At 40.2% G+C, this 252,065-nt stretch overlaps 8 protein-coding genes and 1 pseudogene across 8 annotated transcripts; 6 read left to right on the top strand and 3 right to left on the bottom strand.

Annotated features, from left to right (window-relative positions):
• The first annotated feature begins 55,761 nt into the window (after nucleotides 1-55,761).
• On the top strand, nucleotides 55,762-59,722 carry LOC135701063 (uncharacterized). The gene has a single exon (XM_065221770.1). It carries the CDS (start codon nucleotides 56,195-56,197, stop codon nucleotides 57,230-57,232), a length of 1,038 nt encoding a protein of 345 aa, XP_065077842.1. The 5' UTR covers nucleotides 55,762-56,194; the 3' UTR covers nucleotides 57,233-59,722.
• A 19,044-nt stretch (nucleotides 59,723-78,766) lies between these two features.
• On the top strand, nucleotides 78,767-83,621 carry CPSF1 (cleavage and polyadenylation specificity factor subunit 1). Its single transcript, XM_065221777.1, has 6 exons — nucleotides 78,767-79,090; nucleotides 79,154-79,694; nucleotides 79,755-80,005; nucleotides 80,068-80,249; nucleotides 80,309-82,584; nucleotides 82,665-83,621. Exons 1-6 carry the CDS (start codon nucleotides 78,922-78,924, stop codon nucleotides 83,524-83,526), a joined length of 4,281 nt encoding a protein of 1,426 aa, XP_065077849.1. The 5' UTR covers nucleotides 78,767-78,921; the 3' UTR covers nucleotides 83,527-83,621.
• Nucleotides 83,542-98,187, bottom strand: LOC135701078 (dipeptidase 1-like). Its single transcript, XM_065221790.1, has 4 exons — nucleotides 97,980-98,187; nucleotides 85,004-85,178; nucleotides 84,158-84,918; nucleotides 83,542-84,064 (listed from the first exon to the last, which is right to left on the bottom strand). The coding sequence occupies exons 1-4, from the start codon at nucleotides 97,996-97,998 to the stop codon at nucleotides 83,706-83,708; spliced, it is 1,314 nt and encodes a 437-aa protein (XP_065077862.1). The 5' UTR covers nucleotides 97,999-98,187; the 3' UTR covers nucleotides 83,542-83,705.
• Nucleotides 98,188-98,464: 277 nt separating this feature from the next.
• LOC135701055 (dipeptidase 1-like) lies at nucleotides 98,465-100,039 on the bottom strand. Its single transcript, XM_065221761.1, has 4 exons — nucleotides 99,957-100,039; nucleotides 99,726-99,891; nucleotides 98,906-99,669; nucleotides 98,465-98,841 (listed from the first exon to the last, which is right to left on the bottom strand). Exons 1-4 carry the CDS (start codon nucleotides 99,973-99,975, stop codon nucleotides 98,483-98,485), a joined length of 1,308 nt encoding a protein of 435 aa, XP_065077833.1. The 5' UTR covers nucleotides 99,976-100,039; the 3' UTR covers nucleotides 98,465-98,482.
• Nucleotides 100,040-108,513: 8,474 nt separating this feature from the next.
• Nucleotides 108,514-110,820, top strand: LOC135701054 (ATPase family gene 2 protein homolog B-like). Its single transcript, XM_065221760.1, has 2 exons — nucleotides 108,514-110,599; nucleotides 110,657-110,820. Exons 1-2 carry the CDS (start codon nucleotides 108,545-108,547, stop codon nucleotides 110,804-110,806), a joined length of 2,205 nt encoding a protein of 734 aa, XP_065077832.1. The 5' UTR covers nucleotides 108,514-108,544; the 3' UTR covers nucleotides 110,807-110,820.
• A 9,244-nt stretch (nucleotides 110,821-120,064) lies between these two features.
• LOC135701065 (phosphatidylinositol phosphatase PTPRQ-like) lies at nucleotides 120,065-188,426 on the top strand. Its single transcript, XM_065221772.1, has 11 exons — nucleotides 120,065-120,085; nucleotides 153,534-153,877; nucleotides 182,674-185,172; nucleotides 185,234-185,400; nucleotides 185,459-185,618; nucleotides 185,676-186,032; nucleotides 186,089-186,430; nucleotides 186,499-187,646; nucleotides 187,712-187,860; nucleotides 187,922-188,118; nucleotides 188,180-188,426. The coding sequence occupies exons 2-11, from the start codon at nucleotides 153,649-153,651 to the stop codon at nucleotides 188,359-188,361; spliced, it is 5,430 nt and encodes a 1,809-aa protein (XP_065077844.1). The 5' UTR covers nucleotides 120,065-120,085; nucleotides 153,534-153,648; the 3' UTR covers nucleotides 188,362-188,426.
• An 18,625-nt stretch (nucleotides 188,427-207,051) lies between these two features.
• Nucleotides 207,052-209,426, top strand: LOC135701053 (ATPase family gene 2 protein homolog B-like). Its single transcript, XM_065221759.1, has 2 exons — nucleotides 207,052-209,205; nucleotides 209,263-209,426. Exons 1-2 carry the CDS (start codon nucleotides 207,151-207,153, stop codon nucleotides 209,410-209,412), a joined length of 2,205 nt encoding a protein of 734 aa, XP_065077831.1. The 5' UTR covers nucleotides 207,052-207,150; the 3' UTR covers nucleotides 209,413-209,426.
• A 34,507-nt stretch (nucleotides 209,427-243,933) lies between these two features.
• Nucleotides 243,934-245,825, top strand: LOC135701089 (uncharacterized). Its single transcript, XM_065221801.1, has 3 exons — nucleotides 243,934-243,975; nucleotides 244,042-244,256; nucleotides 245,183-245,825. The coding sequence occupies exons 1-3, from the start codon at nucleotides 243,934-243,936 to the stop codon at nucleotides 245,823-245,825; spliced, it is 900 nt and encodes a 299-aa protein (XP_065077873.1).
• Nucleotides 245,826-247,268: 1,443 nt separating this feature from the next.
• LOC135701088 (uncharacterized) lies at nucleotides 247,269-247,986 on the bottom strand (annotated as a pseudogene).
• Between the last annotated feature and the right edge of the window lie 4,079 nt (nucleotides 247,987-252,065).

The raw sequence follows: 252,065 nt of genomic DNA, 5'->3' as shown, positions 1-252,065 counted from the left end.
GGAAGTTTTATGAACTTCAGAAAAATCTTGAGAACTTCAGTGAAAATCATAGAACTATATTAATTATTTCGTTCTAATTCCATGAAAATTGCGGAAGCACAAAAGTTCCATAAATTTAGAAAAACTTCGGAAACTTCACAGAAAGACAGTGGTCTTCAAATACCAAAAATTATTTTTTTTTTTAATTTATTTCCTACTGAAGATTAATCTACTGTGAATCTTTAAAGTGTGAATGAAAATAACCAGAAAAATTAAATGGTTGTATTTTAAAATTCATTATTTTCTTTAAATGATCCTTAGTAAGAACATTTTCAAATTGTTTGAGAATTCCAGGTATTTTAAGGAAACAACAAATTTACTGATGATTCTCGTATTTCAGATTTTTGAAGTTAGTAGACACTGTGACTAAAACCTTGGGTTTGATTATAAACTTTCCATTGAATCTTTCGTTTTAAAGGTTCATATCATACATAATTGTTTATGAGATAACAATTGAATAAGTCATTTACACCAAATATTTATTTGATGCGCCATCTCTTAGGTCATTTTTAGTTACTATTTTTACAACTATAAGTCACTATTTGGTCACTTATTTATTCTACATGGTCACTAAAATCACTATTTCTGACAGCAATGATCGTTACCAGCCCTGCATTATTTTTCTCTACAATTTTGTCTCATACGTCATTTCGATCAAAAATGCTGTTTCCGCGCAACAATTTTTTTTTAATTTCAAAGACGCCATTTTAAAAATTTTACAAGATCTAAAATGGCTGAATTTTAGCAAAATTTTGAATAATTGTCCATAACAAACAAACATGCAAAGTTCAAATCGGAGAAGGTCGAGTTTATTCGATTTTTCATTTGGCGTTTTCGTCCACGACTAGCTTGCAGCCTTCCTCAGTGCCAATTAGTTATGCATCACTTGGCACTGAGAAAGTCTACAAGTAGTGGACGAAATATGCGCATCTGTCAAAAGATAAGTAATTATAACGGAATTAAAAGGAAATAACTCAACCCACTCAAAAGCTCTTCATAAGGGATTCCGTTAAAGAGGTTCGAACAAATTAAAAGATATTCAAATTAAGCCTAATAAGATACCTAGCATACATTTATTTTCACCTTAAACAACTTCAATCTCGTTAAGGTTTCATCCGCACCACCTCTACATAGCTTTTCTGCCTAATTTATTTTTCTGTTTTCGCTTCAAAACTCGATATTTTTGAAAAATAAACAACGATTGAAATACCCGTACGGTAAATGATGGTTTCGGCATCCTTTGACTGATGTCGGCAACCAAATCTATAAACATTAATTTCGCTGTATTTTTTTTTACCAAAACACTTCGGTGAATGTATTTAAACGATTCTTTAGTCTTTCAGCTTCAATCTGATTACATGTTTACGACTGAGCCAGGTTTTTCGTCAAATGAAACATACGCACTACAAAATACGGCTATTTTCGAGTTGCCGATAATAGAACAGCTGGTTGACACGCAGTTCAAATGGAATGGTTGCTGAATAAAAAGAGGCTGCCGGCAATAGCCACAATTTAGAATTTGAATCCCTTAGCTCAGTCGGTAAAGGCGCAGCTACAAAGCAAGACCATGCTGGAGGTGGCTGGGTTCAATTCACGGTCCGGTCTAGGAATTTTTTGGGTTGGAAAATTTCTCGACTTCCCTTGCCACACAATTATACCAATGCAAAAATGGTACAGGCATCGAAAGCTCTCAATTAATAACTGTGGAAGTGCATCTGAAATGCGAAGAAGAAGAAGAAGAAGAAGCGTCGTAAAAACGTTTTCAAACCGTTTTGGACAATTCTGTCGATTGAAATGGATACAATAGCAAGCAGCAGATAGATGCAGGGCTGTTACAAGATTTTCTAAATTTGATCCGTGAAATCCGCGATTTCTCAAAAGAAATCCACGACTTCAAATACTAATCCGCGACCAAAAAAAACTGTTTTCATTGCCTAAAATTACCATTTGTAAACTACTCCATGGCATTTCAAGCTTATTGCTTATAGCATATTATATTTTTGCCTACTCTCAACTTAGTATTCTATGAAGTACTTTCACATTTTAATTGAGAGCTTTCTATGCCTGTAACCATCCTATGCCCAAGGAAGTAGAGAAATTTATCAACCCGAAAAATTAATAGACCGGACGGGAATCGAACTCAGTCTCCTCCAGCATGGACTTGCTTTGTAGCTGCGCCTTTACCGACTGAGCTAAAGGAGTATCGTTTGTAACCTTTAAAAAAAAAAATAACATTGTATCATCTTCAGTTATTTATGTATAGTATAAATTCTGAGTAATTAGTGAACATAATAAAACACCCTTACATTATGAGATTCTATTGAATAAAATCGGCCTGGATTTGAACATTATTTTAAAAAAATAATCCATAATTCCATATGCACATAATTTCCATAATTCATTTGAAATGCAAATTTTCTTCAAAATCAACCTTTGCGTCTCTGACGTATTTTGCTGTCCTAAATGTTGCAGTTAATTTGGCTCTAGTTTTCTCAATTTTTTACCGATTCAAACCAAACACCCAGTTAGATTTAAACTGCTGCTCGTTTTCCATGGATTTATTAGTTTTTTGAGATTCCGTTTGACCAAGGCCCAATACCGTGCGATAGGGCGGAGTTCTGGGCTGTTGGGAGGGTTGTGGTCTTTAGGTACCACAACCACGTTGTTCGCATCGTACCAGTCGATTGCCTTTTTCCCATAGTGGCAGCTCGCCAAGTCCGGCCAGAACAGCACAGGTGTATTATGTTGCTTTAGGGATTTTTTTTTCTTTGTTCGGGACATAACACTACTGCGACCAGTAATTTGATCTATTGTAGTATAGCCCGTGTCCTTAGTTTAGTGCATGTCGTATTACTCCATCACTATTGAGAAATGATGAAGTATTCGGTGCTGATACAGTTGTCATTCTTGCCTTCATCGCAAGGAATCGATTCTAAATGAAAGGTCCCGCTATTTATACCCTTCGGAGTGTTGGAATACCCTCCAAAGGCGCGCCCCTTTGTCAGTCGAAATGGGATTCCTTAGCAATAAAAATAAGCAATGACACCGATAATGACCATGCATCAGAACCCTAGTCTTAACCACTTCAAACTAGAGAACAATGAATAGAAGATTAGGAATCACATAGATGAAGACTAACTAACTCATTTTTTCCTTGTTTCAAGATCATCCTCGGTACAGGCAACCCGAGGACTTATCACTATGAACAAGGCATAAAAAGTAACAAGGACTAAGATGTGTTCCTTTGATTACTGAAAAATCCTGTACCCCTAGTTTGAAGTAGTCAAGACTACGATTCGGTGGTAGATCTTACATCCCGTAACGTACCACGAAAAGGTGATCTACCCACGTTACGGGGCTGCTTTAGGGATGGTAGCAGCCGCTTTTCCAGGCACTGCTGGATGTAGATAACTTGATTGATGGTTCCCGTAGTAATGAAAATGCCGCTTTTTAGACCACACGTGCATGTGGCCTGCCAGACGAGATATTTTTTTTCGGGAACTTCGATAGTTTGATGGTTTTTAAAAATTTCAGCCACCTTCCCTTTTCATGATGCGGTATAAAACTCCTGTCCTGGAAGCTGCTTGAAATCCGCCTTCACATAAGTTTCGTCGTCCATGACGACACAGTCGAGCTTTGTGAGCAGATTCGTGTACAGCTTTCGAAACCGCTGCTTTGCCGACGTGTTTTGTTTGTAATCTCGGTTCGCCACCTTCACCTTCTTAAACGTCGACAACCCGGCTCGTTTCTTGGCCCGCTGCACGGTAGTATCGGAGACATTGAGCTTGCCAGCGACGTCCCGGATGGAGAGGATAGGATTCCGATTATACAGTACTGGACAAAATAAATCATACGTTTAACCCCGAAAAAGTACATTACAGCATATTTTTGCTATTTTGCACTCGATTTCAGCAGTATATTCAGAAAAGTTCAAGTATTTCTCATGGCGCATTCAATTAGCTGAATGACAATTGTTATAATATTCTGCTATTTGTGTTACAAATTTAAATAAATATATGCTCACTTTTGTGCTTGGACAAAATAAATCATACACTCTTAAGATTTTATTTTTTAGCCATCGAATAAAAACAAAATCTGAAGATTTGGCATCACGGCGTAATATTTGACAGTTCTTGTTCCGGGAAGCGTGCGCATCGCACCATTTTGTTTTGTTTGCGTCATTTGAAAAGTGAAAAATGTCGGGAAAGCAGATTTCGGTCGATGTTAGAAATTTGGTGATTCGCGATCGTGAAAAAGGAATTTCTTTTCGGAAAATTGCCGAAAAGTACTCGATCTCAGTTGGAGCTGTTCAGCACATGTGGAAAAAGCACGAAATACGAGGAATTGTGAGGAATTTATCCGGACAAGGACGTCATCCTGCGACAAGTAATCGTGATGACATCAGAATTGTTCGAATGGCTAAACAGAATCCAAAGTATTCATCGAGGCATATTGTGGAATCGATGGATCTCAATGTAAGTCGACGTACTGTTCGCCGGCGACTTAATGAGAGCGGTTTGAAAAGCTGTTTGGCATCGAAGCGTCCTTTTATCAACAAGCGGAACCAACGGAAGCGACTGGAATTTGCTTAAAAGTACGCCGGAATGACTGTGGACTTTTGGAAACGAGTTCTGTGGACGAATGAGAGCAAATTTGAGTTATTTGGACAGAAAAGGCGATCAAGGGCTTGGCGAGGTTCCGGTGACGCTCTTAAGGAACCATACATTCAAAGGACGGTTAAACACGGAGGCGAAAATATCATGGTATGGGGAGCATTTGCGTGGTCTGGTGTTGGAAGCTTGGCTCATATAAAGGAAATAATGACTGCAGATGTGTACATTGACTTGTTAAGTGAAAATCTGCAAGTTTCGCTACTGAAAACTGGCCTGGAATCCAATAACATTTTCCAACAAGATAATGACCCAAAGCACACAGCGAAGAAAACAACGGCATTTTTCAAATCCAATCGGATCAAAATGCTGGAATGGCCTCCCCAATCTCCCGATCTCAACCCAATTGAGAATTTGTGGTCTTACTTGGACAAAAAAGTAGATAAAGCATCGGTTTCCAACAAAAACGTTTATTTTGAAGCTCTTGAAGCAGCGTGGGAGAATATCGATTCAGGATATCTACAAAACCTCGTCGAAAGTATGCCAAGACGGTTGGAAGCAGTGTTGAAAGCAAAGGGTGTTCATACCAAATACTGAGAGTGTTAAAATGTAAGTTGATAGTTGAATTAAACAAGAATTTTCAATAAGAAATCAGGGTATGATTTATTTTGTCCAACTCGAAATTCTCCTTTTACAACTTATAAATCAGAGTTGGTTGGAAATGCTAACATGAAGCTTTAGTGTGATGATTTATTAGCTAGAGAATGATCTTTTAGAAGAGGGTAGGTGGATAGTTCGTTAGAGTACGGCAGTATGAAAATTGAATAGAAGTTGAAAATGAGCGAAGGGCCATTAAAGCGACAGTTTTCAAGATAGACGCACATTTTTGCCTAGCCCGTACGATGTACGCGGGGACTTGAAGTATGTCTCCAAGTCCACAGGCAAAAATGTGCGTCCCTCTTGTTGCTCATAAACTGACTGCGACTGAGGAATAGTTCTAGCGACGTTTTCATCACTACCTAAATACCATGCTCTCGCAACGTGGGGCTTTAGGTAGTGATGAAAACGTCGCTAGAACTATTCCACAGCCGCAGTCAGTTTATGAGCAACAAGAGGGACGCACATTTTTGCCTGTGGATTTGGAGACATACTTCAAGTCCCCGCGTACATCGTACGGGCTAGGCAAAAATGTGCGTCTATCTTGAAAACTGTCGCTTTAATGGCCCTTCGCTCATTTTCAACTTCTATTCAATTTTCATACTGCCGTACTCTAACGGAACTATCCACCTACCCTCTTCTAAAAGATCATTCTCTAGCTAATAAATCATCACACTAAAGCTTCGTGTTAGCATTTCCAACCAACTCTGAAAATCGTTAACTTCGCGTATGAAGTAACATAAAAAACACTTTGAACTTATAAATGATGATTGAGAAAGTCATACAATATATTGAATATTCTATACCTGCACAGTTTTAGCGAAAAACACACAGAAGTATTGCAGAACAAACCATTATTGTATGTTTGAATCTACCTGATATATCGAGCTCCAAAGAAAAATTATATGGGTGTATGATTTATTTTGTCCAGTACTGTATTTCACCGCCAACTTCGTCGTCGCTGCCACGTCCGGATTACGATTGCCGTCGCTTCCAGGCTTCCTGGAGGTCGACAGACGCTTCCCGAACACTTTTAAAACGTTTGTCACGGTCGATTTGGCCACATTCAGCAATTTTGCACGCTGCTCCTCTTGCTTGGAAGTCATTTTGAAAACTGGAGAGCAAACGGTGAAAACTCATCATAGCAACCATTGTATATACACTCAACTTCCAAATGCAGCATTTCAGGTTTTTTATGCATTTTAACAGAAATACACCAATTTGAAGTTGACCAATTTTTGCGCGTTCCAGATTTTAGACACGGATTATCCAATGGTGAGATATTTTCAAGATATTTTTTTTATTTTTAATCTGAACCTAGCACTTTTTGTTGTCAAATCGTAACCGAATCGTATATATGTGACTTTGTGGATCATGCACGACTTATTACTATGTATACCGGAAATTATAGGTTTTGCAAGTCGCCCAGGACATCATTTGATTTGTTCTACTAGATCAACCAAGACTGCAATAATGTATGTAGCATCGAAAAATGTCCAATCAGATTTAAATTGTGGATCATGCATGATTTTTTTTTCATGCATTGATTTTTTTTTTCGAGTAATCCAGATGTTCAAGCTTCTTCAAATTGTCCTGAAGTTAAGATAATTTGATCTACTAGATCAACCGAGATTGGGACAATGTCTTTAGTATCGAAATATTTTCAGACAGATGCTTCTTCTTCTTCTTCGCATTTCAAGCTTATTGCATATCGCATATTAGCTTATTGCGTGCTCTCAACTTAGTGTTCTAGATGCACTTCCACAGTTATTAATTGAGAGCTTTCGATGCCTATACCATTTTTGCATTGGTATAATTGTGTGGCAAGTCCAATCATACTTCTATGCTCAGGGAAGTCGAGAAATTTTCCAACCCGAAAAATTCCTAGACCGGACCGGGAATCGAACCCAGCCACCTCCAGCATGGTCTTGCTTTGTAGCTGCGCCTTTACCGACTGAGCTAAGGGAGGCCCCAGACAGATGCACAGTGTCCATATGGATAATGTATGATTTATTTCCACGTATACCAGATGATCTAGGTTCTCCAAATCGTCCTGCATTTCAGATGATTTGTTTTAATAGATCAACAAAGACTGGGATAATCACCCCTATTCTGTATTTCGTTTCGAACGAAATTCTCATACAAAAAAATATTTTTTTGTATGAGAATTTCGTTCGAAACGAAATACAGAATAGGGGTGAATATCTGTAGTATCTAAATATCGATTTGGAAATCCTAGAACATTTGGCATGCACGGAAATAGGTTGGCATGATCCACATAGACACTGCAAAGATATTGAATATATCTACTAAAGATATTGAATTAGTCTCGGGCGAACTAGTAGAAAATAATCTAATCTCCAGAATGATTTCAGAACCTATAACATCTTGTGTAGGTAGCAATGTCGGGTACGATCCACACAGACACTTTGAATCTGTTTGGACATATTTAGATACTACAGACATTATTGCAGTCTTGCTGGATATAAAGGGTGATACGGTCAAAATTTGGTCAAGGGAAAACGCGTGTAAATCGGTGAAATCGTTTATTTAAAAAATCAAATTAAATTTCTTTTTCAAGTTCAATTAGTATAAAATTCAGGAAAAATATTCAGTTAGGCTTCCGCTTTTCCAAATCCGAATTGCCGGGCCTTACGCTTGACCCCTGCCATCAGATTTTGTACAGCCACCTTGTCCACCTTCTTCGCCGCAGAAAGCCAGTTTGCCTTGAACTGCTGCTCGCCCTTAGCTGTTTTTTTGGTCTTCTTTAGGTTCCGCTTGACAATAGCCCAGTATTTCTCAATTGGGCGGAGCTCTGGCGTGTTGGGAGGGTTCTTGTCCTTGGGAACCACCTGCACGTTGTTGGCGGCGTACCACTCCATGGCCTTTTTACCGTAATGGCAAGATGCCAAATCCGGCCAAAACAGTACGGAACAACCGTGTTTCTTCAGGAAAGGCAGCAGACGTTTATTCAAACACTCTTTCACGTAAATTTCTTGGTTGACAGTCCCGGAAGCTATGAAAATGCTGCTTTTCAAGCCACAGGTACAGATGGCTTGCCAAACCAGATATTTCTTTGCGAACTTTGACAGTTTCATGTGCTTGAAAACATCTGCTACCTTTCCCCTTCCTTTTGCCGTATAAAACTCCTGTCCCGGAAGCTGCTTGTAGTCGGCTTTGACGTAGGTTTCGTCGTCCATTACCACGCAGTCAAACTTCGTCAGCATCGTCGTGTACAGCCTCCGGGATCGCGCTTTGGCCGTCGTATTTTGTTTATCATCGCGATTTGGAGTCACTACCTTCTTGTAAGTCGATAGTCCGGCTCGTTTTTTGGCTCGATGCACGGTTGTAGACGATACACCCAGCTTATTTGCGGCATCTCGGAGAGAGAGGTTAGGGTTTCGCTTGAAACTACCGGCAATTCTCTTTGTCGTCTCAGCGGCTTCCGGTTTTCGATTTCCCGCCGATCCAGACTTTCTGGCTGTCGACAAACGTTCCCCAAACACTTTAATGACATTTGTAACGGTTGATTTGGCAACTTTTAGCGATTTTGCCAACTTTGCGTGCGAGTAGCTCGGATTTTCGCGATGCGCGAGCAAAATTTTGATACGCTGCTCTTCTTGCTTGGACGGCATTTTGACAACTGAAGAGTGAATTCCAAAATCAAAATAGGAGCAACATTCTACACACACACACACCTTCAAAATGAGGGGTGTTCAGGTTTTTTAAATGCAAAATTGAAAGAAATACGTCAAGTTGATATTGACCAAATTTTGACCGTATGTGTGAAAAGAGGCTATATACAAAAGTACATAACCTTGCCCAATTTTTCAGAAGGCGGCAAAAAAACCAAACAGTTTAAAAATTTTTAAACAGATTTTTTTTTAGTCAAGCTTGAATTTATATGCTTCATTGACTATCATGCTTTATTGACTATCAATGAGTATAATTTCAGCATATTTGACTCTTTGCACACCAGGAAGTTCCATTTTTAAATAGACTGCTCCAAAAAGAAGCATTTTGCTAAAAAATGTTCATACTTCTTACAGCTTCCACCGATTACGCTCAAAATTCTACCGATATATTTCGAATACTTGATCAACCAGCAACCAGACAGGCTCTTTGAATTTTTCCGCAGAGAAAAAAAATCGCGATAGTAGGGGAAATGGATGTAATGTCGGTCTAAATGGCCCTAAATTCCCCATACATAAATTCAGCAATCGACTAAATTTTCAATAGCGACCAAAGATATCCATTAGTACCGTCCCAATGGCGTTCATTTAGATAAAATTGATAAATAGCAGATTTTTAGCGATGGGCCCAATCTTAGATCCATGGGCCAACATTAGAGCCAGTTGCCCTATATACTTATATCCGGTACTGTATGTGATCGATCAACAAGCTGAGGTTATTAGCCGTTAATCTGTTATAAACAAATAGTTTGGCAATTTTAAATCGTGAAATAAGAAGTATGTTGTGTTTATTCTACTTTGTGTATTCTGAAATTTAATTGCTAAGTCTTGGAAATAAAATAATTTTTGATTATTTTTTTAATTTCGACGGACCATACTAGGGGAAACGCTTCTATAGTTGAGGTACGTTAGAAGCGTTAGGTTCCTATAGTTGTGCATGGAGACTCAATACACAACTATAGGAACCTACCGCTTCGAACGTACCGCAACTATAGGAGCGTTTACCCTATGCTCGCGAGCGCCTGCATTTATGTATTATAAATAATAACAATAATTAAATTCAAGCACTTAAGAATAATGAATTGTATAATGATAAATACACAAAATTTTGATGTAATTGTAGAAAGCTGTATACATTTGTTCTTCTAGACTAAGCTTCCAAATCAGCTAGACACCATTTAATAGAACAACTCAACCATTTACCCCCGTAGCAATGAATTTGCAGTCGTATGAAATCCACCATTCAAATAACGGATCGAAACAAATTCGTTTTCCGTGGCATCTAAATCTTGAAAAACTACCACTTTTAGAAGGTCAGATGTCAACATCGACGGTATATACGTTCCGTAAAAGGCATTCCTCACCCGTCTTGCAGTGATTTATGAAGGCACCAATAGAGCGTGCGACTTAACGTAATAATCACCGCCTGCTATTGTCGATCATGATTGAACTCATCGATGAGAAGGAAAGAGACAGACAGAGAACGAGAGGAACCCCACAAGCCCGACCTAGCCAAGAGTGCATGTTGCAACAACCTTCTGCTAAAGACCATATTTTGACCATTTACTCGCTACATTAAAAGCAAGCCACTCGGCCGAAAAAAAGGCTAGAGACTGGTACGCTTCGTACCGAATGTTATGCAAATAAAGTTATAATCTCTAAAAGCCTTACGTCATGCATCACCGACTGACTCCGGTGGTGTGTAGTAAACCCCACCTGAAGTCACATTTTTTCGCCACTAGGACGGTCGTTCACCGCCACGCGGTGGTGTGAGCATGAGCATGTTGTATATAGATGGCGGCGGTAGCGTTTTACCATCCGCCGATCGGCAGCGACCAACAAAGAACTCCGATATTACTTTTATTGCCTGTACCAACTAAAATCACCAATCTCTCACGCTCTCTCACACGGTGGAACCTCAAAAGAGCCTCAAGTCCACTCACTCGTCATCGCGGTTCACCCCCACCGTGAATGACGATGGTGATGGTTCAATAAGTAAAAACAACACATATTTAATATCAGACAACACCAACAACAACCAGATGAAGCAGGTCTCGCGATTCGATCGAATTTGAAATACACACAAACGCGAAAAAACGACCGACTGATCTTTGGCCACGACGATGGTGGCTCCCACTTTCATGCATATGGGTTTGAAGTAGTGTTACCCGCGGAAATCGCGTCAGCCAAAGTGAGTGGAAATCAAAGTTACACGCCAATTCATCGCCAATGAAAGCGTTAAAAAAATATACATTGGAGGGTTTCTCAGAAATGAGAATAAATGTAAATGGTACATAAAGCTTTCTGGAGAATCTTTATTCAACTTGGGTTTTAAATTTCGCAAAGATGTTATCTTATAATTTCTACAATGCCACAAAGACAAACCAATTGAAAAAATGAAAGCACCTGGAGGACTTATTGAATAAGACATAAGACTAAACTTTAAGTATGATTTGATTTCTTATTTTGAGCCTAATAAGCAAAAACTTCTTTCAATAGCTTGGTTCCTTGACATCCTCCTCTTGCTGATAGTTTTAAGATTACACGCAGAACAAATAGCATGAAATAAATGAGAGCAATTTCGTACATCATCTGTACATATTGCCTACGAGAATTGTAATGGCAGTTCTTAGCCTGTAGTGAACAAGCCACTTTTTCCAGAGAAAGTTTTTTTTTGTTTAAAAAAAGTAAGATGTTGTATCCAAGACACCACCGTAGATTTAACGTAGGATTACGTGCTAGGTATCAATGTTTGGCCACTGTGTTAGGGAAACCACTTTTTTGCATCACAAAATTGACACACGTGCACAAAACACATGGAATTTTGACGTCTTTAATTTCTATACTGAGGGTCACATTAAAAAAAAAATCAAAATTCAGACATGTAACGAAAAATCCCAAACACGGACGCAACGATAGAGCACAAATCGAACACACGACACATTCCCCTCTCCCACGTGAGCGTGCTCAATGCTCGGTTAACCGCTCACAATTTCACCAATGAAAGGAAGGGAGGAGAAAAGCAGCGGTAATAAAAACGCTTGCCATATCATTTTCTTCGTCATTTGCTTTCGAGCAACGGACGGATAAGCGTCGGACACGACGTCCGAGTGGAACAGCACGCATCGCACCAATACGAAGACGACGACGACGACGCAAACACCCACATCGACAGGAGAAAAAAATTCCCGCAATAGGCAGCATGACTAGGCCGCCTTCATTCGGTCGGCATTGACTATTGCACTGGTGCGGCCACCATTTGAAAAACAACCGGCCATTTTCAGGGCCACCAATTTAAAAACGGAAAGAGTTAAGAACTAAATGATCAACATATTTGTTCCGTCCACTAGCGGTCCTACGTCAAGCTTTCGTTCGTGCTTCTAGGCACAGACCCTTCTAGTTTTTTGATTATTCAATAGATAATAAAAAAGTAGAAGGGTATGTGCCTAGGGGCACGAACGGGAGCTTGGCGTAGGACCACTAGGACACGGAACAAATGTGAAGAAAATTTAGTTTTTTTAATTGATCGATCATCTATTATCGTAACTCTTTCCGTTTTTGATTTGTAGGCGTACCAAATTTGTAGTATTTTTTTTTTCAAAGAGAAAGTTGATGAAGAGAATCGATCAAAATCACTTGCATCCCTGCTTCCAAGTTTGGTTACAAGATTACAACTTTGGAGAGCATTTTGTATGGTCGTAGGGGGCATGTGGTTCTGAATATGGACCAACAGGCAGATAAATTCTATTCTAACTTTTTACTGTAGTAAGCTTTTTGGCCCAGAAAAGGGCCGTTTTGTTGCCAAAGTTAGCGATGATTTAACCTCCGAAACCGTACAGAGACCGAAGACACGTTTAAAAACCGCCACGGCGAGCCAAACGACTGCTTCTGCTTCTGTCGAAGCGAAAATGAGTTGAGGCTAGACAGCAGCGTTGTTTTATATCTTTTCAGGTTAAAGCAGAATAATGTGCAACAAAGTGGTACTCGATTATGACGACTGCGTTTGGGAACAACGTTTATTTCATGCAAACTTTTATCACTTTTTATTTGTACATTGGACAATGCTTGACATCACCACTTTTTCAAGAGTTTCTTATTGAAAATTATCAGTTGGAAGCATTGCGTAAACATATTTCTGATCGATTGGTGATAAAATTATTGAAATTGATCCAGGGGCATCTGAGTTATTAATGTTCACAATCTTTCATAATTTTGTTTCATGTTCCATTTTCTGTTTTCACAAAATGGACCCCAGTATAGAAATTAAAGACGTAGTCCTACGTCAAAAAAAAAAACGAAAATTTATTGGAGGAATTTTTTGTAAAAATTTCCAATCGCGAGATATTCTCAATCACGCAGAAAACCCTACCTTAATTCTAAGTGTTTCTGGTTAATTAACAAGGTCATGTGGTATTCAGTAATTGCGAGAATTTTTATGTACCACTTCAATACTGTTACGCATTTGACCACAAACGTTTGGTTGCTGGGTACATTATCAAAGAGCTTTGGGGGTGATGTGGCTGGCAGCAAGACGAGCGAACATTCCATGAAAATTAACTCTTGAACAACAATAATTTATAGTGGTCCTGAAAAGAACCGTTTTGTCGGGATGGTTGAGTAATGCTGAGGGTGTTCAACACGGATGATTCTTGCAAGCTGTATGTTGTTCGGAACGAAGGTGACGCGCTTGGCATAGATGACCCACAGCGGCTCACGACGAGCAACTGAATCCGTTCAGTAGCGGTGCGGCTTCTTCCTCCTTCTTCGTTGAATCGAGGGCTCTTGAAGGCAGCCTTGATAGCTAGCTGCTTACGAGGGCCTTTCGTTTTGTACTGGAGAAAAATGTACAACGCCACGTGCCGAAAGCACTGGTGGTGCTGCTGCTGCTGCTGATGATGACAACAGACCTGGGGGCAAGACAGCTTTCGATCATGAGTAAAACCGGAGTTAATTTTGAATAACTCTGAGTAACTCACGTTGCTCAATATCTTATATACACATAGCAACCTGATTGTTATATTGAAAATAATGTCGAAACCGATGCTGTCAAGCAAAGTATGCTGACGTGCTTTCTTGGAATTTCTGTGTAGGGGCTTTTGGGGTGGTTCGATAGGCAGGGATTAGGCTAAATTAATTCAATAAATTCAATTCTTAGAGCAATATAGTTCACGTTTATGTATTTCTAAACTTCCAGAAACTCAATGAAAACGTAATTTATACAAATAAATAAAAATAATAGAGTACATACAGGCTGCACGATTTTCAAAAAGATAAGAATACAGTGCCTTCCGATTATTGGTAACATGATTTTTGCATGTTATGCTATCTATAAATTTATCGAAAGCTTACTCGAAATATTACTCGATCATTCTTTAGGGATTAGACGCTTGATATTTCATGAAATATTGTGTTCTGGGCACAACATTGAGGATATAAACACTGGTTTTGGTTGTTGGTCATGCCATGATTATTAATGTTAAGGTTCTACAAAGGGTAAATAATTTGTTTACTTCTTTTTGAAATATCCTTCGATATTTATTCACCATTAAATACATCCACTCATTCATGTTACTGAGTCAAACTTCACTGAAAGGCATTCAAGCCAAACACGAACGACAAGCCCCGTAAAACCGTCGTGCTGTCAAACCACCACAGAAGCATTTCGTTTTCGACATTTGTGTAATTTTCAATAGTGACCTATAGCAAATTGATAAAGCGTTCACTTTAAGAGATTCGTAGAAAATTTTCCAATCATTTGGCTTATTTAGAATTAAAATCCATTCGTTATTGACAGAGTTATAAGTAGTCAAGACCTGACCACTTTTCGTAACGCGGTCGATTTTTTTTTAAATTGCACCCCCAATGTGTTGCCGAAAGTTATAATCCTACGTCAAAAACAAATTTCGCATCTCCCTTTTACGGCGGTTAATCACAAAACTCATACCTTCATAAGATGACGCACACACTTAGAAATACCTAATTTTACACGTGACGGAATCCATCTTTGACATAAAGGATGAGACGTAAACAAACATGTCATGTAAAATTAAGTGCTCCGAGACTGAAAAGTTCGGTACTCGACGAAAAGTACGTTTGATTGAGCTGAGTTTTGCGTCTATTACGACTCAATTTTATGTCAAAAATGACGCTCGTATATGTCAGTCTCAGAGCACCTAAATTTACATGATTTTTTTTAAGTGTGCAGGTCATGCCAATCAAGTTTGCTGAATACGTCATCACTCTAAATTTACTATTAATTTTGCTATTAATTTAGAGCTTGAAAATAGACTTTAAACCTCTGTGCATAGGTGGATGAATTCAGTTTGTTTTAGAATTCTGATCTAATTTGATGTGGCCCAGTTGGATTTTGGTGATAATCAGGAGCTGACCACCCTAATAAAAATGTTATGGTTAATTTGCTTAACGACGTGTTTAAGGTATCATCCAAACCATTTGTGGAATATTTCAATGATTTGGGTTACCGTTCGTTTATGGTAATTTTTTATTAGGGCAGGCGCCTCATTCCGCAAGCCGAACCGACAATCTTTTTCATACAACAAATGCTTCGTTCCAACTTGCGTAATGTAGCCCGGTTCTTACATTCGATTCGATTTTCAACTAGATGGTTTTCTTCTAAGCGGTTACGGTTCTGTAGCGAGCGTTTTTCCGGTTCTCAACTCAGTGTTCTAGATTCACCTCAACAGTTATTAATTGAAAGCTTTCTATGTTGACACCATGCATAAATTTGTATATTGTGTGGCTAGCACAATTACACTCTTACGCCCAGGGAATTCGAGAAAATTTGTAAGCCAAAAAATGTCCTCGAACGGACCGGGAATCGTTCCCGCCGCCGCTTCCGTGCATATTACTAACAAAGCTGTCTGTTTAGTCTGAAATAAGTACGCTGGAATAGCAGGGTTATTAAAAAAAAAACCTCTGTCAAATGTAGGTGTTAATTCATCAATTCGATTACAGCCTTAATACAGTCCGAATATACATGTTAAAAGTAGAAGTAAAATGTTTCCCGTGGTTAATCTTTTCTCGACTTTCTACGGAAACTCCTTCGGTGACCGTTTCTTTATGCCGATGGGGGCGCTGCTAAATAGTAAAACCGTTTCGCTTGCAACAAAAAAATCAACGAACTCTCCAACTCTAACCGCGATGACGCATCCCAACGGAGCAATCTAGTACATGCCATCGCACACCTGAATCTTTTCAGTGGTTTTTAGCTGCCGAATGTATATGTTTTTTTTTTCGGATGCGACGATTTCCCTTCTCTCTTTCTATCTCGCTCATTGCGCTTTCTTGTGCAAAAGGCATCTGCGCGTGATGGAAAACCCTAATGAAATAAATCGGTAGCAAACTGGTACTGGAGAGCGACCGCAGATAGACATTGCATTGCACACCCAAATGCTTGTTTGGAGTCAGATAGCTATATCGAAGGAAAGACAAGGAAAAAAGACAACAGTTATGTAAATCTTCATCGCCACCGACGTTCACTCGTTTTTCTTTTTTGCCTTTTTTTTGCTACAGGCGTCATTAGAGATTGAAGGAGGGCATGCGAATAAAAAATAACGTGGTCATATAATAAAAAGCTTAGAGAGCGTCCTAAAAAGCCACCCTTCTTGCCAACGAGATACGTGGCAGATAACTACAAATTATGTGCGCCTTTGTTTCGAAATCAAATCGCGTAAGCCGAGGTAAAAGTTGAACAGGAGTATGCATTTAGGAATTTGTAAAGGCGTTGGTCCTTTATGGCGACCTTTTTTACTGGTGGATTTATGTTCAAATTATTGCTTGACTTGTGTTATATATTCTGATGAGATCAATTATAGTGTTCGACAATTAACCGACTTGTTTGCACCGCATTTTCAAGCTTGTCAATCATCACGAAATTATTGTTCATTCTACTCATTTCCAACTAATTCAAATCCCCTCGATGACGCACGTGATGTTTGCGTATTTGTCTGAATATTCTCGTTGCAAATACCAGGATAGTGTGATCATAACCGTATTGACAAGCTGTTTACAGATCAGCTAAAATTGAACGATTTTTCCCTTGAAGTATTTTTAGCTAAATGTGTAGGTAAATGTGCGCATTCTGCTGCTCTGGCATCCACTATCGGATGTTCATTTCTCGTCACTGGGGTGGGAGGTCAATGTCAATCTTATCACCCGTCGTCGTCGTAACTGAAGAAGAATCGTTCGTAGAAGGCCATGAATTGCAATCGATCTACCACATGATCAGAGGTGGCGACCGAATCATCGCAATCACTCGATAATCGCGTGCAAACTCATCTCACCGTCGTCGTCGTCGTCGTCGCCGCGTCGTCATTAGCAACGTTCTGAATTGAAAAGTTGTCTATGGGATTTAGCTATTTTTGGAAATGGGTGCTAATATCGGCGTACGTTGCTGTGATCTCTGATGACGACGCCGTTCGTTGGCGGTCTTCTTTGAGCTGTAGGCAGTGTTTCATCGATGGTTCTATTTTCGGTTGTTAATTGCACGCGGATTTCAACGGTGTTGGAGGACAAACAAAATGGCGTACCTGCACAACGATTTGACTAATCTCAGAAATATGCCAATCCCTGTAGCAGCGAGTGGCATGGAGCATAGTCGCCACTACACATAGCCATGTATCATCATACACGAATAACGTTGATGGCAGTTGGTCACGTACATACATCTTCCTTTGCACTCCAGCCACATCTGTCCCGCGGGCGTCTTATTCTGGGGCAAGCGCGGTGGGTGTGCAGATTAACCGTTAAATTTAACCGGTATTTGCTTACGCCACAAGCTCATCGTCTTCTGTCTACACTTTGCCGCCACTGGACGAGAGTGCGCACACTTATTATCATCAAGCGCGCGCGTCCAAGTGGCTTAGTTTCCGCCTTTTGGCGGCTACGGGATCGCGGTGCGTATGCCCGGTGCAGCGATTTTATCCACATACTAATGCCCAAAACCGCACCTGTATCCCCTTTTCTTTCACTCATCAGTTGAGGCTCTATCGGGGCCATCTTTGCTGCGGTGACTCCTATTGAAAAGTTTTTGAAAGCGCCCGCAAACATGCGTTCGTTCTAGTTGAACGTCTCTTTTGTCGTTGAGTAGACGCACTGCGTCGGATTGGGTGATTTTTTGGGACTGGTGGTAATCGTCCTCTAAAGGCGCATATTGTAACTTGATATTATAACAACGGTGATTTGGCGACCATTAACTTTAAACTCATCTAAAAATCATTCAGTCGCGTGACAAATAGAAGCGCCTGGTAAATATGGTGTACATGAGAAGAGCTCTTCACCCGCAATTCTGTTCTACAATCCTTGATTAACTACTTATCCCAGTGTTCCACTCAAAGTTTAGTGAATCTAAAATATTAAACTGTCATTTTTCTATTAATTAAAATCCTAAGTCACTAAAGTCACTTTTTCTTGTAATCAGTCACTATTTTCAACTTTTGGTTTACGTGAATTTATTTCAAGATAGATTATTCTTCTTGGATCTGATTGTCCAATCGATGCCCACATGTTGTTCTAATTTTCGAAAAATTCGAAGGTGTTGTACTTCTATAGAGCTTTTTGACGTTTAATCGTCTTTCTCTATCTACTTATTTGCCTAAATAAAATTCCCTGAATTTTCCAGGTTTTCAACAATTTTAACGGATAATTTCTATGTTTATAGAAAGATTTTTTTTATACATCACAATCAGTTTCAAAGAAACAGCTTTACAATAAACTTCATTGAATGTTGAAGTTTAACACTTACTTAATTTTAGTAAGTCCAAGATCGTATTCCATGTACAAGTTCAAGATATTGAAAATTGCAGCAAACTGCGGGGGACATAAGGTAAGTTTATTTCTGAAAATATGGGCAACTTTCTGGGAGCTTTAAGAACTTCAAAGCGATTCTATTAGCTTCTGGAAAAATGCAGGAAATATAAAGAAGTTCCTAGAATTTTAGAGAACTTCACCGGTAAAAGAACTTCAGAAGTGTGGAAACTTTAAAGAAGCTCTAGGTTCATGAGAAATGCTAAAACTAGAGATCTTTTTCAGAGATCCTAACCGCAGTTCCTGTTCCTTTAGTTCAGTCAGGGTGGCCAGCAAACCGGGAAAACTGTGAAAACCGGGAAATAACCGGGAATTTGAAAAGAAGCCGGGAAAACCGGGAATTTGACAGGAGAACCGGAAAAAATCAATAAACCTTAATATATTGCAAAAAAAAAATAAAAGTTGAATAACAGCTTGAGCTTTATCAAGCAAACACATGTTTCTTCAGCTCAAAAATGGTTGATTCAGCACTTAATAATCTTAAACCTTTAAAATTATTTGATCTTTCGCAAAACTCTCCGCACAGAAATACCTTGGAATTCTGTGCTTAATTTTCTTGAAACTTTCTTAAGAATGAAATTTAAATTCTTCAGCATTTCTTTATTTACCTCAGAACACGATTATCCCGGCATTTTTCACAGATCTTGCTAAAAGTTCTCTTGTGAATCTTTCTCGGTATTCATTTGAAATTATTATCAGAAAACCCTTTAAATTATGTTTATATTTCTTTTTAAATTCTCCTTAAAATTATCCTCAAAATCCGCAAACAATTCTCTTCAGAATCAACTCAAGAGCCACATGTGAAAAGGGCATACAAGCTTTTTGTAAACAAACTTTTGTATGCCCTTTTCTCGCCAACCGACGGTCGCCCACGCAAACCAACAACATCATCGGGAAGGGGAAAGCTTCCCCTACCCGTTAATGTTAATGGTTTGGTGTCATATGAGTGGCGAGAGAAGGGCATAAGAAAGTTTGTTTACAAAAAGCTTGTATGCCCTTTTCACATGTTGTTCTTGAACTAGGAACTCTCCTTGAAGTTCTCCTCACAAATCCCTTGTAATTCTTCTAAGAGCTATTCTGGACTTAATCGTAGTATTAGTTTGGGATTCTTGTCAGAGTTCCGTTGAATTTTTCTTCGAGTTCTTCTCAGAATCTTAAATTTTGAAAATTTTATAAAAAGTTCTTCAAATTATTAGAACCCTGAAAATTTTTCCAATCGAGAAAAATCTTCCAGAGACTGTATTTTTCCAAATCTGGAAGCTCAAAAAAAAAATCTTAATTAGGGATCTAAAAATATTTTCAAAATTCCACATTTTGAGTATTTTTCTCAGACTCATATTGTAGGAAAAAATCCAATCCTGTTTTTTCTTCTTAAGATAAATTTTCAGAAGTAACAAATTTCTAAAAAATGGCATATTCTAAGACTCTATAAACAAATGTCAAAGCCTCAGAATCTTAGAAATTAAAATTGTTCTTAAGGGGAAGCTCCGAAAAAAAAGTTGAGTTTCGATTTTTATAAAATTATTGGAAAAAGATATCAAAAATCTAAAAAAATCACATTTTTTCGTATATTTTAAAGAAAATTCACATGCAAAAATATTGTTTATAATTTATCATAGCTTAAAGTTGGACTCAAAAAACCACAAAACATCAACTTTTCGGTTTTGCTGAGAGTCCAATATTTTTTCATGATGAGATAGAAAAACTATGTTTACATGTAAATTTTCTCAAATGTTTTCTAATGTTTTTAGAAAAATAAAAACGAGCCGAAAAAATTTTTTTTTTCGGGGCGGTAATCTTCCCTTTAAGATAACATTTGTTTTGAAGATTTATATTCGTACAGATCACGATACTTCATCAATAAAATTTGGCGCCGTATCGAGCTCAAAATTTTTAAAACCATTTCTTAATTTTATGTCTCCCTCTAAAATTTGGTATAATGACCCATTCAGCCCGGAAGCGTTCGGCTATGCGACCTTAAAAAATACATGTTTCTAGTACTTTGTAAATTCTAGTTTCAAATTTCTAAGTGCCTCGAAAATATCGTGATATTGCAATAGTTATTTTTTACTAAATATCAAAAACCGGGAATATTTTGAGATTTGAACCGGGAAAACCGAGAAAAAACCGGGAATTTTAAGATAAAAATTCACTGGCCACCCTGGTTTAGACTTCTGGTTTAAAGGCCTATTAGCGTGAGTTTAGAAAAAAAACATCAGAAAGTTCCATGATATGCTGAAGAAAAACAAATCGAGAACCCTACAGATGTTCCAAGTATTTCAGGGAAATACAGAGACATTCAGATAATTTATGAAAACTTTCAAAATATGTCAGAAGTCCAGTGAATTTTAGCGAATTTTAAAGGAGTTCCATTTATTTCAGAGTAGGACCGAGGCCTTCAATATAATTGAGAGCTTCAGGGAAATTCCGAGAACATCAAGTCAGATCAGACAATCAAAGGTCAGTTCAAGTAATTTCAAGAGAATTGCAGAAACCTTAAAGAAGTTTCGAGAAACTCAGGGAATTTTCGGACACTTCAGAAAAGCTCCGAGAGAATGTCTGGAACTCAGTAAAAATTATATGAACATCAGGAAAATGTAAAAGTATTTTAAGAGTTATAGGGTTTTTGATCTAATTTCCGTCCTACTAAGCACATCCCGCACTTTACCCCTCTTTTTTGAAAGGGTTTGAACAAAACATGAAATGTTTTCATTAAAGATAACTTCTAAATTTATTCACGTTTCCATACGTACCGTTGGATTTGATAAAGAGTCAAACAATGTTGAGATATTATTAAAACTCTAACACTGTTTCTTGATTCTAAATTCGTCCTACGAGTTTCAATTCCGTCCTAACGCATTGAAACGCCATTGGATTTTCTTCGTCCTACGGATGATGGTAGAAAAAGTGGATTCGCTAGGAGCGCTTCTTTTGTTTTGAGAACAATGAGTGTAAATATTCATACAATGCGCTGTAATAGGTTTCATGTTGTGGCTTATGAACTGACGGATCGGAACAAACGTATTATTGATTTGTGCACGGTGAAATCATTGATATTATTGATGATTTCTGCTCGATAGAACGGAAATGGGCGATTACGACGAAGTAGCGCTGTTCCCTATATCATGGAAATTTCGAAAGCTTTAATTAACTGCGAACATTTAGCTGAGCTTTTTTATTAATTTGATAAGGCTCAATCGAATTCACTTTAAAGAGCCAAGAATTCTTTATCATTATACAAAACATCGTAAAACTATATTCAAAAGGTACAGCACAACAAACGCTTTATCTTCCGCAATCCAATAAGCCTCCTCCATTAGAATGGGATCCGCTTCCAGTGGTTTTGTTGTATGGCAGTATTAGGGACAGAGAGCTTCCATTGCAGCAATGGACGAAAAAACGGTGGTAATCACTCACAAACTCATCACGAAACGGTTGCTTTCCAAAGTCGACGACGCATCGAACTGCTGATGAAGAACAATGAGGAAGATCACGAAATGGTTGCTGCTGAGTAAACAGACGATCGCGTGACACTCATCGAGAGTGGCCTGCTTCTGTTGACAGCCGAGTGAACACTTGAGTTTAGCTAAGTTGATTAGAGAACATCAACGCAGTTACATTAATTAAAATAAATTGCGAGATCTTTTAGCAAGCATCAATACTTTCAACAAACTTCAGAGAACATCAAAGAAATTTATATATTTTTAGATAGTTTCATGATATTCAGCGAAGTTCCGAGTACTTTCTGAGCGATCAGATAACTTCAGAGCAATCCCATGAACTTAAGGACATTCGCAGTGGCTTACAAGGAGTTTTATGATCCGAAAACTTCAGAAGCGCCAAGGAATTATGAATATATGTCGGAAAATTCACCGGAACATTAAGCAAATTTAGAGAACTCCAGGAAAGCATAGAAAACTTCAGGACGTCGATAAGCAAAATAACCAGCACTTTCCCGGGCTAATTCGCCAACCGAACCGGGTTCAAACTCGCCCACAGTGACGAGACTTTCGATAGAACTACACGCCGAAAGTGTGGCCTCCGAACTCGGAGAACCGGGCTCCCGGGAGGCAATCCACTATACGCAGTTTGAAAAAGAAGTGTAACTTTATGTTCAATACGATGCACATAAATGGAGCGTCACATATCATATAAGTTTACATAACAAATCCTGATGAATGTGGGCATCTTAGTGGAATACCTGTATAAAGAGAGAGAGAGAGAGAAGGATTAGAAATTTCCATTTAATTCCACTACCTTATTTGCTTATCCTTGACAGATACGCGTATTTCGTCTAGAATGTGCAGACTTCTTCAGTGTCTTGTACTAATAATCGACTCGAGACAAGACCCTGAAGAGGTCTGCACATTGTAGACAAAATACGCGTCAAGGATAAGCAAATAAGGTAGTGGAATTAAATGGAAATTACTAATCCTTCTCTTTCACTTTATAACAAATCCTGTAAAGTTCTGAGACATTTCATGCAATGTTGGAAATATTGTATACAAAAGCTCATATTTGTGATCAACATTGCTTACAAGTTGCTTGTTTGAGTGAAATGAAACACAAGTTTACGTGAATGAATGTTTACATCACAATTAAAATTCAGAATATTTTTCTGTGTAGCACAATTTCGTGAACACTTAAAACTCAATTACAACACAAACAATTGATGTTAAATGCAAAATTTCTAATCAGCGGAAGAAAAACACGCAGCAAAAATAAGCACGTCAGATTGCAAGCATGTTCACATTCACATGCAGTGATTTACGGCAAAGTTCCGTAAGCGCTTATAAAGTTTATGAAACATAAGGAATTGTGGAAGCGGCGCCGGTATTGTAGTGGTAAGCGTGAAGTGCAGAGATTTTCAGAAACATTTCGAGAACTTTATAAAAGGAACTTAAGGGAAGATCCGAGAACTGCTGGAACTTTAGTAAAATAAGGGAGCATTTCAAAGAAGTTTAGTTAGCTCAAAAAATAGGGGGAATTCCGGGAGGAGTTCAGTTCTATTAGATTCAGAAAATTGGCGGGAATTTTTAGGAAGTTCAGGACTTCAGATATGTAAGGACAATTATTGAGGTCTTCATATAAGTTCAGAAGTTCACGGAAGCTTAAACATTTCTAGAATAGTCCAATTAAATTCAGGGCAGTACAACAAGCTTCGAAAGAACTGCAAAAACTTTAGAGGTGTTTTGATAACTTCAGGATAGAGCAGTTAACATTAGAAAAATTGCATACATTTTTAAAAAGTTGCGAAAACCTTAACGAATTGTTAAAACTTAAGAAAAGATCGTTAAGAAAATTAAGGAAACTTTGGGAAGTCCGAAAAAGTGCAGGGAGGTTTGTAAATATGATGAGAAGTGTTGTGAGTATCGAGGTGAGTATCAGGCTAGTTTTAAAATTAAAAAAGAAGTTTAAGGAAGTTTTATTAACTTCAGGAAAGTTTTCGAAAATTTCAAGTAGTTCTGAAGACCTGTAGAATGGACTATTATTCCATATGCATCGAAGATTTCTCATGAAAATTCACTTGGAGTTCTCCTTAGCGATTCGATAGAACTATCTTACGAATTCAATTTAAAAAAATATGTATGGCAGTAGGCCGCCCTTGATAGCTGACGTGTTTTTAATTTGCTGCGTATTTTTCGTAAGGGAATTTAAGACTTGTTTGGCATTAAATTTGTTAATTCGTGTGCTGAAATTTAGTTTCAAGTGTTCATAAAGTTATCATTTTGTGATATATCGTGTTTTACCTGTGTTTGCCTTGCGTGGCTCGGTTGACCTTGAATCTAACCTCCAAAATATACGACGCAGCTTCAGTTCCATTGTTCGGTGTCGATTTTCATTGCCTCCCGGGAGCCCGGTTCTCCGAGTTCGGATGCTACACTTTCGGTGTGTAGTTCTATTGAGAGATCGGTCCGGTTGCTGAACTAGCCCGGGAACGTGTTGATAATGTGTTCGTCGCGAGTTTTGATGGTGATTCGGTGGCCGACGTTGCCGTGAATCAGCAAGTTTTCCGTTTGCAAAATGCTCGGCTGCTGGTCTCTCGCCGGTGTCGGAGATTGCGAGCAATATGAAAGATGCCTCGCTGGATACGCCCAAGACTGGACGGGTGGCAGTTGGTGACCGCGAGCTGTTCCTGAGGAAAGCACTAGACGCGAACCTCCTCCCAGATCACCATGGCAATGCAAGAAAATTTGTTTTCGTCAAAGGAAGTATTACGACAAAGGTGCATCACGAAATGAGATGCAAAGCTTAGATAAAATCAATATTGCGGAACCCATGGATTGGAAAATCAAATTAACATGGTGAGACTAGTTCAAATACATTTTGTAATTTAAACAAACATAAACTAAATACGTGCCAGGTTTAAAAAGAATATATTCGAACCTGGAAGCGTGTATGTAATACCAATATCCATTTGATAACGGTGATGCATACATGCGGGGCTTATTGTAGGTGAAAGTAACCTCGGAATGGGCGTGACTCTCCAGACATTCTGAAATGGGTTGCTGGATCTGCAATAGAACTATCACTTTCTAACTCCCGGACTAAAGCTGTCTACTATGATCATAAAAGCGAAATTCTAGAGAAGTTCTTATATAATAACACTGCCGGCCAGTGGGGGTTAGAGGGAATACACACACACACACACACACACACACACACACACACACACACACACACACACACACACACACACACACACACACACACACACACACACACACACACACACACACACACACAACTATCTTACGAATTCAATTTTATTTTAATTTTCCCTGAAGTTCTCCTCAGTAAGATACCCTTTGGAAAGATTCTTTTCAATCTTTCGCTTTAATGATTCATATCGTACATAACTGTTTATGTTTTTTTTTCAATGTTTGTTTTCAAGATGAATAGAAATAATTTCATGCTTTAGGATTAATTAAATAGTTGTATCGTAAACCACATTTCAAACCTCCTTCTTCCCTTTTCCCATCCAAAAAATTGTAAATCACCACTAACCTCGAGACAACCGCGAGTACTTGGTCCAGTTCCTTTAACTTAAAATTTAAGACAGTAATAATGTATAACGCAAAGAATAACTCGGCTCTGTAAAGTTTATTCGATTGAGCCTGTACAAATAAAGTAATTAAAAAAAAATAACTGTTTATGAGATAGGGGAAACGAATGTAATGTCGGCCTAAGTGTCCCTAATTTGGGCCCATACATAAATTCAAATTCATTTTCAATAGCAACCAAAAATATCCATTAGTACCGTCCCAATGACGCGTTCATCTAGATACAATTGATAAATAGCAGATTTTTAGCGATGGGCCCAATATTAGATCCATAGGCCAACATTAGAGCCATTTCCTCTACTAGTCTAGTCTACACATACACAGCCAGTACTTGAAAGAATCCTGGAAAATGATACATCTATCATTTTTCTTGTCATTATTAATGCCTGCTGCACATCAAGGATGTGAAACAAACAATAAAGCGGCCAGGCCTACTGTGTAGCGTTAGAGCCATTTCCTCTACTAATTAAATAAGTCTAAAACACAATTTTTTCTCTTAGGTCACTTATAAGTACCTTTTTTTACAACTATAAGTCACTATTTGGTCACTTAATACCCGGGAAATCGGCTAAAGATCCGCGAAATATCAATAACCCTTAAAATATAGTTAGTTAAATTATAAGTTCTACATATTTATATTTTTTATAATTTCTCTATGAATTTCCTCGGAATCCTCCATAAAATTCCTATTCTATTAGGAACCCAATTCCTTAGAAAATTATCTCAAAATTTTAATAAAAACTCTCCTCTGGAATCCTACACACTTAGAAATACCTAATTTTACACGTGACGGATTCCATCTTTGACGCAAAGGATGAGACGTAAACAAACATGTCATGTAAAGTTAAGTGCTCCGAGACTGAAAAGTTCGTTGCACGACGAAAAGTACGTTTGATTGAGGTGAATTTCGCGTCTCAGGGTGGCCAGCGAACCGCGAAAACCGGGAAATATCCGGGAATTTGAAAAGAAACCGGGAAAAAGCCGGGAATTCGACGAGAGAACCGGGAAAAATAATTTAACCATACCATAGGAACAACTTTGTATACCAGAATTTTGGAATAAACCATTAAAACAGAGTGATACTTTACCAAATGAATGTCTAGCTCTATTAGCTGTATAATTTTCTTCAGAATTTAATCACTCAGCAATAATTCAAATTGATTTTTATCGTTTCAATTTCAGATGTAAAGTGCATGGGCATTAAAATAAAATATTGAAGATGCTCGACTTTGGAAACAAATATTTGTAAAAACTGAATCTTAACTATTCTTTCCCAAGGTTTTAATTTTTAATTCGAATTCAACCATGCAATTTTATTCAAAAATCTCATGATATGAATTCCAGAATTAACTTGGAATTCTGTTCAGAAATATCATAAGTAATTTCTGAAATGAACCAGAAAACACTCCGCTTAATAATTACCGTTGAATTCTGTTTTGAATTTTCTTGAAACCCCTTTTGAGAATTTGATTCTAATTCTTCTTAGAATTCCCTTGAGCCTATTCGGAGACATTCATTGCTTTGAAATTATTTTCAAAATTTTCTTTTAACTCTGTTCAAAACAGCAAAAATATTTCGAAATGTTATTTACCTCTGTGATGATCTTTCTTGTTTCTTTACTGATTATTTCACTTCTAAGTTCATCCTTAAATATACCACCATGCATTGTACCTACGAACGAACACCTTCCCGAGCAAAGTCGGTTAAAAAAATGAAAGCAAATCGATATTAAAGTGTGCAGTTCCTATCATAATGAAAACTCATTTTGATTTCAAATGTTGCGACATAAGTCTGATATCATATTGTGCTTTCATTATGCAGTCAAGACGTTTTAAATGAAAGCAACTTAACTTGAAGTTCTGCTGTTTACGTCTTGTTTAAAATTTAATTGAAATTCATCTGTCGTTGAACTAATGATTATCGTTTATCTGATTTGTTTAACACATTTTAGGTCATTCGTGACTTGCCCGCGGTGAGATTGGAGCCTAAGTCTTTCAGCTTGAGAAACATGAATGGTAACCATTTACTCTAGGCCCGTATTCAGTTAAACATTATGAATGCAAAATCAGTAATCAAATTGATTTCATTGAAAGCAGGATTAGTTTTCCGTTTGCTTCAAGAGTGTAAAATTTTGCTCTCATTTTTGCTGTGTTAACCGTTAAGTCAACCAAAATGAGATCAACTGGAGTATTCAAAATAAGTTACATCATAACAGCAAATTTTGATTTCAATTTGATCTTCAGCTTTGCTCGGGTTGCCTACCAAGTTTCCCGTATGATTTTAGCATGTGCTCTGTATTCACTTTGAATAAACAAGCCTATAAATGCAGAAGCAGAAAATTGATATGGATTATGTGACTATGTCAGCTATGTATCAATGGAGACGCAGGGTAATCTAGTCGTATTGGAGTAATGAGCGAAATTTCTAAACATGATAATTTCAAAAAATCGTAACTCAAAAACGAAGACAAATACATCGATGATTTTTTGATATGTTGTGTAGAAAAGGCTAAATTTTCAAAAAAAAAATTAAAAACGTGTTACGCCCATTGTCTACAAACCATGAAAACCATAAAAAAATAAACACAATCAAAATTCTTCGATACAAAACTTCAATATTCAAAAAAGTTTATATTATTTTTTCTGAAAAGTATTTTTAATAACCTTTCATTTGATATATTGATCATTCGAATCGGTTCAATGGTTTAAAAGTTATGATTTTTTAATAAATGCCATTTTTGGAAAAAATAGAAAAGAAAATCGATTTTTTGGACCACCCTAACAGGAAAATGGTCACCCTAATGAGAAAATAAAAAATACGGATCTAATATTTTTCGATAATGAACAAAACTGCCAATTGTTACGAAACTCTGAGAACCACTCTATCGTTTTGCTATGGAATGGCTGATATGGTATATAGACTAGACTAGACTCTCATTAGGACGAGCCTCAGGAATCCTCTATTTCTTTTGAAATTATCAACAAATCTCAAAGTTCCCGGATATGTGGCTTATAATTGATGTCATAAGTCAAATAGTCAAGAAAATCGATGGACATACATCTACCATTTTTTCAGGATGCTTTCAAAAACTGTCTGTTTTGGTGTTGTTAGGTGTTAGAAATATCGTGTGCTTATTTCCTATGTTCCGCATACATTCCTACACAGTGCGGCTCCACCGTTTCCATTCCCTCCTTCCCCAGCCACCGTACCATTGATGCGGATCCGCACTATCGCTGCCATAGTGGTGAAGAGAGTCGTGATATTATTAGCGAAGCGTACTGTACCTACATCGCGTATAAATTTTATTAATCTTCATCTGGATTTTTCCATGCTTCAGTCGTACAATCAAAGACAGTGGCCCATTGGTATACATGTGTGAGTATGCGGGCGCGCGACTTCATTTCCATCTTCCGTTTGCCACTACAATAACCCTGTATCCTGTATGTGTATGCGGAAACTTGAGGGAAATTAATTCCGCACTTTACCGCTTACACCGTCCGCCCGTCGAACGCTGAGGAGACCTACTTGTAGGTTCGACTGGCGGTCGTTGTACGCCAACCTACATCATCAACCACCACACTTGCTTACACTATTTTGGATAATTTCCTTTGAACTTACTACTGATGGTGATTGTACGATATTATTTGCTGTTTTGCGCCACATGTCCGGTTCAAGTGTACCAACAGCAGCGTCTTTATATTTGGAATAATGGCAGCGAATATGAGGTAGAAAAAGATGATTAACGTCTTTTTTGAGGCATCCGTGTTGAAGGGAAAGTCCATTGTCACAAGATCAGATGATCTGTTCGAGGCGCTTTTATGACTGATTGTTTCATTTTGTCGGTCTGTTTGCACGTGGACTTTAATTGGTATTTTTGATATTATTCATGTTTGGAATTCCAAATGAACTGCTCATTTTCGAAGAACCGAGCGCTAAATCACCCATGGCCCGAAAATTTGCAAAAATTCACTTCCGCCTTCGCGCTTGAATTCCTCTCACCAGCAGTGTAAGGCATCCTACTATCACATCTGCAAGTCCCATGTTGTAGCACGTCTAATAACTGGTTCAAACTCGTTTAGAAAACGGTGGCAAAAGTTTATTGACTTTTCACAGAGCGCGAGCGGCCACGTTTGGTTCAGAAGATGCTGATGGTTGCTGGGAGTGAGCCCAATATACAGAGATTGCTTCGGGTCGGCAAAGTGAAGGAAAGAGAAGCATAACATAAAATGTGGTCCAAACATTGGATACTGTTTTCTGATCTTTTTTTCCTTTCTTTACCGTCATCTTTCTAGGCACTCTATGCGCACTCACTTACTCTCCTATTCAAGCATCGTGCTCTCTAAATGGATCAACAAGTTATGGGTTCGTGCGCAGAGCCTTCCCGCCTCCGCCCCGAAGTTATCGACGACCCGCGTGAAGTTGTGGATCAATTCAGTCATGGCGGGAGTAGCTTACACTTGTATGAGATTAGTCCAAACAAAAGATCACGCTCGCGCCAACTTCCAGATGTAGAGTGGCTACGACTTCGTAACTACTTTGCACATATGTATTGGTACTTCATTGCCACCCGCCGCCACCGGATTTTCTGTAGGCTCGATCGCAGCCTTCAATCGTCATAGCACAGTACATACAGTAAGTCCTCCGTATATCCGGTGAGTGGTACCACCGGTACCGTCCATCCACCGCTTGTCCGTTAACAAATTGGGCTGATGTTCTGTATGTGATTAGTGCCAATTATAAACAAGTTATCCACAGAATATCAGCTCAATTGGTTGAAGGACAGTCGAGAAATATATGGAGAGGTTACTGTATTTACAGAAGTGAATGATTCTATGTTTACGGGACTCCACCTGAGTGAGTCGTAACAGCCGCGCAAGAGGTACGACTATGATTTTGCTGAACTGTTGAAGTTTGTCTCTGGGTTCATTCCCTCCTTTCGGCCACCTGCCGTCTACCTTCTTTTGTCGCACGGCTTTATCGCCCTCAATTCTTTATAAAGCTGTCTTTGTGATGAGAGCCCACCTTTTGATAAACGCGGGAACATCCAAGCGAGGAAGTACCATTCCCGTTTGGCCTTGTGTCTGCTCTGGAGAGAGCAAAAGCGCGACGTGGTGAGAACCTGTGTGCGGAAACAAGCTAAAGAGGGAACGAACCCGAAGTAGATCGAATAAGGAATTTTAAAGAAAACAGAATGACGCTAAAGACAACTCGTGCGGGTAAGTGGTACGATGGATGGCTTTCCGGATCCGAAGGGGTGTACCACGGGGAAATACGGGAGAAACCAAAAACCAGTTATTGCGGATTAATATAATATCATACGTATGCGCTTGTCTTCGACGTTGTTGACTAGCTGACGATGGATGTGGCGTGGCTCTACACGATCGGTGTGGTGACCTGTGCGCGCTGGCTGGTGTGAAGCACAGTGTGCCTCGAGGTTTTCAGAGCGAACAGGGTGTCGCTGCGAGGCGATGAAGTATAGCGAATATGTGCAGTCGTTCACACAATTAGGCGCAGCGACTGCTGATGTAGTGTGAAAAGGTGAAGGAGACTTGACGGAAAGTGACGATGGCTTGAGAGAAGTGCGAACCGGTCTTGATCGTCTGGCCTGGAATGCGCGATCTGTCAATGCTGTTTCATATGATGCTTGACTCTTTTCAGATTGTATTGTCTCACTGCCTCAACGATAGAAGTTTATTATACATATCTACCTAGATAGAACGACGATTGCTCTATAGCTGACGTGGCTATCTGGCAGCAATGACTTAGCGATAAGGACAATCGTGTGTAAATTAATTAGCTCAAGAACACGTTGCCAGGCTGGTATCTTATCGTTTCCATTGCGTATCAGCGTAAAATGTTACAATCTGGTAGAAGCAATGCCAATAGCTTGTAGCCATAATCGTCTCCACTCTGACTCATTGGTATCGGCTTTAAATCGAACTAAAGTTAATGAAGCTGCTGAATGCCAGGAATTGATTTATTTATATTTATACGCATACTCCCTCAGACATCGGCTCAAGATTAGCTCGTCTGAACGATTGTAAACTGGTGAGTGATACATACGTGCGGTATGTGTGACTCAGGCAAGAAAAGCAGTATTGTTTTTACTCGAACTCGAAGTTAATGTTAATTATTTCTTCTTTGTACCAAAGCGCATATTGTGACTCATTCTGGCGCACGTGCCTATTTGTGCGTCAGTACACTTGCTCTAATTGGCATTCGGTTGGCCCTTTCCCATTTCCTATGCCCACACGCAGTTCGGAATTTGTGAGGCGATGCCGAGCAAGAACACCTGAATTTTGTTAACAACGCTTGAGTGACCGTCTTCTTCGGTTACGCACACCGATCAAACGGCAGAACAGGTTATTGAATGTAGCTACACTGAAACAAATCGACATGTACCGTTTATTGGATCCATCTTATAACATAGCAATGTCAGCAGATTTATTCATTCTATGTGATGATTGATAGATTCCATTGGATTATCATTTAATAACTATGACTGCGATATGGAATGATTTCTATCGTAATTTCACATACTTAGTACTTGATAATACTTTGCTTCGAACGTGGTTAGCGATAGGTAATAAGTATATGAATATTGTCTGATATATTTCATGGTGAAAAACTGTTGATATGTCATGGGTGGGAACAGACATCTAAAAACTAATGGAAAATCATATAAGTTTGCACTATGAGAAAATCCAGTAAAATATACCTGTTCTCATGATGAATATTGCTCACTAAAATGTATATCTTATAAGATAATGATGTATATTTTATTGAAGTTGCTTTTAATGATTTTTGACGTTTGTTGATATGTCGCGTGTAAACAGACATGAAATAACTATTGGACTGTCATTTAACTTTGCAGTATAGGAAAACATGTATATCTCATTGGAATAGCTTACTTTGATTTTTGAGGTTTAAAGATTGTAAACAGATCCATCCCAATCATTTAATAGTCATATAGATATGCCTTTTAAGAAATCCAACAGCAAACGTTTGTTTTTGCATGTTTTTCTGGGCTGAATATCGCTCCCAATAAAATACATCTTACATGATTGTTCTTTATAAATTATTGAAACAATTTTCAACGATGTTATCGTACACTCATTAAAATGATAAGTTGAACTAAATACTACTAACAACAATGATACTGTATTGAATAATCTTTGTTTGTTTCCGGAAAAGAATGTATTGAGATTGAAAAAAAAATGATTCTACTGCAATATTTACTTTGCTATGATTTTAATTGTAAGCCTTCTACACGGCTAATTCAGATTCCAGCCCTAGTACTCAAAATTCATGAACCAGTTACATCAACTTATATAATTCAGTCGTTGATTTATTGCACACAGGTGCATTAAGAAAGATTTTAACAAACCAAACCACCGAAACGGAACATAAATTTGTCAGTGCTATTTGTCTTCACTCTAGCAAAACGAGCATAACGTTGCACTGCATTCCATGTCGGGAGAGCTGTTCTTACTTCATGCTATTTGAACGAGCTCAATCTTGAAGTCAGTCGTGGCCCAGTGAAATCGAGCGCAGACACCGAAAGCATCACACCTCAACAGTCCTTGATCGAATCCCAAATCAGCTACAATAAAAAAAGGCACAACTGTGAAAGCTCCCTGCCTGATGTTTATTTTTCGATTTATTTTTAGAAATCGATTAAATATATGTGTCAAAAGAAGAAGTAAATTTCATGTGATTTTCACACAAACTTTACTTCGATTGATTTATGACACATATATTATATTGTGGTGAAAAGTGTAGCTTATACTTATGGGTTTCAAATCCATTTCAGGTAATTATTATAATTTGATCGATTTTCATTTATCATACGACGATCATATAGAAGTTACCAAATTATCAGCATTGTAAATGTATCAGATATTCATATAGAATTTACCTGGCACATTTTCAATCATATAATTTTCAATGGATTATCTTATAGCGCAAATTTATAAGATTTCCACATAACAGGAATATGTCATATTGGTTCAGTGTAGTTATACGTATCAATTTCTTCTCGAAAAAAAAACCGAAGTGTATCTACACGTCGCTTTGAAGGCCATCCGGTTTTTTTGTTCGAATTTGTCGAGGATTCAGTTTTTATAGTTGGCGGTTATTATAGCGAGTGTCGCCACATTATATTATTTGTCTTGGGGTTACTCAAATTGGTTGTGCCGTAAGATGCGTGACACACGTATTCTGCCCATAATCGCATCAACCCCTTCTTCGGTAGGTGTCCTTTCGATTTTTGGCAGCGGCTTCAACATATTGATCGAATAGAGTTATTATTGAAGTCTGTACTCGGTAAAAAGGGCAGACTGTCTGAGCATAGACGATTATCTTGTTTGACTATTTGCGTAACATAATGCTATTGAGTGCTCGTGATGGTTTCGAAATTATGATAGGACGTGCGAAATCATATTGTGGAATCTCGATAAAAATCCTAAAGTACCGAAGTTGGTGGTTCGCAAATGCATTATCTATTGAGTTAGGAAACATACATAAATGTATTAATGTATTAGGTATAGCAAAATACGCTACGACTCCCTCCTCCGCCCCTACGTCATTTATCAGGGTGTCGATCGACTACTTGAAAAACCTTGATAATCAAAAAATATCAAAGAATTTCATCATGGAAACTCAGGGAATTTCTTTAAATCCAGGGAAATATGTCTCAATCCTTATTCATAACTGCATTACAAACTCTAATGATATCACCAATCATCTTCTTCTTATTCGCATTTCAAGCTATACAATCGCATATTAGCTTATTGCGTGCTCTCAACTTAGTGTTCTAGATGCACTTCCACAGTTATTAATTGAGAGCTTGCGATGCCTTTTTGCATTGGTATAATTGTGTGGCAAGTTCAATCATACTTGTATGCCCAGGGATGTCGAGAAATTTTCCAACCTCAAAATTTCCTAAGCCGGACGGACCGAGAATCGAACCCAGCCACCTCCAGCATGGTAGCTGTGCCTTGTTTGTAGCTGTGCCTTTACCGACTGTGCTAGGGGAGGCCCTCACCAATCATGTAGGAAAGTAAATCAATTATTTTGACGTAGGACTTGTGGAATATACTGGGGTGCAAATTAAAAAACAAATGCGTGACTAAATAGTGTCAGGTTTTGAACGCTTATAATATGGTCATTTATGAATGAAATTAAATTTTAATTACACCATTTTATTCAGATTTAATGTAAGATTTGTTTAGTATAAAGATGACAGTTGGGGTTAACTATTGAAAATTGCTCGCTCGCTATGACGAGAGAACAGATAGATGAGCCGGTACCACTCAACACTCAATTTCATTTTTTTTTCTTCTTTGCTTTTATCTATTCATTAACCTACAACAGCAAAATACAGAAAAAAGCTGGGGTTTAGAATGCTAATCTAAATGCTTAAGTTAGGGAAACCTAGAAAAATTAGTTTCAGTTGTCGTTTAACTGCCGAGTGCTATAAAGAGGTGTTCGTTGGGTTGTACATAGAAAACGAAACTAACTCAGAGAGTGAGTAACTTTTACTAAATTGTAAGTCACTTTTACTCCTTCGTATGGAGAAATTTCTAAAAGCGTAGGTCACTCTCAGCGCATGAATAAACTATACTTTTAGAAATTTCTCCATACGAATGAGAAAAAATGACACACTCTCTGAATAAGATTTATTTTCAGTGTACCTGAAAAAACTACATTGAAACAATCAAATTTACTTTTTATTTATTCAATGAAATCGTTCACTATTTTAAAGATTTTTAATTGAGCACAGGTAAAGATAAACTGGATTTAAATTAACTTGAATAAGTTTTAGTTGAAAGTCGCTTGTCTGTTTTAGTTCTGCAACATAAATATTTGTGATGTCATGTGCACTTTGATTTCTAAAGTTGTTTCGCCATGAGTAGGTTTCCGAAAGTTGAGTGAACATTTGCTGAGCTTAATTATTAATATTAAAGCAACTGATCTGCTTTTTTCAAAAATTGAATCTTAATTTTAGAACTTAGGATCTATTAGGAACCTATTTAAAAAAAATTGTTTGGAGTTCAATTTCTAAACCATTTATCTTGTTATGAATATATTATTGAATGGAGCAGTAAAAAAACCTCGTTGTTCTACGTCAATAATGCGGTCGTTCTTTGGGCACAACCCTTAACTTTCTTGGTAAGGCTTAGACTTGAGCAATTTAAATCCAGAGAAAAGTTCTTAGACTCGATTTTTTTTTTTCAAATATCCAAGACATGGACCATTTTTTTAAGGTTCTAGAACTTATTTCAAGGTCAAGGTTACGTACATAGGAAAATTTTGAAGATTGCAGACTTAGCTTTTTTGGAAAAACCAAGGCATGAAAAACAAGATTCTGGTTCATTTGAGTTTCAACGAATTCCGTACTTATACATATTTTTAATATTCCAAACCAGAAATATTTGCAAGGTTCCGTACTCATGTTTTTTTAATTTTGAATTTAGTTTAGACCCCACACTGAAACAAAGACCATAGTTAGGAATACTATTTTGCAGAAAACACTTATTTTCAATATAACTACGCTTAATGCCGTTAAATATACCATAATTTCAGTATAGTTGACTAAAAATATAATCAAATTTACTACCATTCTGTCAAAACTACTATGCTTACTCAAACGGCATAGTAGTTTTGATAGAAAAAATAGTAAAATTAAATGAATTTCGTTTCTGCACAAATCTATTGGTGTGAGTATTTAATTTAAACCATCAATATAGTATTTTTGCCAATAGATTTTGTTTCTGTGCAGTCTCGGAGCAAAAACCAAGGTTGCCGGTAATTTTAAATTTATCGATTCCCGGACTTGGAAACAGCTTAATAAAGATCTTGGAATAGGAAAAGAATCAAGGCTCAGAGTAAACACTTTTTAAAATCACGATTCTCGATTAAAAAAACTAAATAATTGGCTTTGAAATATTAAAAGGATTCCAGACATATGATATAGCAACATCTCGAGCTTGGAGCAATTTTAAAGATTTACGAACATGTAAAAAATTTGAATATCCCAAAGTAAGAAGAAAGTTCAATATCATTAATTTTTCAATTTTTTATGATAATGGACTTCGAAAAAATATCATCATAGGTTAAGAAACATTTTAAAGTTTCTAAACTAAGACATTTATTATGTGACTTTTGATATCCTGTGGTTTTTAAATAAATAATTAAAATATAAAAAATCGAGACCCTGGATTTGAAAAATAAATCTGGCATAGAGAAATAAAAAATGTTCAGCTTCCTAATCCCAAACCATAATTTGAGTTGTAGAACTTGAGTAAATAAATCCCGGTTTTGTACAAACTTTCAATATTCGTAAACATTGAAATGTAAACAAACGCCCTACCCACTGTAGATCTAGAAGTTGAATTATCAAATCACTTATTTTTTTTTTATTCTGAATTTGATTGTAGATTTTACATTTACCATTTGAATCCATTTGGTTATCCCATATATTAATTAAGTCAGCCATATAGGATCAGTTTTTGTTTGTAATATGTGTTCCCCATATCAAATATTAATTGTTAAAGAATATTGCGAACACCACTCCATGTAGCATGGTCTCAAACCCCTTCAGGTAATATTTAAAAATTTTGAAATTAGAACATTTGAATGGGTCTTCGATTGACGAAATCTTACCGAAAGAAGCTAATCCTTCGATTGAAATTGACTAGACTCGGTTTACTAGTTTACCAATGGTAAACAATGTTGCCGATTTATAAACGCATGATCGATACAAATACATTGATTAAACGTTCCAAAGGAGGTAATGTAAGACCAAATGACAACCGTTAAATTCAAACTCCTTGGATATAACATTCTTAGCCATTAAACGTAGAAGTTTTATGTTTTTGATTTAAATGCTAAATTGTTCCAATTGATTTGTGATTTCCCACTGTTGTAGGGTGCACCTTAATAAAAAATACCATAATCCACAAATGGTTTGGATGATACTCCAACAGGTTGTTAAGCAAAATAATCATAACATTTATTAGGACAGCCATTATCAAATTTGTATGGTTATTTTGTTTAACGATATTTTCGTGATATGACCAAACCATTTGTGGAATAGTTCTATCATTTGGGTTATGGTTCGTTTATGGTATTTTTTTATTATTAGGGAGACCTTATCATTCCCATAGGCCATAACTATAACTGGAACACATACCCTACGCTTTGTTCAAATCTATTTTTTATGATTCTATAGTTGTTTGTAAAACAAAATAACATAATTATTTTTATTTTTACAGGACCGTGAATGTGAACTATCGGTGTTTCCAACTTTATTTGTGCCCAGAATCCGAGACTTACAAAAATCACCAAATGAAGGACGATAAGCAAATTGACATTGACGGCTCACATTGAAATTATTTTAAAAATAATCAAACAATTGAAAGCATAGTAATTGATGGTTATGGACGCACACATCACCCTCTGACAAGGCAACATCATTACTCATCGTTAGTGTTTCTGTAAAATCTCACTGTACACACGAATTTCTAAAACTGTATCCGAATAATTTATACAAACCAAGCCAAGCCTCACGTGAAGATGCACACTTCCAAGGGCTTTCGAGACAAGCAATTTGACCAAGGTACGTATGTAGCACATTTATATCTTGTTATTTGCAACAGAAACTGATCTTCCTCATACATTTAAGTAAAAATGCCTTTTTCTGTAAAATCATCTCTGTGTCTTCGGCATGCTTATTTCTTAGTTCAATTCAATGAAACCATGTACTTCTATTTCACTTTATGTACTTAAGCGGTTTAACCGGAGTGTTTAAAATTATTTATTAGGTTTAATTGTGAAATATCATTACCTCACGTCAATGGGTTTTAAAAATGTTGAGTAAGCTTAGTTAAGTTTTCTTTATTAGGGAGGCTTTCAGCCTGAGGCTAGTTCGCCTCCGTGCTGTTGAGTATAATCAACAATCAATACGAAACTAACGATTTTAAATTGGCTCACTATTTGACAAGCCTATTGGTCCCAAGCAAACGATTAACGTACCCCATTCTAGTCGAAATTCTAGTATTACACAATGTTTGTTTTGGTTCGCTATGAAAGCTTCATAGATAAAATGAGGGGTTAGTGGATTTTCTTATGTTTCGAGGGGTGAATCGATTAGCTTGGGACCGAAGAGAGTACCAGAGATGAGCCAAAAAGTTGAGCACGTTTCTTCGGGACCTTCAAGTCTTAGAGTTACCTCTATGGTATAATCATGCATATTAGATAGTTTTTCTGATATCTATTTTATTGCAAATGCAGAGTCATGAATGCGTTGCATTGAGTAAAAATTGTGACGACGCTTACTCAGTTGAGCTACCATTATCATCAGAGTAGCTGTAAATTCATGCTTCTACTGCTCGCATACTACAGATGAATGCTGTTAGTTCGAACTTTAAGTAAGTAAATTATAAGGTGCCTGATGTGTGTCAACTAACCTGGAAATTCAGATATTCTTGAAAACGTGGAAGCTGATACAGCACCGATGACTTACTGCTCCGCTACTATTCGACGATGTCCTCGTTACGGATGTTATTCGTTGGGTGTCACAATTGTTCTACGACAGTGTTCAATGGTGCTGGAAACTCACCGCCAAACATGTTTTGAAGAACTAATACAACGGTTTAAAATGGAACGATCGCCAGGACCGCCAAGAGAAGCGGGTTCGCACACGGTGTAGAATTGGGCACACAATATTCAACACACGAATCAATATTCTATAATTGCCAAGCAGGGTTGACCTTAAAACTTGTTATCCTTAGCTGTATTAAATACGACGTGAGGAAATTAACATAAATAGTAACATCGAGGTAGCGCTTAGCAACTCAAATACTGAAGTTAAATTAATTAAATTATTAATTAGTTGGAGAAGCTTAGCATCAAATATCAGACCTTAAGTGGTCATTTTATACGATAGATGGGGAGATGAAAGCATAGAGTTGATAGTTCCGTTATAGAGTACAGTTGTGTGAAAATTGAGCTGAGCATGAGCATGATTGACCGCCCACGGTTGCTACTCTGTTATTGTCAGACCAGCTGTAATTACACAGAGAACCAATAGACGATTCTACAAATGAAACGTTAGAGTTGATGATGAGAACGCATTTTCCATGTTCTATTATTAATTCAAACGAAGCCCAAAACGTGACGACAACAGCAATTGGTATCGATGAAACCAGGACGGATATGAACTATTGAATGAAACGACTGAGTTAGACAGAACAAGAGCTGATGCTTGCACTTTGGCCAACAAAATCTTTACTGAAAGAAAAGTTGAATGGGCGATTGACTCCTTTGAACCTTTCAAGTCACCAGGTAAGGATGAAATTTTTCCTGCACTACTACAGAAGGGAAAAGCGGTTTTAATGCCTATTCTAACAAAGATATTTCGAGCAAGCTTCATATTAAGCTATACACGGAGAACAAACTATTACAGACGCAATTATTTTTCCGGTTAAAATAACTATATTGTTCAATTTTTTTTTTTTTATTTTTCCTTGGGTTTGTTTTCCGTCGATCTTGTTTTCCGTGCTGAGCACCAATGCTACCGACGCCAGGAAGGCAGCTCCCACACCTGGACCCTACCTATCGACCCATCAACTCATGAACCGGGGACCAACGGCTTTACTTCCCTTCCGAAGGAAGGCGTGATTACAGATGTTATGCCTCAGAACATCCCGGCGGCGCCGACTGGGATTGAACCCAGGCCTGCTGGGGTGAGAGGTTATCACGCTTACCACTACACCACCGGCGCCGCTATATTGTTCAATTGTTTTAGAGATAACCCGAAACTATAGTTGATTTGACTATATATAGAGGGCAACAACTATAGTCCATAGTTGGCTCCTCGGTTGGCTTAAATATATTTTTCAGTAGATGAACAAACGTCAAACTTCAAAATACAACTATGCTTTAGTTGATTCAAGAAAACTATTGTTAGGAAAGCACAATTTTAAAATGTTTATTAAACGAACTGCCCTTCATTATCGACATATTAAGAAAGTTTATTTTGCTTCTTTATCGATCTCAAAAACACAACTGCAAAATCATTCAAGAACATTCAGCTGAGATTTGAACCGTGTTCATCTGCGTGAGAGCCAGCTATCTTATCGCCTGCTCTACGCATCACAAGTTAAAAGTATGTGGATTTATTATGATCACTTGAAACCAAATTATATAAATAAATTACATTTGACGGTTGTTATAATTGATCAAAGTTATAGTTGAATTGAGTAAAAGATGAACAGTTGAATCTATTAGGTAGATATGCTTGAGTTGACGGTCAAATTAATGTTGGAATAACTTTAGGTTTCTTTAAAACAACAATATTTTTCCATGTGAAAGTAACTATTAGGATTGTTATCTTAACTTAACGAATTTGTTCTCCGTGTATACCGGCAGTGTGGCGACAAGTGCGGGTTATTTTTATCCCAACAAAACTAGAAAGATCTTTTGAAGCAAAAGAAATTTTTTTGGTGCATTCCTTGACATTGAAGGTGCATTCGATAATTCATCTCACGATTCAATGACTACAGCTATGATGAAACGATCAAAGCATTGTAAATTGGATCAATGAAATGTTATCAAAAAGAGAAATATCAGCAAACCTTGGAAGCTCACCCATCAGTGTAAGAGCAACCAAAGGATGCCTGCAATGAGGTGTGTTATCACCTCTATTGTGGTCTTTAATAGTTGATGATCTTCTCAAAAATTTAATAGCCCAAGGCTTCGAAATAATTGGCTTCGCAGATGATATAGTCATAATTGTACGTGGCAAATATGATTGTATTATCGCTAACAGAATGCAAATTGCTTTAAATTTTGTCTCATCGTGGTGTGATAGGGAAGGATTAAACATAAATCCTACTAAAACTACTATCGTGCCATTTACCCGAAGGAAGAAATTTTCATTAGACAATATAAGATTGAAAGGCACACTTTTGGAACTTTCTAATGCTGTCAAATATCTTGGAGTAATCCTCGATAGTAAATTTAATTGGAATATGAGCAGGCAATAAACAAAGCTACTAATGCTCCATGGATATGCAAAAGAACATTTGGTAAACAGTGGGGACTGAAACCGAAAATGATCCATTGGATTTACTCGGCAATTGTGAAACCCAGGACTACTTATGGTGCATTGGTCTAGTGGCCAAAAACAAAAGAGAGTGTTGCTCAGAGAAAGTTAGGAAAACTCCAAAGGTTAGCAACTCTGGATTAAACCCACGGTCTTCTGCTCAGTAAGCAAAAACATTTGCCACTAGGCAGATGAGCTCTTTTTTAATCATCGATTTGCTGTTATTGCCATTTAGTCATGTTAACAAATAAAACGGCACCAACCCGACACCAACGACAACGAAAAGTTTTACAAAATACACGATAAACAAGCGATCTTACCATACATTTTTAATATGAAAGGACCTGGGACCGTGTTTTTCTGCTCAGTAAGCAAGCCTCAAGGCCCAAACGCAATGTGGACGGAAGCGTAACGGAAACGGAAAGTTTGACAGTTGTCACAAATGACATCATGAAGCCTAACCGATGTCGATTTGGTCTAACTAGTTTTCAATCTGACAAGTAGTCTTCCGCTGCCTTTGCGCTTGGGCCTTAAAGCCTTCATTAATATCCACTTTCACGCATGGTTCAGGCTATCATAACAAGCTATGACCGACGTGACGATTGTTTAAGACCTGGTTAAACAAGCTATTCAAATGAAATTACGTTTTCGAATTTAACTAGGAATGTAATGAACAACAGAAATACGCGATAATTCATATTTTTAGCGGTTGATGATTAATTTTAAATATACTAACGGTACTGCCTATGGCGATTACGATAGCGACTACGACCAACAATCAATACGAAACTAACGATTTTAAATTGGCTCACCACTTTAGTAGCCTATTCGTCCCAAGCAAACGATTAACGTACCCTATTCTAGTTGAAATTCTACTACTACACTATGTTTGTTTTGATTCGCTATGAAAGTTTGACAGATAACATCAGGGGTGTGTGGATTCATGCAGAACATGCAGGGGTGAGTGAAATAGCTTGGGACTGCTTGGGACCGTTGTTCTGGTACTGAGTGAGCCAAAAATAATAATGATTTTCTTCGGGACCCAGTGGTCTTAGAGTTACCTCTATGCTACGACTGTGCCTCAACAAAAATGTCCAATGTTTTGACAATAAATATCATGGTTACAATGACAATGAAGATCATGGTACACAGCAAAAACAAATTGTAATATCGTTCAACGTAATTCAAGCTGATGTATGAAATAATTATGTAATAGCAAAATGCAGAAACAATCCCTAATAAATTTGTTATAGCTATTTTGCTTAACTACGTGTTTAGGATATCATCCAAACCATTTCGGAAAAGTTCGACTATTTGGGTTATTGTTTGTTTATAGTATTTGTTTATTATAGTAATTTTGTTCGCAAAATCGAAGTAGTACATAGTACAACGAGCGGAATGATCTCTTTGCAGCTGTTTGGATGTAATATTCAACAACTATTTTTTCTGTGTAAGGAGTAATGTTGTGTATGTTGTTGTTCAAATCCTTTCTAAAGGATCTGTAATCCATTATTAGCCTTTGGCATTTCATGATCAAACAATTCAACTCATTCAGTTTTAGCTTGCTCTCGGCCACTCGACGCGACAAAATTCATGAATTTTCCTGATACGTCCTGGATATAATTTATGAAGAACGTGTCATTGTTCCCCCTGTTATTATGATTTGAACTTCTTGTTACATCGAACCATCGACGAGTCTACCCTGTTTCCCCTAGTGAAAGATATTATGATTTCAACAATTATCATCCGTTGACTCATTGGCAGTGACTCACAGGGGCAGTGAAAATTTAGTTAAATTCGTATTTGCCCTTCCAGATAGAAGTGCACTGAAAGTGCGCACCCCATGTATATTTATCAGCACCATCATCATTGTGTATAAGTGTTTCCCCTGTTGAATACCATACCAGAACGGTGGGACAGTACACATCAGCATTAGCTAAACCATGGCGATAAATGATTTTGTTTTCCAATGGTTAACGCGCCACTTAGTTTGACTCAATGACACATTATGGGTATATTTTTGTTTTATTGTTTTCCCTTTGGTAGTGGTGTGTGCTGGTCGACTGTACAGTATCATAAAGCGGCTACTGTGCTGTTATTGGTTCTGCTTTTGAAGGTTGTACTATTGCAGTGTACATCGCATGTCTGAATTATTAAATAACCATTTTACTATAGGTAAAAAAGGTTAAAATACAACTCTGTCGCTGATACGTAAATTTATTCATCATTTCGTTTCATATTTTGTAAAAAAATAAAAACAATTAGAACAACCAGGGTACAGGATGTTATGACATGTATAAATTGGATTATCGTGAAATTGCGCTACAGGGTAAAATGTCTACCATTTCAGAGCATCAAGGCGAATCGGTATCGCTGTGTTTGTCTCCTCATGCTTTATTAACATACTCGTTCTCTGCTCTCGGTTTGCGAACAACACATATAATTACAAACGTAGCATCGCAAAGTGCTGGCTGCTCACGATCCGATGTTGCTTGTCGTTTTTCTCCGGACGGCTTTTTTTTTCTTGATGATGGAAGCATATTTTCTTATACGTGGTACGCTTTAGTGCGAGCACGAATATTTCATTTCATCTGTATTAGCGGGGCTATTCGTGGCGACGCGGGTACATTTGGACGAATGTGTTCAATTTACATTGGGAATTAAAATTATAAAATTCTTCTATCGTCCGTTGTCGTCGTACTGATCAGCGCTCATTTTTCTTGTTATTAGTGGATTTTCATTCGCGTCCTCCTTTTTTTTCGCTACTGCATGGTTACGATGTCTTTCCGATAGGGTGATCGAGAAGCGGGTAATTTTATTGAACAAACTTACACCCGATATTTTACACACTCTCACACTTTTGTGTGTTTTTATGCATAAATATAACGCGCTTCCGAGGGTGTATTGATGACTTCTCGTAATTTCCTCTTCTCATTCTCTCACTCTCCGATTCGTCGCGCGGGGGCAAGCAGTGTATCTTGTGGAGAGCACACCGTCCTTGCCTCGTTTTCTTTTGCATTCTTTTGTGTACTCTATTCGATTTGTACAATCACTTCGGCGCTCTTCGGGTGATGCGTTTTGTTAAATGTGGGAGATTTGTAGTCAAGTATAACTCATAGCCGTAACCAGCAAAACGGGGGTAATTATTGCTGTGCATGTGTGCGAGCCGAGATACGTACGACTGAACACGGTTTTGGCTTTGTACAGTCGTCAAATTATTGAAATTATAACTGCACTTGAATGATTTCATTTAGATTTGGGATTTGCGAGATTCGAGGTAATTTCTTATGCTAAACATGATGGAAATGGGTTAAAATACAACCGCAATTGCTGTTTTATCGACTTTAAAATAGGTTATCGATTCAATTTTTTTTTAATAACTATTTCACTATCTACGCTCATAATTCACATAATTCATTTTCCACCTACCACCTTGCTGTTGTCGTTCATTGTAAATCGTACGTCCTTGTTGGCGTTGAGGGTATCTAAAAGGCGTGTGGTGACGCAATTCCCTACAGACGCTGTCGTCAGCACACAATCAAGGATGTTAAAACAGTTCTGTTTGTGTAGCGATTGACACGCTATACATCACCGAGCACACGCCACTTTTTCAGTTTTTTTTTCTAGAGGAGGAGGTTATGTTCTTCCTACTTGTTTCAAATGAGTGGGTTTTTGAAAAGTCAATAAGGAAGAAATTTATGTGTTAGCATTTCGATTATCTTAATCCATTATAGGTAGTTGAACAAATTTTCGTTAATACTGTCATCCAAATAAAGTCTCAGGTGGTCTGGAAAATAAAGTCTTTAGGATCAAAAAACATTTTTAAGTATTTTGATTATTAAGTTATTCCAAAAATAGACCGATTAACAGTAGCACTTATGCTCACATAAATTTCTTAAAACAAACATCTATATACAGCAGCAGAAAACATTTGCATCAAAAAATGAAATTTGAAAAGTCATTCAATCGTAAATTGCTGCCTGGCTACAGCGTTACGATTGCCGTTGTCTGTCGTAACATTGCTTCAAATGTCGTAAAGCACGTAGGCACCGAATTTTTTGCGCCTCAAATGGCATTTATAACCCGTACCCTCACTAATTAAAGAAGAATAGGTAGAAAACATGACACTACACATACACCGCCCCGTCACCACCACGAAAGTACTTGATGATGCCAAAGGCGGCGATGGGTGAGAAAAAAAAAAGAAAAAAAATATCAAGCGGTATTCACTCGCCATATCCAATCGAAATGAGCTAGATACAATACAGTTTTGCATCACCTTTACAACCGCAGCAACAAGATATAACTTGTGATCGGCGCTTGATTGCTCGTGCTCACCGTTTAAAACCATGCCCGCGTTAACCACCAGCGGGCACGTTGTTTCTGTGATGCGAGGAGAGCCATCAGTTGTAGCTCGGGTGGTTATTTCCTCTCTCATACTCTCTTTTTTCGCATCGCTGGCTGCTCGCAGCTACACCGCCCGACCGGCGGTCGAAAATACGATCGTCTCGCCAACGACATCGTTGTCGTCGTTTTACACTTCATCCAATTTCAATCTATTACAAAGCCGAAGCATCATGAAACTTCGTGTCATATCAGGTCTGCATGCTTGAGGGAACCATAAGTGAATATTGCGGTTGATTCGATGGAAGGGTATTGCATCCGATGAAGGTTTATCTGATGAAAACTGATGGCGTCTTTCGGCGTTGATTCAGCAAACGCTGTAGGTTATACTCAGGGTTAGTAAATTCTGAAATAACAAATATAATTTCAGGATTTTTTTTTATGAAAAGCTCAAAGTTATTAACTTCACAGCTGTAATATTTGTTAAATATCAATATAATTTTCTTAACAAATATAAGAAATTTTAAATTTGTCAAAGAAGACAGGTCTATTTTTGAACAATATTTATGGCAAGCAACTACACTGCACGTTTGCTTATTGAAAGACTTTTACTTGAAACATCTTTTAACTGGAAGAGATTTCAATTAAAGGACGTTTATCTGTCAAATTTGTAAACCACAAATGAGTACAAGGGTGAACATTGATGCATTTTAAATGCATTTGACGGCTGGAATTTAATTTCTGTTAGTGAAGTGGAAAGTAAACGGTTTGTTGCTTTCAGCGAACGTCTTGTGAACCTTCATTAACTTTTAATACCACCCCTGCTTCGCCCCGACGTCGACATTTAAAGAGTCCGACACTCTTAATGGAGATTTAATCAGAAAATATTGTGAAGTCATGATTTGGAATCAATTAGAGGTTAACCATAAAATTTGTGGACAGTTTTTGACTAACCCCCTTAATTAGCGTAGAACGTTACCCATACAAATTTAAATTTCAATCAAAATTTGTATGAACTGTGTATATTCACAACCGCCCTTTTTACTACGTGGTTCATCGATAGACCCTTATTGATTTTTATAAATAAATTATTGGAACAAGTTCAAGCATGTCCTCATACTGCATCCAACATAAGATAACAACCGTTATGTTTTTCCACGAAAATATACTTAACCTTGTAGCACTGAGCCAGCAAGCACCGTTGCAGGAAACCGCTCCCGCTAGAGTGGACATTGAGCGAGTCACGTGTGTCCCAGGCTCCCTCGTACGTACAAGCCACGGGTATTTTCCGCTTTGCGTTTTTGTTTATTTTACTATCGTCAGCAGAGCGCTCGTCTTTGAATATGTTTCTCTGTGTATGGATTTAATTTTGTTTCTTTATTTGTAAATTATTTTCGCTTGATTGTGCCCTCGCTGCGGTGGCCAAGCGAGTGAGTGTATATGGAAGTGAACGAGAGCGTGGTTCACATCAATACAGCGATAACAAAAGGCGTTCGCCACCGAATGGTTGGTATCCGCCTTCTGCTATTTTGTGGTGAATGATAGTCTCCTAATAAGATGGTGTTTGTGATGGGATTTATAAGAGGGTAACGATAAAGAGGAAGAGCAGTGGAGAAAAAATATATTATATCGGAAAAGAGAACTCATTCAATGAAACTTTTGGATTACTCTGTAGTTTTGACTTTTTTTTACACGTTGCTCTTTTGTTTCCGTTTACCTTGCATTTTTGCTTGAGTGAAGTATTTTTGATTTTTTTTTTACAAATTAGAATACAAACTTTAAAATGCCTTGCGTTGCATTTGGCTACCTGACCCAAGGGCACGAGTCACAAATATGTGCGAACGTGTTGTCGCCACGCTGTTCATGAGTCATAGCATATGTTAATATCTTGTTAATTAGCCGTCGCCATGTTGGTTGTCAGATAAAGCTTATTATAATTACTGGTGCTGCCATTGTTTGGCGTGTGACCGCAGTCACTTAGATGGCGCATTAAAATTTTAAGTCACTTTGACCTCGGGTAATTTTATTTATAGGTTTCTTGAAAATACTTTTAACCGTAGGTAAATGAGGTTGAGACAATTTACGACGATTTTTCACACGCTCAGCACGAGTATCGATCGCATGTTTTTCGATACTCATCCCCTTCAACAAACGTTCGTCATACGTGGTGCTTGGCAAAAATCCACTTATAGGGTGCAATGCTGTAGAAGAATACGAAAGAAAACTTTTAATGGTGTGTTCGGGAAATCCGAATGCAGCATACAATGCCACGCGCGCGCTTGGCTACAGGAAGAGTGCAACGACAATATGTAAGAATGTATGCAGATTGCACCAGATAGGTGACATTGGTTGGTACAGCGATACAAGTGTGAGAAAAAGAAGAGCATAGTTGCGGCGACTCCCAGTAGCAAAGTCGAAGATGCAACCCTTTTTTTTTGCGCGTTGACCTGTTTTGCGTCATGGCCATAACTCATGACTCATTTGCGTCAGTCAAATTTAATCGCAATTTTCATCAGCCAGTGGAAAAAAAATAGCACGCCGAATTCCAACGGAGACTGTGCGCCACACTACAACCGAAAATGTGCCCATTATTAGATGGAATATAGTACGTTTGCCTTGGTCAAATATTCGGCTATTCATTCATAGAGTAGAAATGTAGAGCGAAACATTGGTCCGAATACACCAACACAAACAAGTCATTATAGTAAAAGAACATCACGAGTCTGGCGCGGTAGGATGGAATGAAAAAAAAAAACCTCTCACTTTGTTGGTACTCGCCTCATAATAACTGCACGACATCCGATCAGCGGTGTGCCATCGGTCCGGGAGCTGGTGGAAAAAGTCATTTCTGTTGTAGGCAGGAAGGTTTTTGCCGTGTAGATTATACTTTTCCTACATCTCGATGCAATTTGACGTAGAACAACTTTATAGTCAAATTGGCTAGCAAATTTAGCTGAGATCCTTGATGAATAAACTTTGCTGAGACTCAAAGTCGATTTTTGGGACATTTCTACATTGTTTATGTTTTTGACGTAGGACTACGTCTTTGATTTCTATATGGGGGTACACTTTGTGAAAACCGAAAATGGAACATGTAACAAATTAAGAAAGATTTTGAACGTTAATAACTCAGCTGCCCCTGGTCCAATTTCAATCATTTTATCACCAATCGATCAGAAATATAGCTACGCAACAATGCTTCCGAATGTTGATTTTCAACAAGAAACTATTGAAAAGCATTGTCCAAAAGCGTCGAATTAACTAACAAATCCACCAATTACCTGCATGCATATGCTGCTTCCCCAGCACAGTCGTCAGAGAGTAGTAAGTAGACGAAACAAGCCGAAGTGGCATTCGCCTCCGATCCTCGGGCGCGTGCAAATAGGGAGGATGGAATTGCGTAATATTTTGCACACTCATCGTCATATTCAGAACCAAACGCAAATTCTTCGAGATAACCACCATCCGTCGTCTGGCTCGCCGTGGCGTTGTCTGACGTATCTCCGGTCTGATCTACGAGGTGTGCTGAAGGTGTTCCTGAAAAATAAGACCCGTGATGCTGTCACCTACACTAAACACGTGAAGCGTAAGCGGCATCTACGTTTTGAAGTGACAGAGACGCACTCTGTTTGGTTTCGGAGGTTAAATCATCACCAACTTTGGCAAGAAAACGACTCTTTTCAGGGCCACTAAGCTTATTACAGTAAAGAGTAGGAATAGAAGTCATCTGCCTGTTTGTCCATATTCAGAACCAACGACCACACAAAATGCTCATGTAATCAAACTGGAAGCAGGGGTACAAATTATTTTGATCAACCACGGCCGGATATTTTCGATGGAAGAAGCAACAATCTAGCATCTAATTCGACGAAGATGGCAGGAAACATTTGTGAAGCTGAGTTATTTACGAAAGAGAGTGTCGATGAAGAGAATCGATCAATGTAGATAGGACCTATTGAAAAGTGTTTTCCGTACTGAGCTCCAATGCTATCGACGCCAGGGAGGCAGCTCCCACACCGGGACCCTATCAATCGACCCATCAACTCAACCGGGGACCAACGGAAGGAAGGCGTGATCAGAGATGTTATGCCTTAGAACATGCCGGTGGCGCCGACTGAGATTGGACCCAGGCCAACCACCGGCACTGATATCTGTCAAGGTGATATTACGGCGAATGAGATCGATCCAAATTTGAGTTTAGTTATCTCAGAAATAAGAAATAAAGTGCAGGAACTCAGCGATGAGTAAATTTGCCTCATGTTTTCTCAGATTTTCCAGGGAAAAATTCCCGAATTTGAGGAAAGTAAAGATTGGATTCACTCAGTGTATTGGTACTACTCCGAGACTGAATAAAATTTTCATCAAATTTCCTCATTTTCTGGCAGATTTTTTAGGTTTTGCACAGGAAACCATGAGACAAATTTACTCATCGCTGAGTTCCTGCACTTTTGGCGATGATGAGTGAACTAAACTCAAATTTGGGTCGTTCTCATTCGCCGTGTACGCAAAAGGAAAAGAGGCAGTGTCGCTACTTGATAGCAAACTAGTCATAATGGGAGGAGTCTTTGTAGCTTTTATACCACTACTTGGTTGCACATCATTCTGCTTTAACCTGAAAAGATATAAAAGAGCGCTGCTGTATGGTGAACAGCAACTCCTTTACACCTAACAAGCAGCAATTGTTGTGGCAAAGAAGGAACAGGTCTGGTAAAGGAGGCGCCAAGAGTCATCGAAAAGTTCTTCGAGATAACCGCCATCGGTCGTCTGGCTCGCCGTGGTGGTGTCAAACGTATCTCCGGTCTGATCTACGAGGTGTGCTGAAGGTGTTCCTGGAAAATGAGGTCCGTGATGCTGTCACCTAAACTAAACACGCCAAACGTAAGTGGCCATGGATGTCCTCTTCAATAAAACGGCCCTTTTCAGGGCCATCAAGCTTACATCAGTAAAGAGTTAAAATAAAATTTATCTGTGCTTGTTTGTTCATATTCAGAACCACAAGCCCCCAACGACCACACAAAATGCTCTCCAGAGTTGTAATCTTGTAACCAAACTTGGAAGCAGGGGTGCAAGTGATTTTGATTGATTCTCTTAATCCACTTTCTCTTTGAAAAAAAAATACTACAAATTTGGTACGCCTACAATTCAAAAACGGAAAGAGTTGAGATAATAGATAACTGATCAATTAAAAGAACTAAATGCTCTTCACATTTATTCCGTCCACTAGCGGTCCTACGTCAAGCTTCCGTTCGTGCCCCTAGGCACAGACCCTTCTACTTTTTTTTATAAAAAATAATCTACATTTGCTAGCAACACTGATTGGGTGGATCCTATGGCTTACCTTCCCTACTAACATAATTCCTAAATCTCCGAAACATTTATGAGAAGTCGTAGAGTTCTCTGCATCTCTCTTGAGTAAATGTTGGACTAATATACCTTTCCTATCCCTACCAGCTGTAAGGACGTGGCCAGGACAATCCTTAACTGTTGGAGTGGGATATGTCTTTATATCGGAGATAGTAATTATTTCGTAGTTCCCCTAGATATTAGTAATATCAGTAATAGATATCCGTCTTGCTCTTAATAGTTTTGAATTCGTACCACCTACGATATTGTGCAACTTGTTCGATGCTAATGCTAAAGCTTATTTCTACATTGTTTATGTTTTCTACAAATTATGAATTTACTAGCAATAGAGTTTGCTAACATCCTAAAACTCAACTCTTCTTCTTCTCTGGTTTGATTACGTCCCCACTTACGCCGGCTCTCATCTTAGTGTTTTTTGAGCACTTGCACAGTTGTTAATTGAGAGTTTTCCGAGGGGCACGCAATAGGCCTTTTTAATAAAAACTAAGCGATCGATTCAACCTCTGGTGATGAATAGGAGAACGTCAAAAAGAGTGTTGTGAGCAGAAATTTTTGCGGTGAGACATAGGAAGTGGAACACTTTTTCACTTTTCCTGATAAATTGTTTCATCTGAGATGCTTCAAAACTTAATCTACAGTTGAAAAAGTTAAATCTGTATCGTTTTTGCAAAGATCCTGCTGGTGTTGAGGAATATTTTTGTTGAGAAAAATTGAAAATTAGAAAAGTGCCTTAGTGGTTATAATCAAGGTTGCAAAGACTCATTTCCGCTAAAATAATGTTTTTCGGAATAATAAAACCAAAAGATGGTATGATGGCATTTTTTACTTGTAACTTACAAGAAGAGGCTACAAAGTATGCGTTGGAAACATAAAACCTGTAAATTTTGCTTTCTATGAGTCACAATCAGCGATTTGCTGATCGCTGAGTGAGTGAGTGAGTGAGTGAGTGAGTTTGTGAAAAATCGCTGATTGTGACTCTCATGAAGTGAAATAAACAGGTTTAATATGTCAAACACATTCTTTGCTACCTTTTCTTGTATCCTACCAATTCAAAATTTGATCATGGCATCTAATTATTTCATAATTTAGAAAAACATTGTTTTAGCTGAAATGAGTCTTTGCAACCTTGGTTATAATCTTCCGGATTTCTTGTGTGTGACCAGTTGAGGTTCAACTCAGTTCATATCTGTGGAAAATCGTTCAATAAGACAATAGCTGATGGAAATTGGCAAAATTTTGAATGAAAAATTCTTTAACTTGCGTTGTGAAAAATAGTTATTCTGATGTAAACAAACGGTTTGGTTGACGTTTCTTCTCGAACTCGCGTGGCGCACTCTACGTTGGTGGTGCATTAAAAAGGCCTATACAAAGAACCGGTGCGTTGAAGTTAAAATGCAAACAAAAGTACTTAAAGTAATTAATGCGTTTTGAAGTAGTGCCAAAAAGTTGAGCATGTTTCTTCGGGACCTACTAGTCTTAGAGTTACCTCTATGGTTGTACTGACGGTAACTAAAATTAACTATCCGTACTTAATGTTATTACATGTATTGAACATGTAATTAATGTACTTTAGTTACGAAATTTTGACTGTAATTAATGGACTTAAAAGTAGTTAATGTTCTACAATGTGTAATTTATGTAAATAAAGCAGTAGTTTTTGAAATTAATTTTATTGCAGCCGTTGCCTGTGTCGGAATTAAAGGTTATTGCGTGCCCCTAGGAGTTTTCTAAACCTGTCGAATTTGTTCATTAGTATAAACTGTGTGGCAACAGGGGGAGCGTCACTTCTGGGGATGCAACAAAATGAATGTATATGATCTTCCATGCCTGGGCAGCACTGCGACCGCATGCGAGTGGGATGGAAATAAAGGATGGGAATAGACTGAAGGTTAAGCATATCTGTAAAAATATTGATAGCGACAGAGAGAGAATGAATGGGATTCATTGATAGGGATATGTATGTATATACAATTCTCTATGTCCAGGGAAGTCGAGAAACGCTCGGGTGAGAAAAACTCCTGTATCGGACCTGGACCATACCAGGAATGTAACCCAACCACCTCTAGCATGAACTTGTGCTTTCCCAACAGAACCCCGAACTACCTTGTCTCAATTCTGAGATGTTCGAAGATCTCACGCAATTGAATCTATCTACAAAATTTCTGTTTGTCATTTTACATATCTAATATCAAGAGGAAATGGATGTAATGTATGTAGGCCTAAATGCCCCTAATTTGAGCCCATACATAAATTCAGCAATCGACTAAATTTTCAATAGTGACCAAAAATATTCATTAGTACCAACAATCAATACGAAACTAACGATTTTAAAATTGGCTCACTACTTGACTAGCCTATTGGTTCCAAGCAAATCGATTACGTACCCCATTCTAGTCAAAATTCTAGTACTACACTATGTTTGTTTTAATTCGCTATGAAAGTTTGACAGATAAAATGAGTGGTTAGTGGATTTTCCTATGTATCGAGGGGTGAATCGATTAGCTTGGGACCGAAGAGAGTACCAGAGCTGAGCCAAAAAGTTGAGCACGTTTCTTCGGGACCTACTAGTCTTAGAGTTACCTCTATGTTAATACCGTCCCAATGACGCGTTCATCTAGATAAAATTGATAAATAGCTGATTTTTAGCTATGGACCCAATCTTAGGTCCATAGGTCAACATAAGAGCCATTTCCCCTATCTGCTCGCATCGCGCTTTATAATTTTGCAGGAAATCTACAAAATCCTCATCAAGCTTCTTTCTATCGCACGGGCATCTCACGGCAGCAAAACAAAATCTTCCCTGCCTTGAATATGCCCTGAGACATAGACAGCAAATCAATTCGAGTTCTGTGCAAAACTGTAAGATCACTGGTCAGATACACGTAATTTATGTTGGCGAATGAAATATTGATGTAATTTCAAAAAGCAAGTACAATATTATATCCATGGATGTGAATTTCTTTGCAAATTCTGTGCACACCGTACAGCGTATTATTACACAACCGATAGAATAACCTGTGCACCTGTGTAATATTCAACAACTTTTTTTGCTGTATTCAACGAGAACTTCTCACTGACGAAAATATGGTTTTTACTTTACATGCAATTGAAATTATTCAGATAATACTCTAAGGAAGCCTTACCATGAAGCTTCAAGAGCACAAATGTCAGCTCTCACGAAACATACAAATATGAAATTGCTACTCCTTGCTTGCTGCACTATAGCAAACAGAGAGTAGCAATTTCATCATTGTATGTTTTATGGAAGCTGACATTTGTGCTTTTGAAGTTTCACGGTAAGTATCACCTGAATAATTTCAATTGTAAAATACACTCAACATTTGGCTTCTGAAACACGGTTCTCATTTCACTTGGACAACCGCATCAGCTGAAATGCATTGTGATAGATAAATGTTCTTTAACTGATAGTTGTGTTAAAATATATACATACGTCAATAAATATAATAAATCACAAATAATCGTTCCAGATCGAAATCCAACATAAGGAAAACCAATCCAGAGTTGAAACCCCATTTCACAAAATTCCCACGGTTCCAGCTCTCGTATCAAATTTATAAAACCTGACTTGACTCCCGAGACTACCGATTGCGGTGGCAAAAGAACCGAAAGCGTGTAAAGCGGAATTTTTCTGTGACAGCCGCATCAGCAATAGCAGCAGCAGCCCGCACCAGACGCCCCGAACTGTATAGGGTTAATCATCGCATTTTATCGCTTTGTTTACACACATACAATTGTGTGTACACTTAGGAGAGGAAACGAAAAAAAAAAAAAAAAACTGCGCTCAAAAAATAACACGATTCCGATTCCTTCGTGTCGCGCGCGAAGACGAACGATCGGATTCTCGCGCCTCTCATCGTCATGTGCACGTAAAGAGATACGAACGTACGTACGGTACGCTGAAGGCTGTCGCTCTTCCTCTTTATATTATCTTTACTCACTTGCTGCTTGCCTCCGCTGGAAATAAATACACACGTAAAAAATGTAGGCCGTGACGTCACCTTCGTGGAGTTTATAAATATATGCAGGCGCGCACAAAACTTTCAATTTAGTTTCGTCTTTTGAACGGTGCAGATCAGCGTGACCCTCGCTCTTGTCGATTGATTTTTTGTGTGGGGTGAAAACAGAGAGAACAATTTATGTTTTCATTGGTATCGGTGTTCTCTCGTGCGGTTGGGAAGTGAGAGGAAGTGAATAATTGCTAATGACCATACATACAAACAAACAAGCGTGAGAAGAAGGGGCATGAGATAGAGCAATCCAAATTGAGCGCAAAGTGTGTGGAAGCAATAAGGCAAGAGGAAAACAGAACTGAATCAAAAGTAGACGTGGACGTTGGTGTAGAGTGCTACGATTGAGTACATACACATTGTGGCTTTGCTGATTTGGTACCGCCAGTACTAGATACCCGTGCGACATTGGACTATTACCTTTCGTGCGCGTAGTGGACGATCATTGATAAAGTATTATATGCGGACAGATAGCGAGATACGCGAAAGCAGCGCTTCGAGCGGCCGTTCTGAGTCATCGGATATTTTCGCATCAGGAAGTGACGGTACAGCGACGATCAACGGTCCTGCAGCAGCTGTATCCGACGTTGAGACGTTGAGAGCCATCAAAATTGATACCATGGCAGAAGCGCAACGACTGATTGGCATCTCGCTGGCCAAGATAGCCCAGTCGCGAGTGTGTCGTGGCGGGGTGTCGCTGCATAAAAATTTACTAGTGGCAACCGTGTTGCAAAAAGCGCGGTATATTTTCATGGAGGAAGCATATCATATTGTGCATGGTCATTACCTTCAGCAGAACAAGTGCATGGAGATGGAGATGGAGAAGCAGCGGAATGCGGCTGCAGCGGCAGCCGCAGCAGCAGCAGCTTCAGTGAACAATGTCGATGACGAAAGTTGTAGTGAAAGTGAGGATAGCGATGAGTCGGAATCATACGCGTCAAGTGAAAATAATGATGAGAGCGATAATGAAGACAAGGAAAATAGCCCACCATCGCTAAACGATGAACGGGGAGATGAAGATTCGTCATCGGTGTCATACTTTGATATGGACGTGAAGAAAGTGGAGAAAACCAGCGCTGAAAACAGCAATAAGCGAAGACGTGAGGCTGGTGAATGGGAAACTGAGGAAGCTGTTCAGTCTATCCTTCCCAAGCGCCTCAAGTCTGAATCGGATAGTGAGGTAGCCGAATCTGGCAACAGTAGTCAAGTGACCGTCGATTCTGCTTCGAAAACTGAAGCTACCACCTTATCCGCATCTGTCAACAATCAATTGGAAGCCGAAGATTTGTCTTGCCGCCAAGGTGAAAACACCCTTAACCATACGCCTTCCGTGGAGAGCATTGATCGAATAACGTCGCTGGTTTCTATATTCAGCTTTGGTAACCTGTCTCGTTCTGTATCGACTCCGGACTTTTGTGCAGCCCAGGCAAAAGATTCCGACAGCACGTTGACTCAGCTACAGCACACACAGCGTGGCTATCTAACTATGACCGTATAACTACTGCTGCTACAGCGAGCACTAGATTACGACGCCAAGTATTAGCAATTAAAAATTCACACTCCTGTGATCCGCGCACACATTGCGATACGTTACGTTATTGCATTGTGGTTGGTGCCGCTGTCACCGTCTGGTGAAAGAGCGGTCCGGGAGCGTACGTTGCGAAAATGGTGCTGAACCGGGTGTTGGTTCGTGGTCTTACATGGAAGGTGCCGTTTGCACACCCTGAACCGGAGTATTCGCGCCCTAGAGGTGCACAGCTTGGTTATCGATCAGTATCATCATAGTCAACCCAATCTTTGAATCACTCATCATTGCTGAACACATCGCTTTTATGCTCCACTTACCGTAATGGCGATGACTAACCGTTCAACAGTCGACCAATCAAGGTTCACTCACGTCGTGGAAGAAGCGAAATAGGAGAATAACATCTAAATATCAAGGCTTGTGATACATCACTTACTCACTCCTACATACTTAGCTCATTATGATTCACTGGTAACACTGGTGAATGAGTGTCAGGAAAGAAAATAGCACAAAGGCAAAGCTAAGTCGTATAGTTGAACATTTTTAACGACGGAATACAATACGTTGTTCGTGTACAGGCAAGATTGCTCACTCAGTGTCAGAGATGAATAATTACGTTTCAAACTATCCGCTGCACATCTAGTGTTGTCTCAGCTCCCTTTTATTCGTGCATTCGGCACATTTGCAATCGAGAGTAAGAGAGACAACATGCAGATATTGGAAGAGAGTAGTGCAAGGAGAGAAGATCAATGCGAGCAGAAGTAGGGACGCACGCGGTATTCAGTGCACTCTGCGATTTTACGTGTGTATGGAGTTAAACCTAACTGGAGTTTAATGGGCGTATAAGTAAAAGCAGAAATTTGAATAAAGAAAGCTTATGTCTAGAAAAATCGATGCCAACTCTTCTCTGATGTATCGTGAGATTGATTTTCCTAGTTCATTGAACTGTACATCTGTGCTGTGACAAAATTGCCTGTTTTTCGTTAAATTCCTTTTATGATATGATAGTTGTCAAAGTCACAGATTTTATTTCTACGATTGCCACCTGAATAAATTATGTTGAATTGAACCTAATGCTCAAGCAACACACAAGCTAACAAAAATCGTGACCATCAACTTCAGCATAGGAAGCGGTGAAAAAAGAAGTCAACACTGCAAAAGATAACTGTTCATACTGGTAAAAGAAAAGAAGAAATAAACATTATATGGCACAATCTATAACATGCACTCTCTTTTTTTAATTGCCTCCTAGAGTGGTAACTCTTTGGTGATTGAAGACCAAAGGTGATCGTTGGTTTAGCAAAGTAAAGGCACAAAAGAGAAAGAGCGTAAGAAAGAAGGCATAATCATAACTGTTTCGTCTCTGTGCCAGCTCCCGTTGATCGCGCGATAGTCAAACATAAGTCAAAGCGTAGGAATACTGATGGTAGGTTTTATTGGCGAGAGCGTGTCCACTGGTACCACCAACCAATTCATTGTTTTCGTTTCCACTGGTCGAACGTATCGCTGTTTTTTCCTTCTCTTTCTCTCCGTTACGTTAGAGGACGATGAACCCACTTAAGTAACAGACCAAAATCATTTAAATTCGCCATGGCACCAGCTCACTAATATGTGTGCGACATCCGTACCAGATGACGTCCTTCATTTGGCGCATTGTAGGCACATAACTATCGTCACTAATGGAAGGTAAATAACCCATCCATGAGCGGCCACGAAAGTGAAAGTTTATATAAGTTTACCCGCCTCTGCCTATGATTTAGTCCTCCAAATCTCAAACACATGTTTATGAATGTAGCGAAATCGAAAAAAAAAATAACAGCTCAGTTAGTTGCGCCCATTGATGTGTACCATTAAGAAGGTGACCCCACTCCAAACGTTCGATGTATATCGCTGCAATGTGCAATAATTCTCACGTAATGCTCTCTGACATGGATTCGAAGAAGGAAAATGATGTTGACTGCTTTCGGGGAGCGAGACAATCGTGCCAGTAGACGAAGCAATTATTAGCCTGATTATGTAAACATCACCACACTTTATACTGCAAATACTGTATGTACTGTACCGTTTCAAGACGAAAGAAAACACATCCGAGGGAAGATAAATTGAACTTATTTTAATTTAACAGAATAAAAAAACAAGCTCTAGGTAGCCTAGGTAGCTGTTAAAAGTAGAACTTTTAAAAATGGATTATCCGTACAGCTGACTTAACACACATGATATATGATTCAAATTTTGAACTTTGTCCTCGTCAAATGAATAATCTTAGTTGAGTAGTTTTACACTAAATCATAAAGCAGTACACTTAGCGTTAGATGTAGTCGTTGATGCGCAGGATGGCTCTGTTTTAGGAGTCGTATTAAAATATCATTTCCAACTACAGTATAATGTTAACTTATTCAATAATCAAAATTGTACAATAGTGTAATAAAATGAGTTTTAATATATACGACTTTTCATCGGTAAGTTTAGCTCTGATGTTTTATTAATATCACAATATTCCTGCAAACTATACAACTTATCTCAATCGATTATGTTCCGTGCGACGGGAGCCGAGTCTAAATTCGTTTATTTTTAGGGGTCTTCAGATTACGATCAGAGTAGCCTGTTTGTATTAAAACACATAGGGGAAATGGCTCTAATGTTGGCCTCGAGGTTGGCCTATGGATCTAAGATTGGGCCCATAGCTAAAAATCTGCTATTTATAAATTTTATCGAGATGAACACGTCATTGGGACGGTACTAATGGATATTTTTGGTCGTTTAGTGAAAATTTAGTCGATTGCTGAATTTATGTATGGGTCCAAATTAGTGCCATTTCCTGTTCTACTACCGATGTATTGTTTTTTTTTTTAACTCTTTATTTGTTCCAAATTCAAAATAAATTACATTTCATTTTAACCTAGGTGCTCCAGTTACTGCAGTAACGTACCAGCCTTAATTGTTATGATATATATCTAAGTGTTTTTACATTGTTCATGTCTTTGCAATTCAGTATTTTAAACAGGTTTTTTAACCTGCATGTCAGTATAACAATTGATATCTTAAAACTAAAAACTAAAACTAAATCTTATCTAAGTATAAAGGGAATTAATCGTTGCAATTGAGGATTGCAACGATTTTTGCCTGAAATTATTAATTATTTTGTTGGACATTTGTGCTAAAGTCTCAACAAGATTTGTGGCAACCCTGAGGCAAATCAGGGAGGTCCGAAGTGAATATGTTATACAATATAGGCCCAAGAATGCTACCCTGAGGAACTCCTGCTCTAACAGGTGGTCGATTAGATTTGGAATTTTGATAATTTACTTGAAGAGTTCTGTCAGTTAAATAATTTTGAACTAATTTCATAATATAAAGTGGAAAATTAAACTTTTTCAATTTAGCAATCAAACCTTCATGCCAAACACTGTCGAATGCTTTTTCTATGTCTAGAAGAGCAACTCCAGTTGAGTGGCCTTCAGATTTGTTTGAACGAATTAAATTGTTAACTCTTAAGAGTTGATGAGTAGTTGAATGCCCATGGCGAAATCCAAACTGCTCATCTGCAAAAATTGAGTTCGTATTGATGTGAAGCATCATTCTATTCAAAATTATCTTTTCAAAAAGTTTACTTATTGAAGAAAGCAAACTTATTGGACGGTAGCTAGAAGCTTCAGCTGGATTTTTATCCGGCTTCAAAATTGGAACAACTTTTGCATTTTTCCATTTATCAGGAAAGTATGCCAAATGGAAACATCTGTTAAATAATTTTACCAAGAAAGACAAGGTACTCTCTGGGAGTTTTTTGATGAGGATATAGAAAATTCCATCATCACCTGGAGCTTTCATATTTTGAAAATTTTTAGTTATGGACGAAGTAAAATCAGTCCCCCAGGAATCATCAAAAATATTTTCCCGAGAGAAAATATTCAGAAAATCCCGAGCAACCTGATTCTCAATAGGACTAGTAAGACCCAAACTGAAATTATGGGAACTCTCGAATTGCTTAGCAAGTTTCTGAGTTTTTTTTCCAAATTTGTGATCAAAATTTTACCACCTTCTTTAAGCGCTGGAATAGGCTTTTGAGGTTTTTTCAAAATTTTTGGGTTTGGGAACTCGGGTCTAATTTAGAAATATTATTTTCAAAAGTTTTGTTCCTCAGGGCAGAGAATCGCTTTTTAATTTGTTTTTGCAAATCCCGCCAGATAACCTTTATGGCAGGATCGCGTGTTCTTTGATATTGTCTCCTATGGACATTTTTAAGACGGATCAAGAGCTGAAGATCGTCGTCTATTATAATTGAATCGAATTTAACCTCGCATTTTGGTACTGAGGCAGCTCTTGCTTCAACTATAGAAGTAGTCAGAGATTCAAGAGCATAATTAATTTCATCTTTGGTTTGCAAAGGAATGTTTGGATTGAAGTTATATTCCATAAATGTTCGATACTGCTCCCAATCAGCTCTATGGTAATTGAAAGTAAAGCTGTTGGAATTAGAAATTATTTCTTGGGATATTTCAAAAGTTACTGGAAGGTGATCAGAACCGAAGTTAGCATGGGTAACCAATTGGCTACAAAGTTGACATGAATCAGTTAAGACCAAATCAATAGTGGAGGGATTTCTTGCAGAAGAAAAGCATGTTGGGCTGTTTGGATATTGAATAGTGTAATAACCTGCAGAACAATCATCAAACAGAATTGCTTTGAGCATTATTCCATGAGCGGTGTTTTGCATTAAAATCACCAATAATGAAGAATTTAGACCTATGACGGGTAAGTTTCTGGAGTTCGCCCTTGAGAAAATTCATTTGCTGGCCTGCGCATTGGAATGGCAAATAGGCAGCTATAAACGTAAGTTGTCCAAATTTTGTTTCAACAGAAACTCCCAAAATTTCAAAAACTTTGGTTTCAAATGAAGAAAGAATTTTATGTTTGATTCGTCTATGAATAATGATGGCAACGCCACCACAGGGTCCATCAAGACGATCATTTCTATAAATCAAGTAATTTGCGTCCTTCTTAACCTTATGGTCAGGTTTAAGGAACGTTTCAGTTATAACGGCAATATGCACGTTATGAACTCTCAAAACGTTAAATAGCTCGTCTTCATTATCTTTAAGAGATCGAGCATTCCAATTTACAATATTTAATGCTTTAAAATCTATTACTGAATTTTAAAGTCATGACAATATTATTTGCAAATTTTATTCCAGTTTGAATAGCATCAAACATGGAGTTAGATTTAAGCATATCAGAAATCATGTCAATTAATGATTTCTGTAAAAAATCCTGGCACTTACGGCACTGGGTGAGGTTTTGGAAATTTCCTCCAGTCTTCCTGAAGTGTTCCCACTTCACTCGGACATGGAGAATAAGGCTAGCTTTTTCTAAGGCCTTAAGGTTGTTTAGTTCACTAGACTTGAAGTGAACTAAATAAAAATCATTAGAAATCCCGTTGCGCGAATCGCCAGGACGGGATTTCATTTTCAGTTTGATTACTTGGAGTGGCACAACTCCAAGTAATTTTGCCAGTTCATCTTTGATCTGATCCAGGGATTCACCACTGGGCAGTCCTTTCATGACAACCTTGAACACACGTTCAGTTTTGGTGTCGTAAGTAAAAAATTTGTGCTTCTTCTCAGTAAGATACTTGAGAAGACATTTAAATCCGTCCAAGGCTTCAGCCAATACACGGCATTCACCCCGACGTCCAATTTGTAGAGAAAACTTAACTTTCACGAAGTTCAAAAGTTCCATGCGAAGAGCATGGAAATCGGAAGTGGTTATCACAATAGGGGGAATTTTTTTTTTTTTTTTTTTTTTTTAACTCTTTATTTGTTCCAAATTCAAAATAAATTACATTTCATTTTAACCTAGGTGCTCCAGTTACTGCAGTAACGTACCAGCCTTAATTGTTATGATATATATCTAAGTGTTTTTACATTGTTCCTGTCTTGGCAATTCAGTATTTTAAACAGGTTTTTTAACCTGCATGTCAGTATAACAATTGATATCTTAAAACTAAAAACTAAAACTAAATCTTATCTAAGTATAAAGGGAATTAATCGTTGCAATTGAGGATTGCAACGATTTTTGCCTGAAATTATTCATTATTTTGTTGGACATTTGTGCTAAAGTCTCAACATTCGAAATTCTATGTACTTCGGTTGTACTGTACCAGGGAGGCAACTTCAAAATCATTTTCAGAATTTTGTTCTGAATCCTTTGAAGTGCTTTTTTCCTGGTAGTGCAGCAACTAGACCATATTGGTACAGCGTAAAGCATGGCCGGTCTAAAAACTTGTTTAAATATTAGAAGTTTATTCGTCAGGCAAAGTTTGGATTTCCTGTTTATAAGAGGATACAAACATTTAATATATTTGTTACATTTGGCTTGAATGCCCTCAATGTGATCTTTAAAAGTTAATTTTTGGTCAAGTATTAATCCAAGATATTTCACTTGGTTTGACCAGGAAATTGGAACTCCGTTCATAGTGACTATGTGACTACTACTAGGTTTCAAAAACGAAGCTCTAGGCTTATGTGGAAATATTATAAGTTGAGTTTTGGAAGCGTTGGGAGAAATCTTCCATTTTTGTAAATAAGAAGAGAAAATATCTAAACTTTTCTGAAGTCTGCTGCAAATAACACGAAGACTTCTTCCTTTAGCGGAAATGCCTGTGTCATCAGCGAACAAAGATTTGTGGCAACCCTGAGGCAAATCAGGGAGGTCCGAAGTGAAAATGTTATACAATATAGGCCCAAGAATGCTACCCTGAGGAACTCCTGCCCTAACAGGTAGTCGATTAGATTTGGAATTTTGATAATTTACTTGAAGAGTTCTGTCAGTTAAATAATTTTGAACTAATTTCATAATATAAAGTGGAAAATTAAACTTTTTCAATTTAGCAATCAAACCTTCATGCCAAACACTGTCGAATGCTTTTTCTATGTCTAGAAGAGCAACTCCAGTTGAGTGGCCTTCAGATTTGTTTGAACGAATTAAATTGTTAACTCTTAAGAGTTGATGAGTAGTTGAATGCCCATGGCGAAATCCAAACTGCTCATCTGCAAAAATTGAGTTCGTATTGATGTGAAGCATCATTCTATTCAAAATTATCTTTTCAAAAAGTTTACTTATTGAAGAAAGCAAACTTATTGGACGGTAGCTAGAAGCTTCAGCTGGATTTTTATCCGGCTTCAAAATTGGAACAACTTTTGCATTTTTCCATTTATCAGGAAAGTATGCCAAATGGAAACATCTGTTAAATAATTTTACCAACAAAGACAAGGTACTCTCTGGGAGTTTTTTGATGAGGATATAGAAAATTCCATCATCACCTGGAGCTTTCATATTTGGAAAATTTTTAGTTATAGACCTTACTTCGTCCAAATCAGTCCCCCAGGAATCATCAAAAATATTTTCCCGAGAGAAAATATTCAGAAAATCCCGAGCAACCTGATTCTCAATAGGACTAGTAAGACCCAAACTGAAATTATGGGAACTCTCGAATTGCTTAGCAAGTTTCTGAGCTTTTTCCAAATTTGTGATCAAAATTTTACCACCTTCTTTAAGCGCTGGAATAGGCTTTTGAGGTTTTTTCAAAATTTTTGTGAGTTTCCAAAAGGGTTTGGAACTCGGGTCTAATTTAGAAATATTATTTTCAAAAGTTTTGTTCCTCAGGGCAGAGAATCGCTTTTTAATTTGTTTTTGCAAATCCCGCCAGATAACTTTCATGGCAGGATCGCGTGTTCTTTGATATTGTCTCCTACGGACATTTTTAAGACGGATCAAGAGCTGAAGATCATCGTCTATTATAATTGAATCGAATTTAACCTCGCATTTTGGTACTGAGGCAGCTCTTGCTTCAACTATAGAAGTAGTCAGAGATTCAAGAGCATAATTAATTTCATCTTTGGTTTGCAAAGGAATGTTTGGATCGAAGTTATATTCCATAAATGTTCGATACTGCTCCCAATCAGCTCTATGGTAATTGAAAGTAGAGCTGTTGGGATTACAAATTATTTCTTGGGATATTTCAAAAGTTACTGGAAGGTGATCAGAACCGAAGTCAGCATGGGTAACCAATTGGCTACAAAGTTGACATGAATCAGTTAAGACCAAATCAATAGTGGAGGGATTTCTTGCAGAAGAAAAGCATGTTGGGCTGTTTGGATATTGAATAGTGTAATAACCTGCAGAACAATCATCAAACAGAATATTACCATTGGAATTGCTTTGAGCATTATTCCATGAGCGGTGTTTTGCATTAAAATCACCAATAATGAAGAATTTAGACCTATGACGGGTAAGTTTCTGGAGGTCACCCTTGAGAAAATTCTTTTGCTGGCCTACGCATTGGAATGGCAAATAGGCAGCTATAAACGTAAGTTGTCCAAATTTTGTTTCAACAGAAACCCCCAAAGTTTCAAAAACTTTGGTTTCAAATGAAGAAAGAATTTTATGTTTGATTTGTCTATGAATAATGATGGCAACGCCACCACAGGGTCCATCAAGACGATCATTTCTATAAATCAAGTAGTTTGCGTCCTTCTTAACCTTATGGGCAGGTTTAAGGAACGTTTCAGTTATAACGGCAATATGCACGTTATGAACTCTTAAAAAGTTAAATAGCTCGTCTTCATTATCTTTAAGAGATCGAGCATTCCAATTTACAATATTTAATGCTTTAAAATCCATTACTGAATTTTAAAGTCATGACAATATTATTTGCAAATTTTACTCCAGTTTGAATAGCATCAAACATGGAGTTAGATTTAAGCATATCAGAAATCATGTCAATTAATGAATTCTGTAAAAATTCCATTTTAGGAGCAGTAATGCTTCCTAAGTCAAAATTGTCAAAATTTCCGTTAGAACGTTGGTTAGTATTTTGATTTCTACCCGCTGCAATAGCAGCATAGGTAGCTCCATTAACTCGCTGAACATTGTTAGCAGCGAGGGGAGTAGGTACAGATGAAACATTTGAAGCAGGGGAGATATTTGTACCTACGGGTACGAATGTAGAATTTGTTCCTCGCTGACCGTTGTTAACAGCAGAGGAATTTGTACCTGGTCGGAAACGTGGAGCGTTTCCTACCTGACGGTTAGAACGAGATTGTAGGATCGCTTTGCGAGTCTTACATTCCCAAAAATTGGATTTGTGGTTTTCACCACAATTTGAACATTTAAATTTCTTAGGATCTTCCTTCACAGGACAGTCGTCCTTTGCGTGAGAGGAATCACCACAATAAATGCATTTAGCTGGCATGTAGCAATTTTTAGTTCCGTGACCCCATCCCTGGCACTTACGGCACTGGGTGAGGTTTTGGAAATTTCCTCCAGTCTTCCTGAAGTGTTCCCACTTCACTCGGACATGGAGCATAAGGCTAGCTTTTTCTAAGGCCTTAAGGTTGTTTAGTTCACTAGACTTGAAGTGAACTAAATAAAAATCATTAGAAATCCCGTTGCGCGAATCGCCAGGACGGGATTTCATTTTCATTTTGATTACTTGGAGTGGCACAACTCCAAGTAATTTTGCCAGTTCATCTTTGATCTGATCCAGGGATTCACCACTGGGCAGTCCTTTCATGACAACCTTGAACACACGTTCAGTTTTGGTGTCGTAAGTAAAAAATTTGTGCTTCTTCTCAGTAAGATACTTGAGAAGACATTTAAATCCATCCAAGGTTTCAGCCAATACACGGCATTCACCCCGACGTCCAATTTGTAGTGAAAACTTAACTTTCACGAAATTCAAAAGTTCCATGCGAAGAGCATGGAAATCGGTAGTGGTTATCACAATAGGGGGAATCTTTTCCTTCTTGGCATTAAGCCGGGAAAGTTTACTAGAATTTTTCTTGGATGATGGATCATTCTCATCATCCGTGAGCAAATCAAATTGATTACTCAAATTAATTTCATCAGAAGGGGGGTCAAGAGTTTGCCCCTTTCTTTTGCGTTTAGGCGCCATGGCGGCAGTAAATTTTTATCCAAATCGACTTCCAAGCAGATTACTATAAGAATCTGAAGGATCGAAGAGGAATTTTCCAAATCGATATCCAAGAAGGATTACCTCGGGTAGGGTCCAAACAAGGATCGAAGAGGAATAAGAGTTGAACAAGGTAGAAAATTTTTACAGGTTGAGCACTGAAAAGTGCTGTTAAAATTTGTTGTAGCTTTAGGTAGTAGTAACACTTCCTTCAGCAAAAAGCAAATAGATCCGCACGGCAAGAGAGCACGATGCGGACTGACAATAGGGGGAATCTTTTCCTTCTTGGCATTAAGCCGGGAAAGTTTACTAGAATTTTTCTTGGATGATGGATCATTCTCATCATCCGTGAGCAAATCAAATTGATTACTCAAATTAATTTCTTCAGAAGGGGGGTCAAGAGTTTGCCCCTTTCTTTTGCGTTTAGGCGCCATGGCGACAGTAAATTTTTATCCAAATCGACTTCCAAGCAGATTACTACAAGAATCTGAAGGATCGAAGAGGAATTTTCCAAATCGATATCCAAGAAGGATTACCTCGGGTAGGGTCCAAACAAGGATCGAAGAGGAATAAAGTTGAACAAGGTAGAAATTTTACAGGTTGAGCACTGAAAAGTGCTGTTTAATTTTGTTGTAGCTTTAGGTAGTAGTAACACTTCCTTCAGCAAAAAGCAAATAGATCCGCACGGCAAGAGAGCACGATGCGGACTGACCAAATCTAGCGTTAATAACGTGTGCAATTTACATGAATTTTTCATACGGTGTACATAGAAATATTTTTACCGAAACCTGGTTGAAGATAATTTTCTGAACTACGATATTCCCATAAGTAAAATATAACTGTTTGTTATTTTGGTGCCACAAGAAGCTTTGGCATGCTTAATCGTGAATCCCATTGGTGGGGTAAAAGTTCACAAACTTAAAAATTAAAACATTAAAAATCTTTAAATACCCCATGATGGTGTGAAAGAAATAAAGAAACCACTCACACTTAATTCATATCACCGAATTCGGTAGGAATTTACCGGGTTTTTGAACAGCAGAACAAATCGGTAAAATTTTCAAATGACCGTTACACGTGAGAAATCAAGAAAATTTATAAATTTTATTTTTCATCAATAAATGGGGCAAACTGAACAACTTCTGTACAAGTTCGGGATAAATTTTTAAATAATTGGATTTTTCACTGATTTTTAAACTTTTACCGAACAGTTCTGTAGTTCAAAATTAACCGAACGACGGAGGCCTAGATTAGTGTGCTTGTTCGTGCTCAGATATTGTCAGAACTTGGCGAACAACTCTAAATAGTGTTTTTCCCAAGGGGTAGGTCACTCCGCACACCAGTCTTGAGTCATGTTTTTTGTCAGAGTGCCGCAGGTGTGCCGATTGTTCCGGTCATAGAGCAAGCTGCGATTATTTGTAAAATATCCATCCCGGCAACCCGGGTATTTCTGACACCTTAAATGTTTTGGTTTGAGATCGCAAGGATAAATCAGATTGAGGATGACGCGGGAAGTGGCTGGTGTTGGTGTTTTATGTTAATAGGATGATAAAAGTCCTCTGTTTCAGTCTTCTATAATGCCTTCAAAGGCAGACCAGAAACCTACACAGCAAAAAAAAATGTAATATCGATCAACGTAATTCAAACTGATGTATGAAATAATGATGTAATAGCAAAAAGCAGATACAATACATCAATGGATGTAATTTTGTTCGCAAAATCGATGTACATCGTACAATGAGATATTACACAACCGATGGATTGACCTGGTTGCAGCAGTTTCGATGAAATATTCAACAACTTTTTTTTGCTGTGTAGAAGTGTGATTTGCAGCATTATTTGAATTAAGGGTACTAATGGGGTCCTCTTTCTCTTGAGCCCACTCTAGATCCTACATTTCGTATTTAGAAGATTTTTATAAGTGAACTGCTGGTCTGAGTTCCTCTGGAATATTGAATTAGAGGATGTTCATGAATATACAGCCAAACAGCACGTAATGGTGTGAACAACTTCAATGACAGTTGTCCAATAGTACTCACATTTTATTTACAACAATCCAATGCCTACGACATTGTGTGCTCAAGGTATGCCGAAGGTGTGTCGATGGATGTGCCCAAGCTGTGTCGAATCTAATTTCGGCACAATGTGCTGAGTGACTTACCCCTTGGTTTTTCCACAGCAAATGTAATAAGTGTTTGTCACATCCTGCTCCATTTATCATTGTTAAGAGTAAATAAATGCCTTTTAGACATTTGTGTATGGTTACATTATATTCCGGCGGAGAGAATTTGCTGTCAAATAGCGACCAAAAACCGAAAAGAGCTTATCAGCTTTTGCGAACTAAACTTCGGAAGCCATTTTCTTGTGACTCAAGTCTCAGCTAGGTAAACCAACACCATCAGCCGGTAGAGGAAAGTTTCCCCTATCCGATATTGTTGTAATTTGCTTTCAGTTGGCGATGAAAGAACTATCAAAGTATTATTAATAAAACTTGATGGTACATTTCCAATTAATCATGTTTTGTTGTTTTTGACATCATCCACATCCAGAGGGCCAGTCACTTTCGAATGTATGGGAATGGTAGAAAACCATTTGGAAATGCATGAAAATTTTCAGTTTTTATTCATTATCGTCTTTATGGGCAGTTTTAGATGCACAAAAATTGCACGAGTACATTACTATGATGATAAGGTAAACACTCGTTTATTTGTTTCCTTCTGTGAAAGCATGTTTAGTCACAAATCGTGGATTTTCTGATATTCTCCATACTGCAAAAATGATTTTCCTACCACTGAAGGGGCGACATCTCTCGGATCTTCAGTATAGCTACTACTCAAATCATATAATTAATTATTGATCTCTAATATATGAAATTGGTTCCACTTCTTGATAGATCGAAATTTTATCCGCCAGGCTATAAATATAGCGACTATATTATAGGTTACATGGGTTTGGGACACGACTCGAACTTATCTCTTAAGCTGCAAAAATGTTGATATCCTGAGCTGATAGTCCAAGGATTGAAACCGTATAAACATATTTTAACGTAGCACTACGTCTGTGATTTCTATATGGGGGTACACTTTTTGTGAAAACCGAAAATGGAACATCTAACAAAATTATGAAAGATTTTGAACGTTAATAACTCAGCTGCCCCTGGACCAAATTCAATAATGTCATCACCAACTCGATCACCAATCGATCAGATATATTTCTACGCACCTGTTAAATGTAAGACTTTATCATTTCTCAAAATGCCACTATTGTGCAACTGTTGCTATGATAGTTAAAATAATCACCGATTCCCTGCGAAAAGCGATTTCCCTAACATAGAGTTGAATTCCATCCGGTCTTGCCAAACGGTGTTTATTCAATCACCGCGTGGTGAGTGGTGGTGTTCTCCAGTACACAACGAAAGGCTGCCTGCAAGCAGCGAGCTTCAGCCCACATGAGCATCCATAGAAGGAGGAAGAAGCCGCACCGCTATTGATCGGAATCTGTAACACTTCGTGAGTTGCTGCGGGCCATCTATCTATGTCAAGCGCGTCAGACTAAAGAGTATAAACAGAGAGAACCCCGCTCAAATTCCTATTCCTACACAAACCACAAGCTCCTGCTGCAGTTAAGAAATAAGATTTATTATATAAGACCACGTAGTCCTACGTCACCATTGCGTACAACCATAGAGGTAACTCTAAGACTAGAAGGTACCGAAATAACGTGCTCAACTTTTTGGCTCAGCTCTGCCCGCATAAATCACAACCATACGATTACCAAATTAAAAATGGTTTATCTTCCTGTGAAAACCATATTAAAAATGGTTCAGCCAATTTTAATCGAACCATACCTAGATAAAGTTTTGACCATATTGCTTAAGGTTTTCGAAGACCCAACCATACGAACAATGGGTGGTTAAGAACGTTCACCATACGAAATCTAACTTTTTCCCATACATTTTGTGCAAAGGAGCTTTAGCCTAACCACATCAGAAAAGGTTCTAGTTGGATATGTAAATCCTATTCCTATTATCGTTCGAATAAGGTAGTACGACTTAAAATCAACCATTGTTGTTAACTTCAAGATATACTATGTCCGGGTAGAAATTACCATACTTATTGATGTTATAATACTATTGTAGCATATGCGGAACACAGCAGATATGGGTTGTTCTTTAATTTTAATGTGATTTGCAAGACTTCATTTTGTGGTATCTCTCGGTATTATTTGTTATTGATTTAAAGATAAATGGAATAAACAAATGATTACACTCTGCAAAACAAACCTTCATTCTATTTCTAGTTGATAAATGTGCACCGGTATAATGAACCCGCTTCGATTTCCTTTTTTCAAAATCTCCTTCTCATGTAGACCGCTGTTAGCCATCATGGCTGGGATTGTCAAAGACCCTAAATATGTTTGTGGAAAATACATGCGTTTTTAAGGAATACTTTATACTGTAGGTGATATTACTTACACACTTAATCTAGCTCGGTAAAATCTCCAACAGCCGATTACCTCGGTATTTACTATTGCTGATATCTCTGCAAAATATCTGTTTGTTAGCTGATATCTCAGCAAAAAGTTATTTGTTAGCTGAGTCTCGGCAATTGTTTTACTGAATCTCAGCCAAACAAATTGCAGAACTGCTCGGCTGTTGGAATCTCGGCGAAATTTTTTTAAGTGTTTACGTTATTATTTTTTCTCGACGTTAAAACCGGTTAAAACAGGTTTTCCATTTGGAGTAAGGGTTTAAAAATGCAATAACTCAGAAAAATCAACCAAATGTACTCACGACCGCCGTTCCAAACAAAAGCGTTTTCTTTTATTTGTGCCAAATGTAAAAACATAAAGCAAGCATAAGCGAAACACGTAAGTGTTGTACAAGTTGCTAACAACTTTTATTCGTAATGTTTTGTAATAGTTTAATATAGTCTCGAATAGTTGATCAACTGTAACAAAATGTAGCTAAAACATACCAGAAACAGTAACAGTAGAAAGTAGTGTTTCTTTTATGTTGATTACATTCCGTAAACCACAGCAAAACTATTTTGTATAAAGTTAACATAGCTAGTAAGGTGTCAGTGAAGTTTTAACTGTTCTAGAAATGGTTATTTTCTATGCGGGTGGTACTCTCTTCGGTCCCAAGCTAATCGATTCACCCCTCGAAACATAGGAAAAACCAATAACCCCTCATTTTATCTGTCAAACTTTCATAGCGAATCAAAACAAACATTGCATAGTACTATAATTTCGACTAGAATGGGGACGTTAATCGTTTGCTTGGGACCAATAGGCTAGTCAAGTAGTGAGCCAATTTAAAATCGTTAGTTTCATATTGATTGTTGGTACAACCCCATAGTGTTGTCCCTTGTAGTTTTTTGCTCATATCGTGGACCCTCGCCAAGCTGAACAACGCTTCATTCATAATAACAGGGTTCATTTTTAATTTGAACTTCTAGCAACTCTAGAGCATAAGAAAATCGTGTTTCAGGCATCCTTATTTGCTGTTTTGTTTTGATTCTGCGTTATGTTTCACGATGTTCCATTTGGCATTATTCCGCTTCATGAGCTAATTGACGGTTGAACCTCGAGTTGAACCATAGAGGTAACTCTAAGACTACACGAAACGAAAATCAATTATTTTATTCATGAGTTTCACTTATACATTTTCGCCAAACATCAGCCTTATACATTCCGTAAGACAAACCATATAGGTCCTATAAGAATGCATAAAAGGTATGTGTGACCGCTTATACATTTCATTTGACACATGATCTTCATAAACTTTTTGCAAGGCGTCTGCTTATTAGTTGACTTATACATTTTATGAATAATTAGCAATAGAAATTTGCCAAAAGGTATAAGGAGATTTCTATCCGTGTAGTATTCCCGAAGAAACTTGCTCAACTTTTTGGCTCAGCTCTGGTACTATCTTCGGTCCCAAGCTAATCGATGCACCCTCGAAACATTTGAAAATCCTCGAACCCCTCATTTTATCTGTCAAACTTTCATAGCGAATCAAAACAAACATAGTTTAGTACTAGAATTTCGACTAGAATGGGGTACGTTAATCGATTTGCTTGGGACCAATAGGCTAGTCAAGAAGTGAGCCAATTTAAAATCGTTAGTTTCGTATTGATTGTTGGTTGAACCATTTTTAGTATGCACGGGGTTTAAATTAAAAAGTGTATTAAAAACGGGTCCACGGTAATTTCATGTATGGATAAATGCAAACATGCAAGGCGTAAAAAGAAGTTCATGTTAAATTCTGTGCATACATGTAGGCGGATAGTTGAAAACTGACGCTGTTTGTGAAACGCATTGGCCCAAACATGTAGGAATTATAAAAATAAAAACCAGTTTGAAGTAAGGATCATCGGATCCAGACACCAGCACTGAATCTATTACCGTGGACCACCGTTAATATGAACGACACTTCGTGCATATTACTGGGGTTCATTTTTAATGCGTACTTCTAGCACACTTGCAAGTGTATCGTCGTGTAAAGTTGTTTATTATATTTTATGGGTAACCAAATAAATTTATGAAATTAGATCTGTCAAAATGAGTTTGACAGCGATTTGTTATAAATTTCCACGAATTTTCACTAACACGCTCTCACATATCGCACCAATACAACTAGACGGGAAAAACTCTACTGAATTCAACTAGTTTTTGGAATCAAAAACAATATTCTATAACTCTATTGGTTAATTGATCTTATATAGTTGGTTAATTAACACCAAGAAATGTGCAAAATATTGCGATGCAATCAATTATTATTTTGTACGCAAATCGAATCAAAGTCATGTAAAATGCTAGCTTCTAGCAAGGGTTGCAAGATAATTTAGGAACAAATCCGTGTTGCCAAATTGTGTTTTGTTTGCTCCGCCCGTCTCTCCCTCTGAGTATTTCTAGTTAGCACCATGGTGGGTATATAAATGGTGATACAGCTTTGTCACTATATTGGCGAGGTGGTCGCCGGGGGGGGGGGGAGAAGTGCGGTTTTAGAGCAAATTGTAAACAAACTCGGTCGCTGTCCCATACAAAAATCCAACATGGCTGAATCATGAATTTGACACCCACCTATATGTAGTCACCTTGGTTAGCACATTTTCCTCTGTTCTCTGTACCTCGGAGGCGGAAAGGGAGGAGGTATGCGTCAAACCTGTAGTAAGTGTCAACATCTACCGTAAAAGATGCATTTTAAGGTCGCCATTACCGAGCGTAGAAAGCTGGATTGTTTCCATCCCGCTAGCAAGGCATAGCAGCGCTACCAAGTCTTTTTTGAAATAAAATGCATCTGAATGTGTGCCGTTCCCCCTGGATAAATCTAAAGGCCCAAGCGCAATGGCAGTGGAAGCGGAAAAGCCCGATCAGAGTAAGCCTATTTGTCGGATTGAAAACAAGTTAGAATCAAATCGACTTCGGTTAGACAGCTTGATGTCATTTGTGGCAACTGTCAAACTTTCCGTTTCCGTTCCGCTTCCGCCCACATTGCGTTTGGGCCTTAAAAAATAAAAACTAATTCAAATTTAAATTCTATGTCCTTGCCTGCCCTTACAATCAAACCATCGCCAGATGTTAAAAGAAGGTGAAGTTAACTCGACTATGCCGCTCCCTACAGTTCATTTTTATCTTCTTTTGACGTCTACATTTCTCCTTCTAATGTTGTCAAAAACGGAGAAGAAAAACTATCTAACAGGGGTAGTAAAGAGCTGAGTACTGCGAACTAACCTCGGAACTAACTCAAAATGCTTGTCATCTGGAAGCCGAGTCAAACAGTCAAACGGGAGCCAAACATTCAAAAGAGCTCAGAAGTCACGTAGGTAGTTTATGTTTGAAGTAAAGGTGTTGCCACCTACTGAAAACAAATTAAGAATTGTAATTATGAAACTGTCGAAACATCAACCTTTGTAGGCGGATAATGTAAATCATCGAGCGTGAAGATTTTCAAGATGTTTTCTAGCTCACTTGAAAAATAAAATCGGCTGAGATCGCAGTGCTCAGGTAAATAGTGGAAACTCTACGTTGAGTATAATCATATTTACATGCTTTTGGGTACAACTCTCGGTACAACCATAGAGGTAACTCTAAGACCACTGGGTCCCGAAGAAAATCATTATTATTTTTGGCTCACTCAGTACCAGAACAACGGTCCCAAGCAGTCCCAAGCTAATTCACTCACCCCTGCATGTTCTGCATGAATCCACACACCCCTGATGTTATCTGTCAAACTTTCATAGCGAATCAAAACAAACATAGTGTAGTAATAGAATTTCAACTAGAATAGGGTACGTTAGTCGTTTGCTTGGGACCAATAGGCTACTAAAGTGGTGAGCCAATTTAAAATCGTTAGTTTCGTATTGATTGTTGGTACAACTATCTTATAGTACGTTCAGACTACAGAGTTATAACATGTTATAGCGCTATCTTGATGGTGGTTTCTGTGTTGCAATTATTTGACAACCGTTATAACATGTTATAACCAACAATCAATACGAAACTAACGATTTTAAATTGGCTCACCACTTTAGTAGCCTATTGGTCCCAAGCAAACGATTAACGTACCCTATTCTAGTTGAAATTCTATTACTACACTATGTTTGTTTTGATTCGCTATGAAAGTTTGACAGATAACATCAGGGGTGTGTGGATTCATGCAGAACATGCAGGGGTGAGTGAAATAGCTTGGGACTGCTTGGGACCGTTGTTCTGGTACTGAGTGAGCCAAAAATAATAATGATTTTCTTCGGGACCTACTAGTCTTAGAGTTACCTCTATGTTATAACTCTCCAGTCTGGACAGCGTTTTATACTCCGTTCAGACTATGGCTTATATCATGTAATATTGGCTGCCTTGCAATGAGCACTCATACATCTAGTTTTCACTGCAAATCCTATGTATGAGTGCTCATTACAAGACAGCCTATAATACATGATATCAAGAGCAAATTTTCATTATGTCGTAAGTAACATTCGCACCAATCCGAGAAAAATAAATTTTTGTTTTGATGACCGAAAAGTTATTCCTATTTCCAAGTAAACACATATAATCTCATAGTGATATCAATGTTTAACATATTTAGCGGGGTTTAAATCATACAAATGCAAATCGCTAGCTTTCATGCTAAAAAATACTGGTTTTTGAGTCAAAAGTTATTATACGTCGTTTGGTGGCCCCTATTGTTACTTAAGTCAAAGTGTATTTACCAGGATATTCGGGAGAATTATCAATTACGTCTCCTTACGTGCAGCCCATTCATCATTTTAGGACTACCGAAATCATCTTAGCAACAAACAGTTCGATTTATTCACTTTAATAATGAGAAATCGAAACGACGAACGTACACTTTTCACGGGTTTCTCAACGCTGTTACTTAAGTCAAACGGCATCTCCATAGAAATTGGGTGACTTAAGTAACATCGAAAACTATTTTGATCGGAAGGTAATTACGTTAAAAAGCAATTTGACTGGCAAATAAATTTAAAAATGGGATTTGATCCTATATTCGGACAGTATATAGTGTAATAGCAGGAGAATCGATTGACACTGATAGCTCAACTTTGTTTACCTTTGTTACATTCGACGTAATGAAAATTTGCTCTTGATATAAGCCATAGTCTGTCCGGGGTATTAGTATTACCATAGAGGTAACTCTAATACCCCGTAGATACTATGGCTCATATCATGTAATATAGGCTGTCTTGTAATGAGCACTCATACATGGGATTTCCAGTGAAAACTAGATGTATGAGTGCTCATTGCAAGACAGCCTATATTACATGATCTATGCCATAAACGCTGTCCAGACTGGAGAGTTATAACATGTTATAACGGTTCAAGATAGCGCTATAACATGTTATAACTCTGTAGTCTGAACGTACTAAGAGCAACCGTAACGGTCGTTGTCATTTGCGCGACTATTTTAACAGCGCACGCTTACCAACACCTCCGGTGCCGCTACTTATTTTTGTTGATTATATTTCTGTTTTTAATAAAATATATACAATAATCGAGCAATCTTTATTTAACCATTGACACAAATAAGAAAATTCCGAAGTTAATAAAAAACCATGAGCACCCATTATATTTAAGTTCTAGAAATGATTACTTTTTACAAATTTTGCTGTAAAAATCGTTCTTGAAAAATGTGTAAAAAATACACTTTTTTTGACGTTTGCTGGGTTTACACATAAATGTGTAAACGCAGTTTACACATTTTATGAGTAGGCCCCTTTTTTCACGAAATGTGTGAAATTTTACACATTAATGTGTTTACGCTGGTTACCGTGTAAACAGTGTTCCTACCTTTGCACAGGGTTTCTATGAACCTTGGATGCGCCTCTGATTTACAGATCAAGCGCCCACTCCCCCGTTGAAATATTTCACCAAGGTCACAAGTCGCGTTGGACCAATGAGTCTATACTATAGTCGCTATATTCATAGTCTGGCGGATAGAATATCGGGAACCAATTGAGCTGTCCAATAGCGGAACCAATCGAGCAAATCACGACCAACAACAGAAAATAGCACATCAGTTATGGCGAACAAAACTTTGGAACCCCTTTTCTCGTGACTCAAAGCTCGCCTACGCAAACTAACACCATCATTGGGTTGAAGAAATTCTACCCTATCCGATGATGCTGGTTATTTGCGTTAGATTGGTGAGGAAAGAATAATCAACTATTTTTTTATAAAAATTGATAGTACCTTTTCAATTGTTGGTCTACAATAGATTGAATTGGTTCCGCTTTTTGCTAAATCGAAATTCTATCCGCCAGACTATGAATATAGCGACTATAGTCTATACAGGTATAATAGAAGAGGGTGTTTGTTGGTATACGTAGCAAAAATGAGGTAAACAATCAATGTCTTTATATAAGGTCCTAGCCAACAGGCTTATAGGTGTAAGTGAAATGTGCAAATGTTTAGTGGTGTTCTTATTTCATTGCAATGTTTTTTCACGAAACAGCTGTTGGAGTAATGTAAAACGCTGTCCAGACTGAAGAGTTATAGCATGTTATAACGGTTGTCAACTAATTGCAACACAGAAAGCACCATCAAGATAGCGCTATAACATGTTATAACTCTGTAGTCTGAACGTACTATAAATATCACTGTTCGCAGTAAGGAATGTTATGGTAGAGTGACGTCATCGCTTGAGTGAGCAGCAATGTTTACAATATTTATGCTTCTAACATCAGCAAACTGGCAACTATCACTTTTCCGAAAAAGGTATTGGTTTGCGTGGGCGTACTTTGGTTCGCGTGTAAAGGGCCTTAGAAAGTTTGTTTACAAATGCTTTTGTGTCGTTATCAAATGTTATGCCTGATAGGTTTGTGAAGTATACCTTCCTTGACGTTAAACTCAACTTTTTCAATTTTAACTTTTTTGCCGAAGGAGTTTTTCGTGTCATTTATTGTTAACATCATTTTTGCTACTAATACCAACAAATACCGTTTTCTGTGATACCTGTATAGACGGTATAGACTCATTGGCATCGGTCCGATCTAGTCGAGCTGTCACTTTCCGAGTCCATAACACACGCCACCGGCGCAAAGATTCGTTTATTGCCAATTAAATTGCGAAAAAATACCTCTTTTCCCTAATTTTTTCTAGATATGGTGCGTCAATAAGTTCGTCTGGATATTAGTTGAGTACAGTGGAAGAAAATCAATTGCTTAAAAAGATGTTTTCGATCTGTAAACAAACCCATGAAGCCACTGCGGTGGAGTTTTCCGTCACTTGCAATTTTTTCAACAGCAATGAGAAATCATTGGTCACCGGAGGGGCCAACATCCTCAAGGTGTACCGATTAATTCCGGATGCCGATCCAGCCACTCGTGATAAGTTTTCCAGTAAGTATCAACTGAAATTTTGCGTTTGAATTATTGTAAACAAAGTGGCTTGTTCCGTTCTAGCCGTGCGCCCACCGAACATGAAGCTGGAATGTATGGCCACTTATACGCTGTTCGGAAACATAATGTCCTTGCAGTCTGTTTCGCTTGCCGGATCGCAGCGAGATGCGTTGTTGGTTAGTTTTCAGGATGCAAAACTGTCAGTGGTGCAGTTTGATCCGGATAACTTCGACCTGAAGACCCTTTCGTTGCACTACTTCGAGGAAGAGGACATCAAGGGAGGATGGACGGGACACTACCACACGCCGATTGTGCGGGTTGATCCGGACAATCGGTGCGCCGTGATGTTGGTGTACGGGAGAAAGTTGGTGGTACTTCCGTTCCGGAAGGATAGCTCGCTGGATGAGATTGAGGTGCAGGATGTCAAACCGATGAAGAAAGCGCCGACGCAGATGATTGCCAAGACGCCCATACTGGCGTCGTATGTCATCGAGCTGAAGGAATCGGAGGAGCGGATTGATAATGTTATTGACATTCAGTTTCTGCACGGGTACTACGAACCGACACTGTTGATTCTGTACGAACCGGTCAAGACTTTTCCGGGGTAAGATATAAAATGGAGTGGGATGACGAAATGGGAGTTGATTTTTGTTTTGTTCAACAGGCGCATCGCTGTCCGGTCGGATACGTGTATGATGGTGGCACTTTCGTTGAACATACAACAACGGGTCCATCCGGTCATTTGGACGGTGAACAGTTTGCCGTTCGATTGTTTGCAGGCAATAGCAATAAGTAAACCCATCGGTGGATGCTTGGTCTTGAGCATCAATGCTTTGATCTATCTCAATCAGAGCGTGCCGCCGTACGGTGTCAGCTTGAACAGTACCGCCGATCATAGCACTAACTTCCCGTTGAGTAAGTAAACCGTTCTTTATGAATGGAAAGGTTATAGGTCTAAAGTGGGTGCGTATTTACAGAACCTCAAGACGGAGTCCGAATTAGTTTAGATGCTGCGCAGGTGTGCTTCATCGAGCCGGAAAAGCTGGTCCTGTCACTGAAGGGTGGAGAGCTCTACGTTCTTACGCTTTGTGCTGACTCCATGCGAAGTGTACGCAGTTTTCACTTCAGCAAGGCTGCTGCTAGTGTGCTGACCTGTTGTGTAAGTTGAGCTAGTTTGATTGTTCGAATCGAAGATGTTAAATATTGTCTATAATTTAGCTATGCGTCGTCGAAGAGGAATACCTGTTCCTTGGTTCCCGATTGGGCAATTCACTGTTGCTGAGATTCAAGGAAAAGGACGAGAGTATGGTGATTACAATCGACGATACTGAAGAAGTGGTCGAAAAGGAACCTAAGCGAATGCGCCTGGAGGAGGAAGAACTGGAAGTGTATGGTTCGGGACAGAAGACTTCCGTCCAGTTGACGAGTTACATTTTCGAGGTTTGTGACAGTATTCTGAACATTGGTCCGATTGCACACATGGCAGTAGGTGAGAGGGCTTCCGAGGAAGAACAGGACGAAAACAAGGATGTACAATTTGTGCCGAACAAGCTGGATCTAGAGATTGTGACAAGCAGCGGACACGGAAAGAATGGAGCACTTTGTGTACTTCAGAATTCTATCAAACCCCAGGTTATCACAAGTTTTGGTTTGTCCGGATGCCTGGATGTATGGACAGTCCTGGGAGACAAAGGCGACGACATGCATTCGTTTATGATTTTGTCGCAGGAAGCCGGAACGATGGTCCTGCAGACGGGCGACGAGATCAACGAAATCGAAAACACGGGATTTGCGACAAATGTACCGACGATCCATGTCGGCAATATTGGAGGGAATCGTTTCATCGTGCAAGTTACGACGAAATCGATCAGATTGCTACAAGGAACGCGGCTCTTGCAGAACATTCCGATTGACCTGGGCTGCCCATTGGCAGCGGTATCAATCGCTGATCCGTATGTTTGTGTGCGTTCCTCGGAAGGTCGAGTCATCACTTTAGCCCTCCGAGAAGGTAAGGGAACTCCCCGTTTGGCAGTTAATAAGAACGTCATTAGTACGACTCCTCCGGTGGTAGCGATCAGCGTGTACAAGGACATTTCCGGAATGTTCACAACAAAATACGAAGATTTTTATGATACTGCGAAGGGTGGATCTTCCGCTTATTCCAGCGGATTCGGATACATGAAGCCCGAAAAACACATGAAGATCGAAGACGAAGAGGATTTGCTGTACGGTGAGACCGGGCGTTCCTTCAAAATGACCTCTATGGCAGATATGGCCATCGAAACCAAGAAGAAGAACCCGGACTTTTGGAGGAAGTTTATGCAACCGGTTAAACCCACCTACTGGCTGTATGCAGTCAGGGACAATGGAAACATGGAAATCTACTCAATGCCCGATCTCAAACTTGTTTACCTGGTTACCAACATCGGCAACGGCAATAAAGTCCTCTCTGATTCAATGGAGTTTGTTCCGCTCCAAGTTGGACAATCCAGCGCAGATGCAGACGTAACTACAGGGGCATTTACCAGTCCCTACGGTTTCAATCCCAACCTTCTTCCGAAGGAAATTCTCATGGTAGCCCTCGGTCATCACGGATCCCGACCAATGCTTTTCGTCCGGCTGGAGAATGATCTTCTCGTTTACCGAGTCTATCGCTACTCAAAGGGTCACCTGAAACTTCGATTCCGGCGACAGCCCAGCGGTGTATCGGGACTGATTTTCAAGCTGGCCCCGCGCCAAAGCGCCCCCACGGATCAGGAAGGCGAAAAGCAAGACGAACACTCGACCAAGATTATGCACGAAAACATTTCCATGATCCGGCACTTTGGAAATGTTTGCGGCTACAGTGGGGTTTCTGTATGCGGAGAAAAACCGTACGTGTTGCTGCTCACATCCCGTGGGGAACTTCGAGCCCACAGACTGTACGCGAAAACCGTCATAAAGGGATTCGCTCCGTTCAATAACGTCAACTGTCCCAACGGATTCCTCTACTTTGACGAACAGTATGAGCTGAAGATTGCCGTTTTTCCTGGATATCTCTCGTACGATTCGATCTGGCCTGTTCGGAAGATCCCTCTGCGAAGCTCCCCGAAGCAAATTGTCTACCATAAAGAGAATAAGGTCTATTGTGTGGTGATGGACACGGAGGAGGTTTGTAACAAATACTACCGCTTCAATGGGGAAGACAAGGAACTCACGGAGGAAAACAAGGGCGAGCGGTTCCTCTATCCGATGGAGCACAAGTTTTCGGTTGTTCTGGTTACGCCTTCGGCATGGGAAATCGTCCCCGAGACCTCGATCAACCTAGACGAATGGGAGCACGTAATTGCGCTGAAGAATGTCAGTCTATCGTACGAGGGTGCGCGGTCCGGTTTGAAGGAGTACATTGCGGTGGGAACGAACTACAACTACAGCGAGGACATTACATCCCGCGGAAGGTTGCTGCTGTATGACATCATTGAAGTCGTGCCGGAACCGGGCAAGCCGTTGACCAAGTAAGTGGAAAGCTTTGCCTTAGTATTCTTTAGAAGTGCCTACATTTTTACCTATCCCGCAATTTCCCCAATTATTTTAGATACAAATTCAAGGAGGTCATCACCAAGGAACAGAAGGGTCCCTTATCGGCAATTACCCACGTGTCCGGTTTACTGGTGGGAGCGGTCGGTCAGAAGGTCTACCTTTGGCAACTGAAAGACGATGACTTGGTCGGTGTGGCCTTCATCGACACCAACATCTTCGTCCACCAACTGGTGTCGATCAAGTCCCTGATCCTCGTCGCCGATGTCTACAAATCCATCAGTTTACTTCGCTTTCAAGAAGACTTCCGCACCCTTTCGCTCGTGTCCCGAGACTACCAACCATTGAGCGTGTTCCAAATCGAGTACGCCGTCGACAACAACAATCTGGGTTTCGTCGTTACGGACGAGCAGTGCAACATCATCACCTACATGTACCAACCGGAATCGCGTGAATCTTTCGGAGGGCAACGGTTGCTGCGAAAGTGTGACTACCACCTTGGTCAGAAAGTCAACACCATGTTCCGAGTGCAGTGCGATTTCCACGAAATGGAATCCTACAAACGGAACACCAACTACGATTTCAAGCATACGACCTATTTCGCCACCCTGGACGGAGGCGTCGGGTACGTTCTGCCTCTACCGGAGAAGACCTACCGTCGGCTGTTCATGTTGCAAAACGTGCTGATGACCCACAGTCCCCACCTGTGCGGATTGAATCCGAAGGCATTCCGAACGATCAAAACCGTCAAAAAGCTTCCAATCAATCCAACGCGATGCGTCGTGGATGGGGATTTAATTTGGTCATTCTTGAACCTGCCGGCCAATGAGAAACTTGAAGTGGCCAAGAAGATCGGTACCCGGATTGACGAAATCTGCGCGGATCTGATGGAAATCGAATCAGTGACGCATGTGTTCTAAACCGTAAGCTGAATGTTTGATCATTATCTTTATTACCTATTATACTATGTATAATAAAAAAAAAACAGTGTATTAGTACAACCACTACAACACCAGCCTCTGATGGTAAGAAATTTTTAAAACACTACTGATATGGTACAACATTTAAAATCGAAAATGACGATGACATTGCCCCCTGGTTAGCTCTTGTGGATGTCGATGTCGCTCATGCACGGTTGATCGGCCACGCCGGCATCGACGAATTCCTGATACGGAATCAAGTCCTCGTACGGGCTAATGTTTGCCATTGTATCGCGTACCTTCTCCACATCGCGGAACACACGGAGCAAATTGAGTCCGGCCAGTTTCTGCAGTTCCTCTCGAGTCCATGCTTCAAATGTGGTTCCATTGTTATACGCTCCGTTAGCAAGAATATCGAACAAATCCGGATACTTGGAAACATCCTCCAGACCCTGCGGGGTACTATCGACTCCATCGTAGTCGCCACCGAGACCAATATGGTCCGGTCCCGTAACGGATTTGATGTAATTTAAGTGATCTGTGGAGTAAAACAAATTATCATGTATCTGCTTGGAAATTCATCGCTCTCATGGAGGCGCATGGCTTTTCACCAATTTCAATGTGTACTCACCAACAACTTTATCGATGGTGTCTCCCCCGATGAACGATGTGTAGAAGTTCACCATAATGATCCCGTTGTTCTCGATCAGCATCTTCAGCACGTCGTCCTGCACGTTGCGATGGTGCGGAAACACATGGTGCGACGATGAGTGACTGAAAATCACCGCTGCTTTCGTATGCTCCAACACATCGACCATCACCCCGTGGCTGACGTGCGAAATATCGATCAACATTCCCAACCGATTCATTTCCCAAATCACATTCTTGCCCCACTCGGTTACGTTTCTCAACACGGCTGTACTGTTGGCATCCACCGGCGAAGCATCCGCCCACGGGGTATTGCACGAATGCGTCAGTGTCATGTAGCGTACGCCCAGCTCGTAGAACATCCGAAGCATCGCCAGGCGGGAATCCATCGAATGTCCACCCTCGACTGCGATCAGCGATCCAATTTTCTTCTCCTTGAAGGCCTGCATGATTCCATCGGCCGACGTGGCGTACTTCATGTACTGCGGGTACTGGGCGATCATCCGTTTGATCACATCGATCTGCTCCAGGGTGCGCTCCACCGCATCCTTGTACTGGGTGGTGCAAGATACGTACGCCACCCAAAACTGTGCGCCCACTTTACCCTCCAACAGACGGGGAATATCGGTGTGGCTACTCTTGGACGTTCCCCACTTGGGATCAGCCTTCAAGTCACGATTCAAGTTGAAATCGTTGATTCGATTGCGCTCGAAGCTGTACAGATTGTACGGCAAATCATTGTGCCTGTTGAGGAGACGCAGAAGCCAGATTTAGTGCATTTGAATGGTTTACGTACGACGACACACCAGCAGTATAGGTGGGGACTTACCCGTCGATAAGTGGCACTTCATCGAGTACGGTCCGACCGAAGAAAGCGTTCTGTTCGTCAGCCTTGCGGTCATTGTCGTCGCCGGAGTTGATAGACAGGGGGATTGCTATGGCGACGGCAACCACTGCAACGAGAGCGATCACAACTCCGGCCAGGATTTTGGGGTTCGAGAGAACTGTACGGGAGATGGAGATGTTTAGCTTGGAATGATTGCTGATTTGGATTTCATGGGCGACTGTCGACGGATCTTATTTCGGCAAGCGATATCTGATAAATGATTTATACCTTTTGCTGTTGGATTGGAAGGGTGAATGTGCCAGTTTTTGGCCCACTTTTTTTTTCATTCTTTACACAATTTATTTTGATACAATGTTAGAAGATAAATCAGGCATAACATTTGATAACGGCACAACAGCATTTGTAAACAAACTTTCTAAGGCCCTTTACACGCGAACCAAAGTATGCCCACGCAAACAAACAACATCATCGGATAGGGGCAACTATCACCTTTCCGAAAGTGGTATTGGTGTGCGTGGCCGTTCTTTGGTTCGCGTGTAAAGGGCCTTAGAAAGTTTGTTTACCAATGCTATTGTGCCGTTATCAAATGTTATGCCTAAAATGTTGCCCCACGGGCCGAAAACTGGAGCACTAGTGTTGGCACACTTATCCTATATGACATATATTGGCGTAATTTTAACGTAACGGAGGTGGAACACAATTCGGTGACAAGCAACTCAAGTAACCAATAAGCGAAATAAGTGACCCTTCCTGCCAGAATCCTAATCAGAACTTACAAACACTGGTATACAGTACTGGACAAAATAAATCATACGCTCAACCCAAAAAAGTACATTACATGATATTTTTGCTATTCTGCACGCAATTTCAGCAGTATATTCAGAAAAGTTCAAGTATTTCTCATGGTGCATTCAATTAGCTGAATGAAAATTGTTATAATATTCTGCTATTTTTGTTACAAATTTAAGAAAATATATGCTAACTTTTGTGCTTGCACAAAATAAATCATACACTCCTAAGATTTTATTTTTTAGCCATCGAATAAAAACAAAATCTGAAGATTTGGCATCACGGCGTAATATTTGACAGTTCTTGTTCCGGGAAGCGTGCGCATCGCACCATTGTGTTTTGTTTGCGTCATTTGAAAAGTGAAAAATGTCGGGAAAGCAGATTTCCCTCGATGTTAGAAATTTGGTGATTCGCGATCGTGAAAAAGGAATTTCTTTTCGGAAAATTGCCGAAAAGTACTCGATCTCAGTTGGAGCTCATATGGGAAAAGTACGAAACACGAGGAATTGTGAGGAATTTACCCGGACAAGGACGTCATCGTGCGACAAGTAATCGTGATGACATCAGAATTGTTCGAATGGCTAAGCAGAATTCGAAGTATTCATCGAGGCATATTGTGCAATCGATGAAACTCAATGTAAGTCGACGTACTGTTCACCGGCGACTTAATGAGAGCGGTTTGAAAAGCTGTTTGGCATCGAAGCGTCCTTTTATCAACAAGCGGAACCAACGGAAGCGACTGGAATTTGCTAAAAAGTACGCCGGAATGACTGTGGACTTCTGGAAACGAGTTCTGTGGACGGATGCGAGCAAATTTGAGTTATTTGGACAGAAAAGGCAATCAAGGGTTTGGCGAGGTTCCGGTGACGCTCTTAAGGAACCATACATTCAAAAGACGGTTAAACACGGAGGCCTAAATATCATGGTATGGGGAGCATTTGCGTGGTCTGGTGTTGGAAGCTTTGCTCATATAAAGGGAATAATGACTGCAGATGTGTACATTGACTTGTTAAGTGAAAATCTGGAAGTTTCGCTACTGAAAACTGGCCTGGAATCCAATAACATTTTCCAACAAGATAATGACCCAAAGCACACAGCGAAGAAAACAACGGCATTTTTCAAATCAAATCGGATCTAAATGCTGGAATGGCCTCCCCAATCTCCCGATCTCAACCCATTTGAGAATTTGTGGTCTTACTTGGAGAACAAAGTGGATAAAGCATCGGTTTCCAACAAAAACGTTTATTTTGAAGCACTTGAAGCAGCGTGGGAGAATATCGATTCAGGATATCTACAAAACCTCGTCGAAAGTATGCCAAGACGGTTGGAAGCAGTGTTAAAAGCAAAGGGTGGTCATACCAAATACTGAGTGTGTTAAAATGTAAGTTGAAAGTTGAGTTAAACAAGAATTTTCAATAAGAAATCAGGCGTATGATTTATTTTGTCCAACTCGAAATTCTCCTTTTACAACTTATAAATGATGATTGAGAAAGTCATACAATATATTGAATATTCTATACCTGCACAGTTTTAGCGAAAAACATACAGAAGTATTGCAGAACAAACCATTATTGTATGTTTGAATCTACCTGATATATCGAGCTCCAAAGAAAAATTATATGGGTGTATGATTTATTTTGTCCAGTACTGTATGACAAAAAAAAAAGGCAAAATATAGTGCCAATGGTTGCTTGGGAATGGTTTAAAAAAAACAAAACGACGAGGGGCAGGAGGGATACATTCTTCCTCAATTTCGCGTGGCTTAATTAGGCAATGCCCTCTAAAGAAATTTTCGACACATTCTCATAATTTTTTACTTTTGTTGATTTCAAAATGCAATACCTCATGAACTAAGCAAATTAATTTTTGTCGTTAAGTATTTCTCATGTTAAAAAAAGCATGGAGACCAAGATGGTGACTGCAATTTTAGAATTAAAAAAAAACATAAATCCGGAGTGATTTGAGATTTGGGCGTTATTAGCATTTGTAAACAAACACGTCAATCACCGATTTCTCGCGAATAAAAGCTCAACCTCGAAAACTAATAACGCTATGAGGTAGAGGAGTGATTCCTCTATCATTTGGTATAGTTTGTTTATGAGATTGAGCTTTAATTCAAGAGAAATCCACAATTCTCGTGTCACCTTTCAAATAGACCAATCTACATTGATCGATTCTCATCATCGACTTTCTCCTTAGTTAATAACTCCGCTCCAATAACATGGTCAAATGTTCTTATTGTCCAATACGCTTAGTAATACTTTCTTTTAACAGGCTATATAGAAAAACTAGCACGCAATATGTATGCAGCAAAGTTATTTACGAAAGAGATGAAGAGAATCGATCAATGTAGATTGGTCTATTTGAAAAGTGACGCGAGAATTGACGTCTTTGTTTACAAAAGCAATTACGCCTAAATCTCAAATAACTCCGGAAATGCGTTTAAAGTTTCCAAACGTGCATGAACCAAGGGGTACTCAACTCTGCACATCTCAATCTGTACCGAGTACTTTATCAGTGCCGAATGTGCCGAAGTGTGACAATCAAACAGTCGGTCTCAGTACCCCATTTATTTTGGCAACCCTGCGGTTATGACTTTTGAGATAGTTTGTTTATATTGTCAAGTTCTCACGGATGGTTAAACGAGCTATTTGTGTGCATATTGCATAGTAAATACGAGGGTAATCACTGTGCCTGTCCTGTTTATAAGTAAAACGAACATCAAATAACATGCATGTGAGTCTTTTTGTTTTGTAGAACATTTATTACTCTTGGTTCAACGATGCCAAACGAATGAGATGATTGACATGCGCTAGATAGTCGGCAATTATTGAAACTGTTAGCCAATATAACGTTGAAACTCGAAGTCCAGCCCCTTAACGAAAACGAGAACTGTGACTGATGGCAGAAGCTGTCCATCCATGAGAAGAACGTTCTGTACCTGGCGTCATTCTGGTAGACCGGCATGTGGAAGATGTGCCTCTACAGTATCATCATGCTTCTCGGGTAATGATATAATCTAGAAATCACAAAGGATTCGATCTAAAATTCCAACCGTCGATAGTAGAAGCAGCAATAGACCTTAAATAGCTACCTAATGTCAGCAGTCACTGTTGGATACTGAATTCGTCTAACTGAGCTATACATTTTTTATGAAGACTGCGTCTCTGGCTATGAACTTTTGAACACTCTAATAAATGAACAGGAGGCCCAAACCGCTGAGATTGTTCATTAACGAATTTAAAATTGGCTAGTGCTGCTCTTCTTCTTTCTCATGGCTCTCAACCTCCGTTCATCCACATCTTCCCTTCGACTAATTTCCAACAGCATCCAAATGCTGGTACCTTTACGGACGGAGGATCGAAGTGTGCTGTGCTCGTGAACGGACGCGATTTTTGTGTCCTCCCGTCATTTTTTCAATTTTGTTCAATGTGAAATTTTTCTAAATTTTGACTCGAGTGATTTTCAACTACGGACTTGCAGTGGCATGATGAAATTCCGAATTTGGACCGAACGCGAGCGAAGGGTGCAAAACGCGTTCCGCTGGTCAGCCGGCAGCAAGAAAGAAGCACTCGCAGCAGCAGCACCCCCGCTTGAAAAACTGCAGTCGGAATCAGAGGACTAGCGCTGGAGGAGCACGAGGATATTTCCAGCTTCCCGTAGGCGCAGTGAAGCACCCTAGAAACGGCGAATAGATCCGGATCAAGCAGGAAGAAGAGAAGTCTTTTACCCACGGCCAAGGAAACGAAGCAAATAGTGTTTGTAGTGTGTTGATGTATCTGTGTGCAATGTGAACACCATCAAGACATCTCAAGCTGCCTTTAGGTTCAATTGGGTTCTTTAAGGGTATTGAGGTAAATGCATATTCGTAATCTGCATTAAAAATGGAACCCAAACCCAAAATTTCATCAATTTTGGTTAACTGGAACTATTTTAAATAAGAACGATTACATTTGCAAAAATCATCTTATTAGCGCCCCTCGGTGTCACTTTGTATGGGAGCGAGCTGTCAGTTTGTTAGTTTAGTGTCAAACAGTGAAGTTATTATTTTGCTTTAAATCTTGATTTAAAAATCGAGATGAAAGTGTGTAGGTTCGAAAAAAATATCGCTGTGCTCAGAAAACGAAGCTTTTTCAGATGATATATAAAAAACGATATATTTTTCAAAATTAAAGAAACCAATTGGCTAAACTTGGTGAGTTCGTTCCTTTTTGTTCATTTTATCTTTTCAATCCAGTGACGCTGGTAGATCACCTTTTCGTGTTGTGTTGCTGGGATAAGATTTTCAGCGAACTCTAGTCCTGAACAGGAGGGGAACAGGAGTTTTCAGTGAGCAGGAGAACACACTTTGGACCTTGTTATTTTTAATGTCTTGTTAATAGTGACAAGACTCGAGTATGTAATTGTTGGTGCTGCCATGGTGATTGTATTTGGTGAGCTTGTTCCAGTTAAAAACAACCCGTTTGTTTCCTGCCGGGATAACCTCAATCGCGCGTGATCTATTTTGCGAGTGCAAGAACATAGTTGAGTCTTGTGGGGGGGGGGGGAGGCATTAGGATTCATCCCCTATTGTAGAAAATCGTAATTAATAGATATTGGGTCGCGTTGGAATATTTAGAAGGGTAGGGCGCACGCTTGATCCAGTTTGGGATACATTGTTGACTGTTTTCGGGAACGTGATTTAACTTATTTAACCAGGGCTTAAACAATTGTGACGTCGGTCATAACTTGTTATGATAGCTTGAACTAATTATAAGACAATCTTATTCAAATGTCGTAATACCTAATACCTCTGACCAAGGTAAAATGATTTATATGGTTTTTATAAAACTTGACGATACCAATACTAATAAGGAAAGGAATTCCACATTTCCTTTTCCCAAGTCCTTTTCCGTTCCTTCCCTTCCCTTCTTCTCTTTTCAGAAAGTGAGTAATGGCGCAATAACCATATGCCATATAGGGCTAGGACAAGAGTTAGTGCTCAGGGCCCAACCGCTAGAAGAAAATGGAGCATCACTTAACCTTTTTAGACTAGATGCTCCCAACGACAAATGATTTGTAAATAACAATACAACGGAACGTACGGTACGAGATGTCCACGTTCCATCCATTTATTGGATTCTGAAGCATTGGATTTAAACAGGCCCGATGTTTCTAATTCATCTTGCCCCACAAATGCTGCACAGTAGGCTTGGCCGTTTTGATATATTTTGTGCATGTATAATGTTCAGCATATCCCAAATATAAAAAAAAATGTGCTGGAGTTATATCTATAATTTTCCAGGATGCTTTCATGAACTGGCTGTATTGGTGTTAGATTAGATTAGATTAGCATAGCATCCAAATGCTTGTAAAGGATCTTGATACCGGATGACATCGTTTGATTACTGCCTCCTCTTTGTCTCTGCTTGTTGTTCCTTCACATGTTTCATCCTTGCTTAGCCTAGCCGGAATTGCATATTTAACGCATACCGCGGTTCAGATTGGTTCCGTTATTTCCGATGTGGTTACCTTCACAATTCTGCTAGCAGAATCCTTCTTAATGTTGCTATTACGGGATCCACTTACTCCACCAGCCTCCACAGTCAATCGAATCTCCGAGATCGTTCAATCTATAATGTAAGGAGCTGTCCGGCTGACTGATTGATGGACCATCAATCGTACCGAGTGGTTCTCCGTGATAAACTGCTGCAGTTGCAGATGCATCTACAGAATGGCAGAATCGTTGTGCACCGGGTTCTTGTTCATCAATGTTGCAATTGGAAATTGAATTCTGCAATTCTCTTTGGGTCCGGATCGGTAACTCTGACTAATTTGTTTGGATTCCCCCCAAAACATACATCCTTTTGAAACTATGGACATTAGACTGATGCAAAATTTGAAATTTTCGCTCCACAGTGCTCAAACGGTTCCAAATTGGGCCCTGATTAGGCTTCCGAACTTTGAACTCATTTAGTGAGAAACTGACTTGGCACAAACCATTTGAAGTTTATTTGGGAATTACTATGGAGAAATCATAGTTTCGGTTCATATCCATCTCAAAATTCACCAGTTCACTCTACTTTAGAATGTTAGCTGAGCTTGTTGAAAATTTTCTCAGCTACAACTTTGTAATAAGACCACTTTTTAATAAAATGGAAGGAACAAAAATTATTAATGATTCAAGTCACTGATGTCTTACGATTATGCTCAATCAACTGTTCAGCAGGCAACATTGGTGTTTATGGCGCGTAGAATAGAGGACACAAATCATGGCTACTATGTCACACTGCAGAATACAGTGTTGCCCACAAAACAGTTGCTTAATCTTGCCATAAGATTATCAATCTCTTAAACAATTAATAACTATTTAATTTGACGTTTGGAAAAACGATTTTCTGTAAAGTTGTAGTTGATAAAAAAAATCCCATAAGAATAGCAATAGAATTTGTTAACAGTACAATATGTAAAAAGGCTAGAAGACAATGAACAAAAAGTTTTGTTTTCCCATAGTAATTTCCATATAAACATCAAATGGTTTGTGCCAAGTCAGTTTCTCACTAAATGAGTTCAAATTTTGGGAGGCTAATCAGCGCCCAATTTGGAACCGTTTGAGCACTGTGGAGTGAAAATTTCAAATTTTGCATCAGTCTAATGGACATCCCTCAAATACACTGTAGACTTTCTTTACAGGTCCATTTCCCAAAAGGCATAAGGGCACGGAGAGTCTCGTCAATTGTGCAATCTTTTATTATGATTTGGGATAACCTCGACAAAAAAATGAAACTGCTCTTCCTCTTGTGAATATACTTGTTAAAATCTTCCTTTTTGACACTAACGGGTGTCCACTAAAAATTAAGAATGATTCCAATACTTTTCTAACAGAACAAAAACGTTCGCAGAGAAATGTCAATGAATTCTTACACCCTCCAGAAAATTATCGCACACTTTATTTCACTCTAACATGTTCAGTCGGGTTCAGCATGTCGTCAAAACAGCAAGAATTGCTCGCGCGCATTGTACAATTCTTTCAAGCGAACGAAGATCGTGGAAAAAGTACACGGTGGACCATTTTAAGATGGTTCCACCGTATACCATATCCTGGCATCCATGGCAGTAGCGCGGAAGAGAGGTAGCGGATGTCCATCTAAGATAATGAATAAGAAGACGCTCCGTTCGCTGCACAACATGTTCAACAACAAGAATTCGGTAAGTCAACGGGAAGCGGCCAGTAAGTTCCGTTGTTCACACTTAGAAAAAAATCACCGACTTCGGTAATTCATTTACCGAATTCTCAACAGCTGAACGGTCGGTAATGTTTTCGGGAATCGAGAATTTACCGGTGAACTGTAATTTTGAGGGCGATATGCAAATCGAAAATTACTGAGAGATCTGTAATTTTTTAAAAAGGTAACCGACTCAACTGTAATTTGGTTTAATATTGTTTCAAGGTGGCGGTCACTCACACTTAGAAATTATCGCCGACTTCGGTAATTTTTACCGAAATCTGAACTGTTCGGTAAAATTTATGCAATTCAATTCTATTGCTTTTCAGCTACTTTGAAACTAAATCTCCACTAAAATGACAAGATTTGATCATTTAAACAAGGGTGAACATGTTTTGAAATTATTATCAAGTTCAATAGCCTTTAAAATTAAGGTAAAAGTTTTACCGAACGTTCAGCTGTTCTGATTTCGGTAAAATTTACCGAACACGAAAACAAAATCTTAGTGTGCTGCAACCCATGCAAAAATTTGGCTGCAGTCGTGATCAATGTGTTAGTGTTGCAAATTGCTCCACCAATGAACAAAATCAAGTTTTTGTAGGAAGGATTCGGCGATACACTGAAAACAGGGAAGCATTGGATGAAGATTCCAAATGCTGTTTTCAGATCGTCGCCAACGGGAATGAAACTTGGACCGACAGAAATAAACAAGCAACAACATCGGCCATCTGTAATCGATATTTATTTAGATAAAGAAAATTAATTACTTACGGACAATATCTACGATTCGTTCATCTTGGTGTTGCATAACAGCCTCCATAATTTCACCTTTTTATTTTTCACAAACACGACCGTTTTCAAAGTCGATCGAAAATCACAATATGGTGGATTTGACGTTTACCGAGACCGTTGTCGAACTCAGTAATGGAACGCTTTGTTTACCGAAACTTCAGTAAATTTTTTCACCGAAGTCAGTGATGAAGCTGATTTACAGACCTGCCGGTGAAAATGTTTACCGCTTTCGTTGAATTAAAATGAAATTACCGAAATTCGGTCATTTCATTTACAGTTTTCAGTAATAAAGCGAGAAAGTACCGAAACATCTGTAATTTTTAGCATTACCGATCTAAGACGGCAATTTTTTTTACCGAACTCAGGGTCTCTGTTTAAGTGTGTTCGAAGTCACACATCTGTAAGACCCTAAGGAAGGAGGGAATAGTGTATAGAAAGAAAACCAGATCCCCAGAGTACACTGCCGGGCAAATCCAAACCGTGAGATCCCAATGCCGCTGGATGATGCGGAAGTACGGCAGAAAGCCAAAATATACCATATGTGCCAAAAGACCGGAATCCGACAAATCTGCCGCAGTGTCGTCCTATCGAGCCATAATTGGAAGGCCTACACACTTAAATTTTTTCGCCGAGATTCCAACAGCCGAGTAGTTCTGCAATTTATATTGCTGAGACTCAGTAAAACAATTGCCGAGACTCAGCTATCAAATAACATTTTGCTGAAATATTAACTAACAAACAGATATTCTGCGTAGATATCAGCAAAAGTAAATGCCGAGGAAATCGGCTTTTGGAGATTTTACCGAGCTAGATTAAGTGTGTAGGCTTGAGGACAGCAAACAACTCACCAACAGAATGCATCCGGAAAATCGATGTGGCAGCCGTCCGACGGTCATGTTCCAATATCATGACTAAGCTGCGCCGTACGGCGGACCACGAACCTTATACCAATATTCACTAAGCTCAGTTTGAATTTACTTAAGTTAACCCTTTGTATGAAATAAATCAGTTTGAACCCTGGATATTTCAAAAGTTACTGGAAGGCAGTAATAACTGTCAAACTTTCCGCTTCCGTCCACATTGCGTTTGGGCCTTCACTCGTCAACGCATCAACCGACTATCGTTGACAGCACGTTTTGTCACGCAGTAAGAGGTAGATCATGGTAAACAACAATCACCAGTAATGATCGCTGCTCACAGATAAAACGTAACACTCGCTGCTGATGATGTTAAGCACAACGAAAACAGTGAAGACTTCTGCAGTACGATGACAGAAGAAAATGAAAATAATGCCTACGCCAAGGGGAAGGCCACTCAGCACAGTGTGCCAAAAACACAGTAGGGCACACCATGGCTCACTCACTTGGCACATATGGCACATTTTTTTATGGTTGGAGCAGATATTTTCATCTACGTAGCACTTCTACGGATTGATTTCGTACGGTTAACAGGGGAAGATTTTGGGAAAATTGAACTGTGACGAATTGGTTTCCTGCGTCATCCATTCCGCCTCCATTAGCTCCTGGATGGTGATCCGAGTTTTGGGATTCTTGTCAACGGATTTCCTCAACGTCCACGAATGGGTTCTCAAAGACAACAACACGTACAGTGTCACACAGAGAGCCCACATTTCCAGTTCAGGGCAGGAGTAGCGGTTGCCTACCACCAACACTTCCAGACTGCAGTACTCGGTCGTGCCGTAGAAGGTAGAAACAAGTAGAAACACTGGAATAAGAGATCAGCGGAGATACTGTTATTATTCCAATCTGCAATGTTTACAAATGGTTTGGTTCAATTAGGGAGGGGTATTAAAATCGTTTAACAATCACTCATGAACTCGCTCGTCGGTGCATTGGCGAAGTCACTCACGAGTAGTTACAAATGCAAGTGATGCCAGGATTGCTTTGATGTTTATCTTGTTGCCAAATTCATGTTTTTTTTTCTTCTCCGCTGGTCTCTTATTCCAGTGTTTCTAGAAACAAGTTGCCCTTCCTGTACGAACGTCGCCGATCCGAATCATCAGCTTCATATCGAAATGGTGATCGATGATAACGTCCTCATCTTTAATGTCCCGGGGCAGATGTTCAATGAGTGCATTCCCAATGTTCCTCACCAGCGCGTAATGTTTACTGTACTCTCCGGGGATCAAATCTTCATCGCACTGCGACATACGGGCGACGGAACTGGGCCGATCAGAGTGCTGCGCAGCAGCAGTATTCTTGATGGACTGCCTATTCTGTTTATCTAGCGTTGACGTGAGCGTTGTCTTCTACAGCTCGTACGGTTTGCTATACAAAAAAAAACATTTGAATTGTAAAAATGCCGGGTTGCCAAACATACACTTATTCACAAAAAAAAAAATCAGTCCTATGACATGGCACTCTTGGAACAGCGCGACACACTTGAGGCACACTGAGAAAAATGTTGGCGCAAAATAAGTGTGTAGAGTGACCACCCCTTGGTCTACGCATTCCAAGTTCGTCTCGGCACGCGCGACTGTGTGAGTTACAAACAAAGCTGGCCGAATTAAATGGAAGCTGTTGGGCTCACTCACCAACACACTCACATAAGAAAGCAAACAAGCAACTGCTTCAAAACGAGCACATGAGTGTCGTGATTGTCGGGAATGACCAGATCGGTGATGGATCACCACCGAAGACGACATTCACCAAGTTGCTTTTTACTTCTTTCGTCAACTTGATGGATGGTCATGAAGAGTACTCCGACAAGCACATTGATAGGAATGTACCAAGCGTTACTACCATCAGCTGTTTGACGTGATTGTGATAGGTCACAACTCTGGTAAAAGGTACAGTCATCAAAACGGCAGCTAAGATGAATAATTGGTGGGATTAAGGTATTAAGGGAAAAGTTCGTTTCGTATTTTTTTCTTAAAATAAGGAATACAGTGAAAACCGTTTCATATCCAAAATAGACCCAAATGATGTTGTTCCATTCCTAAGTGGGCCATGCTTTAATATTTTCGTGTAGGCCATGCCATAGCATTGAAATATCAACCTATTTGAAAGCAGTAGCAGCTTTAGATTGGCAAACTAGTAATGAATTTGAGCTCTAGAAAACTTCCAGAAGTTCAAGTTTTAAATTATATGACTAGTGTGAAAATATTACTGTATACTTATTGTTAGCGCCGGAGTCTAAAGAGGTGCGAAAGCTGCAAAATGTAAGTAAATACACAGCAAAAAATTAATTTTGCTATCGCATCAAAGTGGATGCACTTCAATCGTGTCAAAAATATGGTGTAATATTACTTGCCAAAAAGGACAACATTATCATTAATACAGTGCATGAACTGACATTACGCTACTTTTACTGCATTTCTTTATTTTTGTGGCCATAAAAATTACATGAGATTTTCGACATGATTGAAGTGCATCCTCTTGAATGTAATATTAAAATTTATTTTTTGCTGTGAATATGCAATTAATTTGTTTGATAATGTGCTGTAATTTGCACAATTTTTTGATAAATTGCAATTCAAGTCAATTTAACTAGCAAAAAATTAAATCAATAGATTGTTATTGTAATTCAAATTGGATTATCCGAACATAATAATAAATTTAGATGAATTTTGCACGAATTATTAAAACCATGACCAAGTTGTCTGAATTTCCGCGACCCACCAGAGGTCATGCCGCGACCCATAGATTGAGAAACGCTGTTACAGCCCATAGTTTTCAACAGATTTGAAAAGCTTTTAAAATTATAAATAGCGGCTTAGTACCTATGTCATCATGAATTGCTTGCAATATACATACACACACCCTACGCGTTTCCATATTTTCCGGGAATAAACACCGGCTTACAAAAGAGCTGCCGTTTGTGCTTTAGCTATTCGGTTTTGAGAAACCGAGTTAGAAACAATACAATTCGTTCGGCAGTGTCATCATGACTCGTTGACACAATCGGATTATCGTATAGACATCTGCCTGCGTATTTGACACCCTCTGTGATGCTCGGCCATTTAGCACTAATTTTCCCATCATGTTACGTGAAGTCACTATTCGGTACATGCTGTGGGTCTACCTACTCATAAATCTTCGATCGCACAAATTATTTATCAGAAATTTTCTTTTCACCGCAGAGACAAATTACGCCGTATCATCCATTATTGTTTAATTCAATGCTAATTTATGCACTTATGACATACAAACCTCGCCTCAGGTTGACCATTGTTTTTTTTTTGTAGTGCACTAATCCACTACAAACTACACCCAGCACGTGTCGTTCGGTAGTATCTAGTGGATTCTACTCTCTAAATAATCGCGCGGTTTATGACTATTTGCGCGCACGCTCTCTCTCTCTCCCTATGCACGACAGGCGGCACGTCTAGCGGTTGAGAAGTTCACAGTGATACTGGACGGACTCTGCGTTGGGTACATCCAGTTAGAATCGTAGCAAAACGACAACCGACAGCTTGTAAGTGCCAATCGAAATCAACCTCTCCTTTATCTATGGTGATGATCTCTCCGGTTAGAGAGTGTGTTTGTGAGCCTATGGGATAAATTAATATTGTCAGCGATTGCTGTCTTCGGTTTGATAATGGAGGTAATTATAGGGAACCTATGGTGGTCTTATAATCAGATCTTGATAGGGTGGTACGGTACGGTTGTGATTGTTCGCAAAAAGCTAAATACGCAATCTTATGGGTGAACATTTATTCCTTATGTATGTTCATATTGGTCATACAAGGTTGATCGGCAACTCCAGCCTTCTCAAAATCTACAAAAGGAATAATATTTTCATACGGAGGCAGGGCCAACAAGTTATCTCGAACTCGTTCAACTTGTTTGAACACTCTCAGCAGGTTCAGTCCGGCGAGTTTACGCAATTCCTCTCTCGTCCACGGACTAAACGTTTCGCCTGTGGTTAGATTTCCGGCAGCAAGCATATCGAACAGATCCGGATACTTGGAAACGTCTTCCAAACCTACTGGAGTTTGTCCAACTCCGTCGTAGTCACCTCCTATTCCGATGTGGTCCGGGCCGGTGATAGATTTGATATGATTAAAGTGTTCTGGTGAAGAAGGATTCAGTTAACGAGACATCGTCTAAGCTAGGCGATCTACCTCAGCACTTACTGACTACGTCGTCGATCGAGTTGCCCCCAACAAATAGGGGATAGAAGTTGACCATCACAATTCCATTGTTCTTCACCAGTTCCCGCAGCACATCATCCTGTACGTTCCGATGGTGTTGAAACACCGTATGTGCCGACGAATGACTGAAGATCACCGGTGCCAAGCTGTGACTCAAACTGTCCCGCATCACTCCGTAGCTTACGTGCGAGATGTCGATCATCATTCCCAGTCGGTTCATCTCTCTAATCACATCCCGCCCCCATTCGGACAAGTTGGTCAACTGCGGTTCCTCTTCCTCATCGATCGGTGAAGCATCCGCCCAGGGAGTGTTACACGAATGGGTCAACGTCATGTAGCGAACTCCCAACTCGTAGAACATACGCAAAACTGCAAATCTGGAATCGATCGAGTGACCACCTTCCACTACCAATAACGATGCGATCTTCTTCTCTTCAAATGCCTCCATGATTCCGTCGGCTGTGGTCACATACTTCAGATCATTCGGGTACTTGGCGATGACTCGTTTCGCTACGTCAATCTGCTCAAGAGTTCGTGCAACGGCATCCTTATACTGCGTGTCCGCACAGCGAATGTACGCCACCCAGAACTGAGCTCCCAATTTTCCTTTCCGCAACCGGGGTAGATCCGTATGACTTGAATCAGTTTGACCCCATACGGGATGTTCCTTTAAGTTGGAATCCAAGTTAAAGTTCGCCAGTAGGTTACGCTCCACCTTGTAGATATTGAACGGTAGATCGTTGTGACTGTAATCGTAAGTTCCTAGTTATTCCCGCAGACTCATCTTGATGTAAGTGCCTACCCATCGATCAGTGGAACCTCATCAAGGACGTCCCGTCCTGCAAATGGCAGTTGATCTTTCTGCGCGTCATCGTACGACGTCACTATTGCCACGGGGATCGCTATGGCGCAGATCGTGATAATGGCAGCCACGACCAGGGCTGCCACTACTTTTTTGTTGACTAGAACTGAAAAAGAAATCGAATCACACAGTTTTGACTCCTCTTGGGCCTGGATTGTACGTGGGATTTACCAGATCGAAAAGTGGTCATTTCTAGCGTCTTAGTAGATTAGCACTGACGAGAGATTTGAATTTCATTGTCTACGAGACGCGACACCTCGTGTTGCTGGCAGTTTTGCGAACTTATTCAAGGCATGAGTCGGCGCATGTTAACTACTACTATAGCGGTGGTTTATATGTCGGTTGTTGACAGCTGACGATGGTGGTTGAGATAAATGTGGCATTTCAGCGTTTTTGATTGTTTGTAAATTGGTAATTCCATGATACGCCAAGAGTGTCGCGATGATTGGTATTGTCTTATCTGCCGGAGGGTGTCGATAAGGAATGAGGAATTGCGCTCAATGTTGAGATAATTTGATGGGTGCAGACAAATATTTTCTTAGGCATCGCAGACACCAGAGTTTCTCAAGAGACGGTAGAACATATGAATTTATGTTTTCGGAGGTGCTGATATTGTTGAATTAAAAAAAAATCTCAATCAGACTGACTAATATTCAAATTTGACATTATTACGTCCCCAATGGAACTTTTTTTTGTTCTCTGAGCACTTCCACAGTTATTAATTGAGAACTTTCGATGCCTGTACCATTTTTACATTAGTTTAATCAACAATCAATACGAAACCACAGACAAACAGACATAACACATTGAATATTTCTCACTGTAAAACATCGTCGCTAAAACATTACCGCCATCTGTTGAGTACACTGTGGTGGGTAGTACGCTGAACAGATGGCGGTAGTGTGCAAACGTCAAACGCAAGGGAATTGACTATGCGCGCCACAGGTGGCGGTACTACCAACTATGATACTTTTAAATTGACTGTTAAATGCTTGTTCGATGAACAACTTGCTAGTGTTATGTCTGTTTGTCTGTGACGAAACTATCGATTTGAAATTGGTTCACTACTTGACTAGCCTATTGGTCCCAAGCAAATCGATTAACGTACCCCATTCAAGTCAAAATTCTAGTACTGCACAATGTTTGTTTTGATTCGCTATGAAAGTTTGACAGATAAAATGAGGGGTTAGTGGAATTTCCTGTTTTGAGGGGTGAATCGATTAGCTTGGGACCGAAGATAGTACCAGAGCTGAGCCAAAAAGTTGAGCACGTTTCTTCGGGACCTACTAGTCTTAGAGTTACCTTTATGATCATACTCTATGCCCAGGGAAGTCGGGAAATTTTGCAACCTGAAACATTTCTAGACCGGAACGGGAATCGATCCAAGCCGTGACTATGTATGGTCTTGCTTTATAGCTGCGCCTTTACCGACTGAGCTAAGGGAGGCTCAAATTCAATTGCATATGGGTTATTGAAATTGACCTCTTCTGGTTTAGGCCAAATTTGGAGGGGACGTTTATTTCAGTTCAAATTTTAAGGTAGCATTTTCTATTTTTCGTGATTTTCAAGAAAGCACTCAATTCTTTTATCAATATCTCCGAAACGAATGAAGCTACAGATAGCGTTGGGTATGGTGTTGGCGTTGGGGTTGGATTTTCATAGGAGAATTAGTCAAGAAATCTAATATGCAGCTATATACTTCAAACACAATTCTCTGAATGAATATATTTTAATTTCCAATTTGATTCAACCTTTTTTACATAAGAAAAACTAACAAACTTAAAAATAATATGCGTAGTTCCTGAGATGTTGCGTTTTAATTATTGAAAAAAAAAGTTTTTTTGCCATGGATTCATTCTATTGACCAGGGGGTAAGTCACTCTGTCACCTTGTGTCTGGTCTTATAAGGTTTTGCACCTTCGAGGTTAACCTCATTCGGATGACAGTTCAGTGGTACTGTTTACGTGGACTTAGTCAATTTTTTCTTGGATAGATTTTCTCGATAATTTTTCAGACAGAAACCACCATCAAGATAGCGCTATAACATGTTATAACCATAGAGGTAACTCTAAGACCACTGGGTCCCGAAGAAAATCATTATTATTTTTGGCTCACTCAGTACCAGAACAACGGTCCCAAGCTATTTCACTCACCCCTGCATGTTCTGCATGAATCCACACACCCCTGATGTTATCTGTCAAACTTTCATAGCGAATCAAAACAAACATAGTGTAGTAATAGAATTTCAACTAGAATAGGGTACGTTAATCGTTTGCTTGGGACCAATAGGCTACTAAAGTGGTGAGCCAATTTAAAATTGTTAGTTTCGTATTGATTGTTGTTATAACTCTGTAGTCTGAACGTACTATAATGCCTTGTTCAGACTACAGAGTTCCCGGAAGATCTGATCAGGTTGTATCGAACAACCATCTTGTCGGTTCTAGAGTACGGAAGCTTCTGCTTTCAATCCGCGGCGAAAACACATATCCTGAAGCTGCAACGGTATTGAACCCGTTGCAGCTTTAGGATATGTGTTTTCGCCGCGGATTGAAAGCAGAAGCTTCCGTACTCTAGAACCGACAAGATGGTTGTTCGGTACAACCTGATCAGATCTTCCGGGTGTGCTCCCCACCAATTTCCAGTGATTGTACGAAGAAAATTGATTCTTTGTTGGCATTTTTGTTTCACATACGCAATATGTTTTCCCCATGTGCTTTTGGAATCGAACCAGACACCTAAATACTTGAAAGATATACTTTGAGTGATTGTTCTACCCTTTAGTTGAAGCTGTAACTGTGCAGGATGATGCTTCCTAGAAAAAACAACCAACTCAGTTTTCTCCGGAGAGAATTCGATACCCAGCTTCATAGCCCAAGTAGACAAATTGTCTAAGGTATCTTGCAATGGTCCTTGCAGGTCCGGTGCACTTGGCCCTATAACGGACACAACCCCGTCATCTGCAAGCTGCCTTAGCGAGCAATTTTCATCAAGACAACCATCAATGTCTTTTACATAAAAATTATAAAGAAGGGGGCTTAAACATGAGCCCTGGGGGAGACCCATGTAACTAATTCGTGAAGTTGTCGAGTTTCCATGAGAAAAGCTCATATATTTCTCAGACAACAAGTTGCTCAAATAGTTGTTCATAATTGGTGAAAGCCCACTATCGTGGAGTTTATCCGAAAGGACATCGATACAAACAGAATCAAAAGCCCCCTTAATGTCCAAGAAAACTGAACCCATTTGCTGTTTTTGCGCATAGGCCAGTTGAATTTCAGTTGAAAGCAACGCAAGACAGTCGCTCGTTCCTTTGCCTCTCCGAAATCCAAATTGCGTATCTGAAAGTAAACCATTCGACTCGACCCATTTGTCTAGACGAAAAAGAATCATTTTCTCCAACAATTTCCGTATACAGGACAGCATCGCGATGGGACGGTACGAGTTATAATCCGACGCGGGTTTACCGGGTTTTCGAATGGCGATAACTCTTACTTGCCTCCAGTCATCCGGAACAATGTTGTGCTCCAGAAATTGATTGAATAAGTTCAACAAGCGTCTCTTCGCGACATCTGGGAGATTTTTAAGCAAGTTGAACTTGATTCTATCCATTCCTGGAGCTGAATTGTTACATGAAAGGAGAGCAAGTGAGAATTCCACCATCGAAAACGGGGAATCTATTTCGTTATTACCCGACGGACGATCACGAACGTTGGTTTGAACCGACACCGAATCCGGGCAAACTTTCCGCGCGAAGCTGAATATCCAACTGTCCGAGTACTCCTTGTCTTCGTTAATCGGTGATGACGCGTTTCGCATTCTCCTGCCGACATTCCAGAGTGTTCTCATGGAAGTCTCTCGCGACAAACCATCGACGAACCGACGCCAGTAACCGCGTTTTTTTGCTTTAATTAAGTCCTTAAAAGTTTTCTCGAGGTCGGTGTACCGCTCGAAATCCCCGACCTTGCCGTGTTTGCGGAACCGTTTAAACGCGGCGGACTTCTCGCTGTTCGCGTCGGTGCAATCCTTATCCCACCACGGGGTGGGAGGTCGCTTGCGGACGGAAATACCCGGAACACGTTTCGTCTGTGCTCGCAGCGCAGAATCGATGATAAGACGCGCGAGAAAGGAGTACTCGTCCAGCGGAGGAAGTACGTCAACCGATTGGCTGGCATCAAGAACCGCGGTCGCGAATTTTCGCCAGTCAATGTTTTTTGTAAGATCGTACGCGATGTCGACCGAACGAGTAGAAGATGAACCATTGGTAATAGAAATTTTGATTGGCAAATGGTCACTACCGTAGGGATCTTGAATTACTTTCCACGAGCAATCCAACGATAGTGAACTCGAACAAAGTGAGAGGTCTAATCTGCTTATTTTTGCTGGAGGTTTAGCTACTCGTGTTGCTTCCCCGGTGTTCAGAATTGTCATTTTGAAGAAGTCGCACATGTCGTATATCAAGGTTGAGCGGTTGTCGTCGTACAGTTCCCCCCAGCCTGTACCGTGAGAGTTAAAATCTCCCAAGATCAACCGTGGCTCCGGCATAGCCGTGCAGATATCCGAGAAACTTTGACGAGAAATCGCAGTTCGCGGTGGAAGATATACTGAGGCAATACTGAGGCATTTACCTCGAATATTAACCTGACATGCAACAACTTCAATGCCTGTCACCGAAGGCAGATCGATTCTGTAGAAGGAATGGAGCTTGTTGATCCCCAGAAGCACCCCTCCATACGAATCTGCGCGGTCAAGGCGAATAATGTTGAAATCGTGGAAAGCAAGATCGTTGTCTGAAGAGAGCCATGTTTCACAAAGGGCAAATGCATCAGAAAGTGAGTTGTTAACTAAAAATTTAAATGTGTCAAGTTTTGGCATAAGACTTCTACAGTTCCACTGAAGAACAGAGATCATATCCCCGACCTCATTCGGAGAATTATCCATCGAAAGATATGATCGATGCAAGGAAGGACCACCTAGAAGCTAGTTGCTTCAAAAGAGTTTTCACCATTGGCAGCACTAAATTAATAATGCTCCTCGTTGAGTCAGAGACATTGAATATACTGAAGAAGCTATCCACAATACCAGAAAACGTGAACATGGGGGCATGTTCTTGCTGATTATTCAGCTGCTTTTCTGGCCGAAAAACTGGGACATCTGGGGTTTTAGATGATCCTGGAAGTGACGGAAAGTTCTTGTCATAATTACAAGGTTTAAAACCCGGTGGAATGGGTTTCGGTGTATTTCCGTTACCTCTTGAATTTTCCAAGGTGGAAGGGTGGTCCGTACGAGTGGCCTTACGAGGCTTTTCGGTGGTGTGTTGTTTTGCTCGTTTTCTCGTATTGCCTTTAAAGACAAACGGACTACCCTCACCGCCCTCTGAGTCAGAGTCTAGATCATCAACTGGCAAAATGGAGAACGTGTTACTGTTTTTTGGTGTGGTCTGAGAAGATGAAGCGGTATTCTTCAAGAGTTCTGCTAGTGTTCTCTTGGAGCGAGCTTGCAGAGACCGCTTAAGTTTTTCTCCCTGCTGTTTATACCTCGGGCAGTTAGTCAGGGTATGCAGGCTCTCCTTGCAGTACACACATTTTGGTGGAGCACCGCAAGGGCCCTCTTGATGTTGCTCGCCACACTGATCGCAGCGTGGTTTGTTCGAGCAGTAGTCCGATGTATGACCAAGTTGTTTACATTTCGAGCAGTTCATTACCCGAGGTACAAACAGGCGTACAGGCAGCCGAACCTTGCCAATAGCGACGTAGTGAGGTAACGCTGAACCCGAAAACGTCACACGAAACGAGTTTGACAAGGAATAAGTTTTTTTGGAGCCTACTACGGATACTGACTGCATTTGAAGGCAGTCCAATATCTTCACCTTCGGCAGAGCACGGTTTTTAAAGATTCCGAAGGAATCGGGACCCAAGAAATCATCACTAGTCAAACTCGCTTCGGTGACCACTCCTTCAATTTCTACCTCACTACTGGGTATGTAGACTCGGTATTCCAATGAAAAAAGCTCGCACGCAACAATTTGGTTAGCCTGCTTCCGGTCATCAACGGTAACGCGCAGTTTTATTGGTGTTACCTTGAAAATATCGGTAACGGCCGAAAAATGTGTTGTTAGATCCTTAGAGATCCTCGGAATGTTCAAAGGTTTTTGTTTGGGCCGGAAAAAAACAAGCCATGGGCCTTTCGAGGCTTCTGGGTAAGCCTTTAGGCGGGGGAGCGCAGAGGTTTTTGGGGGCAATGGTGTGGGGGGTGCAGGTGGACGAGGAGGAGATGGTGGGGGAGAGGGTTGTGGGCGATACCTTTTCTTGGGATATGCTCCAGTATTTTTGCTGGAGAGCGAGTCAACTGGAACGTCAAGGGTTTCCATTTCCACAACTTCCTCGAGACTTTCGTGTGAGGTGGAATTAAGAGTTTCGTCGTCTGAGATGGAAAGCGACCATCCCCCGCCTTTATCATTTTCATCCATTGCGGTTAAATATCGCCGCAATGGTGTTTTTTGTAAAAAAATTTACAAATAATTGCAGTAATTTCAAATAATATAAAAAAAAAAAAATATATATATATATATTGTTTCACTCTACTAAAAGAGAAAAAAAAAATCAAAAAAAAAAAATAAATAAAAAAAAAATAATGATTATATACTATTTACAGAGTTTTGGATCACCCTAAGTAATACAAAAATAATAAAAAAAAAAAATCAAGAAAAAAAAAATCAAGCGAAAAAAAAAAAAATTGGATTTTTGGATCACCCTAATTAAACACCAATCTAATATTGGACCAGGGAAACAAGGAAGATGCTATACTGGCGAGAACAATACAAACGACACGATTTATACCTAACGCACTGAGGCGGCAGCAGACTGGAGAGATATAATTGTTTGATCCAACTGCTGCAGAGTCAATAACCTCGATGCTGGTGTGCCTCGGTCGACTCGGTAGGCAATATGACGCTCTTTCGTTGTTGCTATCGGTGGGGTGATGTACCGATAGTGGTGATGATTTTGCTGATGATGTTGCGATGATGCTGGGTTAAAGCTGGACCGTAATGAAAGCACTCGGCATATCATTAACGGCTTCCTCACTCGTGCACTAGTCGTCTAAACACTATGCCAATTAACTTTGGCGAGAAAAAACCCTCGCGTGGGGAAAAACTCAAAACTAAATGATAGTGTCGTACAACGAGACCGATGCGACTTGATCGGCTCAGCGTGCGAGACGGAAATGTACATCAAGATTGGGTTTGCTTGTTTTCTGTCAAACGTCAGTGTTAACGTTTGTTTTTGTAAACTGACTCGGGTTGAGGTTCGCACTGACAATAAGCACGGGTTCACACGGGTTCCAACCTGGATAATAAACAAATTCGCTAATAGTGATACAGCTTTGTCGAGGAAATCGTGGGGGGAGGGGATACGGTTTTACACAGATAAAAAATACTACCCAAAATTTGAGTTCTTTTTACTTCATTTTGAGTTGAGTCTCTCACTTGCACTCGTTATAGTTGTCAAAAAAGAACGAGAGATTCGAACCAACGATATACTTCAGCTCCTCGTTCAGCCCAATAAGTTACCTCTGAGTAAATTGCATATTCTCAAATTTACGTGAATTAAACATAATTTTCGATAGAATATGTAGAATATACTTAAGAGTGAGTATTTTTTTGCTTTTGTTAAATGGAAACTATGTACTATACACGATTTACTCAAATTTGGGTTATTGGGCAAAACCCGAGAATTGCGGGAAAAGTACTTAATTTTGGATAGTTTTTCATCTCCATGTGGAGCAAATTGTAACAAACTCGGTCGCTGTCCTACACGGTAACTCGCAACAATTCAAAATTGAGTCGATCATGCTAATTTCAGCGAGAAGAGTATGGCTACTCAGAAGTGAATAGCGCACTTGTACTCACTTTTGAGCAGACGACGTTCTCGCACATAGTGAGTCAAAACTACTCTGTGATATTTTCGCCCGGGATTTTTTTTTAAATTTGTTTTGATAAAAAATGGAAATCACCTGCTCCAGATTCATTTATCTGGAGCTGAAGATGACTGAAAATCGTCTCCGCATGCAGTTCCTACTTACCATAATACATGTTGGTCAGTGTTCCCTAATAAAAATGTTATGGTTAATTTGCTTAATGACGTGTTCGGGGTATCATCCAAACAATTTGTGGAATAGTTTAATCGTTCGTTTATGGTATTTTTTTATAAGGGGTTATACAGTAATTTCACCGTTTCTTAGAGCGTTTGCTCCGACACGGCTGGCATTTTTTCTAAGTCCCGGATTTGGCTGACTGAGTGGCTTTTACTCAGTTATACATTTCCCGTTTACTCATATTTTGACTAAAAAGAGTTATTATGAATAAAAAGAGTTGGCTTTACTTTCCCGTGCTTTTACAAGAAAAGTAAAGTAAATGCTTTTATTCATACGACCTAATGCATCAGACGAAATTGAGACGATCGACTCACCCGGTGAGCAAGCTGAAGTAAGCGTACATACAAAAATCCAACATGGCTGAGTCACGAATTAGAATACCTATATGTAGTTACCTTGGTATAGACTATTACCCTATAGTTGAAATATTTCACTGCTGGTTTGTGTGGTACCCATAGTTCCACCCTGGAAATCGAACTGTCGAATTTACGTGCTTGTTGTTATTGTTTACCGTTTGTTATTCGCGATGTTTCGGTATTTCCCGTACATTCATATTATCCCAGTTTTCAGTAGTTATTTCCTACATTTTACGTTAAACAAGTAACAAAATGCGAGAGACCATTCAAATAAACCACCAAATCACGTCTGATAGTAGGCAACCATTTACGGCTGCACAAATCTGCGAAATATCACCCGCATTGCTTGTGGGTGAGTTGAAAAGTGAAGCAAGTTTTTCCCCCGGTGTTCCGGTTATTTGCCGATTGTCCGACAGTAAGCTGTTTCTGTGCCGATTGTTTGCACCATCAAGGCATTGTAAAGCGAGTACAATTTGCTATGTAGATGAAACGGTTCAGTTGATCGAGGATGCTATTGAAAAGGAGGCGATCGAAGAGGACGTTCCTCGGGTTAAGGAACTGGAAGTGATCAGAGAAGAATCGTGTTACTTCGAAGAGATTAATGTTGAACTAATGGTTGATTGTTCGAAATTGGACTTGGAATTGCTGCGTGATCGAGACAGTTTATCGTCGCTTGTAAAGGATCTTATGCGCTCGCTTTTTGTGTGCAAACGTTGTTTGATTAAAACGGATGATAGCTTCAATTGTGGAATCGTAGGAATTCGAATACATGAAACCGTTGGGAAGCACAGTTTTGGTTTCACCGATAGTGACACTACAATAGTAATAGGTGAAATTTGCTTCAATACTGTTCGGAGTAAAACGTTAGGGGGTTTATCGGAAGTAAAGCAATGCCTTGTGAAAGCCTTGGAACGAGCTTCAGATAATCTTCTACTGGCTGGTCCACCTGGTTCGGGAAAGTATTCGCTCGTCGCCGAACTGGCTCGTGAAAGGAACTATCCAGTTTTCGAAATACGCGGATTAGATTTCATAAAATCTCACCCAGGGGAAACGGAACTGGAGTTGCGGACGATATTCGAACGGTTGGAAAAATTCAATAAATTGTTTCTACGATCGAGTGTAACAATTCTTTTGGTGAAGGACGTAGATACCCTCTGTCCCAAATTGAATAATAGGAAAGGTGAGGACGTGTCGAATATCTCCAGGATAGCGTCCCAATTTACAACCTTACTGGATCGTTATCACGGCGTCGAGAGTGGAATTCTTGTGATTGGAACCACCTCCAATATCGAAAGCCTTGACTCAAAAGTTCGACGACCTGGGAGACTGGGAACGGAGATATTCGTTCGGATGCCTTCCGAGCTCCAGAGGGGTGAAATCATGGCGGCTATGCTGAGAAGGACGAGTTTAGTGTTGGAACAGTCGGTACTAGACGACATTATTAGAAGGACTCCGGGTTACGTTGGAGCAGATTTGGAGCTTCTTGTCTATACGATTCATAGGACGTTGAGGAGACATTCTGCTCAGGACGTCTCGTCAACAGTAGAAGAATGCCTGATCAAAATTCGTCCTACATCGCTTCGGAACTCGATCGGTCTCATCAGTGGGTTGAATCAAACGCTTGATTTAATAGGAGGAATGGATGAGCTGAAAAAGACTCTTCGGGTATCAGTTCTGGGACCGCTTCGGCACCCAGAAGCCTTCCGACGATTCGGCATGAGTCCTCTGAAAGGAATCCTACTCTACGGGCCACCAGGTTGTGCCAAGACAACGATCGCCAAATGTCTTGCAGCAGAATCCCGAATGACCTTCGTGTCAGTGTCGGCTGCGGAAGTGTACTCGCCCTACGTGGGAGATTCGGAGAAGTTGATAGCCAGATTATTCAACCAAGCTCGGCTGAGTGCTCCGGCGGTAATTTTTCTCGACGAAATCGATTCTCTCGTAGGCAATAGAGGAATGCAAGGCGTTCGGACGAACGATGTTCACATTCGAGTGTTGTCCACTCTACTGACGGAGATGGACGGGATCGGAACGAGCGTCCAGTCTGTGATTGGCAGTAGTGATGATTCGAAGAATATTCTGGTCATTGCTGCCACAAACCGTCCGGATATGATCGACGATGCGCTGCTACGACCGGGACGGTTGACGAAGTTGATCCACGTTCCAGCACCGGACAAGACAGCGAGGTTTGAAATTTTGAAGAAAATATCGGAAAAAGTTCCGTTTGCCCATGACGTCGATTTGAGTGAGTTGGCCAAACAGACCCAGCGCTACTCAGGGGCTGATTTGCAAAATCTTTGCTCTCAGGTTTGCACTCTTTTTTGTTTATTACAATGGCTATTACTTAAATTATTTAAATTACAGGCCGCCTTGCATGCTGCTACCTTGGACGAAGATGTAATAGAAGTCAACATGGCTCACTTCCTGCATATCCTTAAGGAAAATAGACCCTCCTTGACCAGGAAGCAAATCGAGTGGTACACTGAATACGAATTAAAGCGCAGAATAGTATGAAATTCCGAAACTGACGCAATCGTTTTCTTTTTTGGTCAATGATGACGCTGCTTCTTCTGGTGAGCGGAAGAAATACTTCTCTTCAAATACCTATATTTAATGCAAGTAGGTGCTTCTCTTTTATCTCTCTTCGTTAGAACATAGTGTTCTACACGGGTCATGTCTTGTACCTGCTTTTGGACATACAAAGAAGAAATCGGCGGTTGGCTCCGGAATGCATGTTTTAATTTTCTGCCAAACAGCTCGCAAATTCCGTTGCAGTTGGTCCGACCAGAGATAAGGGGTTTTTTTTTCATTCCAACACGTGGTGTCTTTGGGTGAGATGCAGGCGGTGGTTGTCGATATTACAACAGTCTCGTTTTTAATTGATTGGATTTCTAATTTTGGAGCATAAATAAATGACATAGCAAATGTTTGGCCCCTTCTTCATATGGTGACAGCGCCGGTGGTTGAGTGGTAAACGTGACTGCTTTCTCATCTCAGTTCAACCTAAACAATGCATTAGGTCCTAAGTAACATTGACAGATGATTCTCTGCTGCGTTCGACATTCTCCATGTTAAGACATTCCCAGCTATTTTCAGCTCATAGATCGATGAAAGAAGCTATCTAGCTTCTAATACGACAAACACGACAAGAAACGGTTCTGTTCCAAAGTTATCTTTTATAGGGGAGATGTTGGTAAAATGCCCATGCAAAGGAAGATCCCCGTTTAATCTACAAAGTGAATTGATATTTAAGTGCAATACCATCTATTTGTTAGAGGTTTCGAATCGAAGCAACCGGCGTGTACAATTGTAACTATTGAACCACAGAAATAAATTTAGTCTCTAGTCATCCGCCAATCAGTTCATGGGATTCTCTGCTTGATCGTCAAGCAGTTCAGCTCGGTGTTAGCTCGCTCTCTCGAGTTGTTTGAAAAGTTCGTGGCGATAGTGTTCGCGCTCTCTCTTTCGCGGTTTGTCGTGCGTGTGTGTGTGCCCCGAAATGGGGAAGCATCGGTCGCGAAGCCCGGCGAAGGTCCAGAACCCCGGTGAAGGAAACTCCGGTGTGCCTACCTCGAACAGGTTTGCTGTTCTCCCCATGGATGGGAATATCCAGCCAGCTGTGTTGGAAAAACGCAGCAAGAAGAGGAAGAAGAATCGAGGCCAGTCCGATGTCACTGCGACGAACGCCAGCGACATCGGTGATTTCGGCTACGCCATCGGCAACGAAAATTCTGCCGGCCCGAGTGCGGCAAAACTGAAGCTACCTCCATTGGTAGTGAAAAATGCCCATCTTAATGAGCTCATCGCAGATCTAGCGACGCTGGGCGTTAAAGCCGAATACAAGTTGGGCAGAGTCGGCACCAAGGTGGTGCTCCGTACCAAAGCGGAGTATGACTTGGTCGTCGCCCACCTGAGGTCTTCCGAGGTGGAATTATTCACACACGACATTCCCGGTGAGAAGCCATTCAAGGTCGCATTAGGGGCCTACCAAACTTCGACCCGAAGTTTATCGAAGCTGAAATCAGAGACCGGTACAAGCTGGCCCCAAGTGCCGTCTATCGGATGACAAAGAAGGACGAAAATGTGAAGGCGTATCCGGATAGCCTTTTCCTGGCACACTTCCAGAAGGGAACGGTGACGCTCAACGCGCTGAAGCCCATCCGCTCCATCGATTCCATCATCGTCCGCTGGGAGCCATACCGTGGCGGCCATCGTGATGTGACTCAGTGCCAACGGTGTCTGAACTTTGGACACGGCACCCGTAACTGCAACATTAAGCCACGCTGTGGCAATTGCGCTCAAGACCACGCCACTTCCGACTGCCCTGCGGATGGAACCGTGGAGTTAAAATGCGCCAACTGTGGTGGTGCTCACCAAGGTTCCGACAGACAGGGCTCCAAACGCGAGGACTTCAAACGCATCCGAAAACAGGCGGCAACTAACAACCAACCAGGACGCAAGAAGGACAAAGTCCCGGCATTTCGGACGGAGGATTTCCCGCCTCTTCGTGCTCCTCAGCAAAGGCAAGCGAATTCGCAGGTGCAACCCGCCCCCCCTCAAGAATCTTCCGGTGATTCTGCAGGCCAAAGCTCTCCATCCCCCCCTGGACTCTGGAGACAACCAACAGCGCAAAACAACAACCCCGATCTGTTCTCAGCGGATGAACTGATGGAAATTTTCGTCAACATGTTCGGTGCTCTTCGTAAATGCCGCAATAAGCCCGAACAGATCCAAGTGCTCGGTTAGTTCATCATCCAGTATGGCGTCTAAACCGCTAACTATCGTGACCTGGAATGCTTGCTCTGTAAGAGCAAAAAAGATTGAGCTTGCCGACTTCCTCCGCAAGCACAGCATCGACGTGGGCCTTCTAACCGAGACCCATCTTAAGTCCGGCGACAGCTTCTGGTTGCCTGACCACAACATTATCCGGCTTGATCGCCCCAGCTCCAGGGGGGGTGGTGTAGCGGTCATCGTCAGAAAGGGAATCAAGTTCTGCACTCTGCCCCACATCCGCACTTCTATCATCGAAGCCATTAGTGTGGAGGTGGAATCACCAACTGGAAACGTCCGGTTCATCGCTGTTTACTGCCCAAGCCAGTGCACCGCCATCAATGGACTAGGAACTAAATTCAAGAACGACCTGACCGCCATCACCCGTACTAGCTCCCGATTCATCGTTGGGGGTGACCTGAATGCCCGTCATGAAGCTTGGCGGAATTACCAGCGGAACCGGAATGGATGTCTATTGTTCGACCACGCACAACATGGACTGTACACTGTGCCGTTTCCGGACGAACCAACTTTTATCTCTCCGGCGGGAAATCCGTCCACCCTGGACTTTTTCCTCTCAAACATCGTACTATCCAAGCCGGAGGCGCACAACGATCTCAGCTCCGACCACCAACTGAAGTCGGTGTCAACGTGGTTCCTGCTAGAAGCTGCCTGCGTAAAGACTACCACCATGTCAACTGGGTGCAGTACGGACGAATGGTGGACAGCAACATCGATGAAAATCCACTGCTCGACACTGTAGATGACATCGACCGGGCGTTGGAAGGACTCCAACAGGCCATATCCGTGGCTGACGAGGCGTGTGTTCGACAAGTTCCTGTGAGGGGTTTGTTGCTATTGATTTCCACACCCAATTATTGATTCGGTTAAGAAATGTTCGTAGACGCCAGTTTCAGAGGACTGGAGATCTGGGCAAAAAACGTGAAATGACCGATCTGAACAGGCAGATTGCTTCCAGAATGGACTCACTCCGAAATGAAAGTTTCGGGCGTGTTGTCCAGAATCTGGACGACCGCTCCAGACCATTTTGGAAGGTAGCCAAGGTCCTGAAAAATCATCTCAAACCCGTTCCACCTCTCAAAGTCGATAATGATGACGATCGGCTTTTAATCACCCCACAGGAGAAAGCAAATGCGATCGGCAAGCATGTCGCTTCATCGCATTTGCTTGGCTCGACTATCCAAAGTCCGCTCGAAGATCAGGTTGCGCAATGCGTTCAAAACCTAGATGCCTCCCCTTGTGTCGTGCCTCCGGCGGATATGATCACAGTACAACAGATTTGCTCAGCGCTGAAATGCACCAAGAACATGAAAGCTTCTTGAACTTGAATCTTGATCTTGAAGAGACTCAGCATGAAAGTGCAGTCTCTTCTAACCGCTATCTTCAACAGATGTTTGGAACTGCACTACTTTCCAAGCATCTGGAAAATAGCAAAAATCATACCAATCCGCAAACCCGGTAAAGATCCAACATTGTCTTCAAGCTACAGACCAATCAGCCTCCTTTCAGCGCTGAGCAAATTGTTCGAGAAACTCATTCTCAATCGTTTGCTCAAGTTTGTCGAGGAAAATAACATTCTCCTTCCGGAACAGTTTGGATTCAGAAAGGGGCACCAAGCATCAGCTAGTACGGGTGATGAATAACATCCGAAGTAACAAAGCTGTATCCAAGTCCACAGCCATGGCCTTGTTAGACGTTGAAAAGTCGTTTGACAATGTTTGGCATGACGGACTTGTGTACAAGCTTTGTAACTTCAACTTCCCATTACATCTGGTTAAAATCACCCGTAACTACACAGCAAAAAAAAATGTAATATCGATCAACGTAATTCAAGCTGATGTATGAAATAATGCTGTAATAGCAAAAAGCAGATACAATATTACATCAATGGATGTAATTTTATTCGCAAAATCGATGTACATCGTACAATGTGATATTACACAACCGATGGATTGACCTGGTTGCAGCAGTTTCGATGTAATATTCAACAACTTTTTTTGCTGTGTACCTTCAGCAAAGGTCGTTTAAGGTATCGTTGAATGGTTGTCTTTCAGACACGTTTTCCATCCCAGCAGGAGTGCGGCAAGGCAGTCTGCTGGGCCCCTTGCTTTACAGCATTTATACTTCCGACATTCCTCCCCTTGGAGACGGTTGCGTGTTCTTCCTGTTCGCAGATGATACCGCAATAGCCGTCAAAGGAAGGATGCCTCGCGAAATAACGAACAAACTTCAACGATGCCTTAGCGCCTTTGCTGATTATGCCACCACGTGGAAAATTAAAATCAATCCCTCCAAAACACAAGCGATCAATCGCCCAAACTGAAACCGGCTCCATCTTGTACTGTAATCATGGATGGCACAAGGGTTGAGTGGTCCGCCGAAGTAACCTATCTCGGGATGTTGATCGATGAAAAGCTCCTCTTCCGTTCGCATGTAGAGAAAACTGTAGTCAAGTGTTCTACCTTGGTTAGGTGTCTGTATCCGCTGATTTGCCGCAGATCCCGCCTCTCAAGGGTGAACAAACTGGCCGTCTACAAACAAATCATAGCACCTGCGATCCTCTACGCAGCTCCGGTGTGGGAATCATGTGCACAGACTCACAGGAACAAAATTCAGGTCGCTCAGAATAGTGTGCTGAGGATGGTTCTTGATCGTCCTTTCGATACTAGAATAACAAATTTACATGAAGAGGCAGGCATTGCCAAAATAGATTCCAAAATTAACGAAATTAAGACTAAATTTGCAAAAAAATGTAATTTATCAGAACATGCTTTAATAAGCAATTTGTATATAGTAAATTAGATGTATATAGTAGTTGTAGGATAGTTGTAGTTGTAAATAGTAGTTATAAGTAGTCTAATTTTTTTCATATTTAAAACAAACCAATTCCACCAAGGTGGTCATTCTTAAAACAGGCCTGATAGGACTAGGAACTGTAATTAATAATAATTGAAATTTCAAAATAACTAAGGTTGAAAAGACGCATCTGTGTCACTTGAAAAGTAATACATGTAAACCACACAAATACAAGAAATAAAGATCATCTAAAGTCTCTCCGCCAATCAGTTCAGTCCAACTTTACTGAGACTTGCTCTCCAGCATACTGATTCAGCTCTTGCAAGGTCGCCGGCTGCTGGATGTCCTAGCCAAGGTGACTGCATATAGGTGTTCTAATGTGTCAAATTCATGATTCAGCCATGTTGGATTTTTGTATGGGACAGCGACCGAGTTTGTTTACAATTTGCTCTAAAACCGCACTTTTCCCCCCCGCGACCTCCTCGCCTATATAGTGACAAAGCTGTATCACCATTTATATACCCACCATGGTCCTAGCAGCAGCTTTATAAGCCAAAGTAGCTCCTCGTTTGCCTCTGCAACTGCAAGTGCAACATATTCCGCTTCGGTCGAAGACAAGGTTGCACATTCTTGCGTCCGGGCTTTCCAACTACTTGTTTCTTCGCCAAGCTTGAACAGAAATCCTGAATTGGACTTCCTATCCACGTGATCGCCTGATCAATCAGCATCAGCGTAGCCTTCCAGACTACCACTTCCGCCTAGTTTCAACTTCAGTCCAGCGATGCCCTTCAAATATTGCAATGCTCGTTTCCGTCCAGTCGTTATCGGTAGGTTTGCTGACTCTCCAAGAATGGATGCCATAATTGCCAGATCAAGCGACGTAGAGCAAAACACCCACCAAACTCTGATACTTCTCGGTGGTGGCCAACAAATTCTCCTCCTTTTGCTCTGCAGTGACGTATTCCGATTCCATTGGTGGAAACTAACGATTTTAAATTGGCTCTCTCCTTGATTAGCCTATTGGTTCCAAGCAAATCGATTAACGTACCCCGTTCTAGTCAAAATTCTAGTACTACACTATGTTTGTTTTGATTCGCTATGAAAGTTTGACAGATAAAATGAGGGGTTCGTGGATTTTCCTATGTTTCGAGGGGTGCATCGATTAGCTTGGGACCGAAGAGAGTTGCAGAGCTGAGCCAAAAAGTTGTGCACGTTTCTTCGGGACCTTCTGGTCTTAAAGTTACCTCTACGGAACTACTTCAGTCTAATCGCCCATTTTGGGCCTATCGAGCAGACAACAAATAAATCCATGATTTCAGAGTTAACAAGTCAATTATGCGTTTGGTACGATACTTTAGTTAACAAACTACCGAACGAAGTCAATGAGAACGCGTGATATTAAGGTTTTCACCCACTATTTTCAAAAACAAAAGAAGCGCTCCAACCGAATAAATTTTTATCTTCATCCGATAGGCCGAAGTGAATTCATTGGCGTTTCAATGCGTTAGGCCGAGTCTAGAATCCGTAGACCGAGTTTGGCGTCAAGAAGCAGTGTTAGACTTTTGACAATATCTCAACGATTGGTTTCTCTTTATCGAATCTTACGGTACGTGCGGAAAGGTAAATAAATTAGGAAGCCATCAGTAATAATAACATTCCGTTTGGTGCTAAACTGCGCTAGATTAAGGCTAAGTGCGGGTTGTGCTTGATAGGCCGGAAATGGGGTAGTTAACCCTACGTGTCTCCAGTTTGTTGCCTTGGGCCCCTTATCATTTTCAAGAACTAACTACTAAATTGACCTGAAAAAGAACTGGCATCACTGATAAGTTAGAAATGTGGCGGCTTGCTTAACGCTTCAGTGGCGACACCATGACAAATGCTAGTACATTCCCAACTAAAACCTTATTTGCGAAGAATGTAATTATGAGTGTTATGTCTATTTGTCTGTGGTAGTACCATATTACTAGCATTTGGCCCACTAAGGCCTGTACTTGAAAAAAATGCACCAGACAAAAGTGTTCGCCAAAAATTTATTTTAAGTAGGATTTTCTTGAAACTTTCAGGGAATGAACTAATACATATGGATTATGTTTCGTTTCGGCATAATTACTTTATTCAATTTCCTTTCCCTCGCTGAAAGCCCGCACCTTTCCCTTAAGACCCCTCATTACATTTTGTGCAATGATGGAACCGACCTTTTTGGTCACTTTCATCCATTCTTTCTTCAACTCCAGCTCGTTCTTAAACACCTTGGACGATTTTCGAACTTTGGCCTTCATTATGGCCCAAAATCTTTCCACCGGACGAATCTTTGGTGAATTTGGGGGGTTGGCGGATTTTTGGTACAAAAACAAAGTTATTGTCTCTGTACCAATCGAACGTCGATCGCCCGTAATGGCATGATGCCAGGTCCGGTCAAAATAATGTCTCGCCTCCGTGGGACCGCAGGAAGGGCAACAGACGCTTCTGGAGGCACTAGGTGCGGTAAATTTCGCTGTTGATGGTACCCATTGTGATGTACGGTTTACTCTGCCATATGTTTACATATGGCCTGCCAGAGCAAGTATTTTTTGGCGAATTTGTCCACTTTCTTTTTCTATATGTCTTCCGGAACATCAAACCGTGATTTGGCAAGGTAGAACTCCAGCCCCGGTATCTGCTTTGCGTCTGCCTTGATGTAGGTTTCGTCATCCATAACCACACACATCGGTTTCGTTAACCACTCTCGATACAGCTTCCTTACGCGGGATTTGGCCGCCGTGTTTTGTTGATCACGCCGGTTCGGTGCCTTCCGGACCTTGAATACACGAAGCCCAGCTCGTTTCTTGGTTTGCTGAACGAACCAGGCGGAACACTTTGCCTTCAGAGCCGCGTCCCGAATCGAAAGGTTCGGATTACGCTTGAAATAATCCAACACCTTCCGGGCCTTCACAGGGTCAGCTGTCTTCGATTTTCTTCCACTTCCAGGCCGCCACTCGGTCGTCTGGGACTCCTTAAACGATTTTACCACCCGAGACACAGTTGTATGGGTGATTCCCAGTTGTTTTCCGATCCATCTCATGGTCGCAGTCGGATTTTCCATGACGGCGCGCAAAATTCTCCGGCGATTTTCTTCTTGTTTCGATGACATCTCAATAACCACTGAACCGATTGCTATGAAATTTTGCACATGTAAACAATTCACTCCAAACTGGTTATACCCAGATTTTCATCAATTTTTACCCACGGATAAAAAGTTACACACGGATAAAAATTGTGCTTTTTTTTCGAGTACAAGCCTTATGAGCCTTCACCTATTTTGCTGGAAATGTATACAGGTGCTTTTAAAAATACGAATAGAGGTAATCTACATGAAAGCATGAATCTTACTGGAGTTGGACTCGCTTCGGGACATAGAAAAAAAACCCTTTTAACTAGAAGATCGTCACTCATTCAACGTGTTGTTGTTGTTGTACTAGGCACCAACGTATTTCTCGAATGTGATTCGTCTTATCACGACCAGTACAACACATATCCATCCAATCATTGTCAGTCATCTCCCGCTATTTGCCTGTCAATATGCTGTCAACTGAATAGAGATTGAGTTTTGGAAAAACACCATTCGCACTCACCTAGATGGGCTCTTACGTACATTTTTTTTTATCTTGATGATTCGTTCATTCAAATGGTAGGTACGCGCAAAATTCCAGTGAAGTGCGCGAAAGGCTTATCCAACGAGGCTTATCATGCTTGTGATGAACGATCCACATTGCTTTGTTTGAATTCATGTGACATGTGTTCTGGTTTGGTCGTCAAATAATCGTTCCGGTCACTTGAGGTCCCAAGTCCAATCAGCCACAGCCTAGGCCACACAGCATGATTCAGATTCAGAGACCAAATATTGTTTTCCTTAAAACTCTTTTTCGAAGTTAATCTCAAATTGTAGAACTACTCACTGAGAAAATCCAAGATTCTAGATAATAAATTAACAAAGCGGTGCCATACAAACTTATCGCTGTAACGTACACATAGGGGACTAGTAGGTACTCTAGAGCGCGCTTTGAGTCACCACTGACTCACTAAATACTTATTATCATCGCCAAAACAAATGTGTTGGCGCGAGAGCATTTGACTGTGATATACGGCGTACCAGAGGCAGTCGGTCTTTCAGTATACGACCAACCGCGAAACGGGTGCGACATTTGAGTTCCTTCGCGCTAACAGCAGGTGCCTATCGATAAATCGTTTTTTTTCCCTTAAATTTTCTACGGTAGCTTCCCACTACTGGAAGTACGACAGCGATAAGACTGTTCGATCGTCTCCTGGAGATTGAAGATCTTCGGATGTAGGGGGTCTGCTCGACGTTCGATTGTTGTTACACATGGGCAAATAGGCTACTGCGCTTAAGTTCCGGCCGCGGGCAAGAAAGTGCTTCGATTCCAACATTTCAAGTATCGACGGGATCGATTGTGCAAACCCATGATAGAGGCCCAGGGCTGCTTATCGTCGTTCCAATGAAGGCGCGAGGGGGGTTTGGAATGGAACGTTATCAGTGCTAGTGTCGTGTATGTTTTCTTCCATTTCTTCGTTGCAGCCTCGAGTTTGGGGTTGATGTGTGTTGTGCTTTAGTTGGTGCTCTTGTTTTACGCGAAAATGACGCTAGTGACGGTACGAGTGATTACAAGCCGATAACGGGACACCGATGATGGATTAGTTTAATTGGAAAAGTGCAACCAATACGAAAGGTCGGAAGTGGAAATGTATGTTCTAGAACATTTGGCGGTGATTGCAGGACGCGGTTTTTGATTGGATGCGAATCGTATGCATAACATCCTGTTCGTCACATCTGGAGCGTCACAGTCCATGAATTGGAATCGCCCGGAGATCGGTTCTCCTAGAATCTATAAAGAACACGTAGTGATAACGGATGAGTCAAAACGGATGCTGCAAATGCAACGCAAAACATGCGACTCACTTTAGTGCGTGAGACCTAGAGACATCCTAAGTTGTCACTCATTTATCAGCACTAGCGTGCACAGGAATCTTGTTAAGGAGGGGCAATTTTTTATATGGTGCATTTAATCTGGCGATGGGGAGTACTCCAAAGTATGTGGTGGTCCACCTCCCACTATTTCCCTACTGTTCAATTTAGCTAATTTTATTTATTTTTTGCTCCGGTGGTTCATCCTCTTTAACGCAAACTGCTTTGAAGCATCCAATGCAAATTTGCAATATAATCCCATCGACGATGTCGATGATGATCGGTTCGTCAAATGGTTGCGAGATTAGGGCTTTAACCGAAATTATATATTTGCTGCAATGTTGTTGCCTTGGTGGTTGGATTCATCTGAAGTCACGTCAGATGGTAGTGATAGCACCGACAAACCGACATGAATGACCAATTAGAATCGCATTCTCCTTTCGCATGCACACTGCGTCGACAAGTACAAGGTTCAAACAGTGCGCATAGCAGTGAACAAACAGTATATTGCTCTTGATCAATCCAATCTTGATCGGTGGTGTTGAGTACTTGGCACTGATGAAGTCTTCAAAAAGTAGATGAAATACGCGTATCTGTCAAAAGATAAGCAATTATATCGGAATTAAAAGGAAATAAACCAACACACTCAAAGCTCTTCATAAAAGTATATGGTTGTTTTTGTCCTTGCACTTGGCTTGTACTCCAGCAGTGCTGCCAGCCATTGTGCTGGCACCGTCAAAACATACTGCCATCTCCTGCTCCCAAGAAATCTGCATCGCTGTCAGAACCTCAGCAATGGTATTGAAGATGGTCGTCGCACCTGTTTTCAACACCCGTCTCACACCCACGAATGTTTCCGTCGGCCGATCATTATCAATATACGGGAAATGGATGTAATGTCGGTCTAAATGCCCCTAATTTGGGCCCATAGATAAATTCAGCAATCGACAAAATTTTCAATAGCGACCAAAAATATCCATTAGTACCGTCCGTTGTGACGGGTAAAGCAGGTGCATAAGAATGCCTATCAATGGTTGTTGGGTTCTGCCCTGACCGGCGGTTTGCGATCTCTGTGCACCTGAACTCCGATTCTTATCTCCACGCGGTGCCCGGTGGGGTTGCTGGCGGTGATATTTGCCGTCAGTAATGCGAACAAGAACGGGGGATCATCGTTGTCACCAATGCACTATTGTTAATAAATCGGTAGTGCCCGTGATGACGATGACAGAGCAAAAAGGTTATAGCCAACTCTAAGTAGCCTGTGATTATCGCTACCTGGGGATGCTAACCGGCTGGGTCTGGTTACGACTTGGCCGTCCTGAATGAACTTTTTTCCTCCTCCTCAAGGTGGTTCGTTTAAAAGGACGTTAATAAATGGACGCATTCATCTAGATAAAATTAATAAATAGCAGTCTTATACCCACTTTTCAATTAGGGAATCCAAAAGCATCTTCAACCTTTGTACAGTTGCGAAAAAGTCCATCCTCAGAATATCGTGAAGTTCTTTTCGAAATTTTTAGAACTCAATGAGCTCTTTTGAAATTATTCTTTTATTATAATTTGAATTTTTTGAACTCCTCTTGACTTTTACTCAGAAAATTTTGGAACTAAAATTCCCTTAGAGTTTCAGAAGAATTTCCTCAGTATTGTCCAGAAATTATTCTCAGAATGAACTAGAAATTGTCGGTACTCCGTTGAAATTTTTCTCAAAATCCTTTTGGAATTTTACTCAAAATCTATTTTTTCTCGGTATTCTTTTTGGAATTATCTTGGAACTATCTGGAGGATTCACTAGAAATTATTCGCAGAATTTTCTTGGAATACTCCCCAGAAATCCTTTGGAACTGTCCTCAGAATTAAATATCCTTAAGGTTTTTCTCTGATTTTTTTAGAACTCTCCTAAGAGCTCTTTTGAAATTCTTTTCAGAAGTCCATTGGAATTATATTTAGAACTCTTCATGTTTTTTTTCTCAAAACACCTTAAAACTGAAATTCGCTTAGAGTTTCAGAAATTTTTCCCGGAATGAGCTTGAGATCATCCTCGGAATTCGCTTTAAATTTTGAGTAAAATCCCTTTGGAATTTCACTCCAAATTTGATTTTCCGGTATTCTTTTCGAAATTATCTTGGAACTATCTGCAGGTTGCACTACCAATTATCCGCAGAATTTTCTTTGAACTCTGACCAGAAATATTTTAGAACTGTCCTATGAATTCAATATCCTTGAGGTTCTTCTCGGAATATTTTAGATCTTTTTTTCTCAGAACACCTTGGAACAGAAATTCCCCTAAAGTTTCAGAAGAATTTCCTCTGTATTCTCCAGAAATTCTTTCCGAAATGAGCTTGAAATTATCCTCGGAATTTTCTTGAATTTTTCCCCAACATACCTTTGTAATTTCATTCAAAATTTGATTCTCTCGGTATTCTTTTCGAAATTAACTTGGAACTATCTGCAAGATTCACTAGAAATCATTCGCAGAATTTTCATGGAATCATCCCCAGAAATCTTTTCTTTTGGAACAATCCTCAGAATTTAATACCCTTGAAGTTCTTATCGGAAGTAAAGTGTAATTTGTCCGTCCATCCACCAAAACGTTGTAGTTTTTCTATCAGAAATGTTCAATAAAGCTTGCCCCTCCATTCACCAGAACTGTGTAATTTTTACATCAGGAATTTTCAATTCAGCTTGACCCTCCATGCACCAGATTGTTGCAAATCTTACACCAGAAATTTTAAATACAAACTCACCTCCAGAAAATTTTACACCTGAAAATTTCAATTGATCAGAATGATGCAAATTGTCCACCGTTAATGTTCAATAAAAATCTTCTGAATGGTGCAGATTTCCTTTTTTTTCATTTTCCACCAGTAATTTCCAATATAGCTTGCTTCTCCTATCATCAGAATGTTGCAGGTTTTCCACCAAATAAAGCTTGCCCCTATTTTCAGATTTTTTATCATAAATTTTCAGTAAAGCAGCTTCCCTACAATCATCAGAATGGTGCAAATTTTACACCAGATATTTTCAAAATAGCTTAATTTTAAATAAAGCTTGTGCCTTCATTTACCAGACCAGTGCAAGTTTTCCACCAGAAATTTTCAGTTCATTTAATTTATCAGAGCGATGTAAATTTTGCACCAGAATTTTTCAATAAATCAAGCTCCTCCATTCATCAAAATGGTGCACCAAAAATTGTCAGTGATGTTTGTTTCACCATGCACCTTTGTGGGTCAATTTTCAGGCTTTACCTTTTCATGCACCATAATGGTGGAAATTTTCAACCATAAATTTTCAATGAAGCTTACATTCATCAGAACGATGCAAATTATGCACCAGAAAAATGAATAAACCTTGCTTCTACATTTACCATAGTGTAGCGAACTTTCCACCAGAAATTTTCAGTTAAATGTGCAGCTCCAGATTTTTAGCGTGATTCAATTATTTAATTATGATTAGTCATGCATTTTGATTAGTCTCTCCATGTTATTCAATTTGATTAGCCCCTCCATGCACCACCTTGATGATATTTTTACACCAGAAATATTCAATAAAAAGCTTTTTCTTTCATTTACCACCACGAAGTTAAATTTTTTCAACCTTAAATTTGCCCGCTTGTTTTAATTCTCCATGAGCCACCTTTGAAAAAAAAAATTACACCTGAACTTTTTGGTATGCACCGGTGACATTTTTTGACCAAAAAATTTCATTGAAGTTTGTCCCTTCATGCCCTTTTTGTTAAGCCGTTGTGCATGTCATCAGAAATGGTACGCCCTTTGCTAAGCCTTTTCGCAACGTCAGATAAATCCGATAAATTCAAAACAAAATTTGTACTCATCGGCCCTGCCTCACGCAGTATAGGGCCTAGCTTTGGTTTGAAATTTTTCAAACATCGGCCCTTTTACGTCACTAATCTTATCAATGAAATGAAATAAATGAATGGTTGGCCGCTTTAGCGTGCGGGCCTATTAATGAATCGAAAAATTTCGTTGATCGGCCGTTTCGAAAATCGAGTTATTTTCAATGATTTTTCTCGATTATGCAGAACTTTCCTACACGATTAGTAGCTATCGAGCGGTGCTAAAGAATGGTATCAAAACACGATTTGTTTACGTTTTGGACAAAGGCCCATATCAAATGTTACTCGAGATGTCCCCTTTCACCTTAAGGCAGCGTTGCCAGATATACCGATTTATCGGTATTTATACCGATTTCCAAACTAGATACCAATATACAGATAAGAATACTGATTTTTAAAAATTTCATACCGATCTATACCGTTTTTTTAATAATCAAAATTATTATTGCCTGCCCGCGCTCGAATTTCGGAGAAAATTTTTGTGAGAGACTTGAATACCTCATATTTTTTTAGCCTTCAAAATTCTAAACAATTATCTTTAAAGATGCCTTATCATTGATACTCTTCGGCTAATGTTTGCATTTCCTAACCGTTTTTGGCTACCCATCAATCGAGAAATAGTCGATGGCTCTTTCCGGTAATTCCTAGACAATCGAGAAATATTTTTTAAACATTATTTAACTTCCGAAAGCTTCTATTCATTCCTCAACTTCCTGAAGTTTTGTCCAACTTTCCCTGGAATATTCTTCCACCTTACCTTGGAAGCTTCTTCAGCCTTTGCTCGAATGATTCTTTCATCTTCTCCCGGAGCATCGAGGATGCTATCAGATTTTTATTGCGGATCCACACTAGCTGCAAGCACATTCAAGAAGTTCTGAAACTTCAGAAAAGTCTAAGATGTGATAAATTAAAGGCAGTTTCATTAACTTCTGTTAATATTCAAAAACCCGGAAATTTCAGAAAAGTCCTGCGAATTTCAGTGAATTTAAGGAAAAATCATAAATATTTTGGAAACTTCACAAGTCCAAAGAACTTCAGGGAAATTTAATGGTTTCCAAGAACTTTAGTGAAGCTCAGAGAACATCAGGACAGATCAATTAATTTCAATGAAATTGTTGAAATTATAAAGGAGTTCCGAGAAACTCAGGTAACTTCCGAAAACTTCAGTAATGTTCATGCAAATTTAGGAAACGTTTAGTTACATGAAAATTAGATCATTGTGAGAACATTTCATGGGAAGTGCTTTTTAATGGCAGTGTCGATAAGTTCTAAAAATTAAATAATCGGGAAGATCAGAGAACTTCAATGTTGATGTTACAATAAATTCAAGATTTAGGTTAGCGACTGAAAGTCAATTTTTATTTGTTATATGCGACAGTTAGAAGATACTGAGAGGTTAGCACATATCATCGGCAAGAGACGTGCGTGTGAGAAAATTTTGCGAAAAAATCTAAGGGCACCGGTGGGATTCGAACCCACAATTCCCATTCAGTACACGGGTGCATTGCCAATTATACAACGGTGGACCTATGGTCTACGGTTGTATTTGGCTAATGACATATGAGTTTCGAATCCGTTTCCCTCCCTTAGTCTTTTTGCGCAAGCGTTCTCAATACACAACAATCGTCTATTACCGACGATATGTGCTTGTACCGCATCCACTCAGTATCGGTCGATGTGTGATGTAGAACAGAGACGAGTTGTGTTTGTTCACATCGACCGATACTGAGTGGTTGCGGTACAAGCACATATCGTCGGTAATAGACGATTGTTGTGTATTGAGAACGCTTGCGCAAAAAGACTAAGGGAGGGAAACGGATTCGAAACTCATATGTCATTAGCCAAATACAACCGTAGACCATAGGTCCACCGTTGTATAATTGGCAATGCACCCGTGTACTGAATGGGAATTGTGGGTTCGAATCCCACCGGTGCCCTTAGATTTTTTCGCAAAATTTTCTCACACGCACGTCTCTTGCCGATGATATGTGCTAACCTCTCAGTATCTTCTAACTGTCGCATATAATAAATTCAAGAAAATTGTGAGAGCACTTATGAGATTTCGTAATCTTTTTTTTTTTTTTTTTCCTTTGATTTGTTTTTTTCGTCGATCTTGTTTTCCGTGCTGAGCACCAATGCTACCGACGTGCCAGGAAGGCAGCTCCCACACCTGGACCCTACCTATCGACCCATCAACTCATGAACCGGGAACCAACGGCTTTACTTCCCATCCGAAGGAAGGCGTGATCAGAGATGTTATGCCTCAGAACATCCCGGCGGCGCCGACTGGGATTGAATCCAGGCCTGCTGGGGTGAGAGGTAATCACGCTTACCACTACACCACCGGCGCCGTTATTTCGTAATCTTCAAGCGTTAGCGTTGTTATGATATACTTCGTAGATTGGATACTAACGACACTCACGTCTCTTCTGAAATTCTCAGTTAGACTACTTTCAGGAATAATGCTGAGGAGTAAACATTGGTTCCAATCTAAACAAGAGTAACAGAAGCATGACTGTCGCTATTTCTGGCCACGCCCATCTTTACCATAACTAGGGATAGGGAAGGACATGTTGATGTAGTACTTACTTAACGAGAGGCCACCGACTTAGCGACACCCTCATAAGTGCTACGGAGTTGGAGGGTTGGGTAGGGTATTCGGTTAGGATTCACCTCAAGTTGGCGATGCAACCAAAAGTATGTATTGTTTATTTGTTGTTTATTTAATCTCTCGATAACCGGCTATCGAAAGAACATATTTATTTTGTTTAGTGATAATGAAATTTAAGAGTCATGACGGAGAGCTTGGGATTAAACCCATGATTTTCTGCTCAGAAAGTAAAAACGATCCCTCCAGGGTCATCGAGCATCTCAGAACCATAACGCTTCGCGACAATACAGGACTACGCCTTCCTTGCTATGCAGATAGTTTCCGAGGTTAATGTTCAATATCAAATATACAAATGATGGTGGCGATTTATTGTGCTGTGGAAGAGCTTGGGATTAAATCCATGATTGTCTGCTCAGTAAGCAAAATCGATCCCTCGAGGGTCATCGAGCATCTTATAATCCACAACGCTTCGCGTCAAAGTACGAATATATGGATAAACTATCTGTTATTGAATAACTATTATTTACGATAATTACATGAAATAAATAAAATATAAACTACAAACAAAACGTGACTGCTAAATTTGTTATTGTTATTGTTATTGCTCAGTTCACACCCTGGCAGGCTACTGCCTACCGATCTGCACTTAAGCCAGGCATGAACCTACGGAAATTTAGTCGTGGCCTATGCTAGACCGTATAGCATAACGACTTTCCTTTCACTAGCAGGCTTTTTGGTCCCACTAGCGTCAGATTAGGGGATAGTAAGAGATTAAAAGAATAAAGAAGAGAGGTAGAGGATGTTGTTGTTTGGCTGAAAAAAAAAAATAAATAAAAAAAAAATAAAAATAAAAAATAAACACGTTGGCTTGTTGTGCAACATCAAGTTTGTTCGCTTTCATTCCATTCCAAGGGGCAACGTCCATCGTCGGCGTACTCAAATATCTGGGAACATCCAGAGGTGCACAGGGCCAACGTGAAAGACTTCCATTCTGGGCAGCTGCTTGACCTGGGCCCAAGTCAAATTCCTATCGGCTTGCTTAATTTACTTGTTGACGCTCCGCTGCCTTAGTATTTGCCTTTGCTGCGATGTTCTGGCGGATTTAATTCATAATCAAACGCTTGCCTGCAGACTTCGTTTCTATTGCTAACGGCTTCTGATGACATGTACATCTGAGATCCATTTGTGAGGCCACCAGCCACAAGTTATATACCGCAGGCAGCGGTTGATGAGACCTGCAGCTTTTGAGTGTTCTCCACTGGTGCTGCTCAGATTCCACGTTTTGATCGAAGTTTCGAATTTTGGTACGTTGACCAATCTGATTTGATGTCCGCTTTTGTGTAAATGTCATATTATCACCGACCTTATTACCATCACCTTGGTGTGTGACATCAGGTGTACGCTCCTCTGTGTTTTCGTTACCAATGCAGTTAATTTGACACGTTTGTTGCATTCCCGGATGTCTCAATATTATTCTTGCTGAACCACCGTCAAACCCACTATTCAGAGGCAGCGAGCCACCTTAACACCTGAAATTATACAAAAACAAATCAAACATTAGCACCAACCCCCCCCCCCCCCCCCCCTTCCTCGATTGCAACAGCTCCAAGCCATGCAACAGGATCATTTCGTGCCCCATGACAACTTGATCCAGTTGCTTCCAGGTTCATTGTTTTGGCGCCAGCCGGGAGAGACTTGGTCCTGTACCAAATGCTTTCCTTGTCTCCATTCCGCTCAGCTACTCGCAATTGATTGTGATATAGTGGGCGGAATATTACAATGTGAGACAATTCAATGCAGACGTCTTCCAAATTTGGCCGATCGTCAGGTAATCAGTGGGTTACCACCTGGCACCTCTTAGCAAGCACTATGCTACGAAGCGGACCGGAAGTTTCAATGAACAACCTCCCCCATTTCTTAATCTTCAAGAAAGTCCAAAAACCTTCTAAGGTGATTAGAGATATTCCGGTAGTCTTATTATAATCAGGGAAGTTCCGAGCGCTTCGAGGATGCCCAGAGGACTTCAAAAAAGCTCCTAATTTCAGGAAAATTACAAGCACTTTTAAGGAATTTCGAGGAAGTATGGAATATTCCACTCCTGCATTTCAGGAATGTCCCGAAAACTTCAGGAAAATTTCAGAGCTTCAGGGATGTTTTTTAATATCAGGAAAATTTTCTGGATCATTAGAACATCCCCCAGGAATCTCTTTCATTCGGAATTATGTCCTTGTTTCTTTCGAATGTTCCGTAAGCGCTCTGGCTTCCGAATTTCTTCAGATGTTTCTTCCAATCTACCTTAGGAAGTTTCTGCCAGCGTCTCCAGGAAGTTCCTTTCGTCTTCTCCAGGAAGTTCAATTAATTCTCCCAGAAATTTCTTTCGTCTTCTTCTGGAAGTTTGACCATAAGCCAAAGTTTTGTTTTGTTCGACTTCTATTGATGTATTTCTGAGCTTCTTCTGGCTTTCCCTGGAAATGGCTACTTCTGGAAATTTACTTCCGGTTTCCGAAACTTTTCTGGCTTCCTTTGGATGTGACATCCGATCTTTTTTTCGCCACAAGTTTCTCAATTCGTGTCTTGGAAGTTTCCCGGAGGTTTTTCCAACTTTTCTCGCACTTCATCCAGGAGAGCTTCTTTCGTCTTTCTCTGGATATTTTTTCAGCTCCATTCAGAAGCTAATTCAAACATTCCCCGGTGTTTTCTTCCGGAATTTTCTGATCATAGTTCAAAAGCCAAAATGTTGCTTTGGTTAACAGCTTTCTCAGTCTTAAAACACTGCAACGACTACGATGTAATGTGCCCGACATTTCAGCCATAGGTTGTGGTTTTTTTCATGGGAAAATATTGTTTGTCGTTATTGTCAATAGTTTAGTCGTTGTTGTGGCTGATTTAGCATATTTTGGTTTCATTTAATGATATTTAATTGAAAAAAAAAACTACTTGGTCAGAATTTTAATCACCACTTGAGGACAATAATTAAAAAAAAAAAAAAAAAGTGTTTTAAGGCTGAGAAATCCATCAAATAAAGCAATTCCCAGTCGTCAACATCGTTAAAGTTTTCGCTTTCAAAAACGGCAATAATATAAAACTAAATAAATAGTAAATACCGATAAATACCGACTTTTTAATACCTTTGATACCGATAAGCTTTAAAACAATCTGGCAACGCTGCCTTAAGGTGTTTCCTTTTGCCTACACTCAAAAAATTCCACATGTCATCATCATGTGTCTCACACTTAATTTTGCGCATATTGTGAAACACATCCATTTCATGTGTGAATCTTATGCTATGAACCATGCCTGAACACTATGGATTTGAATTGTGACACACTTGGATTCTATGTGCCTCATATGGTGATATCAATAGCTTTGCACACCATAGTTCAATATTCTACTTTATCGAATTCTACTTTACCGACTCTAAAAATGAATCGACAAATATATAAACAAAACTGCCAGAGGCCAGAGCTTTCACATATATTTTTAATGGGTCTGATTTGGGATTCGATCATGGACTGTAGGGGTATGCTGCTGCCGGAGTCTTCGTTCGATCTCACTGTGCCATGGTTGTTCTCATATATGAGGCAGGTTGATAGGATAAAGTCACAACTCTTGTTATCGATGTTTACCTTTCTGAGCAAGCAATTCACATCGTATTGAAATGCAAAACACTTTAAATCCATCTGTTTTGAACAGTAGCGTGATTCAATGTTCAATACACTTGAATAGATAGTGAAAGATTTTCAACATTTCAAAGTTTGAAACACTATAAATTAACGTGTTGTAACACAACACATTGAACCAAGGTGAAATACACTTAAAGCCAATGTGATTGTGCATTTAGAAAATCAAGTGTTTAAACACTTCGATCAAACGTGTGAAACTTTTTGAGTGTACTACTATTTAAAAACTTCCCAAATTTGTGTTTGGTGGTAGAATCCACCCAGATCGGTCAAAACTGAACCTAGCCAAAAATGGGTAAACTGTGTTGGGAGTGACAAGTTGACAAATGAACTACATTGTCATGAATCCGTTCGACGTTGTTCATTTGTCAACTTGTCACTCCCGACACAGTTTACCCAATTTTGGGTAGGTTCAGTTTTGACCGATCTGGGTGGGTTCTACCAAAATTTAGGTAGTTTTGATATAGCTTGTATCACACTTCGTTGAAATTAGAAATACTCAGAGGGAGAGATAGGTGGAGAAAACAAAATACAATTTGGCAGCAGGGGCTTGTACCTAAATTATCTTGCAACCCTTGCTAGAAGCTAGCATTTCCATGATTTTTATTTTGGATTCGATTTACGTGCAAAATAATAATTGATTGTATCGCAAGCAGTGCTGGCAAAATCAGAAATCAATTGATATTTTTCCGCTCTTATGGGCTCGCAATATCACGCGTGATATTGGAACAAAATATCATGCTTGATATTGATTTTATATGCTCCTTTGATATTTCGAGACTATTCACAACGTACAAAAATTAAGCTGAGAGTTGATTCGACACAAAAATGAATCCATTGCACATCGTTTTCTTAGAAAGAGAAAGCATAGTTTGGTATCTCTTTTTAATCTTCACCGATGGCAGACACGAAGAGACTGCTGCAAGCCGTTATGGAAGTTTCGGTTGCATTCGGGTGTAAAGCAGAAAACATTAAACTCAATCCCACCACAGTTTGGTGAGATTTGCAGTTGGAGTTTTGTTAGCTTGATATTCCGAGCTGCGATATCACAGCTTGCAAAATCAACAGCAGTTGTTTGTTGATTTTGGTCTACGAAAATCAAGCGTGATCTTGGGCGTTGGTGAGATTTGATTTTTTGATATTTTTCCAACACTGATCGCAAGATTTTGCACATTTCTTGGTGCCATTAATCAACCAACTAAGACCAATTAATCATTAGAGTTAGAATATTGTTTTTGATTCCAAAAACTAGTTGAATTTGAGAAGCACGCGAAACATAAAGGTTATTGAATTTCTGTTCGATTGCAATACTCTTAAATTCAATCTAATGAGAATAAGAAATCCTCTGACAAAATCTAAAAGGAATGTTCGATTGGCAGTTCATTTGGCTCAAAAAATTCTCTCCGCCCATCTATCCCTCTGAGTATTTCTAGTTGAAATGGCACAATTTACACGGAGAACCAAAACTACCCAACGGTTGAGTTCTTTTAACTTACTTTTGAGTTGATGCCTCCCACGTGCTCTCTTTTGCTTGTCAAAAACGAAAAGAGCAAAACAACCCGAAATTGAGTTCTATTCACCCAACAAATTGGCAGTTCAGTACGCTAAGTTAAAATTAAGTAAGTTATGTAAAACTCAATTTTGAGTAGTTTGAACTTGACGTTTAGTGAAAATAACTTAAAAATAAGTAATCCTGTTTAGTAAGTGAATGACAACAACTCAAAATTGAGTAGGCGCTAGAACTCTAAATTGAGTTGGCGCACGGAACTGCCAACCTGGGTGAAAAGAACTCAAAATTAGGTACTTTTTTCTTTCCGTGTACGAGGTTTATAAATCAAGCTCAACAGTGTATTAGCAACAATCAATACGAAACTAACTTTTATTTTTTTTTCTTATTTACTTATTTATTTATTTAATATTTCTCATCTGACTTTGTGTTGTCTTAATGAAATTTGAAAATTTGATGGGGAAAAGCCGAAATGGCGTAAAAACCCCACATATTTTCACAATACACAATACAAAATACACAATTAGGAACATAACATTTAACAAACATGATGTCAGCAGCAGTCAGAAGCATAAAATGTGTAATTGGCATGGTCCATCGTTGGAAGCAAACCTCGACGTCAAGTAAAATACAGAGAACATGAAACAAAAAAGATTCAGGTAGCACATTTCTTAAGCTGTGAGAGCATTGGAATGTTACTCACCTGTTGCAAAATGTAATTTTGCCCATCATTGCACGTCGAGTTATTCCAATTTTCAGTAGATTTCATCCCTCGTGCAGACTTCGTTGAATTCGGTTACGAAACGCAGCCGCAGAAATGTTGAAATCGAAGTATTCGTAGAAGCTGTTAAAACTAGCATACATGAATCTTATTGGATCATGCAGGCCATAATTTGTTGCGCGCGTCAAAAAATGTAAGAAATTCCTTGTCCGCAATGGTCGTTCAGGAGCATAAATTTCTAATTCTCCTAGCATACTTGGAGAGTCGATACCGCCCAAAAATACCTTAGCAACGAACTCTGCCTGAGCGATAGTGCGTCTACGTTCTAATGTATCAAGGCCCAACAGTTGGCAGCGATGTTCGTATGGTGGGAGATTGACAGGATCGTTCCATGGGAGGTGGCGTAATGCATAACGTACGATTTTTTTCTGAACGGATTCGATTCTCGCTATCCAAATCGCTTGGTATGGGCACCAGATGACATCTCCAAATTCCAATATTGAACGCACGAGAGAACAGTACAGTGCTTTCAGGCATGTTGGATCACGGAATTCATCAGCAATCTTGAAGATAAACCCCGAGTTGTCTATTAGCTTTAGCGATGATCTCAGAATAATGCAGCTTGAATGTAATTCCAGGATCAAGCGTAATTCCTAGATCGCGGATACTGCTCACACGTTGCAAAGGTTCATTGTTGATTGTATAGTTGAACTTGATTGGCTTCTGCTTGCGATGAAAAGAGATGATGCTGCATTTTTGAATATTCAGCGTGACGAAGTTCCTGGAACATTAATCCTCAAAGTCTTCGATCATATGCTGTAACTGTAAACAGTCAGTAAGGCTTCGAACTACAACATAAATCTTAACATCATCTGCATAGAACGAAAGACAGCCAGCCGGTATAATCAATCCAACCTCGTTAATGAAGATTGAAAATAGCAGCGGTCCTAAGTTGCTGCCTTGAGGGACACCGGATGTATTGGTGAAAGAGTTTGATTGTGCTGCTCACGCAGAGCTCTCGATTTGTCAAGTAAGACTTGAACCAACGAATGAAGCCCTGTGACACACCAAGCTTATCCAGTTTAGCTAGCAGGATAGCATGATCAACTCGATCAAAAGCAGCCTTTAAATCCGTATAGACGACATCTGTTTGTGCTCCTGCTTCCATATTCCGAAGGCAGGAGGATACGAATGGTGCTAGATTTGTAGAGACAGATCTCTTAGAGTAGAACCCATGCTGGTCCGGAGAAATATAGCTACAGCAGCTTGCAAATAGGGTGTCATTAATGATTATTTCAAACACTTTAGAGCAGGCACAGAGTGAAGTGATTCCGCGATAGTTTTCAATTTTGCGCTTTTCTCCTTTCTTGAATACTGGGAACATAAAGGAGGATTTCCAACTCCTAGGGAATTCACCTTGCTGCAGTGGAAGGTTGAACAACTTCGTTAATGGCTTAGAAAGTGCGGAGGAACATTTCTTCAGGATACATGCGGGGATCACATCAGGACCAGCAGCAATCGAATGTTTCATCTTGTTAATGGCAGACTCCACTAGCTTCTCAGATATCTCAAAGATGTCGAAACGAAACACATCATTTGGCGTGTCTCTAGTTGCCTCGTTCACTTGATCCGCTGAGGCAGTTGTGTCGTTGAAGGCGTGTCTGAAGTGTTCTACCAGAAGGTTACATTTCTCAAATGGAGTGCGCGCATGTCTATCTCCAAGAGAGATTTCCGTAGAAAGGCCAACTTCGTTTCTCTTAGTGTTGACAAACGACCAAAACAATTTAGGGTTGGTGCGAAGGTTGTGCTGCATTCGCCTAGTATTGGAAGATTGCCGCAAAAGCTCAACGCAGATGTCGCCAGTGCATGACGATGATAATGTTGGCAGACTGCATATAAAATTCGTGAAAATTAGCATTAGATTAAATCATAATTTTCATCAAGCCTGCGTAAAATCCTTCCAATATAACAATCGAATTGAAGAAGAAAACGTTTTTACGATCAGACTGATGTGCATCTTTGACTTTTCCAGATGAACTTTCATAAGATATATTCATTTCATTTCACGGCTCCATCAATGCTGCATCGTAAATATGATGTAAACAGAAGTAAATTGCTCAATTACTCAAAATAAAGATGATTTGTCATCTTGTTATCACTTTGACGACCATCTAGCACCATTTTATAGTATGGTGCGTGTTGAGTGAATCAAGTTCCGGTGCGTTTTCCGTCGACAATTGTGAGTATCAATATGTTTGCTTAAAAAAGGCCAAAATGAACATTTATTGAATATTCGCGTCCTATAAAACCAATTCTCTATTACCATCAGCATGATACGACCTTTCCTAAGTAAATTCACTTAATTTCCACTTTCATCTTAGTGAAAATTGCACATATTCACCATTTTTCGAAAAATGCAGCTGCGCAGGAGGTAACCTCTCCCTGTGGGTGCAAACTTGTTATGAATAATTTGCCATGAAAACATCTCCGATCCATACCGAAATAATAACAAATAGTTTTCAAACACGTTTTCTTACACGATTCAAGCAAAAGTTTCCACGGGAAATTATTAGTTTTTCTTTATGGACCGATTTGCCCCAAAAAGCGTCTGTTTTTCTTGGAAAATTTGGAAACTATTGTAACTCTACTGTCTGTATCCCGGTAAAAAAGCTCAGTAGCAAGAAACCTCTCGAGCTGTGTCTCAAGGTCGGCTTACTACTGGGTAATCTGGAGGGGCTTCGCGATCTTAACGTGCAGCACTGTCACCTGACTAAAAGCTATTGAAAGTTTAAATGACACAGTAATCAAAGGGTGTATACTATTATTTATTAATAAAAACTATAGCAGGTGTGGATTGGATTTCTAATAGTTCTATTGAATTTTATGGATGTACAGTGGGTTTTTGGGGGTTTGACGTACCGGTACTGAACTGCTGCCGTTGATTCTGCTCTGCCGAAGACTACTCTGCCGATGTGCGAGCGCTCGCCGATGATTCTACGTACGACGAGCTTGACGTCGGGCGAATCAAGCCTGACAGGGTGGTGATGTTGGAACAACAGATCAACTTAACTCGATGGCGATCTGCGGTCTCCTGGCGTCTACCCTCGTTGACGAGAATCACCAGAGTCCAGGCAAGGCCGGAGTGACTCTGCTGAGAGGGGTCCTCTTTTGCGTTTAGAGCCGCCTTGGCCCGAGGAATGCGGCGATTTTTACCTTGCAATGCCAAATCGAAATGATGTCCTTGATTGTTAGGATAATAGCCACTAAGGACCCAAGAGAGAGGCGCCAGCTAGCTCTGAAGCCGATCGCGTAAACGTCAATGCGAACCAGTCATGATCTGTCACTGCGAACCGAAATTTTGATTCAATAAAGTGGGGGAAGTATTGTTAATCGGAAAAAAATCTGCGTATTGTTTTTTCTTCAAGATAGTTTTTTTGAAATGGCAGTTAATGATGGTGCAGAATACAAATGTTTTTGGACGTTCGGCGTTTCTGTTACTTATTGTGAAGCAGGGAGAGGGTGTTATTAGTAGTTTTGAGGCAAAGGATTTATTTTCCATTGAAATAGAGACAACTTGTAGGGATTGAAGTGAACAATCGTTACGTAATTAAAAATTGATTATCGTCTATCCATTAGATGATGAAAATCGGAGCAAGCAACAATCATTTTGATGCCGAAAAAGTTAGAAGTCGTACCTAATGCACAATGTTGCTCAAGTATTCGTACGCTGCTACTCCGAGCTCCTAAAAAATTACCATTTTTTTTTGCACAATACATTGAGTATTTGGCGACTACTGTGAAGGAGTGGGTGGTCTATTTCAGATTTCTGACTAAAATAATTGTTAATTTGTGAAATAAAGACATATTTATTGTGTTATCTCTTGATTCTTATTTGAAGTTTTTATTTCAATTTAGCATACTTCGACTATCATATTTTCGCTTACGCGATTTCTTCGTACGATTTGACTTAGCTTTGAATCTTAAAAACCTTTTGATGATTTTGGTTTTTAAATTGTGGCAACCAGGAATTTCCAAAGGTAATAATTTCAAAGACTTTTCAAGAGAAGAAAATTGATGCTTGGTTAACTGGAGGTGATTTTCAAAATGCTGGTTGATGCTTTCTTCCATACAAATAAAAAAATAAAATATGGATCGTGTAACAAAAACGAATGGCTTCTGACGAGCTCTGCCCAGTAGAAATGAATATTTTACATATTTTTTATCATATGGAACAGGCAAAACACATTGGTTGATGCAAGTTTCACAAACATTACTGTTCCTGCTAATACTACCCATGATATATCCAGCAACATGATACATAGCATTAGCTTCAGAATTGTTTTTAGAACTTAAATACCGCTCAGCTACGGTAGATGCATCAGTATTTGAAAGATCCACAATACTAATATTGTCAACTTCCAAAAAATCATCATTAATATCACTATCATTTCGTTTTGGAGCATTCAGGTAATCTATGAATCCAGAAAGGTATTCTTGATCATCGGTGGCGTATGATGAATTCCTTATTGGTTGCATATATTGAGATATAGTGATAGTTCTCAAATGATTTTTGAATTGAAATGGAGTAGGGCGACGTTGCTTAAGTCTAACTACCCCGAAAAGACTTTCAACACAATCTTGTGTGAAAACAGATGTACGTATTTCACCATATCCTTCCTCAAGAAGTGTTTCTTGCAATCTCACAATAGCCGTTGTTGCCATAGTGACTGTAGATTGCCACGGCTTCCAGTGACCTTCAACACCAACCTGAAAAATATGAAATATGTTGATTTCAAAACCATTTATTCTTAAACGTTCGTTATTCCAAGCAACCAGAGGTTCTGTTTTTCTAAATATAACGTTAAAATTTTCAGAAGTTTCGAATTATGTTCCAACAAGATTTTATGTCGTTTTAGTAGCCAAAGAAGTCCTCAAAGTAACTACTATCATCGATGCGTCTCATGATTTCACGGATTTCTTTTGATTTTAATCTTTTTTTAATTATATCCTTGAAGAAGTTTATAAATCAAAAATGAAAAACAGTGGATAGTAAATTATGAAAGTGAATAGTAAATATAAAGTGGTGAAATGTTTTGACTTCGTGGTAGTGTGGTTGGCGGCATCATCCGTCGTTTAACCTCATTTAAATTTTATGAGAAGAGATAAAGAGAAAGAAGAGTTTAGTATGTTCCATTTAATTCCACTACCTTTCCTTATCCTTGACAGATACGCATATTTCGTCTACAATGTGCAGATTTCTTCAGTGTCGTGTACTACAGTAATGATCTGATTTTGTCAGCCCCTCCACGCTTCAAACTTTTGATCATATCAAAACCACGATTCCAATAAACAAAAATCTTTCATCTCGGTCCTCAAGTAGACCATTCAAGCTATGAATTTACGCTACTAGATTGCTTAAAAACCTAAAATGGCTGTGTGCAAAGCGAGAAAACATTTTCAAAATCGGGTCATTACTGTAGTGCGTGAAAATGAGAAACTGTGCTGAAGACGGTGTAAATTGTGTTTTTAAAAGGAATCTACGAAATCAAGAATATCTTCTATGACCCTAAAAAGAGCATTAAGAACCAATACGAGCTATCTAGAACATGAATGTAGTTTTAAGTGAACATTTGTATTTCTTAGGACCTTCAGCCTACCAAATATTTGAAAATAAACTGTTTAGAATGCTTTTTTTTTTTTTTTTTTTTTTTTTTTTTCCTTTATTTACAAGGCTTTCAGCCATTGGCTGGTTCGCCTTGGGAAGGTTTAGAATGCTACAAAGCTACCTTCCAAGTTGCTTGAGCTAGAAAATACCCTTTATCAGAACTTTTGGTTACTTGGGATTCCTTAAGCTTACCTTCAAACTTGTCACGAGTCTCGTTATCATGTTAAGGTGATCTACATCATCTTTATACTTTTCTTTATTGCTGGGATTCAGAGACGATTCAGTTGATCTAGATGTCATCAGATCATACCATTTAGATACGTCTTCCAGGAAAGCAGCCGTTGTTTTGAGGTCGTCATTGTTTGTTTGATCAGCGATGATGTTCATTGCTGCCGCGACAGTGTAATTGCAGTATCTTTCGGAGTTGCTGACCTTCATTTTATCTACGTTAGATATTTTTAATGACTGGAAATCAACCTCCTCTGGCTTGAGCCTGTAAACCATCTTTGTTGACTGGGTGACTTCTTCCGTTACGAGAACCCGTAAATGCTCTCTAGAGACAATATCAGACGACAGATTCTTTAATTGAACATACCAAGATGGAACCTTGAAGAATGCATTTGAAATCCATCCATTTATGATACTCTTGAAAAGATGCACAGGATCTGGTATGAACTCCAAAGATCGATCTTTAGCAACCGGATGTACTGTGGCCCAGTTTTGTAGTGCGGTTTCTTTTTTAGTACTAACTCCATAATCTTGCCACATCGATTTATTGCTCGCTCCACAGTCCGAAGTAACAAATCGAACTTTTAATCCAATCGCTTCAACATTTATTATTATAGTATCTACTGCCTCCTTCAACAAACCACGTGGAATCGAATTCCCAGTAAATTCGTAAGCAATCACCTGTTTCCATCTTGAATATATTCCTACGAGCATAAAAACAAGGCCATGCGTTGCAAGATTGTCACTTGGTGGCATCGTTGTCATTCCGAAATGTTTTTGATTGTTGAGGCAGAACTCATTTGCTTCATCGAGACTCATCTCGTCCAAGACAATTCCACAATCAAGTTCCTTTGAACTCATTAGGGCTGTTTTGAATTTGAAAATTTCTAATACCTCGTGTAGAAAACCTGTTGATCATAGAGAGAAATACTCAAATACTTTAACACATCAAGTGCAGAGGTAGTAAACTATTTTTTTAAGTAGGGGAGAGTAGTCAACACTGAGACAATTTTGTTCAACGATTTTTCATATTTTTATCAAGCAAGCTATAAACAAGTTGCATTCGATTTGTACAAAAGTCTATTTTATTCGTAAAAATATTCAAGCGGTTCCACCAGGATCTGAATGCAATGGAATTCGAAATGTAGAGGGAGGTTTTTGTCTCACTATTCCCCACCAGGTGGGAACAGTGAGACACAGGGTATTGTTCTGTGAGACAGTTGTTTTAATGTGGTTTAAATTTTAATAGAATAGTTTTTGCACATTGTAGACATTCTTTAGAGTCTATCTGTGATATGCAATATGTAATAAATAAATAATAGCTTGTTTTCAGGAAAATTATAAAAGTCACTAGAAAATCATATAATTTCGACTATTTTTTCCTTCTTTAAGTTCTAAATGGTTGATTATTACTCTGCTTCTTCCTGTGTCAGACTCCTACGGAACAATTTATTGAAATCTGATACAAACTTATGTGGAAACTAGTATGACTGTCTCACTGTTCCCCACAGGGATTTTTTTTTTCAAGACAATAATTAAATAGTTTAAATAGTACTGGTAAACAAATAATCAAAATTTTATCACCTTTGATTATTGAAGCTTACAGTTATACGATGCTATGCAAAAACATATTTTGAATAAGATATACAACTTCATGTTAAAATTGACTTCATTCGATTTTGCTACAACTTTAGTCTGACCCTGTCAAAAACGATTTTTGGCAATTTTGGCAAAACGTGAAAATATATTTTTTCTTAAATTGCACTCAAAGATGTAGCACAAGATACTTCACATTCAAGCAGAACACCAGGAATTTTGGATGCTTCTATGATCATGATATTGTCGTTAACTCACTGTTCCTGCTGTCTCAGTGTTGACTACTCTCCCCTACAGTGACGACCCATCATTTATGTTTTACTTCTAGATCACACCGCACATGCGACGCCATATGGGTCATTCCACACCATGAGTGTGCATAGCTAAATAACCCACCTTCCCGGATTTTGAGCAAAGTAAACAAAATATACTTACTTCAGACCGACATTTTGAAAAATCTTTTAATTTTGTTGGTAAGACCCACTCTTTCGATGTTTTGAAAAACATGTCAGTTTTAAACGCCCGTATATCTTACACAGTATTTTTAATTATTTTTTTTTCCAGTAGATTTCTAAGAGTTATGATACATTAATACAAAAAATCTTAATAAACGACGTACTTATGTCATTCCAATCATAGGTCCAATACAAATCTTCTAAATTATGATCTTTTTGTCATAAATTGAAGCTTCACAATCCGTAACAATGTTGCTGGAATCGTAAAATTACAATACAGTCAACTCTCCATGAGTCGATGGTCTATGAGTCGATATTGATCATATCATTTTATTTCATAGAATTCTACTGGAGAACATTATTTCGAAACACCACATATCGGAAATGCCTTATTTTAATGTAAATCAAAATAATCTGTAGAACACAATTCTGTTGAATAATCAAAGATCAAGCTGTATAAATGCATAATAATTATTATTATTTTAAATTAAAAAGTTGATTGATAATTGTATTTTTAATGGATTTCTAGAGAAATTTCAACAAAAAAAAAATCTGACTTAATCCACCTGCAGTGTGATCTGACCCTTTTCGTATTTCCAACTAACCATCAAATGAGCAAAAAAAAAATCAAATGTCATTTTATGTCCAATATTGGATTCTTTCCCGGGAAACCTGAAAGATACACACGATATGTTACAACGTTGTTGAGTAGTTCAAGTTCCGAGTTCAAAATCTGGCCACTTCTCTTGGGGCAGGCGGAATGAACCTGAGGGTGACCAACTCGGTTCACGACACTTATTATGGCTACCAATAAGCTCGCAATCGAAATACGAATCATTTGATGTACCGCATGATGGGGTTTGTTGTTATTGAATTTCGTCCACTTCCCCGGAGGCCTGGATAAAGTCAGCAATTTAATTCCAAGTCATTTTATGGGTTTTAGGTCAAGCTTTGTTTTGCTTCAGAATGGGTCGCCATTTTTTATTCGTTTAAGGTCAAATGTTCCGTGGGATCCCATAATTAACAACTGTGTCAAAGAAATCTTTTGAATCTTATGTTGCTGTAAAATGTTAGAAGTGGCATGATCTCTGCGGTGTGATCTACCAAAAATTTTATGAAATTATGGAAATCTTCACTGTGCTTTATTTCTAAAAAAAAAAAAAAATACAGAGAGGATCCAGCACTCAACTGCAATTTTAAATTCATATCCATACTGTTGTATGATAACAAAGAGTCTACAAGGGTACAAAATGCATGACGTGTGTTCCATCAACGGTCAAATGCTCTAAAAAATCAAAGAAACGCATTTTCGAGATAATGAGAATCGATAACTGAGTATTTGTAGCAATTCCGTAATAATTGCGGATAATTTTTAATACAACCATAACCATAACAGATAGGGTACCACAAATCGTTCGCATAAAGTTCAAATCTCAGCAGTTAAGGTTGCAGTTTAGATGATTAACCATTCATGATAAGGTTCTATCATGGTTTGAATTATGCGGTTTAGCAAAATTTCATTTCAGTTTCAGGGTCCAGGGTGTTTCCAAAATTAGTGACACAGTTGAAACTGGTAAAAAATTCGTGATACGATAAGCCAGACGAAGAAAATCTATAGGGAACCACTAATTTATCTGTTAAACTAACCTGTGTCAAAGTGTACGTTCTGGATTCTTCGTACCAGTGTGCGGGCACTAGGAAGTACTACATATGGTAGTTTGAGCAATTGCTCGTATCCAGCTCCGCAAGCAAATCTGATTCGCAATCCTTCCGTGATAGTTTCGTTGGACCACTTCTTAACTTGTTTCACCTTCCCTGTTACAACAGAAAGCTGGTCCGGTCGAAATTTTTCTTTCAATTTCTTTGCATCATCAACTTCTCTCTTTAAAATTGAAAACTTATTCTTCCACAAAAGCGCTTCTTTCTTCCATTTCATCGCCCTTTTTTTCATTTTTTTTTGCATATCTAGAATATATAACGTTGGGTAGAATATTTATTGAAACAAAATCTTGTAAATCATATTTAAGTACCTGTCATAGCTTTTGATTTGCTTTTTCGTTTTGCAACAATCAGACAATTTAATCTTGGTTGCTTTTGACTTTGTCGACGCATTCTCCGTGGCGATAATGATTTCTTGATCCACGTTTTCAATGTCATCAAATTGAAAATCCGGCGGGATTGCTTTGAAATCAGCGTATGTGTGATCCAGAAGCAACGGGCAGGAATAGAGTGGTAAGGATGTCGATAGGATCGCTGGGTACCCGTCGTCTTCGTCGTTTGTCTCGTCATCGTCATTGATCAAATAAGCAAACAATGTAGGGATTGCAGTTTTGCTCAATCTGGTGCTTTTGCCAGCCTTAGCATAACAGATCGCATCAAAATGCATCTGCAAAACAGTAAATCATTTCTAATTTTTCACGTTTCATGATTATTTGCATATGTATTCTTTACGTACGTTGCATACTCTCATTGCATCTGTGACAATAAAATCAGCTCCTACATTACAAAACTCAACCCACCGTGCTTGAAGCAATGGATCGTTTGGAAACCGGTGAAACAACACATCCGGGTGGGTTTTCTTGTTCCGGCCGCAACGTTTCACTTGACAACGCATTTTACCTGCTGTGTATCACTTTTAACCTCCTCCTAATCACCAGAATTCACAAAATCAAACCCGTTTAATACGAACCCGATAGCTCTAAGCAATATGCAGTAAGATACTTGCTCACAACATACAGTTCACGACAAGTTTGAACACTCCGACGGCAAAACTATATCAACAAACCGAGTGACAAACGCGCATCCTCGCTTGAATGATTCTTTCCATCAACATTTTTTTCAACAAAAAGGAAGAAGAAGAAGACAACCAAAACAAAGCATCTGTCATTTGAGCTGGCTCCTCTCTCTTGGCTAAGGACCAATAATCCGACTCGTGTGCTTCCTGACCGACTTAGTCGGTTGGTTCACAAAATGGCGCTGTACCGAATGGTACCACAAAAAGGTCCTGATTGAACAAATAGGTACTCCCGCGATTCACCACTCACTTTTATTACTTTGAGGACACTTGGTTTTAACGGTCCGAAGCACACGAACGCCAGATACTGATTAAGGAATGGCGGTTTTCCTTCGCGCTTTTCCCATCCCATTGCTCTTCTCGTGAGACGTTATTTTCCACCCATTTTGAATTCGTAGTTTCGCCCGAATGTTGTTGTACCCACTGGTAGTATACTCATACCCACTGTACTGTTGTACGGTTTTATATAATTTTCAAATTTAAAAACAATTAATCCTACTAACAAATTAACATTTTTTCACAACGACTACTAACCCTACTAATCCAACACCAAATAACTTTAAGAGACGTGACGGTACATTTAACAACTATGCACAAATTAAAAATCTAACGTATTTTGTAACAAACGGTTACACTATCCTCCTTCTAGTAGTTCTCACTTCGAAATGTAGATGGCGAAAGCTTGGAAAAGTTTCACTGCAAGACGCCAATACCGTTTGTAGAGAAACCGATTATACTTCCGATAGTTGTTGCTAGCTCGAGAGAACCATCGTTTTGTGAGAGCGGTGCGTGTTTGACAGTATTTTCGAAGGGCTGCTGATCGCAGTCGAGCGTTTGACCAAGCGGGTTGTAAAGGAGATCTTCGTAATGGTACACAAGTAGTGATTAAGCGGTTGACAATCTCAATGAAATTTTCGACAGCCTCGTCGACGCTGGGTGATTGCTCAAGCATTTGCTAATCGACTTGTTCAAGCGCATGAGTCAGTGCAAGAAAGTCTGCTTTGCGGAAATCAAGACCTAGCACATCTTCGGTGGGTTCAAAGCTGATGGGAGCATGAAGGCTGATGGATGTTTCCAACGCGGGGTGATCGGCATCAAGACTTATCAAAGGATACCGAGCATTCCGGGAGAGCGAGCTCGTTCGCCAGTACAAGGTCAAGCAGTCGAGCATTCCTATTTAAAACGGTGGTGATTTGCGCTAAGCCATGCAGGTTGAAACCATCAAGTAGAGTGCCACATGATGCAGATATACTTGAACGAAGAACATCAACAGTTGGCAGCTGATTGTTCGTGTCTGTATTCCAAATCAAGCCAGATTGGTTGTAATCACCGAGTAGCAGAGCCAAGTCATTGTTGTCCAATCGAGATAACACTGCGCCAATTGAGTTGACGTGGTTTTCAATGCAGTTTAGGTCAGATTTTCGGTCCGGTGGTAAGTAAATAACGCCCACGCTAACTGTTCTGCTCGTAGTTTTGATGTTAACCCACTGTTGCTCAAGCGAGGCAGTGATCGGTGTAGGGTCAAGACAGCAATTTAAGCGCTTTGCAACAGCTATGAGTACACCACCTCCACGAGATTTAGTGCTGCTTAGACGGCTACGATCATTGCGAAATACTGTGAATAAGCTGCCGAAAAGTTGCGATGGATTGATTCGACCGTCAAGCCACGTTTCGGTAAGCAGCACAGCATCATAGTTGCACTCGAAAGCAGCCTGGAAAAATTCATCAATCTTCGTACGTAACCCCCGAACGTTTTGATAGTAGATCAGCAGTTCACCAGGTGATCCAGATTGAAGCGCAGAAGTACGTTGTTCGGCTAGTGACGATGGTTGACTACCGATGGATGAATTGCCTGATTGCACAAGCTGGAAGCCTCCCTCACCAGATCCTATCACAGGACCGGGACGGCTGTTGAACGCAGGCTGGACGGTTACGACTGTGAAGGAGGGCTTGGACGCTTCCAAAATACTTTGCGTTGTGCGTCCCGGAAGGCGTGGTGTCGGTGACTGTGTTGCATTGGATGTGATAGTACTGTGCTAATGAAGGTTATCAGTGCGGATAGTGTTCAAAACGTGATTGTACTGCGCAGGCAGTTTGGAAGACCCCATCTCAAAAATCATACACAAGGCCGGGACGGCTGAAGGTCGCTGGCAGGTTAGGCTCGACTGTGATGACAGGATTAGGGGCTTCCATTCTGCTAAGATCGATGCGTCCCGGATCCGAAAGCTGAGCAGCGAACACATTGGCAGGCGTTTTAGGCAAAACATCTTGAACAACAGGTATTGCGACGTCATTACAGGAGTGTTGAAGGCTTCGTTTGATTGGGAATACGAGGTGTGGTGCTGAAACTCGTAAAGAAATCAGGCGGAGAATTGTTGCGATCATTCGGTAACTTGCCTGAATTGAGAGCTTGGAAGACCCCGCCACCATTCTCAACCACAGGGCCAGAACGACTACGATGACAGGAACCAGCAAGCACGACTGGGTTGAGAGGCTTTGGGGCTTCCATGAGGCGACAGGCAGTGCGTTCTGGTTCGGTGGATCCACGGGTAAAATTCAGCAGCTTATCTCGACATTCTGATGGGCTCGATTTCAACCACTCGGAGCAGGTTCCTCCGAACCGCCAGGGGCTGATTGATGCTGATCACTCGTCTTTTGTTTCGACGTTGGATAACGTCTTTCGGCAACATACGGGGGTACAAAACAGTCATTTTGGATGCGTTACGAAAAATTAAAAGATTTTGAACGATAATAACTCAACCGTCTCTCGATAGATTTACGAGATAATGGCATCAATCGATTGGAAATATTTCTAGCAATTTGCTGAATGTTTCAAAACTATTGATTTCATTCTGTAAACTATTGAAAAATGGTTAAAAGTAAACCATTGTCTAAAGATGGTGAAAATCGATTGATTTTTTATATTCTTATACTTTCTCCAACCGAGACATCAGATGCGAGTATCTGACACCTCTGATATTTTCTGTTCTACTATATAAGCGTCCAACAAGGTCGCCCGTTCCATCATTGTCTATCCGATCGTCGACCCAGCAGCAGAGCAGCAGAGCAGCAGTACCAGAGCAGCGGAAGCAGAGCAGCGGAAGCAGAGCAACGGCAGCAGAGCAGCGGCAGCAGAGCCTGGGGGCGAAAGGGCAACTCCGCCGAGTGCGTTGGTGCCAGTGCTCCGGTATACTGGGCCGCCGTCATGGAATGCCCAGCTGCTGCAGTTCTCAGTCGGTCGTATTCACCGTCTGCTCCGCAAGGGCAACTACGCCGAGCGCGTTGGAAAAATGGCACTTTTCAGGGCCACAACATTATCAAGAAAGAGTTTAACGTACGTATGCGAGTATCTGACACCTCTGATATTTTCTGTTCTACTATATAAGCGTCCAACAAGGTCGCCCGTTCCATCATTGTCAACAACATCAGCCCAACAAAACGGCCCTTTTCAGGGCCACCAAACTTTCGCAAAAGAGTTATTAAGGAATATTCCTAAAATATAATATACACAATTAAGTACAACACATAATAGACGTTATCCAACGCCAACCCTGCGGTCGTATCTAGTATACAACCCTTCAAACTTTTTTTTTTCATAATTTTCAAACTCCCGAAAGTAAACATTTTCAGGCCACGAATTGCTTGAAAGCGCAACATCCTTCAGAGCTTTGCTCACGCCTACCTTGAATGTTATACCATTGACAGACATACAAAGCAGTACCGTTGTACTCCTTTAATCAAGTACCTTAAAAGGTACAATTTGAGGTACTAGCTTAAAGAAGTACAACGGTAGTACAACAGTGTACTTCGTATGTCTGTACAAGGTATTACGAAACTCAAACTTGATTCGCTATGAAAGTTTGACAGATAAAATGAGGGGTTAGTGGATTTTCCTATGTTTCGAGGGGTGAATCGATTAGCTTGGGACCGAAGAGAGTACCAGAGCTGAGCCAAAAGTTGAGCACGTTTCTTCGGGACCTACTAGTCTTAGAGTTACCCGAGGAGTTACCTCTATGGTATTAAGTCCTAAGTAATATCGATCGATTTTGTTCATTAACTTGGGTAAGAACCGTTTCTTGTGGTGTTTGTTGTAGAAGAAGCTAGATAATAGATTCTTTCATCGATCTGTGTGCAGAAAATAGCTGTGAAATGTCTTAACACTCCGACCACAATGCCTCCGGTAAAATGTGTAACGGCAAACTTGCAATGTTTAAAAAATCATAGCCCAGCCATTTATTGACGAATTTCTAATCTATTGGCGCCAGTTGAAACTACATACTTAAAAGATTTTTTTCTTCTTTCCTTTATTTAACCTTGGTCTCTGTTCCGCAATCTAGTGCCAATCACCGACCGGACATCGATTACCATCCATTGACGGGCAATCGAATGTGCAAGGAAGGCAGCTTCCACTCCTGCGTAGAATATCGCACCCATTCAACCCACACATGGGTCGGGACCAACGGCTTTACTTCCCTTCCGAAGGAATACGTGACCAGAGATTTTTATGCCTCAGAAAAATCCCACCGACCTCGGCTGGGATTGAACCCAGACCCATTGGGGTGAGAAAGCAGTCACGCTTACTTTTTACGGCACCGGCAAAAGATTTTTTTCGGGATCAATATATATAAAATATATCGATTAATAATTAGCAATGATCTTACAAACATAGCCAATTTTCCGTTACACATTTCACCTGAGGCAACGTGTTCGGAGTGTTAACATGGTCGTTAGGATGCAAAAAAAGTCGACGTAGGAAATCTGTCAATGTTACTTAGGACCTAATTTTCATCTTGAAATCTGTAAATTTCAGACATGGCTTGCTTCTCCACAGCAAACAACAAGTCGTAGTTCGAGCTCAGTGCATCCACAAAAATCTTAATATTTTGACTTGTGAAATTGCGAAGTGTAATGTGAAAAAGACGTTTCAAGGAATCACCTTAAAGTGACGCGAGAGATTCCCCGTAAAAGCTATCTATTTCGGAACAAATACGATTCTAAAGTGGTAGTGTGACAGAGATAATTTTACTGTTAACCCAATTACCGTTATCAGCAATATTTGAAGAAAATGCAGCCCGTTATCGTTATTACCCCTATTGCCAAAGGAGTAGTTTAGCTTTTAAATGCATCGGAAACACTAGCGTGCACAGTACGATCATAGATGGAACTAGGAGGGGGCCATGGCCCTTAAAACATCGATAGTATGGGGGGATCGATTAAATGTCTTCACTTCTACATTTGAATATTACGGGTGGCGAAATGTTACACTCTTTCAGATTTTTTAAACTAAGTTTTTACTGACGTTCAAGAACCTTCTTAGAAATAAATGAAAATACGTATAGAAGCTATGACTTACGAGATTTATTTCAGGGAACTTCGTGGATTGTTGGGAAACTTTTTAAAAATTTAGGGAATGTTATATTACTTCAAGAAACATCATCTTCAGAAATTTTATAGCACCTTAGAATACTTTTAAGACCTTCAGCAACTGCGTTGAAGTTGTGGAGAATTTCCAGAATGGCAACAAATTTTATAGGAGTTCAGTTATTTTTGTAAAAGGTCAGCGAACCAGTGCTGCGTGCTGTCAACAATATCAATTGTCTTAAGATATTGGTTAGACTGATGCAAAATTTGAAATTTTCGCTCCACAGTGCTCAAACAGTTCCAAATTGGGCCCTGATTAGCCTCCCAAAATTTGAACTAATTTAGTGAGAAACTGACTTGTCACAAACCATTTGAAGTTTATATGGGAATTACTATGGAGAAACCATAATTTCGGTTCATATTTATCTCAAAATTAGCCAGTTCACTCTCGTTTAGAAAATGATAGCTGAGCTTGCTGACAATTTTCTCAGCTACAACTTGGTTGAAGATTACTTTTCGATCAAATATAAGGAAATAAAATTATTAATGATTCAAGTCCCTGATGTCTTATGATTATGCTCATTCAACTGTTCAGCAGGCAACATTGGTGTTTATGGTGCGTACACTTCAGTACATTCAGCTTACTCACCGGGTGAGTCGATCGCAATGAGCTGGATTACCGAGGTGAAGCAATCACTCACACAACCACTGTACGATACACGCAAGTATACGCAAGTAGTGACGTCACTACTTGCGTTTACGTTGATTTTTTGGTTTACTAATACAACCCAATTTCACGATCTGCGCCACCTCTCTCTGTACCTCATTGAGTCGATCGTACTCACTTTCGTCCGATGTATCGAGTTGTCAAAAACTGAGTAAACGAGAAATGTCAAACTAAGTAAAAGCCACTCAGTCAGCAAAATCCTGGACTTACAAAAAATGTAAACCATGTTGGAGGAAACTTCCTAAGAAAAATTACCCAAAACCGGCTGAAATGCCTTCAGGTAAGAATAAATTGCTTAGGGAAACGGTGTTGAAGCATTTTCTGCTCCGGTAGAATGAATCCGGAGCAGGAAATTTCCATTTCCTTAAATAAAAATCAAAACAAAAACACTCCCTGCAACTGAAAATATCGCTGAGTGGATTTGACTCAGTCTATATGAGAACGTAGTTTACTCAAAATTGAGTCAACATAAGGCTACACAATTTTGAGTAGCCCTACTTGCCACTGAGATGAGTACATTCGACTCAATTTTGAGTTGACCAGAATAAGCGTGTAGAATAGAGAACAAAAATCATGGCTACTATGTCACACGTCACACTTGTAAGCTGCGGCTTACCTGCCAGCCTATAGCTGGCCCGATTTTACCCCGGCGGGGCGGCCTCGAGCAAGGGTACTTCCCCCAAAGACGTTCGGATTTGGGTGGGACAAAACAACAAAAAGTAAATCAATTTTAGACGTCTATTCGCTACTTATCTTCTCCTCCTCGCTGTTGGTGCTGCTGTTCGGTGGGGCCCTTCGACGACAATATAACGGCGGTTCTGCTGCTACAAAGCACGGACTGTGCTGAGCGGTTTGCTTCTTCGGCTGTCCTTGACACTTAGCGGGGGGGATGAGCGGGGCTCGTCTGTTGGAACCCCCCCGGCGACGTTGGTGACGAATCACCGGATTGCCTACTCGCCGTAGGCAACCCCGGCAGACACCGCGGTGTTTCTGCCCAGGCAAACTCACCTGTAGTACTGCCTGCTTCGTCCTGCTTGACGATTAACTGCGGTGGCGAGACTGGCTCTATTGGCTGAGCCACCGCAGTCAGGACGGCGAGTGTCTACCGGATCCTTTGTGGTTAGCCGGGGAAGCGATTAGCTCCTTAGCACTTAGCTTCCCACAATGGCGATCCGACACTCTGTTGCACTCACAACTTTCACGGCCACGGAGCCGACTTTCACTCGCGGTGCACAACAAATCCTCCGGACTGGCACTCGCGTCGCGGCTGGGCAAACCTTTCCCAGTTAAAGTCGTTTTTCTCGGGACTAACGGAAAAAGCGTCTCCGAAGAAAAAACCCGCGTAGACTTCACCGTGGCTCGAATTGTTCTCCTTTTTTTCACAACGTCACAACACCCAAACAAAACCGCCATCGCTCCTGCAACCGCGCTCGACTGTTATGTTCATTATGTTTTTCGCCTTCATCTGCAGCGGGAGGAGAATCAGAACCTAACTTTATTTGAGACGCGATACATTAATAAACGATAATTTTTTTCCTATCTAGCTAAACTAACAACATAAAAAACCGAATAAAATCTACAAAGAAAATAACAAATTAAAATATTTACATATCAGGTAGTGGTGAGTATGTTGCCGAGCGTGTGACCAAAACAAAAACAAATTATAACAGACAAGACACACGCTCATGGCAAACACGGCAAAAGGGTGGTTTATAATTGTCACCCTGGACGAGGGTTACACACTGCAGAATAAAGTCAAGACCAACAATTGAAATGGCCTTAACTCAATTTTGTAAACAAACCTTGTGAGGCCATTTTCTCGTGAACCGAAGTCCGCAAAGGCAAACCAACATAATGAACAGGTAGGGGAAATTCTCATCTACCCGATTGTGGTTTAGGTTTGCGAATGAAAATTCCGGTTCGCGAGAAAATGGCCTTACAAGGTTTGTTTACAAAATGGAGTTAATGCCATTTCAATTGTTGGTCTTGAAGTGTTGCCCACAATACAGTTGCTTAATCTTGCCATAAGATTATCAATCTCTTAAACAATTAATAACTATTTAATTTGACGTTTGGCTGAAAAGCGATTTTCTGCAAAGTTGTAGCTGATAAAAATTCCCATAAGGATAACAATAGAATTTGTTAACAGTACAGTATGTAAAAAGGCTAGGAGACAATGAACAAAAAGTTTTGCTTTCCCATAGTAATTTCCATATAAACTTCAAATGGTTTGTGCCAAGTTAGATTCTTATCAAATGAGTTTATGCTTTTGGAGGCTAATCAGGACCCGATTTGAAACCGTTTGAACACTGTGGAACGAAAATTCCAAATTTTGCATTAGTCTAATATTGGTCTAGCACTGAATTTCACTTCCGACACTGATATCCGTAGTAAGCATGATATCAGGTGGAGCGGTTTTTACATTACTATCCATATGAATATCACTAGGAAAAAGTTGAAAATCTTTCTTTTATCTCAATAAATCAACTTTTTTGTATAACCGTTGCATTGTTTTAATATAACAGACGAGTTTTCTAAAGACCGGTTCTCGATTAGCTGGCGTATTTAAGACAAAATTGCGACAGAAATTTGAATATCACTGGTCCCGTTACGATGTAAATGTCATGTGCGAACTGACATTGAGGCAAATAATATTGATATTCTAACTGTGTGAACTGATACTGATATCAGTTGGCTAGTGAAATTCAGCAGTTTGTAGGTATTGATATATTTTTTGTATGGAAAATGTGGTTCGAATGAAAACAAGAATATGGGTGAAATTAAATACAGCCTAAATGTATACCTCCAGAAATAATAACGTACGGATAGCACCTGCATGTATGCAACCTACATAACATCAAGCATAACAAATAAAAATGCTATTTTGAACTTAAATTATTTCCTCAGGGATATGCATTTACTTTCATATGATGTTTACTGTATCACCAAGAAAGTTCATCAGTCTAACGAATGCACTGAAATAGAATGTATATTTATCATCAATGAGAAGTGAAAATCGATCATTTCCTAAGGGGATGCGTATTACCTCACGTTCCCCTACCTCACGATATGATCGCTTATCAGCCCGGCTGGGGAATTCATCGAACGAATTTGATGTAATCACGGCCTTATCGGCAGCAGCAGTTCCCGACGAGCGAGTCGGGACGACCAACGTGCAGCAGGTATTCGATATCAGCTCTGACATTACATAGATACCTCTAGCTGTCAATCAGGGAACATCCTACAGACAGACACAGCACCGATGCTTCATTGCCTGTAAATAATTTAAAATTGATTGACTGCCAAGTGTTATTGCTATATTGCGCCGGTGTGGATTAAGCTTCTAACAAACAACCTCGATTATCCTTTTGGTACGCATGCGGTCGTCGTCGGCGGCGGCCCGGAACGATTGCCCCGTTTTGTTGACAGTGTTTCCGTTATCAGTTTGTAATCAATTAAAATTACTGTTTGATTTATTTGGTGAAACGATTAGAGCGCCCATTGTTTGCAGGAACTAACGATCTGTTGAATGGTTTCTGCAACAAGTTGTGAAAGATGTGCTTGACAATCGATATCGGAAAGTGTTATCGAAACAACGTGATACAGTAATGGTTGCTGCTGCAAGAAAAAGATTTTCCCCATTGATATTGTTGATAATGGTGCTAAATGTGGTGGCAAGTAGCCATGTTGTGAAGCCTGGTGTTAATACAAATGGATACAACAGTACAGTTTCTAATGGATCGACTACAACGGCGTACTCTGAACCAGAAAGCTTGTCCCGTTCAACAATCCAAAGCATTAGTCCAAAGGATACTGCGATATCAGGAGCTAAGCCAGGTAACAATTAAATGTTTAACTAAATGTTGTAGGGTGACCTCTTGGTGATCTGACCGTTTTTAATCTGATCACTTTTTTAGTTTGAAACCGGCTAATCTGCACGCCGTTCAACTTTTAGTCCTTTTTATTTTAAAACTCAAACAACCACTTGATGTCAAACTGATGTATGCGGGTTCATTGCGTTCATTCGTGACGTCAGCGTGCAGCATACTATTGACGAGTGCACGGATGGATTTGAGTTCACTCACTCGACAAAAAGTGACACAACAGCGGGGCCATGTTTATTAAAAATGAACACATGAATAATGCTCGCGTAACATTTGAAACGGGCCTACCAACTTTTGTACACAAAACTTGTTAAGCCTTTTACGCGCGAACCGAATACTCCCACGCAGACTAACAGCACCATCGGGTTGGGGAAATTCTCCCCTTCCCGATAGTGCTCTTGGTTTACGTGGACGTACTTCGGTTCTCAGGAAAAGGACCTAGCAAATTATTTACAAAAGTTGATATGCCCTTTTTAAATGTTACACGAGCATTATTCATGTGTTCATTTTTAGTAAACAGGGCCCCGCTGTTGTGTCATTTTTTTTAAGTAGATGAACAAAAGTTCACCCGTGCACTCGTCTATAGAAAGATATGAAACGGAACGCAGACAGCAAATAAAGTTACCAGACACTCGCTTTTCTGATGGTCGTAGGGTTATTAGAAGTTCAAATTAAAAATCAACCCCGTTAATATGCAAAAACTGTCGTTGAGATTAACGGGAGGTCCACGGTACTTGATCCCCGTAGGCCTTTGTTCAGCTCATGCGAGTTTGTGTGAAAGTGCAGTGAGAATCCAAACTCATTTGGACAGATCGAATTTTAAAAATTTTGAGGTTAGTCCGAGGAAAATACTAAACAACTTTACACGGTGATAGACTCCCGTTAGTGAGCGTGCGTTAAGGCGATACGATCCAGCGTCCACAAATCATAGGCACTTGCACTGCCACTTCGAGTTTTCTAGGGAGTTAATCTTGGGCACTATTGTGATTTCAGGCATTACATTGCGGAAAAGAGTTTTGTTATTGTATGTTTTGCGATAGCAGATAATTGACCCCTGGAAAATGTGAAGTGGCACCAGAGCTTTTGGATTGATAATCGACACGTTATAGTTACGTGAAAAATCAGTATCTCTTTTTGCTTTGCCGTCAATTTTACATGACCCATTTAAAATCTACTCAATATGCTTTTTTTGTGTAGGGGTGCCTTGAATTCCGAGAAATCAACGACAGAAGTCATTGTTTACAAAGGCTGTTACGCCCTAATTCCTGCTCTAACTAGATATGAGGGGAAATTCTTTTAGAAGAGGCTACATTTTTTATTGAAGTTTACGTGATTTGCCCATACCCAGATTCTAATGTACGAAATGAAGAATACATTTTATTTAAATCGTGCCAGAATTAACATCATTATGAACCACTATGAGCTGTACTGAAAAAATCACGTAACTTCTACGTGATAATCCAGTGACGTTGAAGCTCACTCAAATGAGTGCTCCCATATGAGAATCACGTAACGTTTACGTGAAACGTGCGATGGAAAAAAAAAATCTATATTTGATTTCACGTAGCATTAACGTGAACATTATTTTGAGTTAGGGTTATTTCGAGGAAATTGAAGACAACATATCAAGAAGACTGGAAACTTTCTCTTTTTTCCATACGCCGTTTATAAGTCAGGCACAATCGCGTCACCTGCCGCTCAAAGATAAATGCTCCGAGCGAATTTGGCAGCAAAGATTATAACCGAGGAAGAGAGGTTTGTATATTTGCTCATTTATCTATGCACTGAAAACGAACCTAACTCAGAGAGTGAGTCCCTTTCACTCCTTCCACTTTCTCTCATTCGTATGGAGACATTTCTAAAAGCGTAGGTCACTCAGCGCATGAGTAACCTACGCTTTTAGACATTTCTCCATACGAATGAGTAAACATGACTCACTCTCTGCGTAAGATTCGTTTTCAGTGTGCGATGCTTCCACCTTCACTCGATTGCAGCGCTATTGTGCACCGAAAATAGTTTTCATGTAGCTACCATTGGAAACGCACATGATTTTCATACAAAATCAAACTTAATGGAATTCATCTGAGTTTCACATAACATTTATGCGATCACGTTCATTTTATATGATTTTTAATATAAATTTTTCCGGCCTCATAACATTCATGTGACTTTGTGGTGGGATTTGCAGCTATGTGGTTGCAGGAAAGCTATGTGAAATTCACATGGATTTCATACATTATATATGTGATAAATTTTTTGAGTGTATGCTTGAAATCTGGCAAAGTTGCCAGTCTTCTTTACATGAAGTCTTCGGGAAAATGGTATACACGGCGAATGAGAACGACTCAAATTTGAGTTTAGTTCACTAGTGCAGGAACTCAGTGATGAGTAAATTTGCCTCATGTTTTTCCAGATTTTTCCAGGATTTTCCAGGGAAAAATTCCCGAATTTGAGAAACGTGAGACATTTTTACTCAAATTTTACTGATCGCTGAGCTCCTGCACTTTTGGCGATTATGAGTGAACTAATCTCAAATTTGAGTCGTTCTCATTCGCCGTGTAGATATAGAGTTCTCTACCACCGTTAGTATTAGTGAGCAGTTTAACTAATCCATGCATTTTACTGGTTGAAAATAAAAAACAAACCGCTGTCAAGTCGAACACTTTGGCAGCTGATTTCGTGGTTGAAAATAATAAACAAATCGATTTTACACGGCTACACTAGCTTGGTTGTATGCTCTAACATTGTAACGAAATAAATAATATAATGAATGAAAAAATCTGCAATTCAGGATAGCGCCAATTAGATGACAACTAGGGTTAAAACCTGGCACACTTATCCTTCGGAAAAATTATTGAAAAAATGTGATTACTTAGAAAATGGTTCTTTCGGGTTTTCTTTGCAATTTTTCTCCATCGTGAAAATTTTCATGGAAAACATATTTGAAATTATATTTTTATGAATTTATGAGATAATTTCACTTCATTATAAGACACTTTTTTTTCCTTTGATTTGTTTTCCGTTGATTCCGACCCATCAACTCATGGACCAGGGACCAACGGCTTTACTTCCTTTCCGAAGGAAGGCGTGTTCAGGGATTTTATGCCTCAGAAAATCCGGCGGCGTCGACTGGGATTGAACCCAAGCTTTTTGAGGTGAGAGGCAATCACGATTGGCACTACACCACCGGTGCCACTATAAAACAATATGTGACAAAAGCGGATGCATTACTAACTTTAATCAAACCAGAAGTAACCGAGAACATTGGGATTGAACCCCGAACAACCGAGATGAGAGGCTTAGTAACCCTAAACCACAGATGCTTTGGGAAAATGGATGACTAAATCATGTTGCTTGCACTCCTGGGGTCAGGCATGGGAAACCATTTGCATTCATTTCATACATTCATTTACATTCATTTGCCTCTAACTTTTTTCATCAACAGCATTCCGCAAAATGATGTATATAACTTTTGTAGGGTTTTTTATTAGCTACAAGTTTTGGCCATAACTCAAATCTGTATCTCTTTTGCATCACGAACTAGAGCGAGCAGAACTTGTTACTGTTTTTCAGTGAATGTAAAATACATTCACTGAAAAACAGTAGTGGCTTCTGTTCGCTCTGCTTCGTCATGCATAAGAGATACGGATTTGACTTGTTAACAAAAGTTATAGCTAATGACAAAACCTACAAAAACTTTATATATCATTTTGCGAAATGCTGTTGAAAAAAAGAGTTAGAGGCAAATGAATGTAAATGAGTGCACGAAATGAATGCAAATGATTTTCCATGCCTGCCTGGGGTAAAGTTAAGTGCCATAACTACCTTAAAAAAGCGTTGTTTAAAATTGTCCATTGTTAATCACATATTTTAACACACTTTTATGTGGATAGACATAAATTAAACGTGATCATGTATACGATTGACATTATGATCATTTCCAAATGAACTCCTAATAGTTACATTGCATTTACTTATTTTGAGATTTATGGTCAAATGTATTTTTTGGCCCAAACTCACCCATAAGGAATTTCAATGGTCCAGTTTTTATAGACTTTTAGTAAAATGAGATTTTGATTTAAATCAACCATCTCTTCAACAGTCGTAAATATATTATTGATGAATACAGGCTTAACACTAATTTCCTCGCTAAAATGTGAATTTCATAAGGAACGGAACTTAAAATTGTGTGTTTTTGGCCCAATTTACCCTCCAACTTACGGTACTATCTTCTTTTTTGCGCGTTCATCAAGTGCACCAGCGCGCGTCTGTTGGAAGTTTAATAATTTGCGAGTCACGACTGCGTGTATTATTTGTAATTAACGTCTCCCCCAAAAATATTAACTATTAAAACAAAACTAAAATCTGACTGCATTGACACCCTCTTGTGTGCAATATATAATTTCAAATATTTTTTTTGGTGAATTTCTACTGATGTTTATTCCTTAAATTCATAAATTCACTAATAAGCTAAAGCTATACAAATATGCCAATAAAGATCATGTGTCAAATAATTTGTGCATGCATAACATAATTATAATCTGTTGCGTTTGGCTTTTTAATACTAGCAATCTTTAGTAAAATAAATTTAACGTACTTTAATAAAACGGTAAAGTTTTCATTTGATTCACATGATCAAAATATTAGGATAGTACTGTACGATTCTTGTTGTCAATTATACCAGTACCAGCAATGCCAGATTGAAAGAAAAATATTAAATCCTAGTACACAACTAACCTTGGATTAAAAACTGCTAAAGCCACTATGTACTGATGAGCATACACATGTTGCATGTCAAAGTAACATGACAACATTTATTTAATTGTTTCATTGAATTATTCGATAAAAAAGTAGAAGGGTCGGTGCCTAGGGGCACGAACGGAAGCCTGACGTAGGACCGCTAGTGGACGGAATAAATGTGAAGAGCATTTAGTTCTTTTAATTAATCAATTATCTATTATCTCAACTCTTTCCGTTTTTGAATTGTAGGCGTACCAAATTTGTAGTAATCTTTTTCAAAGAGAAAGTTGATTAAGAGAATAAATCAAAATCACTTGCACCCCTGCTTCCAAGTTTGGTTACAAGATTACAACTCTGGAGAGCATTTTGGGTGGTCGTTGGGGCTTGTGGTTCTGAATATGGACAAACAAACACAGATAAATTCTATTCCAACTCTTTACTGATGTAAGCTTGATGGCCCTACAAAGGGCCGTTTTATTGAAGAGGACATCCATGATCACTTACGCTTGGCGTGTTTAGTGTAGATGACAGCATCACGGATCTCATTTTCCAGGAACACCTTCAGCACACCTCGTAGATCAGACCGGAGATACATTTGACACCACCACGGCGAGCCAGACGACCGATGGCGGTTATCTCGAAGAACTTTGCGATGACGCTTGGCGCCTCCTTTACTAGACCTTTTCCTTCTTTGCCACGATCAGTCAATTGTTGCTTGTTATGTGTGGACTAGCCACCACCTTCCTACTGCTGCTATTGCTGTTCATTACGCCGTCCGAAGCGAAAATGAGCTAATGCCTTTTTTTTTTACTTAAAATGATCTTTATTTCTTGTGTTTGTGTGGTTTACATTGATGAATTTTTCAAGTGACACAGATGCGTCTTTTCAACTTTAGTTCATTTGAGATTTTAATTATTATTTACAGTTACTAGTCCTATCAGGCCTATTTTAAAGTATGACCACCTTGGTGGGATTGGTTTGATTTGAATTGGAAAAAAGGAGACTACTTATAACTACTATTTACAACTACAACTAACCTACAGCTACTATATACACCTAACCTACTATATACAAATTGCTTATCAAAGCATGTTCTGATAAATTACATTTTTCTGCAAATTTAGTCTTAATTTCGTTAATTCTTGAATCTATTTTGGCAATTCCTGCCTCTTCGTGTAAATTTGTTATTCTAGTGTCGAAAGGACGATCAAGAACCATCCTCAGCACTCTATTCTGTGCGACCTGAATTTTGTTCCTGTGAGTCTGTGCACATGATTCCCACACCGGAGCTGCGTAGAGGATCGCAGGTGCTATGATTTGTTTGTAGACGGCCAGTTTGTTCACCCTTGAGAGGCGAGATCTGCGGCAAATCAGCGGATACAGACACCTAACCAAGGCAGAACACTTGATTACGGTTTTCTCCACATGCGAACGGAAGAGGAGCTTTTCATCGAACAACATCCCGAGATAGGTTACTTCGGCGGACCACTCAACCCTTGTGCCATCCATGATTACAGTACAAGAAGGAGCCGGTTTTAGTTTGGGCGATTGCCGATGGAGGAACATGATCGCTTGTGTTTTGGAGGCATTGATTTTGATTTTCCACGTGGTGGCATAATCAGCAAAGGCGTTAAGGCATCGTTGAAGTTTGTTCGTTATTTCGCGAGGCATCCTTCCTTTGACGGCTATTGCGGTATCATCTGCGAACAGGAAAAACACGCAACCGTCACCGAGGGGAGGAATGTCGGAAGTGTAAATGCTGTAAAGCAAGGGGCCCAGCAGACTACCTTGCGGGACTCCTGCTGGGATCGAAAACGTGTCTGAGAGACAACCATTCAACGATACCTTAAACGACCTTTGCTGGAGGTAGTTACGGGTGATTTTAATAAGATGTAAAGGAAAGTTGAAGTTACAAAGCTTGTACACAAGTCCGTCATGCCAAACATTGTCAAACGCCTTTTCAACATCTAACAAGGCCATGGCTGTGGACTTGGATACAGCTTTGTTACTTCGGATGTTATTCAACACCCGTACTAGCTGATGATTGGTGGAGTGCCCCTTTCTGAATCCAAACTGTTCCGGAAGGAGAATGTTATTTTCCTCGACAAACTTGAGCAAACGATTGAGAATGAGTTTCTCGAACAATTTGCTCAGCGCTGAAAGGAGGCTGATTGGTCTGTAGCTTGAAGACAATGTTGGATCCTTACCGGGTTTGCGGATTGGTATGATTTTTGCTACTTTCCAGATGCTTGGAAAGTAGTGCAGTTCCAAACATCTGTTGAAGATAGCGGTTAGAAGAGACTGCACTTTCATGCTGAGTCTCTTCAAGATCAAGTTGAATATACCGTCAAACCCGGGAGCCTTCATGTTCTTGGTGCATTTCAGCGCTGAGCAAATCTGTTGTACTGTAATCATATCCGCCGGAGGCACGACACAAGGGGAGGCATCTAGGTTTTGAACGCATTGCGCAGCCTGATCATCGAGCGGACTTTGGATAGTCGAGCCAAGCAAATGCGATGAAGCGACATGCTCGCCGATCGCATTTGCTTTCTCCTGTGGGGTGATTAAAAGCCGATCGTCATCATTTTCGACTTTGAGAGGTGGAACGGGTTTGGGATGATTTTTCAGGACCTTGGCTACCTTCCAGAATGGTCTGGAGCGGTCATCCAGATTCTGGACAACACGCCCGAAACTTTCATTTCGGAGTGAGTCCATTCTGGAAGCAATCTGCCTATTCAGATCGGCCATTTCACGTTTTTTACCCAGGTCTCCAGTCCTCTGAAACTGGCGTCTACGAACATTTCTCAACCGAATCAGTAATTGGGTGTGGGAATCAATAGCAACAAACTTACCCCTCACAGGAACTTGTCGAACGTATGCCTCGTCAGCCATGGATATGGCCTGTTGGAGCCCTTCCAACGTCCGGTCGATGTCATCTACGGTGTTGAGCAGTGGATTTTCATCGATGTTGCTGTCCACCATTCGTCCGTACTGCACCCAGTTGACATGGTGGTAGTCTTTACGCAGGCAGCTTCTAGCAGGAACCACGTTGACACCGACTTCAGTCACCACCGGTTGGTGGTCGGAGCTGAGATCGTTGTGCGCCTCCGGCTTGGATAGTCCGATGTTTGACAGGAAAAAGTCCAGCGTGGAGGGATTTCCCGCCGGAGAGATGAAAGTTGGTTCGTCCGGAAATTGCACAGTGTACAATCCATGTTGTGCGTGGTCGAACAATAGACATCCGTTCCGGTTCCTCTGGTAGTTCCGCCAAGCTTCATGGCGGGCGTTCAGGTCGCCCCCAACGATGAATCGGGAGCTAGTACGGGTGATGGCGGTCAGGTCCTTCTTGAATTGGATTCCTAATCCGTTGCTTGCGGTACACTGGCGTGGGCAGTAAACAGCGATGAACCGGACGTTTCCAGTTGGTGATTCCACCTCCACACTAATGGCTTCGATGATAGAAGTGCGGATGTGGGGCAGAGTGCAAAACTTGATTCCCTTTCTGACGATGACCGCTACACCACCCCCCCTGGAGCTGGTGCGATCAAGCCGGATAATGTTGTGGTCAGGCAACCAGAAGCTGTCACCGGACTTTAGGTGGGTCTCAGTTAGAAGAACCACGTCGATGCTATGCTTGCGGAGGAAGTCGGCAAGCTCAATATGTTTTGCTCTTACAGAGCAAGCGTTCCAGGTAGCGATGGTTAGCGGTTTAGACACCATACTGGATGATGAACTTACCGAGCACTTGGATCTGTTCGGGCTTATTGCGGCACTTACGTAGAGCACCGGTCATGTTGACGAAAATTTCCATCAGTTCATCCGCTGAAAACAGATCGGGGTTGTTGTTTTGCGCTGGTGGTTGTCTCCAGAATCCAGGGGGGGATGGAGAGCTTTGGCCAGCAGAATCACCAGAAGTTGCTTGAACGGAATGCACCCGCGAATTCGCTTGCCTTTGCTGAGGAGCACGAAGAGGCGGGAAATCCTCCGTCCGAAATGCCGGGACTTTGTCCTTCTTGCGTCCTGGTTGGCTGTTAGCTGCCGCCTGTTTTCGGATCCGTTTGAAGTCCTCGCGTTTGGAGCACTGTCTGTCGGAACCTTGGTGAGCACCACCACAGTTGGCGCATTTTAACACCACAGCTCCATCCGCAGGGCAGTCGGAAGTGGCGTGGTCTTGAGCGCAATTGCCGCAGCGTGGCTTAATGTTGCAGTTGCGGGTGCCGTGTCCAAAGTTCAGACACCGTTGGCACTGAGTCACATCGCGATGGCCGCCACGGTATGGCTCCCAGCGGACGATGATGCAATTGATGGAGCGGATGGCTTTCAGCGCGCTGAGTGTTACCGTTCCCTTCTGGAAGTGTACCAGGAAAAGGCTATCCGGATACGCCTTCACATTCTCGTCTCTTCTTGTCATCCGATAGACGGCACTTGGGGCCAGCTTGTACCGGTCCCTGATTTCAGCTTCGATAAACTTCGGGTCGAAGTTTGGTAGGCCCCTGATGACGACCTTGAATGGTTTCTCACCGGGAATGTCGTGGGTGAAGAATTCCACCTTGGAAGTCCTCAGGTGGGCGACGACCAAGTCATACTCCGCTTTGGTACGGAGCACCACCTTGGTGCCGACTCTGCCCAACTTGTATTCGGCTTTAACGCCCAGCGTCGCTAGATCCGCGATGAGCTCATTAAGATGAGCATTTTTCACTACCAACGGAGGTAGCTTCACTTTTGCCGCACTCGGGCCGGCAGAATTTTCGTTGTCGATGGCGTCGCCGAAATCACCGATGTCGCTGGCGTTCGTTGCTGTGACGTCATCACGTCCACTCGCACCATCGGACTGGCCTTGGTTTTTCTTCCTCTTCTTGGATCGCTTCACCGTGGCGGTGGTGGTATTTCCAACATCGGTGGGAAGAGTAGCGTACCTATTTGAAATAGGTACACTCGTGCTACACTCACCACTGTTCTTCTCCGCTTTCTCACGGAGCCTGCTCCGGGAGCGCTGTCTTCCCATCACACGATGCGACCGACACTACTGACGACGCGAATAAACGTTTGGAATAAGCTATCGAACAACTCGACAGAGCGAGCAAATACCGGACTGTACTGCTTGACGAACAAGCAGAGAATGCGATGAGCTAATGCCATACAGCAGCGCTCTTTTATATCTTTTCAGGTTAAAGCAGAATGATGTGCAACCAAGTGGTATAAAAGCTACAAAGACTCCTCCCATTATGAGTAGTTTGCTATCAAGTAGCGACACTGGCTCTTTTCTTTTTGCGTACACGACGAATGAGAACGACCCAAATTTGAGTTTAGTTCACTCATAATCGCCAAAAGTGCAGGAACTCAGCGATGAGTAAATTTGTCTCATGGTTTCCTGTGGAAAACCTAAAGAATCTGCCAGAAAATGAGGAAATTGACGAACATTTTATTCAGTCTCGGAGTAGTACCAATAGACTGAGTGAATCCAATCTTTACTTTTCTCAAATTCGGGAATTTTTCCCTGGAAAATCCTGGAAAAACCTGGGCAACCATGAGGCAAATTTACTCATCGCTGAGTTCCTGCACTTTTTTTTTCTTATTTCTGAAATAACTAAACTCAAATTTGGGTCGTTTTCATTCGCCGTGATATCACCTTGAAAGATATCGGCGCCGGTGGTTAGCGTGATTACCTCTCACCCCAGCAGGCCTGGGTCCAATCTCAGTCGGCGCCACCAGCATGTTCTAAGGCATAACATCTCTGATCACGCCTTCCTTCGGGCGTAGTAAAGCCGTTGGTCCCCGGTTGAGTTGATGGGTCGATTGGTAGGGTCCAGGTGTGGGAGCTGCCTCCCTGGCGTCGGTAGCATTGGAGCTCAGTACGGAAAACAAATTTCGCGTCACTTTTCAATAGGTCCTATCTACATTGATCGATTCTCTTCATCGACACTCTCTTTCGTAAATAACTCGGCTTCACAAATGTTTCCTGCCATCTTCGTCGAATTAGATGCTAGATTGTTGCTTCTTCCATCGAAAATATCCGGCCGTGGCGATTCAAAGTTGATCAAGGTTGATCAAATTAATTTACCCCTGCTTCCAGTTTGATTACATGAGTATTTTGTGTGATCGTTGGTTCTGAATATGGACAAACAGGCAGATGAATTCTATTCCTTACTTACCTTACCAATCAGGCTAAGGCCTTGTTGTCCTCTGCTGTCCGAAGAAGTCGTCTCCACTCTACTCGATCCATGGCCACAGTTCGCCAGCCTCGTAGTCTGCGAAGGGTCCGCAGGTCACCTTCTACTTGGTCGATCCACCTTTCCCGCTGTGCGCCTCTTCTTCTTGTTCCTGCTGGGTCGCTTTCTAGAACCATTTTCACTGGGTCGTCGTGCGGCATTCTTACGACGTGCCCAGCCCACCGTAGTCGCCCAATTTTTGCAATGTGGACGATGGATGGTTCTCCCAGCAGCTGGTGCAATTCGTGGTTCATTCGCCTCCTCCACGTTCCGTCATCCATCTGCACTCCACCGTAGATGGTACGCAACACCTTCCGTTCGAAAACACCAAGGGCGCGTTGGTCCTCCACGAGCATAGTCCAGGTCTCGTGGCCGTAAAGGACCACCGGTCTAATCAGCGTCTTGTAGACAGTCAACTTCGTGCGGTGGCGAATTTTATTCGACCGGAGTCCAAAGTAGGCACGATTCCCTGCCATAATGCGTCTTTGAATTTCTCAGCTGGTATCATTTTCGGCGGTCACCAGTGAGCCCAAATACACGAACTCATCGACCACCTCGATTTCGTCACCGTAAATCTGAACTCGGGGTGGGAGGCTAACATTGTCTTCCCTAGAACCTCTTCCTTTCATGTATTTTGTCTTTGATGCGTTGATGGCAAGTCCAATCCGTCTAGCTTCAGCCTTCAGTCTGATGTACGTTTCCGCCATCATCTCAAAGTTCCGTGCCATAATGTCAATGTCATCGGCGAAACCAAGGAGCTGGATGGACTTCCTGAATATCGTGCCACTCGTGTCTATCCCAGCTCTTCTGATCACACCTTCTAACGCGATGTTGAACAGCAGACACGAAAGTCCATCACCCTGCCGTAACCCCCTTCGAGATTCAAAGGAACTCGAGAGTATCCCCGATACTCGAACAACGCACATCACTCGATCCATCGTCGCCTTGACCAATCGCGTCAGTTTATCCGGAAATCCGTACTCGTGCATAATCTGCCATAGCTGATCTCGATCGATTGTGTCGTATGCGGATTTGAAATCGATGAACAAATGATGTGTGGGCACGTTGTATTCGCGGCATTTCTGCAGAACCTGCCGAATCGCGAAAATTTGGTCCGTGATAGCGCGGGCACCCATGAATCCTGTCTGGTATTGCCCCACGAACTCTCTTGCATATGGTGACAGACGGCGGCATAGAATTTGGGAGAGTACCTTGTAGGCGGCACTCAGCAGTGTGATCGCGCGGTAGTTGCAGCAATCCAACTTGTCGCCCTTTTTGTAGATTGGGCATACGACACCTTCCATCCACTCCTCCGGTAATATCTCCTCCTCCCAAATCTTGGCAATTACCCAGTGCAGCGCTCTAGCCAGTGCTTCACCACCGTATTTCAATAGCTCACTTGGTAGTTGATCTACACCAGTTGCTTTGTTGTTCTTCAGCCGACCGATCTCCTCCTCAACTTCTTGAAGATTAGGGGCCGGTAGCCTGTCGTCTTCTGCGCGTGCTCCAAGGTCTGTTGCCGTTCCACCTTCGTTTTCTGCTGCTTCACCGTTGAGGTGCTCGTCATAGTACTGCTTCTATTCCTACTCTTTACTTTAATAAGCTTGGTGGCCCTGAAAAGAGCCGTTTTGTTGCCAAAGTTGGTGATGATTTAACCTCCGAAACCAAACAGAGTGCGTCTCTGTCACTTCAAAACGTAGATGACATCCATGGCCGCTTACGCTTAGCGTGTTTAGTGTAGGTGACAGCATCACGGATCTCATTTTTCAGGAACACCTTCAGCACACCTCGTAAATCAGACCGGAGATACGTCAGACACCGCCACGGCGAACCAGACGACGGATGGTGGTTATCTTGAAGAATTTGCGTTTGGTTCTGAATATGGCGATGAGTGCGCAAAATATTACGCAATTCCATCCTCCCTATTTGCATGCGCCCGAGGATCAGAGGCGAATACCACTTCGACTTGTTTCGTCTACTTACTACTCTCTGACGACTGTGCTGGGGAAGCAGCATATGCATGTAGGTAATTGGTGGATTTGTAAGTTAATTCGACGCTTTTGGACAATGCTTTTCAATAGTTTCTTGTTGAAAATCAACATTCGGAAGCATTGTTATCGATGTGTAGCCATATTTCTGATCAATTGGTGATAAAATTATTGAAATTGGGCCAGGGGCTGCTGAGTTGATAACGTTAAAATTCTTTCATAATTTTGTTACATGTTCCATTTTCGGTTTTCACAAAGTGTACCCCCATATAGAAATCAAAGACGTAGTCTTACGTCAAAAATCAAAGGCATTAAGCAAAGGAATGTAAACATTATTATCACACACGCAACGAATCGAAAAGTCTGGGAAAACTGGCAACAAGGCGCCACTGATTTGCTTTTCATGATAGGAGTAAAGAGTTACAGAGCTCTCGTCAACGCCAATTCCTATGTCGAGTGTGGTGTCCCACTAACTGCTACCAGGAGGACTGAGAGAACAAAAGAGACGGCAAGTATATGCTACATGACAGCTAAGCTCGTATTCGCTTTTCCTCTCATAAATCGTAAACAATGGGGTCATCCGTCGTGAATGGAACGATTTTTTTCTACGACGAAATGCATTATCATTTCGCTTTTTCTGGAGACGGTTTTTACGCATGAAAAGTGAAAGAAGGAAGATGTTTTGCTTTTCAACACAAACGCACACGGCCATGAGAAATGCCATTGGAGTAAAGAGAGTTTCCCTGCCATTCCTTCGACATATCCTCTGACAACCCAAGATATGTTCAAATCCTACAGGTAAAGCGATCTGCATGTGAATTGAATATAGTTTTGAGAATTCAGGATGAATGAAACATAGGATTTAATTAGGGGGTATGTCGGCCTCGGCACTTCTTTCCCTTTTATCGCCAGGGGAGTTAATGAAGTCTTAGAGCACAGACTTAGAGTGTTAATTTTTTGCAGAACAATGCATTGGAACATGATGCAAATAAATACCCGCTGATGATGATAGGTAAGGGAGTGCTGAATCCGACATTTTCCCTATTTTCTATCGTTAATCTTTGAATATGTTTTATTCCAAATGTGTTTTTGAATATCCAAGAGTATGGAATTATGATAATCGTACTAGAATTAGCAGAAAAATCATAAACACAGTTTTTGTTTGATGTGATCGTTTCACTCCACAATTAGCATTTTACTCACCCTTTGCTTTTGCAGGAAGCATTGATGAAATCTGTGAATAAGATGTTGCCTACAGACACTCTATACATGTACACACCTTTCAATATATGAATCTTGGGTATGTTTGAATTGTACATACCAGTAAAGCTGGTATAAATGGTAAAAGGTGGTATAAGCAGATGTGTTATCATTATTCCTGTGACCCTTTTTTTGAAGAAGAATAAATTCCGTTCCCGTTGCAAATAACCGCAATTAATAATTTCCTACGGTGAAGATTAAAGTGTAAGGTCCGAAATCCGGTCATTTTGTGATCCTGTGCGAACATTTTTGAACTTCCACTGATCCGCTGAATGTGGTACTCCGGAGGTACAGACATGCTCCGTAGGCTTTCTTGGACGCATCGCAAAAGCCGTGAATTTGAATTGAAGCAAGGTCCGTACAGAACGCCACCCACCTGGTCCTGTGGGCCAGTCACCTGTGGACATTACACTTTAATCTTCACCGTAGGAAATTACTAATTGCGGTTATTTGCAACGGGAACGGAATTTATTCTTCTTCAAAAAAACTACAAGGAACAGCCCTAAGGGGTTGTACGCAATGGTGACGTAGGACTACGTGGTCTTATATAATAAATGTTATTTGTTAATTGCAGCAGGAGCTTGTGTTTTCTGTAGGAATAGGAATTTGAGCGGGGTTCTCTCTGCTTATACTCTTTAGTATGACGCGGTATGCATGGCCCACAGCAACTCACGAAGAGTTACTGATTCCGATCCATAGCGGTGTGGCTTAAGCCTCCTTCTATGGATGCTCATGTGGGCTGCTGCTTGCTGCTTGCAGGGAGCCTTTCGTTGTGTACTGGAGAACACCACCAATTGAATAAACATCTTTTGGTGACACCAGATGGAATTCAATTTTAAAATCTGTGTTAGGGAAATCGCTTTTCGCAGGCAATCGGTGATAATTTTAATTATAAAAGCAACTGTTCGAGCGTGGGCTCTAATTGCCGGCCACCGGAGGTTTTTCTACCCGTTGTTTCAAACAACGGAGCCACAACTCTGGGAAAACAAAATTTCCCTGCAGTAGCACTGATCTTCACAGTGCCATCTCTTAACGCACTATAACCACTTTCACGAATTTATGGATTCGGACACACGTATCTACGGAACAGCCTATAGGATGACTCACGCACTACCACCGACGGAACTTCCCGGTTTGGTCACAAACTTTGGATCGTTTCGGATGTGAACGAGGAAATTAATTTTAGATTGTCTTGCACTGTATCTCACTTGATTACCTTTAGACGATCGAGCGGACAAAAAAAAAACACGGAATAGAATACCGAACGCTTCTGCTGTATATTTGCAACTGAATTCAATTTGCTAATGGCTTTGCACGGATAGAGAATAGAATATTTACAGTGATCGCGTGCAGTTGTTATGTCAGTTTGAATTCAATTTTGTTCAAAGAATTCAAGTTTTGCTTATGATTAAATTTCTTAATTACTATTTACAAGTTCAAATACATAAAGCGAACTATATACATACTCAGCGTACTGATCAGCAACAGTTGCACATTCGTGCAATTTTCAATAGTGACAGTTTGAAAAATGATGAAATCTTAAATTTATCAGATGCGTAGAAATATATCTGATCGATTGGTGATAAAATGATTGAAATTGGTCCAGAGGCAGCTGAGTTATTAACGTTCAAAATCTTTCATAATTTTGTTACATTTTCCATTTTTGAACTTGTGGTACTTGCACAACATTTTATATGATTATTCAAGTAACCAAATAGACACAAAGTAGTTTTAAATGTGGGTTCAGAGTGAGACAATGTCACTGAGACACAATATGGTAACTTGGGTATTCGGATAAAACTATTACTTATTAAAAAAAACCCGAATTTATCCACCTATGGTGTGATCAGACCCTTCTTACTTATCCAAGTTTATTTATTTTATTGTCATTATCAGTTACCAAGCCCCCCACCCCCGTGTCATCCAGTGACGCTACGCCACTGTCTGGGGGTACCCGGAATATATCCGGGTGTAGTTTATTTGGTGAGGCTACCAATCACCTTATCATCGTATTTTAATGTGATTTAATGGGTTTTAATTCAATTCATATTCAAGCAACTTCCCGGGGTACCCGGAACATGTCCAAGTGTGTCCAATGTGGTCTGGAACACTTAACACCACTTGCATTGATCTTATTTTTGAATTCTGTAGTAATTTGATGTGTCGCATGATGGTTTTAAAACGTTTTCCGTTAAATCCAGCGTGAAGGCCTATAATCACCGGATCTTATTCCGGCCATATCTCCGGAACCGGTTCACCGATTCAAAAACCGTTCAATGGGACCCCAAGACCTATCATTTGGCGCCGAGTTTGTCCAAATCGGTTGAGCGGTTGCTGAGAAACGTGAGCGCATTCATTTCGTTACATACACACACACATACACACATACACACATACACACACACACACACACACACACACACACACACACACACACACACACACACACACACACACACACACACACACACACACACACACACACACACACACACACAGACAGACATGTTCCGATCTCGTCGAGCTGAGTCGAATGGTATATGACACTCGGCCCTCCGGGGCCTCGGATCGATAGTCGCTTTTTCAAGTGATATCTATACCCTTCTTTGTAAGAAGGGTAAAAACTAATCCTGGTTGTATCTTTTATTTTAGAAGATAACTTTATCACAGAGCCCCGTCTAGGAACGAGTGTATTGTTGATGGACCTGGTCTACGATTCAAGATTGGTTTCTGTGATGATAAGTATCACAAAAAGGTAAAATAAGTAGCATCGAAATGTAAGTATTATTGATAATAATCATAACAATCAACTCGTATAGACATTGAAATACATATATAAAAGGGAAGGTACGGTCCAACAGGGCACCCGATTGAAGCGATTTGGACGGGGAGAGTGGGAATGCCAACTCCCTGTTGATAACATTTCGTGGCTAAAGGGCGGGCTCTTCTCCCCACTCATTGGGGCATCTTCCAGTTTGGGGGCTGATCAAGTAGCTGGAAGGAGATTATTCGTTGTTCCGTAGATGCGTATAGGCGACTTTGCCTATCGATCTACCCTATCCTTTTTTGGACCTTCATACAGCGTCATGTTGAGGACAATCAGAGGGTATTAAGCTTGATCAAGACAAACAGAGAAGAGAGCCCACTAGTGTCGGTCTTAGTTAGACTTAGTTAGTAAATCACTATCATCATCATCATTCGTAGACAAATTTTCAATCGATTGGCTTGTTCAGAATTAAAATCCATCCGGTATTGACAGAGTTATAAGTGGTCAAAACCTGACCACTTTTCGTAACGCGGTGGATGTTGGTTTTTTGAAATTGCACCCCCAATATGTCGCCGAAAGAAGTAATCCAACGTCAAAAGACTGCCGACTACACTACCCGAATAGAAATTTACATTAGCCCAACGTTTGATTTTGATGTCTACATCAGCATCGAAATCAAATGTATGCCTGATGTCAAACATTAGAAAACATTATGATTTAGTTGTATTTAAGCAACGTAACATGGTGTATACATCAGAAATTTTGGAACAAAATTTTGCCATTCTAATGTCGGTCTGACGTCAAAAATTTCAATCTATTGACATTAGAACCAAACGTTTTAAGGATGTTTTCGGATGTACAAAACGTTAGAACTAAACGTTGTTCGGATGTTTTTATATGTAAACGTTTTCTGATGTTTTCATATGTAGATGTTTCCTGATGTTAAAACCAAACGTTTTTGGATGTTTTCAGATGTAAAAAACGTTAGAACTAAACGTTGTTCGGATGTTTTTATATGTAAATGTTTTCAGATGTTTTTTAATGTAGATGTTTCCTGATGTTAGAATCAAACGTTTTTCGGTTGTTTTCGGATGTAAAAAACGTTAGAACTAAACGTTGTTCGGATGTTTTTATATGTAAATGTATTCTGATGTTTTCTAACGTAGATGTTTCCTGATGCTAGAACCAAACGTTTTTTGGATGTTTTCGGATGTACACAACGTTAGAACTAAACGTGGTTCTGATGTTTTCAATTGTACTTCGTGTTTGTTGTTCTCTGATGTTTTCAGATGTACAAAACGTTTGAAGTAAACGTTGTTTGAATGTTTTCAAATGTATAAACATCTACATTTGAAAACATTCAAACAACGTTTCCTTTAAACGTTTTGTACATCTGAAAACATCAGAGAACATGTTTTTAAATATACAGAACACTAGAATCTTACTTTTCAAATGCTTTCAATTATATTTACAACACATAAGAATTAGAAACATGATCGTGTAAACACTACACACCATAATTGTTAGATAACATCATAAAAATGCGTACATAATAGTCAATGCTGAAGCTCCCGTTTCCCACCAGTCAGTTAACTGACCTTAGCTAACCTAATATCATTGCGGCAACTCTCTATGCGGCAGGGGAACTATGCCATTAGCGCGCTAAGAGTTGTTAGACCACTGATATAGGCGCCAATTTGTAGGTGACGAGGCACTTGGTGACATTACAGCGAGCTTGACGATTGTTGCAGCATTTTTTTTTTAGCAAACTACCAGTTAAGGTTTGTAGTGTTTACAAGATCATGTTTCTAGCTGTAATGCTTTGTACAATTGAAAGCATTGGAAAAGTTAATTCTCATGTTTTGCACAACCAAAACCATCAGAAAACATAAAATTGTACAAAAAAAATCATCCATTCTGGTAGATTATCTCTTAAATGCATACAGAATAGCCATTGCTTAAGCTCCCGTTTCCCACCAGTCAGTTAACTGACCTTAGCTAACCTAATATCATTGTGGCAACTCTCTATGCGGCAGGGGAACTATGCCATTAGCACGCTAAGAGTTATTAGACCACTGACATAGGCGCCAATTTGTAGGTGACGAGGCACTTGGTGACATTACAGCGAGCTTAGCGATTGTTATAGCATTTTTGAGTAAACTACCAGACAATCATGACAATGTGATAGCTGCGCCTCCAGATCTCCCTTTAAATGGACCCGCTGTGCCAATTTGCCAATAATGCCAGACACTTTGGACGGGGTTGCTGGCTTGTTTGGTCCACTGTTACAAGTGGCAAGCCTTCCCCTTCACGGATCGCTCCAAAAATTGCTGCCTGTTCCACAGATGATCCAAAATGCGGAAAGTTTTGGGCTGCCTTATTGACGAACTGCAAATATATAATAAACAAAATTATTGTACACGAAAAATATGACAATAGACAATGCTCGAGAAGCACTGGGAGTTTTTGAACGACGCGTGCTTAGGACCATCTTTGGCAGGGTATATGAAGTGTATGTGTATGGAGGAGAAGAATGAACCACGAACTGGCGTAACTTTATGGCGAACCCAATATCCAGAAAGTCGCTAAAGGTGGAAGGGTACAATGGGCGGGACACGTTGTAAGAATGCCGGACAACAATCCCGCAAAAATTGTGTTTTCCTCAAATCCGGCCGGTACAAGACGCAGAGAAGCACAGCGTGCTAGGTGGTTAGACCAAGTGGAGCAAGATGTAGGAAGTGTGGGACGCTCGAGAAATTAATTATATGATTTGAGTAGTAGCTATGCTGAAGATCCGAGAGATGTCGTCCCTTCAGTTGTAGGAAAATCATTTTTGCAGTATGAAGAATATCAGAAAATCCACGATTTGTGACTAAATCAAGAGCAAAATTTTCATTACGTCGAATGTAACAAAGGTAAACAAAGTCGAGCTATCAGTGTCAATCGATGCTCCTGCTATTACACTATATACTGTCCGAATATAGGATCACATCCCATTTTTAAATTTATTTACCAGTCAAATTGCTTTTTGACGTAATCACCTTCCGATCAAAATAGTTTTCGATGTTACTTACGTCACCCGATTTCTATGGACATGCCGTTTGCCTTAAGTAACAGCACTGAGAAACCCGTGAAAAGTGTACTTTCGTCGTTTCGCTTTCTCATTATTAAAGTGAATAAATCGAACTGTTTGTTGCTAAGATGATTTCGGTGGTCCTAAAATGATGAATGGGCTGCACGTAAGGAGACATAATTGATAATTCTCCCGAATATCCTGGTAAATGCACTTTGACTTAAGTAACAATAGGGGCCACCAAACGACGTATAAGAACTAGCTAGCGATTTGCCTTTGTATGATTAAAACCCGGCTAAATATGTTAAACATTGCTATCACTATGAGATTATATGTGTTTAATTGGAAATAGGAATAACTTTTCGGTCATCAAAACAAAACTTTATTTTTCTCGGATCGGTGCGAATGTTACTTACGACATAATGAAAATTTGCTCTTGAAATATGCTTTCACAGAAGGAAACAAATAAACCAGTGTTTACCTTATCACTATAGTAATGTACTCGTGCAATTTTTGGGCACCTAAAACTGCCCATAAAGACGATAATGAATAAAAACTGGAAATTTTCATGCATTTCCAAATGGTTTCCCACCATTCCCATACATTCGAAGTGACTGGCCCTCTGGATTTGGATGATGTCAAAAACCACAAAACATGATTAATTGGAGACAAGCAGCCAGGGACCGAGTTAGTTGGCACAACTTTGTTATACAGGTCAAATCTTGAGGGACATCGGACCAGCAAAAGTAAAGTATCTTATACGTTGGCCAAATTGTTATCCGAACTGCTTAAAAATTCGAAGAAATAGTTATTGAATAGGGTTACGGTATGTAATGTGGGTCTAGTCCTTTCATTCGGCCTATCACGCAAATAAATAATTAATTAAGGAATATTACACAAAAAATAAGGAAAATATTGATCACTGATGGTTGATAAATGTGTACCACACACAAATCAATTTATATCACAACATTTCAATACATTTTCAGCTCTCGTAAGTAATAAAACTGGTTGAGAATATCACAATGTTCGGAGTTTTTAGCCGCCATGACTTATAAGGTTAAGATGGGAAGGTTGACTGACGATCATCAAATGGCCTGATTATGGCATTTATTGATTGGAATTACCTGATAATACACACTAGACGTAAAACTTACAGTTGCTGTTTGAATATTTTATGTTTATTTTAATTGTTTAACAACGTTTTCACAAGTAAAACATGGACCCAACTTTAGGGACACATTTCTTTTCTATGTTCCTAACTATGGCCCATGAAATTCATTTGACAGCATATAGCAATAAGAGTAACGTCAACAATGTTGTTTTGCATTTGGATGATAAGGAACGAACAGGAAGGGAGATTTTTTCTGCCAAACCTGTATAATGAACATCACAATGTTCTGATTTAGATATTCTGCGGTCAAAAGACGATAAGCGAAATTTTTAATTTTTAATTTTTAAATTGAGTGATTTAATGTAGTTTTCGTAAAATTTTCTCTAAGAAATGTTTTGAGGAATGAAGAGAATTAAGTTAACAGTGATAGTGATAAAAAAAATACATCAGAAAACGTTACCAAGAGCGTTTTTTTGAGGATCAAACAAGATAGGACGAAGTTGCATCCATAAATAGACCCAATTTGGGGACAATAGACCCATATTACATACATTTCCCTCGTGAGTTATTGTCTTAAAAAAAGTAAGTTTTTCAACTTTTCGTGGTTTCTGATAGCAAACGACATGATAAGCATATCTAAGCATACCATTTAGCAGTAGAATATCGTTTGCAGGTAAATTCATTGATGAGTTATGATTAAAAACGTAATCGATGGCTGCATATTAGACCGAGGTTAGGGACGTATACCCTAGTACAGAATTCTAAATTGATGTTATTTATGAAAAATTTACATTAGAATTGTGCTTTCTTAAATCTCAGTCTTTCCGTGATTGCGAACCTCACTTTAAATTTTATATAAACTTGTGGCCCATTTTGTGTACCATCATAATGCTTGATGAAACTTATTCCGCCCGGAAACATGTTTTTTCGGAATTATGAAGTCATCATACGTTATGATGACATTTTGTATTTTTAAGTTACAAGAGGACGTTGCAAAGGATGAGTTTGACGTATAAAACCTGGGCATTTAATTTTCAGAGAGTCACAATCAGCGAATTCATTAAATTAATTACTTATGGCTGTACACAGCAAAAAAAAAATGTAATATCGATCAACGTAATTCAAGCTGATGTATGAAATAATGATGTAATAGCAAGAAGCAGATACAATAATAGCAACAATCAATACGAAACTAACGATTTTAAATTGGCTGAATACTTGACTAGCCTATTGGTCCCAAGCAAACGATTAACGTACCCCATTCTAGTCAAAATTCTAGTACTTCACAATATTTGTTTTGATTCGCTATGAAAGTTTGACAGATAAAATGAGGGGTTAGTGGATTTTCCTATGTTTCGAGGGGTGAATCGATTAGCTTGGGACCGAAGATAGTACCAGAGCTGAGCCAAAAAGTTGAGCACGTTTCTTCGGGACCTACTAGTTTCCCCATCGGGATCCGTATTCGGTTTCCCCATCGGGATCCGTATTCGGTTTCCCCATCAGGATACGTATTCGGAATCCCCATCGGGATCCTTCTACGGAATCCCAATCGGGATCCGTATTGGATTTCCCCATTGGGACCCGTATTCGGTTTCCCCATCGAGATATGTATTCGGTTTCCCCATCAGGATTCGTATTCGGTTTCCCCATCGGGATCCGTCTATGAAATCCCCATCAAGACCCGTATTCGGTTTCCCCATCGGGATCCGTATTCGGGTTCCCCATTGGAATTCGTATTCGGTTTCCCCATCGGGATCCGTCTACGGAATCCCCATCAAGACCCGTATTCGGTTTCCCCATCGGGATTCGTATTCGGTTTCCCCATCGGGATCCTTATTCGGTTTCCCAATCGGGATCCGTATTCGGTTTCCCCATCAAGACCCGTATTCGGTTTCCCCATCGGGATTCGTATTCGGTTTCCCCACTAGGGGAACGACTCTATCTACGATGCAGAAAAGATTGTGTTTTGCTGTGGCTAGCTGCGCGCACGCTGAGTAGATAGAAAGAAGATTGATGACGATTCTGAAGATTTCCTGCAAAAAGATGATGCGCGCTGCAAGTAGATGCGACAAATGAAAGAATATTTTACGAAGATTGATTCGCTAGTGTGAGATTTGTTGAGCATCTTAACTTGAGATTTAGATGTGTCGCCCCCCTCGTTTCCCCATTGGGATCCGTATTCGGTTTCCCCATCGGGATCCATATTTGGTTTTCCCATCGAGATCCTTTTACGGAAACCCAATCCGGACTCGTATTGGATTTCCCCATTGGGACCCGTATTCGGTTTCCCCATCGAGATCCGTATTCGGTTTCCCCATCGGGATTCGTATTCGGTTTCCCCATCAGGATCCGTCTATGAAATCCCCATCCCGTATTCGGTTTCCCCATCGGGATCCGTATTCGGGTTCCCCATTGGAATTCGTATTCGGTTTCCCCATCGGGATTCGTATTTGGTTTCCCCATCGGAATCCGTCTATGAAATCGCCATCAAGACCCGTATTCGGTTTCCCCATCGGGATCCGTATTCGGGTTCCCCATTGAAATTCGTATTCGGTTTCCCCATCGGGATCCGTCTACGGAATCCCCATCAAGACCCGTATTCGGTTTCCCCATCGGGATTCGTATTCGGTTCCCCAATCCGGACTCGTATTGGATTTCCCCATTGGGACCCGTATTCGGTTTCCCCATCGAGATCCGTATTCGGTTTCCCCATCGGGATTCGTATTCGGTTTCCCCATCAGGATCCGTCTATGAAATCCCCATCAAGACCCGTATTCGGTTTCCCCATCGGGATCCGTATTCGGGTTCCTCATTGGAATTCGTATTCGGTTTCCCCATCGGGATCCGTCTACGGAATCCCCATCAAGACCCGTATTCGGTTTCCCCATCGGGATTCGTATTCGATTTCCCCATCGGGATCCTTATTCGGTTTCCCAATCGGGATCCGTATTCGGTTTCCCCATCAAGACCCGTATTCGGTTTCCCCATCGGGATTCGTATTCGGTTTCCCCATTGGGATCCGTATTCGGTTTCCCCATCGGGATCCGTATTTGGTTTTCCCATCGAGATCCTTTTACGGAAACCCAATCCGGACTCGTATTGGATTTCCCCATTGGGACCCGTATTCGGTTTCCCCATCGAGATCCGTATTCGGTTTCCCCATCGGGATTCGTATTCGGTTTCCCCATCGGGATCCTTATTCGGTTTCCCCATCGAGATCCGTATTCGGTTTCCCCATCGGGATTCGTATTCGGTTTCCCCATCGGGATCCGTCTATGAAATCCCCATCAAGACCCGTATTCGGTTTCCCCATCGGGATCCGTATTCGGGTTCCCCATTGGAATTCGTATTCGGTTTCCCCATCGGGATCCGTCTACGGAATCCCCATCAAGACCCGTATTCGGTTTCCCCATCGGGATTCGTATTCGGTTTCCCCATCGGGATCCTTATTCGGTTTCCCAATCGGGATCCGTATTCGGTTTCCCCATCAAGACCCGTATTCGGTTTCCCCATCGGGATTCGTATTCGGTTTCCTCATCGGGATCCTTATTCGGTTTCCCCATCGGGATCCGTATTCGGTTTCCCCATCGGGATCCGTATTCGGTTTCCCCATCGGGATCCGTATTCGGTTTCCCCATCGGGATCCGTATTCGGTTTTCCCATCGAGATCCTTTTACGGAATCCCAATCCGGACTCGTATTCGGTTTCCCCATCGGGATCCGTATTCGGTTTCTCCATCGGGATCTGTCTATTGAACCCGTCATCGGGATCCGTCTACGGAACCCGTTATCGGGATCCGATTACGGAACCCATCATTGGGATCCGTCATCGGATTTCCAACGGGGTCCACTTCCACTTAGTATTTAGTATTTCCGGAGAACTTTGAGATTTGGACGTAATTGCTTTTGTAAACAAACACGTCTATCGCCGATTAATCGTAAATTGAAACTTATTGTCGCGAACAAACCATACTAAATGATAAAGGAATCATTTCTCTACCTGTTTGTGCCGTTAATTTTTTAGATTGAGCTTTAATTGGCGAGAAATTGGCGATTGACGTGTTTGTTTACAAAAGCAATTACGCCCTAATCTCAAAGTTCTCCGGATTTATTTATTTATTCATCCATAAAAAAACACATGCACTAACCTGCAGAGATCCGGCTTCGTACTCCCCGCCGGGTTCCAGCGTCGGACTTCCTACACAGCAAAAAAAGTTGTTGAATATTACATCGAAACTGCTGCAACCAGGTCAATCCATCGGTTGTGTAAAATCACATTGTACGATGTACATCGATTTTGCGAACAAAATTACATCCATTGATGTAATATTGTATCTGCGTTTTGCTATTACATGATTATTTCATGCATCAGCTTGAATTACGTTGATCGATATTACATTTTTTTTTTGCTGTGTACCGGGATCCGGCTTCGGACTGGTGCACTTTTCTAAAAAAAAAAAAACTTAATTACATTAAATAGGTACATTAATTCACATTTACTTACCTGAAAAACAGCCTTGCTGATTTACCACCACTTTCCCGGACTAATTTGCCAAAACAACACACACCGCGAAAACACGGCCAATGTGATCGACGCAAATTTGAATACAGTGTACTCAAAATCAAAAAAAAAGTGCAGGAACGCAACGATGAGTAAATTTGCCTCGAGATTTGCCTCATGTTTTCCTGTGGAAAACCTCAAAAATCTTCCAGAAAATTAGGATTGACGAAAATTCACAGAATCCAATCTTTACTTTTCTTATTTTCGGAAAAATTTTCCTGGAAAAACCTGGAAAACCTGGAAAAACAGAGGGAAATTAACTCAAAACTGAGTTCCTGTACTTTTTACGATTTATGAGTGAACTAAACTCAAATTTGGGTGTTCTCATTTGCCGTGTAGTGCTGACTCGGACAAAACAAACTTTGCATGCGCAACACGGTGTTTCTTGAAAACCCATTTATGGGTAAAAAAAATACCCATTTTCAAACCATGTATGCAGCTGTCAAAAAATGGGGGAATTTGGAAATCATAAAATGGGTGAAAAAATACCCATTTTATGAATCAGTTCACGATTGCATAATGGGTATATTTTTTACCCACTAATGGGTGAAAAAACACTTCGAAATTTTATCGTCTCATTCCGTCACCGACCATTAAGGAATGCAAACAGTTTCTGTCCGCTTTTTTTTTAGCAAAAATGGATGATCTCCGGAAAAGATTAGATTCCGAAACATTGGAGAGGCTTACGGATAAGTCTATTCAGTTTTATCCAATATGGTATTGTAATATCTCGTGTAATATTTTTTTTTCGCTACAACTGCATTTATTTTCAATGTAAATATTTGAAAGTTTTTTATATCAACGAGGACAAATAACCCAGCACCAGCATCCTCCATTTGAAGCAATGGGTATTTTTTTTACCCATTTTACGAAAAACACAATTTAAGAAGATGGGTAAAAAACACCCATTTATTGACAGATCCCCCTTTTACCCATTAATGAGTAAACCATAGTTTACCCATTAAATGAAGAGGGGCACTTTTAGCGGAAATGGGTGTTTTTATACCCATTAATGGGTTTTTGCGAAACACCGTGAAGGGCCTCAGGGACTCTAGTTTTCTTTTTGCGATTCAGCTAATAAACGCCAAATAACGCGAATTATTGACAGGTCAACATCAGTTGTTTGTAATGGAACGTCGATCTGACACCTACACCCTGAATAATTTTGGTATACGCTAATGCAGCAGCGATGTATAGAGCTTTACTTCAAAAATGAGAACGACAATGACCTTTCTGTCGTTCATAACACGCACACTTGCGCAATCCCATTTTCAAGTGCGAAGTTTGTTATCCTCACTTTCGCTTCAGCCAGATATGCTGGTTTGTTATTGTTATCCTCACATTCGGACCATCAATACTCGAGCGCATAGAATGTACCGAGGAATGCATATGCATGCAGGCTGCGCCGGCCCATGCAGGGTGGCCAGATGGTTTTCTTCGTTTGCCTTGGAATTAATATTATCGTTTCAAATGAAAACCTCGTTGAAAACGTTCTGTATACGTTAAACATAACGTCGGACATAGTGTGCTGTATTCGTACACTGATGCGGTATACAGCACACTATAGAGATTGCTGACGTTTATCGTACGCACACTACGTCACGTATACGTATACGCAAAATGTTTTCATCGGGAAAAAAAACTTCATAGCAGAAAATTTTCCCGATGAAAACAAATCACTGACACAATCATACTTTAGCAATCTCTATGGCCGACGTTATGTTTAACGTATAGAACAAGAGTAAAATCGGGTTTCAATTGAAACGATAATAATCAATTAAAACACTAATTAACTCTTGCACTGTAACGTCACCAGGGCATTTGTTTTACATACAAATAAACATTGACCACAGGGCATGCCACAATTTCCTTCAGTGATTTGAGGCTATGTCAGTCGTGTAAGAGTTAATGATGGTAAGCTCTACCTTGTAATCGCAATGTGCTATTTTATATGATTGCGCCGAGAATTGCGCATTGGGCACGGAAACACTAATAAAAGTGCGGTTTTACGTTAAATTGTTGTTGTGTCTTCATCGCACTTATTCCTTGGTGAATGAATAATAAGTGCGCAGAAGGCGTCAAGACGATACAACGTCTAAGTGCACTTTTATTAGCGTCTCCACTCTTCTAAAGAGTTCAATTTTATTTGCAATTAATAATGTCACAAAACTATGCATAGGAGGCATCACTGCACTGCAAGCCTCTTTTTATGGTGGTAAGCTCCAACCGGTATTATCCTCGGATTAAATCCCGATCAAGAATGTCCGGCTGGTTTGATGTCGACATCAGAGTTAATCAACATAATTCTGAGCAAACATTTTTCAGATCATACAAACAGGGACGGTATTAAAAGTTAATCCGAGTTGGAGCTTACCGCCATTATTGTTGTGTCATAGGATGTATTCTGATGTTTTATGCGTGCAACAAATTACATCGTGATGAAGTTTGATTCTAATGTAACGTTAGGTTCTGTTGTCATTGGATGTATTCTGATGTTTTATGCGTGCAACAAATTACATCGTGATGAATTTTGATTCTAATGTAACGTTAGGTTCTGTTGTCATTGGATGTATTCTGATGTCAAATTTTACATCGTCAAGACGTCTGATTCTGATGTAACGTTTGAGGCTAATGTATTTTTATGTACTTGGACGTCACACTGAAGTCTGAATACATTAAGGGTACAGCAATACACGTTAAAATTTAATGTATTGAAGATGTCTGCTGATGTTTTCTACATTACAATTTCTATTCGGGTAGACGTCTAAACCAGCGAAGTCAGTCAAAGTTATTATTTTATTTCTGTGATTAAGAAATATTTCAGGTCCAAAAATGAATTCCCCGATATTCCCTGATTTTACAGGTAGTCAACGTCCTGTTGAATGTGCTTGCAATTTCTTGCAAAGATTGCTTTAAAACGACTATGAAAATGGCCAGAATTAATCGGCCATTTTGGTCAATTGGTCAACGGGACGCTCCAGGGGATCTGTTGTTGAGTGCGAACGCTTAATAATGTATATTCATATGTTTTATTTCAGATTATACGACTGGCCCTGGCATTCAGCAGAGTTCATCAGTTCCTGGGGATACACCAATCGCGGTCGTAAGTCCCCCGGAAAAAGAAAGATTATCTCATGATCAAAACGATACCACTAGAAAATGGTGCTTGGAGCTCATTACTGAAGCGGATGGAACTGATCCCGTCTCCGAAAGCAATGAAAACAATTCCCAAATATCCGAGGATCTCTCAAAATTCGAATGGTATCCATTGAGCCTGGGACCTGGGAATGTTTGCGACAACTTTCTGCCTTCTAAACAGAATAAAAATAATGTCGGCTTAATCTACGTAAGTGTTAGTTATTCATCAAAATCGGTAACTCATCTATGCGTGGAATTTGCTCGGGAGTACGATATATATGTTGAAAATGTTACCATTGTTGGCCTTGGATTTGAAGCAAATCTGCCGGTGAAACCCGGAGAATCGAAAGTCATATCGGGGTTGAAGCGATGTTGTCACTGCAAGTACACAGTGGAAGTCAGATGCAAAACTGGTCACATTGTAAATAAGGTGATAGAAAAGAAAAGGCGGCAGATCAAATTAGTGAGCATTTCTCCTGATGTAATACACTGGTCATACCCAGTAGAAGAACTGCTGTGTATAAAGGAGTTTCGGATCGATCTGCATGTTTCAACGAAGAATCAACATAATAAAACTTTCTTCGTTGTCCCAAATGCTCAGGACACTGATGGAAACTTTAGTTTAACACTGCAGGATCCCCGGATAATATGCTTTCCGAAATATGTTACAATCACTCCCATCTTTAACGATTATTTTGAAGGAATACCGGTGACGGAATATTCGGAGGTTGCTTTATCCATTGATCCACATCTAAAAGATTCTTCAATTAATTTTACTCATTATTATTGGGATGTGCCTGAATTATTTGGCAAATGTGTGAAGGAAATCAGAGTTTCTGACGGAACTAAAACCATTACAATAACGAGGCATAAAAAAACCTCAACGTTGCCGAGTAGAGCCACGTTTAAAAATCTAGATGCTTGTCGATTGTACACTTTTACCTTCGAAGTTATCGATCTAAATGGGACACCTAGGTCACAAGTGGATAGAAATACCACTATTTTGGAAGTAGAGGGAGGTAGTGTGGTTGAATTACGTTTGATGGTAAATGTGTCACAGTCCGCTTGGATTGAGTGGAGCCCACCGAAGGGAATGGCTTACTGTATTGAGTCGTATCTCATTGAAGAACAGCATAGTGATCATATAAACAAGCATGAGATTAATACTTCTCCACATCGACTCAATGCAACCAGTATTTGCTCGTTGAAATCGATCAGCATCACACCAAAATCTGAACGTATTTCACGATGGATGACATCGACGCTAAATCTATCATCCAGGGCTTCAGTTCAAAATTTGCACATTCATCCGCTTTCTTCTAGAGCGATCAACATTACCTGGGATCCTCCAGAACAGTATTCGCATTGCGTCGCATACTATTCAATTTATAAGCGTAATTTCCCTAACAATCGCTGGACCTCACATTTTTCAAGCATAATAATTGACGATATGATTCCTTGCACAAACTATAGCTTTGTTGTAGTACCAGTAAACCGGTATGGCATGAATCACTCGTTAGCTATGGCTTCCGTATCAATGCCCGAAGAACGTATTCCCCGGGTTCAACAAGTTAAGTCTCACCATGACCAAATACAATGGAATTCCCCTCCTCAGAGCTACAGTTGCATAAAAGAATTTCAAGTGATTCTGAGAACAACTGACAACAGGCTGATAGTAAATACAACCATTTCCGGGAAGTCAAAAGGTCGCAAATCCGAACCGTTCACCTACCATTTTCGTCAAAATTCTGACACTCCTTGCGCACTGCTCAAGTACAGCGTAACTCCCGTATCGCTAAGCGGGCGGCTGGGATATCCGTACGAAATAACAACTCCTCCACCAAAGCCAGGACCAGTACTTGATGTTACCATCAATACAAGCGTCGAACGTCAAGTTACCATATCTTGGATGAAGCCAGAACTCTTCCCGAATTGCGTTAGCTCGTATCGAATTTCCTACGATGATCGAAACGTTACAACCAACGAAACCTCCATCACGATACAGAACCTGTACTCTTGTATGGAGTACAACTTCACGATAGCTACGGTGGATTTCTCCGGCGAGGATGCAGCAAGTGTAGTCACCAATGCAACTGTCAAGGAGGAAAAGCTGAGCGCAGTTCAGGATTTGGAACTAACTGAACTGGATCCACGATCGCTGATAGCTAGGTGGAAACCTCCGGCGAATGGGACGCACTGTGTGGCATCCTATCGGTACGTGGCGTGGGTTTCCGGAGGAGGTGATCTTCCGGAGCAGATTTCCAATTCAACCACCGATATCCATATCACCTTTGTGGAGGTGTTCGCTTGCACCAAGTACTATGTGCAGGTTATTCCTGTTTCTAAAGGAAACAACGACGGCAACAATGAAATCGCGGATATTGTGACCAAAGAGAGAGGTAGGTAGTTCTCGAAGTGAGTGTTATTGCATTGAAATAGTGTGTGTTTTGTTCTCCTTAGTCATCCTAAGATACCACATCGATCCGGTTCGAATCAAGACCCAGATGGCACAGAGTCTAGAACTGCAAACTGCTTTAACGAGCGATAACACCAACAATTGCGATTTGCATGCGGTACGCTTCACCTGCACAACAAGCATCGTCCCTGAGGGAGAGGATCCCAAAGTGGTATGTAGAACACTGAATCAACTATCACACATATCTAATTATCTTTGTTATTGCTAAGATCACCGGTGAAGCTAAAATCACGGACCTCAATGCTACTTTCTCTGCTGTCGTTACCCCGTTGCAACCCTACAACGAGTACAATTGCACCGCAGCGATCCTGAACACTGCTGGATGGTCCGACGAAACGGCTCTGGCCCCCTTCATGACCGGTGAAGATTGTAGGTAGAAGTTAAGGAAGAAATTCGAAGTAAGTCTTGTTCAATTAATCAATCTAGTTCCAGAGCAACCACAAAATCTTCAACTAAGGGGGGATGTCCGAATGATCGAACTGAGCTGGAAGGCGCCGAAGGTTAAGAATGGAATCATCTCTCGTTATCGAGTTCACATTCGGTCGGAAGATGCGCGATACCCCACACCCAGCTATTGTCCTCTACCAGATCCGTACAATTCCACTTTCGATCTGCACGAAGACGACGAGAACGCAAAGATGAAGAACTGGGACGTTGACGAGCTGGACCATAATATTAGTTACCTGAACCCATACACTGATTACGTGGTTCAGGTGGCGGCGGCCACCAAAGCCGGATTGGGCCCGTACACTGAGATGGTGTCCGTGGCGACACTTCCGGAGCGTAAGAGTTGTTTAATTTATGGGGAAACTTTTTTCTTAATAACGCTCTCTTTGCAGAGCCCGATCCGGTGTATGAGTTCTCGGAGTACAACGTCACTCTTCCGGAGATTGACAAGCCATACAATTCGACGGTTCACATCTCGTGGAAGATACCGTGTCATCTGCATGGGCGATTGCGTAGCTTCTCGGGACAGTTCATTGGCTACAAAGGTGCGTTCGAGCACACTTTTGGTTGGACTAGAACCATCGACCCGAGCGACGAAATCTTGGAAACGTATAGTCTAACGGAAGAGCGCCTGGAGCCAGAGCTTCAATACAACGTCTCGATCATGGTATTTGTAGAAGACGTCGGTAATCATAGTAATGCCAAGTTTTTGAGTTTTCTGTCACCGGCTGGGAGTAAGTTGAATATAATTTCTCGCATAAGTCTTATAGATACTTACTAAACACGATCATTTATTTTCCAGTACCAAACATTACAAACGAAATCAACTGGGGAACAGTTAACGTGATGAACGCACCGAATCCGACGAGAACAGCCAGGATTTGGATTTCAGATTTTATCTTCCAATCCAACGTTGGCAGTATTACGAACGTAGCTCTTCTTGTTTCCGAACGTCACTGTCAAGCGGACCCGGTTCCAAAAAGGAACCTATCGATTGAATGGCCGGACGTCCTCTCGTGGAAAGTTGCTGCCCAAATGCCCTGTATTCCGCAGTATCAGACGACCCCCAAGCAGTGGAATCCTATAGAAACTAGAAAACGTGCTGGTAGACAAACTGCAGAGGTAGAGTACATAATTGGTAAAGACCATTGCGAGGAAGACCAGGAATATTGCAATGGGGCTTTGAAGCCCGGAACGGAATATGCGTTGATAGTTAGGATTTTCACCAATAGTGGGTACAGTGACTCTACAATCCAATTTTTCCAAACGGATTCACTCATTCAATTAACCGTGATCGTAACGTCGATCTTTGTGTGCCTATTGCTGGCGTTTGCACTGGGGCTGGTAATCCTCTGGCGTACTCAGAAGCTGACAGTGTCACCACTTACGGCAGTTCGCTCACCGAACGAGGAACCCGCCGATATCCCACTGAAGAGTTTCTCCGGAATCTATGAAGAGCTCATTCAGTCGAATAGGGAAAAAATCAACAAGGAATACCAGGCAATTAACTTCTTCTTGGAGCAGCTGATCAACGAAAAGGTTACCTTCTTCGTTGCCAAGGAGAACGAAAGGAAAAACCCTTATCTGGGCATTTTCCCGTACGACGGTAATCGAGTTCCGTTGGACGTTGACGACATCTTTGTCGAGGAAGATGAGGAATCCAACGACTACATCAACGCTTTGTTCATCGATGGCTACAAGTACCAGCGGGAGTACATTGCCACGCAGGGTCCGAAGAAAGAAACCTGCTTCGACTTTTGGCGGATGATTCTCCAGTTCGAGGTGGAATCGATCGTGATGTTAACGCAGACGGTGGAGAACGATAGGATCAAGTGCTATCAGTACTTTCCGCGGTTCAATCAAACCTTGTACTTTTGGGAAGTTTCGGTCAAGTGCACTCAGGAGCTCAATATGGGCTTCTACCAGAAGCGGTTGTTTTTGGTGACGAGGGTATGTTTGAAACATTTTTAAACTTCTTCGTTACGTTTTTTGTTATTAACTTTTTTTTCTCGCAGGATAACATGAGCAAAGTAGTGTTCCATTATCACTTCCTAACATGGCCGGACCACGGTTGCCCATCGAGTTCATCGGATTTGATAAAATTCATCAAAATAATTCGCTCGGAGCGGAAGAACCTGGCACTACCCGTTGTCGTCCACTGCAGGTTTGTTGTACTAGTACTAATAGGTTTCGGTGTAATTGGTTGAATTTATAAATCTGAACAGCACCGGAGTTGGTCGCACGGGGACGCTAATTGCGCTGGACATCATTCTGCAGCGGATACAGCAGGAGAAGAAGATCAACATCTACGATACGGTTAAGCAGCTGCGAACGCAGCGTGTCAAGATGGTACAAACCAGTGAGCAGTATGCCTTTCTGTACCACGCATGTCTGGAGTACATGACCAGGAATAACAGGAAAAGTAAGATATAAAGCGTTGCCCTTTTGAGGCAATTCTGATGCATATGTTGAATCGTTTTCAGAACCAAAGACCAGTACCGAAGAGATTAGCACGTCGGCGAGGAGCAGCCCGGACACCCCGAGTAGCGTAGCTCCTAAAAATGGTCGAAGACCAATGATCAACATCAAGTTGCCAAAGTATGTTCACAGCGGAATATCGAATGTCAAGAGCTACGTTCCAGATGATGTCGAGAGTAAAACATAGTATATAATTGTTCCAGTTGACGATTTTCGAAAGTGCCATAAGAACTGAAATTGTGCGGTTCCTATTATAGATAAAAAGTGATTTCATAATACATCTTATGAATTTTTTTTTACATGAAACATGTATTGAATAAAACTACTAGTCATTTGATGAAAACAAAAATCACAGTATTTATTGCGAAATTTTTCTCCATTTACACTCGAGTGATTTAAATTTCGTCGATATCATAGTTCGCTTTCGATTCCGCTCTAACCGTTCTCACCTTGTTAACCACGCAACGTCATCTACATGTACAACGTGTTGAGCCCCTCGTGCGGCGACAACATCATCGACGAAGAACCTCATTCGTGTTCGGGTCTTGCAAACAGTAAACAACGTGTTTTTTTTTATTCCTTCCGTGATTCGAGGCAAACAGAATTTGACAGCAAAATCAAGGGCTCGACGTTTGTACTGCGAATATTTGATGAAGTTTTCATGCATTGTTATGGACGATGAAACTTATATCCTGGAGGATTTCAAGCAGCTTCCACGACTGGCTTTATATTCTGCTATGGCCAACAATGCTACAGCTGAGTATTTCAGGATAAAGAAGGTATCGAAATTTCACATAAAATACCTTATTTGGCAAGCAATTTGCACGTGTGACCGAGAGAGTAAATCTTTCATCACTACAGACACAATCAACAGTGCCTGCAGAAGCGATTTTTACCCTTCATCAAAAGCCACAAAGAAAGCCATTATGCTAAAACTGTGATGAAGTGGTACGAAACAAATCAAGTGAATATTGTATCAAAAACCACAAATCCGCCAAATTGTCCAGAGCTACGTCCAATCGAGAGATATTGGGTTCTGATGAAGCGGAAGCTTTCTGGAAAGATACAAGGAATCAAATATATCAAACACTTCCAACAAATTTGGACAGGAGGGTTATTCTGCGTGGCGAATGAGGTGAGACGACATTTGTCACCTCGCAGTCACATGACTCTTCTCACTCGATTCCGACAGTCGACTCGGGTGGCGAAAACCTCATGCGACTGCAGCGATGTCTTAAGGGAAATGCGTTGGAAGCGGTTCGAAGTCATCTGATGCATCCGTCGTCTGTACCGTTGATCATCGACACTTTGAAAACACTGTATGGCCGTCCAGCTATATGGACTACATGGACCAGATCGTGACGGCCGCTAGTGAGGTGAATTTCCAGAACGAAGCGGATGAACATCGTAACAAGCAGGAGAAACCGAAGACGAAGGAGAAGATGTACGTGAACACGCATGCTGCATAGGAGAACAAAGTAGAGAATGTCCCTACTATCGAACGTAGGTGGAACAAGCCTAAGCCATGTGCAGCCTGCCAGAAAGACGCCAACAAAATAAAGGATTGTCATGCGTTCCGCAAGATGGCTCTCGGTGATCGCTGGAAGCTCGTTCAGGAGCGATTCTTGTGTCGTCGCTGCCTGGGTTCTCATGGAAAATTTCCGTTTAAAGCCAGCAACTGTGGAGAGAGCGGCTGTGAGGAGCGCCATCACAAGCTTCTTCACCCCGGAAATTCACAATTACCCCGATCGACTGACCCTCCGAAGACTACAAGCACAGTAACCGTTCATCGTCAGTTCAAGCAAACGGCTTTGTTCCGGATTATTCCCGTATTGCTGCATGGGAATGGCAGAACCATCCAAACGTATGCCTTTCTCGATGATGGATCTTCTAGGACGTTGGTGGAATCGAAGGTCGCCAAAGAACTCGGAGTGACCGGCGAGGTGCACCCACTCTGCCTGCAGTGGACAAGTGGCATCGAACGCGTGGAGGACGAGTCACAGCTGATAAAGTTGCAGATATCGAGTGAAGCTAACGCTACGCGGCACGATTTGAAGGAAGTGCACACTGACAAGAGTCTGAACCTTCCTGTTCAATCTTTGGACTTGAGTGAACTTTGCAATGAGTTTCCGCATCTTCAAGGGCTACCAGTACAAAGCTAAGCCGATGCTTTCCCTACAATTTTGATTGGTTTGGATAACTCTTTCGTGATGGCAACACGGAAAAGCAGAGAAGGAGTCAGAGGAAGCCCAATGGCTGCAAAAACCAAGCTAGGTTGGGTGGTATACGGGAGCACATCCGCTGGAGAAGAACGATCAATCCATCAGCTCTTCCATATTTCCGTTCGTTCATCCAATCAAGAGCTCCATGATCTAGTGAAGATTTTTTTGCGTTGGAAAGTGTGGGAGCTGTGTCTTCAACGATGGAGAGCGACGACGATCGACGTGCCAGAAAAATTCTCGACAGCACAACTGTAAGGACATCGTCAGGAAGGTCCCAAACACACAGCTTACTGTGCTGTGGAAACACGATAACGTAGAGTTCCCGAACAGCAGACCCATGGCGGAAAAGAGATTCCGCTGTCTCGAACGTCGTCTAGCATCGAAGCCCGAATTATATCAAAATTTGAAGACCCAGATCATCGAGGACCAAGCCAAAGGGTACATTCATAAGATGAGCAAAGAGGAGTTAGCCAGTTTCGATCCCAAACGGACCTGGTTCCTGCCGTTGAACGTCGTTACGAATCCGAGAAAGCCAAACAAAGTACGATTAGTATGGGATGCGGCAGCTAAAGTCCAGGGACAATCGTTGAATTCTGCTCTTCTCGCTGGCCCGGATTTTCTCATACCGCTCACAGCAGTTTTGAGTTCATTTCGCCAGTTCGAGGTGGCCGTCAGCGCAGATATCTGCGAGATGTTTCACCAGTTTCTCATCCGACCAGAAGACCGATCTGCTCAGCTGTTCTTGTGGCGGGACGATCCATCTAAGCCTTTCGATGTGTTTGTGATGGACGTAGCCACATTCGGCTCAACATGTTCGCCTTCTGCAGCACAGTTTATTAAAAATCGGAATGCTGAGGAATTTTCCGAACAGTTTCCACGAGCGGCGGAAGCGATCACGAATCATCATTATGATGGATGATTTCCTGTGTAGCGTACACACAGAGCAGGAAGCTGTTGATCTGGCAGAGCAGGTAAAGCTGGTACACTCCAAGGCAGGTTTCAACATTAGAAATTGGCTGTCAAACTCGTGTGAGGTTCTAATACGGGTCGGGGAACAGCAAGCGGAGTCGCAGAAAAAACTTCTCGTCGACAGGTCGGCTGCCTACGAACGCGTTCTTGGCATGATCTGGAAGCCAGAACCGGATGTCTTCGTCTTTCAAGGTGTGTTTAGGGATGAAATACAAGCTTTTTTACTGGATGACACGGTCCCGACGAAAAGAGAAGTTTTGCGGGACGCATCTGAAGAAGCATTTACGGCTGTTGCATATTTTCGAATCGTCGAAGGATCCAGAGTTCGTTGCTCCCTAGTGTCGGTGAAAACGAAGGTTTGAAACTCTTGTCTATTTCGAGACTAGAACTATCAGCAGCCGTTCTTGGTGCAAGGTTGTCAAAGTCCGTAATTGAGAACCATACAATTCCAATCAACCGAAAAGTGTTCTGGAGTGATTCTCGCACCTTTCTTTCCTGCACTGAGATAATTATCCCTACAAATTTCATAAACTACATCGTATGAATGCATGCAAATACAAGCCTGAATCAATTTCATAATTATCTTATGTTTTCATACTCCATCTATAGTATTCATAATTTGATACAACAAAAGGTATACGAAAAACATAAAAATTTCATAAACACGTCGTATAAATTATTTTGGCAAATTATCATACGATGATCGTATGTAATTTATTTAGACAGTACAAATCAAAACAACAACAAAACACAAGATGGCGGATCCAGCTTCAAGACGTGACGCAAGACTCCGTAAACCTGTAAGTAAATTTAATTCGTATTGTTTCTTTGTAGTTTACAACTTTATTTACATTTGTAGACAGTTAAGCATGCTGCTGCTGCTTCTGCTTTATCGATTTCAACAGCACGTCAGAAGAGACAACCGGATCGGGTAAGTGTCATATTTATTTTTTGTTTTTGTTTTGATAATTTAATACAACAGTAACATTTTTTTGAACAGGAATCGGACACGAGTACAATTATGTGCGAATCACAGTGAACGTTTCCGGGGGTTCAACAGATTCACCAGCCAACACAGCTGCCTCAACAGACAGAGTAGCTGCAGCGGCTGATCGAGTAACATCCCCGACTGCGACGAAGATTAATGCAACGACAAATTTGAAGGGTTTCGAGGAACTTCCCCCAGTTTCCGCAGTTGTACCTGCCAATCTAAAACCCACACGGATTGCATCAGAACTAATATAATAAATATAATAAATAATTGCTTGGTTTAACGGCTTTCTCAGTCTTAATCTCACTCTAAAGACTACGATTTAATCTACCCGACGCTTCGGTTTTAGTTCATGATCCATGGCCGAAACGTCGGGCAGATTAAATCGTTGTCGTTAGCGTGAGATTAAGACTTAGAAAGCCGTTAAACTAAGCAAATCACTCAAGTACTAGTCGTCACCATCACTAATATAATAATTAATCAACTCAAACTATATTTTTTCATTCATATCCTTTATGGGTTTCATACGAAATGACAAATGAAATTTTTCGTAATATTCAATGATAGCTATCGTTCGTTTATATTGAGATTCATAGTTATATGCATGAAAAATCATACGATGGCTGATTAACAAAAAACTGACAGTTCTTCAAGGTTCGGTCGTTAAAATTCAACATAAAATCTTGTCGCAAAAAATCATGCGATGTTTCTATGAAATTCGTTTGATTAATAATCTCAGTGTGGTTGAAATCTGATCCTAGAAAGTATCGACAATTCGTTGTTTTCAGGCTGACGGATATCCACGATTTAACGCAGGTCGACGAGTGGCGTTGGGTGCCAACCCGTTTGAACATTGCCGACGAGGCTTCAAAGTGGGGCAAAGGTCCAAATATCGCCTCCGACAGTCGCTGGTTCCATGCGCCATCGTTCCTCTATCAACACCCGGATCTATGGCCCCAGCAAACAACGAAGGAGGTGGAAACAGAGGATGAACTTCGTCCGGTACACCTCCATCAGAATGTCGTCGGAAGTCAGCTGCTGTAGTTTGAAAGGTTCTCGAAATGGGAGCGCCTGGTCCGAGCGGTAGCCTACGTACGCAGGTTCGTTGACATCCTTCGTTGCAGAATCAAGAAGCTAGCACCAGGTAAAACAGAGTTCCTGAATCCGGACGAAATACTCAATGCGGAGTCAACCATTTTCAAGCTGATTCGGCTAGAGACCTTTGGAGATGAGCTCGTTATCCTCATGAGGAATCGAGGACTTTCCGCTGGAGAACAAATGAAGATCGAGAAAACTAGCAAAATCTCCAAACTTTCTCCCTTCCTGGACGAACAGGATGTCATGCGGATGGATGGCAGAATTGCAAATGCTCAGCAGGTATCGTTTGACTTCAAGTTTCCCGTGATTCTGCCCAAAAGACACGGTGGAACTAAACTCCTCGTCGATTGGTACCATCGGCAGTACAAACACTGCAATGCTGAAATAGCGGGGAACGAGATGCGTCAAAGGTTTCACGTATCGGAGATGAGGGTTGCCTTCAAGCTAGTCAGAAAGCAGTGCCAGTGGTGCAACATCTACAAGGCGACTCCGGAGATTCCACGAATGGCTCCCCTGCCTCAAGCTAGGACGGTGTCGCACGTTCGGCCATTCACCTATGTCGGCGTGGACTACTTCGGGTCAATGCAGTTAAGCAGGGACGCAGCGATGTTAAGCGTTGGGTTGCATTATTCACCTGCTTGACCATACGTTCAGTGCATCTGGAGGTGGTGCACAACCTAACGACGGAATCCTGCAAGATGGCGATTAGGCGGTTCATCGCACGGAGGGGGGTCCCACGGGAGATATTCAGTGATCGGGGAGCACAATTCGTGGGTGCTAGTCGTGACCTGAAGAGGGAACTTCAGTACATCAACAGCAACCTTACGGGTACGTTCACCAACACAGATACACAGTGGCGTTTCAATCCACCCTCCACGCCACACATGGGGGGTCATGGGAACGCATGGTTCGGTCGGTTAAAAGTGCGCTGGCATCTTTGACTACCGGTGTCAAGCCGGACGATGAAACCCTTCGTACGTACCTGATCGAGGCTGAATCTCACGGCCTCTCACATACCTGCCAATCGATTCCGAGGAACAAGAAGCACTTACCCCGAACTGCTTCTTAATGCTGAGCACTAGCGGAGTTAATCAGCCAGTTAGGGAGCCGATCGACGAGAGGGCAGTGGCACGCTGTAACTGGGACCTGTGCAAACAACTACTGGACAGGTTCTGGGGTCGATGGATCAAGGAGTAGCTTCCTACGATCACTAAGCGTACGAAGTGGTTCGTGGATGGAAGACCCGTTCAAGTTGGTGATCTGGTAGTTGTGGTGGAAGACCGGATCCGGAATGGTTGGCTGAGAGTGTAGGATCTAAGCAACCATTGGTTTTGTAACAACCTTAAAGCATGAGAATAAATATACATTATCAGTTGTACCTCGGACCGAACCAGACGTTTCTACATTTTGGCGACGAGCGATAAAAGTTACCCACGGATTTGGACACTCCACCCCAGAAAATTTTACTCGGACCCCCGTGAGATGGCTTGGCCTATGGTGAGTACTTGTGATAAAGCAGATTTTCGAGAGAGTTTGCAGTGGAAAATTCTAATGTACCAAACCTGAAATCATTTCCGTGGATAGAAAATTCTTAGGGATGATTTTACCTGAGAAAATTGAATTTCAATTTCTCCCGTAAACCCGGAATTTAACATCCTAAGAAATAGAGGCAGTTCAGGGTATTTTTTTTTTCGGAATGAAAATCCTAATCGCTTAGGGATGATTCTCACTAAAACAATTTTGTTGATGACGTGAGACCCGGTGATTCTGGAAAATTCTAAACAAAATACGCGGAACCCATAGCAACGGGATGAAGTACGCAGTGAAATATGTAAAAAGTATCATTATGTAGAACCCAATGTTTCATGGGATGCAGTACGCAGAAATTCCTAATGTGAAAGAAAGCGGAACCTTTCGTTTGGAATGAAGTGAAGGGTGATACGGTCAAAATTTGGTCAAGGGAAAACGCGTGTAAATCGGTGAAATCGTTTATTTAAAAAATCAAATTAAATTTCTTTTTCAAGTTCAATTAGTATAAAATTCAGGAAAAATATTCAGTTAGGCTTCCGCTTTTCCAAATCCGAATTGCCGGGCCTTACGCTTGACCCCTGCCATCAGATTTTGTACAGCCACCTTGTCCACCTTCTTCGCCGCAGAAAGCCAGTTTACCTTGAACTGCTGCTCGCCCTTAGCAGTTTTTTGGTCTTCTTTAGGTTCCGCTTGACAATAGCCCAGTATTTCTCAATTGGGCGGAGCTCTGGCGTGTTGGGAGGGTTCTTGTCCTTGGGAACCACCTGCACGTTGTTGGCGGCGTACCACTCCATGGCCTTTTTACCGTAATGGCAAGATGCCAAATCCGGCCAAAACAGTACGGAACAACCGTGTTTCTTCAGGAAAGGCAGCAGACGTTTATTCAAACACTCTTTCACGTAAATTTCTTGGTTGACAGTCCCGGAAGCTATGAAAATGCTGCTTTTCAAGCCACAGGTACAGATGGCTTGCCAAACCAGATATTTCTTTGCGAACTTTGACAGTTTCATGTGCTTGAAAACATCTGCTACCTTTCCCCTTCCTTTTGCCGTATAAAACTCCTGTCCCGGAAGCTGCTTGTAGTCGGCTTTGACGTAGGTTTCGTCGTCCATTACCACGCAGTCAAACTTCGTCAGCATCGTCGTGTACAGCCTCCGGGATCGCGCTTTGGCCGTCGTATTATGTTTATCATCGCGATTTGGAGTCACTACCTTCTTGTAAGTCGATAGTCCGGCTCGTTTTTTGGCTCGATGCACGGTTGTAGACGATACACCCAGCTTATTTGCGGCATCTCGGAGAGAGAGGTTAGGGTTTCGCTTGAAACTACCGGCAACTCTCTTTGTCGTCTCAGCGGCTTCCCGTTTTCGATTTCCCCCCGATCCAGACTTCCTGGCTGTCGACAAACGTTCCCCAAACACTTTAATTACATTTGTAACGGTTGATTTGGCAACTTTTAGCGATTTTGCCAACTTTGCGTGCGAGTAGCTCGGATTTTCGCGACGCGCGAGCAAAATTTTGATACGCTGCTCTTCTTGCGTGGACGGCATTTTGACAACTGAAGAGTGAATTCCAAAATCAAAATAGGAGCAACATTCTACACACACACACCTTCAAAATGAGGGGTGTTCAGGTTTTGACGTTGGATAACGTCTTTCGGCAACATACAGGGTACAAAATTGAAAACAGTCATTTTGGATGCGTTACGAAAAATTAAAAGATTTTGAACGATAATAACTCAACCGTCTCTCGATAGATTTACGAGATAATGGCATCAATCGATTGGAAATATTTCTAGCAATTTGCTGAATGTTTCAAAACTATTGATTCCATTCTGTAAACTATTGAAAAATGGTTAAAAGTAAACCATTGTCTAAATATGGTGAAAATCGATTGATTTTTTTAATATTCTTATACTTTCTCCAACCGAGACATCAGATGCGAGTATCTGACACTTCTGATATTTTCTGTTCTACTATATAAGCGTCCAACAAGGTTGCCCGTTCCATCATTGTCTATCCGATCGTCGACCCAGCAGCAGAGCAGCAGAGCAGCAGTACCAGAGCAGCAGTACCAGAGCAGCGGAAGCAGAGCAACGGCAGCAGAGCCTGGGGGCGAAAGGGCAACTACGCCGAGTGCGTTGGAGTCAGTGCTCCGGTATACTGGGCCGCCGTCATGGAATGCCCAGCTGCTGCAGTTCTCAGTCGGTCGTATTCACCGTCTGCTCCGCAAGGGCAACTACGCCGAGCGCGTTGGAAAAATGGCCACAACATTATCAAGAAAGAGTTTAACGATTAATTTTCTAATGCCTTTCCGACACTTGAATATCGAAAGTTGAATCTTCGCAGAGCCATAGATTCCATTTTATTGCATTTCTACAAAACTTATTTCAGAATCGAACTCGTCTTCACAGACTGTGTGAAGAAGAACGATGCATCATCGAGCACAACCCGTGCCGTTCCAAAATCGTCCTCATCACAACCTCCAAAACAACCATCTACCCTCTCGACATCTCGAGTGGATTTCCCGGTTCATCATACCACCTAGCGCTGTTCTACTGATTGGTAATAATATTTACCCGGAGTTCACCGCACTCCTGGTTGAAGCAAAGCGCCCGGCATGCAAACCGCTTATCAAAATCGCCATCGCCATCCGGTACCCATGCTCGGCATAACCATCATTCCAAAACCACAACCAAAACGGCCCTTTTCGATAATTCGACAAAGAGTTACCCTAATAAAAAATAACCATAAACGAACGATAACCCAAATCATTGAACTATTCCACAAATGGTTTGGATGATACCCAGAACACGTCGTTAAGCAAATTAACCATACAATTTTTATTAGGGTAGTTTTGAAGACAATTTCTTTCCAGAATATCACAGTTACACTTAAATTTGGGGACTATACTGGGGTGTGGGAACGCTGGAAGGGGAGATGCTGTCTGTCTTCGAACATCATTCCAAAGCTCCTCCAGGGCGACAGAGTAGAGCAAACCCAACAACATCAGCCCAACAAAACGGCCCTTTTCAGGGCCACCAAACTTTCGCAAAAGAGTTATTAAGGAATATTCCTAAAATATTGTACGCGATGAACGCTTCCAATAGGAAAATGAACGACGTCATCGAATGGCGCATCCTGATTGGCTGACGCAGCCGAAGAAAGACTATAAAAGCAAACAACATTCCAATTCATGTTTCATTCTGTATCCTGCATTTAACCATTGAAGAGGAAGCAGCGAATAAATAAAGGTAGAATTGAGAACAGTATCTCATTCTTTTCGTCCGAGAATGGAGATTTCCTGAGCATTCGTACTTCGTCCAGCTCCTGTTCGTTCATCCACTGGTTGCATGTGGTGATCGATTCATCTTCCATAAGTTCCACCTAGTGGACACTTTTAAAAGAGTTGAACTTTCCTGTTTCCCTGCTCATCGGAGCCTTGTGTTCGGCAGTTTTGCCGTGGTCCTTCTAGAGAGAGAGAGAGAGATTTACTTCGCTGGTGGCTGTAGTGGTTACAGCTGTTGGCAGCTCAACGACTGGTGGCTGAAGAGTTATCAGCGACCCATCGTTCCTACGCTGTCCGCTGTGGTGTGCGCAGCCAACGGTGCATCGTCCCTTCGCTGGTAGCTGTGGTGTGCACAGCTGTCAGTGGCTCATCGTCCCACTACTGGTGGCTGTGAGGTGCACAGCTGTCGGTGGCTTGATCACGAGTTGTGTCGTGGTCCTTCGTTCGAGAGAGGCATCCCGTCGCTGGTGGCTGTAGCGTGTACAGCCATTGGTGACTCTTCGATCCATACGCTGGTGGCTGTGAAGTGCATAGCTGTCGGTGGCTCGATCACAAGGTAGGTTTTCGTCTGTGCTGTTGTGGTAAGGGCAATGATCTACCCCAAGAGAGATTGAGTACATAACATATAATATACACAATTAAGTACAACACATAACAGACGTTATCCAACGCCAACCCTGCGGTCGTATCTAGTATACAACCCTTCCAACTTTTTTAAATGCAAAATTGAAAGAAATACGTCAAGTTGATATTGACCAAATTTTGACCGTATCACCCTTTTGAATGTGAAGGCCTAAATATATTGGCGAATCAAAGCAAATCCAAAACTAGTCATGCCACACCTAGTTTTAAGATCCGCAATTACAAAAATGATGATGTACTAAAAAAAAAATGTCATGCAATTTGATGGATATCAAAACGTCATTACCATTTTCACCCAATCGCCATCTGTGAGTCAATCGTCATTTTGATTCTTCAATAGCGAATTTGTTTTTGATTCAGTTCCAGCCTGGATCGGGCATCAAGATTGGGTTTGCTTGTTTAGCCTGGTACGTAGCTGAAAAGAAAACGGAAAAGTAATTTTTGGGGATTTTTCCCAAAAGAAAATTTTGAGATTATAGGGAGATGGGGTCAAATTGTAAAATCAACACTTATTAGTGTTTATGTTGTTTAAATGCATCCAAAACATCAGTTTTGCAATTGATGAATCTACGTTACGGTCAGCCAGCAGATGGAAATGATGTGAACATGATAATGACGTTTTGCTAGCTGTCAAATCGTATGGTTTTGTGGTTTTGGATTTCAAACCAAGGTGTCGCATGCACTGGTGCAGTTTCGCGTAGATTCATCAATAAACGCCAACATTACCTAACGGAATAATTGATCAGACCATTATTCTGCAAGGAAAGTGAAATTGCATTCAGAATGCGCCACATTCATGTCGATCACGATACTAATGTAATCGATCTTTCCTTTACCGATTTCTTTTGAACTGCGTACTGGGTCAAGAAATGCTAAAGGAAAATAATTTCTTTAGCGCCCATTACACATGTCAATATATTGACAATAAATTGACATACTGACAATATTATTGAAAAGGTGATATTGATGATGATGATTGATGACAGGTATTGACGAAAAGCTGATTTTCATTTCACTTTGTCAATACTCAGAATATATTGACAAAAAAAAACAGTCATTTCTATCAATATCATCAATTTACGAAAATTGACAACATCAATGGCAATACGTTTGAAGTCTTTAAACCTCAATGTATTAAAGTCAATATTACTTGTCTCAATTTCCCCACACAAGAAACGTGGATCAGCGGGTCAAAAGAGAAACGTCGTTGCTGAACCTATGGAAAATACTAACTACACACTGAATTCGGATAACCTATGTCGGTAAAATTTTACCCGTTTTCTGAACTACTGAAAAAGTCGGTAAAATTTCAAATTACCATTGCTCGTAAGAAATCAATAAAATCAACACATTATCATTGAATGATTTTAAATAGGTCCGTACAATTTCGCAATAAATTTCAAAATTGTTGAATTGGTTGGCACTAGAAATACTCAGAGGGAGAGATGGGCGGAGAGAATGTTTTGATCCAAATGAACTGTCAGAATCTGAGCCAATCGAACATTCCCATTAGAATTTTTCCGAGGATTTCTTATTCTTTCTAGTATTGCAAACGAACAGAAATTCAATCCCCTTTATGTTTTGTGTGCTTCTCAAATTTAACTAGTTTTTGGAACCAAAAACAATATTCTATCTCTATTGATTAATTGATCTTCGTTGTTTAATGAATGGCACCAAGAATTGTGCGAAATATTGCGATGCAATCAATTATTATTTTGCACGTAACTCGAATCAAAAATAAAACTCATTTGAAATGCTAGCTTCTAGCAAGGGTTGCAAGATAATTTAGGAACAAATCTCTGCTTCCGAATTGAATTTTGTTTTCTCCGCCTATCTCTCCCTCTGAGTATTTCTAGTTGGTACCTGAGTACTGCGAACTAACTCAAAATGCTTGTCATCTGGGAGCCGAGTCGAACTGTCAAACGGGAACCAAACATTAAAAAGAGCTCATAAGTCATGTGGGTAGTTACTGGCAGTAATTTACTGCTTGAACCACAAGTAAAGGTATTGCCACCTACTGAAATCAAATTAAGAATTATAATTATGAAACTGTCAAAACATCGACCTTAGTAGGCGGATATTGTAAATAATCTAACGTGATGCTCGAATAATTATTTTATATTAATAATAATGCCAAAACTGGGTTACGAATTGCTGAAATAAGAATTTAATCAAACTTTATAAGAGTCATGTGAGCTTTGTGGGCAGGTGCACTCCCAACACCATGTGTTCGTTATTTGTGGAGCAGAGAAGGAGGAGCCAAGAGTTCATTTGACAGCATGTATATACGATGTCGTGAGCTGTTTCGGCAAAACAATTTGAATCTTCGAAAGATTTTCATAATTTTTTTTTGCTCACTTGAAAAATTAAACCGACAGAGTTCGCAATACCCAGGTTGGCTATCCTTTCATCCTTTCCACTGAAAGTGCCAATAAGAAACTGTCAATATTTGTCGATTTCTCGACGGTTCTGTCAACACCAATATCAAATGTTGTAACTTTTTGACAGAAAATACACAGGACAACATGATAACAAATTAATGGAATTGAATCAAATCGATTGTCGACTGCGCGGAATTACCACTCGTGTTCAATAACCCACGTTCATGGTATGGAGTTTCCCATATATAAACTATTATGCTGATGTTTTTGTAAACATTCCTAAAGGAAAAACTTGCATATATTATTTAATTTGCGTTACGTGTAGGCATGTGAAACGCAGACAGTATTTATTTTATTTTAAAGTGATTATGCTTGTGATTTTGTAGCAAATGAACATCGATATAGACGAAGCCTGGGTAGTGATTGGTGACTGTAAAAGGATACTTTTTTTTGTTTAGTTTGATATCCATTTTATATCACACACGAAGATTTAAACAAAATGGCAACACTGCATGCGTGAAGGTGCATTGTGAGTCAGTCGGTCTAAATGACGTACGTTCTCCCTCCTCTTGGGTAGGGGAAGAATATTGAGAAAGTGGAATGAAAATCAGTTTTCAACAATACTCGTCATAAAACCATCGTCATCAATATTACCTTTTCAATAATATTGTCAGTATGTCAATTTATTGTCAATATATTGACCTGTGTAACCAACACTTTAGTGAATTGTCATTAATGTTGTAAATATTTATAGATTGATTATATTGTAAGGAAAATTGACAATACGATGTTTGTCAATATATTGACATATGTAATGGGCGCTTTTAGCATTCTGTGTCCTATCCAAGGGGGGGAGGTGGCTGTCAAACACGAACAATCGTCGCCTACCTCGCATAACTGGTTCCAAACGTAAACAAGCCATAAGAAACCTACAGCGTTTGTTTACGTTTGGAACCAGTTTCATACAAGATGATCAGTAGGCTGATTTGACAGCACGTCCCCCCCCAGGTCCTATCCCGTAGCACGTAAAAACGTCATTACTTTTCAGCTGCGTACCAGGCTTTTTCTGTCAAACGTCAGTGTTAACGTTTGTTTTTGTAAACTGGCTCGGGTTGAGGTTCGCACTGACAATAAGCACGGGTTCACACGGGTTCCAACCTGGATAATAAACAAATTCGCTAATAGTGATACAGCTTTGTCGAGGAAATCTCGGGGGGAGGGGATACGGTTTTCACGCAGAAAAAACTATCGTCGTAACAAAAAATATTTGAGGTAAATTTAAACGTAAACTCAGTTTGTTCTGGCCACAAACATAAATTAGGTTGATTTCAAACGTATTCCATGTTTAAAGTCATGTGAAATCAATGTTTAAAATAAAAATAATGTTACGTTTATTTAAAAAATATTCGTGCTGAAGATAAACGTATTTATTTTTGTTTGGTTTGACAGCTGTGCGAACAATAATAAATATGTTTATTTTAAACATGCTTCTCATGTTTAAAATAAACATACATATTTTGGAATTATTTGAGTATTTGAGTGCTGGGTAAAGCAAAATAAAACGGAAAGAAATGAAAAAAAAAAGATCCTCGGGCAGGGCATCTTAATTCCTGCTCTTTTCGGGTGCGATTAAGGGTGACCTGTGGGTATTGGGGTCCTGGTCCGGAATGCGAGGACCCGTCGGGGTGGGTGTCCGGGGGTTCCAGTTCAGTGGAACCGGTGCAAATGTGTGTTATTAGCGTCGTTTTGCCGTTTCTGCCTCGGTTTCTGTCACTGGTCCTCATACCGGTTTCTTTCCGTGTTCGATATCGGAGGAGGATCCGGAATGGATTCGGAATGGATGACCGTTTTCTGTTGAGGTTGAGCAAAGCTGGGGCAACTTTTTCCAAATGTAACAAGAAGGAAATAAAAAGGCATGACACGCTAGGGGAAGTACAACTTGATCTGAAGTAATATTTGGTGTAAAAATTGCTCAAATTGGTAATTATTATAATTTTTAGTATAAATATCAATGATATTAACTGTCAAGCAGACAGCTTCAAAGTAAAAAATAAAATAACAGTGTAACTTTTTACGCATACACTCAATGACGTTTCACCGTTGTTGTTTATGTTTACTGCAGCTTTCATTTTTGCCTAGATTTTCATTTTCGATAGCTCTGATCGATTTCGACTTCGACTTTTCATGATAAAAACGGTAATGGACGTTCTCCCAACAGCAAATTTTGCCAGTTGCAGGCTCATGGCAAATCGAGTGTAATACGACCACGGAGCCATCACTCTGGGACTCCGTTTACAGGGGAGACGTAGTCAGTCGATTCCCGTTCCATTGGAGGACAGCACATTGGTTCGCAGACGATGAAGAATTCGTGGAAATTAATGATTATTTTCTGGGACAGAAGTGCGACCGATTATGTGCACTGAGATCAGCTAACAAATAATGCCGAATTTTTTAGAACAAGGATCGGATTTTGGTGGTGGTGGCCAGCAAGATCATCGAAGAATGACTTGCATCTGGTGTGAAATCCATTTTTTATTAAACGAATGTCAAATGTACACTTCAAACCATAAATAGTCAAAAACAAAAAAACAACTGTCAGACTAAGTATAAGATTCGAAAATATCACACATATTAAAATATTTAATATTTCCACTATCGATATTGATGCTGATAATTGGTCCTGTCCTTCCCCTAGATGACACGCTACAAACCGTTTACCCAAATCCTATATTGTTGAAATAAACATGCTTTTGAATTTAATTCAAACATAAATATTTTTGTTTTAAACATGCTTTCAATTTACTTTGAATAATTGATGAATCTACGTTACGGTCGGCCAGCAGATGGAAATGATGTGAAAATGATAATGACGTTTTGCTAGCTGTCAAATCATATTGAATATTTTTTAGTACATCATCACTTTTGTGGTTTTGGATTTCAAACCTAGGTGTCGCATGCACTGGTGCAGTTTCGCGTAGATTCATCAATTGGCGTCTTGCAGTGAAACTTTTCCAAGCTTTCGCCACCTACATTACGAAGTGAGAACTACTAGAAGGAGGATAGTTTCCAAATTCTCCAAGTAAAACAGACGATTTTTGGGGCAAATTGGTACATAAAGAAAAACTAATAATTTCCAGTGGAAACTTTTGCTTGAATCGTGTAAGAAAACGTGTTTGCAAACTAACTGTTGTAACTATTTCGGTATGGATCGGAGATGTTTTCATGGAATATTATGCATAACAAATTTGCACCCGCAGGTAGAGGTTACCTCCTGCGCAGCTGCATTTTTCGGAAAATGGTGAATATGTGCGATTTCCACTAGGAAGAAAGTGGAAATTAAGTGAATTTACATAGGAAAGATTGTATCATGCTGGTGATAATGGAGAAATGGTTGTATAGGACGCCAATTTTCAATAAATGTTCATTTTGGCCTTTTTTAGGTACACATATTGATACTCACAATTTTCGGCGGAAAACGCAATGGAACTTGATTTACTCAACACGCATCATACTATAAAGTGGTGCTCGATGGTTTATAAAGTGTTAACAAGATGACAAATCATCTTTATTTTGAGTAATTGAGCAATTTACTTCTGTTTACATCATACGTACGATGCAGCATTGATGGAGCCGTGAAATAAAATGAATATATCTTATGAAAGTTCATCTGGAAAAGTCAAAGATGCACATCAGTCTGATCGCGAAAACATTTTCTTCTTCAATTCGAATGTTTTATTAGAAGGATTTTACGCAGGCTTGAAGAAAATTATGATTTAATGCAAATTTTCACGAATTTTATATGCAGTCTGTCAACATTATCATCATCATGCAGTGGCGACATCTGCGTCGAGCTTTTACGGCAATCTTCCAATTCATATGTTTAGAGTATAAACATTTATATTTTTGTTTTAAATGAACAAAATTCGTATCCGTGTTACACAGATAAAAAATACTACCCAAAATTTGAGTTCTTTTTGAGTTCAGTCTCTCACTTGCACTCGTTATAGTTGTCAAAAATGAACGAGAGATTCGAACCAACGATATACTTCAGCTCCTCGTTCAGCCCAATAAGTTACCTCTGAGTAAATTGCATATTCTCAAATTTACGTGAATTAAACATAACTTTCGATAGTATATGTAGAATATACTTAAGAGTGAGTATTTTTTTGCTTTTGTTAAATGGAAACTACTATACACGATTTACTCAAATTTGGGTTATTGGGCAAAACCCGAGAATTGCTGGAAAAGTACTTAATTTTGGATAGTTTTTCATCTCCATGTAGAGCAAATTGTAAAAAAAACTCTGTCGCTGTCTCACACGGTAACTCGCAACAACTCAAAATTGAGTCGATTATGCTAATTTCAGCGAGAAGTATGGCTACTCAGAAGTGAATAGCGCACTTGTACCAACAATCAATACGAAACTAATGATTTTAAATTGGCTCACTACTTGACTAGCCTATTGGTCCCAAGCAAACGATTAACGTACCCCATTCTAGTCGAAATTCTAGTACTACGCAATGTTTGTTTTGATTGGCTATGAAAGTTTGACAGATAAAATGAGGGGTTATAGGTTTTTCCTATGTTTCGAGGGGTGAATCGATTAGCTTGGGACCGAAGAGAGTACCAGAGCTGAGCCAAAAAGTTGAGCATGTTATTTCGGGACCTTCTAGTCTTAGAGTTACCTCTATGCTTGTACCATAGAGGTAACTCTAAGACTACTGGGTCCCGAAGAAAATCATTATTATTTTTGGCTCACTCAGTACCAGAACAACGGTCCCAAGCAGTCCCAAGCTATTTCACTCACCCCTGCATGTTCTGCATGAATCCACACACCCCTGATGTTATCTGTCAAACTTTCATAGCGAATCAAAACAAACATAGTGTAGTAATAGAATTTCAACTAGAATAGGGTACGTTAATCGTTTGCTTGGGACCAATAGGCTACTAAAGTGGTGAGCCAATTTAAAATCGTTAGTTTCGTATTGATTGTTGCTTGTACTCACTTTTGAGCAGACGACGTTCTCGCACAGAGTGAGTCAAAACCACCCTGTGATATTTTCGCCCGGGAATTTAAAAAAAATTGTTTGATAAAAAATGGAAAATACCTGCTCCAGATTCATTTATCTGGAGCTGAAGATGACTGAAAATCGTCTCCGCATGCAGTTCCTACTTACCATAATACATGTTGGTCAGTGTTCCCTAATCAAAATGTTATGGTTAATTTGCTTAATGACGTGTTCGGGGTATCATCCAAACAATTTGTGGAATAGTTTAATCGTTCGTTTATGGTATTTTTTATAAGGGGTTATACAATAATTTAACCATTTCTTAGAGCGTTTGCTCCGACACGTCTGGCATTTTTTCTAAGTCCCGGATTTGGCTGACTGAGTGGGTTTTACTCAGTTATACATTTCCCGTTTACTCATATTTTGACTACCCAATAGGCCGTATGAATAAAAAGAGTTGGCTTTACTTTCCCGTGCTTTTACAAGAAAAGTAAAGTAAATGCTTTTATTCATACGACCTAATGCATCAGACGAAATTGAGACGATCGACTCACCCGGTGAGCAAGCTGAAGTAAGCGTGCATACAAAAATCCAACATGGCTGAGTCATGAATTAGAATGCCTATATGTAGTTACCTTGGTATATACTATTACCCTATAGTTGAAATATTTCACTGCTGGTTTGTGTGGTACCCATAGTTCCACTCTGGAAATCGAACTGTCGAATTCACGTGCTTGTTGTTATTGTTTACCGTTTGTTATTCGCGATGTTTCGGTATTTTCCCGTACATTCATATTATCCCAGTTTTCAGTAGTTATTTCCTACATTTTACGTTAAACAAGTAACAAAATGCGAGAGACCATTCCAATAAACCACCAAATCACGTCTGATAGTAGGCAACCATTTATGGCTGCACAAATCTGCGAAATATCACCCGCATTGCTTGTGGGTGAGTTGAAAAGTGAAGCAAGTTTTTCCCCCGGTGTTCCGGTTATTTGCCGATTGTCCGACAGTAAGCTGTTTCTGTGCCGATTGTTTGCACCATCAAGACATTTAAAAGCGAGTACAATTTGCTATGTAGATGAAACGGTTCAGTTGATCGAGGATGCTATTGAAAAGGAGGCGATCGAAGGGGACGTTCCTCGGGTTAAGGAACTGGAAGTGATCAGAGAAGAATCGTGTTACTTCGAAGAGGTCAATGTTGAACTAATGGTAGACTGTTCGAAATTGGATTTGGAATTGCTGCGTGATCGAGACAGTTTATCGTCGCTTGTAAAGGATCTTATGCGCTCGCTTTTTGTGTGCAAACGTTGTTTGGTTAAAACGGACGATAGCTTCAATTGTGGAATCGTAGGAATTCGAATACATGAAACCGTTGGGAAGCACAGTTTTGGTTTCACCGATACTGACACTACAATAGTAATAGGTGAAATTTGCTTCAATACTGTTCGGAGTAAAACGTTAGGGGGTTTATCGGATGTGAAGCAATGCCTAGTGAAAGCCTTGGAACGAGCTTCAGATAATCTGCTACTGGCTGGTCCACCTGGTTCGGGAAAGTATTCGCTCGTCGCCGAACTGGCTCGTGAAAGGAACTATCCAGTTTTCGAAATACGCGGATTAGATTTCATAAAATCTCACCCAGGGGAAACGGAACTGGAGTTGCGGACGATATTCGAACGGTTGGAAAAATTCAACAAATTGTTTCTACGATCGAGTGTAACAATTCTTTTGGTGAAGGACGTAGATACCCTCTGCCCCAAATTGAATAATAGGAAGGGTGAGGACGTGTCGAATATCTCCAGGATAGCGTCCCAATTTACAACCTTACTGGATCGTTATCACGGCGTCGAGAGTGGAATTCTTGTGATTGGAACCACCTCCAATATCGAAAGCCTTGACTCAAAAGTTCGACGACCTGGGAGACTGGGAACGGAGATATTCGTTCGGATGCCTTCCGAGCTCCAGAGGGGTGAAATCATGGCGGCTATGCTGAGAAGGACGAGTTTAGTGTTGGAACAGTCGGTACTAGACGACATTATTAGAAGGACTCCGGGTTACGTTGGAGCAGATTTGGAGCTTCTTGTCTATACGATTCATAGGACCTTGAGGAGACATTCTGCTCAGGACGTCTCGTCAACAGTAGAAGAATGCCTGATCAAAATTCGTCCTACATCGCTTCGGAACTCGATCGGTCTCATCAGTGGGTTGAATCAAACGCTTGATTTAATAGGAGGAATGGATGAGCTGAAAAAGACTCTTCGGGTATCAGTTCTGGGACCGCTTCGGCACCCAGAAGCCTTCCGACGATTCGGCATGAGTCCTCTGAAAGGAATCCTACTCTACGGGCCACCAGGTTGTGCCAAGACAACGATCGCCAAATGTCTTGCAGCAGAATCCCGAATGACCTTCGTGTCAGTGTCGGCTGCGGAAGTGTACTCGCCCTACGTGGGAGATTCGGAGAAGTTGATAGCCAGATTATTCAACCAAGCTCGGCTGAGTGCTCCGGCGGTAATTTTTCTCGACGAAATCGATTCTCTCGTAGGCAATAGAGGAATGCAAGGCGTTCGGACGAACGACGTTCACATTCGAGTGTTGTCCACTCTACTGACGGAGATGGACGGAATCGGAACGAGCGTCCAGTCTGTGATTGGCAGTAGTGATGATTCGAAGAATATTCTGGTCATTGCTGCCACAAACCGTCCGGATATGATCGACGATGCGCTGCTACGACCGGGACGGTTGACGAAGTTGATCCACGTTCCAGCACCGGACAAGACAGCGAGGTTTGAAATTTTGAAGAAAATATCGGAAAAAGTTCCGTTTGCCCATGACGTCGATTTGAGTGAGTTGGCCAAACAGACCCAGCGCTACTCAGGGGCTGATTTGCAAAATCTTTGCTCTCAGGTTTGCACTCTTTTTTGTTTATTACAATGGCTATTACTTAAATTATTTAAATTACAGGCCGCCTTGCATGCTGCTACCTTGGACGAAGATGTAATAGAAGTCAACATGGCTCACTTCCTGCATATCCTTAAGGAAAATAGACCCTCCTTGACCAGGAAGCAAATCGAGTGGTACACTGAATACGAATTAAAGCGCAGAATAGTATGAAATTCCGAAACTGACGCAATCGTTTTCTTTTTTGGTCAATGATGACGCTGCTTCTTCTGGTGAGCGGAAGAAATACTTCTCTTCAAATACCTATATTTAATGCAAGTAGGTGCTTCTCTTTTATCTCTCTTCGTTAGAACATAGTGTTCTACACGGGTCATGTCTTGTACCTGCTTTTGGACATACAAAGAAGAAATCGGCGGTTGGCTCCGGAATGCATGTTTTAATTTTCTGCCAAACAGCTCGCAAATTCCGTTGCAGTTGGTCCGACCAGAGATAAGGGTTTTTTTTTTCATTCCAACACGTGGTGTCTTTGGGTGAGATGCAGGCGGTGGTTGTCGATATTACAACAGTCTCGTTTTTAATTGATTGGATTTCTAATTTTGGAGCATAAATAAATGACATAGCAAATGTTTGGCCCCTTCTTCATATGGTGACAGCGCCGGTGGTTGAGTGGTAAACGTGACTGCTTTCTCATCTCAGTTCAACCTAAACAATGCATTAGGTCCTAAGTAACATTCTCCATGTTAAGACATTCCCAGCTATTTTCAGCTCATAGATCGATGAAAGAAGCTATCTATCTTCTAATACGACAAACACGACAAGAAACGGTTCTGTTCCAAAGTTATCTTTAATAGGGGAGATGTTGGTAAAATGCCCATGCAAAGGAAGATCCCCGTTTAATCTACAAAGTGAATTGATATTTAAGTGCAATACCATCTATTTGTTAGAGGTTTCGAATCGAAGCAACCGGCGTGTACAATTGTAACTATTGAACCACAGAAATAAATTTAGTCTCTAGTCATCCGCCAATCAGTTCATGGGATTCTCTGCTTGATCGTCAAGCAGTTCAGCTCGGTGTTAGCTCGCTCTCTCGAGTTGTTTGAAAAGTTCGTGGCGATAGTGTTCGCGCTCTCTCTTTCGCGGTTTGTCGTGCGTGTGTGTGTGCCCCGAAATGGGGAAGCATCGGTCGCGAAGCCCGGCGAAGGTCCAGAACCCCGGTGAAGGAAACTCCGGTGTGCCTACCTCGAACAGGTTTGCTGTTCTCCCCATGGATGGGAATATCCAGCCAGCTGTGTTGGAAAAACGCAGCAAAAAGAGGAAGAAGAATCGAGGCCAGTCCGATGTCACTGCGACGAACGCCAGCGACATCGGTGATTTCGGCTACGCCATCGGCAACGAAAATTCTGCCGGCCCGAGTGCGGCAAAACTGAAGCTACCTCCATTGGTAGTGAAAAATGCCCATCTTAATGAGCTCATCGCAGATCTAGCGACGCTGGGCGTTAAAGCCGAATACAAGTTGGGCAGAGTCGGCACCAAGGTGGTGCTCCGTACCAAAGCGGAGTATGACTTGGTCGTCGCCCACCTGAGGTCTTCCGAGGTGGAATTATTCACACACGACATTCCCGGTGAGAAGCCATTCAAGGTCGCATTAGGGGCCTACCAAACTTCGACCCGAAGTTTATCGAAGCTGAAATCAGAGACCGGTACAAGCTGGCCCCAAGTGCCGTCTATCGGATGACAAAGAAGGACGAAAATGTGAAGGCGTATCCGGATAGCCTTTTCCTGGCACACTTCCAGAAGGGAACGGTGACGCTCAACGCGCTGAAGCCCATCCGCTCCATCGATTCCATCATCGTCCGCTGAGAGCCATACCGTGGCGGCCATCGTGATGTGACTCAGTGCCAACGGTGTCTGAACTTTGGACACGGCACCCGTAACTGCAACATTAAGCCACGCTGTGGCAATTGCGCTCAAGACCACGCCACTTCCGACTGCCCTGCGGATGGAACCGTGGAGTTAAAATGCGCCAACTGTGGTGGTGCTCACCAAGGTTCCGACAGACAGGGCTCCAAACGCGAGGACTTCAAACGCATCCGAAAACAGGCGGCAACTAACAACCAACCAGGACGCAAGAAGGACAAAGTCCCGGCATTTCGGACGGAGGATTTCCCGCCTCTTCGTGCTCCTCAGCAAAGGCAAGCGAATTCGCAGGTGCAACCCGCCCCCCCTCAAGAATCTTCCGGTGATTCTGCAGGCCAAAGCTCTCCATCCCCCCTGGACTCTGGAGACAACCAACAGCGCAAAACAACAACCCCGATCTGTTCTCAGCGGATGAACTGATGGAAATTTTCGTCAACATGTTCGGTGCTCTTCGTAAATGCCGCAATAAGCCCGAACAGATCCAAGTGCTCGGTTAGTTCATCATCCAGTATGGCGTCTAAACCGCTAACTATCGTGACCTGGAATGCTTGCTCTGTAAGAGCAAAAAAGATTGAGCTTGCCGACTTCCTCCGCAAGCACAGCATCGACGTGGGCCTTCTAACCGAGACCCATCTTAAGTCCGGCGACAGCTTCTGGTTGCCTGACCACAACATTATCCGGCTTGATCGCCCCAGCTCCAGGGGGGGTGGTGTAGCGGTCATCGTCAGAAAGGGAATCAAGTTCTGCACTCTGCCCCACATCCGCACTTCTATCATCGAAGCCATTAGTGTGGAGGTGGAATCACCAACTGGAAACGTCCGGTTCATCGCTGTTTACTGCCCAAGCCAGTGCACCGCCATCAATGGACTAGGAACTAAATTCAAGAACGACCTGACCGCCATCACCCGTACTAGCTCCCGATTCATCGTTGGGGGTGACCTGAATGCCCGTCATGAAGCTTGGCGGAATTACCAGCGGAACCGGAATGGATGTCTATTGTTCGACCACGCACAACATGGACTGTACACTGTGCCGTTTCCGGACGAACCAACTTTTATCTCTCCGGCGGGAAATCCGTCCACCCTGGACTTTTTCCTCTCAAACATCGTACTATCCAAGCCGGAGGCGCACAACGATCTCAGCTCCGACCACCAACTGAAGTCGGTGTCAACGTGGTTCCTGCTAGAAGCTGCCTGCGTAAAGACTACCACCATGTCAACTGGGTGCAGTACGGACGAATGGTGGACAGCAACATCGATGAAAATCCACTGCTCGACACTGTAGATGACATCGACCGGGCGTTGGAAGGACTCCAACAGGCCATATCCGTGGCTGACGAGGCGTGTGTTCGACAAGTTCCTGTGAGGGGTTTGTTGCTATTGATTCCCACACCCAATTATTGATTCGGTTAAGAAATGTTCGTAGACGCCAGTTTCAGAGGACTGGAGATCTGGGCAAAAAACGTGAAATGACCGATCTGAACAGGCAGATTGCTTCCAGAATGGACTCACTCCGAAATGAAAGTTTCGGGCGTGTTGTCCAGAATCTGGACGACCGCTCCAGACCATTTTGGAAGGTAGCCAAGGTCCTGAAAAATCATCTCAAACCCGTTCCACCTCTCAAAGTCGATAATGATGACGATCGGCTTTTAATCACCCCACAGGAGAAAGCAAATGCGATCGGCAAGCATGTCGCTTCATCGCATTTGCTTGGCTCGACTATCCAAAGTCCGCTCGAAGATCAGGTTGCGCAATGCGTTCAAAACCTAGATGCCTCCCCTTGTGTCGTGCCTCCGGCGGATATGATCACAGTACAACAGATTTGCTCAGCGCTGAAATGCACCAAGAACATGAAAGCTTCTTGAACTTGAATCTTGATCTTGAAGAGACTCAGCATGAAAGTGCAGTCTCTTCTAACCGCTATCTTCAACAGATGTTTGGAACTGCACTACTTTCCAAGCATCTGGAAAATAGCAAAAATCATACCAATCCGCAAACCCGGTAAAGATCCAACATTGTCTTCAAGCTACAGACCAATCAGCCTCCTTTCAGCGCTGAGCAAATTGTTCGAGAAACTCATTCTCAATCGTTTGCTCAAGTTTGTCGAGGAAAATAACATTCTCCTTCCGGAACAGTTTGGATTCAGAAAGGGGCACCAAGCATCAGCTAGTACGGGTGATGAATAACATCCGAAGTAACAAAGCTGTATCCAAGTCCACAGCCATGGCCTTGTTAGACGTTGAAAAGTCGTTTGACAATGTTTGGCATGACGGACTTGTGTACAAGCTTTGTAACTTCAACTTCCCATTACATCTGGTTAAAATCACCCGTAACTACACAGCAAAAAAAAAATGTAATATCGATCAACGTAATTCAAGCTGATGTATGAAATAATGCTGTAATAGCAAAAAGCAGATACAATATTACATCAATGGATGTAATTTTGTTCGCAAAATCGATGTACATCGTACAATGTGATATTACACAACCGATGGATTGACCTGGTTGCAGCAGTTTCGATGTAATATTCAACAACTTTTTTTGCTGTGTACCTTCAGCAAAGGTCGTTTAAGGTATCGTTGAATGGTTGTCTTTCAGACACGTTTTCCATCCCAGCAGGAGTGCGGCAAGGCAGTCTGCTGGGTCCCTTGCTTTACAGCATTTATACTTCCGACATTCCTCCCCTTGGAGACGGTTGCGTGTTCTTCCTGTTCGCAGATGATACCGCAATAGCCGTCAAAGGAAGGATGCCTCGCGAAATAACGAACAAACTTCAACGATGCCTTAACGCCTTTGCTGATTATGCCACCACGTGGAAAATTAAAATCAATCCCTCCAAAACACAAGCGATCAATCGCCCAAACTGAAACCGGCTCCATCTTGTACTGTAATCATGGATGGCACAAGGGTTGAGTGGTCCGCCGAAGTAACCTATCTCGGGATGTTGTTCGATGAAAAGCTCCTCTTCCGTTCGCATGTAGAGAAAACTGTAGTCAAGTGTTCTACCTTGGTTAGGTGTCTGTATCCGCTGATTTGCCGCAGATCCCGCCTCTCAAGGGTGAACAAACTGGCCGTCTACAAACAAATCATAGCACCTGCGATCCTCTACGCAGCTCCGGTGTGGGAATCATGTGCACAGACTCACAGGAACAAAATTCAGGTCGCTCAGAATAGTGTGCTGAGGATGGTTCTTGATCGTCCTTTCGATACTAGAATAACAAATTTACATGAAGAGGCAGGCATTGCCAAAATAGATTCCAAAATTAACGAAATTAAGACTAAATTTGCAAAAAAATGTAATTTATCAGAACATGCTTTAATAAGCAATTTGTATATAGTAAATTAGATGTATATAGTAGTTGTAGGATAGTTGTAGTTGTAAATAGTAGTTATAAGTAGTCTAATTTTTTTCATATTTAAAACAAACCAATTCCACCAAGGTGGTCATTCTTAAAACAGGCCTGATAGGACTAGGAACTGTAATTAATAATAATTGAAATTTCAAAATAACTAAAGTTGAAAAGACGCATCTGTGTCACTTGAAAAGTAATACATGTAAACCACACAAATACAAGAAATAAAGATCATCTAAAGTCTCTCCGCCAATCAGTTCAGTCCAACTTTACTAAGACTTGCTCTCCAGCATACTGATTCAGCTCTTGCAAGGTCGCCGGCTGCTGGATGTCCTAGCCAAGGTGACTGCATATAGGTGTTCTAATGTGTCAAATTCATGATTCAGCCATGTTGGATTTTTGTATGGGACAGCGACCGAGTTTGTTTACAATTTGCTCTAAAACCGCACTTTTCCCCCCCGCGACCTCCTCGCCTATATAGTGACAAAGCTGTATCACCATTTATATACCCACCATGGTCCTAGCAGCAGCTTTATAAGCCAAAGTAGCTCCTCGTTTGCCTCTGCAACTGCAAGTGCAACATATTCCGCTTCGGTCGAAGACAAGGTTGCACATTCTTGCGTCCGGGCTTTCCAACTACTTGTTTCTTCGCCAAGCTTGAACAGAAATCCTGAATTGGACTTCCTATCCACGTGATCGCCTGATCAATCAGCATCAGCGTAGCCTTCCAGACTACCACTTCCGCCTAGTTTCAACTTCAGTCCAGCGATGCCCTTCAAATATTGCAATGCTCGTTTCCGTCCAGTCGTTATCGGTAGGTTTGCTGACTCTCCAAGAATGGATGCCATAATTGCCAGATCAAGCGACGTAGAGCAAAACACCCACCAAACTCTGATACTTCTCGGTGGTGGCCAACAAATTCTCCTCCTTTTGCTCTGCAGTGACGTATTCCGATTGCATTGGTGGAAACTAACGATTTTAAATTGGCTCTCTCCTTGATTAGCCTATTGGTCCCAAGCAAATCGATTAACGTACCCCGTTCTAGTCAAAATTCTAGTACTACACTATGTTTGTTTTGATTCACTATGAAAGTTTGACAGATAAAATGAGGGGTTCGTGGATTTTCCTATGTTTCGAGGGGTGCATCGATTAGCTTGGGACCGAAGACAATAGCAGAGCTGAGCCAAAAAGTTGAGCACGTTTCTTCGGGACCTTCTGGTCTTAGGTCTCAAGCTAATCGATTCACCCCTCGAAACATGAGAAAATCCACTAACCCCTCATTTTATCTGTCAAACTTTCTTAGCGAATCAAAACAAACATAGTGTAGTACTGGAATTTCGACTAGAATGGGGAACGTTAGTCGATTTGCTTGGGACCAATAGGCTAGTCAAGTAGTGAGCCAATTTGAAATCGATAGTTTCGTATTGATTGTTGATGAAAACGCGTGATATTAAGGTTTGCACCCATTATTTTCAAAAACAAAAGAGGTGCTCCGACCGAATCAATTTTTATCTTCATCCGATAGGCCGAAGTGAATTCATTGGCGTTTCAATGCGTTAGGCAGAGTTTAGAATCCGTAGACCGAGTTTGGTGTCAAGAAGCAGTGTTAGGCTTTTGACAATATCTCAACGACTGGTTTCTCTTTATCGAATCTTACGGTACGTGCGGAAAGGTAAATAAATTAGAAAGCCATCAGTAATAATAACATTCCGTTTGGTGCTAAACTGCGCTAGATTAAGAAAGACTAAGTGCGGGTTGTGCTTGATAGTCCGGAAATGGGGTAGTTAACCCTACGTGTCTCCAGTTTGTTGCCTTGGGCCCCTTATCATTTTCAAGAACTAACTACTAAATTGACCTGAAAAAGAACTGGCATCACTGATAAGTTAGAAATGTGGCGGCTTGCTTAACGCTTCAGTGGCAACACCATGACAAATGCTAGTACATTCCCAACTAAAACCTTATTTGCGAAGAATGTGATTATGAGTGTTATGTCTATTTGTCTGTGGTAGTACCATATTACTAGCATTTGGCCCACTAAGGCCTGTACTCGAAAAAAATGCACCAGACAAAAGTGTTCGCCAAAAATTTATTTTAAGTAGGATTTTCTTGAAACTTTCAGGGAATGAACTAATACATATGGATTATGTTTCGTTTCGGCATAATTACTTTATTCAATTTCCTTTCCATCGCTGAAAGCCCGCACCTTTCCCTTAAGACCCCTCATTACATTTTGTGCAATGGTGGAGCCGACCTTTTTGGTCACTTTCATCCATTCTTTCTTCAACTCCAGCTCGTTCTTAAACACCTTGGACGATTTTCGAACTTTGGCCTTCATTATGGCCCAAAATCTTTCCAAAGGACGAACCTTTGGTGAATTTGGGGGGTTGGCGGTTTTAGGTACAAAAACAACGTTATTGTCTCTGTACCAATCCAACGTCGATCGCGCGTAATGGCATGATGCCAGGTCCGGCCAAAATAATGTCTCGCCTCCGTGGGACCGCAGGAAGGGCAACAGACGCTTCTGGAGGCACTCGGTGCGGTAAATTTCGCTGTTGATGGTACCCATTGTGATGTGCGGTTTACTCAGTTTACCGCATTGGCATATGGCCTGCCAGAGCAAGTGTTTTTTGGCGAATTTGTCCACTTTCTTCTTCCTTATGTCTTCCGGAACATCAAACCGTGATTTGGCATCGTAGAACTCCAGCCCCGGTATCTGCTTTGCGTGTGCCTTGATGTAGGTTTTCTTCATCCATAATCACACACATCGGTTTCGTTAACCACTCTCGATACAGCTTCCTTGCGCGGGATTTGGCCGCCGTGTTTTGTTGATCACGCCGGTTCGGTGCCTTCCGGACCTTGAATACACGAAGCCCAGCTCGTTTCATGGTTTGCTGAACGAACCAGGTGAACCACTTTGCCTTCAGAGCCGCGTCGCGAATCGAAAGGTTCGGATTACGCTTGAAATAATCCAACACCTTCCGGGTCTTCACAGGGTCAGCTGTCTTCGATTTTCTTCCACTTCCAGCCCGCCACTCGGTCGTCTGGGACTCCTTAAACGATTTTACCACCCGAGACACAGTTGTATGGGTAATTCCCAGTTGTCTTCCGATCCATCTCATGGTCGCAGTCGGATTTTCCATGGCGGCGCGCAAATTTCTTGTTTCGATGACATCTCAATAACCACTGAACCGATTGTTATGAAATTTTGCACATGTAAACAATTCACTCCAAACTAGTTATACCCAGATTTTCATCAATTTTTACCCACGGAGTTAAAAGTTATACACGGATAAAAATGGTGCTTTTTTTTCGAGTACAAGCCTTGAGCCTTCACCTATTTTGCTGGAAATGTATACAGGTGCTTTTAAAAATACGAATAGAGGTAATCTACATAAAAGCATGAATCTTACTGGAGTTGGACACGCTTCGGGACATAGAAGAACTAGAAGATAGTCACTCATTCAACGTGTTGTTGTTGTTGTACTAGGCACCAACGTATTTCTCGAATGTGAACTTATCACGACCAGTACAACACATATCCATCCAATCATTGTCAGTCATCTCCCGCTATTTGCCTGTCAATATGCTGTCAACTGAATAGAGATTGAGTTTTGGAAAAACACCGTTCGCACTCACCTAGATGGGCTCTTACGTACATTTTTTTTTATCTTGATGATTCGTTCATTCAAATGGTAGGTACGCGCCAAATTCCAGTGAAGTGCGCGAAAGGCTTATCCAACAAGGCTTATCATGTTTGTGATGGACGATCCACATTGCTTTGTTTAAATTCATGTGACATGTGTTCTGGTTTGGTCGTCAAATAATCGTTCCGGTCACTTGAGGTCCCAAGTCCAATCAGCCACAGCCTAGGCCACACAGCATGATTCAGATTCAGAGACCAAATATTGTTTTCCTTAAAACTCTTTTTCGAAGTTAATCTCAAATTGTAGAACTACTCACTGAGAAAATCCAAGATTCTAGATAATAAATTAACAAAGCGGTGCCATACAAACTTGTCGCTGTAACGTACACATAAGGGACTAGTAGGTACTCTAGAGCGCGCTTTGAGTCACCACTGACTCACTAAATACTTATTATCATCGCCAAAACAAATGTGTTGGCGCGAGAGCATTTGACTGTGATATACGGCGAACCAGAGGCAGTCGGTCTTTCAGTATACGACCAACCGCGAAACGGGTGCGACATTTGAGTTCCTTCGCGCTAACAGCAGGTGCCTATCGATAAATTTTCTACGGTAGCTTCCCACTACTGGAAGTACGACAGCGATAAGACTGTTCGATCGTCTCCTGGAGATTGAAGATCTTCGGATGTACGGGGTCTGCTCGACGTTCGATTGTTGTTACACATGGGCAAATAGGCTACTGCGCTTAAGTTCCGGCCGCGGGCAAGAAAGTGCTTCGATTCCAACATTTCAAGTATCGACGGGATCGATTGTGCAAACCCATGATGGAGGCCCAGGGCTGCTTATCGTCGTTCCAATGAAGGCGCGAGGGGGGTTTGGAATGGAACGTTATCAGTGCTAGTGTCGTGTATGTTTTCTTCCATTTCTTCGTTGCAGCCTCGAGTTTGGGGTTGATGTGTGTTGTGCTTTAGTTGGTGCTCTTGTTTTACGCGAAAATGACGCTAGTGACGGTACAAGTGATTACAAGCCGATAACGGGACACCGATGATGGATTAGTTTAATTGGAAAAGTGCAACCAATACGAAAGGTCGGGAGTGGAAATGTATGTTCTAGAACATTTGGCGGTGATTGCAGGACGCGGTTTTTGATTGGATTCGAATCGTATGCATAACATCCTGTTCGTCACATCTGGAGCGTCACAGTCCATGAATTGGAATCGCCCGGAGATCGCTTCTCCTAGAATCTATAAAGAACACGGAGTGATAACGGATGAGTCAAAACGGATGTTGCAAATGCAACGCAAAACATGCGACTCACTTTAGTGCGTGAGACCTAGAGACATCCTAAGTTGGCACTCATTTATGAGCAGTGGGAAAATACGTAGTGATTTGTATTATTGGATGTCAATCGCGGGCTGATATTTGGGAATTAATTTTTAAAAATTCAAAATGTTTTTTTTTTCGTTTAAAACCGAAAGTAGAGTGCAGTGAACACATGTTCATTAACGTAATTTTGGTTTTGAACGAATCAACTCCATGATGTCTAGAGTAACATTTGAAATGGGCCTATGTCCAAAACGTAAACAAACCAGAAAATTAATTTAAAATTTTTCCACCACTATTCAATTCATATTTTAGAAAATTGAAGTATTGTAGGCATTTATATTGTTCACAGTGACAATAGTAGCTGTATCCAGGGTGGCGAGATTATTTTTTTCATTATCGGTAGCTTCTCAAAACTTGTATCGGTAGTTATCGGTAGGCCGTCTTAAGAAGGCTCTCGGAAACTGAAAACCTTTATGAGCGCGGGAAGGATGAAAACAAATCACGCGCAATTTTTAACTTTCAAACCGAGCCATCAGTCCTTCAACCTCACACATTGGATTGCCTAATCTAGAGTCGGTGTATAATGAGTCACGCCAATAATGAAGTCAAGTCTACCTATTGAACTGTCAAACCGGCTACCAATGGTCAGAGTGGCCAGATTATTTTTTTCATTATCGGTAGCTTCTCAAAACTTTTATCGGTAGTTATCGGTAGGTCGTCTTAAGAAGGGTTTCCCGATACTTGAAACCTTTGTGGGGGGGTACTCTGCTCCAGAACAATACACTGTCCTTCAGTTCTTCTGCTTTAAACGTGTCGAAATGAATATTTCTAATTCTAAAGGCCAGTATAGAGATCGAAGCGAAGCGAAAACCTCATACAAAATGCTAAATTTTTCACCTGCGTGAAAACGCAATTGGCAACTTTTTCACTTCGCTTTGAACTGTAAACAGATACCTACGATCCAGCGAAATCTAATTTTGTGGATCGTATCTTTTTCGCTTACGTTTTTTTTTCGCGCATGCAGCGCTAGCGAAAAGAGCAGCAGCTCGAGCAGCTATGCGAAAAGTTGACGTTTCGAAAAAGAGCGTATCTAGCTAGCGAAAAGAGCAGCAGCTATGCGAATCTGTCAGATTTTCACTTCACCGGAGGTGTAAACTGATCGATTTCGTTTCACATGAACTGCGAAAAAAGGAAACTGGAAAATGTTCCACAAACATTTTTTCACAACCTTTTTCGCTAGCAAAATTTCATGATTTTTCGCGTGCTTCAATTTTTGTTTCGCTTCGATCTGTATACTAGGCTTAATGCTAATTCTGACTACATGGAAAACAAAACACAGGTATTGAACATTTTTCAAGATTACTAAAAATCTGTGATTATCGGTAGGAAAAATGAAAAATCGGTAGTTTTGAACCTTTCGTCTGTGAATCGGTAGGCATCCCGAAAATCGGTAGGTCTGGCCACCCTGCCAATGGTGCAAAGAAAACGAACATTACGATGCTATGAAAGGTCCACGAAACACAGCAAAAAAATAATTTTTATAACTGTGGATGCACTTCAATCGTATCAAAAATATGGTGCAATATTACTTGCCAAAAAGGACAAAATTATCATGAATACAGTGCATAAACTGACATTACGCTGCTTTTACTGCATTTGTTTATACTTGTGGCCATAACAATTACATGAGATTTTCGACAAGTGCATCCCCTTGGATGTAATATTAAAATTTATTTTTTGCTGTGAAGGTATTGCAATAAAATATATAATATATTCGAAAAAATGACCATAAACACGCAGTGAGCATTACATTGTCATGGGATACGTTTGGTAATGATCAGTAATGAGAACTTCTACTATTTTTTGTTAAGATAATTCGACAAAATCCAAGGGGTAAGTCACTCAGCACATTGTGCCGAAATTAGATTCGGCACAGCTTGGGCACAATATCGTAGGCATTGGATTGTTGTAAATAAAATGGGAGCACTGCTGGACAACTGTCATTGAAGTTGTTCACAACATTACGTGCTGTTTGACTGCATATTCAGGAACATCCTCTAATTGAATATACCAGAGGAACTCAGACCAGTAGTTCACTTATAGATCTAAATACGAAATGTAGGTTCTAGAGTGAGCTCAAGAGGAAGAGGCAGTTAATCAGACCCCATTAGTAGCCTTAATTCAAATAATGCTGCAACTCACACAAAACAAACTACAGAAGTCTATTCATCATCCACTATAGACGGTGTTCAACAATGTTACCCAATTGTTCCGGCCGCTGATAGACCGTTGCTTTTCACATCACGAAAGACTAGGTTTCTGGTGTACCTTTGAGGACATTATAATACCCTAAAACACAGGACTTTTATTATCCTATGAACACAACACAAACAAATTTCGCACACCCGCCACTTCCCGGGTCATCCTCAATCCGATTTATCCTTGCGATTTCAAACAAAAACATATCAGGTGTCATGACCGGCACAATTGGCACACCTGCGGCACAATGTCAAAAAAGATGACCCAAGATTTACTACAGCTACTATTTTTTTCTCGCTAGAAGTCATTGAAGTTGATGTAGAAGTCTTCTGTTGCCAAGTAGAGATGAACTAGCCTAAGGCTAAAAATCTCTTTAATAAAGAATTAAAAAAAAAAAAAAATCTGTTGCCAAGTGAAAAGAAAGGAAATCTTTCCATAACCATGATGCGAGTTCAACTTTTTTTTTTATCTAGGCGTGACTCATTATACACCGACTCTAGTCTAATCATAACAAGTAAGTGTGAGTAGGACGAACGGAATACGGAGCCAACAAAGGGAGAAATAGAAAATAGCATCTCCGCTAGGAGACAGACAGAGAAAGTTGGTTATTCGTTAAAAAAAAAAGACTACACGAAATCAAAACATAGGAATTGAAAATTTTTCAAGATTACTTAAAATCTGTGATTCTCGGTAAGAAAAGTGAAAAATCGGTAGTTTTGAACCTTTCGTCTGTGAATCGGTACCCTAATAAAATTTGTATGGTTATTTTGCTTAACGACGTGTTTGGGGTATCATCCAAACCATTTGTGGAAAAGTTCGACAATTTTGGTTATCGTTCGTTTATGGTATTTTTTTATTAGGGTAGGCATCCCGAAAATCGGTAGGACTACCGATAAATCGGTAGGTATGGCTAGAGTCGGAGTATAATGAGTCACGCCAAGAGTGAAGCCAAGTCTACCTAATGAACCGTCAAACCGGCTACCTATCGGGCAAAGTAAACAATCATTACGATGCTATGAAAGGTCCACGAAAGGTATTGCAATAACATATAAAATATAATCGAAGAAATGTGCATAAACACGCAGTAAGCATTAAATTGTCATGGGATACGTTCGGTAATGATCAGTAATGAGAATTTCTACTAATTTTTGTTAAGATAATTTGACAAAATCACTGATATAATGATTAACTACAGCCGCATTTTTTTTTTCTCGCTAGAAGTCATTTGAAGTTGTTGTAGAAGTCCTCTGTTGCCAAGTGAAAAGAATGGGAATCTTTCGAAAACCGTGATGCGAGTTCAACTGTTTTTCTCTTGGCGTGACTCATTATACACCGACTCTAGGTATGGCCACCCTGGCTGTATCTCAGTATACAACATCCAAAATTTGCGAAAAGCTTTCAAAAATATTTGAGGCTGTGCTCCATTTGGTGAATTTTCACCTGGGGGGGCAAGACAGCTGTACTCAGAGTTAATATATTTGCAGCGAGTAAATTTGAATTACTCATATTTACTCAAAAATTAACAAAGTAGTCTCAATTTTCTAATCAAAGAAAATATGGTCTTACAGCATATTTGGTTTTCAACACGAGTTTAAAACGATAAACAGGAATGATATAATCGTTAAGTTTTGTTGTAATGATTCACACAAATTAGACGCTGTTGATTGTGGTATATTATGTAGCTGCTCATTTCAGGCCAGATTAGGTCAGCTCTGGCCAGTTTCGTGGAGTTTGTTAACATTAAAAATCATGCCATGGCCAACAATTAAATACAGTGCCGTCACCATCTGTTTATTGCCCCAATTTTTCTGTATAATATTTCATGGAATTTTCAGCGTCTTATTTCTAAATAATGGTTGAGTAACATCATACATCGAATAGAGCATTCTATGAATTTATAGATTGAATAAAAGACAAAAATCACAATTTGCCAAAAATGGGAAGGCACCGTATTCTGATGTTGTTGAAAAACAGGAATGTATTCTATTATATTAATATATTTGTATAAATTACATTTTCACCGAGTTTCTGGATGTATAAAAAAAAATGCGAACTACATTGCTCTAACGTTACACACAGAATGAACTTATTGAATTATTTTAGCTTAATTCGAACCGTTCCGAATAAGTTCCTACACAGAAATTCCAATTAAAGCCACTGCTGCTCGGCTGAGTCGTCCAGTTCCGAGGTCCACGATGGTGGTTCTTCGTCGTTCTTGTTATATGCTGCGACGTGAATGTAGTTGCTACGTGTTATCGATGGTGGCGATCGTCGATGTTGAGCTTATCTTGCTGTTTGGCATAATCGCCATAAAAATCTTCCATCGACTTTGAAAGGGCAGCTTGAATTTCATTTCGTACACGTGCTATACAAAAGCGCATTTGCAATTCCATCGCCGAAATGTCTTCCCGGTTGAGCATTGCTAGCCCCTCCAGCTTCAGAATGTTATTTTAAGTGGGGAGAACATTTCCAACGTCTCGTTGGATTTTGTCCCAAAAGTAATCCTGCGCAGTCTTGTAAGCGGTCACGGTAGTCGACACATTTTCTGTGATAATTGACTGCCTTTGCCTCCGACACTTGCAAAACGAGCTATCATAGTACAGTACCAAACTAAAATGTCATATGACAGGCTCTGTCATACGACACTGTCGCCGAAGACCGTCACCAATGTATGTATTTTAGTTTTTCTCATAATAAGAGCTGCTGATGTTGTGCTTGTGTGAATTCTGAAAATAGCAAGCAATGATGTCCTAGTAATAATATTTCTGATCAGAAATGGTTTGATTTACACCAAATTGAGGAATTACAACGAAATCACACATGTCAATTGATAGCTGTTTTGATAATTTTCTTTTAGCTTTTTTTTTTTTTTTTTGTAGTTATCCAGTGGCAGCACTTGCTCAAACTCTACACTGGACCCCTTTTATTGATAAATTTTGCTTCTATGAGCCTCTATTTTAAATCAACACACAGACGTTCCTAGGCTATGGTGCCCGTATGGTCACTGTTGTTTTTGTGCTGATCCAAATAGTTTTGATAATATAATTGCGCATTCTTTTTTTTAAAGGTTGATTTTTGTCCCAGTCTTGTCTTCTGTCGTCACTTATTTTGTCATTTTGTCTTGTGTATTAACCCCCACTTGTCTTGTTGTCAATTACAGGATAATATGGTTGTTTCTCGATTACTTTTTCAAAGGGAAGCACCAGCTCCTGCAAACAATGCATCCGATCGTCGACCCGGCGCAACCGGCAGCTCGCGCACGCCTACCAACACCACTACCAGGTAGAGGAAAATTTCCCTATCTGATGATAGTGCTAGCATGCGTGGGCGAGCCACCAGCTACGCCAAATCGACGACCAAACGCACCGCCTACAAAAGCCGATACGCTCCCTTGAAAAAGTTATCGAGATTTCTACTAATTAATGCATTATAGACAATTACCTCTCATGATCCTTGGCTCCACTTTGATTTAACTTACCACTTTTTGATTATTTATCAAATACCTCACCGAGTATATAACGCCCCGATGCCTTGTTGATTTCTGGTCTCATTTGGATTGGTCCTGAATTTGTTTGATATCCTTTTCGAAGTTATTCTTTTCCTTCTCCTTAGTCAATTGAAATCCCCGTGTCTCACGTCATATGATTCGCCATTCATAAAGATAATGGGTTAAAAGGGAGTAAAACATACATAAAGGTGGATTAGTATTAGTTGAACTTGATCCAAAGACTAGAAAGAAGCATAGATAACTTAGTAAAAAAAACTAAATAAAACTAATATATAACTAGTGCAATGGATAAGTGTTAGTTCCGGGATCATTTTAGTGTTAGTAGTTATGTTAGTTTTGATCCGTATTCAGTCCTGCCGGCCCCTCCAGCACTATTTGCAGCAATTGTGATAAGATTATGCGACACTGCTACTACTACTACTACTATGTTAGATGTATGACTTGTCAATTTTCGAAACGCAATGTCTTTCAATAAATCACTCGATCACTTTGATGTCTGAAAATTTGCTCAAAAGGGTTTTGTTGACACATCATACCTTACCTAAAGCACAACAATCCTAATTCTTATTTCAAACGCATCAACATATTTAACACATCTTTCCTAAAACTTTACTTGTTCGTAAGCGTCTGGTTGAAGATATGACTTTCGCTATTAACATTGCCTGTAATTAACAAATACACTAAATAGGAAGATTTATTATACAACTTCAAAGGCTAGTCGCCTCCCTAAGCGGACCCCCACGTCCTATCTCTTATGTTAATTAACTTTCTGAATTCTCTAATTGAAGTTTATTTAATAAATAACTGAAATCTCTAATCTACCTACACAATCATAATTCATGCTTTAAACTTAAATTTAACATGTTTCAAGTACTTCTGGCTTTGACATATATTAATTATATCTTTGTTCGTCCCAGGTGACACCTTCAAGTGACTAAAATGCTTCACTTTGAAGTAAGTTTCCAAGCTAATTTTTTAATTGTATATTGTATAGGGTAAATGTTCCAATTACGCTCTCACGCTTCCACTATGTGGCACCACAAAAATACGTATGGATATATCACAATAGAAGCACGCCACAGTGGGAATCCCGAGCCATAGTTCAAACATTTATCCCAAATCAAAATGAAGCACATATAAGATTAGTTACAATACCATGTACAAAAATGGTGTTTAACATTGTTTCCTGAGTAATACTTCAATGAAAACAACAATGAAAGCTTGTCACGCAAATAGAAGGAGCACCGATGGGCACTTTCTGAAATATTTCAATAGTATAATTCCCTTGCAAACCCAAATAAATCTATCTGCGTAAAAATAAATAAATTAAGAGTGATTTGCGGCAAAACCCGCCAGTATCACACCCAACGTCAGTGCCTATACGTAAGCGTACTACGACGCGGCTCTCAATTAAAGGAGTAACAAGTGTCATACTATCACTGCTAGACTAGATCTTTGGTTCTCTCATGCAGTGGTTTATCAGAGAGGGGAAGCTTAGTAATCCCCATTGCCTGCCCATGACGCCATTCTATCGCGGCATGAGCCAGCAACGCCGACCATAAACCTACCGTCTCCAACACTCCACTAAAAAGCATGAAATTAAGCCCGCCCACCAACATCAAGGTGCAAAAACTAGCCAAGGGGAGGGTTTTGATAATTTTCTTTTAGCTCGAATGTTATTCTACCGCTCGTGTTGTGTGAGAGAGACGACGGTAGAGCATGAGTGATCGAATACAAACAGACTGTCGCGCACGACAACGAAGCGAGTGTAGTAAAAAACGTCAACTGTTTCAACCCCTGATCCTGCGTAAGTGGAACGACAAATTAATCTTCTGCACTTTTGAAATATAATTCGAATAAATTATAAGTTTCCTTTTTTAAATTAATACTTACTTCGAGGCTCATCGATCAAAACTGGAAAACACGTCAACTTACTTTGCTTGACAGCATCAGTTTCAACATTGTTTACAATATAACATTCGGGTTGCTATGTGTATAATATATTGATCAACGCGAGTTGCTCAGAGTTTTTTGTTTCCTGTGTTGGGGACATAATACCACCGCGACCATACCTTTGATCTATTGTGGTGTATCCTCTTTTCATTTTGCCGTAACGCAATGGCAAGATGCTATTTATATGAGCAACCACCACTACTGTTGTTGGCAATTATCCCAAACAGGTAATGCATTCCTTATGAAATGTATAACTTGATTGGTAGAAGCAGCCCAGATTTCCCAGGGGTCCATAAGCCCCTTATCTAGATATATACGTCGTTTGTGAAATAGTGCAACGCAGTCACACAGCAAATGTTTAGAGCTCTCACTATAGACGAGTGCACGGATGGATTTGAGTTCACTCACTCGACAAAAAGTGACACAACAGCGGGGCCCTGTTTACTAAAAATGAACACATATGTATTCATTTTTAGTAAACAGGGCCCCGCTGTTGTGTCACTTTTTGTCGAGCGAGTGAACTCAAATCCATCCGTGCACTCGTCTATCTAGTTTACAAAAACGGCATCTGTCTTCATCAACTTTTCCGATAAGTTTAAGGTGATATTTACTAGGACAGTGTCCTGTAATCAAACCACTATATGTACTCAAATCGTGTTTCGATAAGGTCAGCAGTTTTTGTGTGTGCAAGGCGTTGGGCTCTATGAAACGTTTTGATTGCCGGGCATTTAAGGTATTATTCCAGTTGCACTGTACCTTTATTCTTTGCCAGTTATTGAACTCCATTTTAAGAGCACAAAAAGATAATCCTAAAAATGGTTCAGGTCCAATAAATTGCATTGATGATCCCACTTTAGCCAATTGATCAGCTTTTTCGTTCCCTTCGATTCCGCAATGACCAGGAACCCAGTATAGGTTAACTTTATTACAGTAGGACAAATGCTGCAATAGCTTAGTGCATTCCCAAACCAGTTTTGAAGTGCAAGTTTTGGACTTTAGAGCATTCAACGCTGCTTGGCTATCTGAACGAATACATATGTTTGCATTTTTATAATTTCTTTTTAAGCAAATCGTGGCACATTCTAGGATGGCATATATTTCAGCTTGAAATACTGTTGGCCTTTTTCCCATCGGCACCGATAGGCTGATCCCAGGACCACTTATTCCAGCCCCAACCATATTATCTTGTTTCGATCCATCCGTATAGAATACTATTGACCAAGGACGAAAAGATGGCCCTCCTGTATTCCAATCATAACGAGTCACTTCAGGAACTTTGAATTGGTGATTGAAGTTGTTACGCTTTAACATCCAGTCTTCATTCATTAAAATCAGTGGACTTATTTGAAACTCTTTTAAAATGCTCAGATGTCCAATTGGATCTCCATCAAGGAAATTCATGGACCGTTTGAGCCTCAGAGCACTTTTCATTGCATCCATTTGAATAAATTGATTTAAAGGAAGAATATTGAGTAGAGCATCTAATGCCTTCGAAGGAGTACTACGCATTGCTCCAGTAATGGAAAGAGTAGCAAGTCTTTGTAACTTGTTCAATTTAACTTGTGCCGTTTGTTGTCTGGTTTTCGGCTACCAGATTAGTGATGCATAAGTGATTCTGGGTTTAACAATAGCCGAGTAGATCCAATGTATCATCTTCGGCTTTAGACCCCATTTTTTACCAAATGATCTTTTACAGACCCAAAAAGCATTTGTTGTTTCATATGTCTGTTCCAGCAGAGTTTACTATCTAGGATTACTCCCAAATACTTAACTTCTGACGACAGTGATAATTTAACATCTCCTATTTTAAGATCAGTGGTAGAGACTCTACGTCTTTTGGTAAAGGGTACAATTGATGTTTTTGTAGGATTTATGTTGTGTGCACCATGATAGTGTGAATTTTAATGCTTGTTGCATTCTATCAAATACAATTTTATCAAATTTTCCGCGAACTATAATAACAATGTCGTCAGCAAATCCGAATACTTCAAATCCTTGATGCTTTAACTTTAAAAGAAGATCATCAACTACCAGAGACCACAGAAGTGGAGAAAGAACTCCTCCTTGAGGACAGCCTTTTACAGCTGTTACTTTTACTAGTGCATCTCCAAGATTAGCTGATATTTCTCTTTTGGATAGCATCTCCACAATCCATTTAATTATGTTTTCATTAAAGCCACGATTTCTCATGGCGTTTATCATTGACGAAAAAGACGCATTGTCAAATGCACCTTCAATATCCAGAAACGCTGCTTATAGAATTTCCTTTGCTGTGAAGGTTTTTTTCTATTTTAGTAACTAGCATATGAAGAGCTGTTATGGTGGATTTGCCTGACTGATAGGTGGGTTACCATGAAGAACATCTGATTTGACATTTTCATCTATAAGTTTTTCTATTAACTTCTAAAATATTGATGAAAGACTTATTGGTCTAAATGATTTCGGTGAAGTTTTGTCTTTTTTGTTTGCCTTAGGTATGAACACCACCCGGACTTGCCTCCATATTTTTGGTATGTACCCTAGAAGAAAGCTCGATTTGAAGAGCTTGATTAAAATAGGAATTATTAAAGTTTTGCACTTTTGGATATGTGCTGGAAAAATTCCATCTACACCTGGGGATTTGAATGGGCTGAAAGAGTCTATTGCCCATTCAATTCTAGAGTCTGTAAATAGAATGTTTGCTAGATTGACAGCCTCCTTGTTGAACACTACTAGTTCACAAGAGTTATTCATTCTAGTACACAGCAAAAAAATAATTTTGATATCACATCAAACTGGATGCACTACAATCATGTCGAAAATTTCATGTAATTTGTATGACCACATAAATAAACAAATGCAGTAAAAGCAGCGTAATGTCAGTTCATGCATTGTATTAATGATAATTTTGTCCTTTTTAGCAATTAATATTACACCATATTTTCGACATGATTGTAGTGCATCCACTTTGACGTGATATCAAAATTATTTTTTTGCTGTGTAGTACCATTCTGTTCTTCACATCTTAGAGGTGTATCTTGTATGCAGTCAGTAGTAGGACTAGACCCTGGAAAATGAGAATGCATCATCATTTCCAAAGTTTATGTTGCATTTATAGTAAAAGAGCCATCAGCTTTTTTAAGAGCTCTAAGGCCGTTAGAATGGTCCTTTGAGAGAACTTTATGAAGCCTTGCAGTTTCAGGAGTGCTTTCTATGTTTTCACACATGTGCCTCCAGTCTTTTTGCTTGGATCTTCTTATTTAGCTGTTATACCTCACTTAGAGCCTCTTTATACTGAGACCAGTTTGCTGTGCATTTGGCAGAATTGAATAGTTTGCTAGCCCTTTTCCTTAGTTTTTTTAATCTATCATTCCACCATGGCACATTTCTGTTAGTCGTGTGCACCTTTGCAGGGCAACTAATATTATAAGCTGATTTATATTGCTTATTAAGCAATTAGCAGCTTTTTCTAGCTCAGAAATTGAATCAAAACCCTGTAAAATAGGCTCATTTTGACTCTGAAGACTAAAGCTGTATAGCTCCCAATTTGTTTTACGATGATCTCTGTAAGTTTCCTTTAATACATCATTAACCGTGAATTCAAACATAATTTGCATATGATCAGATAAAGAAATTTCATCCGATACATGCCAATTTACTATACGATCTGAGATTGTTGGACTGCAAAGTGTTAGATCCAACACCTCTTCCCTTATTGAATTAATGAATGTTGGCGAATTACCCTTATTACATATATCAATATTTCGCTGAGAAATGAAATCAAAAAGTGACTCACCCCTTTTGTTGATCCCCGAACTACTCCATATCGTATGATGGGCGTTGGCATCACATCCGATGATAAAGGCTTTATTTTGCCTTCTGCAGTATGAGACAAAGGCTGCAACATCAAGAGGAGGTACATCAGCAACGTCGCCAGGAAAATAAGCGGATGCAATGAAAATCTCCGTTTTTCCTTTCGTAGTTAGCACCTCTAACGAAATTGCAGCAATATCTCTGTTGATAAATTCTGTAATAGGTGTAATTTTAGCATTACTGTTCACAAGAATTGCAGCTCTTGGTACAAGCTGAGTATTGTCATAGATTAACTTACACGATTGTGTAGGCATTCCTAAAATCCTACTGTTATATGCCCAAAGCTCTTGAAGAAGCGCTACGTCCAGTTTGCCTTTGATGAATGTCTTACATAGAATTGCGGAAGCTGCCTTTGCATGATGAAGGTTTTCTTGTATAAATTTGATACTTGTTCCGGTCATTTCTATTTCTGTGAGTTACTATTTTTACCAAAACTGGCATTATTGTCTGCCTTTATTACAAAATCAGGTCGATTACCCAGAGGATCCGTGAACTTGAAGCAAGAGGTGGGCAACACAGAATTTCCATTATTTGTTGCTCCACTAGTTCCAGGAGGGCACTGATCAGCGTTGTGCAAACTAAACTCAACATTTGCAGAAGCATTGCAGCTTTCACCGCTAGATTCTGTTCTTTGTTGGTTAGTATCACGCATCTCAGCGTCCTCAGTATTTACACAGATTGTAGAACTTGAACAGGACTGTTCTGCATTGCCCTTACCCTTATTGTCATCAGGTTTTTCCTCTTTGAGACCTTGTCTCTTGTCTGATTTCGTGGAGGCTTTTTTTCTTATATAGGCAGCTCCAAGTTTGTAATCCACAGTAAATTTGCAGTCTTCCAGAGTCTTCATAGAAACAGCATCAACAGTGAAGACAAGCTCCACGTGTGACTCAAAATTAACTCCGATTTCACTCGTGATCTAAAGCTGTCTTGCCCCCAGATTTTCACTTAAATTTGACACTTCGAAGATAAATTAAGATGTTCAAAAATCCCTCCTTTGTTGATCTTCCTATTTTTTTTTTTCGAGAAGGTGTTTGTCAAAATTGATTCCTGGTCTGTCAGAAATAAGTCTGGCACAATTGGCGTTGACGGCGACTCTGTAGCTCTTTACTCCTATGAGAAAATCCATAAGCAAACGTCAGACTGTGCGTGAAACATGGAGGATTTTGTACTATCCTTTCACTCCACCGAAAATTCCCATAAGATAACAGTCTAAATTTGCTGGTAGAGCAAATTTTTCGACGGTGCCGTCAACGCCAATAGCAGGTTTATTTGTAAATTTTCCATCTGTCAAATTTAAGTGAAAATTCGCCAAATGGACCACAGCCTGAACATCGATAACCATTTAATTTCATAAATTAATAAGCCTTTTTGTGAATCTTTCAATGGATAGACCCTTTTTGTTAAGTCGTTGTCATCAGAAATGGTACGCCCTTTGCGAAGCCTTTTCGCAACGTCGAATAAATTCGATAAAATCAAAACAAATCATCGGCCCTGCCTCAAGCAGTATAGGGCCTAGCTTTGGTTTGAAATTTTTCAAACATCGGCCCTTTTACGTCACTAATCTTATCAATGAAATGAAATAAATGAATGGTTGGCCGCTTTAGCGTGCGGGCCTATTAATGAATCGAAAAATTTCGTTGATCGGCCGTTTCGAAAATCGAGTTATTTTTAATGATTTTTCTCAAAACATGATTTCAAATGTTACTCGAGATGTCCCCTTTCACCTTAAGGCAGCGTTGTGAGATATACCGATTTATCGGTATTTATACCGATTTCCAAACTAGATACCGATGTACAGATAAGAATACTGATTTTTAAAAATTTCATACCGATCTATACCGTTTTTTTAATAATCAAAATTATTATTGCCTGCCCGCGCTCGAATTTCGGAGAAAATTTTTGTGAGAGACTTGAATACCTCATATTTTTTTAGCCTTCAAAATTCTAAACAATTATCTTTAAAGATGCCTTATCATTGATACTCTTCGGCTAATGTTTGCATTTCCTAACCGTTTTTGGCTACCCATCAATCGAGAAATAGTCGATGGCTCTTTCCGGTAATTCCTAGACAATCGAGAAATATTTTTTAAACATTATTTAACTAATGAGAGAGAGAAGGATTAGTATTTTCCATTTCTGTCGAGTACTGTGTAGTCGAGTATTAGTACAAGACACTGAAGAAGTCTGCACATTGTAGACGAAATACGCGTATCTGTCAAGGATAAGCAAATAAAGTAGTGGAATTAAATGGAAAATACTAATCCTTCTCTCTCTCATTATACAGGTATTCCACTAAGACGCCCACATTCATCAGGATTATTTAACTTCCGAAAGTTTTTATTCATTCCTCAACTTCCTGAAGTTTTGTCCAACTTTCCCTGGAATATTCTTCCACCTTACCTAGGAAGCTTCTTCAGCCTTTGCTCGAATGATTCTTTCATCTTCTCCCGGAGCATCAAGGATGCTATCAGATTTTTATTGCGGATCCACACTAGCTGCAAGCACATTTAAGAAGTTCTGAAACTTCAGAAAAGTCAATGTTTCGATAAATTAAAGACAGTTTCATTAACTTCTGTTAAAATTTAAAAAAAGGCGGAAATTTCAGGAAAGTCCTGCGAATTTCAGTGAATTTAAGGAAACATCATAAATATTTTGGAAACTTCACAAGTCCAAAGAACTTCAGGGAAATTTAATGGTTTCCAAGAACTTTAGTGAAGCTCAGAGAACATCAGGACAGATCAATTAATTTCAATGAAATTGTTGAAATTAAAAAGGAGTTCAGAGAAACTCAGGTAATTTCCGAAAACTTCAGCAATGTTCATGCAAATTTAGGAAACGTTTAGTTACATGAAAATTAGATCATTGTGAGAACATTTCATGGGAAGTGCTTTTTAATGGCAGTGTCGATAAGTTCTAAAAATTAAAAAAAAAAAAATCGGGAAGATGAGAGAACTTCAACAACCAACAACACCGACCTCGGCTGGGATTGAACCCAGACCCATTGGGGTGAGAAAGCAGGCACGCTTACTTTTTACGGCGTCGGCAAAAGATTTTTCTCGGGATCAATATATATAAAATATATCGATTTATTAATGAGCAATGATCTTACAAACATTTCCAATTTTCCGTTACACATTTCACCCGAAGCATCGTGTTCGGAGTGTTAACATGGCCACGAGGATACAAAGCGGAAGTCGACGTAGGAAATCTGTCAATTTTACTTAAGACCTAATGTTCAGCTTGAAATCTGTAAATTTCAGACATGGCTTGCTTCTCCACAGCAAACAACAAGTCGTAGTTCGAGCTCAGTGCATCCACAAAAATCTTAATATTTTGACTTGTGAAATTGCGAAGTGTAATGTGAAAAAGAAGTTTCAAGCAATCACCTTAAAGTGACGCGAGAGATTCCCCGTAAAAGCTATCGATTTCGGAACAAATACGATTCTAAAGTGGTAGTGTGACAGAGATAATTTTACTGTTAACCCAATTACCGTTATCAGCAATATTTGAAGAAAATGCAGCCCGTTATCGTTGATGCCCCTATTGCCAAAGGAGTAGTTTAGCTTTTAAATGCATCGGAAACACTAGCGTGCACAGTACGATCATAGATGAAACTAGGATGTTGGACTAGGAGGGGGCCATGGCCCTTAAAACATCGATAGTATGGGGGGATCGATTAAATGTCTTCACTTCTACATTTGAATATTACGGGTGGCGAAATGTTACACTCTTTCAGATTTTTTAAACTAAGTTTTTACTGACGTTCAAGAACCTTCTTAGAAATAAATGAAAATACGTATAGAAGCTATGACTTACGAGATTTATTTCAGGGAACTTCGTGGATTGTTGGGAAACTTTTTAAAAATTTAGGGAATGTTATATTACTTCAAGAAACATCATCTTCAGAAATTTTATAGCACCTTAGAATACTTTTAAGACCTTCAGCAACTGCGTTGAAGTTGTGGAGAATTTCCAGAATGGCAACAAATTTTATAGGAGTTCAGTTATTTTTGTAAAAGGTCAGCGAACCAGTGCTGCGTGCTGTCAACAATATCAATTGTCTTAAGATATTGGTTAGACTGATGCAAAATTTGAAATTTTCGCTCCACAGTGCTCAAACAGTTCCAAATTGGGCCCTGATTAGCCTCCCAAAATTTGAACTAATTTAGTGAGAAACTGACTTGGCACAAACCATTTGAAGTTTATATGGGAATTACTATGGAGAAACCATAATTTCGGTTCATATTTATCTCAAAATTAGCCAGTTAACTCTACTTTAGAAAATAATAGCTGAGCTTGCTGAAAATTTTCTCAGCTACAACTTTGTTGAAGATTACTTTTCGATCAAATGTAAGGAACAAAAATTATTAATGATTCAAGTCTCTGATGTCTTATGATTATGCTCATTCAACTGTTCAGCAGGCAACATTGGTGTTTATGGTGCATAGAATAGAGACCAAAAATCATGGCTACTATGTCACACTGCAGAATAAAGTCAAGACCAACAATTGAGATGGCCTTAACTCCATTTTGTAAACAAACCTTGTGAGGCCATTCTCTCGCGAACCGAAGTCCGCAAAGGCAAACCAACATAATGAACAGGTAGGGGAAATTCTCATCTACCCGATTGTGGTTTAGGTTTGCGAATGAAAATTCCGGTTCGCGAGAAAATGGCCTTACAAGGTTTGTTTACAAAATGGAGTTAAGGTCATTTCAATTGTTGATCTTGAAGTGTTGCCCACAATACAGTTGCTTAATCTTGCCATAAGATTATCAATCTCTTAAACAATTAATAACTATTTAATTTGACGTTTGGCTGAAAAGCGATTTTCTGCAAAGTTGTAGCTGATAAAAATTCCCATAAGAATAGCAATAGAATTTGTTAACAGTACAATATGTAAAAAGGCTAGGAGACAATGAACAAAAAGTTTTGCTTTCCCATAGTAATTTCCATATAAACTTCAAATGGTTTGTGCCAAGTTAGATTCTTATCAAATGAGTTTAAGCTTTTGGAGGCTAATCAGGACCCGATTTGAAACCGTTTGAACACTGTGGAGCGAAAATTCTAAATTTTGCATCAGTCTAATATTGGTCTAGCACTGAATTTCACTTCCAACACTGATATCCGTAGTAAGCATGATATCAGGTGGAACGGTTTTTACATTACTATCCATATGAATATCACTAGGAAAAAGTTAAAAATCTTTCTTTTATCTCAATAAATCAACTTTTTTGTATAACCGTTGCATTGTTTTAATATAACAGACGAGTTTTCTAAAGACCGGTTCTCGATTAGCTGGCGTATTTAAGACAAAATTGCGACAGAAATTTGAATATCACTGGTCCCGTTACGATGTAAATGTCATGTGCGAACTGACATTGAGGCGAATAATATTGATATTCTAACTGTGTGAACTGATACTGATATCAGTTGGCTAGTGAAATTCAGCAGTTTGTAGGTATTGATATATTTTTTGTATGGAAAATGTGGTTCGAATGAAAACAAGAATATGGGTGAAATTAAATACAGCCTAAATGTATACCTCCAGAAATAATAACGTACGGATATTACCTACATGTATGCAACCTACATAACATCGAGCATAAAAAATAAAAATGCTATTTTGAACTTAAATTATTTCCTCAGGGATATGCATTTACTTTCATATGATGTTTACTGTATCACCAAGAAAGTTCATCAGTCTAACGAATGCACTGAAATAGAATGTATATTTATCATCAATAAGTAATGAAAATCGATCATTTCCCAAGGGGATGCGTATTACCTCACGTTCTCCTACCTCACGATATGATCGCTTATCAGCCCGGCTGGGGAATTCATCGAACGAATTTGATGTAATCACGGCCTTATCGGCAGCAGCAGTTCCCGACGAGGGAGTCGGGACGACCAATGTGCAGCAGGTATTCGATATCAGCTCTGATATTACATAGATACCTCTAGCTGTCAATCACGGAACATCCTACAGACAGACACAGCACCGATGCTTCATTGCCTGTAAATAATTTAAAATTGATTGACTGCCAAGTGTTATTGCTATATTGCGCCGGTGTGGATTAAGCTTCTAACAAACAACCTCGATTATCCTTTTGGTACGCATGCGGTCGTCGTCGGCGGCGGCCCGGAACGATTGCCCCGTTTTGTTGACAGTGTTTCCGTTATCAGTTTGTAATCAATTAAAATTACTGTTTGATTTATTTGGTGAAACGATTAGAGCGCCCATTGTTTGCAGGAACTGACGATCTGTTGAATGGTTTCTGCAACAAGTTGTGAAAGATGTGCTTGACAATCGATATCGGAAAGTGTTATCGAAACAACGTGATACAGTAATGGTTGCTGCTGCAAGAAGAAGATTTTCCCCATTGATATTGTTGATAGTGGTGCTAAATGTGGTGGCAAGTAGCCATGTTGTGAAGCCTGGTGTTAATACAAATGGATACAACAGTACAGTTTCTAATGGATCGACTACAACGGCGTACTCTGAACCAGAAAGCTTGTCCCGTTCAACAATCCAAAGCATTAGTCCAAAGGATACTGCGATATCAGGAGCTAAGCCAGGTAACAATTAAATGTTTAACTAAATGTTGTAGGGTGACCTCTTGGTGATCTGACCGTTTTTAATCTGATCACTTTTTTAGTTTGAAACCGGCTAATCTGCACGCCGTTCAACTTTTAGTCCTTTTTATTTTAAAACTCAAACAACCACTTGATGTCAAACTGATGTATGCGGGTTCATTGCGTTCATTCGTGACGTCAGCGTGCAGCATACTATAGACGAGTGCACGGATGGATTTGAGTTCACTCACTCGACAAAAAGTGACACAACAGCGGGGCCATGTTTATTAAAAATGAACACATGAATAATGCTCGCGTAACATTTGAAACGGGCCTACCAACTTTTGTACACAAAACTTGTTAAGCCTTTTTCGCGCGAACCGAATACTCCCACGCAGACTAACAGCACCATCGGGTTGGGGAAATTCTCCCCTTCCCGATAGTGCTCTTGGTTTACGTGGACGTACTTCGGTTCTCAGGAAAAGGACCTAGCAAATTATTTACAAAAGTTGATAGGCCCTTTTTAAATGTTACACGAGCATTATTCATGTGTTCATTTTTAGTAAACAGGGCCCCGCTGTTGTGTCATTTTTTTTAAAGTAGATGAACAAAAGTTCACCCGTGTACTCGTCTTATAGAAAGATATGAAACGGAACGCAGAACCAAAACAAAACAGCAAATAAAGTTACCAAACACTCACTTTTCTGATGGTCGTAGGGTTACTAGAAGTTCAAATTAAAAATCAACCCCGTTAATATGCAAAAACTGTCGTTGAGATTAACGGGAGGTCCACGGTACTTGATCCCCGTAGGCCTTTGTTCAGCTCATGCGAGTTTGTGTGAAAGTGCAGTGAGAATCCAAACTCATTTGGACAGATCGAATTTTATAAATTTTGAGGTTAGTCCGAGGAAAATACTAAACAACTTTACACGGCGATAGACTCCCGTTAGTGAGCGTGCGTTAAGGCGATACGATCCACAAATCATAGGCACTTGCACTGCCACTTCGAGTTTTCTAGGGAGTTAATCTTGGGCACTATTGTGATTTCAGGCATTACATTGCGGAAAAGAGTTTTGTTATTGTATGTTTTGCGATAGCAGATAATTGACCCCTGGAAAATGTGAAGTGGCACCAGAGCTTTTGGATTGATAATCGACACGTTATAGTTACGTGAAAAATCAGTATCTCTTTTTGCTTTGCCGTCAATTTTACATGACCCATTTAAAATCTACATGACACCACTTATATATCTAGATAGAGCTGGAATTAGGGCGTAACAGCTTTTGTAAACAATGACTTCTCTCGATGATTTCTCGGAAGTCATGGCTCTTCCTGGCAAATCGATATCATCATCGAGTAGAGGAAGACTTCTCCTACCCGATGGATATGTTGTTTTGTGTAGGGGTGCCTTGAATTCCGAGAAATCAACGAGAGAAGTCATTGTTTACAAAGGCTGTTACGCCCTAATTCCTGCTCTAACTAGATATGAGGGGAAATTCTTTTTGAAGAGGCTACATTTTTCATTGAAGTTTAAATGGAAAAAATCTATGTTTGATTTCACGTAGCATTAACGTGAACATTATTTTGAGTTGGGGTTTTTTCGGGGAAATCGAAGACAACATATCAAGAAGACTGGAAATTTTCTCTTTTTTTTCCATACGCCCTTTATAAGTCAGGCACAATCGCGTCATCTACCGCTCAAAGATAAATGCTCCGAGCGAATTTGGCAATAAAGATTATAACCTCAGAAGAGAGCGAGGAAGAGAGGTTTGTATATTTGCTCATTTATCTATGCACTGAAAACGAACCTAACTCAGAGAGTGAATCCCTTTTACTCAGTTGTGAACCACTGTCACTCATTCGTATGGAGACATTCCTAAACGCGTAGGTCACTCAGCCTACGCTTTTAGACATTTCTCCATACGAATGAATTTGGAAACGCACATGATTTTCATACAAAATCAAACTTAATGGAATTCATCTGAGTTTCACATAACATTTATGCGATCACGTTCATTTTATATGATTTTTAATATAAATTTTTCCGGCCTCATAACATTCATGTGACTTTGTGGTGGGATTTGCAGCTATGTGGCTGCAGGAAAGCTATGTGAAATTCACATGGATTTCATACATTATATATGTGATAAATTTTTTGAGTGTATGCTTGAAATCTGGCAAAGTTGCCAGTCTTCTTTACATGAAGTCTTCGGGAAAATGGTATACACGGCGAATGAGAACGACTCAAATTTGAGTTTAGTTCACTAGTGCAGGAACTCAGTGATGAGTAAATTTGCGGCAAATTATTTGCCTCATGTTTTTCCAGATTTTTCCAGGATTTTCCAGGGAAAAATTCCCGAATTTGAGAAAAGTGAGACATTTTTACTCAAATTTTACTGATCGCTGAGCTCCTGCACTTTTGGCGATTATGAGTGAACTAATCTCAAATTTGAGTCGTTCTCATTCGCCGTGTAGATATAGAGTTCTCTACCACCGTTAGTATTAGTGAGCAGTTTAACTAATCCATGCATTTTACTGGTTGAAAATAAAAAACAAACCGCTGTCAAGTCGAACACTTTGACAGCTGATTTCGTGGTTGAAAATAATAAACAAATCGATTTTACACGGCTACACTAGCTTGGTTGTATGCTCTAACATTGTAACGAAATAAATAATATAATGAATGAAAAAATCTGCAATTCAGGATAGCGCCAATTAGATGACAACTAGAGTTAAAACCTGGCACACTTATCCTTCGTAAAAATTATTGAAAAAATGTGATTACTTAGAAAATGGTTCTTTCGGTTTTTCTTTGCAATTTTTCTCCATCGTGAAAATTTTCATGGAAAACATATTTGAAATTATATTTTTATGAATTTATGAGATAATTTCACTTCATTATAAGACACTTTTTTTCCTTTGATTTGTTTTCCGTTGATTCCGACCCATCAACTCATGGACCAGGGACCAACGGCTTTACTTCCTTTCCGAAGGAAAGCGTGATCAGGGATTTTATGCCTCAGAAAATCCGGCGGCGTCGACTGGGATTGAACCCAAGCTTTTTGAGGTGAGAGGCAATCACGATTGCCACTACACCACCGGTGCCACTATAAAACAATATGTGACAAAAGTGGATGCATTACTAACTTTAATCAAACCAGAAGTAACCGAGAACATTGGGATTGAACCCCGAACAACCGAGATGAGAGGCTTAGTAACCCTAAACCACAGATGCTTTGGGAAAATGGATGACTAAATCATGTTGCTTGCACTCCTGGGGTCAGGCATGGGAAACCATTTGCATTCATTTCATACATTCATTTACATTCATTTGCCTCTAACTTTTTTCATCAACAGCATTCCGCAAAATGATGTAAATAACTTTTGTAGGGTTTTTTATTAGCTACAAGTTTTGGTCATAACTCAAATCTGTATCTCTTTTGCATCACGAACTAGAGCGAGCAGAACTTGTTACTGTTTTTCAGTGAATGTAAAATACATTCACTGAAAAACAGTAGTGGCTTCTGTTCGCTCTGCTTCGTCATGCATAAGAGATACGGATTTGACTTGTTAACAAAAGTTATAGCTAATGACAAAACCTACAAAAACTTTATATATCATTTTGCGAAATGCTGTTGAAGAAAAGAGTTAGAGGCAAATGAATGTAAATGAATGCACGAAATGAATGCAAATGATTTTCCATGCCTGCCTGGGGTAAAGTTAAGTGCCATAACTACCTTAAAAAAGCGTTGTTTAAAATTGTCCATTGTTAATCACATATTTTAACACACTTTTATGTGGATAGACATAAATTAAACGTGATCCTTATTCATGTATACGATTGACATTATGATCATTTCCAAATGAACTCCTAATAGTTACATTGCATTTACTTATTTTGAGATTTATGGTCAAATGTATTTTTTGGCCCAAACTCACCCATAAGGAATTTCAATGGTCCAGTTTTTATAGATTTTTAGTAAAATGAGATTTTGATTTAAATCAACTATCTCTTCAACAGTCGTAAATATATTATTGATGAATACATGCTTAAAACTAATTTCCTCGCTAAAATATGAATTTGATAAGGAACGGAACTTAAAATGGTGTGTTTTTGGTGCAATTTACCCTCCAACTTACGGTACTATCTTCTTTTTTGCGCGTTCATCAAGTGCACCAGCGGTCTGTTGGAAGTTTAATAATTTGCGAGTCACGACTGCGTGTATTATTTGTAATTAACGTCTCCCCCAAAAATATTACTATTAAAACAAAACTAAAATCTGACTGCATTGACACCCTCTTGTACGCAATATATAATTTCAAATATTTTTTGGTGAATTTCTACTGATGTTTATTCCTTAAATTCATAAATTCACTAATAAGCTAAAGCTATACAAATATGCTAATAAAGATCATGTGTCAAATAATTTGTGCATGCATAACATAATTATAATCTGTTGTGATTGGCTTTTCAATACTAGCAATCTTTAGTAAAATAAATTTAAACTACAATGTGTTGAATCGTAACCTACCTAACTAATAAAAACCAAAGATTCAAGTAAGCTAAAGGAGAAAAATCTATACAACTCTCTAATAAGGAAAATCCCCAAAGGCTTGGTAGCCATCATAATGAAGTAATGAAATTGGCTTGTTAGCGGAATGCTTAAATAAAACAGCAAAAAAGGCTATCTTCCATTTAATTCCACTTAATTAATTTTGGTATCCATGACAGATACGTATTTCGACTACAATGTGCAGTCTTCATCAGTGTCATTCCCACTAAAGACAACAGTTAGGTAGGTTACGATTCAACACATTGTAGTTTCATTTTTATACCTATGATCTTGACTTTTTTACCTAGGGGATGAGTACTTAAGGGGGTTAGATTTTGATAAGTTCTTTAGTGGGAATGACACTGATGAAGACTGCACATTGTAGTCGAAATACGTATCTGTCATGGATACCAAAATTAATTAAGTGGAATTAAATGGAAGATAACCTTTTTTGCTGTTTTATTTAGCATTCCGCTAACAACCCAATTTCATTACTACATTTATTTAATTGTTTCATTGAATTATTCGATAAAAAAATCAAAGGCATTAAGCAATGGAATGCAAAAATTATTATCACACACGCAACGAATCGAAAAGTCTGGGAAAACTGGCAACAAGGCGCCACTGATGTGCTTTTCATGATGAACTTAACCACCGTGACGTCATACTTTTCGTTCCAATTGGAAATGACATCCGCTGCGGGCAATGTTTACAAGTCTGTTTTGAACAAAAGTTGATCCGTTTCATAGTCTCAAAGTAGTATTTCGCGGAAAAGATGACTAAAAAGTGCATTGTTCCAAAATGTAATTCAACCCACAAAACAGAAGGGGCTCGGTTTTTCCGATTCCCGTCCGTGAGAAGCAGTATGGTGGAGATATCCCAGCGGAGGTTCCGCGAATGGAAGAACATTCTCGGATTCCGAGAATATCCATATAAATATGTTTGTAACCAGCATTTCATTTCTGGTAAGTTGAATAATTTGAAAATATGCTGCAAGTATAGAATAAATATTTTTCTAGGGAAAGCTGCCAGGATTTCCGACATAAATGTTGATGATTGGGTACCTACATTGAATATCGCAAAAATCAATTCCGTAGTGTTGGATGATCTTACGGATCTCCTTGATCAAGAATGTCAGGAAAGTGCAGATAATGCTGATGAAACAGCAACTCGTTTGATTGTCGATCAGGTTGATTTCGAAACGTTCGTGGGAGGATTGTTGGAAGATACAGATTTAAACTGCACAGTAATGCCCCAAATCTCGCTTCCTCGTAATGAAACTCCTGCTTTCTGGAACGAGCAGAACGAAAATAATTCTTCATTCATTCTCGAGTGTAAGTACATTTTATGCTCTATGTTGGTATGTTATATATCTAGTATGTATTTGCAGATGTTGACAAAGTCAATGATGGTGTTGTGCCCATCAGTACCAGCATCGGAAATTCAACCAGCTTTTCTGAGCAACGAAGTGATGCTCAATGTTACCTGGAAAGAACCGATCATAACTACTGTAGAGTTGAACCGACATGGAACTGCACTGTGTTTCAAAAATATTCTGAGCAATTAACTTCTGTGTCCGATTCAACTGATGGCGTAGATGATGCAGATCATTCTCAGCAAGGTGTTATTATTTTTTAAATATGTTTATGCGATATTCTTACAGTTTAATATATGTTTTAGAGGCTTGCAGTGCCACGCACAGACGTGAGACATTCGATATAGCTGGACAAACACCACCATATTGAACCTGGAAGAGTTGAACACGCTGCAGGAGAAAGAAAAATATCAAGATAACATCATGAAGGCGTACCAGAAGGAACTAGCGAGGCTGCAAACGAGAGTAGACGTTTTGGAAAAGGAACTTTCGAATAAACAGCATGGTTTGCTTTGGTCAGATGATGACTAGCGCTGTAAGCGATTCACTGGCATAAGTAGCTTCAAAACATTAAAAACGATCTTTGAATATGTCAAGAATTGCTTGTTTCAGCCTCACTGTGCTCTAACAAAGGATCAAATGTTCATAATGACTTTACGTAAACTGCGTCGCAGCACACCGTTTGTAGATTTAGCAGATGAATATTCCGTTTGTACTACGACAATATCGAAATATTTTCATAGAACATCCCAAGTAACAATACAAGCTGAACATTAAGAACAGAAGCTGATTATTGGTTAATTTAAGGTGTACAAAGCTGGTTAACATCAGGCTGAAAATAAAGTTGATTAGTAGTGTATGAAGCGAATTGTATCCCCATAATCCAACCTCTATAGGTTAGCTGATCCAAAGATTGAACAAGCCTTATTTAAGCTTAACACAACTCCACAAATCAGCAATGCGTTACACATATTTTGATAGCTTGATTTGTTAAATGTCGTCAGTTTCTGTGTCACTCGTTGCATGTCCGGCATTTTAGTTCTACTTAATTCACTGCCTACCTTTCTAATTACTAATTACATCCAAATGACCATCAAAATAAATCACGTTCTTGTGTTCACATTGTGTTAAGTGCATTTGAAAATGAGAGGAATGTTTAACTGTCACCAGTTGTTGCTTACAATTCTGCATTGCCGTATAATACTCTTCCGGGTGCTGTTATTCAACTTTAATTTGACGTGCTTCAAGTTAATGATCATACCTTTTACCACACATCTGTCTAAATGGTCCAGTAGGTATGGTTGACGCCTATGAATCAGCGACTGCTGGTTCGAATCCCGAAATGCAAAGGTAATTTTTAGACTTATATTAACAATATAAATATGTTAATCCAATTAGTCAGCAACAAGTTGAAGCAGTTCCAATATAAATGCAGAAGATATGAAGCGGTCTTCTATTATTATTTTTGAAATAAAACTAGAAGGCTGAACAAGGGTTGGAAAAAGCTTATAATGTCTATTACTGTTAAGCTTTTTGCTGATTAAAATCACCAGATTTAGATGTTTAAAAGCTGGACAAAGGTTAACGTGGTCTATGTACAGCAATTATTCAATCTAAGGCTAAATTGAAATCGATTAATCAACACTTGTTAAGCATCAAATTGTTACCTGGGATTATTTGTTCTGTACGATACATTGAAATATGCCTTAGAGCCTGTTTCGAGAGATATAAGCATTCGCCATCTTCCTCAAATTTTTCGGCAACAGTACGGATACAGTCGTGTACACATTATCGATTGCTTTGAGGTCACTACTGAAGAACCTATAGATGTTAAGGCTGCTCTTTCTCACCACAGCTCGTACAAAATGAGAGAAACTACAAAGTTTTTGATTGCAATGTCTGCTGATGGAAGAGTGTCTTTCATTTCACATGCATACGCTGGTCGATGCTCGGATCGAAATATCGCTGAAACTTCTGGATTTATTGATACACTTGAGCCAGGCGACGTTGTAATAGCCGATAAGGGTTTCGATATAAGCGATTTGATATCTTCGAAAGGTGCAATACTGAATATCCCAACATTCCTTCGAAAAGACTCACAGTTGAATCCCTTGGACATGGAGAGAGATAAGCAAATAACAACGCTAAGAGTACATGTAGAACGGCTGATTGGAGTGTTGAAGTCGAAGTACGAGTATCTGAACGGGCTTGTCAAGGTAGATTCTTTGAGACGATTCGAGAATAGCATCAATGCTGTAGATCTAGCCGTATGGGTATGTTGCATATTGGTAAATTTTAATAACTCTATTGTGTAAGGTTCCGTGAATTTGTTCAATTGCATTTGAATTCTTCATCATACAAGAAAAATAAAAGAAATGGAGAAAAACTGGTTTATTCGGACATTAATTTACAAAGTGGTTTCTTTCTCCGTGTAATAATTTCCCAGCAACTCAGGAACAATTATGTTGTAAAAGTACATCTGGCTACGCTGCTTACAGTTCTCCCACAAATCTGCATTTCTTTCAACTTTTATCACACAACTTTCGGTCTTGCTCCAAACCATGAAGAGACCAAAGTCGGCTCCAGTTATGAACATTTGTGCTTGAATTTGGAAGTGATAAGCGTGACTCTCGACTATCTCAAATGTACCATCAGTCATCTTGATGAATGAATTAGGAAGAGCTGCCAACTTTTCCAGACCCAACTGCTCATTCAAAGAACTTTTCGCATCTAATCGATAAGGGCATTTGATTTCAACAACAAATTTCCCACAGCACGAACAGCTGCCCATGCAGTCGGGTGATGCCGCTAGAAAAATGTTTTCTCGATCAAGAAATATTCCACAATCAGACAGTCGTAGCACAGACAAACAGACATAACTCATTGAATATTTCTCATTGTAAAACATCGTCGCTAGAACATTACCGCCATCTGTTGAGTATACTTTGGTGGGCACTACGCTGAACAGATGGCGGTAGTGTGTAAACGTCAAACGCAAGGGAATTGACTATGCGCGCCACAGGTGGCGGTACTACCAATCACGATACTTTTAAACTGTCCGTTAAATGCTTGTTCGATGAACAACTTGCGAGTGTTATGTCTGTTTGTCTGTGGTCGTAGGTTTTCATGTTGTTCAGCTAACATTTTACCCAAAGCTTTTTTAGCAAGTGGCTCATTCTTCCGGCCGTAGGCAAGTGCTGGTGTGTCAAAGTTCTTCATATACGGGTGGCATATTTTTTTTTAGCAAGGTCAGCTTCGGTGGAGGATACTCATTCGATGTGTTCACCACTTGCTTGAGACATGAAGCTGTTACTCTTCCTGTTCGGACCCACTTCCAAAAACTGCAGTCCCTTTGCATACGGGTCAATTTCTCAACTAATACTACATCAGATTCTGTCAACATAAACTTGAATCCTCGTCCCAAATCTCTAAGATATTGTAGATTACTTGCACGTAGAGCGATGTTGAAGTTTCCTTGGAGCAAGATACTTTTGTTGGTGATGAGCTCATCGGGTACGTGATTATCCAGACAGGTCTGGCACGAAAAGCTGACACCGTCACAAATCGTGTTTATAATTACAGCTTTTCCGTCATCATCACTCAGCTTCCTTAGCATATCGTAACTAACTTCTTCCCGTAACTAACATCTCGAACTTTTTTGTACAGATCGGTTCGAATGTTTTTCGATGGCTGGCGCCAGTAGCATGGCATATCTGTAACTGTGACCTTTACATTGATTAGTGCATTATTTGATTCTATTAAAGGAATTTAAGTAATACCTTTCTATTAATAGACTGGGCATGAAGATTAGCTAATGAGTACAGGATGGCACTGACATGGGAGCAAGTCTCGCTTATACCGGCAACGCAGGTGCAGTGTGCATATATTATGTTTCCTCGTTGGTCTAAGATTATCCAAGGTTTCAACATACCTTCCCTCAGTTTCATTGAGTGGATAACCTGACAAAAGATTTTAAAAAATAAACTTACTATGTGTTACCCACAAATATGGTTTCTTACCTTTCCAACAACAACATGATAGCCTTCTCGTACAGTTCCCTGGACGGAATGCACGAACCCGGATTCTAATTTTTTTATACCCATCCATACTTCGTCTATTCTTCATAGGATGACCAGTATATGGAGACTCGAAGTTTAGAAGGTTATCGACGACATGAGCAGTAGTAACCGTGGATGGGATATTCTGGTTTCCAAGCGCAGGGAAGGACATACTGTATGGACCGTTATATCCAATCACTTTGATTTTTTCTAAATATCTGCGGTATACATTTGGTGTTGTTTTCGGCAATCCTTTAGCATATTTTGAAAGACGCCCGCCGATTGGATTGAGCTGGCTTAACTGCAACATTTTCAACGCACGTACGCGAAATAGCAAAATATGAGACACTCGAGAAATTGATACAAATAATCACAAATTAGTTTCGGAGTATTTAAATGCACTACATCGAACTAGTTTTGTTTCCAATGCATTGAAAAGCAACTACTCAGCTGATCCGGTTTGTTTGTAAACATTGCTCGCAGTGGTTTTGACATTTTCGAGGTTAAATGCGTTCGTGGATAAGTCCATAGGAGTAAGGAGTTACAGAGCTCTCGTCAACGCCAATTCCTATGTCGAGTGTGGTGTCCCACTAACTGCTACCAAGAGGACTGAGAGAACAAAAGAGACGGCAAGTATATGCTACATGACAGCTAAGCTCGTATTCGCTTTTCCTCTCATAAATCGTAAACAATGGGGTCATCCGTCGTGAATGGAACGATTTTTTTCTACGACGAAATGCATTATCATTTCGCTTTTTCTGGACGACGGTTTTTATGCATAAAAAGTGAAAGAAGGAAGATGTTTTGCTTTTTAACACAAACGCACACGGCCATGAGAAATGCCATTGGAGTAAAGAGAGTTTCCCTGCCATTCCTTCGACATATCCTCTGACAACCCAAGATATGTTCAAATCCTACAGGTAAAGCGATCTGCATGTGGATTGAATATAGTTTTGAGAATTCAGGATGAATGAAACATAGGATTTAATTAGGGGGTATGTCGGCCTCGGCACTTCTTTCCCTTTTATCGCCAGGGGAGTTAATGAAGTCTTAGAGCACAGACTTAGAGTGTTAATTTTTTGCAGAACAATGCATTATTATTATTTAACTTTATTAGGGAGGCTTTCAGCCTTGGGCTGGTTCGCCTCCAATCGCAGAACAATGCATTGGAACATGATGCAAATAAATACCCGCTGATGATAATAGGTAAAGAAGTGCTGAATCCGAGATTTATTCTATTTTCTATCGTTAATCTTTGAATATGTTTTATTCAAAATGTGTTTTTGAATATCCAAGAGTATGGAATTATGATAATCGTACTAGAATTAGCAGAAAAATCATAAATACAGTTTTTGTTTGATGTGATCGTCTCACTCCACAATTAGCATTTTACTTATCCTCTGCTTTTGCAGGAAGCATTGATGAAATCTGTGAATAAGATGTTGCCTACAGACACTCTATACACGTACACACCTTTCAATATATGAATCTTGGGTATGTTTGAATTGTACATACCAGTAAAGCTGGTATAAATGGTAAAAGGTGGTATAAGCAGATGTGTTATCATTATTCCTGTGACCCTTTTTTTGAAGAAGAATAAATTCCGTTCCCGCAATTAGTAATTTCCTACGGTGAAGATTAAAGTGTAAGGTCCGAAATCCGGTCATTTTGTGATCCTGTGCGAACATTTTTGAACTTCCACTGATCCGCTGAATGTGGTACTCCGGAGGTACAGACATGCTCCGTAGGCTTTCTTGGACGCATCGCAGAAGCCGTGAATTTGAATTGAAGCAAGGTCCGTACAGAACGCCACCCACCTGGTCCTGTGGGCCAGTCACCTGTGGACCTTACACTTTAATCTTCACCGTAGGAATTAACTAATTGCGGTTATTTGCAACGGGAACGGAATTTATTCTTCTTCAAAAAAACTACAAGGAACAGCCCTAAGGGATTGTACGCAATGGTGACGTAGGACTACGTGGTCTTATATAATAAATGTTATTTGTGAATTGCAGCAGAAGCTTGTGTTTTCTGTAGGAATAGGAATTTGAGCGGGGTTCTCTCTGCTTATACTCTTTAGTATGACGCGGTATGCATGGCCCACAGCAACTCACGAAGAGTTACTGATTCCGATCCATAGCGGTGTGGCTTCAGCCTCCTTCTATGGATGCTCATGTGGGCTGCTGCTTGCTGCTTGCAGGGAGCCTTTCGTTGTGTACTGGAGAACACCACCAATTGAATAAACATCTTTTGGTGACACCAGATGGAATTCAATTTTAAAATCTGTGTTAGGGAAATCGCTTTTCGCAGGCAATCGGTGATAATTTTAATTATAAAAGCAACTGTTCGAGCGTGAGCGTGTTTCAAACAACGGAGCCACAACTCTGGGAAAACGAAATTTCACTGCAGTAGCACTGATCTTCACAGTGCCATCTCTTAACGCACTATAACCACTTTCACGAATTTATGGATTCGGACACACGTATCTACGGAACAGCCCATAGGATGACTCATGCACTACCACCGACGGAACTTCCCGGTTTGGTCACAAACTTTGGATCGTTTCGGATGTGAACGAGGAAATTAATTTTAGATTGTCTTGCACTGTATCTCACTTGATTACCTTTAGACGATCGAGCGGACAAAAAAAAAACACGGAATAGAATACCGAACGCTTCTGCTGTATATTTGCAACTGAATTCAATTTGCTAATGACTTTGCACGGATAGAGAATAGAATATTTACAGTGGTCGCGTTTGTTATGTCAGTTTGAATTCAATTTTGTTCAAAGAATTCAAGTTTTGCTTATGATTAAATTTCTTAATTACTATTTACAAGTTCAAATACATAAAGCGAACTATATACATACTCAGCGTACTGATCAGCAACAGTTGCACATTCGTGCAATTTTCAATAGTGACAGTTTGAAAAATGATGAAATCTTAAATTTATCAGATGCGTAGAAATATATCTGATCGAATGGTGATAAAATGATTGAAATTGGTCCAGAGGCAGCTGAGTTATTAACGTTCAAAATCTTTCATAATTTTGTTACATGTTCCATTTTTGGTTTTCACAAAGTGTACTCCAATATAGAAATCACAAACGTAGTCCTACGTCAAAAGGGTCACAGGAATAATGATAACACATCTGTGTACGCGCGCGATTGGTGGATAACTAATTTATTGCCCCTATCAGCTGTTCACTCGTACCTACAATCTACTCGTGGAAAGGAGATTAACTGATAAGAGAGGATCGTGAGAGGACCTGATCGCTTTGTGTGAGAGTAGGTGAAATACAATTTCGTGTGGAACATGTTTGGTAGTAGAGTGCTTCTATTTATGATTAAACAATGTCTTATCTTAAATGAGATGTTGTACAAATAAATGTATGTATGTATGGGATAAACATTGAGCTGTCCATAGTTGGGCGTTGTTGAACTTGTGGTACTTGCACAACATTTTATATGAGTATCCAAGTAACCAAACAGACACAAAGTCGTTTTGAATGTGGGTTCAGAGTGAGACAATGTCACTGAGACACAATATGGTAACTTGGGTATTCGGATAAAAGTATTACTTATTAAAAAAAAAAAAAACTAATCCTGGTTGTATCTTTTATTTTAGAAGATGGCTTTATCACAGAGCCCCGTCTAGGAACGAGTGTATTGTTGATGGACCTGGTCTACGATTCAAGATTGGTTTCTGTGATGATAAGTATCACAAAAAAGGTAAAATAAGTAGCATCGAAATGTAAATATTATTGATAATAATCATAACAATCAACTCTTATAGACATTGAAATACATATATAAAAGGGAAGGTACGGTCCAACAGTGGGAATGCCAACTCCCTGTTGATAACATTTCGTGGCTAAAGGGCGGGCTCTTCTCCCCACTCATTGGGGCATCTTCCAGTTTGGGGGCTTGTCTTTTTGACCAATTGGCTGATCAAGTTGCTGGAAGGAGATTATTCGTTGTTCCGTAGATGCGTATAGGCGACTTTGCCTATCGATCTACCCTATCCTTTTTTGGACCTTCATACAGCGTCATGTTGAGGACAATCAGAGGGTATTAAGCTTGATCAAGACAAACAGAGAAAAGTGGGCTGTGTCGGTCTTAGTTAGATTTAGTTAGTAAACCACTATCATCATCATCATTCGTAGACAAATTTTCAATCGATTGGCTTGTTCAGAATTAAAATCCATCCGGTATTGACAGAGTTATAAGTGGTCAAAACCTGACCACTTTTCGTAACGCGGTGGATGTTGGTTTTTTGAAATTGCACCCCCAATATGTCGCCGAAAGAAGTAATCCAACGTCAAAAGACTGCCGACTACACTAGACGTCTAAACCAGCGAAGTCAGTCAAAGTTATTATTTTATTTCTGTGATTAAGAAATATTTCAGGTCCAAAAATGAATTCCCCGATATTCCCTGATTTTACAGGTAGTCAACGTCCTGTTGAATGTGCTTGCAATTTCTTGCAAAGATTGCTTT

The sequence above is a fragment of the Ochlerotatus camptorhynchus genome, unplaced genomic scaffold (genome assembly GCF_037179485.1).
Source record: "Ochlerotatus camptorhynchus isolate MF236.1 unplaced genomic scaffold, CSIRO-AGI_Acam_v1.1 ptg000149l, whole genome shotgun sequence".
NCBI classification, from domain to species: Eukaryota; Metazoa; Arthropoda; class Insecta; order Diptera; family Culicidae; genus Ochlerotatus; species Ochlerotatus camptorhynchus.
The sequence above is the reverse complement of the archived record's forward strand: the minus strand, read 5'-3'. Positions and strand labels throughout refer to the sequence as shown.

Bases quoted from the DNA above. Each gene is read 5' to 3' on its own strand.
- LOC135701055 (XM_065221761.1), bottom strand. The intron at 99,670-99,725 runs GTAGGCACTTAC...TTACGATTACAG, and splicing joins GAGGTTCCACTGATCGATGG to TCACAACGATCTACCGTTCA. The intron at 98,842-98,905 runs GTAAGTGCTGAG...CTTCTTCACCAG, and splicing joins CTCGATCGACGACGTAGTCA to AACACTTTAATCATATCAAA.
- LOC135701065 (XM_065221772.1), top strand. From the start codon at position 153,649: ATGGTTGCTGCTGCAAGAAAAAGATTTTCCCCATTGATATTGTTGATA. The intron at 187,861-187,921 runs GTTTGTTGTACT...AAATCTGAACAG, and splicing joins CCCGTTGTCGTCCACTGCAG to CACCGGAGTTGGTCGCACGG. The intron at 188,119-188,179 runs GTAAGATATAAA...AATCGTTTTCAG, and splicing joins GACCAGGAATAACAGGAAAA to AACCAAAGACCAGTACCGAA.
- LOC135701053 (XM_065221759.1), top strand. From the start codon at position 207,151: ATGCGAGAGACCATTCCAATAAACCACCAAATCACGTCTGATAGTAGG. The intron at 209,206-209,262 runs GTTTGCACTCTT...TTTAAATTACAG, and splicing joins TGCAAAATCTTTGCTCTCAG to GCCGCCTTGCATGCTGCTAC.
- LOC135701078 (XM_065221790.1), bottom strand. The intron at 84,919-85,003 runs GTAAGTCCCCAC...TCTCCTCAACAG, and splicing joins GAAGTGCCACTTATCGACGG to GCACAATGATTTGCCGTACA. The intron at 84,065-84,157 runs GTGAGTACACAT...TTTACTCCACAG, and splicing joins CACCATCGATAAAGTTGTTG to ATCACTTAAATTACATCAAA.
- LOC135701089 (XM_065221801.1), top strand. From the start codon at position 243,934: ATGAAGGCGTACCAGAAGGAACTAGCGAGGCTGCAAACGAGA. The intron at 243,976-244,041 runs GTAGACGTTTTG...GATGATGACTAG, and splicing joins TAGCGAGGCTGCAAACGAGA to CGCTGTAAGCGATTCACTGG. The intron at 244,257-245,182 runs ATCCCAAGTAAC...TTGTTACCTGGG, and splicing joins TCGAAATATTTTCATAGAAC to ATTATTTGTTCTGTACGATA.
- LOC135701054 (XM_065221760.1), top strand. From the start codon at position 108,545: ATGCGAGAGACCATTCAAATAAACCACCAAATCACGTCTGATAGTAGG. The intron at 110,600-110,656 runs GTTTGCACTCTT...TTTAAATTACAG, and splicing joins TGCAAAATCTTTGCTCTCAG to GCCGCCTTGCATGCTGCTAC.
- LOC135701063 (XM_065221770.1), top strand. From the start codon at position 56,195: ATGCGGACAGATAGCGAGATACGCGAAAGCAGCGCTTCGAGCGGCCGT.
- CPSF1 (XM_065221777.1), top strand. From the start codon at position 78,922: ATGTTTTCGATCTGTAAACAAACCCATGAAGCCACTGCGGTGGAGTTT. The intron at 79,695-79,754 runs GTAAGATATAAA...TTTGTTCAACAG, and splicing joins CCGGTCAAGACTTTTCCGGG to GCGCATCGCTGTCCGGTCGG. The intron at 80,250-80,308 runs GTAAGTTGAGCT...TCTATAATTTAG, and splicing joins CTAGTGTGCTGACCTGTTGT to CTATGCGTCGTCGAAGAGGA.